Source organism: Tinamus guttatus, unplaced genomic scaffold (genome assembly GCF_059628265.1).
Source record: "Tinamus guttatus ecotype Peru unplaced genomic scaffold, ASM5962826v1 Tinamus_guttatus_pri_ptg000044l, whole genome shotgun sequence".
Taxonomy (NCBI): domain Eukaryota; kingdom Metazoa; phylum Chordata; class Aves; order Tinamiformes; family Tinamidae; genus Tinamus; species Tinamus guttatus.
Window position 1 is genome coordinate 3,455,117 of NW_028288578.1, and position 284,481 is coordinate 3,739,597.

General features: G+C 43.8%; 6 protein-coding genes across 8 annotated transcripts; 3 read left to right on the top strand and 3 right to left on the bottom strand.

Annotated features, from left to right (window-relative positions):
- Positions 1 to 826: 826 nt before the first annotated feature.
- On the top strand, positions 827 to 7,916 carry CPT2 (carnitine palmitoyltransferase 2). 2 transcript variants are annotated; one of them, XM_088536945.1, is made up of 5 exons: positions 827 to 961; positions 1,766 to 1,846; positions 1,957 to 2,063; positions 4,700 to 6,004; positions 6,963 to 7,916. In XM_088536945.1, the coding sequence occupies exons 1-5, from the start codon at positions 831 to 833 to the stop codon at positions 7,292 to 7,294; spliced, it is 1,956 nt and encodes a 651-aa protein (XP_088393071.1). In that variant the 5' UTR covers positions 827 to 830; the 3' UTR covers positions 7,295 to 7,916. The 2 variants fall into 2 exon arrangements, with proteins under 2 accessions (XP_088393071.1, XP_088393077.1); XM_088536951.1 differs by lacking the exons at positions 827 to 961; positions 1,766 to 1,846; positions 1,957 to 2,063 and adding an exon at positions 2,747 to 3,059.
- Positions 7,917 to 9,666: 1,750 nt separating this feature from the next.
- CZIB (CXXC motif containing zinc binding protein) lies at positions 9,667 to 16,723 on the bottom strand. The gene is made up of 8 exons (XM_010215137.2): positions 16,620 to 16,723; positions 16,432 to 16,515; positions 15,772 to 15,828; positions 14,298 to 14,379; positions 13,238 to 13,269; positions 12,658 to 12,735; positions 10,642 to 10,707; positions 9,667 to 9,818 (listed from the first exon to the last, which is right to left on the bottom strand). The coding sequence occupies exons 1-8, from the start codon at positions 16,623 to 16,625 to the stop codon at positions 9,741 to 9,743; spliced, it is 483 nt and encodes a 160-aa protein (XP_010213439.1). The 5' UTR covers positions 16,626 to 16,723; the 3' UTR covers positions 9,667 to 9,740.
- A 1,495-nt stretch (positions 16,724 to 18,218) lies between these two features.
- MAGOH (mago homolog, exon junction complex subunit) lies at positions 18,219 to 20,078 on the bottom strand. Its single transcript, XM_088536390.1, has 5 exons — positions 19,928 to 20,078; positions 19,650 to 19,708; positions 19,277 to 19,387; positions 18,892 to 18,974; positions 18,219 to 18,386 (listed from the first exon to the last, which is right to left on the bottom strand). The coding sequence occupies exons 1-5, from the start codon at positions 20,013 to 20,015 to the stop codon at positions 18,287 to 18,289; spliced, it is 441 nt and encodes a 146-aa protein (XP_088392516.1). The 5' UTR covers positions 20,016 to 20,078; the 3' UTR covers positions 18,219 to 18,286.
- Positions 20,079 to 20,256: 178 nt separating this feature from the next.
- Positions 20,257 to 48,964, top strand: LOC104568251 (nardilysin). Its single transcript, XM_088537018.1, has 31 exons — positions 20,257 to 20,432; positions 22,118 to 22,442; positions 22,801 to 22,882; positions 23,014 to 23,167; positions 23,724 to 23,797; positions 24,604 to 24,699; positions 25,250 to 25,372; positions 26,368 to 26,425; positions 28,162 to 28,235; positions 30,677 to 30,746; positions 31,303 to 31,380; positions 31,854 to 31,974; positions 32,062 to 32,120; positions 33,034 to 33,088; positions 34,510 to 34,614; positions 34,746 to 34,869; positions 35,278 to 35,364; positions 35,477 to 35,596; positions 37,545 to 37,596; positions 38,736 to 38,886; positions 40,417 to 40,544; positions 42,080 to 42,242; positions 43,112 to 43,143; positions 43,423 to 43,561; positions 44,099 to 44,146; positions 44,657 to 44,709; positions 45,642 to 45,725; positions 46,752 to 46,842; positions 47,309 to 47,425; positions 47,951 to 48,040; positions 48,683 to 48,964. Exons 1-31 carry the CDS (start codon positions 20,257 to 20,259, stop codon positions 48,878 to 48,880), a joined length of 3,327 nt encoding a protein of 1,108 aa, XP_088393144.1. The 3' UTR covers positions 48,881 to 48,964.
- A 5,539-nt stretch (positions 48,965 to 54,503) lies between these two features.
- LRP8 (LDL receptor related protein 8) lies at positions 54,504 to 189,289 on the bottom strand. 2 transcript variants are annotated; one of them, XM_088536961.1, is made up of 19 exons: positions 189,161 to 189,289; positions 188,580 to 188,699; positions 103,260 to 103,382; positions 86,132 to 86,260; positions 74,169 to 74,531; positions 71,163 to 71,285; positions 70,723 to 70,845; positions 67,845 to 67,964; positions 67,590 to 67,715; positions 66,604 to 66,775; positions 66,159 to 66,386; positions 65,520 to 65,638; positions 63,918 to 64,057; positions 61,573 to 61,714; positions 60,377 to 60,529; positions 59,474 to 59,710; positions 57,557 to 57,625; positions 57,157 to 57,329; positions 54,504 to 56,105 (listed from the first exon to the last, which is right to left on the bottom strand). In XM_088536961.1, the coding sequence occupies exons 1-19, from the start codon at positions 189,228 to 189,230 to the stop codon at positions 56,067 to 56,069; spliced, it is 2,769 nt and encodes a 922-aa protein (XP_088393087.1). In that variant the 5' UTR covers positions 189,231 to 189,289; the 3' UTR covers positions 54,504 to 56,066. The 2 variants fall into 2 exon arrangements, with proteins under 2 accessions (XP_088393087.1, XP_088393094.1); XM_088536968.1 differs by lacking the exon at positions 70,723 to 70,845.
- A 65,191-nt stretch (positions 189,290 to 254,480) lies between these two features.
- DMRTB1 (DMRT like family B with proline rich C-terminal 1) lies at positions 254,481 to 262,070 on the top strand. Its single transcript, XM_088536400.1, has 4 exons — positions 254,481 to 254,875; positions 256,310 to 256,542; positions 258,277 to 258,421; positions 261,507 to 262,070. The coding sequence occupies exons 1-4, from the start codon at positions 254,485 to 254,487 to the stop codon at positions 261,608 to 261,610; spliced, it is 873 nt and encodes a 290-aa protein (XP_088392526.1). The 5' UTR covers positions 254,481 to 254,484; the 3' UTR covers positions 261,611 to 262,070.
- The last annotated feature ends 22,411 nt before the right edge of the window (positions 262,071 to 284,481 follow it).

The following is a 284,481-nucleotide window of genomic DNA, read 5'->3' on the forward strand; positions in this document are numbered from 1 at the left end:
TCCTCTTCCTGCTATGTTGATTAGAGCGAGGCCAATTTACTTTCAGACGATTATCAGACTAAGCCGCACGGGCTGCTTTCCTTTCCTTTCCTTTGCTACCTGGCACGCGGGTCAGGCACCAGTTTTTCTGCTAGTGAATATCCAACAAAAATACGTAATTACTGTAACTGTTAAGCTACACTGCTTTTTCTTAAAGAAGCCTTACCATTGTGCCTGGATTCATATAATTTTTATTTATAAAAATATTCATTATTTATTCCAATTTTATTTAATATTTATGGGAAATATTATTAAGATTATTCAATGTTTTTATGGAAAAAAAACATTGCAACCCTCTGCAACAGATCTGGGTATTTATCATATGGTGGTTTTATGTGGTTATGTGTGAGCAAATGCTCGTGTGTGGGTAGAAAAGCACACAAGAAACTGAGAAGTTTTCTCCAGAAGACACTGGATATAGCTTGTTCAATGAGCTATAGAAGGCCTCACCAAGAAGGAGGAGGGAGAGAGAGGGGGGAAAAAAAAAAAACCCAAACTTCTGGATGTTGCAAGCTGAATGAGTAATAGGGCTGTACTTAGATTTTACGGCTTTAACACGCAATTTTATGGGCCTTAATTCCCCCTTCAAAATAGCCGCTGTGAACGCGCGGCGAGGCCCCGCGGTCGTCAGGCACCCACCCGGCGCCTCGCTGCCGCCGCGGGAACAGCGCGAGAGCGGAGCACCCCCGCCCCGGGAGCCGGTCAGCGGCGGGAAGAGCCGCCCCGAGGCGGGCGAGCGGCGGGGCCGGCCCCTGGGCGGGCGGCGCCTCGCGACGGGTCACGCGAGCATCATGGCGGCACGGCAGCTGCTGCTGAGGCGGGCGGCGGCAAGGGCGCCGCGGGGCCGGCGGGGCTACGGCAGCGGCGAGTATCTGCACCGCAGCATCGTGCCCACCATGCACTACCAGAAGAGCCTGCCCAGGTACCGCGGGGCGTCCGCCGGGGTTCCGGTAAAGGCGGGAGGGAGGGAGAGGCGGCTGCGAGGGGGCTCCGCGGGGGTTGGGGCGGGGCCATAGAAGCGGCTGGACACGACCGTTACCGGGGGGCGGGTGAGGGGCCGTGTGGAGAGCGGGGAGGAAACGGCCCTTTGCCCTCCGGTGTACCTGCGTCCAGGGTGTCCTTGCTTCGGGTTTTTCGTACATCCCCCTCGAGGGGATCATTAACAAATAAATAAATAACCCTCAGCACAGCTGTGGCTGTAGCAATGCTGCTTTTAAAACAGTTTGTGAGGTAACTTGTGTGAGTGTAATAGGATTATTTTATACTGAGAGGAAGTTTTCATGCTCAGGCTGAGGGGAAGGTTGCAAAGACACCAGTTGGGGAACTCTCTAGAGAAAGACAGATGTTCTGCACCTAGCTAAGGTCTGGATGCAAAAGGTGACCACCAAGCTAGGCTTTGTTTCTGTTGGGAAATCTTCCTTGAAACAATTCCTGCTTTTCTGTATTGCCCGTAAGGTATTGAGACTTTGCACTGTAATAACAAGTTGTTCCTGTTAGCTTTTCACCCTGTTTTTCTTACCAAAATATCTGTATGCAGGATGACCTATATCCATCTATTCCCTTTCTTCCCCACCCCTTTCACAAGTAATGTTTATACCTTTGGGTATTGTAAAGGACAGGAAAGAAAAGAGAGACTACTGTGTAAGGAAAGAGAAACTATTGTGTAGGAAACTCATCTTCCTTAGTACTATTGCTCATAAATACATGTCTTCCTTTTTCCCTTCAGACTACCTGTTCCCAAACTAGAAGATACAATAAGGAGATACTTGAATGCACAGAAACCTCTTTTAAATGATGAACAGTTCAGGTATGGACAAGCAAGCATATGGCAGTATCATTTGCTGCTTTGAAGCTGAGTGTTAAATATCAAAAATATGCCATGTGACAACCTTTTGCCTATTTTATTGATTGCTTTAGGAAAACAGAAGATCTTGCTCATCAATTTGAAAAAGGAATTGGAAGACAGCTGCACGAGCAACTAGTTGCTCAAGACAGTCAAAACAAGCATACTAGTTATATTACAGGTATGTTGGCCTACAGGATAAAGAAAACATCTTCAGTTTGTCATTCTTGGTAACAGACAGTTCGTAATTCCAGAAATAAAGTAGGTTGAAGTTCAAACTATCTGTTACATAAACTTGTAATAACAAGCTGTGAAGACTACCTGTGACTATTTCACCAAGTGCCTCTTTGGTGGACTGTGCTTTTGTAACCTTTATATAGTATAATTCTGCAGGACAGGCTGCTGTTGTTTAAAAAGAATCCTGATCCTAATGACTGCTATTTTTTCCTCTTTAAATAAAGAATTTTAAAGGCAACACCAAAATGCTGTGGCATAAAATGTAAGGGAGTGGTGAACCATAGTACTAATACATTTTATTTTATTTTTTAAAAATTGATTACTCAGAAATATATTTATGTAATCTGATCGCTTTGTTGAAAACAATCTTTCAATGGCGTATAGTATTTCTAGTTTGTTCATTTGCAGTGGAATATCATGCATCCTGTAGTAGTGCTGTAAGTGGGGAAATAGTTAAAATCACTATGCAGAGATCTTACCCTAAAAATATCTTTAAGTGTAGAGTTTTTAAGTGTAGGATGGACAGCTTTGTAGGAATATCCTGCAACTGTAGTTTCTTGGGGAAATCATCTCATAATGCTGGTATGTATGTAAAGTTCCTTACTGTATTTAAATTTGAGTTTGCTTTTTTTTTTTTTTTTTTTCATTGCTATTTATGTTTAGGTTAATAGAGGAGCTTAACCTAGCAACTACTTAAGGACACTACAGCAATTTCCTTCAAATAATTTCAGGTTATTTAGCAAGAAAACCGAACATTGGGAGGCAGAAGAGGACAGTGCTTCAAGCTTAAAAAAAATCTACAAAACCTTATTCTTTTAAAGAGCAAGAGAATGAGACACAGAAAGAGGAAGATGAGAATAAAGGAAAACAAGTTAAACATAATGAAGGTCAGGAAATGGAGACAAAGAGAAAGAATGGAAAGAGTGAAAGAAAAGGAAAAGTAAGCATATAGTTTTTAGGTTAGTGATTCTTATTTATTGCTTTCCCAGATTTCCAAGTATTCCAAATGCAAATATCTGCTTATGAAGCTATTGGATGGATTGCAACAGATACCTATGCTAGTAGTAGTTTACCTTTTGTCCAGCTAATGCACTTCTAGCCTTGGCGTCGACTGATAATACCCAGACAAGTGTTAGCTTAATAAATTCCAGCAATCATAAATTCTTTAGAAAATACCACATTATTTCACATAAACTGCAGTTGAGTTTGTTAGCTTGTATTTTCCTTTCATTTTGAACAGTATCTGGGGTTCAAACTGGTGAGTGTATAATGTTTATCACTAATAACCAGCATGCTACTTTGTGTCAGAGTATTCATCTATCTGTTTATTTATTTATTTTACCCCTCTCCCTGGTCTTCTGAAAGAGCTTTTCCACTTGATTGCTGGAGCTGTGTATAGTTGCCTCAACTTTGGTCCATAAAAGATTTTATGATGATGAGTAATGTGGTTATAAAACCATAAATGGATATTCACTTGTGGGGACTTGGAATTAGAACTGTGGCAGATTTGCAAGTGCCTGGTAGCCCTCTTACACCCCAGCTGAATGTTCCAATTTGGGAGTAGTCCAGGGTTAGAAAAAATGGTATGTTAGCTGCCATGAGAGGAAATCTGTTTGCACTTTGTTTGTCTGCTTGCAGTTAGTGCTTAATGTGATGACTTACTAAGTGTAAAGGTCTTAATGATGATGAAATATGAGGTACCTTAAAAATCCCTTAGTTCCTATACCTCCTGGATTTTTGTTTACTCATAGACTAGTGTGACTGCATTGTGGAGTTATAATTAACTCGCTTGGTTATGGCAAGTGCACGTTCTTTGGGTCACGTTCATGCTTCATGCTGACGGGCCACCTGGTGAAATTAGATTGTTTAGAAGATGTGCAGGTATCAGATGTAAAACTTATTTTGGAAGCCTGCTCTTGTCTTGGAGCAGTAACCTTGAAGTTCCCTCTAATCTCTTCTATCTGCCAGCTTTAAAACTGGCAATGCATTACCCAGTGGGCATGTATTGGTATTGAGAGTTCTGCTCAGTGCTGATCGTTCTAGTGGCTAGAAAGAGGAAGGTGTGAAAATACAAGGTAACCAGTATAGATGGAAGAATGCTGCTAAGAATGAGGGGAATAGGAAAGACAAACAATAAGAGAAACCTAGATCAGAAATAGAGGATGTTCTAAAGAGAAGCATGCCTCAGTGTCAAGGTACTGCAGAAATCAGTAACTTAAGTGTAAAGGTATTTTCCACATTAAATGTGAGGTGTGCACCAAGGGGCTCCATTTTATATCGGGAGTTATGGATTATTGCTGAGGCCTATAGAAAACATGGAAACGGGCCCTCATTGCTAATGACATGGACACTCTTGGCATGGATTGTTACAAATACGATATTTTTGCGATTAGTCAATAGTTCCTCTCTTAATAATTGAGGTTGAGAGAGCCCTTGAGGGAGCTATTGCATGTGTCTGTGCTATTCTGAGGCACTTCACTTTTCATCACTCTTGGGGGTAGGATATCAACTATATGAACCTCTGATCAGACTCAATAAGCTGCTTTTGTGTTCTGACCTACTTCTCAACTCTGTTTTCAGGTCCCTGGTTTGATATGTACTTGAAAGCACGTGAACCTGTTGTTTTGAATTTTAATGCATTTATGTCTTTTTATCCTGATCCAAAATCTGAATACAATGATCAGCTCATACGAGCTACGAACATGACCGTTTCTGCTATACGTTTTATGAAGACCTTAAGGGCTGGTTATCTAGAACCAGAAGTTTTTCACCTCAATCCTCAAAAAAGTGACACTAAGCTCTTCAAAAAATTCATTCGATTTGTGCCTTCTTCTCTTTCTTGGTTTGGTGCCTACATGGTCAATGCATATCCCCTAGATATGTCTCAGTACTTCAGGCTTTTCAATTCAACACGCCTGCCTAAACTCAACAGAGATGAGCTTTATACAGATGAAAAGGCAAAGCATTTGCTGGTGCTGAGAAATGGGAATTTTTATGTATTTGATGTTATTGATAAAGATGGAAATATGGTGAAACCTTCAGAAATACAAGCGCACTTGAAATACATCCTCGGTGACAATAGTCCAGCCCCAGCCTTCCCTCTTGGATATCTCTCCAGTGAAAACAGAGATACATGGGCGTTGCTGAGAAAGAATCTATTGGACAATGGCAATGAAGAAGCTCTTCAAAAAGTAGACTCTGCCCTCTTTTGCTTAAGTTTAGATGACTTTTCTGTCAAAGACCTTGTGCACTTGTCCCACACTATGTTACATGGAGATGGTGCTAACCGCTGGTATGACAAATCCTTTAATCTTATCATAACCAAAGACGGCACAGCAGGAATTAATTTTGAACATTCTTGGGGAGATGGGGTGGCTGTGCTCAGATTCCAGAATGAGATTTTTAAAGATAGCACTGCAGAACCAGCTGTCAGCCCCCAGTCCCAGCCTGCTTCAGTTGACTCTTCTAGAGCGGTACAGAGACTTGACTTCAAGCTGAATGATGCCTTAAAAGCAGGAATTACCAAAGCCAAACAGAGTTTCGATTCTACTGTAGGAACACTTGTTCTCGATATGCTTCAGTTCCAGAAGGGGGGCAAGGACCTGCTAAAGCAGAAGAAGGTAAGTCCAGATGCTGTGGCGCAGCTTGCCTTCCAGATGGCTTTTCTTCGACAATACAATCAGACTGTTGCTACATACGAATCTTGCAGCACTGCAGCTTTTAAACACGGTCGTACAGAAACTGTACGTCCTGCCTCCATCCACACAAAGAAATGTTCAGAAGCTTTTGTCAAAGAACCATCCAAATATAGTACAGAAGAGCTTCAGAAGATGATTGTGGAGTGCTCAGAATACCATGGCCGTTTGACAAAAGAAGCTGCTATGGGTAAGTGGGAATGTATAGAACACTTAAGCTTTTGCACTGAAATGTCTGCTTAGTTGCAGTAAAAGATTGCTTTGCAGCTAAATAATTTAATCTTTGTGGAGGTCTGATGCTAAGTAGAGTTTAGAATGTGAAAAGTAGCAGCAGATTCTAGTTCAAAATGTGGTCTGTACAACCAATTTCTTGATGGAGGAGAGTGCCTCCATGGTCCCACTTTACTATGTTTTTCTTTTTTCCTTTTTTTTTTTTTCCTGTACCTCAATTTTTTCTATAGCAGGAGTATAAAGCATTGGTAAATACTTGGAATGTGCTTAAGTCTGCAAGGCAATCAAAAACTTCAGTTTTATGACTAAAGAATTGTTATGCTATCCCCTGCAGGCAGATAAAGGTTTTAAAAACTTCCAAACCAAACTGATTTGTTGGCTGTGCTACTCTGAGTGTTTTTTTTTTTTTTTCCTCTCCTCCCTTAGAATTGTCCTTCCTGGTAGAATTACTTATGTCTTTTCAATAAAATCAGTAAGACTATTGAACATTACCCACATAGCATTTAAAATGGACATCCTTTGTTGAGGCCATATCCTCTTCATCTTTAGATTCATAAATTTAGGGAAGGCCTTTCTCTCCCTGGCTTGTTTTAAAAAACTTAAAATCACTCAGGTAAAAAATGAATATAGTTAATTGAAGAATGTGACATATTATTAAAGTCTTTAATGTTGCACTTTTATCATGATTATTGGTTAAGGCGTAGTAATAAAACAGCCACCCCTAAAGATAGACCTCATTCCCTGGCATAACACAAAAAAGTGCAGATGTCTTAAATCTGTAAAATGTTTCACTAACTTAAACAAAAGCTGTTCTATAGACCTTCTCTTGGTTTTGTGACTTAAAAGTAACATGATGTCTAAGTAACAGAGTTTACTTCTCAGTGATATCTCTAATAATTGTTACTTTATTTCTACAGGTCAGGGATTTGACCGCCATCTCTTTGGCTTGCGCTACTTAGCCTTATCCAAAGGTACTGCATTACCTGATTTCTACCAAGACCAAGCCTATGCTCAGCTTAATCACAACATCTTGTCTACAAGCACGTTGTCTAGCCCAGCTGTGCAATTAGGAGGATTCGGCCCAGTGGTGTCTGATGGTTTTGGAATAGGGTATGGAGTACATAATGATTGGATAGGTTGCAATGTTTCCTCTTACCCAGCTAGGAATGTGAAAGAATTCTTGCAGTGTATAAACAAGTCACTGGAAGATATCTTTAATATTTTACAGGGCAAAAAGATTGGTAGTTAGACATAAAAGAGTTGTACCACTTCACAGTTGCATAATGAAATGTTGGCTATTTTTAAATGCCAGAATGTTGTAATCACGGTTCAGTGTGGCTGAAACTTCCCTGTTTAATTCATTTATCTACATTGAATTTGGATATTTTGTAGATTCATTTTGAAAACTTTACCTATTTTGAAGAAATCAAGTGCCTTGGATGTATGTTTCAGGAAAGACGAACATAATGTCAAAATTAAGTAACAGACATATCATGTAGTCTTAAAATACATTACTTAAAATACAAAGCAATAATTGTGATATTTAAGAACTTGAACAGCTATGTTTCATGAGTTTCAGGCAGACAACAGCCCTGTAAAATCACTTTTAAACTGTTCGGTTTTAGAATAACATATGCAACGGTTAATATGAGAAAGAGAAATGGTAACATTTGCACTTCTGCAGTAAGCTTGCTTACTACCTTGTCACACTTACTTTTCTCTCTAAACTTGAATCAGTCACACTCAGTGTGACTCGACTGCTTGAAGCCTTTCCGAAGTGGCAATTTTGAGAAACAGCGATTGAAATGGGAGGCTTTAAGTAACCTGCAGCAACCAGTTATGTTGTTAAAATATCTGGGAAGACTATTGTTGTAATAAAGCTATCTATGAATAACCACAAAGTTATTTTATTGCCATATTGAAGTAGGCAATGTGGGGGTAATCTCTTGTATCAGTAGCTTGTTATAAGGGTTGAAAAGAACTTTTTTGAAAACATGCTGCAGTGCCCACTGTTCCCTTCCCTCTATCCAGTGAAGTCTATCCAGTAATCTGCTGATTTTTGTTTTACTGCTAAAACCTGTGCTGTTATAGCTCTTGTATTTTTTTCCCCAAACCTTCTTGTAATGAAGAAGAGGAATCCTTAACAGAAACACTTTTCCCTTAACAGAAACACTTTACTCCACATACTTGAACTTGACTTCTCTTGCAATCTGAATATTGATATTGTTTATTGTAGTGCTAATGCTTTGGAGCTTGCTGCAGAAGTTCCAAAGATTAAAGCTTGGCAGGACCCCCTGAAGGAACTTGAGCCCAGACACCAGTGAAACTTAGTGGTGCTGGGAATGAGGTGAAAGTGATGCAGACGCGTTCCTGGAGTGCTGCTCACAACGGGGGGATATGTTAACTACCACGAGGGCTTGCAGCAAAAGGGTCTTTGTCAGGCAGAAGCCAAGCTTCTCAAAGGAGCTGGAATTACAGCACAGATACCCTTCCTTCATGTGGGAAGCTGCCTTTTGCCCAGAATTCACTATGGCACGTGCAACTTGATGCCTTCGCCTTTTGGACCTTAATGCCTTCCACTTTGTTTTTCTTCTGGTATATGAGTGTCTCTGTCGCTAAAAGCACAGCAGTGCTTGCTTCTGCAGTCAGTGTTTCAAATAGCTTTAAGTAGTGTTAAATAAGTGCAACATTAGCAAAAATATTAGCAGAATATAAAGTCCAAGCGTGGAGGTACAATGTGACTAATGATGTTCAAAGGCCCAGAAGCATACTTCTCTTTACTCCTCCTTTAGATATGTCAGCTTTTACATTCTGCTAACGTCTTTTTTTTTTTCTCTTTAGCACAGTAAGCATTAGCAGTACCATATTTTGAAGTATACACTACAAGTGCTAGGTAGGAGGGGAGCATACTTTAAATATTTAGGCTAAATGGCTTGTAATGGTTTCCTCTGCACCCTGTGATATGGTATTCTAAATAAAAAGGATTATTTTAAGAATAGCACACTGTCCTTGCAGTCTGCTGTTCCCTTTGTCCCTCAAAATCTTGAAACTAAGTTTAGTAAAGACTTTTTTTTTCCTTACATGGGAATAACTGGCACGACTGTGAAAACACCTGCCATTACATAGAAAGCCTGTCTGCAACTAGAGCTGAATAAGGTGTATCTAAAAATATATTTGGAAAGATAGCTGTAATATCTTCTGAAAATCAAGTTATACATAAATGTCAATAGGAATCATGCCTGTTTTTAGTAGATTGATTCCAGCATCTGTACTTGAACTAGTAGAAAGCTATTGTAAAAACGTGCATTTTTGCTTAAGCCATTATCACGGTCCTTTTACTACACTCAGAGCCATTTTTTAATACTAGGAATGGTGAGGAACAGGATCTCATGCTGCTGCAATAGATGCTACAGTCCATCAGGTTCCTGCATATTCCTGCTGTTCCTGAGAAGGACAACATTAAGAAGCTGGCACAGTTCAGTCAAGCATATATCAGATTTCCGTTTTGCACTCAGGTTATCTCAGAGTGTTCTGTGGGAAATACTTTATTATGTTCTGGTGACAGTAAGTAAAACTTAAACTTCCACTTCTGTAGTACAGCTGTGTGAAACATAACTCCAAGGAAATGATTTCTCTAATGTTACAACTTCTTCCTTGAAGAGAAGCATGCCAAGGTTTGTTAAGAGGTGTGAGCTTCAGCATTTTACAAACTTATGGGTAACTTCATAGATTCCAACAGATTCCTTTGTTTTTTCATCGTAGTCATTCCAATCCTACAGAAATTAAGATTTCACATTATTAGAGAAGGAAGAAAGTAATATTGTGTTTAAATCAGAGCCTGGAATTCAAACTGAAACTAAGCCTTACTTAAAGTTTGGGTCTTATACTTTAGAAAGCATTGTACAATCACTAAGCCAAGTTTTAATTCTTAAGAAAAACAAGAGTACTGTCTTGAAATTAAACTGAATTTAATCCCAGTGTTTAAATTTAACAATTTTTCTTTGTATGTAGCCCATAGCCTGTAATGGGCAAGGCAGCAAACATGACAGATGAAAGGATTATCTATTGCTTACAATATCCTAGTCAGGTGGTTCAGCAGACAAGCTGATCCATGCCAAGTGGGATACAAGGGGCAGATTTGACCTTGAAATTCTTGTGCACAGCCAAGGAAGATTTGCACTACTGCAGTAGTCATTCCAAGCTCTGAAGGACAGTGCTTATCTTACTGTTTAATATCTCCGTGCAGAGGAAAAAGTGCAGATATCACCTTAGAAAAAAAAAAATCAATTCACTACTCTGAGGGTCCCCAATCACATAGTAGTTCAGTATCTTGCCCTTTGGGCAAAAAGACTTGAAAGAGAAATTGCATCTCTACCTTTGGCTGCTGCTGAGACATAAAACATGTACTTCTTAAATTAGGCTAATAAAACTTGTTATTCATATTTGATAGTTGCTCTCCCCATTTATGATCTTCCTGTAGCTACACGAAATACCAAAACTAGCTTCTTGCATGCACAGAGTGTGTATTTGGGAGTACATAATTTGGGGAAAGCAAGCCAGCTAGTTAGATTTACTAATGAAAATAAGACAACATACCTTTTCTAACAAGTTTATGTCATTGAAAGGTGTGCCAGATTCTGCACCTTCAGCAGCAAATCCTGCCTGCAAACACAGTTGCAGTTAAGCTTATAAGAAGGAACTGTACCAAGAAAAGAACTAATGATCATTACTGAAACATATTGAAAGTAACTTTTTTTTTTTTTTGGATTTCCACTAAAAAAGGTGGAAAGAATGCTCAAACTGCATTCTGCTCAGGGGTATAAAGCTGGGCTTTTGCCACCTGGCAATATTTACCAGCACTCCAAGCAGCAAGAAGCCATGTGACTGGAATTACAAGCTTCTGTACCAAGCCTGCACATCGGGACTTGCATTCTTACAGCTTTGGCGTCAGAGTAAATACTTAATTTAATCTCTGTTGAAGACATCTGGGAAATGCAGATTTGTCTGCCCTCTGCTGACGGGTGAAGGACCAACTGCTAAAGTGTAACTTTGGTAACAAAAACATGACAATCCACTATGTTGCAATATAATTGTTTTTGCCCCCAAGGAAGCTGAAAAACTAATTTTATGAATAAACTTTTTTTTTCTTTTAGTTGAAGCATTTGCTTGTGGGATGACAGGAGAAGAAAGGAGCAAAACAATCTGAAAGCAAACTCTCAAAGCCACAGTAGATTTATTTACTCAAGCACACTAGACAAAAAGCATGAAGAATTGGATGAAAAATGGTTCTTATCCAGTGAAAATTTTATATCAGAGAATCAAAGGATATTTTATCCTCTTTCAGACTCAAGTGATTTTATTTTTTCTTTTTGAGAAGACTACTATTAAAACAATGAAGATGAGACAAATACAGCCATTTAGCTATTTTTAACTGCCTTCAAGTAGGTTTGTATTATGCCTCTCAGAAAAGAAAAAAATGCTGTGGCCATTCCTGCTAGGTGTTAATCATGAGCCACATCTAAGACTGTGCAGAAGCTAGGATGGCTTGGATGTGAATTCTTGGACATGAGTTGACTGACCAAAGTAAAATTGGGAGGTAGGATGCAAATCTATAAACATCTCCTACCTCTTTTTTTTTCATCTCTGACTTTACTTTCAGAGCATTTTCTAGGTCTAGCTTACAAAGATTTCAAACAGAAATAAACATTCTATTCAAAAAGATTGTTTTAATTTCAAAACAAGTAAACAATTGAAAACCTAACAAAGTCTTCCTGCAGCAGAATGCAGTAGCCTTTTTATTTATATCTAATTCCTTGCAGGATCAACTTTTTGGTCTGTTTGTTAGCACAGTGTTCCAGTCTGAGGAAGGATAAGACAGGTTTATATTTGTCAGTCTATTTACACGTAATCCTACTGGAATAATAGGTTAAATGTAGTAGGGAGTTAGTTGTATATAGCATGACCATGCACAAGCAGATAAGTTGCTGAAGGGTGGCTTGGTCCTGAAGGAATCATTTACACTAAGCTTTGAGGTATGCTTTGCAATACAGAGTCTTCAGTCATCTGTCTTGGTCTGCCAATTCAAATAGAAATATCATAATGTTCATTTCCTATGGCTTTGATGTTGTCAAATCTCCAAGAGAATTTGATTTTATTTAGAGACTGTATACTGAAGGAAGTTTACAATCTGAACTTCATTTACTTTATAACATACAGAAGTGGAGCTCTTCTAAATGTGGCCAGCTAACTATGCATTTGGGTTATTCCTCTTTGGGAAAGGCACCCTTTTGCAACCACCTTTGCAATGAAAAGCTTTCAAATCAGTTCAGGTGAGCAGTTTTAAGTCACTTGTAAGGCAACCTGAATGAAACTACAAAGAGTGTTTTATTTTAGCAGTTACTGGGACACAGGCACAAAGAACCTGAGAGCTATTAGAGACTTTGTGATTTATGGAGTAGGATGAAGCAAAATAACTGGAGAAAAAGAAAAACTGGAGAGGTCCAGGACATTCCCAGAATAGTGGAATTATTTCAAAGTAGTGTGTGATATCACTCTAAAATCTATTAGAAATGGTCTTAAAAACTGAGAAATGGGTCATGAATAAGAATTTACCTGTGGTTGAAAGTCAACTGGTTCCAGGCCTCGGCATTCAAACTCTACTATTGTTTTGAATTTCTCACTGTCTTCAGCCTAGAATCAAATGAGAATGCTGTAAGTTTTCTTTAATAAAGACAGTGGCAAGTATTAGTCTAGGAATAAATTGCTTTTCTATCAACTCTAATGTCCCAAGTGACAGTAAACTCCTCAGGCTTGTTTAATAGATGATAATTAACTAGAATTTCTTAAACAATCTGCCAGGAGGAAGCCTTCAAAAGGAAACGAGTACAGCCAGTATAATTGCCTTTGAATGGTACAGTTTTTTTGTTGTAGTTTTGCTTGTGAAATGTATCATAGATTATTCCATCAGACTGAAGTAGAAAGGGTAAAATCATTAATAAGCTACTGTTAAATGCATTTTTTGTTGCTTCTTTAGATTGTATGCAAGATTCTGCAAGGAACAAATTTATATCATGGAGCATACTTGCTTTTTGTGTAGTTCAAGGAGGAATGTGATGGCAAATAATAGAAAACTTAAAATATCATTAATCCTTATTTATCTTTCACTTGTTTCATAAAAAGAAAACAAACTTACATTGTAAGGCTTGATGCTCTGACTTAAAATATCTAAAAAAAAAAAAAAAAGTGAATAGCATTACATCTTCAGAATTGTATTCAGCAGAAACTGAAGACCAGGCTCTTCTCCTTTGGAAAATTATCTTTTTATACAAAGTAAAAGAAACAAAACAACCAAGCAGTTCTTTACTTAGTCCCTCAAAGGGTAGAACTCAATTCTTGTCACTACACCTAAGAAATTTATGTTCTTGGTTAGTAGGGTCTTTGTACCCAGCTGATAAAGAAAATAACAATGTGTGTTTTTGTAAAATAACATTAAGGATGCGAGCCTTGCTCATACAAAAAAGCTGATATCACCATGAGGCCTGAGTATACAGAAGCATTAAGACTGATTCCACGGGTCACCATTCTACAACTTTTTGTCTATGCATGTCCTTTTTTTTTTGTCTATGCATCACCCCTGTAACTGGCTTTGTGGAAATTGCACAGAATAGCACAGAACTTGCAAGTAACTTGCTAAAATTTATTTAAATATTTTTTATTTAGGGAAACTCTCTCTTTTACCTCCCAATCTATTCCTGGTTAGAACAGTCTAGGCCTGGACAGATACTAAACATGTAGTTACAACAGACAGAAATTTTCTTAGAGGTAAGAAACATTTCATATCTCAATCAGAGTTAAAACAATGCTAACACCTAATGTTAGCAATTAAAGACTTTATTTTGCCTATTATACTTAAGAAGAAACTATTTTAAATGGGACCATGGTTATTAACAGCTCACATTACTGCTGTTAGTAATAAAAAGCATGAATCTGTTGTTAGTTTTAGCAACCTAATATGCTAGCAAAGGTTGTCCCTGTAGCCGGGCTGTGTTGATTTAAATTGATTTTTATTGTTGTTGTTGATGACAAGTTGACCTTGCAGCCTCCTTCATGGACATGATGATGATGCCAAGTGTGCATCTACTGTGGAATCAAACACCAGTGTAGAGGAAAAGGAAAAGAGGCGCTCTTACAAACAAAAACTGCTACTACAAAAATAAACCCAGGAGATGCCCTGTAAATGTCTAAGCACATACCAATGGAGTTCTCTCTGGAGCACAGCTTGCATTTCTGCACCATGGTGGCACTGCCTCTGCCTCCCTTCAGAGGAGCACTATCCTAAAGAAAATGGAGACATCATTTTAAACTGCAGTATAGCTAGGGAAACCTTTGCAAAGGTAAAACATTTTACAAGAACAGTTACAAACAGATTTTGCAATGAGAAAGCTGTTTTAAACTAGAAAAGAAATCTGTAATTTAGAAAGCCATGATTATCAAAGAATAATCCTGTTTTAGATATACAATAATGGGTAATTAAATGGATAGTTATGACCTGTTCATATAAATATTAATATCTCAAATTACATTCTTAACATTACTTCTGCCCTAAACAGGAACAGCTCCATCGTTCTTGATAAATCCTTTCTAACAAGTTTTTGAAGTTCTCCGTTTATAAAAAAATCTCCACGGTCCTTTTCTAATGTTACTGTTATTAGGAAGCTTTTTCCCCCCCTAATATCTAACCGGAATATATGTAGATACACTTAAGCTCTACTGCTTCTTGGCAAGTTCATCATGGAAAACAGATCATTTCCTTTATTTCTTCTAAAATCTTTTAAAAGATTGAGGATTGCCTTCATGTGCCTACTTGTTACCTTGCAACACCTACATAACACTATTGATCAGAGGTCTAGAAAACATGACTTGGTGTCTCCTGATGGTCCACATCCTCCTCAAGGTACAGAACCACAATCCACCACAAAACTCCACTGAGCCACTACCAATAAGTGGAGCAAAATGTTTATTCCACATATCCTGCAATGGCTATTTGTGATTTTGCATGATAACATATTTGCCTTTTAGAACTGGCATTCCATGAGCCAAAAACATTCAGGCTTTAATCCACTCTAGAAAGCTATGTGTTTTCCTAGATAAACTACTTTTAATCCAGTATTTTCTGTTCAATATCATCAGGAGATGATGATTCCTAAGAACAGAATCCTTCTCTTTTTTTTTTTTTTTTTTTTTTTTTGCCAAGTTTTATTCTGCTTTATCAGAGTAACCAAATGTTAATTCAGTGTACTTAATTCACCTTGAGTTGGCTAAACTTTTCCCAAAAAATTTGATTAGCATCAGAGAATTATCTGAGGTAAAACATTACTCTAATATCACTTTAAAATTCTGTTTTAATTGATATATTTTACAGACAGAAGGCTTTTTAAACAAAACAAATACTTTGACATCAACAGTCAGCATATCAGTGGCATATTTCAATCAACAGCCTCTGCACACTTTTCCAATATGAAATATAAGAGTATTTCTGAATGTATGCCTCTACTTACGAAATACTACTGCATATACTGGTGTATGTATCTGCTGATGATATCTACTAGATGAAATAGTATTTCATCTTATGTACAGTTCATCACATCATTAATGCTAATATCAATTCCACATGAGGCAGGTTTTCTAACTTTTTATTCTGATGCAGATTGCAAGAGAAAAACATACCATTAATCGCAGATATTGCCATTTTTCAGAAACTTCACCACAGTTCCCACATTTCAGCTGAAAGCAATATAAACCAGAGAATTAACAGTTGTCAGTGGGTAAGAATTAAAGGCAATGTGAAACCTCAGGATTCATGACCCCCCAGTTCTTTCAGCAAGAGGAATTAGAGGCAGGGATCAATTGCTACCTCTCCTTACAGATATGTAGCACAGCACTTGAACCAGTCTGCACAGCAGTGGGGGAGGCCAGGTCCTTTGGGATGTTAGATGGACAGCACATTGCTGAATGAAAGATGGGAATAACATGCCCCATTTACCTGAATAATCAGCCAAACCCAGGGGGCACTGATTAACATGTGATTCCAAGAATTTGTATTATAGTAAACTAACATATAATGCATTATATATGTGTGTTTATATTTAGGTATATACGTACATTTATATATAATTATATTGTGTATATATTATATTCACGTATCTCTGCACTAGTTGCTCCTGGTTGCAGCAGCCCTTCTTGCGAAGAAAAATAACATTTGGCATTTGAAGCAGGAACTGAGCAAGGCGAGCAGCAAGCACCAGAGACCTCCCCCGCCTGGCGCCCGCCTCGGCAGCCCAGAGGCCAGACAGAAAGAGGCCAAGCGCCTTTCCCGGGCGGCCGCACCTTGAGGTACCAGCGGAAATCCTCGCCCTCGGCCCGCAGGCGGGTGATGTTCTCCAGTGTGGCGCGCAGCTGCAGCCCGATCTTCTGCAAGGCAAGCGGCGGGGACAGCACGGTTAGATGGTTTGGTTGGGTTAGGCTAGGTTTGGTTAGGTCGGCCCTGTCGCCCCTTACCGCGGCCCCCAACCTACCCCCATGGCCTCGGAGGCTCCAGGCCGCCGCCTCTCGGGGCGGGCGTTGGTGGATTCCTACCCTCCCGCGCGCCCTTACCCAAGATGGCGGCGGCCTCCGCTGCAGGCTGCGGACTGAAGCCGACGCTGCCCTCAACCAAGATGGCACCGCGGGGCAGACGGCGGAGGCCGGGAAGGGACAGACAGGACGAGGCTGTCCGGGGCGGGAGGAGCCGCCTGGGGAAAGGCGATCAGGTAGGTACCTTCTAGGTTTAAAAAGGCTGACCTTTTTAAAAGCGATTTGAAGTGATAGAAGCGATGTGATTTTTAAATCTCCCTGGCTACTGATTTAGGAAAAGCTGAGAGGGGAAGCAGAGGAAAATCACAAGCAGCTAGAAATGTATAGTGACATCCCTGAGAGCAGCATGAAAACATAACGTGAATTTTAAACAATAAAACATGGGTACACACCTCATTCTCTTTTCTAGGAACTGGTATCTTTTAACTATTTTTAAGAACAGTAAGTTGATCCTTTCAAGATCAACATCAACTAATTTGTGTTGGTTTTAGTTCCAGAGGGTACAGTCAGGCACAAAACCGAATATGTGCCACTGGCTTTGGTGAATAGCCTTTTGGCAATAGTAAGCTGTAACTAAGTTGGGCTATTTTTCTTGAGCCCAACATTTTATGTTAAAAATATTATTTTACGCATTTGTTAGGTCAGAAGCTTGACAAGAGCTAAACTAGACTTTTCACAGCCAAGACAAGTTGCTAATTAATCCCTCTCTGGTTATGATGAGATTCTATTTGCACTATAAAAATCATCTAAAAGCTTAGTGTGTCTCAGGGAAGTGCAGTGGCATTTTTTTCAAAGTAGAACTGCTTTATAGAAGTTTTCCCATTCTCTCAATATCGTCTTTGCAGTAGATTTCTTCTGCCTTCAAGCCTGCTCGGGCTTATAAATGTTGTGAACAGTCTTCCTTGTCTCACCAGCAGTTGTCAGACAAATTCAGTTTAAGTTTCTATTTGCCATGAAAACCACACATTTCCTTCCAACAGCACTTTGGAAAAATTACCACTTCAAAGTTGAGGCATTGCTTAAAAGATCTGTTTGTCTAGAATATAAGGAAATACATTCATGCTTTTAAAGAGATCTTTAAGGAAAGGAGGATGGGAATAGTGAAGATAGAAGGCAGCACAGAAGCCATCTGCAGCCTTTCTTTACTCTAAAGGTGTGTGGGTACTCACAGCACTGTAATGAGTTATCCTATGTGGAGACAAAGTTTCAGCCACTCTGAATTTTTGAGCTGGGCACCATTCAGGATCCAGACCAGTAACAAGTTTAGTCTGTCAGCTGACAAAAACTTAATGACCTGGGGCAAGGCCCAATTTCATTTTCTAGTACCACACAGAAAGAAAAATACATGTAAACACCTATGTAAACTACACGTGAAAGAACGTATCCTGAGAACTGTAACAAAAGAAGTATTAGAAAGTCAATTTATCGCCAGAACTTTTAAATTAAAAATACAGACTGCACCATTTTATTAAAGACATTCACTTAAAGCTTGTAAAAAAAAAATTCTAACATACATAAAAGTTGCAAAGCAGTAAGAAATAGAAATGGCATTTCCCCCATACACACTACGATACAAATTTCAGTTTGTACGACTTAAATTGGCTTAATCTTAAATTGGCTTAATCTTGAAGTGTAGTCCGATAAGACTGAAGACTAGACATTTAAGGTCCTGAACCAAGTAGTAGAACACTCTCAAGCCTTCTGGATCCCTGCAATGTAGAACAAGAGAATTTAAAAAGTTAAAGCGATGTTCTAAGAACACAGTTTATTGAACTATTTTTTTTTAAAGCCTACAGTCAAACTTCTCAAAGGTCATCTTAGACATAAGAGATTCATTATATCCTGCAGTGATTAAAATATCATTTTGTATTCCAAGTCACAAAATGAGTATCTTCAACATGAAAGTAAGTAGTAACATACCTGCACTTAGGAAACACAATATCCAGTCTGCATTTAGATGAAATACCAAACTCTTAGGTCTAACCAGAGCCACAGATTCATCTAACAAGTGTTCCTGTGGTAAGGCTAGCTCAGCAAATTTAAAAATATATTAAATAGTAACACACTCTCTAAAAGCATTTGGTATATTATGCTAGACCTCCCAACACATTTGTTCTTTCAATCTACAAATCAGTTTTTAGAGGCACAAAATATATCTACTGACTAATCAGCAAGTTTCACATAAGAACAACAACAACAAAGCAGAGTACCTACTTGGATTGATTAACGTCTATGAGTGAACCGATTTTTGATGTGGTAAAAGAGATGTGCTCATCACCGATTACTATTTCAAGCTCCTACAAAATAAAAGATTATCAATAAATCAAATTACTGTTTGTGATATCAGCTACAGAAATAAGTACTGCGAAAACAGCTCTACCATTTTTTATTTCAAGGGCACGAATGCAATATATCCGTGAATCATACTAACCCTCAGATTAATCGTCTAAGTTGTCTTTTGACACTGTGCACATTTAAAAAAAAATTCTTTACTAAAGACAACAGTTGCTTGAAAAAAAAGTTCAGTTACACTTCTGACTAATTAGGTAACACACACACAAGCTAGAAAAGCGATTGGAAAAAGGCACTGAGCACCAACCTGCCGACCAACTCTATCAGGAGGAGGCCACAGAGCATCATCTTCTTTTGTAATTTCACTGTCATCAATGATTCTCTTTAGCTCCTCCATCACACTCTTATGAACATAAGCCTAGAAAAAAAAAAAAACTCAGCATGAAAAAACACAAGCACCATCTTAACATGCTACAGTTTTTACTCACATAAGCTAGAACACTCAAGTAGAGTCATCCTCTAATTTCAAATACAACACTTGTTTTTAAGAACAGCCAGACTACTAAACTGCAATATACAGCCAAGGCAAATGAGCTCATCTTTACTGAAGGTACCAGGCAAGTTGTACAGTGTTACAAAAACTCCCGGTACATTTTCATGTCACAGGCCAAGCACCATACCTCCTTTCTGATCATGACATCATTTTTGTAGTTGCTGTTGTTGGCATAACGCAGTTTCCCTGGTTAAAAAAAAAAAAGTAACAATAAAATAATAATAAAATAAAACAGAATAAGCGTTAAACCCCTGCGACAGCAGCGAGGCGTTAACGGCCCCGCCAGCCCAGACCCCGCGGCCCAGCGTGGGCACTGGTGGCGCCAAGACCTCCCGACCGAAAGCCGGCCCCGGCAGGGCTCCCGGCGCCGCTGCCAGGTCCAGTCCGGTCCGCTTCGGCTCTCACCGTCAGGCCGGAACTCGAACTCCAGGAACTCGTGGCCGAACTTGCCCTTGTGCCCCACGTAGTAGCGCAGGTAGAAGTCGCTCGCCATGGTCCCGCCGCCGTCCCGGCATGCACCGCGCTGCCGGGCGCCGCCGAAGCGCGTCACGACGAGCGGGCGGTGCCGGAGCCGCCTCGCGCCGCCCCTCTCGGCAGCGCCAGCAGCGGCGCGCGGCGGTTGCGGCCGTTAGCGCCGCGCCGCCCTCTGATTGGCCCGCAGCGCCGCGCGGCCGTTGGCCTCGCTCCAGCGGCCGGCTCGAGGCGGGCGGTCGCGGGCGCCCCCAGGCGGGCCCATGAGGGCGAAGCCGGTGTCCGGCTCCTGCCGCCCGCAGCTGCCCCCGCGCCGGGAGGTGACGCCCGCCGGGGGCGCTAGCGCCCTGCCGCCCGCCGATGAAGAGGGGCAGGGCCTGCGGTTCAACCGGGGCGACCCGGACATCGTCAAGTCCCCCAGCGACCCGAAGCGGTACAGGTGCGCAGCGGGCACAGCCCGAGCCCTTTCCCTGCCTCACGCCTGACGGTCGTGGCTTCTCTGCGGTACTCCGAGCTCGGCCAAAATGTTATAGAAAGAAATCATAAAAGTTCTGAGTACTGCATACTCTTTTCCATAACTTTGATGGCAATAGCTTAGATTCCATTTCTGAAATACGTCTAGTGCATGAATCAAGATGCACACCTAGATTAAAATACTGGCTTGAGGTGTAAAAGATGCAGGTTCTTTTTTATTGTCTGTATTCACTGCTATTTGTAGTGCAAATACTTTTGCAGTAGTTAAGAAATTGCAGAGCAAAATTAAACCCTCCTGCACTCTTCATCATGGCTTCTACAGATTAGTGAAGAGCTCAGAAATTATTCACAGGGTGCTATATTATTTCCTTATCTTTTTAGGCTCAGCAGTGATGTCTCTAAAAGTTTCATTGGTTGCACTGCACTGCAATAGTATTGAAAATGGGTTTTACATTGATGAACTTGAGTTGATCTCATGTGGCGGTTGCTGCAGCACTTCCCAGGTGTAGGCAGTTACTGTGGGGATATTGAAGCTGACTCTGCTTACAGTGAGATTAAGTCAGGCAATATTTATCTTTTTTAACTGTGTAAAAAAAATGACTGACATGCTTCCAGATTTAAGCTGTATGTGGAAATAACATAATATTTGGCATGGTGTTGTTTGAATAATCAAATAAAACCTCTGACCTCAATTAATTCTATGTAGGCACAAGCCCAGGGTGTCCATGTCTGGATCATGTACATCCATACACTGACTAAGGCACCTTTGATAGGTCGGATTTGGCTGCTGTTTTTGTTTTTCAGGAGTCTTGTATGTCTTTGATTTATCTTCTTAGCTATGTAGGAGCTGAAAGCTTTCATTAGCATAGTCAAAAATGTTGGGGTTTTTGATTTGTTTTCATAGAAATTATTCTTTTGGAAAAATAAGAGTTTTTAAATGCAGATGCTTATGAACTGGGATTAAGTAGCTGGTTTGGATATTTTATAAGATTCATTGTGTTAAAATCATGGAGAGAAAAAAGTAGCTTTGTCTTGTTTAAGGGAAATTAATTTTGTTTGGACCTAAATAAACTAAATTTAATTTTTCTTTTGCCATTAGTCGGGCACATAATATCAACACAAAAAGTGATAAGATTAAAAAAAAATAAAGGATGGGGAGTGAAATACCTAAGGTTAATGCTTGAACTGCTAATGGATTCCCAGTGTAATTCACTGCATAGCTGTGGGAGAGGTTGCTTCCCTATTGCCTGGGTTACACTACTTTTCTAACCTTCTATTTTGAGGGGACCTAAAGGACATTTCCCTTATTAGCCTAGGGAAATTTTTTTATGAGTCAAGATTAATAACTAAGTATGTGCAACTCAGCTAAATGATGAAATGTGTCACTTTTCCATAAATTTAATGTAGCGATCTTGACAATTTGTATCTGTTGTTGTCTTATCATATGATTCGTAATCTTAATGAAAAAAATGAAAACAAGGACCATGCAATCTGACAGTAAATTTTTCTGCTCTCAAGTTATCTTTCCTTCTTAGCAGATTTAGTGACATTGCTGGGGAAGATAGCGCAGAACGGTTATACTGTGCATTTGCTTTGATGATTTAGATGTTTTAAGGACAATTTACATTGTTCATATAATTGATTTCATAGGTATATCAAATTGCAAAATGGTTTGCATGCATTACTCATTTCCGATCTAAATAATATGGAGGAAGAATCCTCAGAAGAAGAGGACAGTACCGAGTCTGAGACTGAAACTGATGATGACAGTGACTCAGGAGCAGACATGGAAGATGATGAGGAAAGTTGTCATACGGTTGATAAGGATAATGCTGAGGAGGACCACAGTGATTCTGATATGGAAATTGAAGAGTTAGCAGGGAAAAAAGAGTCAGAAGCAGAACCAACTGAGAAAGAAGATTCAGAGGCTGAACAAACAGAAGAAGACGAGGAAATTGAAAGTACAGAGAAACTGGTAAGAAACTCATTAATATTAAAGATTTAACACTTTTGAAGCAATGATTCTTTTCCCTAGCTGAATCATCTATTCCAGATTTCTCTTTGTCATTGTACTATTTTTCTTTTGCAATTCTTTGCCCATCTTCCTTGCCCAGCTATGTGCTCCTACTGGTGAAGTTTCTAGATTCATTCTTTGCTGGGTGATTTTTTTGGCATGACAACAGAATTGGCATTTTTTTTCCCTTTGTTTCTGGGTGAATTTCAGTTATTTCCTTGGGGTGGTTGCATTTGATCAATTGATATTGATTACCAGAAAAAATAATATTGCTTTTCTTGCAAGTTTTTGCAACAATGCATGATGTGTTATTTTGCAGTCTGCTGCTGCTCTGTGTGTTGGAGTTGGCAGTTTTTGTGACCCTGAAGATTTGCCTGGGTTAGCACACTTTCTCGAACACAGTATGTATCATTTTCCCTGTAGAAACCCCATTTTTACAGCAGTTCAAAGTAAGGTATACAACAGAGGGATATGGGACTGAGACATACTCATAATGTTTAAAATATATTTCTAATCCAGCTTTTCATTTCAGTGGTATTTATGGGCAGTTTAAAGTATCCGGATGAGAATGGGTTTGATGTGTTCCTGAGGAAGCATGGTGGCAGTGACAATGCTTCAACTGACTGTGAACGAACAGTCTTCCATTTTGATGTTCAGCAACAATACTTCAAAGAAGCGCTTGATAGGTAACTTGATCACATCAAATAAAGCATTGCTTAGATTAAAATACACTATGACAGTGCATCTTTTTTTTTTTGAAAAAATATAGTTTAGACATTTCTCTTTCCTTATTTGGTCAGATTGAAGGGTTTATTTTCTTTCTGGCTTCTTTTACTGTATTTTAGCTGTACCTACACTTAAGCAAAAGACACTGCGTGTGTGAAAGAAAAGTAATGTTTCTTTGGTTATCTTGCTATCCTTTGAAGCAGGAGTTGTGACCTACAGGATTATATTTTATTTTGCAGTTAATCTTAGGAGGTTTCAATTTGTGTAGATCCAGGTAAAGCTTTGACAGTTTTTGGCCGTACTGGGGGTGGGTCTGGTGAGGAGGGAAATGTATCTTTAGTTTAAATAAAACGGTATTTTTATGGATTTGTCTGTTGCATGATTAGGTCTTCTGATATTAAAGCTTTATCTGTTGTTCAAGCACAATTACCATTGCCAATATCTCTCTCATGTTGGAAGTGGTGTTTCTTTCCATTAGACAGTAGGAAACAATTACCATTTTTCTTTTTGCTTTAGATGGGCACAGTTTTTCATTCACCCCTTAATGATCAGGGATGCAATTGACCGTGAAATTGAAGCTATTGACAGTGGTAAGAGTAACCTAAGCGTCCGTAAACTTTTCTTGAGCTTCTCAGCCTGAAGTCTTGAGCATAGCATTTAACCAGCATGCTCTCATATTCAATGCTATGAACTCTCGTCATGTATGTTTATCATTTATTTTTAGAACTTCAAAAGTAACTTGTTACATTTTGGATCAATGGCATTTTGTGACTTCCTTAACATTTGTTTGAACTTCCTTATGTGTACATACTTCTGTGTAAATGGCACTTAAAGTGTGTCATGAAAAATGATAGATTATTACCAATGTAGATCAGTAAAGATTGGTAGTAACATTGCAGGGGGAGACAAGTTTCCTAACCGTAGCAGTAAATTGTGCAAGGAAATTAGAACGACGGTTAGTTTAAGGTAGGACAATCTTGCTTCACAGAAGCACCTCAAAAGTTATTAATGAAACAAGACAAAAATTCAGCAAACAGAAGCAATTTTAGGTTAAATATGTTTACTAAAGGAATTGGGAAGGTCTTTTATGATGTTTCACCAAATATGAAGAAAAGTTGCAGAGTGTCTTAAAGTAAAAGTTAAAATCACTTTTCTTCTTCATTTTACATTGAAATTAAGAATATTGAAAATTTTAAATCTATCCAGATTTGAATGGAAGATATGTTTGACTCCAGAATATTGGTGCAATTCACTGGTGTTCTGTGTATACAGTAAGAAACACTGTCAGTGTAGCTGTGTGTAGTGTGATCTTTGTTTGAATAGTAGTGACATTTTATAGGAATATTGCCTATAAACAAATGACTTATCTACTCTTCTAATCCTTTAAAACTAACAGAGTACCAGCTAGCAAAGCCTTCTGATAAAAACAGACAAGAGCTACTACTAGGAAGCCTTGCCAAACCTGGATATCCAATGAGAAAATTTTTCTGGGGTAAGTTCTGTCTAAAATGACTGGAGCAGTTATGTCTTTCCAGCTGGACTTATTAGTTTGGGCTATTGAAAGGTCTTCAAATCTCTCCAACTACAATACAACCCCCATCCGTCTTCCTATCACTAATGTTAACTTTCTGATACATTTTTGAGTTCTTCTACAGTCCTCACAATTTAACCATTTGTGTACAATGTCCAAAATGATTCATTGACAAGAAAAGGATGTTGTTCTAGAATATGTTTTACAGTGATTTCAAAGTGTTGTTTATAATTAAAAAGTAGTAGTTAAAATTACTGATTTCTTGGCCATTGTTTGATATGTTTACGGGGCCACTTAGTAGTAGTTGTATAAAGGTGAAAAAGTTTTGTTGTATTTCATTGTTTTTCATAACTAAAGACATTTATATTCATAGCTTCATTCTTTATGCAGCCCATTTTTCTATGGATTTTACTGAACTTCCATTGCACAGATAATCTAAAAGTATACTCTTGGGTAGAAATATCCTACTAATACAAACATAACTAATTAAATGCTTTCTTAATGCTTACAGGTAATGCACAGACATTAAAGCATGAGCCAAGAAAGAGTAACATTGATATCTATATCAGGCTGAAGGATTTTTGGCAGAGCTATTACTCTGCTCATTATATGAACTTAGTTGTTCAATCTAAAGGTAAAGCCAAGTATAAACTTTGTATGCTGTTCTTAAATAACGTCTTGTTTAACTTTGAGCTCACAATTTGTACCTTTTTTAAATTATTTTTTTATTTTTTTATTTTTTTTAGAAAATGACCATTATAGACATTTAAGTTGTTTTATAAACCTTCTGTGCATTACAAATGCTTAATGCACTTGTTTAAATTATTATTTTGGAAATAAGTTCAAACTGGAATATGAGTTATCCTGGGAACCCATATTTAAATTAATCTGGGAGATGTCAACTGGGTTCCTTATTCTAATTTTAATTTACTTTATGGTGAATGCATTTTCCAAGTGAGAAACTATTTCTTGCTGCATGGATGTTAGTTTCCTTGTCCTAGAATAAATGTTTTATTTTCAATGGCGATTCAGTAGATAGTGTATGGCAACCCCCAGGTTTTCTGGGTTATCTTGACACATTTTTAATCAAAGGCACGCTACACTTGAATGCATTAACTTAAGGTCGTATTTGTGAAAGACAGAAATGTGTGGTTTGTAGTTCCATTCCATCTGCTGGAAGCTGAAACATTCCCACGCCATAATTGTTCTGTCGTTGAAGAAAATGTATGTATATAGACATTTTAAACATTATTTTTATAGATAAAAGGGCTAGAATATAATGTGGCATAGAAAATCTTGATACTTATATGGTTCACAAGTCTTTCTTTTTGTTTTGATTTTTTAGAGAGATTTTTAAATTTTTAAATTTACTTGATTTTCACTTCTAAAAGAAGTGAGAGGATATGACTTCCTGATGGAGAGACAGGTACCTATGGACTTCATAAAACTGGAGAAATAAGATAAATTTGCTCTGATTATTGTTGATGAATGCTGGCAGCAACGTCTAATAGATCAACATACTTTGAATCCTTAATTTAACTTAATTTTAAGGTTGCACAATTTATGATTTTTTTTCCTGAAAGTTTTATTGAAAGTTTTATTTTTCCTTTTTTTTTTTCTCTTCACTAGAAACGTTGGACACTTTGGAGAATTGGGTGACAGAAATTTTTTCACAGATTCCAAATAAGTGAGATTCTTTTCTTATTTCTCTCATATCTGTAAATTGTGAAACTATATTTTAAACATGCATAATTTTATACAATCTCTTTTCCTTGTAGTTATGGAGCCTTTAGTTCTAATTGATATCCTTATCAAATAAATTACTTTCATTGATTAAAGGAAGACAATGTTCATCTTTGGATGTTAATAAATTCATAAATGTTTCTTGAAAATTTATTTGATAGCAGTTCATGTGTTCCATATTATGGATTTTGACTGCACATGCAGATCCTTGTTATACTTGTGCTACCTTTTTGCTTGCTGGGAAGAGAATTACATTCTAGTTTTGGAAGACGTTAATTTATATGCCTCTCGTTTGTGTAAAGGATAATTAGTATCAAAATATAGCTGAGTTTATTCTGTGTTGAAGACAAAGTGGCCATAGGTTTTTATGCTAATTCAATTTTAAGCTATTCATTGTAATGTGATATTTAGAAAAGACATTCCCTTCTGTATCTTGAAATTATGATAGGGGTAAGTTATATCCATTTGATTTAAAGTTTAGCTTAGTAGAAATAATATGTACTACTTTGGCTCCACATCAAATTACCTTATACACTTAACACAGAGAGCTATTCTTTAATGTGAGTTTTCCCTGCTGTCCTATCCCACTGTCGCTGGTTAGAGATTTAAAGATTTTTTTTTTTTTGCAAACATACATGCTTCTTTATAAGACAATACTTACAGAAGATGACAAAGTAAACAAAAGTGAAGCATTTCCATGTTGAAAATAAGAGAAAAAGAATCCCAAGTTAGGCATTGGGCTCATATGTGTATAGTGTTCTGAGAAAGGTCAATGGATCATAGAAAACAGGACTAGAAAAGACTCATAGGAAATGCCTAGTTCATCTCTCTGTCCTCAGACAAGATCACTTATATCTCATATGAATCTGTTTAGTTCTAATATTTTGGCAATGCTAGAAGTTGATGTGTAGTCCAGGGTATTAGAGCTGCTGGCCTTAAAGAATAACAGGATGGTGCTACAGATGAACCCTGCTCATAAATTATTTCAGTAAATAAATTAAGGAAGTAAATACTATTTATTTATATTGTATTTTCTTAGAGCAAAATTATGACTTCAACTTGTGCAAAATATTAATTGCTCTTTTTTAAAAAAAACAGATTGGTGTAATTTCTCCACTTAAAACTGTATAGAGATATTTACAAAGGACTGTAACATGTGGGAGCTTTTTTCTGTTGGTTTCTGTGGGGAAACAGAAAAAGTTTTGTGTTCCTTGACTGGAGTTACCCTTTGTGAATTGTCTGCTAACCAATTTCCACAGAATGTAAGTTTTAAATAAGAGAGAAGTGTCTTGCATCACTGCGTGTTTCAAGTTGTTCAGTTAGAAGTTGGCTAAGATTCTTATATTACTCCAGAAACTGGTTTTGTTCAAGCAAACCTGCTTAACTGTCTGAAGCTTCCCCATGTGTCAGGAAGTGAAGATATTTGTTTAACCTTTTGCCCACAACCTTCCCATAGTGGAGGGATATGTCTACAAGATGGCTCTATGTCTGTGGAAGTAATCAAAGGAATATTGAATGTTTTTGCCGCTTTAATCATCATGTCCAGGATCTGGCTTGAGTCATATCTGAGTTCTATCAAGATGCTGCTTCAGAATTGGGCTACTAAGCAGCTGCTTCTTGGTGCCATGTAGCCTTTGAGTTCAATAAATATTGTGCTAACTTTTTTTTTTTTTTTTTAAGTGGTTTACCAAAACCAAGTTTTAGTCATCTGACAGAGCCTTTTGACACACCAGAATTTCACAAGCTTTACAGAGGTGAGAGACCCCAGGTAGTGTATACATACCAGAAACTTTTTAATTTTACCTTTAGATATTTACTCATGCTACACTGAGTGAAAATGTTCTCTGTTATGCTTTAACATAACATGAACTGAGTTGAATTATTTCTTTTTAATGTTTTTAGGTGTGCCTCTGCCATACCTTTTAATCATTTTTGCATTTTCTTTCTTTCTTCACACCTCTAGCTTTTCCAGGGTCTTTGGTTCAGATGTTTGATTCTTTGTTTTTCCTTTACTCTATAAATCTAGTAGATCAGGAAAACCAAACAGAAGGCTTCATTAGTTAAAAAAGTAGAGGCCTCTAGAGTGTAAATTACCAGGCCCTACTTGTCTCTTGCAAGCTACAAATTTTCCAATAACTGACTTCTTTAAAATGAAAATTGCTTTCCTCCTCGACACATAATTCTACCTTCAAGCCGTCTTTGGTTTGGTGGATGTGGAAGCACCATCCTACCTTCAAGCCGTCTTTGGTTTGGTGGATGTGGAAGCACCATCCATTGCTTCTGCCAAGCTTATTTGTAAAACCCTGTTGTAATTTTCAGTGTTCCCAGCAATATGCAGGCAAAGCCTCAGCTTTCAACAGGGCCCTTGCAGATATGTTTCATGTACAGGTCGTGCTGAACTAATTCAAGGTTGCCATAGGAACATTTTTTTTTTCTTCTTTATCCGAAGAAAGACTGCTTTATCAGTAAATATACATTTTTGCAAGACTCATCCTCCACTTTTGTTCAAGGTTCTTATAGCTATTAGGCTCAATAGATAAGTAGGCACTCAAATTAGCAGCCTGGTAGGTTTTCCTTTGTTTTCCTGTGTGCATCTTTGCCCACAAATGCTCCTTCCTCCTTTATTCTCATCTACAAGCATGGCAATATAGCAAAGTCATTGTCTTTCTCTCTACCCTTTTTACTCTTTTGGGGAGAATACTCTCCTTTCCTCTACACTTACATGCCTGAGAGCATATAATTTCAGATTCGGTGTTTTAAGCACAATAATTTTATAGGTAGGTGATGCGGTTCTCAGCCCTAGTATTCTTCTGTTCAGTTTCCATGAACTCAGAGTTCCTGTCACCTTTTGCAAGAGCCTTCCTTATTGTAGTTAACTAGTCTTCTGTCCCTAAGAGCCGTCAGATGTTTTCTGTTTCATGTCACTGGCAATTTTTCAGGATGATAAAAAAGATAGGAGGATGGAAACCCAAACTGAGATAAAAATGATGATACTGGCTGTGATAAATGAATCCTGTTCAAAGAGCCTAGAGTGTTACTTTTTGGCATATAGATTTCACTAAAAAGTGATTTAACCCTCTCACGAGTGAGGGGGTTGATTTGTCGTCAGTCAGGATTATTGTGACTAGAAGTTTCTGTCATTTGGTTACTCAACACGCTGCTTTAAACATAAATAAGTATTTTAATGATCACCTAGGAAAAGGTGGATGCTGGAAGCAGATGACTGGTTTCCTTGAGACCATTTGTAGCTCTCCGACATGCTGTTAAGTCACATTGAAGGTGCTGAAGTATCACCAAATCTTTATGTTGAGCTTGAGTTCATAGGAGCTGTTTTGAATTCATTGTCAGTCTCTTTCCCCCAAATTGCTTCTAAGCGCTTGGAGAATTTCTGCATTCTTTAAAGGATCATTCTAATAGAAATGTGAGTAGTTTCAGAAGATGAGGGCATATGGCGGGATGTACATACCACAGGCTCCCTGTTCCAGGCTCCCTGTTTTTCCTACTGAAGTGTAACTCTGAACTACCTTTACATTTAAGTCTTATCTGTCTGATGTTGATGGCAAGACTAATCATATATCTGCCTTTCCAGTCTTATCCAGCTCCAAAGACCATGATAACAGATGCCTCTCTTCTTGGTTGAGGAGCTCGCTCAGACAGCCATGGGAGTTCCTTCTGCCTGTTTTGTACTAGTTTTCCATACTGTGCAGAACTTGTGCAAAACGATTTGTGCCAAATGCAAATCAAAGATCATCAACATTTCCTCTAGGTAACCTTTATATACTGGAGATGTTGTTTAGAGATCAGTGATGTGAAAATGCTTATGGACAATCACTCAAACGACAAAAAAAAAAAACACCCTAAAGTTCTTCTTGGTATATTTGTATGCACATTTCACACTTATTCCTCAGAATAAGATATGAACATTTAAAATCCTGTGACTGAGAGGAATTGAGGGCACAGGATGAAGTTATCCAGTTACACCATTGGGATGGTGCATAAGGTGTTTCTTACTGACAGTGTTTTAGAGGCTGGATGACACCTTAAGGAATTAGTGTATATGTTTTTATATATTTCCACATATTGCAAGTGCATGTGCATATGTTTTTTCTGCATCAAACAAAATATCCTGCCCACAGATGGCTCTTGGACTTCAAATGACATATTTCTATTTTTAATGAATAAACTTCTTTTGCAGTTATTCCAGTCAGAAACATCCATCTGTTGCATATCACTTGGGCACTGCCCCCACAAGAGAGAAATTACAGGTAAAATGATGTTTAGATTATCATTACATTAATTATGTAATTAATTTACTTTATGTTTTGATTTCAAGCAGTTTGTAAAGCAGCAGGTGTAGAGAATCCAAGAAATGATCAAGACCTCATCTCATGCTAATACCATAAAAAGGATTAATTTCAGGAAGGAAATTTCGTACTTTTTGATTATTTTAGAAGTCTACAAAATTATATACAATATTAGGAATAATACCTCAGTGTTGACATAACAGATATAACATCTCATAGGTTATTATGCTACTTTTAATGCTCTTCAGTGTACCAGCTATGACCTGATACTTGTGGATCTGTGAAGACAGATGGGTGCTTTGCATGTTTATATTTTGTTGTATATTGTATGGGGCTTGCACTTTTTAATCTATGTTTCTGTTATCTTTCTACATTTTGCTATCTTTGGACAAAGGAAAAATGTATAGTTAAATTTGTGGAAAGAAAATGTCCAGTTATCTATTATTTGATTTTTCTAATTCTTGATCCAGTTATTTTTTCCCCTCATCATTAAAAATGTTACAATTTTATTTTTTAGAGTAAAACCACTACACTATATCTCCTGGCTGGTAGGACATGAAGGCAAAGGCAGCATTCTTTATTTTCTTAGAAAAAAGTATGTATTTGTTTCTTTTTAACCTATGCAGTAGGGAAAATAATGCATTTTGACAAGTTTTAAGCAATGTCCATTACTACTTTTAACTTTTTTCTTATAATGTGATTTAAATGATGCAAAACACTCTTAAGATTCTGTGCGTGTCTTTTTTCTAAATACAAGAGTTAAAACATGACTTTTGTAAGCCTCGTAGGGTGTAGTTCATATATTGCTCTTTTTCTATGTGAAAAAAATGTGAAAAATATATATTTAATATTCTGATATGCTAAATATATTCTGGAGGAATGCCTGTCTTGTAGTTTTTTAATTTCAGAAAATTCGATGTTGTAGAGAGAATCATCTTCCCAGATTAATCAGTTTGTATTAAATTTCAAAGCAGCTTTTACTGAACCAAGATAAACTTCAACATTGAGGTCATTCTTCAGGGAAGTTTTTAACTGGAATTTTTAATATTGGATTTATCTCTTCAATAGGTTTTGGGCTGTTGCATTATGTGGAGGAAATTCTGAAACGGGTTTTGAACAGAACTCCAGTTATTCCATCTTCAACATTTCTATTACTTTGACTGGTGAAGGTTATGAGCATTTTTATGAGGTATATTAATTGTAGCTTGGATATCTTGTTATTTTTACCATGTCCAGATTTCCAAATAAGCTTACCAGCTTGCCTCTCAATCTCCAGGTTGTGCATGTTGTATTCCAGTATCTGAGAATGTTGCAGAAAGTAGGTCCAGATAAAAGGTAGTTTTTGTATCCAGTCCTTTATCCTAAGAGCAGTGGAAGTAAAGATTAACGGAGATTGTAATTGTGCCTATTCCAGTGTACTTCCAGGTGCACAACCTAAATATTAAGGAATATTAGGATTTGTTCTTGTATGTTTTTTTCAGCTACAGCTCTGCCAGATGAAGAAGTTACTATTTTTGTTTCAACTGCTTCCGTCCTGGAAGTGGAGTTTGTCTTCCACCAGTGTTATGGTGTTAGTTTACTGTGTTACTGTTCTCTCAACTTTATCAGCCAAAAGGCAACTGGTTAGGTGTCACAATTTAAAGAAAAGGTTTTTGTTAATTTAACTTTGATTACATGCGAAAAGGAGAGTCTGAGCCAAGTAGCTTGATACAAAATAAGAGAAGAATGGGAGACTTCCAATGATTCAGGTGGTCTGAGAGCTCTACTGTTTTCAACTGGCATAGCTGCATCTGAAAGAGGATATTCTCTTGTATTTTGATAACATTTTCTGTTAAAGATTCCTCATTTGGGAACCCAAAGTAATAATCAGAAATTTCACTTCCAAGGGAATTTTTGAAGATTTTACTATGTACCATATTCTGAGAGAAAGTTCAAATATTTCCAGTCATGCAGTAGTGTGTAACATGGATCTAGAACTGCAAATTTGATCTCTGCCATTTAATAATTTCTTTATCTCGAGGGAAAAAAAAAAGAGGCTAGTAATTTGTCTGAAAAGACTTCACTATTTTGAGTTTTCAAAATGTTACATATGGTTCTAGTGACCTGCCTTTTTCTCTCATGACAGCATGAGAAAGATAGAAATATGTTACTCTCTGACTCAAATATTTAGTATTGTGCCAAGAAGTGTTCTGTTCTACATCTCTTAAGAAATGTTGCAGGATGATGCTTGCATATTTTTCACTCACAGAATTTGGGAAGAGATTAAGAAGATAGATGAAAATGAATTTTATTTCCAGGATGAGGTACTTGACTCTTCAATTATTATCTATAAGAAAACCAAATTTTTTTTTTTTTTCTTTATGCGTGGGACTTTTACTGTGTGTTCAGTTACAGTTAACAGAATTTAACAGAATCAGAATTTTGAATTTAGAGAGATACGGAAGAAAGATTACTTCTTAAATCACATATCAAAATTGTTAGCCTTTATGACTTTTAAAGCTATTGCAGTAAAAGACTCTCAAAATACAAGTTAAACATTCTTCATAGGATGCTTTTCCAGGATTCTGGTGGTGGGAAACCTTCAAGAACATTTGAAGCTCTGTGGGACTACTTGGCTTTCTGTAATGGCCCTTTAGCGCAGATGTTATTGTAGTTGTTGAAATGTTTATAATAGATTTGGAGAATATGATAAAATGGAAGATTGCTCCTATGTAAGAGGAAGACTGAATCTTCATGGTTTCCATTTACTGTCTTCTTCAAAGTTGTCAGGGATTTTGACTGTGGAAAGAGGGGAAGATACAGTGGGGTAGATGGTACCTATCCCACTGATACCCTTCTTTTTTTATACCCAGAAATCGAGTGGAAAGGGTGTAAGTATTGTTCCAGTTAAAGGGCATTAACTGTGAGATGCATACACCATGTGAGCTGCAAACAGTGCTTATTTTCTAAGTAGAAATTTGCAGAGCTCATCTCAAAATATCTAGTTACAAATAAATAACCATAATGGAATTTTCATTTCTTTTCCCAGGGAAAAGATAATTATAGTCAAAAAAAGATCTCTTTGTGTTTGTACTTAACCACCCCCTATTCCATCTCCTTTAAATGAGTGTCCTCAGCAGGATGGTGCAGTAGGAAGGCTATCCTAGGGGCACAGACTAAGACAAATGCTTAGAAAGAGCATTTTGACATACCCACACACTTCAGTGCAGTTCATCTGAGGAATGTAGTGTTCAACACTAATGTGAAGGATAATACTTGGTAGTAAAAAGGATAGTGATTTACTGAAGGAAAGATAGTTTTAGCTATGTGCTAAACTAGACTACATAGCTGAATTAGTACAGAAATTTTTATATATTTTATTTTGCTGCTTTTACTCTGGTCAAAATTAGTCATAAGCACATACAATTTCATTCTTAGTTTTGCCTTTGTGTTCTGCCAACAGTAGCACATCATATCTTTCTTTTGGTATGGACATATCTATAATCATCTCCTTTTTTTTCTTAAGGAAATATCAGGTAGGAAAGTTTCTGGAGATGATCCTAAGTACCTGGACAGAAAAGGATCTTGTATTAAAAGATTTTTCTCTCTTTTATTTTGCTGCAAGGATGATTGCTTAATGTAGTAGAAAACTTCAGTAAACAAAAGCTCCACTTAGCACAGAAATGTAAAAGAAATGGATGTTTTTGTTGTCAAGGACATGAAACATTTTTCATTCATTTTCCAGACTGACCCAATTGATTATATTGAAAATATTTCTGAACACATGCATCTTTTTCATAAGCGGGACTTTCTGACAGGAGATCAGCTTCTGTTTGAATACAACCCTAAAGTGAGTAGAATATAAGCATCTGAGGTAGAAAAATTCCATATATTAAGTGTATGTAAAATACACTTGACCAAGTGTTAATTTATTTTTGTGTGTATTTGGATTTGAATTGAGTTTCTTTATCATCTGTGTAGGTCATTAAAGACATCCTTGGCCTACTCTGCCCTCAGAGAGCTAATCTTTGTCTGTTGTCTGCTGCCAATGAGGGAAGATGCCCCCTAAAGGAGAGATGGTTTGAAACACCATACAGTGTAGAAGGTAAAATGAACTTCTAAAGAATAATATCTGATCACCTTCATCTGGATATAGGAAATTGAAATCCCACTAGTCAGATTTTATGATCGTTCAATGAGTTTCAGTTGTTAAGTTGACTGCATGACAGTTGCTGAGGGCTTGAGTGTTTTTGTGGCAAATCAATGGCAGTTCTCCTCTGGGAATATTTTTAGTAGTCTAGTCTGCCTAACCTTATGGGCCTGGGTCTTCTAGATAGGAGAATAGAAGTTTCCACTTGAGGAAATAAGAGATGAAAACATAAGCAGTCATTGTAGCAGAATTTTATGGTAACTGAGAATGATAATGCACATGATTTTGATTTAACTTTAAGATAATTTGCTTCAAAATTGGTTTCAAAACAAATTTTACAACTAAGCTGCATTTATTTCACAGACATTGATGAATACTGGGCTGATGTGTGGGCCTGTGACTTTGAGTTAAATTGGGACTTGCACCTTCCACAAGAAAACAAATATATAGGTAAGACATCACCTAAACAGGGACATAGAAGAAAGATTTTTATTTTTGAAAGCAGCATACTTGGACAGTGGATCTGACATATAAACACCTTTGTGTTATGTTTCTGTGTTAGCCACTGATTTCTCCCTAAAGGCACCTGATTTCCCCAAGATGGAATATCCAGTCAAAATTCTGAATATGCCACAGGGATGCATGTGGTACAAGAATGATAAGAAATTCAAAAAACCTAAAGGTAACTACTGTATTAACAAATGCTCCAAACAAAACATTTTCTATTTTTTTCCTACACATATTCAGTATTGGCAGTATTTTAGAACCGGACGTTTTTGTTTCACTGTTTTCCAAAATCCAGGCAGCACCAGTCGTAAAATCCTATTTATTTTCATTATATAACTTTTTTTTCCCTGTAAGTAGAAAGCTCTTCCTAGCAAATAGGCTTTTCCTAACCCATGTGTCTGGAGGTAGATGTTGGTGATGAGCTACAGCATTACTGTTTTTTGAGTCTCATTTATGTAACCCATTGTATCCTTCATTATTTTTAACTTCTTGGCTCCCACGCCAAATATCCACACCTACTTCAGCACCAACTTTTACAGATTGCTAGTGTGTAAGGTTTTTGAGATGACTTGGAGGAAGACATTACAGATTTCTCATGGTACCTACGTAAGATCCTATCTTAAAATTAGATAAGATGTGCACATTTTCTTCCTTGTGATGACACAAATCTCCGTGTAGGATTTAGGAGGAAGAGAAAAGCTTAAATGCTTAACCATCACTTTTTATCCTGCGGTAGAATAAGAAAGGTCAGAAAATAACTTACGTTCAGAAAGAAGACTTCAGTATAATGAGATTGGTTTATTTAATAGTAAAGAAAAGGTCATATCTTTTGTTCTTATATTATCACATAGATTTTGTAAAGTTGAGCTTGGTTTATCACCATTTGTATTCTGCGTCTTTGTTAATTCTGTCCTGAGGGGGGAAAAAAAAGTCATTTTTTCATGGGTATCTGAGGTTTCTTTGTCCATTATAACTGCATTCTTCCTATTGAAGCTCAAAGGGCTTTTTTCTTGCCTTTCTCCCTCTTCCTCCCTCCCTCCCTTCCTCTCTCCCTCCCTTCCTCTCTCTTTTTTTTCTCCCTCTCTTTAATCTGTCTCAAATCTGGCTACATTGTCATGCAATCTACTGTATCAGAAGTGCCTAGATATGATTATATATTTATTTCTCACTTGTCTCACTTGAGTTATATAAAATTGAATGTCTTAACTATGCTAGCCTAATAGGCCACGTTGATTCAAGTGATTTTTTTTTCCTGTTTTGTTTGCTGTGCAAGTGCTTGGTGAGATTCAAACTTTCTTTAGGCGAATGCATAACAGTATCTATCTTAAATAAAAGGGTCACTAGAAGATATATCTGATGTTGATATGGTTTCTTTGGCTTCTGACTCTTCAAAATGAAACTGCTTCAGGAACTCCAGGAAAAGTTAATTTCCCTATAAAAATCAACTAAGAGAGTATGGGAGCCTCTTGGGGACAAAGCCACTTGAGAGGAAAGAGCCAGTTTTGGGCTTGCAAGTCTGCTAGTTTGAAAAAGCAAACAAAACCAAAAGAAAAACAGAAAATGACAGAAATGGCAAACCAAAAAAAAAACACCCCAAAAATTCAATCTGTCTTGCCCTCAAACCTTAATCTTTTCTCTGTATACTCAGAAAATATTATCTGTAATCACTGAGATACAATATAAAATTACATTATATTGCTTTTACTACTAAAAATCTTGTGTAGGATAATACTTTAATTCTTACTGGGAAGCTTTTTTGATGTAGCATTTATATATTGTAACAGGAGACTCTGTTGTTTTAGAGTTTGTTTTATTGCTTTTGGCATAAAGGAGTACACCTGTAAAGATAATGGAAACAGATAAAGATATTATGTTTGTGCTTAGTAATTTACAAGTTGGATATATAGTAAGTGTTTTCACCGGAAGGGTAGCTTCTTCAGTTCCTAAATGCAAAGTGCCTACAATTCCAAGGTTCTTCAGATGTAAGTGCAGTTCAAAGAACACAGGTTGGCCAAAACAGAACAGTCCAGAGAAAAAATATTTGCACACTTGAATTGAAGCTGACCATGTTTCTGCAGTTGTTCTTTGTTTTGCTTTGTTGTTGTTGTTTTCTTTCTCCACAGCGTATGTACATTTCCACCTGATTTCTTCACAGGTACAACAGTCTGCAAAGAGGTAAGAATATTTCTTTGTAATCTGCCTTTCAAACCAAGACAGAAAATTTATTCTACAAGGAAGTAATACCAATTAAAATGTCCAGCACAGATTAGATAAAGACTGACTTTTATTTCGTTTAATTTTCTTTGTAGTTCAGTAGTTACCTTCGAGGAAGTGTGGAATGGAGTATTTTTGTCAGAGAAAGGAAATGTATACTAGGTACTAGTGCTGCGCTGTCTCAATGTAAAATAAACCATTTATAAACCTTATAGTAATCACTGTAATTTGCCAGAACAGAAAGCTCAGCAAAGACTCCACTGCAGTGGGCCATCATCTGTGGGCACCACATGCAAGAAGCTGAAAGATCTCCTGTATATGTGGAAGAACTTGAGACAGAGCAGCAATAGACTGTGTGTATATTGCACTGTCTTCTGCTCGAAACCCCAGAAATACATTCCATCTCATTAACCTTTGATCAAGACTGTCTGTTGCAAAAAAAGGTCTAACAGTTTTATTATAATATCACTAAAGAGCTGCATAAAAGGGTAGAACTGTTTTTGTGGAAATATCTTCATATACCTATTTTTCAGCAGGCATTAGCAATGTAGGTTTTGAGATGTGAATAGAAATGTTTGATCCTAATGTTCTGGAGCAGTTTGCAATTTTTAGTCCTAAAAAAATACTCCTTAAAATGATGGAACATATTTATACTTACTGTGTCTCCATAATAGCCACTTCCATTTCAGATAAGGATATGAAACTTCCAAATGTCTTCTCAGGAGCTACCTTTAACACACTTTTAGCATTATTAGCATTTAACAAACATTTTACTTAGAATTAATCTAGTCCTTAAAAGTTAATTCTTTATTCAAGCTAAGTCTTACCCTCATGTACTTCTAGGGAGTGGTGTGGATTGTTATACTTTGTAGCTCTAGTAAGCTCTTTTTTTTGTTTCATCAGATGTACAAAACTTTTAAGGTTCATGCCCAAAATCCTGGAAGACATTCTTGCATGCCCTTTGAGTGAAAAACCTAATTGATAAATGGATATTTCAAACTGTTAGCCTGAACAGCTCCTTATTCTTAAAACTATTGTCTTAAATATTTGTGTCTTTTCTGTGTTGATTTCCACTCTCGCTTCCTTTTTTATTCATGAAGTGTGGTGCTTCTAGAGATTTTCGTTAGCATCCTCTCTCTGAATCTCTCAGAACCAGCATATGGAGCTGATATTGCTAAACTGAAGTACAAACTAGTGGCTGGAGAGCATGGTTTGATCATTAGAGTGAAAGGATTCAATCATAAACTACCTGTAAGTACCAAATAGACATCCTTTGCAGCAGAATTCAACAAATATGATGATGAACATTATTTTCTAAATTAGCCAGAAGCCTGAAATACTTAGGTTTATGTTGCAACTCATTAATTCATGTTTTTATATTTTTTTAAAGACAATGGAGAAGTAATGGTTTTGTGTAACCATGTACATTTTCCACTGAGTTCCTCAAAACATGTAAGGTTAGTGAGGGGAAGACTTATGCTTTAGAGTGGAGATTGTAAGACATGAATTACAACAAGAATGAGTGTGAAGTAAAGTTGGCTAAATACAGAGGAATTGATCTTTGACTAAGTCACTGATATTTGTATGCAGTAAGAAAGAAAATCATATGAAACTATTTAAAATACTAAATCTGCTGTGAAATCTATACTGCAACTTTGTAAATCTGACTTTAACTTCTGCATATTACATGTAAGCTTCCCGTGGCTTCCTGTAATGGAAGTAGTCTAGGAACCAGGGACAAAATGTGATCAGGGCAGGTATGCGCACAGGACACTGAAGGCTGCAAGAGGGAGAAAGCTGGGAGGAGTAACGAGGCACACAAAAGCAAGCTGGGACAAGTCAGTGTTTGCCCCTGCCTGCTTCTACTTACTACAGCTGCTGTTAAAAAGGGCTCTCCTAATAGCTTTTCTGTTCCACATTTATGGGATAGGCAGTAGCTGCCACAGGTGCATCTTTTTAACTGTATGACCTCCCCAGTCTGCAAAAAGTGTCTTTTATGCGAAAGGAGAGGTTACTGGTATGACTACTGGTGAACTGTTTCCTGATAGTTGAGTGAAATAAAGATACATGTGCAAGACAGGTAAGTTTTTGTTAGTGTGGGAGCTTAGCTCTGGCTACTAAATGCAGACGTTTATAAAGGATCTCAGCTAAAGACTAAGAGTCTTATGTTACCTGTGAACTTCTGGACCTATGAAGAATTTTTTTTTTAATTAAAGCTTTTAGTCTCAGTACCAAAATGGAATTTTAATCTTGATTCTCAAATTGTTGGAGCTAGTTTTCAGAAGCTTTTCAGTTCAGAAGATTTTGCTGTCGGAATTCGTCCCGTCAGCATGCTTAGACTGTTTCTCCATTTGAGGACTTTGCTTTCAAGTAAATAACTTTTATTGTCATCTACTGACATAATAAATGAATAATTAATGTATTTCATATTAAAAGATGGCTATCTGATTTTAAATCCTCTTGTTGAAAAGAATCATATGGTTTTAGCAAAATTTTTATCTGATTGATGTGCAGTGACTGTGATATGTCCTGGTAATTGATGTTTTTTTTTTTTTTAATTGTATACAATTAATTTCTTTATTCAAGATCTTACCATATTTTTGTATAATATTTTATATGTAATATATATTTTATATATAATTAATTAGATAACAGGAGAAACTGTAAGCAGGTTTAAGTGTGTATTTTGGAAGCTCTTTTTTGTTTCGTGTATTGTTGATTTGAAAAGAACCAACTCCTCCTAATGATACAAATGATTAAGAAATGCTATTTTATTTACAGCTACTATTTCGGCTCATCATTGACCATGTGTCTGAGTTCAGTTTTACTCCAGCTGTTTTTGAGATGATTAAAGAGGAGTTAAAAAAGACCTATTTCAATATGCTCATCAAGCCAGAGGTGCTAGCCAAGTGAGTGTCTGTAGGAAAGGTTTAATTTTAGGGTATAGTAGTAAAGAAAGCAATCGTTTTTGTTTTTCCTGTGTTGTCATAGTAGCATATTGTAGCAGCTTGAAGAATTGCTCATCTTTTTATCTTAAATTACCATACATTACTTTGCATAGTCTTACTGCATATAGTGAATGCCAACACAGTAATTATGCATGAGCACAATTTTCAAATTGTCAAATATTTTTGCTTTATACTGAATATTTAGTATTAATGATGAAGTTCCAAAAACTGACATGAATTAATATATGAAAATGGTTGTCATGTATGTTTTTCTCATAGCTGTTTGCATCCCTTTCTGTCAGGAACCTCTGTGTGTACCCATGGTAAGGTTAAAATTTCTCATTACAGGATTCACAAATCTTCTGAAAAAGTGTCAGCTGGGATTGTTCTTCTCCTAGCACCCAGCCCAGCTGCCCTTTGGTTCCTTCTAATTGCCAGTGGGCTCAGATCACAAACATTGTATTCACTTTCCCAATCTGTCCCCCTCATTGTCCCTGGAAGAAACTTTATTTATAGTTTGATCACATTTACACAGCTCTTGTTCAGTTGCTTTTCTTTTTAAAAAAAGAAAAAAAGGAGTTAAAAAGAAGATAGGAGGTACTCGAGGCCTGAAAAAGCACAATGTCAGTTTTACTTGCTGATAAACCTATCCCTATACCTGCAAGATCCCTGTTAACTAGCAAAATTTGTCTGATCCAGAAATCTGCCTGAAGTTTCCTGAAGTCAGTGTTTTTTTGGTAGCCCAATCGATACCTAGAATCTTCTTCATAAAACTGCATTACTAAAGCTCTTGGGAAAAGAACATTTTATACTGTACAAATATCACCTGTGATCTTAACATGATATTCTTTGGATCTCATTCCATAAATATTCTGTTAGCACTCTGTGATGAATTTCTTAAAAGAGAAAATGTTAATCAAAATAACACAGGAATTGTAGCCCCCTGGCCTGTAGGAGTAACTAGCAGGTGCTTCTGTTTGGCCTTGTCCTTGCTATGGAGGAAGAGTGCGTTCTGAAACGGAGATACTAGATCAAAGCTATGGATATTTCATAGCCTTTGTATCTGTTGTCTTCATTAGGATTTTGCCTTGGGTTGGCTAACTGAAATTAAAAGGCATCTGTACACCTGCAAATTAAAAGGCTTCTAATTCTGCAGTCTTTCGTCATGAAATGTAAGCAGTTTAAAACATCAGTGACAAGAACTCCTGGTATCATTCTGCTCTCCTCCTGTGTATAGGATTATAGGCCGCTATATACACTGTGGATAGGTCCCTCAGGAAAGGTGGGACCTTTGCATCAAATAATTATATAAATCACTGTTAATCTAGGCAGTTTACTAAATTTTCCATGGTATGTTGCAAAGCCAGTCCAGCAAAAAAAGCAATCTTAGAGACCTTCTGAGATGTTGTAGTCTAGTGTCCTCTACTGCTTGGTACATTTGAAAAGTGCATTTCTGAATTAAAATGGGTTACACTTTTGTCGTTGTTGTTTTGTAGAGACCTACATCATGTAATTTTGGAGCATGGGAAGTGCTCTGTGATAGACAAGTACAGGAGATTAATGAAGGGACTTTCTGCAGAGTCTTTATTATCCTTTGTTAAGGCTTTCAAATCGCAGCTATTTGTGGAGGGTTTAGCACAAGGAAATCTAACTTGTCAAGTAAGTATTAGGCTCATCAATGAAAGTTTGGGCTCAGTTCTTTTTTTTTTTTTTTTTTTTTTTTTTTTTTTTTTTTTTGTAAAATGACTGTGTTTTTAAAACTACTACTAGTGATGTGACAGCTTTGTTTTCTACTAGTTTTTTGGCAGATCCAGGTGAAGTGAGAGTGCCAATGTAGTCTAGAGTACGTTGCTGTTTTACTTCTGTATCTTTTAAACACAAGTTGTTGTTTTATACTTAAAATGTGATTTCTGTAGTGTATTTAAGAATCAGAAGTTGTTTACTCTATACTCTGCTAGCCTGTATTTCTAGTGAAATTCTTTGAACTGTGCAACTATTGATTTTTCTTGCTAAATTTGTGGTGTAATTGCAGCCAAGTGATAGGATTGACTGCAACAATACAGCTTAACCATTCTGTTATCATTCTCAAATTCATCTGTCTGTCTACAAGCCGTAAGTGATAGCTGGCAGTCTGATATAGACTGGAGGTCTTTGCTTTTAAAAAGCCAGTCATACCAAGGTTTTGCTTCAGATAGGCTTGTACAGTACTGCCTCTGCTTCTGACTAGACATGCAAGCTTGTTGTTTGTTACAAGAAAGAAGTCTCTTAGAAACTTTTGCCAAAGTATTTTATTAGAGCTAGACGCTCTGGTAGTTTCAGAGGTATTCTTATGGGATGTTGGCTGAAGAGTAATGAAGTAGACCGTTTGGTCACCCTTGGGACTTGGTACTTGGCAAATCACTAGATACAAGAGTACTGGAATAGCGTGACAGGGCTGGACAATCTGTCCCTTTCTTTCCAAAGTATATGTCTTCTGTTTTTCCTTTCCCTTCTCCAAAGTTAAGCTAAGTTTATACTTTCTTTCGTAGGAAGCAAAGGATTTTCTGAGTTATGTTGTGGCGTGAGTATCTGTTTGATTCCTGCGCAGTTCCCTTTCAGTTATCCTTTTCTGGAGAAGGGGAGTGGGCTAGGGTGGGAAAAATACTGAAAGCGTAATTGAAATTCCCTGAGAGCATTTAAGCCTCTATTTTCTTTTCTGTACATTAAACAGGAAGTGGTTTTAAGGGGAGGGGAATGATACTGAGCTGTTGACAACATCTGGATTGTAAAGCCTCATTTTGTGCATTTTGCTTAAAATGTGAGCATGTGTTTGATAGTTCTCTGTTTTCACTCCCTTCAGAAAGCTCAAGTTTGTTCCTCTAGCCCATTCCTTCCCGGTTCAGTTTCGGGTGGTGGATTTGCCAAATGCACACCTGCTCTGTAAGGTGAAAACACTTAACAAAAATGATGCCAACTCTGAAGTGACAGTTTATTACCAGGTAATGTACTTTGCACATAGTCATAATTTGCCCATAATCATTTACATTAGCAGTTTGTTGTGCAGTCACAATATGAAGAGCTATCAACATAGAGCCATCAGTAAGCAGAACATGTCTGTGAGCTCACTGTGTAGGGAAAGTGAAATGAATTACAGTGGTTCTCTAAGCAAAAGAGTGCACAAGAGCTACTTTTTTGAGACCTACTGAAATCCTTGATGAAACTACAGCCTATATTATTTTGAGTATGCATCTTCTGCTTTTCCATATATATTGTACACTCCAGTCTTTGTATTGTCACCTTTCTTATTTTTCTTGCCATCGATATTTTCCTGCAGTTCATTCTAGTTAGTCTTTCCACTCCTGCACTGGATCTGAAGTGAAATCCTTTGCTTCCTTTGCTTTCTCTGTTGCTTTGGAGGCGCAGTGGAAAACCAGAAAACATTGGCCTTTTTTTTTTTTTTTTTTTCTCTCCATGATAACTTAACTGAACAGTTAAGGCTGAAGACCATCCAGACTGGATTTGTTTGTTTGTTTTAGGCCGGGGCAAGGAGTATAAGAGAATGTGTTCTTATGGAGTTGCTTGTGGTAAGTTTTGACCTTTCCTATGAAATCTTGAATGCTTACTGGGATTTGTATAGGCTGCGTTTATGTTTCATACAATATCTGGTGCTTGGAAAAATAATGGTTAATATTAACATAAAACTGTAATTCTACAGATATGTGTATATATATATTTATCCTACTACCACTTTCCTAGTATAAATACTTGTGATTATACTGGTACTTCAGATAATGTGCTATTTGACTTAAGAACAAAGAAATAAAAATTTTCATTATAAAATATAAGTGTCTGTGAAGATAAATCTCTTGTCTTACCTGTTGCAGAACATAGATTTTTTTTTCCCTAAATAAAACTGTGTTATTTTCTCCTAGAACTTTGAGAACAGGAGGATTTGTTTTGAGTTTAGTAGTTTTAGTCCATTCTTCCTTGATTTGTCCATGCTTATCTATTGAGTATGAAGCAGTGTGACTATGGTAATGTATGTACTGTTGTATGCAGGAGTCTATTTTGACTAAATTTGTGCTGTATTTCAGACACATATGGAGGAACCTTGTTTCAACTTCCTGCGAACTAAAGAAACACTTGGGTAAGTTCATTGTCAGGAGATATAGCTTTCATCTGTTTCTTCATCAACGATTAGTCTTATGTGCTGTGTTGCTATGGAAACTGTTTCTGTGTGTAATTCTCTGAATAGCGTAGCTGAAAGTACAAAGTAATACACTACAAACAAACACAGCATCTGCACAGGGTATTTCTGTCACAGCTGCTTGATTAATTTATCTAGGTCTACAGATGGGTCCATTTTCTACCTTTGGTTGCACATAAGTGGAGCCTGGGGTGATTTCCTAGCAATATGTATTTGCATTATGCACAGTCTGAATCTAGGCCAGTGTCTGTATTTTAAACACTCTTTCTAATTTGCCCTTTGGTAAATTAGAAATACCTCTATATTGCAGTTACATAAACAAAGCTTCAATAACTGATAGCATGCCTGGAGAAAGAGAACTGTATATTGTGGATGTCTGCATAAGCTGCAGCATTTAAGATACCAATGTTCTTGATAGAACTTAGTCTCTAAATCAGAGTTAAGAATGTAAGAGCTCCAACCAGACTATGCATTTTAATCTGCAAGGAATATGCCATGGCTTAGCTATGGTATTCATTGACTGCAGATGCCTAAAACTAAGTTTCAGCTGGATTGATGAGAGCCCAACTTGAACCATTTGTGGTCTATTTTATAATTTCTTGCATTAAATTTACAGGAGTTCTCAGAAAATCATTATCTAGTCTGTTTATAAAATGTTTAACAAAGTTGCAAAAGCGATTAACTGGATTTAGAAAAGGTAATACTGCTTGGTATTTCGATTTGTATTTGTTAGCTCAGGAATCTTTGATAATGGCATCCTTACTGAAACTTTGGGTCTGAGTGTTGGTACTATTTATATTTTGTTGTTATGGATTACGGATACAAAGTGATCTGTGCTCATGGATTTTTTTGCTTCGCCTCTTTCATATAAGCTACCATGTATACCCTGCCTGCAGAAATAATTCTGGGATCATTGGATTCTCCATTACTGTAACAACACAAGCAACCAAAAATAAGTAAGTCTTACTAATTTAAGAATGATTTGACTTCTAGTGTTTCCAGCTTTGAGGTTCAGAGCCAGTATATGCAGATGTGCACATATCTGAACTTGGTATTTGTTACAGGATTTCTCAGAATTTGTTTAATCAATAAGCTGAACTACTTAGGATTCCTTGGTCTTACAATGTTTGAATTTACAACTGCAGCTATTTAAGATACAGTTTTTGGAAGCTGTCAGTCTTTAGAAGTGAAAATAAAATCCCTGATGCCTATACTCCTGTGTGTTCTGTAATGTTAACATTGCACAAGTTGTTAGCATCTTTTATTTTTATTCCTTTTTGTGAAAAAGTGCTCTTTTTCACAAGGGCATTTTTTTATTTGTTTCTCTTTATTTGTTAAGAGTCTAATATTGACAATAGAGAATAGGTCTATGCAAGTAACACAACTTCCCAAAACATCTATTTTGAAATTATTAAACTATTTTTTTTTCAAACTTTTTTGTTTTCTTTTCGCACTGTTAGTACCTAAGTAACTTTGCGTGTTTCTTTTGGGGGTGATGATACTTTTTTATGAAACAGCAGCAGTCTTCAAACCAAAGAGGAGTTTCACGATTTCACATGACTGTCTAAAAAGAAGAGCCAAAGTTAAACTTGCCAGCTTCAGTATCTTTCTCCCTGACAGTGATTGACATTGATAAGGTTAAAAATGCTGTGTGGACAAAGTGGCTTCACTGGTTATTGTCTTTAAGCAAGGGATTGCATATTTTTTGGAGAAAGATGCTCCAAAAGAACCACAGAAGACAACTGAGAGGAAGAAGAGAGCCAGGCACAGGCATAGAAGTGGTAATGCAACACTTAATTGCAGTCTAGAGATAAAGGTTTTTGGTCACATGTTGCCTGAAAGAGGCTTAGAACTGTGAGAATTTTCTGCCTGTTAACTGGAAGAATGCAGAAGACCCTAGGTTTGATAGAGGAGAATTTTGAATATGAAAGGTAAATGCATTTTCTCTAGTTGCCTTCTTTTCTTCTTTTGTCTTCTTTCAGTTCTGAATTTGTTGACAAGAAAATAGAAGAATTTCTTTTGCACTTTGAGGAAAAAATGAAGCTTTTAACTGAAGATACATTCCGTGCTCAGGTAATTGGAAAAAAGTGACCTAAAATACCTCCAAGGAATGGTGGTGTGTTCCTTTTTGTTGTATTGAAAAACAAAGCAGGCAGCCTGCTGGGAGAAGAAAGAAAAGTGATGCTGTTCGGGTCCCCATTTTTGTTTTGTGATCTTAGCTGGGCAGCAGAGGAGCACTTTTTGAGATTGTCTCATAACTGAGCAGAGGATACTTCTTTCTTTTACGAATTTTTAATGCTGCCTTTTCCACAGTGCAAAGCAGTATTGGGTTCAGCGGGTATGTTATACTTGTTTAGGTGTCTCAACGGATGTCAGTGAATTGGCATTTAAGACAGTTGCCACAGCTTCTGACACCATTCATTACAGTAAACATCACTGCTGATTGTTTTTAATACATCTGACCTGCAGCCTAACTCGGACTTCTTTTCCAGGGTACATGGCTTCCTGTAGGAGTATTAACAAAAGTAAATTTTTACAGGTCAGTGCCCTAATCAATATTAAAGAATGTGAAGATTGTTTTCTTGGTGAAGAAGTGGATAGAAATTGGAATGAAGTGATGAGTCAGCAGTATCTTTTTGACAGACTTGCCTGTGAGGTAAGGAATTTAATTTGAAATTAACTCAGTCACATTCTTATATCTTACTAGCCTTATAGATTTAAAAAGCATAGTGAAATCCTGATCCATTAAAATTAGAGATAACTTTCTATTGTTTTCAGAGAGATTGTTATGTTATTTGAATAAATATGCTTTTTTGAATAGAAATCATATTATTTCAACAAGTGGCTGAAACAAAACAGACTGATTGCTCATATTTTATAAAGAGGAAGCATCTAAACTGATCTTCTGAGTGAGTCTCTCAGGTTTTGAAGGCAGTATCCTTTCTTTTTATTTTTCAAAATGAATGGTGTCTATTCTCAGAATTTGAGGAAACTCAGTTTAGTTCATGAGCACTGACTCTGACAGCAGCATTATGCTTATATTCAGTGCTGGAGTTCATAAATTTGAGAACATAAGGCTTGCAAAGATGTTTAAAGTGGCCCTTAACTTTAGCAATCAGTTTGTTTCTAAAATATCAGTGCAGTATTTAGGAACTCATCAAATGTGCTTTTGTGGTTTTAGATTGAAGCATTAAAATCATTTACCAAAGCGGACCTGGTTGAATGGCTCCAAACTCTCAGAGGAAATTACAGAAAGATACTGAGTATACATGTAAGTAAATCTGTAGTCAGTACTCTGCTAGAATATTTTTATACATCTTTTCTAAAAAGAACGAATAATGACTTCCATAAGTAAATTCAAAGTCCTCACCCTTTCTTCTTACCCATATCCTGTAACTTAAGCATTAAGTGGACTCCTGTGAAGAAAGAAAACTTTAGAATTCTGTAATGAAACGGTTGAATACCGCAGTTAAAAATATCACTTGCACTGGATGTCAGCCTCTTAACTGCCTCTGCTCCCACTTAAACACATAACTTAAGAACTCAAAGTTGCAGAAAATGTACGAAATTATGTAGTAGTTTTTATCCCTGTTGTTTTCCGGAGTGGAAATAATCTCATCAGTTTGAGTCAGCTAGATTTTGTGTTAGACAAGTAGTTAGGCTGCTTCTTTCATGAGTGGAGAGAGACTCAGCCAGAGGCGACTACTTCCCTTTTCAGACAATAAAGATGAAACACTACTAAAAATATTGTCCGTTGACAAGAAAGGGAGCCTAGGCTACTAACTGTGAATTCTGAGTCCTAATGAATTTGCCTCATAATGTTTTGCTAAACTGGCTTCTAACATATATTTAAAGCTTGTTTTAGTTTTTTTTTACTATTCTCTTATTGTTTTTATGGTCTTTGAATTCCCAGGTTGTTGGGTACGGCGAGCAGGAACAGGACTCGGAGTTTGCAGCTGTCTTAGATGTGCAGCGTACACTGCTTGGTGAACTCCCTCAGCTAACTTTCTTACCCCCTTCCTCTCACATGAAAAATACTGCTTTCATCAGACACATCAGTGATTTCACATTAACCTTGAACCTTCTCCCATACCATAAGATATTAAAATGAGTTTTAGCTCTTCTTCTGTGCCCTGAAGTCTTGTTTAAGTAATTTACAATTTGAGATCATTCCAGATCATTTACATTCAATAATGCAATTTGCATTGTCAGTGAATTTTGGGTAAGTTCATTCTTCATTGTTGTAAAGATTAAGTAGAGGAATGAAAGGTATGTAATTCTGTGGTTCTGTGTAATTGTCCAGTATGGCTCCATGTAGAACCAGATCTGCTTTTGAGGTGCATGAACTATTTGTTCATATGATCAATGTAACTGATTAGCCTCAGTTATTGTATTTTTAATACAATTTCTATGCATTCTGTAGCAAAATGACAGAGAATGATTAAGAAAAAAAGGCAAATATAAGAAATTATTAATCTGATCCTCAGAATTGTCATTCTAGATAAGACTAACTTCCATCTACCTTAGCCCCTATCAGAGAACAAGTACTGAGTGCTTAGGAAAGAGTTCAACTCAGTATATGGAGTAATCCTCATTTTCTGTGTACCTGGCTCTCAGGTTTTAATTTGGATGCTTTGTGAACTGGAAGGTACATCTGAAATGCTGTGTTTCGTAACCACAGACCTGTTCTTTTTGAATTTGAATTACTCCCTTAAAAATAATTTATGCAGTTAACCCTCACAAGATGTTGCAATGGGTTCCACGGTTTGTTTATGTGTTCTGTGAAAACAGATGTGTTTATGTGTATTTTGAACCTGCTACCTGAGCAAATATTATTGCATGCCTCCAAGTTCTTGTATTGTGAGCAATGGCAAACAATTATTCTCTTGTGCTTCCTTTGCACGGTAACGATTTAAATCGTATGTACTGTATAGCAGCCTCCTAGTTATCTTCTTCTGTGCTGAAGCCTTGAAGAATATAAAAAGTCTCTATATTGTTCTCGTTGTCCTTCTCAGTATCATTTCTAGTTCATCAGGCCTTTTATGAGATGGGAAGATAAAAGTTGTATGCAAAATGAGAATACGTGTTCACCATCAGTTCCCTATACAGGAACATCATAATAGATTCTGCTAACCTCACTCACTCTTTATCAGACTTTCAACTTCCGATGTGTTGTATAAATGTGTGTTGTGAATTTCCAGTCTATTCTGTCAGCTTTTCATTATTTCTGGAAGTCTAAAACTTGTATTAGACTTTTTAAGAAAATTGCCGTCATCAAAACTCATACGTTACATTCCGAGTATGTATTGGTTATCTTCAAAGCATTATTGTGAGGTGTTTTCTTTGATTACGTCTTATCTATGCCTGTGCCTTATTAGCAAACTATCTAGATTCAGGGTTTTTTCTTAAATGTTTGGTTGTAAGGCTCTGTTGTTTTTTAGGTATAATGGCTTGAATTAAATGAATATATATGTGTTCAGTTTAGTCCTAGTGAATGAATATATGCATAAAAGTAAATTGCTCCAGTTAAACTGATTAATTTCTTGACTGGTAGACTCAGCAGATAAAAAGCCTGAATTGAGTCATTTAAAATATCTGTTAGTTGGCCTCAGTTACTTGGCCAAGAATTGCAACTATAGCCTCTGCTTTTCCACCCAAATTTGTGGCCTTTAGGGCTACAGAAATGAAGCAAGGTGCAGATAAGGAAATAATTTATCAAGTTGCCCTTCTGTTTGCTGTAATCTTATATAATCTGTCTATTTTGTTAGGGGTAGGGTCTGTCAAAATATCAGGGAGTTTGCTGCTTACGTTATCTAACTTCTGGCTTATTTATTAAGATGGCTGCCTTGTCGTGGCAATGACAATATTGCAGTGATTGCCTTAATAGTGAGGCCTGTGCTTGAGTGTGGCAGCTATTGTGAAATCAAAGGCACAAATTCATGTTAAGCTGTGTAACACCTGGTTCAGTGCAACTCATGTCTCCATGGGGGGAGCCAATGTCCGTAGCTCTACAAGTAAAATGAACTACTGTGGCTCAGTGGTCATCGCAGAGGTTGATCTCCTGACCGAGAAGCAACAAGCCTGGTAACCTATTTGCTTGGTAAGTCTCTGTCACGCCTACGCTGAAGAATGTCAACCCCATTTTCTTTTACAGGGACTTGAAAATATTTACATAAAGACACAGCTTAGCACATCTTTGTGCTGTGACTAGGAAGATCAATGTTTGCCTGTCTTCCAGCTCCTCCCCTACTGTAGCATGTTAGTGTTTATTCTTTTCTTTATGTTGCAGGAGCTTAGACAGGTCTGCCTTTAGCCAAGGACAAGCTGACACAGAATTTGAGAGCTCTGGTTTGCCGGTTTTCACTTCATGTGATGGCTGGGATGTGCTTGCCACTAGACTGCAGAAGATTCTCAGCAGCAGGGAGTGCTCTGAGGGCCATTTCTTCTGCAGCAGGGATCAGGTGCATCTGCATCTCCACCTTGATGCTTGAATTTGATTAACATTGGCTTACTGTGGTGACTTTTTTTTTTTTAATGCCTCAACTAGGTCTCCTGGTAGCCAGTTTACCAGTCTGCAGCAGATGGGTTGGTGCTTTTCTCCAGGTGACCAGAAAGGTCCTTGGTAAGTGCCCCAGGTTCCACAGGACACACTTAATGCCATCTTTAACAACTTGGCACCCTGCAAATAATGGCAATGCTTCCTTGGCAGTGGTCATCTCTAGTGGCAGCCTCTTTTCAGTATATTTGGGATGGGCATGTTTTTAATTTCATAAACTTGAGTCAGTGTTAGACCTTAACCAGCCAGTGATGCACTTGTTTCCTCTTCTTCCTTGCACCCAAATGCTTAGCAGTTTTTCTGTAAGTCTTGATGTCAAAGTAATGGTTGGCTGCTGTTAACAGGCCCTGTCCTTTCAGAAGGAAAAAAAAACCCCAAAACTGACTAGAGTGGCTAGCTGCCAGAGCCACTGAAATGACTATTTGCAAGTTACTTCAGGAAAACACAGCTGCAAAGCTGAAGCCCCAGTTTTGTCATGAGGATACTCTACAACAAACTTGACCACCACTGGAAGTGACTCCGTCAAGCTGGGATTCTAGCCATGCCTTCATCAACCAGTGTGCGGGTCCCGGGCAGCCACAGCCAGTGCACACTCTTACAGCATGTGCCTGCCATACTGGCACAGCGCTTCTGAACAGAGGCCAGCAGGACTTGCTAAATGTGTGTGCTCGCATGCGTGTGTATATCTCCATGTGAGGAAGCACTTCTTTCCTGTGAGGGTGGCAGAGCCCTGGAACAGGCTGTCCAGAGAGGTCGTGGAGTCTCCTTCTCTGGAGATCTTCCAAACCCACCTGCATGCCACCCTGTGCCCCGTGCTCTGGGTGTCCCTGCTGGAGCAGGGTGGGGTTGGACCAGATGATTTCTAGAGGTCCCTTCCAACCTCAACCATTCTGTGAGTCTCTGTGATTTTGTGAACTAGCCACAGGCCACCCAGCATGATAATGCAGAAGTCAGTAACGATGAATCTAAAAGATGGTCCTAATTATGAAATTATACACAGAAACATGAGCAATGTAGAAAGCAAATTTATATGTATAGCTACCATTTTACTGTCTAGCAAATTAGATCCCTCTTTTGGCTTAATAATAAAAGAGCGGGATGGTTAGTTAAATTAAGTCTGTCTGTTGTGATCCCAAGAATAGCAGTGACCCTGTTCTTTTTGTGGGTGACAAAAGGGTGCATACTTGGCTGGAACACATGTTTTCCAACATCAGTAAATGCGTTTTACCAAAAGCTGTTTAAAAGAAAATCAGTAGTTTGCAACTAGGCCTCAAATATTCTGTCAGAGTTAAAAATGGTACCATCTTATAGTATGTTCCATTTTATTTTGAGACAAAAATGTTCTCACAGTGGTTAAGGACTAACGTAATTGTAATGCTGGAGTTTTTCCTTGCTCGTTCCTTTTAGTTACATCATCACTATTATTGTCCATCACACATAAATATAAGGAGCCAGGAGCTATTGCCCATGTAATCTGAAGAGGATCAAAACTCAAGTGGCAGAGGAAGATGATTCAGAACAAATTAGTCTGTTCACTTGCATGTTCAATATGAAATATTGCCGTGTTGCCATTGTGAAGCTGCAGATGCTGAATCACAGATTGAAACTGTGAAGAGAGCAGCAAACTTGCACAGCAACACACCCCAATCCTGCTTTGGCTTTGGACAATTAAGAAATAAGGAAACCCAAAATATGATACAGTATGACCCCTAGGACTGCATTTAAGTATTATAAAGCAAATAGTTCAGTAGGCCCAGATAAAAAAAATTTTAATCTTTCTATAGAAACAGTGCACTGTTTTACAAATGTATTCATTTGGTTTCCAGTAATCCTTATTTATGTAAGTACAGCAAATGTTACAGAGAGCAGATCCCTCCCCCGCCCGCCCTGGTCCTTTTATCCATAACATAAAACTTGAAACACAAAAGGCACCAAGCAAGAACGTACTCTAACAGAACTTCAATATGACAAGACAGAGATCAGAAATGATTACAATGTTAAATATTATCCTAACAATCTGAACCATTATTTAAAATAATTAATTTCTTAAAAAACAAATTTGGTGTTTGACTTTTCAGTAGTTATAAATCTGTAAAGTTTGAAATCAGCACTGCACATTGAATTCATTTACAATGTTTGAAAAAAAACTGCAACCTTTTATACATGATTTTTACAGGGGTGTATGTGTGTGCGTGTGTCTTTAAAAAAAAGTATCAAAACTGTAGAACTTACTTTCAAATATATTTACATTCTTCTGTTAGTTACAGTGTTATCACATACAGCCTTTTCTCAGTTTTTTCCTCATGCACACAGTGCATGAATTTGTAAGAAACAGAGCTTCATACCTTAAAACAATAATTGGTATCTCAATCATTTTTTCACTGCCTTAAAATCTAAAATTTGAATAGAAGGATGCTTGATTGTTTATCTATTGCCTATATAAGTCATGGAGTGAATAATTTGAGGGTATGTATTACTGCCATAATGCATACTATATAGCTCTTTAGTCATTGTTCCTTTTCTTAGTCGAGAATCAACTTTCATCTCTCATTACAGTGTGAATTATGCCTTTAAAAAAGACCTTGTGACTGAACCACTTGTATTCACTCGGATATGCGTATTTACTTCCCACAGGCTCAAGACGGGATTCAGAGACCATTAAAAGTAAATGCCCTTTGGATTGTGATCTTTGAAAGAAGAATGAACTGTGGGATTTCTACCACTTGCACTGAATTGCCCAGCCCTACAGTCCCGCTGGCCTCACAGCAGCTATCTGGGACACAGAGAATGAACGAAAGCAGTGCTAAGAAACCAGTGAGTCTCTGCTGGATGGGCTAAGTGAAAAAACCTGGAGATAACCTCACTTTTGTGACATCGCATCTGCTGATGGAAGAGGTACATTGGCTTTTTTATGTATTTATATTGGACACTAACTAGTATCCTTTATCCCAGTGCACAGTCCTTGGGAGTACTCTCTGGGCGACTAAAAGAAACCAGGCAGTAGTTGCATGGAAGAGGAAAACTTGTCAAGTAAGAGAGAGAGATGTTATTCTGCATGTCTCAATACTTGAGTCGGTATCTCTGAGTCATGAAAATAGCACAATCATTACATTCCTTAACAGAAGGAGACCATAATGAGCTCTGCCAATAAATGAGTATGTGTTAAGAATTCCCTGACTCCCTGCTGCTGCAGAAACTGACAGAATTATGTAAACTATTTTGATCTTCATTATGCTTCGTTCGCTCTAATTATATTTAGAGAAATAATGCATAGTTTTGACACCTTTGTTGCCTTGGGAGAGAATGGTTTAACAACATGGTGTTCTTGAATACTGGCAGGAGAGAGAAACAGTTTGGGAACACTAGGGAAATGGCATTGATCATGTGCATATCAAATGTAGTCACCTGTGGTGCTTCCTGGGGATTTTTTTTCAGCTAGCCCATTCCTGGAATTCAGAGGGTACTGATGGGGCTGTGAATTGGTCCTTAACTTCCTGACCTCATGCTCTAGTGTATGGCAGTCTGGGGTGAGGCAAGTTTCTCCATTTGCATTCATTGCAAGATACTAACTGAGCCTCAATTAACTCTATGTGTGGTGAATTGAGACACCCAATAGCATCTCCTAAATTTGGACTCACTAAGAATAGGAAGAAGAGGGCCAGTAGGAAAGGAGTCCACTTTTGTTACTGTGTGTTTGTATCTTTTTTCCCTATGAGCCATATGAGAATGCTCACTTTTGGTGCATGAAAAATACAGGGCTGATTCTTTGTTTCTACTAACTCTAAGCTAATTTGAGAGGTGTGAGATTCCTGCTGCAGAAAAGCATTTGGAATTACATCTAGAAAACAAGCAAAATACCCTAAACCAAATTTATGTCAATCTGTAAAAAGCAGCAAAACAAAAAAAGGTTACTATAGGAGTTTCTCCTCGCTGAAATGCTATAAGCAATAGCTTTTCAATTGAAAGAACTGGAGAGAAATGTGGAACACTGGAAAATGAAAAAAAAACTCCTAGAAGACAGTTTAAAAAAACAGAATTCTGTTGGTTATGGGAGTGCTTCATTCACCAGCTACCCCACAGTACAGCTGTTTCTTACTTACTGTCTTCTATTTCAAAGCAAACTTTTCAAACATCCTGTAGAAATTCAGTTATCCCTAATTTCCATAAATTTAGGCTAGTATTTTTAAAATATATGTATATATTTATATATATATTTATATGCCTATATATCTATCTAGACCAGATAGATATATACACAGATAATCTATGCACAGCAAGCCAAACATACAAAAAATAAATACTCTCACCCCTCTACTATATTTACAGAACAGATCTTATAATCCAGATTTTGTTAATAAATATTTCTAAACTGCCTGTACAGATTTCTTTTACTTATGTTGATGGATAGCCACAAAGCATATTCAACATATTTACAAAGTCTCTATAAATATAGTCTTAAAATAAAGCAGTAGCTACTGAACTTTCAGCCTGGCTGGTTATGTACATTGAGTTAGTAGCTCAGCAGTTGCTTATTCACTATCACAAATGGGTAGTGCAACAAGTTAAAATGTGTATAAAAGATTATACATACAAAACTCTCACATCCTTTGGATGTTTGCAGTTCATTATAACTTTGTGGTTACCCTTCAGCAACATAAATAATAATTATAAAGAAAAACAGGTTCTGTGATCCAAAGCAATTTCTTTTCAGTGCATTCTGTGCAGAGCAGCAGCTTCATCCTCAGGGCAACCCATCATCTTCTAGGCTTAAAGCTACACGCTGTGGAGAAAGAAAAACACATTTGAGGATGAATTTTATAACTTGTGAATTTTGATGCATTAGAACCAAATTATGATACTGTTGCTAACTTTATTTCCTGATTTAAAAAAAAAATCTCATTGCTGTCCTTAGTGTAAAAGTGACAGAAATCCATTCTATGTTTTTTTTTTTTTTTTTTTTCCCCCCCACCTCCACTAGTGGGGTCACTAACTTGATTTTTTCAACACTTATTCACGTGTATGTTATAAAGTTTGTTTCTTGGAGGGGATCACACCTTCTCCAAGATGATCCTTAGTAGTGTCCTATACTGTATGAAAACCCTATCTGAAGTGCTTGCCCTTCTGCAGAAACTATTGCCTTCAGGAATCTGTGTGCTCTCTTCTAAAACCACATAGCAGTTACTACAGCCAAATGCTTCATCTCACCAGGGCTACTTCCTTAGAGCCCAGGGAAGCTTCCTGAGACAGGCTACTGCCTAGAACGGCTGCTCTTTCCTGGGGCAGGCTGTGGGCATACATGGGACCTGCTATCAGAATGTGTCTTTATAATGGTTCATCTAGTTAAGGCAACTTTCCTTAGCTCCTTACAAAATCTCATCCAGTCCTCCCTGTGGGAGATCTGGCTCTTACTTGCACTGTTACAACAGCAAAATGATTTCTCCCTGGATTGTAGGAAAAAAACAAGTTATCTTTGAAACAGTCTACAAACTTGGTAGCAATCTAAGCACAGTAACATGGAATCCAGTGGAGGATAAGAAACCAGCTGTTTAATATTGAGCTCTTGTGGGAGCTAGCTTTATACTTGCTTATAGGTATATTGATCAGGACAGTTATTCTTCATTTATACTTGATACTGTACTATATAGACCACTGTGTTCTAAGACAACCACCTGAGCTGCAGGCAAGTTTAGGCTTCTGCCTACTGGAGGATTGTTAAAGAAATGCTATTTAAAAAAAAATACTGCAAATAGCCAATGATGCAATCCACTGGAAATAATTATCTATCTTACTCTCAGTAAAATTCTTTTTCAGGTGTTTCCTGAGATACTTACTGCTGGATAGACGTGTCCAATTTGGACAGTCCGCCCAATATGGATTTCATCTTCATCTTCCTCTTCTGTCGTCTTCCTATACACTGGATTATCAAAGTTCATGCTTTTAGTGTTCTTCCGTTTCCAGTTCCTCCAGATGAGGTATCCCCCCATGCACAGCAAGCCAATGACCACTGAGGAAAAGGGGGAGAGAAAATGCTATTAACCAGCTATGGTGGGGCAAGAAGTGAATATTCCCCTGTAGATGCCTGTGCTTGTACAGTTTTCTCAAAGCCAGAGTACTATGCCCCATTTCAGCAGTTCCTGTACTCTTGCTCTCCTAACTAGAAAAGTAGAGGAGTATTTTTACAGTAACATTTCAGCATAATTCTCCTTAAAAATTTAATTTAAATCAGCTTACCAACAGGAATGACGATTCCAATAACAGCTGCTGCCACGGTTGAATCAAAGCCTTGACCATTATTTGCATCTGTAATTACAGAAGTAGTTCTGATCATAAAAATCATCTACTGTGTTTATAACCATGGGTAAAAAATGTTTAATGTTAATAACTACATTGTTCTGTCCATTGTGAAATTTTGGTAATCAGAAAGTGTTCAGTACAGTATTATCAGATAAAGAAAGTCTAGCCATAAATGACTGTGTTTGTGCCTGCAATTTCAAGCACAAAAAAGGTAAGTTTAAAAAAAAACTTGCTATTTCCATATCATTGGGAGGACTATAGATAGCATTCTTAAAAGTCCCCAGTAGAAAACCTGCTAATATTGACACAACCAATGATTCTGTCTACTCAAAGGCTGTCAAAAAATGCCATTTATTTTGTAATTATCACAGATTATATTATTTAATTATATTATTATTCTTATAGTATTATTATTTTATGTAATTATATTGCTAATAACCAATGATGTAATCTGCTGGAAGTAATTATCTTAAATCTCAACCATCAGGAACTGGCAGGAGCAGAACATAGTTCAAAACTGTCTGCACATCTTTCTGTTTAATTTTTGTTTGATTTACAGCTAAGGAGTGAGTCAACACATATATCACTGGTTGCTGCAATTTGCCTCAGCCTGCAAGAACAACCTCAAAACTCAAATGATACTGTACTTACCAGAGAAAACCAATAATAATAATTTTAAACATATATATGTTTAAGTTATATACTTCAAAGTGTGCATTCTATGTTCTTATCATAGGAAGTCAGCACAGACGCTATTTGTTTGTACAAAAATATCAGGAATTTAGAGAATGAGAACTAACTGTACCTGGTCTTAAATACCAGTTCATAAAACTTAAAAAGTAATTTATCCATTTAAATAATTCCCTGTGGCAGGTAGGTCTACTATATAGTTATTTACCTAAGAAAAGTGACCTATTTCAAACATGGACCACTATAGCATCTAGCATCCTTTACTTTTAAAAAATATTGCATTTAAGAGGAAATTTACACACAGAAAATTTATGAGAATAAAGCTTACAAAACAAAATATGCTTTCCCACATGCAAGAGTAAACTACATCCCTGTTGCTACAAATAGGCACCCTGCCCAAAAATGAGATTATAGATGGCTTGCTTTCTAGATGACACGGAAACTGCTACGCAGGGAAATGTTAGGAAAAAATAACTAGCATTTTACTCCCTTATAGTTATTTAGAGCAATCTAGATCTGTCTGAGGTCTTGACTGACAGTCTTTAAGAAGAAACTCTCCTCTTTAGACTAGAGCTAGTTTTGGAAAAGCAGTTCAGCTTTTCTACTTTGCCTTGACAGGAGAAGAACCTATTAACACTGAGATGGTGAGTTGCTATTTTGTAACTTACTCATATTTAGGGCGAACATTAGAAAGGCCTATTAGTGCTCTCTGTTGAGATACTAACAGGGATGAACAGGGGGCACCTGTCATGCCAGGTCTGGGACTGGGTGAGAATAGCATTTAGTTAAACAAATGATTAGAAGAGGTGAAGCAGTGTAGAATCTTCTCTATTAGGGCATGGAATGCCAGGACTGACGTACTGATGGTATCAGGCATATGAGAGGGTCAGTATGAATTCTCAGGGCCTCACCGCTAGAGTCAGCTTTTCGTGTGTGGGATAGGAGCCTGCTGAAGAGGTTCCTCAACATTCATAGCAACTGCAGTCACATCAGACATTGCAGCAGAGGTGCATAGAGATAATCTCATTTTTTTTTCCCCTTTGCATGACAGGATATCAATACATCTAACCTATCTATAACTGTGTTGTTAGGCCTTCTCTCTCATCAGTGCATAGATTTTTGTGATAACCTAATTCTAGAAAAAAATAAAGAGGATTCTCTTACAGTGCTGTGATAAATTACTGTTTCCAGTGGTCATCTCAGAGTCTATTAGGATGGATGTGGTTGGAGGCAAATGAAAACTTGGGATAGTAATAGCAGCTTCTGATCCAGTTTTGGGGACAACTTCAGTGGTGTTGGTGGCCTTGCCAAACACAGTTGTGACAGCCATGGTGGAAGTAGTGTCAGTACGAGATGCTGTGGTTGTAGAAACCAGTAGAGTAGTTGAAGTAGTTGGAAGATCTGAAAAGCAAGAACCATGAAATCTGGTAAAAGTAAGTACACAAAGCAAATCACAAATGCTAATATAAATCTGAAGAGGACAGGATAGGTCAGAAACAAACCAAATTCCTACTCTATCCGCCAAGCAGGCAGACTACCTATAGTTCTCTACCTACATCTACAGAAATTATTTCCTAAGTTCAGGCTTAAATTTATTAATAGTTATAAGGGACTCTGAATGGCAGGTAGTTAACCTTACTATTTTTGAGCAAGTACTGAATATGCACCTGAGACCTATTTGCATGTTGGAAAAAAACTACACTGTAAACAGTAGTCCATTCAAGGTATTATCAGCAATAACTGCAGCCTCCCTAGATCCAGTATCTATACAGTACTAAGGTGGCAAATTTTAATGTTTTAGTGAACATTCCCATTTTCAGTGTTGGGCCTCATCTCTTTTTTTCCTCTTTATGCTGAATCTTCTTCTGGCTAGGCTTTCCAGAATACTTAAGTTTTCAATAAAGATGACCACAATGTGTTCAGAAGCCAGGAAGCATGTGGTTACGTAGCTAACATTTGTGTTCCCCCATCAGGAAGTATTTTCACTGATGATGTAAATATGGCTTTGTTTGAATGGGGCAGCTCTGATGTGATTATATTTACCTTTGTAGCATTGATTATATTTACCTTTGTAGCATTTTTTCATGTCAGGACCCAGCCACATGTTGTCAGGACAGGCACACGTATACTTGGGAGAATGAGGAGAGATTTGAGGTGCAGGCAGACACAAATACTCACAGCCTCCATTTGGTTGAGGGCTGAGCTCACAGGAATCTGGAGCTGTTCAAGGATGGAAGAAAAGACAAGTTATTTTTCTAATTATTTGTTGGTTTTGGTGAAGAACCCTCAGCTTCTTTAAGAAGTCTTACTTCTACTCCCTACCTCAAGTCATCTGTCTGCTTAATCATCTTTACAGCTTGAAGCAGAGTGAAACCTATCAGACCTACTTTAAAAACAGTAAAGAGATTAGCAGATACAAGTTTAAATGGCCTTGTGGGACTCGATTTGCCTTTTTGATCAAATGTACTCATTTACAAGCTAATGGTCCAAAAACAGCATAATAAAGATAGTATTTGAATGACTTGTCGATGACCATTAATAATAATTTAGAACATTCACAGACTGCTGATACTGCTGAACCAGGAGAGCATCTTTCATCCCACTGTACATTCCCTCGCAATTAACAGCAGCTAGAGACAATTTTTAATTGAACTTCTCATGCTGAATTTCACAGAGGGGAGCCGATTTCTGACCCACGGTATCTATTGTTTTAGGCATTTTCTTCAGGCAGTCTCTCAAAATTCTCTCTGCTGCATCGGGAGGTATAGCTACAGCATGCGTTGCCTCGTGCAGTCTTTCTTTATTTTTAAAAGTTGAGGTAATAAATGCCATGAAAATGTCATGGTTGGGGCTTCAGAACTGGCTGCAGGATCCCCAAGGGAACCAGGAAGCTTTCCCAGGTTACTATGCTGAAGGTTGGGCCACTTCATTTTCACTGCTGTTGCTGCTGTGACTGGGAGGTAAGTGCTTACCTTGCTGTAATTATACTTGCAGATTGCAATACAGCCCAAATATATAATGAATGGCAAGCATCACAGAGATGAGAGTAACTCCCTGTTATCAGAGATGCTAATTAAACAGCTATTAACCAATTGGATACTTTTCAATAAATGCTGCTCCTGAATTAATTATGCAGGAACTTCAAACATCAGGCATTGATTTCACATTATTACCTGTGCTTTTTTTTCTCATCAGGAAGCACTTCATTTACTGAATCAAATAACTGTGATTTAGAGACATAAGACCCCAAGGACATGTCTTACCTTTGGGCTGCTTTAATTCATGAAATACCACAATATCATGAGGATTATTGAGATTTTCTGCTAAAATGGAGATGTCCAAGCCATTCAGCCTATTTGCACTGAAGATTGCTTCATTCTCCAGGTCAGTCCAGAACACTCTGTCCTGCAAGTAAATGCATAGGATTTCTCATGTGACTGTACTCCAGTTCAAGATGGATTAAACTCTAGTGTTCAGGAAGTCAATGCAAAACATTGGTTTATGCTGCTTCTGTCTGCAGCTTTCTCTCTCTCTCTTTTTTTTGGAACACTGTCATTTCTAATGTTTAGAAGTACAGCAATCCTGGCTCAGTAATTCTGAGTAGTTATGGGACTGAGAAAATGTAGAAGAGTTGCTTCCATCCTGTTTCCAAATATTTTTGTTTTAAACAGACAGGACAAACAGGGAGGATCATGAACAGAACCAAAGGGGTTTGGTAGAAACTTGGCTGATTGTTTTCTCTTTTTCAAAGATATGACCTGGATTAAACAGGCATCTCTGAAGAGGCCAGTGCCAAGAGCTCACCTGGTAGATTGTTACCTATTTCTCTTTTGTAGGGAATCTTATGATTGGAGATACATAAAAAAAAGTGGGCAAGAAGGTATACAGGAGCCACAATTACCAAAGAGTGTTTAGTTGCTCAGTGAGGATTTAGCTGGAGCACAGGGCCATGTTATTAAAAGTTGATCTAAACAATTATCTGTTGTTCTACCTGGCCATTCTGACAAGGAGGACAAATAACACAAGATCCTTCCAAACACTGCTAATGTAGGATCAAACTAAAATGCAGCAGTGTCTTGTGCAATTTGGTGCCCAAAGCAGATGTCTAGATCTCATATACAGTGTGTGGGAGGAAGTCAGGATTTTAAGGAAGAGGTTTGATGAGTCAAAAACCAACTTAGTTAAGTGAAATAAAGAGAAAGGAAAGGAGGCTCTGATGCATACCTTGACAGTGAGCTAACTTGGATTGATTTCTCTGCTCTAGTTTCCCTAGAAAGACGTGCCAGAGGCCAAACTTTGGAATGGGGAAGGGTGGGATGTCTCTCTGCTTCAACACAGGTAAAGCGGGGATTTGATTGAGGCCTCCCACGCCCTGGAGAGCTCCAGAGACAGGAGGGGGAACATGCAGTTTTGAACATATGCTATAGATCTTAAGCATGAGACACAAATTTTGAGGAGGCCAATAGCCCTCAGCACTGGCACTGCACAGCTTTGTCTAAACCTCACACAAAAATGTGGACGCCGGCTCAGATAGATGGTGATTTCTGCAGATGTCACAGGTTTTGTCACTGGTGACTTTTGAGGAACTGAACTGTACTATTTAATTAATTATGGCTTTGCTCTTAGGTTACAGTGTGACACTGAATGGTACAGCTTACAGAGTATACCAAATCTACAAGAGTAATTGAGTTTTCAGTGTACTCAGAAGGTCTTGTCTTTGTGAAAGCAGGCTTGTGCATTTCTAGAATCAGAGCTGTAATTTTGGGAAAGAGAAGTTTCTCTGACATGTAGTAGGGCACATGTCATAATTTTCTTTCAGGCTAAGCTGCTCCAGTTACCCAAGTCTTTAAACTAGGTGAACCAATGACACCTTTTTTAATACAACATCCCCATGCTCAGCAATGCACTGGTGCACAGTGACTGCAGAGGGAGCCCTGCGAGTGTCTTACTGGTGCAGATATTCCCAGCTGAAGCCTGCACACTCCTGAAAGACTGCTGAAAACATTCCCAAGGATCCTTCTGCAGATGCTGCAGTGGTCACGGGGACAATGGGAACAATCAGCCTGCAAGGTTGCAAAGAAAGATTTAACAGGCCTCCCCCAAGGATTCTCTGGACCCCATAAAATGGGACAGCTATGCAAACAGCATGTGAAACAAAGCTGCTGAGAGCAGCAGAAAACTGAGGCTGCTCTGGGCTGTGCAGCCCCCCTCCAAGTCTGACTTCTCAAAAGACAGGGGCTTTTGCAGAGTCTGGCTTTTGCGTCTTTCCCTTGCCAACAGTTTTGGTCTTTGCATGGACAGCTGACTCGATTCAAATCGAGGGAAGCCCATTAGAGTTTTTCAGCTATGTGGGAGGTTACAGTAGGCAGCACCTGCCCTCACCAATACACTGGGACTGCATTAGGAGCATGAGATGCAGCACTGTTGCTGATGAGGGCTCTGGAAAATGATTTTTCCTGATGAACCCATACCAGGTTAATCGGTTTCTATAGCAGCGACTGCCCTCGACGAGATTTCTGTACTATGCAAAGGCAGAGCTTTCAATCAAGAGCAGCTTCGAGACCTCTTGCAGTCTCCAGTCTGTCCTGCATCCATTCTTGACTCTTACCTCAAACACTGCTAAGCCGAAAGGATGGCTCAGATCATCAACAGAGGAGATGAGAACTTTTCTGTTGCTGCCATTGAAATCAATGCAGGACAGTGAATGCAATTTGGAGTCTACCCAGTAGAGACGCTGATTCAGCAAATCTGCAAAGTAAAACACAATGAAGCAAAATTACACACAGCCACGGCTACTCTTTTCTCTTGCCCAGCATGTTTTTCCTGCTGGCAGCATGACTAATCTCTTTATTATTGGGCCTTTTTTTTTTTTTTTTTTTTCCGCAGTAGTTTTGATTTTGATTCAGTGCCCAGATATGCTGGGATAAGACCTTATAAATCAGATTAAAAAGGAGGAACATTCTGGTGTGTGCGAGGGGAATGCCTGACTGGCAGCCCTGTACAATGAGGCTCTTTGGTTCTCCAGAGGAGCAGGCCAGCCGCAGGGTGGGCTTCCCAGATCGCTCTGTCGATGCCCCACATGGAGGGAGAAGCTTCATCACCCTTGAGGCTACTCAATCCTTGGCCTCTTGCTGGAGAACAACTGTCATTTAAATGAAATGTCTCTCCGAAGAAGCTGATTGCCACATTTTCAGTGATGAAGACTCCTGGGCTCCAGAAACCCTTCCTGTGCTGCTGGCCAGGGGAACACAGGTAATGGGGACACTGACAAACCAGCTAGATTTTGGGGAGGGTATAGGTAAAACAAGGAAGGTGGGGTTCAAGGTTACTTGGAATATTATGAATGGAGTTTCTTTCCTGGAGCAAACTCACTCGTTTTGGATGAGATTCATTAAACAGAATGCAAGTGGATGAGTGCCAAAATACCACAAATTCATATAATTAAACAAGCCATTAATGAATTTCTTAATTACTGAAGGATAACACTATTAGTTAGCAACAGTGGCTGTTGACACTGCAGTATGGTAGCAGCATTTCTTCAACATCTTTGTCAGGGCCAGCACAATGCTAAGCAGAGAACCTTGTGTCTGAATGGTGTCAAGAACACACATGGCTGTAACTGCAGCCTGACTGTGCTGTGGGTGCAAGGAAAGGCCCTTTGCACTCCTGCTACCCAGTGCTGAGGTAAAGGACCACAGCCTTCCGTATGCCAGCAGGTGGGGATACAGGCAGAGATGGTTTCCGTCTCCTCTGCCCCAATCCCGAGCGGCTGGCTGGGGAACAGGCTCTGCAAGATGTGTCCGTCCTGATGGACCGTGCATTGGTCCAAAGCAGCTGCCTCCCATCAGATCCAGAGATGATAGTACCAGGGATCTTGTGATACCTCCCAGACTTCCAAAGGCTGTTGCAGCTCTGCATCCTCCTTAAAGCCAGCATTCTCCTTTAATACCCACCTAAAGCAACTTAAAGTGCTTGCAATATGACATTACGAGTGGCCACTCCTACTGCCTAACCCCATGTTTGTGGCTGCATCTAAATCACTCATGTCACTGCACAGTGAGTGACAGGGTGTTCCTGGATTTTTGACTGCAGGTGCATTTGCACCATTTACAGTTTTTCTTTGCAACAATAAAATTAAACCGACAACAGCCACAAATGGATTTGTACAAAAGGGGAAGTACACAAATGGAAAGTACTGTCTGGTACTTACCAAGCGTGATGCCATTAGGCCACTCAATGTTGTCAGTCACCAGCACTTGCCGCCCCACACCATTCAGGCCTGCTTTCTCAATCTTAGCTTTGTCGCCCCAGTCAGACCAATACATGAACCTGAAAGAGCCAGACACAAGAAACCAGACCAAAGATTAAGAAATCTGTGTTACTAAACTAATCAGGAGGTAGTGCTCTCTGCTCGATACTATAAAGCTCCTCAGCCACTGCAGTTTGCTCTGACATGTACCTAGTGAAGCCACCATGCTCCTGATGGATGAATTGCCCACAAGTTGCTCTGCCACAAACCCTGCACCTTAGTGAGATTATCCACTCAAGCAGCACATATTCCTGTCACACTGCTTGAGTCCCCAACATAACCTGTGTGCCTGGGAGCAACTCAGGCCTATCTGACTTGGGACCTGCATTATTTTCAGGATTTTTTTCACTGCAGAGGCCTCACAAAGGTATACTTGAAGTATCTCAGCAGTCCTGCTTTAATGAATCTCATCATTTAAATAAGATAAAGGCATCTGAAAGCCTTAATGAGATGAGAACCATCTTTGAGTCTTTAAGAGAGGCAGAAGAGGACTGGGATGTCCCTGTTGGCCTAGGGAGTGTTTGAGGTTTTCACACCTACCTGCGCGTGGGGTCGACAGCAATGGCTCTTGGCTCGCTGAGGTCACTGTTGAAAAGTGTCCTCCTCCTGCTTCCATCTGCAGTGGCGACCGAGATGGTCTTGTTTCCTGAATCCGTCCAGTAGATATTCTTGTGAACCCAGTCTATTGCGAGTCCCTCCGGGGAGTTCAGCTGGCTGTCAATCAGAATCACCTGCTCCGCTGTGTCGCTCGCTTTGTCTATGTAGGCACTGCAAAGACGAGACCTGTCACGGGGCTGACACAAGGCCCTGAGAGGCGCACAGGGACAGCCCTCAGAGACAGATGAATGTCGGGCAGAACCGTGAAAGGAAGCGCAAATGTGGCCGCATGATGGACACAGCAACCTTATGGCTGCATTTCTCCACTGCGTTCTCCTACAATTTCTTCATATTTCCCTCTATTTGGATGGCAAATAGAGGCCCTTACCTGTAGATTTTTCGGTAGAACAAATCACACCAATAGATTCTGTTTGTTGCCACCTCCACGTCCAGGGCCACCACATTTTTGAGCATGGGAATGATGCGCGAGTAGTCCCTTTTCACCAGGTCAATCTTACGGACTTCATGGCGATTGGTGAAAATCAGGTACGGACTCTTTCCTATCGCAGAAAATGAAAGCATTTGTCATTTTAGCAGCTGATCTGAGGACTCTCAGTCTGACTCTTCTGCTAATAACCACAAGCAAAACTCTGAAGATGAGGGAAATACCCTCATCTTCAATCATGTGTTTCAGACAGAAAACAAAGGAACAATTTTTGGTGGCTCATGTCCAGACAGGGAAGACTCAGCCCTCTGGGCTGCCTGGAGGTCAGATAGTGTCACACCCTGTAGGGATGGATTGGTTTGTCTCTGACAATTAGAGCTTACCGAAGAGAATGCTTCCACTGGGAAGGACAAAAGGGAACTGACACCTCCACAGTTTCCTTTAAACAAACCACCATCATGGCTAATGGTTAATCTCGCACAGTTCAATTTTCTACCCGTCTGATGCAAATATAATTTTTTGCAATAACCTTAAGCAAACCTCTGGTGTTCCTGTTGGTATCTATGTAAGTGGCTGGGGTAGGGAAGAGGTGACTAACCCGCCCCATTTGAATTGGGTTTTGTCTTTTTAATACTACTACTGCTAAATGTTTTTGCTGCACTGTTTTTAACAACACCTGTCAAGAGACTCTCTTTTCTAGTTGCAAACAGCCAACCAGTCTTGCTCTGCACACTGTTAAAATATTCTGATCTGCATGATCAGTAGTTCTTGCCTAGAGACGCATCTGCTGTCTCTGCAGCAGTTCTCTGCTGCTTGAAATGTAAGTCTGCACTTGCTGCTTTCCTTTGGGCCTCAGCCCTGAAAGCTCGTCATCTTATCAGAGCTGTGATGCTGAGCAAGCAGTTTAAGGGCCCGTGGAGCTGCCTTACCTACAGCTTTGCAGTTCTTGGACAGGGTGTCCATCTCGTATCCCTCGTAGCACTCACATTTGTAGTCCCCCTTGTAATTAATGCAGATCTGGCTACAGGCGTCTGGATTCTCACATTCATCTATGTCTGAAAGGAGTGTTTGAAACCCATCAATAACTTGAAATCAAACCATCTGGGATGGAGCAATGCTGCAGTGACTATAATCACGTCTCTGTATGGCAAAACACAGAGAACTGCTGTTTGCATGTAAATTACCTCCACATGTTTTTTTATCCAGAAGCTTATATCCAGGAGGGCACTCACATTCATAACCAATCTTCAAGTCTTTACATATATGCGAGCAACCACCGTTGTTCATAGAGCATTCATTCATACCTGGAAGAGATATACAGATTATCTATTAAAAATGAGAGCTTTTAATCATAAGACTATATAAAATTAAGAGAGGCTGAGGACCTCAGAAACTCCCCAGGGCTTTTCAGCTTTTGGTGGCCCGGAGCTGGCCACACAGCACATACGAATGACTTCGCAGTTAGGAAGCCACCATCGTATCTCTTTCTTGCTGTTTTTTTTTTTTTTTTTTTCCCCCTTGAACACCGTAGGCTCATCTAGATTCAAAGCTAGTGGCTAAGTGAGCAGGGAGCCCTGGGGATGCCGCTTATGTAAATCTCCCCATCTCAGCCCATCCAAGGGCTGCTGCTTCGAATACGTTCTGCCAGATGTGAGGGGCTTTCAAGGGACCGAAGGGCCCTCTCCAGGAAGCTCCTCTTTCCCCATGCCTCGTTCATGTTGACTTTTCTGAACAGTCTCCTTGAGCTTTAATAATTCATGCGTGGGGAGTCCTGTTTCCCAGGGGTCCCTATCTGGAAACACTGCGCTACTTTCCCAGCTAGCTCCAAAGAATGATACACGTGACAATTCTTGAAACCACCAAAGTACAGTCCATCAGAGCCACTACATTTACACTGAGATACACAGTCTTCCCACAACACCACGCACACAACAGTCTCTGCAGCCTGTGTCAGCCCAGCGGTGCCAGTTACAGTCACAGCTCCCACCTCATCCCGAGTCCCTGCCCGATCCAAGGCCTCCTCTCCAACCCCACTGAAATAAGGAACAGACTAAACTGATGATTGTAACTACAACTGAATGAGAGGCTGAGGAAGGCTGGCACGAGAGGTTGTTATTTCTGTCAGACATAACGTTTCTTGTTACAGGTAACCTACCCAGGGTGAGAAGAAGTTCCTCCCCTTAAGTAGGGCTGCTGAATAGAAGCTCTGAGATTTCAGGGATAGAGGCTCACTGGAACACGCAAAACTGATTTGCTTCAAACCTTAATGCAATTTAAAGCCAAATTTTTCATTTGTCTTTTACTTCTTGCCTCCTTGCACACTGCAGGTGAGCAGTACAGCAGAGCCATTAAACTCACATTCTTGAAAGAACAACCACAAGCCAATTAAATCAGTAAGACCAGGAAAATACCGTGCCAGAAGAAACCCCATCTCAGCTCTGGATGCTTTCCCCTTCCTGTCAAAGACACACTGGCACAGGTAGCAATGCATTATTAATAGGGCAAGTGCACGGGAAGCTGTCCACAGAGTCGCATGGGATGTTGTCACTCCTCAGTGATCTTTATTAACGGATATCACCTATTACTGCGCTCGCACAGGCCTCCAGCAAATCGGGTCATAAACACGCACACCCTCGCACTGCAAAATACTACCAAAGGCTGCAGCAACTGATGAGCAGAGCCCCATCCGGGTGATTCCCCTGCGCTCCATGGAATGCACTTGGAGACAGGGGATGAAGCTGCTTCACCGCTGCGCTGGCAGCGCGCACTGAGCCAGCGCGGCCTGCGGGTGGCTGCAGCCCATCACCCCGGCGTCCCCGCCGTGCCTGGCGCACCCCTCGGCAGCCAGGCCACGGGCTGCCTTCTGCAGGGACCTTGCGGGACGGGGCCCCGCACGCTGCCAGCCAGATACCCCACCATGAGGAGCGTGTCCTGCATCTCCCGGCTGCTTCCTGGCTGTGCTTCACGTTCACAGCAAAACGCATCATTTCTGCAGCCTTAAAGCAGTGTGTTTCTCTTGGACTCTTCTCTCAGCTTCCTAATTCAAACGACACTCTGCAGCCAGCGAGGCAGCCACGGCACCAAGCCCAGGCGTGCAGCTCCATCTCCTGACACCCGCTGGGCTGCCAGCTCCGATGAGGGAACCTCTACAGACAGACAAGCTGCAGCACCCACTCAGAAAGACAGGGAGAAGCGGGTTAGTGCAGAAGAAAGCAAGGGTGCACTGGAAGCACCAGGCAAACGCGTCCTCCCGGGCACGCACACGCACTGCTTGGAGACAGAGGAGAGCCTGACAGCTCCTCTGAGCACGAGGAACTACCTGTGTGCAGGGGCACTGTGCTCCAGGCCGCTGGGGCTCCACAAAGGGATGGACGGGGAGAAACCAGCGGCCTGGCTGAGGCTGGGCTGCCCTCGGTGCCCGCAGTGCCTGTTGCTGCTGCCCCAAGCAGGGGGGCCCGGTGCTCAGGGCTGCTGACTCTGCCAGGCTCATGCAGACCAGGCGGGTGCCCATGGCTTAGTCACTTGTGGTAGCCCAGAGGCCGGCAGGATGCTGCACAGAGCGACCTGCTCTCATTCCTTAAGGAAGCGGCAGCCACACGTAAAACAGAGGAATGGCTGAAATCCTCTCTCGGTGGTCACTGCCACTCACTGGGGTTTCACCTTCAAAGCCTGTTCCCAGTGCTAAGCCATCTTGATGATGGGATAATTTAGGCCGTTTGGCTAAAGAAATGATCTGGGCTATAGGGGACACCAGTGTCTGTGGGAAGGGGGAGTTCCTGGCTCCTTGTGCTGTGCTCAGCTCCAACACCCCTCCAAGAGCAAGGAGGAACCCCTCAGGTGAAAAGAGCATGGTTCATGCTTGCAGATCATGAGACTCGGCCACTAATTCTATTCACGTAAAGAGCGCTGGACTATGCGGAGAGAGCAAAGGCCAGGGAGGAGGAGCCGAGCGAGGAACAGCATTAGCAGCTGCATGTGGTTACACTCAAAGCTGTGAGCACCAGATGGAGGAGAGGGGAAGCAGTTACAACAGGAGCAACATGTAGAAGGCAAGTACTGTACCACATTCGTTCAGAGGCTCGTCAGACCAGTCCCTGCAGTCTCTATGGGAATCGCACACTTTGCCTCCGTCAATGCACTCTCCACTCTTACACTGAAACTTGCTGGGACTTTCACATGCTGACTCTGTCGTGTCGGGCAAGAGAGGAAAGCAACTAAGTTAGACGAGGCTTGTGACAACAAAAAGCCTGACATTAAGCTTCAAGAGGATGTCATTAGCAGAAATGGCATGGGATGGGCTCAAGCAAATGAACATTAAGCCTGAATATCATGCAAGGAACTTCTTAAGACATGCGATGTGCCTGGTCAGCGCGCTCATCTCTCCCAAGTCCCACCGCCAGGACGGCTTAAAACCCTGTGGGCAGCAGCTCTCCTGAGCTGGGAGGGCAGAGTGGGCCCGTTGCCCTCACGCGGCCCCACTCGCCCGCGCTGCCTGGCCGTACCTTGGACGCAGCCGGCCTCGTCGCTGTTGTCGGGACAGTCGTGCACCTTGTCGCACTGCTTCGCTCCGTGGATGCAGGTCCCGTCCCCGCACTGGAACTCGTCCGGCCGGCAGGTCACCAGGGCTTTAGAGAGACAACAGCGTTCGGTGTCAGCCACGCGGCCAGCGCTTCAGCCTTTCACGGTGTGACACCGTCCAGCCGAGCGCGGCCGGCGCAGCAGGGACAGGCTCCCTCCGCCCAGTTCACCTGCCATGGGGCTCGTTACGGGGCTTGTTTCCAAGGGCTTTGTCTTTCCAGTATTTCCTTAACATCCTAGTAAAGCCGCACACCCTGGAGATCTCACTTTTAGCCCTTCCGCTCTGCTGCGTGCAGCCTGGTACCATAGGATAGAAAACCGCTGCCTCTGAATCGCCAGAGAGGCCAGCACGGATGTCACCACAAGGGAGGCACGGGCTACAGAGCAGAATTCCTTTGAAAAACTGATGAACTAGTTCTAATACAGAAATTATTACTTTTAGATAACCCCAAAAGAGCCACAGGCAGGAAGACAGCTAGCATCAATATTAAAAAATACCGAGGTACAAAAGCTAAGTGTTATCTGTGATATATCCCACAGGATGCAGGATCCAGCTTTGGCACTGCTTCACTGGACTGAGCTCTTGCACATCTACACAGCAAGAGCAGCAACTGGTGCTGGTGGGAGCAGGAAACCTGCCTTCAGAGAACAGGAAAAATAGTTTATTTCCCCCTTTGGTAGCAACGTGCAAACATGGAGACAGCGAGGGATCCTCCTCCATTTCTGGCATGGGAGCAGATCTGGAGTTTATCATGTAAATCTGCATGACACTGGCTACGATCTGGAAGGCAGCTGCTGTAAAACCCACTAGCTGTGAACAGTTGTAGCCTCCAAAGTTCTTTCAGGAAGTATTTTTTAGCTAAATGTTAGGAAAAGAAAGACGATTCCAATTCTAAAGCTACAAAAAGGAAGAGGCAACTGCAAACACAACATTGCAGGGCTGCATCAGTGGAATCTTAGCAGTTTCACAGCTGCCTCCACAGTTCCACAAAGCAAATATGAAACAATTTACTACAACCCTGGTAAATTAACCAGCATGCTAAAACACATACACTTCCCAATTGCAAACAGTGGGGATAAAGATTAATTGCTTAAATTTAGCCTATATATTCCAGATTCAAAGTTTGTTCCTGTTTTTTTTTTCTGTCTGCCTGTCCAAAATGACACAGCGGGATTCATATCACACCAAGTTCATTTGAAATAACTCACTGGCAGCTTTGTTGCGATTCTTGTGTGAAAATTTTCAAGTGCTTTTCAAGTATTAACTTAATATCAAGAAAAGCCCAGCGTTTGCAAGATGCATCAATCCCATTTTACAGATGGGGAGGCACAGAAGTGCGAGGCCAGGTCTCAGGAGATCTGTTTTCTAGTTGCAACTGCTGTTGAATTTCTTCCTGGATGCCCTAACCTGAATTTTTAGAGGACATTTTTAAAAATAACCATTCTAGACTTGAAGACTAATAAATCTAACCCAACATTCATTTTATGTATATATTTAAATATGTATTTGAGGGAAAAAACAGCCACCCAGCATTCTCACATGGCCTCCCCAAAATGACCCATTCCCTCCTATTTATTTGCTGTCTGTTCACTGACTGACGCTCTTCATTCCCACTCTACTCATTCAGCAGCCCAAAGTCATTAAAGCAAATGACTGATGATGGCCTCACAGTGTTTTTTTAAAGCGTTAGCCCCATCGCTGTTTCATACAACGCGAAAACCAGAGCGCCGCAACTTGCAAGAGAAGAGGCGCTGCTGCGGCCCCGCTGCCCATGAGCTCGGTGCCACCTCAGCAGACACCTCCTGGGAGATGGGGCAGGAGGTTCCTCCATCCCTGTCGGAATGGGAAGGCACCCAGCACCAAACACACCCGCTGGCCAAACCCTTCTGCTCTGCTCTCGTGCCTCCTCTGAGGATCCTCGGTGCCTCTTCTCGCTTTCAGAGCCATCGCCGCTCATCCTCCTGCCCTCCTGCAACGCCAGCTGGTGCCCAGGACTTGCTACAGAAGTCTCCAAACTTGTATCGGGCACTCGTTGGCCTCAAATTTGTACCTGGTACCTCTTCTTGGTGGGACCACCAGCCTGCACATGGTGTTATCATGGGTAAGGAAAGGCACTGCTGGCCAAAGTTGGATATTTTCTTATGTACTTCTGTAAAAATATCTGGTTTGTGCAGCTGGGTGCTGCCTTCCTTCCCAGAGGTGGTCTAATGTCAGGACTGCTAAATATATACAGCTATGTAAATATTTTATTTTATTTCAATCTTGTGATTATGAATATTTTAACAAAACATTTTGCTCTTATTTTCTTGTCTCTCCTTCCCCAGGTAAGTGACCAGCTTGAACGATTAAGTAGCTAAAAATGCATGGAACATTCAAAAATACCATGCACACAAGCAACACCATGTTAAATGCATAAAGCTAGCCGAAAAGAAATCCATTATTTATTAGCTCAGTGCCTTTAACAAGCCACACTCAAAGTGCATTTCAGACTGGATCTTCAGAGGTGCTGTTCTTGCCTGTCTTATTCTGTATGCTCGTAACTTCACAGGCAGGAAATTAATCGTTTTTTTTTCCTACAGATCATACATTCCCTCTAGCATTGTGGCTTCTAACCTCGAGGCTATGCAGCCTGAGGACTTGGAAAATGTTCCCCACTTTCTGTTGCCTTCCTTTCTGGGGAAGGGGATCTGCTCAGCAGCATGTTACCACCCAGCAGCTCTTGCAGCTCCCGCCAGATTGTCAGGAAAAGGCAGGAAGGATCGTGCCATAAACCTGGCCCTGCCAGGTGGCCCCCAGCTGTGCCATAGGGGACATAAGAACCCCTTGCTGCGCACCCCGCTGCTGCGCAGACACCTCATGTCAGAGACCTGCCTTAAGACAGGGCCCGAGGTGGCCTCCCGGCCACGCTCCCCATGGAGGAGACACTCACGGCAATCCTGCTCATCGGACTTGTCCTTGCAGTCCTCGTCCCCGTCGCACTTCCAGTTGAGGTGGATGCACTCGCCGTTGCCGCACTGGAACTCGTGGGCCGCGCAGGTGTTGAGGGCCTTGGCGTCGTAGCCGCACTTCTCCACGGCCTCGTCCGACTGGTCCTCGCAGTCCGGCTGGTTGTCGCACACCCACAGCTCCGGGATGCACACGCTGTTGTTGCACTGGAACTCGTTGGGGTTGCAGGTCAGAGGGGAGCATTTGCGCTCGTCGCTGCCGTCCCCGCAGTCATTATCCCCGTCGCACACGAAGATGACGGAGATGCAGGTCTTGTTACTGCACTGGAACTCGTTGGGGGAACACGCTGGGGACGGAGAGCAAAGCAAAGCGGGTGAGCTGCGAGGTCTCTGAGCCGAGGGCGGGCTGGGGTGTAAGGCACCTCGAGCCCAAAACATTTTACAAGGAGCAGGCGGGATGCAACCGTCACCTCCTGCCTGGGGCAGCGGGAGGCTGGGGAAGCAGCCATCAGGACGGGCTTCCCTGGCACAGGCAGCCGGGATGGGACGGAGCCGCTGTCCCTGGCACCGCGCTCCGCTCCGTGCCGACAGGAGCGGCTCCTTTCACGAGCGCAGAACCAGGTTTCCGGATTTCACAGTGCGCCTGGGTTGGGACATATTAACGCGATGCGTGGGATAAATATCTGTGAGCCGAGCATCAGGTTAGCTGCAATGAGCCAGTGGGGCCCTTCACAACGCACCGGGTGTCTTCCCAGGAAACCGCTGCTCCGCATCAACACCTGAGCGTGCAGCAGCTCCGCGAGGAGCCCGGGGGAAGGTTCCCGGCAGCGCAGCCGCACGCGGGCAGCAGCGCTGTCCCTCTGCGAGCCAGGGGGAGCCCAAACCCTGCAGGAGATTCCCTCTGAACACTTGCAGTCATCGAGTGATTAACAAAAATATTCTGCTCCAGCACTCTCGGGCATCTACAGGAAAATTACAGCTTTTATAAATTACATCAAATTAAATAATTGGTCTAGAAGAAAGCTTTTTTTTTTTTTTTTTTCCAATTGCACCTGGATTTTTTTTTTTTTTTTTTGTCTTCAGAGGCAGATTTGCTGTCACTTCTGCAGAGAGCCACAGAGCAGAGGGCACCGTCAGCTGCCCTGGGAAAGCACCTGGAAAGCAGCTGCCTCTCTGCGAAGGGGCTGCTACATCCCAGCTCCGCAGAGCCCAGCAGGGCGCCCGCGGTGCTCGCCTGAAATACGGTGCCTGCTTTATACCTGCGAAGGAAACTCTAATTGTCTCGAAATTAAGAATGTCCTCACTAGCTCACTAATTCTGTGAGTTGATGTTAGGCTGATGCTAACTTAGATTTTAGCTGCTCTGTCTTTAGTGCTCTGTCAAATAAAGCAGTTTGGGGTTTTGCCACCTACCACTGGATAAGACCCTTAGAGGGTCTAATCATTCTCCTCTCTGACCAGAGGAAAACTTAGATCAGACAACAACCATTAGGGGGTTAATTCCTCTCTTAAGGGCCTGGAGTAGGACTACAGGCAAGCAGAGAAGCGCATTAAAAAAAATTGTAAAGCAGAATTGAGACCACAAAGATGAAGAGAGTCCCTGTTTGCACCCAGTTTTCCCTGTTTTTCTTAATAGTGCATGTCTTTCTATCCACATTCTGTAACCATAAGTAAAATGATCTAATAATCCTACAGATCAGTAGACACTTGCATGAACTAACGATTTCAACGAATGCTAAGGGACTGCCAAGGAGAAAGTTAACACTTATAATCTTACCAATCAATTCAAAAACAATAAAATGAGAAATGGCAATTTTGCAAGGGCTATGTTCAGTTTCTGTAACCAATTAAGACTGAGAGGAAGAAACTGCTTTTCTGGCATTATTTTGATGAATCTCAGAAACAGATCAGGAGCAAAATTTTGTACAGACTTTGATCCCTAATCTTTAGACGAGTCTGCAGTGATTTGCACACTCTAAATGTGCATTAGCTTCCTCAAGCTCGAGCTGTTTAGGTCTCTGCTGCCTGGACTGGGCTGGTTTGAAGAATAGTAACAAAAAGCAGCATTACAAAGTATCTTACGTAGCTATTGGAGGGGAGAACTAAAGTCCCAGAGACCACTTACCTTGCACAAATCTATCGGGGTAGGTAGGCAGTGCCATCACTACAGCACTTCACTGCCTCCCAAGCATTGAAACAGAAATCCCTTAAACAGTAATTAAATGATCACGGGGGTATTTTTTTCTTGACTCGAACAATTTGTTTGCATTCTTGCATTTTGCTGTCTGCTCTGTCATAAGCTTCTTCTCAGAAAACAGAGGAAACAAATATTAGCTTGGTTTTCTCAGTGCCAAAGAAATTCCTAGTGTCATGCTCTCAGGTGCAGAAAGTACTTCAGATACAAAGTGATCCCAATGGAAATCTTGGGAGCGTTTGTCAAGAAGTGTTTAACCAACAGGCTTCAAAACAGTAAATAAGCCTAATTACAAAAGCACTTCTGCAGAGTACTGTAAGCCATTAAGATTTTTTGCATTTTAGGGAGCAAAGCACCAAACCTAAATGGCAATGTACATATGCTTTGGCCTATAGATAACATTTGCCACGGGTGCTTTGCATTAATTTCTGCCTTATACTATGTACTGATACCTAATGTAGCACAATTTTTGCCTTGCAGCCTCCGCTTGCAATCTTGTCACATCTCTTGAGGAGGGAGGCGTGGAAGCCGCCTTGGGACAGAGCAAGTAAAGAAAAAGGGAGATACTGCAGATGTGGCCTCAGTGCGAAAGTGATGGCGCATTTCTGCCCGGAGCCAGGATTCAACCTAAGGCTTTACTGAGTTGTCTGGTGCAGCAGGGACCACTTCAGCTCAAACACCCCAAAAATCAAGGTAACATCATCACACGCTTGCTATAAGGACACAGCAAGCCCCAAGAACTGCAATTGCCCCCTCTTCCTCGACACTTGTATCTAACAATATTTTTACAGGGGGCATCTCTGCAAATCATGGATCTTCGAACCTGGATAAAACCCTGAAATGCAAAGCAAACAGGCCAGTCATCACCACCAAGAGCTGGGAATGAGGTACAAGGGGCTGTAATGCTGCTTCCTCTGCCAATCTTAATTAAGATCTAGCTTTTCAGTAAGAGTCAGATAGTTAATTTGTCTTTTTCCTCCAAAAAAGCCAATTCCCCTGGAAATTACCCAAGCAGCTCACGGAAAGATAATTATTATGGAAAGATATTATAAAAAAATATAGTTGTAATGGCAGTTACTGATGCTGAAGAGATGAAAATAAGATAATTTATTACATTGTATGGTTTCCTGACAACCCCTAAAGCAACTCAAAGGAACACAGCTCAAAATGTCTTGTTTCCTTAACTCTGACAGTGGATTTTTTGAGCAGGGCAAGGGATGGTTTCTACCCGCCAACACAAGCACGGGACAAAGTCTGTTGTTGCTTCATCGCTGCTGCCAGCCTGGCCCGAGGGGCGGATGGACTCGGGGAGCACCCCGAGCTGCGAAGCTCACGCGGGGTCCCCAGCACCGCGGTTTAACCGCATCCGTTTGCTTTGTCTGCAGACAACGCGCGCGCTCGGCAAGTACCCGATGCAGCTCGCGGGTCTCTTGCCAGCCCTTGGGGCGCGGCTCCGTGCCCAGCAGGACCTGCTCCCCAGAGCGGCGGCCTCGGGGCGCCGCTCCGAGCGCCCGCAGCCCCGCGCGCTGGATCCGGCTCCGCGCGAGCAGCGCCGTTGCCATGGCGATGGGCGCCGAGCAGCCCATCCAGACGAGGCCGCGGAAGGAATTGTAATTCCTGATATTGTTCACATCGCTAACGCAGCTAAGGAGCCTGGCACGTGCGCCAGCAAATTAATATTTGCGTGCACTCGCCGCCTTGGCCGCGCTGCCCGCCTCAAACGCGAGATATTTTTCCATCCTCTGGAGCGGTATTTGCATAGTATTAGTTAATTATAATGGAGCAACCAGATGCCAAAGCCCCTGCTGATAAATAACAGTTTGTGCAAAAACGTATTTACCGATTTAGAATGCGTTTTCAGAGAATCATGAATTCATTCAAAGTGGTTTAATTTTCTGAAAGTACAATTAATTATAACCCCACAATTTATGGAGAGGAGCAGCTTACGCATTAAAGGATGCGTAAACTCTGAATATCTTCCCTGCCTTTTCTACTTATGTGCAATGAGACTGTGCTCTCAGATTTGCAGTCTGCCCTGGACTGGAACATACTGGAACAAATCCAAGAAGTTTATCATAAGGTTACTCCTCATTAAGTCACTGAGATGACATCAAAAGGAGAACAAGTGAGACCAGTGTACAGGGTTTAGGGGTCTAAAAAAAAAAAAAGAAAGAAAGAAAAAAAGGCAGCTTAGGAGAAAAAAGGTGGCCGTCAGAGCGCCAGAGATTGGTACTGTGCAGCCTTCTGCTCAAGTCTAAGATACCTCACAGGGATCTCAGGAGAGAAAGACCCATCTCTCCTCTTTTATATTCTAATGGCTTTTGTTTCTTTTTTTAAAAAATATCAAACATCTTGTGTAGGGATGCACCAACGGTTTGAAGACTTCCTACCTTCACCAACCCTAACCATTAAGCCCTGCTTAACAAGCGTATATAGCACATGATACCACACGCGGCCATGGCCACCAAAGGGTGGAACTTGTCCTCACGTGTCTGCCATTGCAACGTGACTGTTGTCACTGACACTTGGTGGAGATTAATATAACGAAACAAATTCCTACTTTTGGGATGAAGAGGGTCAGAATTACAGTGTGCCCTCATGCAGAAAGCATTTCAGGGACAGGCTATAAGAGCATATTTGGCTCTGCAAGAGACTGTTTCTGGGCTGTTTCAACTCCAAGAGCTCTAATCCACAACAGCGCGACTGCCCAGAGAAGAATCATTAACCAGTGGCCAAATTTTGCTGCTTTGGCAGCAGGACACATAAGATGGGAAAAAAAGAACGAAAGACCTGAGGGAAACTCCATCCACAGAACACTGCCTGTGTCTACGCCTTGCTAAACCTGAGCTGGAGAGACAGGATTAGGGAAAACAGTCATTTTGCACTGACCTTCCCCAGGTGCAGAGCTCTGATGCAGCTTAGCCCACAGCTTTACGGCTTAATTCTTCACTTAGGCAATGCATATCTTACCCCTAGCCTTGAATTAATGCAGTATTTTGCATTTAATTACAACAAGCATCCAACAGATGAAAAATGAACTTACCTGTATTTTTACTGTAAAAGTGGAATGAAAGGTAGCTACCAAGGTTCTCACTGTTTTATTTTGATGGAAGTTAGGACGAATGGGACATGGGCTGCAATTTTTCCTAAATAACAATGGGGATTTTTCTGCAATTTCTACTGCTTTTGAGGAGCTCTAATACTTTAAGCAGTGATAAAGTGGCAGCTGTACATGATGTTTAATTTCTGAGAGCCAGGGCATAATGCACAAGCATTAATCCCTCCAGCTGTCCAGTAATTAAACACCATGTAAAACCCAGAGGATATCATTGCTGTGCTACCTTATCTTATTTGTGAAGGACTTTCATTTGTTAAATCTATAGTCATTTTCTTTCTGTTTGTGGGGATAACTGCAGATTCCTCCAGCACAGCAACTGTACTCAAGTTATGGCCCTTTTCCTTAAAATAACAGGAATTCGAGGCTAGCCATGTTCCTTTTCATTGCATGCTGAAATAACCATGAATGATGATATCAGATTGAATATTCCCTCTATTTTCACAAATGCAAGACTGTGGGCTTTAACCCTATTAAAATTGCCTGGGTTCCTCAGGGGAAATATATGGCAAAATCCAATCCTTTGTGTGCGATTCCCCTCTGAAGCGACTGAGGAGCAGCACGCCACCGCGCACCTAACCTGCTAATGAAGGCAAAGAACCGAATTCACCGCTCATGAAAGAGCGGGGGTTAGTCAGGCTGCAAAGGAAGATGCAGTTAGTGCTACGTTAGCACCACCAAAAAGCTCTTGGCCCATTCTGCAGAGGCCTGGCACAAGCAGACCCGGTATGGGCTAATCTCTGACTGCATCCAGAAGAAAGCGATGCTGAGATGACATGATGCTCCTCACTGCTCCTGGACAATGATTAAAAACATGATAAAACTGTTCAGCTGTTAACAAAAAAGTCAGATTTTCCAGTTTGTTTTTAAAGTGCGGGTGGCTTTAAACCAGCTTTGTAATTCCCCTCCTCAGCTGCCTCCTCACCGGGAGGATCTGCTGGCAGGGATCAGACCTGTTTTGAGGCCGATTTGAGTCGCCCTGTGTGCCAGCAGCTCTCTCAGGTGGCATGAGGGCTGCTGAGGATCGGCAGCACGTTGGAAAGAGCTGGCTCTGAAAGCCTCCTGCTCCTGGACCCGCCAGGAAAGGAGCCCCTCCCCTGGGAGCACTGCTGCTTTCTGTGGAGACTCACACATGTGCGCGAAGCTTATCAAAAAACAGCAACAAACTCCTGCCCTGAGGATCTCATAAATGATCTATACCCTGGCAAGCAGCAGGCTGCGAGCCACAACAGCAGGAACACGTGCCCTCCTGCTGAGCATGCCTGTGCTTTCTGCTATTTCTCTTGTTTATTTAAGAAACTCTTCCTAGCCAGCTCCCTTCTAACCTGGCATCTCACATCACAGGGCTGGATACCTAGAAGCAAACCTGAGTTACAAGATCAGCCCTGAAAAGCTGAAAGACCAAAGTCCAAATCTCACTTGAGTCAATGGCATTCTTCCCCCGACTTTCAAGCAAGGAAAAGGCAACTTGGCAACTGGGAAAGAAATAAAGAAAGTTCATAGAAATAAGGGGTTGTATGTGAATATTGACTAGCAACCTGTTGTTGCCAGTGGCCACAAACCTACTGCTTGCAAAGCAACGTTATCTACTTCTACTTAAAATACCTGAAAGAGTAGCAAGTGTATTCAAACAGTGCACTAACCTCACATCCACAGAGATCTTGAACCTGCTCAGAGCTTAGTGGGAGCAGGATTCAAGGGAGCAAGGTGTGCTCAGCGGCAGGGTGCTCAGCACAAGCAGTGGGAGGTGCAAGGACACAAGGGAGGGACGTGAGGCCGTGGGACCCGCGCAGGTTAAGAGAGTGCAAGCAGCTCAGTGCCACCAAAGCATGGAGTATTTATGGATTTCATAAAATGCTGCATATGCTTATACAAATGCCTTTTGGAGAACATAAAGCTTTGTGACTGAGGAGAATAAAAGATAAAGCACATGGAGAGGGAGGAAAAAGGCAAAAGCCACCCAAGAACAAATTGGAGCCGACCTTGCGCAGCTCGTGGCAGGGGGGAAGACCTCCCCACAGCGAGGGGATCCGCACGAGCGCTGCCGCTCTCCCCTGCACGGCTGGCCGAGCTGGGTGCGAGTACATCCCCTGGCTGCACAGGTTCCTTGGACACCTCTGTCTCTGCACTCGGGATAAATTCTACAAATCACAGCATGGGAACATATTCTGTTACTCTGCCAGTGCATTATTAAATACACCCGTTCAGTGCATCTGACTGCGCTCGTCTGGCTCCTCAGCCGCAAGACGTGGTTCGCAGCCTGGGTGCAAAGCAGCTGCAGATGAGGACCAGTACCACAGCCACAAGGGACAGGGCAGGGCCCTGCTCTCCAGCCCGGCCATCCCGCGCAGCCCAAGCAGCAGGATGAGGCATCTTGCTGCTGTCCAGCATTTCTCTTTTAAAGCTGTCCAAAAACATGCTCTGCTCTCCTCAGCAGCAGATGGGATACTGGTCAGCATCTCCCTTAATGGTGAGCTAACAACCTCCAAGGATACAGTCTCACACATTTATTTTCTCTCTTTTTAGTCTCCATAAACGTGTTCCTGAGCTGGCCCATACAGCTGTGAGAAGGGTGAGCTACACCAGGAACAGACAACTGAACCAGAGAAATTGTAAAAAAGAAGCCGGTTCCTCCAGACCAGCAGTACAGGACTGTTTCTTATGTTATTAACTGCTGATATGTATTTTAGAAAAGCAAACCTGACTAATGACCACAACACACTGAGTATTGTATAGACACAGACTACTAGTACTCCAAAGAAGTGAAAATTATCTGTTTCTTTTTTTCTTTTCTCTCTTTTTTATTTTTTAAATACTCTTTTATGTTAAGCAGGCAGATTATCTGCACCTCCAGAAATTGTTTGTGCACTGAGAGGTAGCAGGAACTTCAAGCCTCCTGCACAGCCTGCAGGAAGTAAATTATTTAGGCAGACAGGTACTTAGCTACCTACATACAAGGACTAATATCCACAATTAATCCCTGCTGCAATTACAACCTGTGTGCGGGCACAAATCTGGATCCCTAATCACTGGTGCTTTACCCATGGCAGGCTGAAAAATCCACAGCACAGGGGCTTCCACTGCTTCCTTGGGAAGTTTTCCCATGGAGTGAAATCATTTTTCCTCCTTTTTCACAAAATCTTTTCTCATGGAAAAAAATGTCCATTTGTAAGGTATGATGGGGTGTGTGGCTGACTCCTTATGGGAATAACAGCTTTCCCAGTACTGGTGCCAGGGCAGGCCTAACATGCCAGCACAGGCACACATCTTGCACAGCTCCAAGGATGTTTTTGTTTTAATGTGTTTCAACTATCAAACTGCTGTTTCTCACTCCAGACATGGCAAGCAGGACCCTTACTGCTGATTAACACATGCTTGCTTTCTTACACTTACACATTAGCTCTCTGCAGGGCTGGACTGAACGGGGGGATGAGGTGCTCAAAGAAAATATTTGACTTGCACGTTACTTGGAGGATGTTTTTCTTTTCCATTTAGCTGCTCTCCAATAACAGCGTTCAGCCAAAACCCTTCTCTAAATGGGGGTGCGCAGAGAGGTCACCCAACACTGGAAATTCTCCCCTCCATGAAGGAGAGAGACCCTGTGCACCAGTGGCATGAGCCCCATCTCAGATCACATGGAGCCCGTTGAGACTACTGGCAAGTCTGCAGGATGACCAAAAGCAAAGCGGGGTGGTGAAGGTCTTTTCCAACCATGATGATTCTGTAGTTCTATAATGTACTAGGATGTGGCTGATACTGGTCTTCAAAGAACATCATGAAATTTCTGACAAGCAGCTTTTAACCTTGCAGCTGACCTTGCCAATGCCTTCACTGATTGCACTGGATGCATTTCACATTGATTCAAAGGGCGATTAGATAATTCAGGGAGAAGAAAAATCCATCAGGAGTTATTAAACCTCAAATGCAGTAAATGAAAAGCAAGAGCAAATTGTTGGTGTCCAAAAGCATACACAGGGGGACTTGCCCTGTTCTTGCCTCTTTTTTGAGTGATATTGATATCATAGCCCCTGTTTTCCTATTGTGCCCCTTCACACTGTAGCATCCTCCCTTAACTTGGCCCAGGAACATTTGGACAGGCAGGGGTGGCTTGCAGAGCCTCAGCACGACCAGCCCATCACCACGAGTGCTGCTGTTAGCAATGCGGGAACGCAGGCTGGAGCAATTTTTTATAAACTCCGTATTTAGCACTAGTTCTTTCGAAGGATTATAATACTAAGAGGCAATTATTCCTATCAAGGAATAGGAATAGCTGGCATTAAAATGCATTTAGAGTATCACATCAGCTTAAAGTAATAGATTTATTAACATCGACTTAGAAAGGACTTCACGTTTTTCTCGTGGATGCCTTTCCTTGCAGCACCTTCAAGTCATCCTCCACTTGTGTATTCCACCTGCAGGCTTTCCACACAGAAACTACCCCGAGCACAAAGGCAACCCCTTGCAAGTGCTTATCCAGGGAGATGCGTTACCTGCACACGTCTGCTGAGTGTGTGAGGGTGCAGCCTTGGCTACGAGCGAGTGCTCTGCTCCAGGGGGCTGCAGCCGGCAGCAGGTGATGGAGCCACAGTTACACTGAGAACCAAAGTGCAAGTGCAGCAGTAAAGAAGGAGAAAAGAGAAAAAAAAAAAAAAAGAGGTTTGACCCTAGGAACAGACATTTCTGTTGTCTGAATTAGTTGTTGTGGTAAGAGAAAAGGAATGAAGAAGGATTCTAAACAGTGAAGAAAGAGGAACGATCACAGAGTATCAGTGGAGCGGCTTAGTGGGGTTTATCAGATTTGGATAAAAGAGAGGATAGCTCTGAGACCTCCATGAGCTCACAGAGTTTAAACATTTGTCCACAGCCTTGAGGAAAATGCCTCAGTTTAACAACGAACCTGACTGAGGAAGCTCCCACTAGAGCCACTGGGGAGTGCCTCCCCCATTCCCTTCTCCAAGGGAATTTAATGCTGTTGAGAGGTGCTGAGTTTATAGGCTTTGAAGACCAGAAGCCTCTGACGTTTGCACCCACTCGGGCAATACAGTCCCCCAAACCACAGTGAAAGTTGAGCGGGTGCCCGAGGCTCCTTCCGCCTGCTCCCAGCCCAGGCCTGGCCGGAGCTGCCCCCGCGGCCACGGCCGATTCGGACCCACCGAGGGGGCAGCCCCGGTGCCGACAGCACCTGATTGCCAGGGACCAAGTGAAAGCCACTGATTCACTTTCCAACCAGCAGCAGCAGCAGATGATGATTTGTCCTTGGATTAAATTTCCATTGTAAGAACCTGCTCGTGCTCTAAAGCAGCGGAAGAAGCAATGCGAGAGATACTGAAACACCCAGGAGGGAAACACTGCACTGTTTCACACCCACTACTGGCATCACTATACTGAAATTATATTACATGTGGAACATACTTTAGTTCATTTCTGGGGCTACCTCAGAGCTTTGGGGAAAAATATTCAAAAATATTTGCTGTGATAAAGCTGACTGAACAGAAATAATTTTATGCCTGGTATTTTCCTCAGAACCACAAGATTTTCCCATGAAACCATTTTCATCACACAACTCCAGTAAAGCAGGCGATGTTGATTAAGAACTAGATAGGTATCAGAACTCAAAATCCATTTATCAAATGAAAAAAAAAATCAGTATGCTTCCATATTATTATTCAACAATATCCCTGACAACCTAGAAGTAAAAAGAAAACTGCTGATTTCAACTGCAGTCACAGTCACACAGAGCAAGAGCAGCTTAAGAGCCTAGAACCATGTGCACAAGAAGAATTTAATAAGGGCAAACCTAAAGCTATATGAGAACAGTATTAGAAAGGTGATTTTACTTCTGCTCAGTGCTGTTAAAACTAATACCCCCCAAGTTCTGCTGGACTGTATAAAGAGAAAGTTGGAAAATCAGTTGGAATACCAAAGGGAGCCACAAAAATGACTCAAACACTCACAGAACAGAAACTACTTGACAATAAGAAGCACAAAGAACTAAATATATTTTAGTTTTATCCACAGAGACCATCTGAGAAATGATTTGATTGCACAGAGTTGGACTTTTCTGAGGAAAAACACTATTAGAGAGCTCTCTTATTCAGCAGAGAAAGACTTAATAAAAGGCAATGACCATGTAGGGACCAAATTTAAGGCAGCTGCAATAAATAGCATATCATTGTCTCGCTGGCCGGTCAAGCCAAGCTGTTTATGAAAGCTCCTGCAGAAGTTAGCCTTGGCTTACAGGACTGTCCTCTGCAGGAGGGGGAGGTGACAGTAACTGCTGTGCTGGCACAGCGAGGGTCTGAACACCCCCTGAGCAGCCACCTAAGCTCTCATAAAGTCATCTGGGTGCTAATCCTGATGCTCGTGTTTCAAACTGACTAGCGTGGTCTGCTATGGTAGTAAAAGACCACACAGCCCTCCGTACAGTTCACTTTATATTCTTCAGCCAGCTCCAACTGGAGAAGTCTTTTTTCCTCTCTTTTGCTAAAATTCACTACTTAGCATTGCAAATGTGGAGTGAATGAAATTTGTTGGCAGGAAAAGTCATCCCTTTACATGCAATTTGTAAAAGTCACTTTAGGACTTTTACAGTCCTCAGTGGAGACACCGCATATGTATTAAAGCGTCACTCTGACTCACCAGGGGTGCAACCAGCCTCATCAATACCGCTCTCACAGTCCTTCTGCCCATCACATCTCCAGGACGCCGGGATACATTTGTTGCTCAAGTCTCCACAGCTAATTTTTTCAGCTGGACACACTTGCTTGGCTAGAAGAATAAGACAAAGAAAGAAATGAGTAACATAATTCTAGACATTGCTGACATAATTTGCATGTTTAAAGTAATTTTATTTTTGCAGGGCTCAACCTGCTGCCATTGTAACGGGACCCCAGATCAACCACAGTTTCACGGTGTTACTGCTTAAACCATCTCATGCATGAGCACTTTTAAAACCAGAAAAGGTCAGGCTTTCTTTCAACAAACCCCCAGAATCTGAACTTTGAAACCTCAAGCCCCGAGTGGAGCGGAGCAGGACTCGGCCGCATGTGCTGCTTCCCTGGCGCCCTCCCTGGCAGACGGAATGGGGCTCCGAGCAGCAGCGATCCCTGCACCGGCCCTGCTGTTCCCGGGGCTCTGGTGGCTCCCACGGCTCCGGCAGCCCCCGTGCCCCTTCCCACCTTCTCCTGGCCTTTCCCACCTTCTCCTGGCTGTGACTCCTCCTGCCGCACGTCGCCCGTCGCGTTACAGCACGGGCACCTTGTGCAGCAGAGGGGAGCGCTGCGCCAAGCGCTCTGCAAACTCGAGCTCCAAAACCATCAGAAAAACGGGCTGCCTCATTATAGGATCAGGGTTTATTTTGTGTGTTTGCTCTTTAGGAGCACTTCTAAACTTCATGCCCTAGGCAGATTATGTTCAGTAAATCTGGGAAAATAAGTGGAAAGCATAAGCAGGAACTCACGTGTGCTACAGAAACCTAACTACCTACCTCTATTAGAGGTGATTTAAGCAAAAAAACTGGTACATGCCAGAATGAAACTATGAAAAAAATGCCAAATTTATCTGGAACAAAGCAAGCTGTGAAGCTTAATCTCTTCATATAACTATTTTGCATTGCTAAAACTCCTTTCTTTTTCCTGCAATGAAGTTACTTACTATTCCTACTAGTCTGAAGAACAACATATCTATATTTATTGTGACAAGGCTGCTTGAATGCATAATGCTCCACAGTTTAAACAATATATTATTTCTAATGTACAATATTGCACAGTTTAAACAATACATTCCCTAGGATTCTGGAATCATTACCACTACCAATTCGGTAGATGTGCTTATTAAAAACACCAATTACTCTTTCTGCAAAAAATAAACATTGTTTGCAAATAGATTTTTTTCCCTTGGCGCTAATGATGGTAATGTTACATATGGCTACTGAAGGGGCAGGAACCTCAATTCTGAATTAAAAATACTTTTTGCATTGCACAGAATTTTTACGCACAGGCAGCCAGCTCCGCGGGTGCTGAGCGAGGGAGGATGGAAACGGCGCCTCTCCCTTCCCATCCGCCCCCCACAGGGCCTCTTACAGCCCCCAAGCATCAATCAGCCACTTAGGAAGATGTGTCCCCTCATCCCAGCATTTCTCTGGCTTCTCCCCACCCGGAATTGCTCTATACAGCTTGGTTTCTAGAAGCTGTGGGCAAGCAACGCGCCAAGAAAAATTAGCTCCTGCCACAGACAGACAGTTAATAACATATGTAATGAGGCTTTATAACCCTGGGGCAAGACGGCACCTTCACTAAAATTTGCTTGCTGCATGCCTAAATAATATTCAGGAATGCTGCACGATCCATGGAAGAGACAAAAAGCATCCGACGATGCCCAGGCGGCAGGCAGGCACACGGGTGCTGAGAGCAGCCCCCCAACAGGACGCTGCCCCCTCGGGCTGCTGAGCTCAGAGGCTTTGCCCCACAAACAGAGCACGAGGAGGGGACTTCACCCAGCTCCGCTGCTCCTGCGGCCGGGCCAGCTTTGAGCGCTGCTCCACGGCCAAACAATGCTCAGAAATGAAAGATAATAAATGACTTCCCTTTGGAGGATTTCTTACTCCTCCTGATTCCCCTCGCTTTTGCACTTTGAGGTTTTACCTCCTGTCCACGTTTGTGTGGTGCATTCAAGGGCGAGGTTTGTCCTTGACCTGCATATTGGGAAAAATGGGAAGCTAAAAATAAAAACTAAGAAGACGCTTCTTGATCAGGTTGCTGGTTCACATGCCCTGAAGTGTTCTAGTTCTTGTTGGGACTATGGTGATGGAAACAAGTTCCCTTTCAGTGCCACGTGGGACCTGCTTTTCTCCTGCTCACGGTAACTCTCTCTGGAGAATGAAGTTGGTGAAGACACATGGGAACACTTTCCATGCACTTAACTTGGCAGAGGGTGCCATATAATTATATAATGCTGCCAATAACCCAGCCTAAGCACTGCCTGGCAAAAAGGCAATTTACTGCCCACAGCTCAGTGCGGGCACTACTTCTGCCCGTAGAGCCTTGGGAAGATGAAAGGCTTGGCAAGGCGCAGGCAGCAGATCCCTATCTATGGCCAGCGAGCTCTGGGTTAATCATCGCGCTGATGGAGCAATTACAGACACTTAAAAAGTGTAAATCAAAGCTGGGAGTCGCAGGGAGGCAGCGACGGAAGCTGCTCTGGCCACGGTTCCCTGGCTCTCCACGTCCCAGAGCTTTCTGCATCCAAGCAAGCACCGCGCGGAGGCTGCGAGCTCGGGCAGCACCGGGAGGCAGCAGCGGGATCTGGCATTAAACCTGGAGCAAGATTTAGCAGAATCCCTTCTGCATTATTCCAGCTTTCCCCACCAAGAGATGCTGGGGCAGCACGAGTGGACTCAGCATGGTTGCCCACCCCACAGAATTGGCTTTCTGCAAGCGCCGCCCGGCCTGGCGCCTCATCACGTTGCTTGCACAGACCTTTGGGGCCTGTGTACGTCTGCCTTCGCCCTCCTAGGCAGGAAAGGGTTAGGGCCACGCGTGACAGCGAGAGCTCATACGCTGCGTGCATTCTGGTCCAGTGCAAGCTACAGCAAGGTCTGCCTTTTTGGGAAAAAAGCACCATTAAACAACTCGGTTGAAATGTCAGACACATCAAGACCGATTTATCACAATGAACTGCAAATGCCAAGGATGGACAACAACGGTTTATTTATACGGAGACAAGAGCAAAGACGACAAGAAGGTTCCATTGACTCCCTACTGCCAATGGCACATTCTTCTTTTTCTTTAGAGGAGGCTACAAAGTCTTTCAGAGAGCCATAGAGCCTAACTGGCGCCCCACTGTTTGCTTCCTCTTGTGCCACTGCTGTGCTTTTCAGGCTCCGGACATCATGTATATTCAAGAAAGCCCAAGAAAACAGAATTGATTTACTTGCAGAAGACCATTTGTCAGGTTCTCACCAAACAGGTACTCCACGAGCATACACAAACTGCAAGAGAGCAACTTCTGCTGGTGGGAAACGCACTCGCCCGCAGCAGCAGCCTGCGTCCGTGCAAGGAAGGGCCTTGGGGAAAGGCAGCATCTCACAGGTCTGGGCGCTTTCTCTATCTCCTGAAGTATCCCAGTTTCGGAACGTGTGTTTTTTTGTTTTTCAAGGCAGGTTTGGTTCTAACATGGCCCTCTCCTCCTCAGACACTGTCCTTAGGTTTCCCTCATCACAGCCAGCAGTTCCTACCCCAGGACCTGCCGCGTGCTGTGCCCGCACCCAGCAGGAGCAAGCGGGGCCCTGAGAGGATGGATGCGGGAAACCCAGGACTTGGCGCTCCCAGGTCCAAGTTTACAGTTCAAAAATGCACTTCCGTCACAAGCTCGTATATACATTGTAGGAAGTTTATGCACGCAGATTCCAGACTACACCCCCCACTGCTGACAAGCACTAAGGAACCACCTGGCGCTATCCAGCTAATCCAGCTAATCTCCCCCATCACCTCCGTGCAGGAACAGTCCCGATCCCGCAGCTCAGCCTGCTGCCACACCTGCCATTTCCTAGCTTGGAACAAGACCAAATCAACACCACAACTGCCCCTGCTCCTGGCTCCGGACACTGGGATGTCTGAACTGGCGTCACAGCGCTGATTCCCAGGACTGGGAACATGGACTGCTCCCACCTGGTGTTTTGGGGCACAGCAGCACGTGCTAACGTACCATAAACTTCGTGGGAGCAGGCAAAGACAAGGTAGTAGCGAAAATCTGTTCTTCCAGCATAAGAAAATAATTAAGTTATGGCCATCACCTTTAAACTTTGAACATAAATTAATATAAATGACCCAAAAGACCAATTAGGAAAGCTACTAAGAAAATATAACCATAAAGGTCAAGAAATCAGACGATCATTAAGGGGATTAATAGTTCAAACACCTGATAAAAAACTTGATCCTGCAGCAAGATGTATTAGATAGTGCCTCATGCTCAGAGGTTCCCAAGGAAATGGAAGGGATTTGGATAGTGTCACCTCGGCTGCGCTTGCGGCACAGCCCGGACCAGGCACCTTCTCTACGTGACGCTCCCGAGCCTGAACCCCACCAGCTCCCAGGAACGGCAGGATAAGCCAGGCTTAGGGTGCAAGAACCTCTGCGTGCCGGAGCGGAGAGCACTGCCTTGCGCTCCTATGGATTATCCCATTCCTATTCATCACCTCTGAGATCACAGTGAAGTAGTCAGGAATTCAAATCCCCAAATTAATCCTAATTATTGAAACACTGACTCACTGTACAGATTAAAAGCAAGGCACGGTACAGGAAAGGCTTTTAGAGGAAAGGAGTGTTTCAAGCAGGCTCTAAAGCAACCTCAGCAGAGGCCGTGAGTCTCAGGGGCAGCATCCATAGCTCTCATACGTTACACAAACTGAATCTGAGCACAGCGTGAAGAGCTCTGAGATTTCTATAGGGGCTGGGGAGGAAGGAAAAACAGGGCAAAAAAACCCACCTCTGCGAGGTTTTGTTTAATTTTTAATTTTTGTTTTGATGGCTCTGCCATTCTTAATCTGTGCTGCACAATGGACCAGTTATTATTTTAGTTATCTAACTCTTGTGAAACCACAGGGTTTTAGTGGAGCCCATGCAATACCCAGCCTCTCTGATCATGGAGATCAACTGCTCATATCCTTAGATTGCGTGTGCATAGGTATAGAGGAAAGGGGAGAAGATATTAGTAATAAATATGGTGGGGGAAAAAAAAATAGAGTTCCATGTAATAAATAGCTGCAGAAGAACCAGTTATGGATGTACGTAAAGCAGCAAGGCATCCTGCTGATCTTAAAAGTTTAATAAATTAATAAATTGACAGTTAACTTCATTAGTCAGCAGATAAACAGATGTGTTAGCAAAGGTCAGCTCTTAGCTTTCTTTAGGCACATTTCTAATAGCAAATCTATCAAGCATTCCCTTTTGTGAGGGGCATTCCTCACGCTCAATTTCAGCTAAGACAACCCCATGCCCCCTGCTTTCCAGCAAAACCCACTGACTGGCACTGAGGAAGCAGGAGAGAATTGAGTCTAGAAACTGAGATGTAAAATACCGTCTATAAGCTGGCAGGGAACGGATACGTCAGCTGTGCTACCTACAGTCTCCTTGGCACTCCCTGTCTCCTGCTCTTATCGTCAGCAGTAACTGGCAAATTGTCAGATATTCCAGTGCTATCCTAAAGATAAGGACAGTTTGATATCTGATGAACTCCTAATGAATATACCGTTAATTGCTTAGCCTTCCATCAGTACAATAATGCTTCAATTCATCAAGGACATTAAACAGCTTCCCTGCTTCGGAGCTTCCTTATAATTAATAATATATTCTTCCCACTGCTAAATATAAACTATAATGAGCTGCTTTAAAGACTCCAAGTCGTACCTTTCACCAAGCATGTTTGATCAAAAGGAAACGAGCTGGAGTTTGTTCAGACAACGGAAACCGTCTTTACGCGGCTCCCCAGCGGGTCCAATCCCGAGCAGCTCTGCGCCAGCCCCAGGAAGCGCCCGCTTTGCTCCCAAACAACCTCCTCTTATCATGAGAAACAGACCATGGTATTAAACATGCACAGGAGTCTTGTTCTTTGGTAATGACCACTGAATGAAGAATACTCAGCTCCACGGGAACGCCTCCCGGAGCACGCTGAGGAGAACGAAGTGCTGAGAGCACGGCCAGGGCCACCTCCTGACAGAACAGTTACTTTCATTCTAGTTAATGACACTGATTTCTATTCTAAATCAAGCTGATCTTTAGCCAGAGGGCGTTTTTGGACATCGCTCGGTGCTAACTCCAAGGAAAAGATCCAGGCAGCTCCAGCCACCGGCTCTGGCTGAGGAGGATCCTGGCACAGCGGCTGTCAAGGGGCTTCTCCCCAGCTCTGTCACCTGCTCTTTGGGTAACCTTCCCAGCTAGGTCAAATCACAGGCCACATCTGATAGCTAATTAACGTGTGTATTATCTTATTAGCAAGGTAGCAATTCCAATAAGAAACAATGGCAAGGGAGACAACTCCTGTTTTTAACTTGTTAACATGCTGACCTACCTTTTCTTGTTTATTCTTGATGGATGTGCTCCGCTCTCAGCCCTTCCACGGCCTCCTCCAGAACTAAACCCAGCTCAACAAGCACACGCTGTCCTCAGAGCGGAGCTGTGGATCCCATTTAGGAGCCCAAGCCACGGACCGCAGACCTGCTACAGAACATGCTGCACGGTGCTCCATGTAATGTTTTAAATTACCATGAAAACACCAGCTTTCTATTAATTCTCAGAAACTCCCATGAATGTTCCAAAATCTGTTTAAAAGTCAAACAAAACCCACACAAATCAGCAAACTCACTGGCTGTGTCTTTTAACACCTTTCAGTGTGAGTTTACCAGTGCTACTGATTTAAAATCAAGCAACTTTAATACCTGCTGCTTAGTAGTAGGGAAGTTGCCAAATGTGCGAACGTACCTTCCTCCTCCTCTTTCTGAGCAGAAATTAGAACAAGTCTCAACATTTCTGCATTTTCTATTATTGCATGCATACTGGTTCACTCTCTTTGCTTAACATCATATCACAGCACTGTCAGAAATGTATTTGTTTTTCATACACTTATAGAACTCCTTACAACTCTAACATACCTGATCATAAATTGTGCATCCTTTCACTTTCATCATTCAACGTCTTTATTTTCTAACTACTCCCTTGTAACTAGGCTCTAATCATTTAAGCTTGCAATACATTTTTTTAATGCTGTTTTCTCACGGAAACAAGATGGACAGGTATCTCCCTGTCCATGCAGTTGCTAAGTGAACTGGCTGAACCAAAGAAAAATACCTGGAACTGTTCTCAAAGAGAATGAAGTTCCAGCAAGTTCAGTGAAAATACCTGCCTTGGTAGGATACTCTGCCAGAAGATGCTGCCACATGAGCCCAGCCCACATTAGACAACAGAGAATCTACACCTGGGAGGACAGGCAGAATTTCTCAGTCGGGACAACTTTTGCCCGGCGGGGTCCTTACGTTTTAGTCCCCTAAAAGACAAGTGAGCCCTCCGAGGGACTCCGGGGAGCTGCCCAGCCCACAGGGCTCTCCTTTAGTGCCTCAGGGTCTCGGCGCCTGGGGAAGGCTGGTGAGCAGTTGCGGTCCCGAGAAGGCAAGCGGGGACGTTTGTGGGTTTACAGCACCAAAATTGGCACAGTGGGAACAAAAATGTGTCTTGAGAGGCAGGTGCAGCAGCTCCGGTTCTCATAATATTTGATGAGCATCTAGGGATATATTCACTCCTGCGACATGTGTTACACAACAGCTTCCAGTGGAAGCTGCTTTACGCTCCTGTGAAAAAAGAACACTTCTTCCAGGCCAGAAACATAGAAGCTAAATGACAAAATCCAACTGAACGAGAAGAATATGCAGAACTATTGCCAGCCTAGGAAAAAGAAAGGGCTGTTCCAAGAAACATGAAGCTCCTGGTGTTGCCTGATCACTGAACACATCTTTTTCTAAGGATATGAATCCCAGATTTCTCACTTTTACTTCTTTTACACAATTTTAGAAATATTTCCTCCATTTAATACATACTAAAGGGATGACTGGTGTTTTTTTTTCAGATTATTAAAATTGGCTTTTACTAAGCAGTTTCCTCCCTTTGCAGTGTTTGTGCTGTGGCCGGGTGCCTGCCGTTTAGGAATCACCATAACTAAGTCCTCAGAGCTGCTTAAATATGTGCAGAGAAAAACACTTTGGAGTCATGTTGCTAAATGGAGTCATATCACAGTCTGTCTCCAGAAGCCAACCTTCAAAAATAATGATACATATTTTATACCGTATTATGAAAATATAATGGGCTCCCATCTTATAAAGAAAACAAAGTCACAACAGAAAAAATTCCTCACTCGTTACTCCGGAGGAAATTGATACACAAGCACACATATATGTTCATATGCATGTATAAAGCTGGCACGCATGCACAGTCGAAGTATAGTGGCTACTACCAGATAAAACAGAAAATCTTGCACATTAGGACTCAGAACTGTGCCCAAAACTAAGGCCACCACCAGTCTAAAACCACCAAATACAGTTTAGCTTTGTCACTTTTTCTGATCTTCATTGCAAATGTTCTTTGAAATGGTATTTCTGCATTTCAAAGAAAATGGAATGTGCTCTTCAAACCTGCACATTCTAGAAATGTAAGAAAGGATGGAAAGAACAAACAAAATGCTGCTTTCTTCCCATAATGCTGATGCATAATTCTGCTCAATCATTCCTCTTTAAAACTTCACAACCAACATTACTGCCTCATGGAAAGCAACAAGGAAGAGTTTAAAACACACTAACGAGATGTGAAATCTGAGGGCACATATGGAGAAGATGACAGGGCCAGATGCTCCCCTCCCACTAGCACTACGGGCCTGAAATCTGGAGAAGAAACCGCTGCCCAGGGGCTGTTAGTTTGGGACTAGAAGAACTCGCCTATGCTTAGGAAAACTGAAAAGGTGCACTTAAAAATCAGCAAGCTTTTTCAAAATTATTGGTCTAGAGCCTTTAGATATATTTGCTGTGCACTTCCAAAAGTCTAGGCTTTACTCTTTTCCACTGCTTCTTTGAAAAAAGTAATTAAAAAAAAACCTCATTATGGAGATGTGAAGAAAATTTAAATGAGGAGTTATAAAATTACAACTTAAAGGTAAAAACTCCCCATATAACTCAGTTAATAAATATCCTAGGAAAAAAATAGGCCAAGAAGGGTACCAAAGTTAAGAGCTTTTAACACACAGTAAAATCTACCCACAATTTATAACCCTGTTATTACCCAGCATCTATCAAGGAGAAATATTATCTACAGACTGACTCCAGCCACCCAGGAGCACGTAGTGGCACCAGTGTGAGCACTTTTGGGCACTCCGTTTTGCAGATGGTGACACAGAAGCCACTCCACTACTGTCCCAGTGCGAGGCAGCGGCAGAGCCAAAACCCAAACCCGGGCACCTTGACCACCAGGGCTGTGTCTCGAGGGCCCTTTCTGGGCATCCCCTTACTCGAATCTTCCCTTCCTACCACCACCTGGGTCTGCCCCACAGGGACACGTTTCTCCCACCTCCTCCTTTCGCGCTGTCCCTCTGCACAGAGCATCTGCACTCTTTGCTCATGCTCTTTTTCTTCCTCGAACCCACCCTCAATGGCTACTTTTGCCAAATCTCTAATATTCTTGATAGAATTACATATATTTGCAGATAAATGTAATAATCGAGCCATGCTTGGCTTTAGCTGAGAGGCCTTTTGATCTATTACTATAAACTTTATTCTACTCTTTCTGCTGCTCCTCTCTTTCATTAGTCTTCTTGCTTCATTTGTGTCAGCTCTAATATAAGCCCAGCTGCCTCAGCGACCCTTCTCAGTGCTGAAACACCCAGATTAATTGGGTTTGCGAAGCACTCGCTGGTTTGGGAATAGAAGTACAACACAGGAGGGGCTGGTAGAAAAGCTAAGCGCAAACAGGATTTAAAATTTTGATTTTAAGGTTGACAACATTTCTTTAATCCCTCTAATGCAGCTTAGTTTGTTGTCTGGCTTGAATATAACGGACCAGGGACTCTTTCGTGGAGTTTCTCACCAGATAAGCAGTTAGGTAATTACAGGTCTTTAATTATGCCAAAAATATAGAGACTCTGCTATTGTGATCTTCCACAGCACTGCTGCTGCTTCTAAATGAACACATTGAGCAAGCCTGGAAGAAGGCATTGATTAAAATAATGAAAAGCCCTATGAGAACTTAGAAGTGTTGCTTCTTTGTGAAAACAAAACACCCCACCTGGCTGCTTGTGGGACTTGAATTACCTCCGCCAAGGCCCACTTTAATTTCCCTCACAGATTAATTAAATCTAACAGTACAAGACTCCCCCTGCCCTGCATTTTTACATACACCATATGAAAGCTTGGGGTACTGCAATAACCCTGGAAGATGGGAATGCTTCACCGATGGCATTTTGCCTTCCCTGCCACGTGTGCATGGGCCGCAGGAGGAGGCCGTTCCCGAGTGGGGCCGCTCGGCCGGTGCTGGAGGCGCTCGCAGCCGGAGCGGATCTGGGGGCTGCTCTGAAAAGCACCACCACAAACATGGCCAGAGCACAGCGAGGAGTCCCGCGTACCTCCGTCCAGGCTCCTGTTCTTTCTCTCATGGCAGGGGTAGTGAAATCCGGGAAGGAAAAGCCCTGCAGGACACGTGGGGGACAGAATGACCCCAAGGACAGAGGGGGCAGGCGGTGCTGCCACGATGCCCGACTGCAACTGGGATTTTATGGCTGCAGAAGTGTTTCTGATGGGCAGGGAAGCTAACGCCACCCCAGTCCCTGGATGAGCAAACATAACTAAACCTGCCCAGATGAGTGACAGAAAGAGGCACCAGGTCTCCCGGAGATTGCCAGGAAGCACTATGCTTTGCACCTCTGACTTCCAGATTTCCTCTTTGCTTCAGCCATGGTAAGTATACCAAACATGAACTTTTTCCATTTGATAAACTGACATGAAATAAAGATAAAAAGAATAGGTAAATAGGATTTTCAGAAAGCAAGCTGGAACAGAATGGAAAAAAAATAAAATAAAAGCACTAACTGAAAACCTGCCTGAATATTTCCGAAAATCTCTTCAGTTTTTACTGGCTCCATATTTATAGGCTGTTAAATAATCACACATACAAGAGCTTCATATGCTCAACTTTCATTTTCCTGCTCTTCTCTCCTACTGAAATAAATGCAAGATTAATTGCAGCCATAAAGATGTAGCATCAAAGCCTTTTATGACCATTCCTGTTTATGAACTGCATGAATGCATTAGACCAATACGAGCAATACTTAAATGCCAGCATTTAAATCTTCGTAGCAGTCAGCTACCAAAAGCTTGGAGTAGACCTGAGGCACAGGAAAACACCAACCACCATCCCTTAAACTTTTTTTTTCTTCCTTTTAAAGCAGGTATTACGTAATTTTTTTAACACTGGTACAATTGGAGCATAACCACTACATACCCTGAATTAACTCCTATCTGTAGTAAGTAAAAAGTGGAGTAGCTGTCAAAAACGAGGCAACTGGCTACTTAAGCACCAGCCCCCAGGCAGGTGCTCACGGCTGAAGCTATCCCACTGCTGGGCATAAGCAGCCGGGCTGTGAGTTCCCCACGTTCCCTTTCATGTAAAGGGATAATTTTATGCTTCAAAAAAAAAAAAAAAAAAAGGAACAGAAGGCAAGAAAAACTAGATTTTGTTCCTGACCTTCTTGGAGACTTCTCATGTTCGTGCCCTGTGGTTTCCTGTCCCTTGAGATATGGAGGTCAGTCCTGAGTTACTCAACACAGCCGCACTTGGAGGCAGTCAGGGAAATTGCAGTGATTAAGGAACAAGAGACACTTGTGAAGAAATTATATCCTCGCAGAGATAAGATGATTAAATCAGGGCTAAAGGTACATTTCCAAGCATTTGAAGAGTTATATGGGATTAGGGTGAAAAGGACTTCAAAAAAATCTATTATAAGCTACTGCCAGAAGCAGTGTGATGAAAATAAGGGGAAATATTTAGGATGCATATACAAAAGCATTGAGGAGTAATACCTGCACACATTGAATGAAACCCCAGAGTCAGGGAGAAAACATTGCTCGGGAAGCACAGACTGAAGCAATTCAGCTGAGCAACTGCTCGCTAGTGTAAAGGAACCTTGTAAAACTGCCTGTAAAACCCAACCCCTGCCCGCCCGACGCGACCGTCATCGCACAGGATGCCCCGCGCGGGTAGCACGTTCATCCCTGCAGTGATGAAGCAGGAGGGTCCTCATGCATTGCATGGCACTGATAGTCCCTGTCTGCATATCAGCATACACAAACAAAACACTCCTATTAAAAAAGAGAATCTGTTACTGCCTGAGGTCCTAAAACCTGATATCTGACTCTGCCTGGCTGATTTGGCCTAGTTTTCTTTCCATTTCTCATTCCTGGCTACTGCAGTTCAATGGCCCGGCGCGTGCGCACGCGTGACGCCCCGAACGAGTTACTCCAGTGTTCTCCTCCAGGAGAAATCCTCCCTGCACGGGGACACTCCATTAGGCTGAACTCTGCCGTAATGTCACCGAGCCCGGCAGTCACGCCGGAGCCTGGGATGAAGACGAGTGACACGGGTGCAGTTTCCTTTGGGGTGAACGGGGAGTCAGGGGAGAGGTGTTGGGGATGAGCAATACCAGCAAATTACGTGCGTTTGGGATGAGCAATACCAACAAATCGCACATTTTTTGCTTTTGTGCAGCTTAACTGAAAGGCAGGGCAGAAGTAATAGTCATTCTAAGCAATTGGCGCACGCACCAGCAGCACTCAAAGTGCCTGGGACACTGCTAATACCCATTAAAAATAAAACTGTCAAGACTAGATACACCTCCCTGAATGACTAGTGACACATACTTAGAAATGAAAGTACTGCATGAACTGGTACTGTATTTCAAACCAACGTTCAGGGTTTTATTTTATATTCCATTTAAAAATCTATTTCCAGGACTGCTGCTTATTAAACCTGCCCTATTAAATCATTCCCCTATTACATGCAGCATGAATTCAGGTCTCCTCTTCTTCTTCCTCATAACACCCGACTATACTTTTCCGCATAATAATTCCTGCTCTTAACTAGGAGAGTGTCACAAATCTGATAGGGAACAAGGAGCAGTGAGTTTATGCTGCTGTCTCGATCTCATTACATATACAATGTCCTAAGGCAAGAGTTTGCCAGCTTAGATTTTCACTTGCACTATCCCCTTTAATTTGTGTTCCCATCAGTGCTGTTACTGTTTGTTAGTATTTGTTTTTATTTTTCTCCAGAGATTTTTTTAAGTCACTGATTAAATAATCAAAATACTTCAGAGGGAAATTTTAAATAATGCTCTTGTAGAAAAGGCAGAATAATTCAATGCCAAAGCAGCGCTAGGTTGGTAGCATTCATTTTGATAGGGGTCTCGGCGATTTCAATGAGAAAAATGACTTCCCTTCCCCCTCTCGGCTTCGGGAAGCAGATTGGAAAATCGTGAGGAATCTTTTCATATGCAGAAGCCAAGGCCCTGCATAATAGTGGCAGCCCTGGGGCTCCAGCCTGGCAGGGTCTCCCGTGGGAGAGCCCACCTAGGTCACCCCCGTGCTGCTGTGGTTACGCTACGTTCCTCAAAATACCCTTCCTCTCTTTAACATCGCTTTCCTTCTCCTCCGCCTCCCTCTGCCAGCCTCAATCCCCGCAGCTCCCTACGCTGGGAATTCTTGGCCGTACCAATTCCCGGGCTAACGCCGTTCGGCTGCTCCTAACGTAGGGGAGGCTCCTGCTTCCAGAGAGGAAAAAGCAAAACAAGCCACCCCGACAAGTCAGAGTGGGCCTGCTAAGGGCTGCAGAGGGCCGAGAGCCAGCGCACACGGTGCCTCTCAGCAGGGAAGGGACACACGCCTCTCGGAAACCTTAATGTCAAAGAAATGAGACAAAATAAAAGCAGCAGCCAGATAATAGCATGGAAAAACTGACAGATGGCAAAACACTGAGATTTAGTGGTGATGCTGGCACGTTACATGAATAATTCACTTGGACAAACCTATGGATGAGAGAGTATGTTTAGGTTAAGGACCAAGCTTCAAGAAAAGATGAAGAAATCTAAGCAGTTTTTTAATCTGTAATAATCCATTCCAAACCAAAAGCCTGAAAAACCATCTCCAAAAATCAGCCTGTGCTGGAAGTTAATCAGCCTTCTACTGAGAAAAGAGAGCCACTACAGACCCACAGACCACATCATCCATGGATGCAATAGGATTCATAAAACACATCCTTACAGCTTGTATCCCAGGAACTGATAGTCAGTGGCTTATGGGAAATGAAGTTTTCTTAGAAAAGAAAAAATGCACAAATAGCAGAAAAGCCCTGGACGTCGCAGGAAGTCAATGGAAGTTGGGCCAGCTGAGATGCCATCTCCTCTATGCAAGTTGAGACAGGTCGCACTGTCTTAAGACCTGAGGGTGGGTAACATCTTTAGAGCGGACACTATCAGGTACAAAATTGAGCTATTTCAGCAAGCTGGGGAGGAGAAAAAGCCCGTAGCAAAGTTATCTTGGTTTTGGAGGGTTTTACATGAAAATAAGGAACACAAACTGTTATCTTGAACTGAGCATTAGAAAGAGGAACATAACATCTCCAACGACCACCACAAAACACAAAATACATTAAAAAAAGTGTTATCAAAAGTAGTCAGAGAACAAAAACCCACCTAGCAGTTGGCTACATGCTGAGTGGAGCTGCACAGCTTTGATCACGTTTGGAGCTGGAATTGCTCCTCAAATGCAGTGAGCATTATCAGTGCTTTTAACCTCCTTGACTCTCATGGGCTACGGACAATGTCCCAGCGCTGCACTGATCAAGGAACAACCCTGGAACCTGGCAAAGGTGCTGGTAATTACATGGCCTGTTGACAAATAAGCGATTTTATAAAGCAGCTGGATCATGCCAGAGGTGAGAAATCACCATTTCCCAAGCGGCCACTTCCCCAGGGAAATGCTGCAGCGCAGACTGCATTGCTAAGCAGGGCAATGAGAGTGCTGCAGGGGCCTGCGGGCCGGACTCTGTCCCAAGGAGAAAGCTCAGCCTTGCTTTCAGCAGGGAGTGGGAAAATCGGACTGGAGGGAGGCACTGTGCAGGAATGAACTCTTCCAGGCTGTCCAAGTGCATCTTTTGCCTCTCACTAGATCTTCTTGAATGGCCTTTATGCACACAAAGGACTGGACCTTGCAAGCTAAGGTACAAATTAAAAGCAAAGAAAAACTTGTCACTTTTTTTGTTTAATAGCCCACCAGTTTTATAACTGGACTTCTGTCTTGAGCAGCAGTGGCAGAAAGATCTGCAAACATGTGTGAATTCACTCCGGGCAGCACGGTGGTGTCAGGGGGTTTCCCTTGGATTACAAGCAGTCTGATCTGCCTTCAAGGTGACACGCACTTTCACTGGGACATAAAACGTCGGGAAGGAAAGACCTTCCCACGCCAACAAAAAGCCTAATGGCTAGCAGCAGACCCAAGATTAAAACTACCTGGTCTTCATCTGATTAAGCGTAAATCTCAGATCTGAATAATCCTGTAATGCAAGTACGGTTCCAAAATCCTGCTTTCAGATGGTTTGAAGGCAAGTTTGTAACTGGTAGGCACAGAAACACTGGCTTCTTTTGTGAGCTAGCCACAGGTCAGGCACAGACCTGCACCGAGTATCCTGTGGCCTTTGAGAGACAGGATCTTGCTATTTCAGCAAAAAGGTGGGCTGCCCTTGAGAGAGAACCCAAGTAGGGGGAAAATGGAAGATGAAATGGCTAGAAAAAAAGAGGCAGGTGACCAAGGGACACTGTCCAGGACCTTAGAGCTGTGTGCTCTGAACTCAGGCTGTCCCGTGGCCTCTGGCCACAGACTCATAGGCAGAGGGACTGCGGCGAACGGAGCTGCTGTTATTCAGCCCCTACTCAGTGACAACCAGAGCCAAGAAGCAACATTAATAAGATGCCTTTTGACTGAAGAGGATGGAGGCTGAAAGATCATCATGTACAGTACACAAATATGTTAATGCATTTACTGAAATAATTTTTTCTCTAGTGTGTATATGGCTGCAGAAACTACTCCATTTCATACCCTGCAAGAGAGAAGTACATTTGTCTTCCTTAATTAGGGAGCAAAGTAGACGGGGCTACTAGGCTGAAAAAGAAAAGTCCCTAATGTTCTATATTCTGGTAAGATCTGATAAAATATTTCCTCCAACGCTGCTGACCCATAGAAATGTCTTTGTTAAGCACATAATAATGAGAAATTCAATGGAACAGCTTGGATTAGCTCTTGATCTATCCCAGAACAAACCTGCACACTGAAGAAAGCACACGTACAGAAGTCAGCATGTTAGCTAGTGTTTTAATTAAAATATTCCTGAGACTCCTTTGAACTCCACATCAGACACACCTGCACCATCCAGAGCAATGGAAATGGATGCACTTCCTCAAAGAGTGAAAGAGAAAATAAGACAAAATGCACAGAATAAACATGGAGCCTGTCCTTTTATTTCCTGAATCAATGCATTTTTAAAAAGTGTCACCTACAGTGAACATCTGTTTTGTTTACTCTCTGCTTTAGCTGTTTTACTTTGCTGATCGTGCACCTTGTTCCACAAGGCAAATAAATAAATAAAACCACTGAGCAATGCTAACACTGCAAAGTGCCACCAGAGTGACAGAAACGCTCTGAGTAGCAATGAGGACTTTCAAGATGCTATGATGCAAAATGCTGTGAATCCAGGATTCCAAAAGCCCAATCCCCGGTGCACACATTTCACGGTGCTTGATTCAGACCTTAAATGAGCCACTGTGCAGCCCTGAAGAGTAAGGAACATTTATTCCTGCGAGTTGTGGTATGCCTTGTGGGAGAGGGACTAACGTGGGAGCTTCTGATCCACACACCATCCATATGTGAGCCTCTGTGCACAGCTGCTGAGCACAACCCCTCCAACCAGAGGAGTGTTCATCTGTAACAGAGCTAGAGGTGCTTTCATTCTGTTACTGGATCATAATCTGGAAAATGGATACATTTGCAAGTTTGGAAACCACTGATTTAAGTGATGTTCCTGTCTTTAATTTCTAGTCCTACAGAAGCAAAAGGATCATCCTGCAGGTATGGGAAACACCCCTCTGGTTCCCAACAAGTGTTGGCTTTGACAAGGCCCCCGCGTCGGGTACTCACTGCACGCTGCTTCCGATTCATCCGACCCGTCGGGACACTCTTCCTCGCCATCGCATTTCCACCTGGCGGGGATGCAGTGGCCGTTGTCACAAGTGAAATCGGACTCAGCACAAGTTTTCTTTGCTGCAAAAAGGAAAAAAAAAAAAGTATGTGAATACAAGCAGGGTAGAAGACCTTCAGAGCATCCAACCTCACTAGCGAAAGGCCAATACCAATCACCCTTATCAAGAGAATTCAACACCGTGATGCATTCGACATCATGACAGAGCACAAGAGGTATTGAAGACGGTGGTTTCTTCTCTCCAAAACATTCCCCTCCCTTCCCGTTGTTTAAAAGAAATCCACTCTTTGATGTCTTTCTCTGGCAGTCGAAAAAAGCAGGAAGTTCTGCATCAAAATAAATATCCAGGGCTTTTACTAGTTGCTAGGTACAGGGAGCTGAAAGCATGCTGCATGATTTACAAGCACATAAGATAAACCAGCCCCTGCCTTGCAGTCCTATAATCTAAGTAATAATGTTTTTATCTATGTGATGTATTCATGGCTTCTCTAGTAAATTTACCGCCCCAGTAGATGGTCACAGAGCACTCTTCCAAACACTAAAAATCACTTAATTAAATTTCAACCACTCCAAGCTCTCTGCTTTGCTGGCATTAAATCTACAGCTTGAAAAAAAGACACAGGACCGACGAATTCAAGCAACTAGCTGGCCTGTTCCTGTGGGTGGTACGGCACCACCAGTGACCTGTAACAGATGGGCAGCTTTTCCTGCAGCAGAGGGATCCCAGCTCCACAGGACTACAACCAACCAGTTGTTCACAGAGGAATTTATAGTATGGAGAAGATTTGTTTCTTCCCTGCAAAGCTGCTCACCACCTGATAGGATCACAGGAAAACTCAGGTTGGAAAAGACCTCAGGAAGCCATTCAGGAATCTAGTCCGGTCTCCTGCAGGTCAGCAAGGAGGGCAGAGCAGGTTACGCACAGCTTCATCCCGCCTGGTCTTACAAACCTCCAAGGATGCAGACTAGGCACCTCAACACTCCTTCCAGCAAACGTCTTCAAAGCTTGAGCGTAACAAATCAGCCTCCCTGCTTTGATATTCCCTTTCTTCCACGAGCTCCTGGCTGTCAGAGAGGGAGCTGTGTGAAATGTAGGTCACGTGCAGAAAACAAGGGCATGATTGTGTGAAGTTCTGAAGAGATTTACATGTCAGAAATCAAGTCTTCATTTTCTAATGCACAAAACATGCAGCTTCCCTTAACAGGCATCCCTTAACAGGCAAGAAAAGGCTGCAAAACATCACTAAGCCCATGTACAGTCTCTCAGGACACACTTCATAGAGTGAACATACATTTACTTCCCTTCCTTTGTTAAGTGAGCCGGATACTGAATAAAATGGATGATTGCCCTTCAGTCTTACAGAACCACATGGTACAAACTAATACAGAAAGAAAACATACAGACCAAGAGCTTCACAGGAGACCTATCGTATTACAAACCCAGTCTGATCTTTCAAAACCAGTGTGCACTGTTTATTGGACAGAGCAGACCTGCTTCAGCTGGGAAATCCCTCACTCGAGGAGCCAACTCTCATGAGTCACTTCTGCAGACGGAGACCTGGCACCTGCAGCACTTGAAGCTGGCAGTGCTGGAGAAGCTGCAGACTGGAGCCCAGCCGTTGCCAGCAGAGATCTGCAGGACATGGCCCAGAAACGCCCCAGACGGAGCTGCACGCCAAGGGTGAGCAGCAGTGGGCTCCCAAAGGCAGGCGAAGCACCGCTCGCCGTGACGTGCAGCCCTGGCAGGCTGCATCACTCCAGCCAAGGTGCAGCACCTTTAGCCCGAGGTATTTAGTGCACGCTTAAGGACAGAGCTAGGATGGGACACTGATGCCGTGTGTCTGTATGAGCAACACTGGGGTGCTCCTCTGCTTGCTGCGGAGCTGGCGACATAAATTGTCCATGTCCATTATGAGGGGAGGGCTGGGAAGTCCGCAAAAGTAGCAAGCATGTCTTTACCTGAACAGCAGAGCCTAACACAACACTAGAGAGACACAGAGCTTGCTTTTTACCCTAGCTCCCCCAATATCCTAGCGTCTTGCTTTGCATAAGACAAGTCCTCTCCTTCGGGCCTTTCCCAAGAGACCCAGATGGCAACAGGATTCTTTGGCCACCTCGAATTGAAGCGCCCTTTTCCCCGTCAGCGCAGTGCTGTGATTGCTGCGATGTGGGGCCGTGGGGAGCGCGTGGGTCGCGCCGGAAGGGAAGGGGATGGCCAGGCTGCCGCCCGCAGCAGATGCTGCTGCCGATGGTTTTACTCCCGATACTGCACAATTAATAGATTGATGGGATTCACAAAAAGGAGGCAAAAAACCGCACTGGGCATCAGCGGGGAGGTGGTAACGGGCTCCTCTGGCCCAGCCTTCTTCTTGGCCACACGTGGGGGCACCTGTTGGACCCCGGCAGCAGCCAAGCACCTCCTCACCAGCAGCCACCCTGAGGTCTCACTCAGCACCAGAGGTGCATTTCTGCACCTGAAGTGTTGATGATCTCCTAAAACAGCAGGACGAAGTGAAGGGAGACAAACCTTTCCACGACTGAGACTTCCTTGTAGCATTTCTTATTTTCTCCTGTTTCTGCTTTTTGCTGTCATTTACATATTACACATATTATTACTCCCCAACAAATTAGGGCCAGAACTCTACAGATTGCTTAATCAAAATCAGCTCTGCTCTATGTGGCGAACAGCAGCCCAGGTCACTGAAAGCGAGAGGAGGGTGAAGCAGCGGCTCACGTCTCGCCTCCGCCCGGCATCACTTTGCTTTCGAGCAGGTTCACCTCCTGGCACTCAATTGCTGCCTCTCCAGGCTCACAGCACAGGCAGGGAGCAGTTAATTAAAATATCTCCTCTCTGTTTCTTTCTCTTCCTTTCCCTTTTTCAATTCAGACAACCCTTTTCTATTAATCTCCTATGTTACGCACCTTTCTTCTATCAAACCTACATTAAAAATTCATGGAGGTTCACGCCATAAACTGTCAGCGGTGCATTAAAATGTAAAATAAACACACGCATCCCTTCGGGGCAGCACGCGGGTTCACCGGGCTCTCTGAGAAACAGCCAGGCAAAGCTGATTGCTCCCTCGAGACGGGTCTCCGCAGCCCCAGGCAGCTCTGCCGGCCCGGTCCCTGCAAGGGACACAAACGCGGGTCGCAAACGCGGATCGCAGCGGCCCCGCACCTAGGCTGCCTCACGGAGCCTTTCGTCTTCTCCCGCTCCGAGGAGCTGCGCCAAAGGAGCCGGGATTGCGGTTTTACTGCAGTGGAAGAAGCTCGGGAAGACAGGAGAATGGGAAGCTGACCTAGGCCAAAAGAGGAAAATTGAAATTCATGCTAAAGAGGGTTTCATCTCTCGTTGGGAAACTTCAATGGTGACTTTGATCTGTGGCTTATCCAAGGAGCTGATGCGACTCTATGCGGAGAGGAGGAAGGAGCCGTGGCAGGAGCTCAACGCGCGCTGCAGCGCCCGCTCAGCGCCGGGCACAGAATATGCCGGGGTCGCAGGCCGCGCGGCTGTTAAATCTGCTCACCCCTGGCCAGGCTGTACGCCGAGGGCCGGCTGCCAGCAGACCTGACAATCCCCACCTGCTCCGAGCGCCGCCATGACGAATGCCGAGGAGGAGGGGTCCTGGTGAGGGAGGATGACCGGACCCAGGCACCCAAATGCCCTGAGCCCGGCGTTCTGCAGCCAGTTAAGAGCTGGGAGCTGAAAGATGAGGAAATCCTTGCGGCCGTCAGGCCCTTTCACCTTCAGACGACCAAAGACACCTTGAAGTAACGAAAGGGAATATATAACCAGCCTGAATCTGACACATTGAGACGCCACATGAAATGCCCTTTAAAGCAACTTCTCTCCCCAGCTGCTGGACCTGGGCTCCTGAAACAAGTCCCGTCGCTCCGACAGGAGGTTCAGCAACTGGGGGGCTCCTCGGAGGCATCAAGCTGCAGCTGCTGACCCTGGACTGCCTCTTGGAGCGACTGCATCTGATCGGTTAAATGAAGAGAAGAAAAGAAGAGTCGTCACCTAGGATTTACATTAGTATCACAGGTCTCCAACTTTGTGCCTTTTACATATAAGACTTTGCTTTAGAGTTATTTACATGCATTTTCCTACTTAGCAGTGAGTTCATCTGGGAGGGAAATCAGCAGCACCTAATTACAAGTTGGGGAAAACCAAGAGCGCTGAGGAGGTGCTTCCTCCTCCTCCGTGAAATTAAAGGGATGTTATCAGTTAACAAAGAGAGGCCTTGGTTGCTAAAGTCCTGGCTAAAGAGAGAAGACTCTAAGCGTGCTTCTCCCAGCGTGTCCGGAGGTTGCTGCTTCCATTTCAGACCTGAGGAAAGGATGAAAAGCTCAAAAGCTCTTTCCAAATCTGCAAGCTGGTCTAACGAAAGCACAATTTGCGCCTGCAAACTGTGCTTTGCCAGCAACGAAAAGCAGAGTTCAAGTGCTCACTGGAAATCCCCGAAGGGAAAGCCACGGCAAGACGCCGCGGTGGCCCGGCCTGCCCCCGCGAGGGCACGGGAGGTCTGAGGCGCGCGGCTCGCGTGCGCAAGGGCCGCCCCGGCCGCGCGGCCCGCGGCTCCGCAGCTGGGAGAGCCCGGCAGAGCCGAGCGCGGCCCCGTCTCGCCGGAACGAGCTCCTCCGGCAGAGTCCCCTCCAACATCTGCTCCCTCAGCTCTCCCTTCAGCTTTCTAACTTGATTTTTAAGACGCACTTGCAAAGCACAAGCGATCTGTTAAACTGTACAAACAAGAATTTTTGCAACAATTTTCTTTCGTGACAGCCTCAGCTGCAGAAGACATGCATCACTTCTCCTCTGTGGCAGGCACACAGCGATATTAAGTGTCCTAAGCCATGGAGGACATCTGTGGCATAGCCAAGGACATGACCCATGTCCTTCAGCAACGTCTCCCCATGAGATATCTCACAGCCACGGCAAACTCTCCTCCTTACAGGAGAGAGCAAGCTTCACTTTGCCAGCGAAGCCGAGCGCCTTTCCAGAGCTCCATATTGCTGCCGACGTGACCTCTTCAAGGGTTTTGGTACGCTCTGAATTACCAGTTTGTTTCCAAACATTTCTTTGACTAGCACTCATCTGCACTGACTTTTCCTGACAGAATTGTCAGATTTGTCTGTCTGCTTTGGGTTTTGTTTTGCTTTGTTTTAACAAGCAGCAAGATGCTCTTGGGAGACACAAGACCTTGGGTGGCACCTACATACATGTCATTTTCCAGTGAAGGCCATTTGCACATTCCCCAAAAAGACACTTGACGTCAGTCTGTCTTGGTGTTTCTGGGAATTAAGCCTCAGGGGCCATATTCCACCCCTACGAAACGTTGCTGAAGCCCATGAATAATTTCGGCCTTAGAGCTCTCCATGCAAGATTGGATGCAGATGTCACTATGACATCCTATGGCGTCTTCTTTGGTTTGAATGTAGCTTTTACAACCCTCACCCTAAGTCAGAGTTATGTGCCTCAAGCAGGCCCTAATAAATGTGGTCACAGACAGAGCTAGGAAAATACTCCCTGAGAAATATGAAAATGGGAAAAACTTCCCGGACTGGGAAACCTTGGAGCAATCTGGAGTCTCTCCAGCGAGGCAGATACTGTCCTGCAATCCCTGGTGCTCAAAAACTGTAGATACATCTGAATTATTAATGGTTCTTCTTGTGAATGAGGTTCAGCCCTGAATGAGGTTCAGCAACTCATCATGCCCTGATGAAAACGTCGTGCAAACTCGCACTTACTGCTGATCCCTGGTCTCGCTCCCATGGGACAGGGCAGCTGCCGCCCCCAAAATTACCACGTGCAGGTGGGACGGTCTAGGAAGGAGCAGTAATTTCGCTACTGTCTTTGCCATGGAAAGAGGAGCAGTGGGAGATTATGCTGGGGGTATGCAAAGACTTCTGACAAAGTCACTTGCGCTGCAACTCGGCTTTAAAACAGACGTAAGGAAAATATATACTGCCTAAGGGCTGTTTTCCAGAACTTGGCCCGGCTCCAGGTTGCATACTGTTACTACAACTGCCTGGAGAAACAGGAATCTGATATTTGCACCTGCAAGCTCCACATTTGTAAGTGCAATACAACACACGGCTACAACATCCCTAGGAAGGAACACTATACATTCCCCTCAACGTGTTCATTTTCTAATAGCTCAGACCTGTAATGTAAATAAACCAGATCAAATGACACATGGAAAACCCAGCAGGATTCAAATCTCACAATCCCTAACAATCCAAGAGAAAACAAGCAACGGCTCTTCAAGAGTCAGGATCAACAACCTGACAAATCCACTCAAAGGCTCAATATTCTCAGCAGCAAAACCATTTGTTTGCTTCTTCTGTTTGCAGGAAACGAGGAGAGACAACAATAGAAGAGTAACAGATTGGTGGTAACTTTGGCTAATATTAGTAGTTTCGTGCCTAATGTTGTGAGGGTGGCCAGGAGGGAAATGCAATGCTGCTCCGTGCTCCTGACAAGGGAATTGCAGATGTAGTAACACACCTGATCATTCTGCTTTGCAGCGAACAGCAGGCAAAATAAAGCAACTACTTTGGCTCTGCCACATTTATCATCCTTATTAGAAGTTGGCCACATTTTATGACACTTGCACGTGTGATCCAGCTACTTAAAATCAAGTCAATGCTTGCGCCTTCTCTCCTCTCCCTACTCTAACCAGTAAGTTGCAAAGTGAAAAAAAGTAAAAAATATTCCGTATAGTTAAAATAAACACTGAGGTCTGCTTTCCTGGAAGGCTAAAAATACCAGAATTAAAATGTGTAGTGCCTTCCAGGCAGCTCAGAAGAATAAACTGTCAATGGCAATGCACAGAGCGGGGATCATTCAGGATTTCTCCAAAGGCTTCATCCAGCATTTCTGGCTCCTTGCTTGGTTTTATTGTTCATTTTGTTTTTAGCAAAGTCATGGTATATTTTGGAGTAAAAACTGTTTTCTGGGATTATATCAAAACATTCCTCCCTCTGACCTTGCGTTCATTATCCTGAATTCTTTAACCACTTTAGACACCAGAAATAGAAATGGAAAACAAAAAGTAATAATTGGTACGTCACAGTAGAAAAAATACATGTGAAAAAGAGTATCTGTATCATAACATACATCACTGGAGGGCATTCTAATACCAAACCAATAGGAATGGTATAGAAACCCGAACTGAATAAAGCGGGCAGCAGCACAGCAGGAACCTTCAGGATGGTAAAAAATGCAGGTCCTTATCCTTAATGCTGCTTAGACGCCCCAGTGCACTGATGTCTTTGGGCATTCCTGGTCCACGGACCGGAGAAGGACCTTTCTCCACAGCTCTGCACTAGGTGCTCTCCGAAGAAATTGCACCCGCGACTCCGGATGACGGATTTGCCAGGAAACTTGCTTTTTCAGACCACGGAATCAGAGGGCAGGGAATTGTAAGGGATCGCACACAAAAGCATTCTGAGAAACGTCTCCGAAGCCAGGATCGTTTCAGACTGAACAGCAGGTCCATCCTCGCATCCAAGTCTGTTGCGGCGGAGCGGTGCCAAACAAGTGTCTCTGAGCGCTGCCAGCGAGCGGGAGCGCGCGGGCTCCGCGCCGCCTCGGGCGAAGCGCTCAGGTTAAGAGTTAGGCATCGGGCACGCGGTGCCTCCGCTGGAGCGCAACCCTCCTCGCCAACCACCGCGTGCTGTCAAATCCCTTTGTAGGCTGCAATATTAAATATGAGGATCCTGGGGATGTGAAGTGAATAGGCGCAACATGGAAATTATGACGCATGCCACAATATTCTTTAACCTATTAACAACTATGTCCAAGTTCACTTATTCTGGGCTCTCTAATCATCAAGGCAAGAAGACATCAACAGCTACTGTGTCACACTGACACGGCCTTGAATGGCAAGCGTGGTTCAAAGGTCCGCAGGGAACACAGAAAGGCTTTGTCTTCCGATGGGAAGAACAAAGCTACCATGTGGTACAGCATCACACATGCAATTAGTCATGAACGTTAATACAGGAGAAGCAGATGGTAGAACCAGTGTCAACATTTCTAGTGGGCACATTTCCCCTTACTCCAGGGCTCCTGTGAAGCGATGTCATGGGTGAGCTCTCGGCAGGTTGCCGATATTCCGGACCACACCATGGAGCAGCAGGGCCTTTTTATCCACCCCCTGGAGGTCCTACACGCTCCCATCTCCACTGAGGCACCTCCCATCGTTCAGGCACCTTCTCTTCTCCAGGTGCCCCTTAGGGTGCCACTATCATCCTCATTTCCATGTGGATGGAAACTGAGACAGAGAGACACAAGAGCCCTGACCCTGCTTGTGCAGGGAGATGGAGGCACCGTCAACCACGTAGGTTATTAGGTGCTGAACCAATCAGCACTACAGCTCAACTGCAGCATGTTTCCCTCCAAAATATTTTGTACATTTGCAAAGAGCAAATGCTCGTTGCTCAGCCAAGAACAAAAGGCTACAGACTGCAGTGAGCGCACAGGACAAGCACAACGCAAACCAGGGGAATTGCACAGAGGAACCCAAGACTGGCAGCTCCACCGTTATGATGGCTGTGAGGCAACAGCTTTGCGAAACTCCTCCACCAGCTCTTAACTGGAGCCTCCTCTGCGGTTATTCTCGAGCAGTTCTGCCCAGCTCCCTCGCTCGGGAGCTCGTGGGTTTCTGTGGGTGCTGGGTGAGGATGGCAGAGCTGCCAGCTCTGTAAGTCACTTGAATAAAAATGAACGGACACCCCTCAGTTAGTCCAACGGCACGTACAACCCAGCCTCTACAGCCGCTCAACCTAATCTTTTTTTTTTTAAAGCTCCTGGCAACCCATTCATTAAAATATGTTATTTACAGCTTGCAAAGCGTTGAAACCATGGGATGCAGCACATGGAATTTCCGCAATTACCTATATTCAACCTTTGCAACAACCCCCGATCTGGCTCCTGTGCTCCTCGGCTCCCCGGCTCCATAGGTCCCCTCACCACGGCCAGGCCGTTCAACCCGCTTCTGCTGCCATGGAAATGAAGGGGAGGCAACAAAGCGACCTTGATTCTCCCACTGGAGACGGAGGAGCAGCAAAGGGAGAGCGCAGAAAGGCCCCAACAAAGAAAAACCAGTTTGCCTGCTGCCTCTAAACACAAACAAGCCCCCCCTTTATGCAAGGGGGTGCTGATGAATAGTTCTCCCCTCATTTAGAAAATCAAGACCTTTTAGGCCAAGCAGGGCTAGGTGGATGGGCCAGCTCCTTCAGTCCCATGTAGCAGCCCACAGCTAGTGGCTCACAGAGAAACATCACTAACAGGGTGATCTGCAGCCAAAAGCAGCCCCAGAGGGAGGAACTGATGGCTTGACTTATTTAATAAGCTATCCCCATGTCACTCCTATGGCAGCATCAGCTGCAGACAGATCTTTTCTATATTTGAAAGACTTTTTCATTTTTACTCCATTAATGAGTAGTCACGCTCATCAGCAATTCCCTTGACTTTGTAGGAAGAAAGAATTTTAAAATATATATTAGAAGGTAGGACTGACAAGCATTAAAAAAGTCTGCCAGGTCTTTGAACCGATTTCCAAAGATGTTTTATAGGAATAAAGGGAAAATAAAGTTGTACGGAATTGTGAACTTTTTCTTGCTTAAGGAGTCCCACATGGACAGCGCTGCCAGATCAAGTGCCGTAAGCCCAAGACATCCACACACATAATGCTCCTTGTGCCCCCCACATGCATTTCTTTCCTTCTTTCCTTTCTGAGGCCACTGACTTTCCTATGTAAAACCTACAGAAAACATCGTTAGTGAGACATAAAAAGGCGAAACCTCTGTGAAAGAAAGCCCCTATCAAAGCGCGACAGCTTTCCTCCAGCAATACAAAAGTGGATTTGGGGCATATCCCCCCGAGGTCCAGTCACGAAAGGCAAGAAGAGCAGAGGCAGAGCAAGCATTTCTTGCAGACACAGCCTTGAAAGTTTCCATTCATAATTCCCAAGCACCCAACCTGCCTGCCCATGCCCTCGGCCGCCGTGGACTGGCTCATCTGCTCCGAGGTCGGGTCAGCTACCTTAAAGCGCCTCAGCTCCCCAAGCCTCCTTCACCACCAGGTATTGCTCGAGTTCATTGGCCTTATTTTTGTCTGGTTTTAAATGGGCAATAAAAGAGGTGCTTTTTTCACCGGAATCCTGGGAACACAGAAGCTTGTACCAATATCTAGCACCTGATTAAGTCTTTTGTCACTGTGATTTTTGTAAGAACGGCTATGAATGGAGTTATAAGAGACCAATGGCCATGAAAATCACTCCAAGATAATGGTATTATTATTATTATAATATTATCTTGCTTTTCCAGCAGTCTCCATTCTCTGCTGGTCCTCCCAGCAGAGAAAGCACCAAGGCTTTCCATCCAGAGCAGCCAGAAGCAGATGCCAGGCACTTTTTAACCAGTCAGTAACATCTGCCTGTTTTTTCCAAAAGGGGAGTTAGGAAAAGCTGGCTCCATCAGACCTCTCTACCTTGCTGGGTCACCCCCACACCAGGACCATTAACCCATGTTGCAATTTCAACTCTTCAGTGGGAATTTTTTTTAAAGTTCTCTCTACATCTGTGACCACACAAAATAAAGTGAAAGGTCCCCATAGTGGCTGCCACTGTCAGAATCATGACCGCTGAGCAGCACTGGAATTAAACCTCCCCCACAGATGGTTTCCAGTCACCTAAGTGTCACCAGGACAACTCTAGGCACGAGAATATAAATTACCTTTAGGGTACCGGGGTGCAGCCCGGCGCCTACCGGCTTTGCATGCAAATTCCAATCACCACCATTTCAATGGCACTGTGTAAACAGCAGGAACTATTAAACCATCACGGGAGTCAATGGTACCACAGTCGGGAAAAATGTTACTGGAGGCAGCAACAAACCAGAGCAAAAGGAGGAGGAGATGCACACATTAAAAAGTTCAGCCCTGCAATTCACGCATGCCCGGCGCCAGGATCTCATTTCCTAGGAAACGTCACTTTTTTTTCCCCTTGACTTCTTCTTGCCTTGGGCATTGACTGTAAACACGAGCTGGTGTTGGGGCAAAACTTCACGTCAGCTTTGGGCACTCACAGATGCCCTGTAATGAGCAGCACTGGAGCTGTGGCTTTCAGTGATTTAATTTCTGCCGTCTGCAAAAAATAAAATAAAACAAATTCTTCTGCCTTTGGCAGTGATGTGTGAGGCAGTCTTAAAACTCAGAGTATTAAAGAAATGCTTTGGATGCGCAAAGTGTTCTGCAAAGAAGCTGATAAACCAAGCACAGCAGTAGCTACGTTACTGGTTTTCAATACTGAAAAAAATAAGTTAAGCAAATAACTTCAGCAAATATAACCAAAAGGATTCAAGCAACACAACCAGCAATTTTTAATGGTATGGCATCTTGGAGATTAAAATCTGAGAGTGAAGGGCAAAAAACAAGCCAAAATTGTGCTCTGCATTAAAGCTCATATATGGAGTAAGTAAAATTTATTACTAGGCTTCACATCAAGACTCTTTAAACAAGACAGGAGGCCTGGACCCTTGGGCACCCCTGTGCAGATCCCAGAGGCGAAGGCCACCCGGCTCCTGCAGCCCACGGGGCCGCGCGGGCAGCTCTGAGGTGCTCGTGCACCTCTCGTTTGTCTCTCACACTGACCCTTCGGCAAGTGCCTGGCTACGCGAGACTTCACTGAGGGAAAAACCAGGCCCGAGCTGCTCTACTGCTGTTGTGAACCAAAGCAAGGCAATGAGAATCCCGTATCTCCATCCTGCCTTTCTTTTTGATAAAGTCAACTCTACCAAATTAATAGAGGGCACTTTTCAAGTAAATATTCTCATTCTCCTGCCAGCTTAAGTTCCTGTTCAATAACTCATATGACCAGACAAGGGCATCCGTTAGGGGATGGCAATCACTTAAATCCCAGAAGAGATTAGTTCAAAATGAAGAGAACTCTCCTCAGCGCCTCTGGATTTAACAAAACCCTTTTTGTGGTATATGCATATCCACAAAACTACTCCAATGTTTTGCTGAGTACACCAAATACATTTCTGGCTGGCCCCAAGACAACAGAATCTGCTAATCAGAGAAGGCTCCAAGAAATCGTGACATGTTGTCACCAGCAAATCTTGGGTCTTTGTATCATAGTCATGTCAAAGCCTCTCCAGAGAGACTGAAAACCAGTTTTCAGTGAAAACCCAGCTCTAGGGATGCTCAGCTTGGCGGTGAAGGAAACAGGTTAAACTTCCCCAAATCCTGTGAAAACTGCAGCCTTTGCCAGTTGTGTGAGGAGTCAGGAGTGCCAGTTGACCCACCTTGCGCAGGGCCACCTCAGTGGTAAAAGTGGTTCTGGAGGACACTTGGGTTTGAGGGAGATCTTGGGACAACTTAGGAGGAAGATAGAAGAGGGATCTTAACTACAACCCTTAGCACTAGGAGCATCATCTGGAGGGCAATTTAGGGCAAGGACAGGAAAGAGATTCACAACAGAATCTCTCTCTCACGTGCCTAATTCCAATGGTAGGTGAGCTGAATGGGCAAATCCAGCACTACCTCCAGTCTGTGGCTTATCTCATATGAAGCACAGAGGCTTGGAGAGATGCATAGAGCATGGGGCTTTCAGAACAAATTTGCTGAGCAACCCCCCTTTCCTTGATGGCAGTGTTATGATTAAGAAATAATAAAAAGCTTCATTTTTTAAAGTGAGATAGAGAGCTCCAAATCCCCGAGAGATCTCTCCAGCTATCCATCACAGCTGCCAGAAGCTGCCCATTAAGTTGGCAGCCTCTAGCACAGGCAGGTGCAATTGCCGTGCGGGGCTTTCAAGGGGCTGAACAATATCTCCATCAGCAGGATATTCCAAACCTGCCAACAGCTCTCACCATTTTTCCATCTTTTATCAATCTGGCAGCCAACTGGGGAGCTTAGAGAAGCCTCAAAACTTCGCTCAGCCTTTCAGTCTCATGAGCAACTTGCCTCTCCCTGCCTCCCTCCCCATTTCAACCCTCGTTCTGAGTTTAGCCCCAGCAGCACAGTCTGACCGTGCCGCAGGCTTTGACTGATGCTCTCCCGTTTCCCAGCTCCACAGCACGGCACCGTGCCGGCTAAATGGGGAGTGTGGAGCTCCTGTGCCTGGTCAGGCTCTGTGGCAGCTCCCGGGCAGCAGGTGAAGCACAGGGCCCCAAACCACCCTCTGCTACCTGGGGAAAAGGTCCAGGCATCAGACCTGTCTTCAGAAACCCCAAGCGCTTCGTTGAGGGAGTGACTTCCATGGGCTGGCAAGAGCTGGGAAGAGGGAAGACTTTGGAGAACAGCAATTTGCACTGTGCTCCTTAAGCTTCATGCAACTCCGATGCAGGACGTGACAAAGCCACACTTCTGCTACGTCTTCAGTAACTATTTATGCAGAAACAAGTGCTGAAGGCTGGCAATTCGTGACTGAATTCCCAACCCATAGCTCCCACCGAGCTTTTTTGCAGCTCCTTCTGCCCAGATGACAGGCATTTACAATTTAAGATGCTGCACAGCTTCTCCCTTGCTTGCTCAGCAGTCCCAGACCATAAATCAGAAGGCTCTGCAGTTCTAAGCAGCAAACATGTGGTCCTTCAGTAATTAGTGACAATCCTTCATAAAGTTACTGAAGCACTAAAATTAAAATCAAAAATAAAAATAATGGTTTCAACATTGCCTTGAATAAAATAAAATCTGCGTTAAGAGCATGTCTCCTATTCCAGGCAACCCAGCAATGGTGTTCAGTGGTGGGTGATGTTGAGACATGGAAGAATCACCTCTTCTCCTCCACGGGTGACTCTGCTGCTCCCTGAGCACCTGACCGGCACCACGGCGGAGCAAAGAGGCTCCTCGGCTCATTCCCTCTGCAATTCCATACAGGAAAACAGCCCGGGGTCCTTCACCTCCTGCTCAGGGCTTGAGAACGACAGCAAGAGCAAGCGAGGCGATGGAGCAGCACAACACCCAGCTGAGCCTCCTGCAAGAGGGAAGGGTTTTTCCTAGAAATCCTGTTTCACGCCACAGCAGGAAGCTGCTGGTGCTGCACACACTCAGTCAAGGTGACTTCTAATACCGGGAGCCCAACAGGGTCGGCGCCACGGCGCAACCTCCAAACCTGGCCCTGCTCCACGGCAGCGGCATGAATGCGACCGACGTCAGTACCAGCAGGAACCAATGCACAAAAGCACCAGGGGTTTCTTGCAAGCTCACAAATAAAGGCGAGACTCAGCAGAATCAAGTAAAAAGCTCATTCTGGAAAGTTAAAAGGGCATGAAAGGATCTTCGGGCTCCCCACTGAGCGGCAGCCACAAGGCGCAGCTGCTGGGCGGAGAAGCTGGGTGACGTAGTCTATCCCATCCCTCCCTCCTATTCCAAGACTGCCTCTTCCCAAAAACAGAAGATGGAAATAAAGAAAATCACTCCCCTTGGAAAGCCTACAGTCATCTTATGGCAAATTCCTACAGTGCTCTTGCACATTAAGATATAAATATTGTTCAACCCACTCAGTCTGGGGCACTGGGCTTTGGGAGGCTCAGGCTAACCGGTAGATCTCGGAGGTTTCAGTTTACCCACACATCTCTCCCTCTGGCAAAGGAAAGACTGTCGGCAGTAGAGAAACATGGAAAGGGAAGGGGTACGCAGGCACATGAGAGAGAACTGTGCACCAGCTTGGATGCTCTCCACTTTTCATCCATTTCCCTAGCTGCTATGGACAAAAATCAAGCACAAAACAGAAGATGCTGTTAGCAATCACCAAACAAGCATCCCGGGACACTCACTCTTGTCACAATTCATCATGAAGCAAATTATTAATGGAGGATAGATGTCCAAAAATTAAGTGACATGAAGGAAGGAGCAGCTACTATCGGAAAACTTAGAAGAGGAAGGTTTCTCCGGTTATTGCGAGTTTAAGGGCACTTGCTCCATCCTTCTCCTCATCCCCTATTTCTTTGGCTCAGGCCAAACTCGCTTGCACAGTTGCGAGCGCTTCACTTTACTCGTGAGGTCAGCAAGCTCCTGTCACGCAGTTCAGCTCACAAGTGAATTTAAATGGGTCAGAACCGCAAGGAAGGTGTAGAAATGAGAACAGGCCGAATGTCCCTGGGAACAGAAGTAACAGGGGGGACTCGTGGTGTAGCAGTGTCTTCGGGTGACCTCAATTATGTAACGGGGCTGCCTTGCACTCATTTTTTTTCCCTTTTCCATGGCAGAAACTAAGTCAAGGTTTGGTAACAGTCCAATAGTTTGCTAATATAAGCTGTCCCTTAGAAGCTCATGCCACTTTTCTTGGGAAACTCTAAGTCTCTCCTGCGCTAGCCTGATTCCAAGTCAATTTAAACACAGGCACAAGCTTTAGATCAAACCTCATCTTCCTCCCTCTAAACCATCCAAGGCCAAATGGATATGGGCAACTAATATTCATAACTAAAGGGGGCTGCTGCCTGCTTAACAACTCCTGTTCAAAATTAATATCTTGAGAAATCCTTGCTGACCTAAATCCAGCTCAGAAGACAAAATCTTCCCATTTCCCCAAGTCATGTTTTGCTTCCAAACCCAACCAGAAGATCTCTACCAACAGATTAACCTAAAACATTAAGTAGCACATTTTTAAGGAGCAGAACAATCCCAGTTCTGCAAACAGCTCAGCCTCAGGCCTGTCCTTAGAGACTCACTACTACCTAAAAACTGCTAACAACATTCAGGACACAAACACAAAGTTGCAAACCAAAGTATTTTTCCCCATAGCCAGCACTAGGTAACTATTTAAATTTGATTCCTTTAAACAGAAAACTGGAGAGTTTGCAGCCTAAGAAATGGTATTTCCATGTCCTCCTCAATCGCCTTGCGAAGGGAGGGACTATTCTCTGCTTTGCGCAAATTCATCCTTAAACAGGACGTTTATGCCAGTTTTTATTAGTCGTTTCCACTGCAGCTTTGGTTTCCCGGGGCGCTCTGCCAGGCTGCAGCATCTCTGTGCACGCAGGCAGCAGCGGGGCCGCGGGGCAGGTCTAAAAGCTGCTTCCCACAGGGACCCACCTCCGCGGCGCCTCGGCGCGCTCCGACGTCCCCGCCGGCTGCTCCGTGCTGCGGGATGACGGCCGAGGTGCCGCTGCTGCCCCGTTGGGCTTTGCCATCTATGTTTTGACAACCTAATAAATCAAGAGCATTGTATTTCAACGGTGACAGCGCTCCTAAGGCCCCCAGGCGCCTGTGTAGCACGGACCCTTTTCTTGAATGTGCCTGCTGGTAATTGGATGGATTCAAAAGGTCATAACTTGACCTGCATTTATTTTAATGCTAGTCATGTGTTATTAAAGCCTTTTAGGAATGGCCCTCTTGCTCCTGGCCCTCCCACAGGGCTGGGCAGCAAGCGCATGCTAAGGACGTGCTATATATTCCATGTCAAGGACAACACTTCAAAGTCAAGCACAGAAGAGGGAGATGCTAAATAAAGTGGTGCCTGATATTTCTAATTTAGCTTTAAAATTACCCTTTTTGCTTAAAATCTGTGTGCATTGGACAGCACTGCAATCTGACATTTTAATACATACAGTCCTTTTACCCTGAAGTTTTAAGGTGTGCTCAAAACCTTCCTGCACAAATTGCAAGCAGCAGGCAAGAAACCAGACCATCGCCAGCTCCGCATTCAGCAGCTTCTCATCTATTTTTCAGTGGCCGAAGCACTAAACTGTCTATTGAGATGGAATAAATCTGCCCTCACCTGAAATTTAGAGAGAAAAAAAGAAATCGATCCCCCCTCTTCCAGCTTTATGGGTCAGAGAGCCAACACCTGCCCTAGCTTTACACCATCCTGTGAAGGAATATTGATCTTAGCACAAGAGAAAGGGTGAAGAAGACAGAGACACATAAACAAACACTTCCTAAAGCACTAACTTTTTTTTTTTTCTTTCTTTTTCTTTTTTAAGGCTCCCTTTGACGACTACTACTAGTCCATTCCTATTATACTGCAGGATCTAATTCCAAACACGGCAGAAGGCAGCACAGTGAACCAGGTAAGAGTTTAACCAAACTGAGGGTGCCCCCTGTTCAGGCCCTGGGCAGTCTATTGAAACAGCAATGTATAGCTGTTCACAGGCACAAAATGCAGCAAGCTGCAGAAAAGGCCACACTGCTGTTTTTTTTTTTTTTTTTTTTTTTTTTTTGGGAGGCAGCACTGCATGCGCCTAAAAGGGGAACAACCAAGCAGAAGTGGTTGTTTGAGCCCTCCTGCTGGAAACCAATTTTTTAACACATGGTGCTTGTGCACACAAACTCATATACACTTGTGATGACCTTAACTATCCACCCTGAGTTATTTGGAAATGATGCAGCCCTTTGGCTGCTACAACTAGGCATCTAACAGGAATACACCTTCCTGGGCATCCTCCTGTGTTTCTGATCTGTCAACACTAACAACTTGTTTGGTAGCATCTGTTACGCAGTTGTTACTATCGTATTCCCAGTTTTTGCTTTGCAGTAGAAATACTGCAACACCAGCACTAGTTCTTGGAGGAACCTCCAAAAGAGAAAGAAAAAGCTGCAGGGATCTCGCTTCTCACCAACCTGCTTTTACCTCCTTGTGTTCCTGGGTAGAAGATTTACCGAGGAGTCAGGAAACATGTATGTGGTTGCTATTTATGATGCTCACACACTTGTTTCTGCTTACGGGTTCTGTGTTATTCAGCTTTCCCACCTAGAGGTGTTCTTTAAGGTTGAACGGGCAAGAAAGGCAACATTACGACCAAAGGACGCACCTCTATGATAACGCAGAGATATCCTCCACTGCTCTGTGGTAGATGTGCACTACTTTGCTTTTTTCTTGCTCAAAATTTGCTGAAACAGCATGATCACACTGATATATTCAGCTTTCACAACACCCTATTAAAAACTCTGTGGAGGTCTCACCAGTGACACCAGCAGGTCGCCCTCCGCCACACGGAAGGTCTGGCCTGATTTTGATCAGTACCAGGGAACAGAGGGGACACATTTACATTTAAAACCTACTTTTTAACAGAAACAGAACTGCAAGAAGTCTCGGTCTACTGCTAATGGCAGCAGGTATTTCAGTACCAAAGAAATCAGATTTCAATGGAAATCTGGGACAACTCAGGGATGCTGGCCCTAATGCTTCCTCTTGGCGAAGTTTCTGTCTGTGCCTATGTCAATTCTTTTCCAAGCGGTTTTCTCCCCGCTCCTTTAGGTTTAGCACACGCTGAATCTCCAAAGCCTTTTCTACCACATTTAGCTCTTTCCAAAGGAATCAGACTTTGCTCCAACCTCGCGGCAGTGCTGGTAATTCACAAAAGCACCAGCCCCGAGATCTGTATTTGCCGGGACAAGTTGGCTGCCAGGCTCCGCCGCAGAGACGCAGCCCATGGAGGGGGTCGCGCGTTGATGCCTCCTGCAGAAAGCTGTGCTGGCACCTTGTCATCCCCGGCAGCTGCAGCTTCCTCTGAAGCATTTCAGCTCCATGCTCCTCGGCTCCGCTGTCAAGGGCCGTAGAGGGGTATGGGCCAGTTGTGGCCGTGGGCAGCACTTCAAACAGACAAGCAAGACCTGAAGGCGGCTGTAGGCCATGTGCTGCATTTTGACCAACCTCTCACCCATTTGACATTGCAAAAGGGAGTTCTGCTTTTCAGAAAGAAAATGTTTCTGACAACAGTGATCAACTGGGAAGCATCTGGCATGTCTTCCCCTGCTACAATCTCATGGGAACAGTAGCTACCACTCAGTACCCTGACCTTTTGACTGGATTTTGCTTGAATTATTCTGGTAGGTTCACCTTTCCAACCCATCTTCTACATTAAGTTCATCTTAATTTATTGCCTGTTTCAATAATGTGTTCCTCGGTGACAACAGTCACTTACACAGATCAACGCAGCAGCACTTTTTTTCCTTTAGTTCAAATGCTTTTATATTTATCTGCCATTTGCGCACTATTTTGGAGTAAAATCTCTCACTCCAGATACTCCAGCTCTCACATAATGTTATGTTTCCTTCACATTTGCCTAGTAATATTTGGCAAGCAAAGAAAATAAAACCTTTATGATTCCATTTATTTTACTGTGCTTGGAATAAACAGACCTTGTCGCACCAGCTGAGCCACCCTGACAGGAGTCAGCACAAAGTCACGGCACTGCCTACTGCTGCTCTCTCACAGACCCCTTCCGAACGGGACAACCGAGGTTTCTCTACAGCCCAGAAGCTCCAAATCAACTTTATTTCTCAATCCCATTTGAGATTATGATTACCTGGGAACAGCCAACGTCACTGACAAAGTCTAAAAACTTTAATTCCAGTCCTTAGAGTATTCTCCATGTCTAAGATGTCCATTGAGACGATATATTGGATTGTTCCCTCTAACACATGGAGTATTCTGAGTAAAAGGTTAAGGGACACATTACCTTCGTAAGTGAGAGAGACTTCCACTTCCATGTTCTGGTAGGCAGTAGTACCAATTATGAATCCTTGTTCCCTTATAACACACCACATTCACTCGACTGTACTTGTAAGTCAGTAAAAATGATCATTAACATCTTGTAGCATGAAGTCCACCTTCATTTCTTTACTTCAGAGAAGGACCTAGTTTCAATGCTGCAAAATCAATTCCTAACTAAATGAAGGGAATAAGTGTGTTTCAAAGAGATGATCAGACTCCTCATGGATGCACACTGGGTCAAGGTTGGAGCCATATCTTTCCAACTCAGTTTAAAATATGACCACAGGAATTTATAGTAAGTGGAATACAAGGAAATTTGGGTCTGTTAGGGTGAGTATGCACATAGTCTCAGGCTGTACAGTGATACCCACTGAAAACTGCTGGGTTTTCGTTCCTTTTTAACATCCAGAAAGCATTCAGATTTTATTACCTATCCTCGAACAGTTAAGACTACATTTGCCCAACGAGGAGCACCTCAGCACCTGAAAAAGGCTAAGCAAGTTTATTTCTAGTGAAGCTTCACTAACTTTAGTGAATGTGGCTGTTATATCTAGATCTCACATTGGAAGAAGCACGAACAAGTGTGAATCCTGTATTCCGGGTCCCGGCAGCCTGAAGAGTCTCTGCTCCAATCTGGCTCTGATGTGACAACTTTAACTTCTCTCACTTAACTTCTCTCCTTGGTTTCCCATCTTTCATGTGGAACATGAATACCTACTTCATAGCCCTGCTAAAAAAAATCCATTATTTAAAGTTTGCACAGTGCTTTGAAGATGAAAAGGGCAATGTTTTGTCGCTAGCACAGCTTCAACAGAAAGTGGTGGTTTATTTTTGCTCAGGAAATCTCTGCCATTAGTTTTGTTTGAAGCGTATATTTATCTGAAGAAAAATCTCCTTGATATATATAAAAAGTATTGTATTTAATAACAAGCCTGCAAAAAAAAGATAAGAGGAAACATGGTGGAACAGGAACAGATCCCGGACATTCAATGTTGGCATGAGCAGAGAGTTGCATTGTCTCTCCCAAGCACCCTGGAGGTTGAGGAGATCCCTGGAGTGACCCTACGTGTCAATAACACAGATTGGAGCCAATAAATCCACTGAATCAAAACTCTGATGTTCCTATCAGAACATCAGGTTTAAGAAAAATCTGATTTCTGCTTAGTTCCCATCATTTCATGTTGAACGTAGTAACGTAGTATACCCTGCCTACAAAGTCAGGGCCTAAGCTAGTATCTAGGGAGAGATTCTACCTTGATGAGGTCTTACTGCTAAGTGGGTTGCAGTTCATCACAGCTGTGTCATTCTGCATTGCCAGATAACATCAGACAAGATGCACTTAGCCGAACGTGGCTGGCGGGATCTGGGCAGCTTTGCCTTGTGGGCCTCTTGCTGGTCCAAGCTCCTGAAGCCGCACGCAGGCTGGGACCTGGGGCAGCGGGGCTACACAGGCTCAGGCTTCGCTGCTGCTTCCGCACCCTGCCCAGCTCCTGCTGCGCACACAGTCCACTCTGCGGCACTCTCATAAAATGTGGCTTTCCTCCTCTTTCAGAGGAGGATTTCCTCTTTCTTTCTAAGGGGGTTGTTTCTGTTTTGTTTAATTTTCTGTAGCTGCTGGCATGTGTGAGGACAACAGCGTCCCAGTTACGAGGTTTAGAAGCCGGATTCATTCTGTTGTGATGGGTTGCTCAAGGGCTCTCTACATTTTTCCATTTCCTTGGCAGAGCTGCAAGCAGTACGTTGTCAGAAGACAAATTACAGAAGCATTTACCCAGTTCTGCTACTGTCGTTTGCTATTCAGCCTTGACCGAATTGGCATGATGCACTGAGTGCGCTCCACTGCTGGGACACTCTCCTTGGCACTGCAGAGAAACTCATCATCAGATTTTTGGACAAATGCACCATGCTAAACATCTCTAAATATACCAGACTACAATCCTAGTTTGTATAAACTAGCATGGCCTTGCAGAAATCAATGGAGCTGTTCACATCAGTGCTGCTGAGGATCCAGGCCTTGAGCGTCCTGTTAGGTGGAGGATACAAAATCTAAGACAGTATTGCAATAACTCTTCCTTCTTTTCCCATAAATATTTTTCCTCTGTCTCAGTAGCCAATTCTGCTGCTAATTTCAACCACGTTACTTTGAGAGCTTCTTTTAATGCCCCAGTTCATTCAAACATGCCCGGGTTACCTGGGGTAGAGGTACCTACTGCATAGGTTGAGAATGAGCATCTAAGCAACAGAGTCGTACAATTTCTGTAGTTATGAGTGGCAATAACAACTAAAAACAAAAACAAGCAAGTTTCTGCCTTTGGTTAGAAGAACCCAAGCACAGTTCAACCATACATGCCGTTTCTTTCTGGTTAGTAGTTCATTTATCCTGCCTGCACAATCAGCCTGGTCACCTCTACTGGCTGGGTCTCAAGTTGTCAGCTCCATCTTAAGTTTGAGTGACACTCACAGCTGGTAGCCCAAGTGCCCAAACTTGTTTATGGACTCGGATTGTCAAAGCAGAGCAGAAATCTCTTTTTCATTTGTTAAAACAAGTCCCTTCCAGCACTATGAGGTGCTTTTGAGAACCAGACATAGATGTTTAGGACTCCAACGAAGTACTTAAATGGAGCCCCAAACACGACTCGAGATAAAGGTTTGGGTGAAAAGCAAAATAAAAAGAACATTTATGGAGATGTAATGAATCAAATCCAGAAGAGAATGAGGCAGATGCAATTCTACTTATAGGAGCTGAGCTACGCTCTGTTGTACCAGCCTTGTGTTTGCACCCATGCAAAGAAATCCTATCAGGCACGCAGTCCTGACACAAGGAAAATATATTTTCTCAAATATTCGGCACTCTATTATTCACTTCAAAGCCTTTCCTAATATGCTATAAGGTCTTGGAAATTACTCTTGGAGCAGTTAAATTCATTAAATGGTTGGAATACTTTCCATTCTTTGCTTACACAATGAGTTTATTCCATGGTTTTGCTTTAATGAGTATTTGTATAAGGTATTAAGCTGACTTGTAATAGACAATTTAAAGAAAAAATATGTTGACTAAATCTACTTAAGTAAAGTGGGTTTCCGCACCAAACATGGAAACATAACACAATTCTACTTCTCACCACCACCACTTTGATGGATGATGTTATAACACAACAAGCATATTATGGAGGAGGAAAAGCCTCACATTAGCACAACACAGACATGTGGATAAGGGTTTTAAAAGCAGCAACATCGCGGTATCGGGAGGCCAAGACACAGAGTCTCACCTGCTGATATTAATAAAAACCAACCAAAAACCATCACCGCAGTTAGAAGAAGAAATAATCTAGTTGGGGATTCACGGGGATGCAAATGACTGCTGCGTTCTCCAGCGCTGAGTCCTGCTCTCACGCGGGGACAAGGCTGAGCTCATTTTAACGCTACCTCCTCTTCACTGCAGCCTCATCTTCACTCGCCCACCACAGCCCTACTCGCCAAGTCACTGTGCCCCATAATGCGCCAGCTGTCCTTGGGCAACAAGGTCCTATTTTCTTCATGGCTGTTCCTATGGGGGCCACCTCCATAAAAATTAACGATTATTAATAACCAGATGTGAGGGATCCCTCCATTCAGTGCGTACGTGCGCAGACAGGCGTGTGTGCCCAAGAGAGAGACTCCAAGGAAAACATTTCCTGGGTTTGTTCTCTGCCGAGACGCAGCCACCAAAGACATTTCTGTTTAGCTGGGCAGCTCCCAGACTAAAGATCAAGTAAGGCACACATGCCAACTTCTTTTTAATCTTTTCCCCAATCCTTTCTTTTTTTTTTCTCCCTAATATGGTGTCATTTTGCATTTAAGCAAACCCCTAGCACTATTAGAGACTTTCTTGCAGAAAATGTTTTATACAAAAATAAATCATAAAATTTGGCAATACTAATGACGAAAAGGGAGAGAGCTGTGCTACTGACTCAGAACCTAGAAATGGCACCTGAGGTTTTGCAGGCTCGAGGAGGGCCTGGCAACACGATGCCAACAGGGATGCTTTTCCATATCCTGAGGGAAGTCAGACGTAGAGAGACCTGAGTCTCGGCCTGAGCCAGCCTAACGTCTGAGGTATCCTGTCCTCCTGGGAAGAAAGGTGGAGAACACAACCTACTCTCTGGGAAAAGGCAGTTGCAGACTCTGCAATGGGAATTGCCCTGTTCACTTTCTCATTAGCTTCATTTTCACACACAGGAGTTCGCCCCTGTGCAAATCCCCTTTATCCCAGGGATCTCCCAGTCTTTCAGGGACCACCTACCTCTGCCATGGGACAGGGACCAGCACCTCTGTGCCCACATGTCTGCAGGGAGCAGCAGCTAGAGCTGGCCAGGCCCCCACACCAGACTGCACACATATATCCCAGGCTGCGAGTCGCCTTCTCGTACCAGTCTATTTTCCTTCAGGCGAAATCCCTCACCATCTTTCCTCCGACTCCTGCCATATGCAGGTCACAAGGTCAGATATAAAACAGCGAAATGGAAAGGAATAAGGACAGAGATGTCTGCAGCGCAGGGTGCTGCTGCCTCGCAGGCCCTCAGTACCAAATTCAGATCCCAAATTTGGGAAAATGCAGATTTTTCTTTACATTGTAAAGAACAGGAAGTGTCAAATTTCCGAGACGCTGTTCAGGGATGTGTATTTATTAATATATAATTTTTCCTGAAAAGATTGCGTAGACCCTTTTGCCATTTGTGGATTTGGAATGGATTTCTGTACTTCCAAAACAGAAGGAGACTGAGGCATGCAGAAAGGGCCCAGTCAGAGAGGGAAGAGCTTGGAGGAGCAGCCCAAAGCACGCTGAGAAGCCATGCAAACACCGAAGGCATCGCTGCCTGCGCGCTCGCCACCGCTGCGAGCGCTGCCGACGTTCACACGTCCGCCGGGATGCTCCGCTCCGCCGGGGACACGGCGGCGGCACCTCTCACGTCTGCGCTTGCACCGAGCCCCTGGATGGGACTTTGGAATGAGGCTCCGCAAGCTGGGGAGCAAGTTGGACTCACAGCAGCCGGCAAGGAGAACAGAAAAAGCTCTATTTCCCAGGGAGTTCAAGCCCCTGCACAGGAAGGACGGGGCCCTGCAGTGCCAGGGACTTGCTCTTTGCCAAAAAGAAGCAATAGAAAGCGATAAATAACCCTGTCAGACCCATTAGGGCAAACTGACTCCAAAGCTAACACTGAATTACAAAGAATTACTTTTCTGTTTGTCTTAAGCAATTCTATCCAGCAACAGTGAGGAAAGTTTCCTACTTAGGCAGCGAATATTTGGACTACTTGACAATTATCAGCAGAGACAACAGAAGATAGAATAAAAAACAAACCTAATGAAAAGGGAGCAGCTCCTTGGCTGAAGGTTCTCCATTTCCCCCTAGAAATACTATACTTTTTACATACAGAAATGAGTGTTTTGATGATGGCATGAATTAAGCAACAAGGGAAAAAAATAATCAGACCTTGGACAGCACAAAGCAAGTTAAACAAAAGAGAAGAATTTTCCACATCCTGACGCGAGAGGAAATACTTAGAAGTTTAATTAGCACTGACCACCAAATACCAGGCTTGCTGTTTCCCAAGGGCCTTGACATAGTGGACACTGCAAGAACACCAAGAAAGAGCAGCTCTTGCAGAAAGAATCATTGTCACTTTGAAATACAAGGAGAGAGCCCACGCAGTGACTCCTGCAGAGGTTCTCCCCAAATTTCTTCTTGGCTGAGGCCTTGATAAGAGCATGAAGGTGCTCCCAGTCTTGCTGACCATATCATCCCTTCCGTGCCTTTCCTGCACCAAGCAGAAGCTTCCTCTCCTTCTTTTAATGCTCCACATCGAGATGTTTGCTGGTGTCTCCTATCTCTCTTTTGTCTGCTCCTACCTGCCAGGATTTCTAAGGATCTTGGATCCTATTTTCTGTCCTCCATTCCCAGAAACCCTCTCCGAGCGGCTGTCACTTAAACTACCTTCATTCAGATCTTTCCAAAAGCCCCAGGTCTTTCCTGGTATCACTCCAAATCCCCAAAAGCCCTTAAAAGAAATCTGGGGGAGGCCCTTCTGAATAGTAGCTTGTGTCAGCAACACCAAGGCACTGACTACGAAAGCAGATTTGGCACCAACAAAGTTTTGCCCTAGGCACTCACGGCAGCAAGTCATCGAGCCTTCTGACATCAATATGGCATCAGAAATGAAAAATGCTCTCCGTGACTGGCCTTGGTATTTTCACATAAATAAAAAGAGATTTTGATCTGCTTAAGGTCAGTTCTCACCATATTAATTTATATTTGCATCATTTTTGTTTTCCTGTTCCCTGATTTCTCCATTTGCTTTGCATTCCTGGACTACGAGGTCTCCACCGCAGAGACCTTGATGTCTTTGCTACACAAATGAGCCATCGTGCCCCATCCGGCAGTGCGAGGCCGGGGCCCAGCGGGGCAGGCACACCGTACGTGCAGAGCAAGAGGCAAGTTGGTGAAGCCTTTCTAAGCCTCATGGTTACATTTTTGTAAGGAAAATGAAGGAAAGCATGGAAAAAACACAGAAAGAAGCGTGAAGAGTGTCCAAAGCAGAAGGCCCTGGTGCTGGGACCATTTTGCTGGCCAGCCTGGTCACAGTGGGGCTGCACAACAGGACAGATGGCAGGACTCAAGGCAGTAGGGTCCACGGCAGTGGCTGTTCCTGTCTGCCAGGAAGACCCAGAGATGGAAATCTACTTTCCAAAGTAACTCTGTGAAGGTGCACCCAGTTTGCCCTTGACTCCAGCAACCATTAAGGAATGGCACCCAGTGCTTTCTCTGCGCTTAAAAACTTAAATAGTGCTTAGTTTTATGGAGCATGTATAAGAGGAAAGTAAATTCCTATATGTTTTCTATTAATTACTGTCTTCAAGCCAAAAAATGTACTACCTTCTGTTACTTTGTTAAAATAGGATACCCAAATATAGGATTTTTCCAAATGCACTGTCTGTACTTCAATGGAAACCCCACTTGCTAAAAAGGATACTTAGAGAGCTTACTTCTGCTGATTACCACCATTTCTCACACAGTTCATGTTCTGCAAAGGCAAAGAGGTTTGCCAGGACCAGGAGGAGACAGCGCTCGTTCCTACCGCAGCATCCCAGTGATCCCCACACTGCTCCCGGAGCACCAGAATCATCACATGTCTCTCTTGATCACACATCAGCTAGGAGGGAGGGAAAAGGAAATGCTGGCATAAGCAAGTAATTAAAGACCCGTTATTTGGTGTTAAAAATACTGATTAGGAAAGCTCCCTGCTTTTCAACCTCTCTGGCTGCTGGTGAACTGGCGCTCTAAAGCCAAACAAAGCTCTTCTCTCCATCCCAGGCCACCCTGAGGAGGTCGCTCCTTCCAGGGTAACTCCTGAGTAAGTCTGTTTGATTCCCCAGACTTGTGACTCCCCGCCAACCTCTCTCCCTTCGAGATCAAATAAAGTTATTCCTGCTAGACACAAAATCCAGACTGTTTCAGCGTTGAAAACACTCGGCCCCAAACCAAGGCGGGTGCGTTCACGGAGGGTTACAGCACGAGCCAGCACTTTGGCACTCACCGGCCCTGAAAACCTACAATGCTGAAATGGTGATTGCCTTTTTAGAGCGCACAGTTTTTATCTTTTATAAAACCATCTTAAAACAAAAGGTTAGTGTCTTTATAGCTTTTTTACGATGCTTTTATAAGCATGATTTCTGCCATCTTAGAACAGCAACGCTTTGTGATGATCCAATACGTTAACTCCGAGAAACCTGAAAGGCAACAGCACCCTTGTGCCAGGAGCTAATACAGACATCTGCGCACACTCAGCACCATTATATTTAAGTGGTCTTCGCATCGAGAGCCAAATCTTCTTTATACACAGAGCAACCCTTGTTTACATGTGTGCTCAGAACAGCACGATCAGCTCGGCCAGGGCCCGGTAACAGCCGCATCTTGCCCGAGGAGCGAGATATAATTACTCTCCTAGGAGAAGGCCAAAGGCAACCCTTGGAACAGACCTTCTCGGACATGCACGTACAATCAAGTCTCAGCGTTTAATTAGTCTGAGCTGACCTGAAATCATTTGCTTTCGCACCAGCTCTGTGAAGTAAGGCACGGCACACAGCCAAAGTGGCAGCGATTCCAAACAAACTTACTTTACCACCATAAAACATTCAGAATTAGAAAGGAAAGATAGAATTGCCGTTTCAATGGGTTTTAAATCACCGGGTACTGTCAGATATTTACCTCTGACAAGGAGCTGCACTGAGCAGACGACACTGAACTACCTCCAGCTCTTGGAGGGCTCATTAAAAATGTATCCAAGGAACAATTTTCTCATGACGCAAGTCAAGTTTTATCTGAACAAACTAAAGCCAGACATCTAAGAAGCTACAGGGAACCAGGCAGCACACACATCTCAGAAGCCTTATGCAAGGGAGCATCACTGGGCCCTAAACGCCCAGGCTCGACCTGCAACGAGGGCACCAAGAGCTCCCCTTGCTCCGAGCATCCATCATTCACCTCGGTGCGAGGATGCTCTTGTGAGTGTAAAAGGTTGGTGCTCGAAGCCAAGTGTGAGTTATCATAACAAAGAAAATGAAGATTTCTAGTACTTCATTTTCTGCTTACATTTTACTCCCAGAATATGCACAGATATAGAAGAAGAGGGCTCATTTTTTGACTGATATTTTAGTTTATCCCATCAGAATGGCAGCCAGCATGCCATGCTTCCTCTATCTTCCTACGGGAGCAGCTCTCATCTAGATTCTCAAGAGCCCAAATCCCTGCAGGATCCTTTTCTCTACCTGTGAAAATTGCAGTCTTCCCTTTTGGCTGCCCACCACCATCCAAGCACTGGTACAAATGGCAAGAAAAATCAACCGGCGCTTCAGCGCTTCACCCCGAGCTGACACTTCCCTCGCGTTGCCGGAAGGGACTAATATTGACTTTGTCCCAGGCCCTTTTCCAAGGAGTTTTTTTGTTTTCTCTCATATTGTCACTAATTCCCCAGAGGAGCAGTCCATAAGCCTAAGGCACCACATTTCTGCCTTCAGATCCTTCCTTGAAAATGCCATCTGCTACAATGCCAGAGAAAAACGGAATGTGGATGAGCTCCTCACATGCTCTTTCTAGCAGTTGTTATGCTGTCCTCAGCAGCGTTACCTCCACACACGGGCCACAACCTCTCTGTGGCCAAAAGGTGTTTCTAGTACTACACCCGAAGTTACAAGGAGCACCTTTTTGGCAGACTGAAATAAATGCACTCATCAGCCCTATTGCATCTGCACCTGACACAGGTCTGAACAGCTTCTAGAAGCCACAGACACACCAGAGTGATGCAAATCATGCGAAGGGCGCCACAGAACCCGGGTAAGCGCCGTTCTGCTGCTCCTCCCGCATCCTCCTCCTGGAAGGGCGATCCCCAGAGATGCCTATTCACATGCAACGTGAGGTCTCCTTTCCCTTCCCTGTGCCAAAAATCCCGCCTCGCCATCTGCTCCCAACTAGCCAACACAAACTGCTTCCACAAGGATCCCGCGCGGGAGCCGGCGCTCACTCCACGCTCTGCCCAACACCAACGGGCACCACGGCAGACCCCCTGAGCCCCCTGAGTCAAGCAGCCAAGCTCTAGACGCCTGTCCTATCCTGGAATTTCTCAGCATTCCTTATTGCTCTCCGTCCTGGTGAACTTGAAGAGATATATAGCGCTTGTGCTGGTTTTTACCACACTCCGCAGAATTTTTATAAGCTCATTTGCCTATTTTTAAACAGTTACCTCACAGAATAAGTTGGAGTTGGAAGGCCAAAGGTCTGCTTCTTAACAGTCATTGCATTGAAGAGAAATAAAGCTCCTTTCTAAGTAAATTCATATTCATGACCATGCAAGTCAAATCATTCCTGTTTACTTCAGTGCTCTCAAGCTTTACATTAATACACTCACACCTCCATCACCATCTGAGCATAACAAGTACGATACCAATAGGAAAGGCACATCTTTTTCAGAAGGCAATGGAGGGGAGACTTCCACTTAACCCTGTGGATATTCAGATAGAAATTACTTCTTTTGCTCTATTATAACGCAAAATATTCAAATCTGTATTTCTCTTTTAATTACTCCCGCTGTTGCAAAACTACCACCATGCATGTCACGGGAATAAAAAGATCAGTCTTACAGGTAATGTGTTTTATTAAGAGTTCTTGCAACCATATAATCTGTCCCCCAGATTTTTAATTTCCCACTTGGATGGTTCGGCGCAGCACCCACTCGTGGTGAACTGGATAGGCTGGAGTTGGAGCTGAGCGCGCACCTGAGCCAAGCCAGAGCCGCCTCCAGTGAGGCTGGGGATTAGAGCACTGCTCCTCTCACAGCGGTATTTAAATCCCTTTCTATCACCCTGGAAGCAGACGGCTAATTTGTATGTAGCTACTCACTTGCAAACTTGAGCTGCATCTTGTTTCACCCCAACGACACAGAAGAAGTCTGGCAGATGGGAAACTCTGTAAAAGCCTTCAGGTCTCTTGGCTTTTTCCTTTTTACCTGCTTGCACCAGTCCCAACTGCACTGTCAGGACGAGCGGCTTTCTGGAGCCAGAGAAGGTGCTGTGATAAAACACCTGAGCAGACACAGGTGCAGGAGGCAAGAACTAGCAGCAGCTCGGACAGGCTGCAACACCCTTGGAAGCAGCAAGTCCAAAGGGACTTGCAAAAAATTGTATTATTGAGAGAAGCCCAGTGTCCTCCAACGCTGATGACGCGCAAGATCCTTTTCCACTTCTACTGGCCACTGCTTAGCTCTACTTTCCTATCACCCGCTTCTTCTCGTTATTTTAGTCTAAAATATAACTAACCACTTGGCGAATAAGAGAGGAAAAAAGAAAAAAAGGCACATTTGTGTCCTTCCCACCATCACTGAAGTCATTCCACTGAAAATACTCTCAGCATCGAAATAGCACCTTGTATTCAAACCCCAGCTATGGGTTTCCTTGCACGAGTGGGACCATCATCTCATTCCTCTCTGCTCATCATCTTCATCGCTGAAGGCTCTCACCTATTTACTGACTCATCAGATGTGGAAGTTTAAATGAAGCCAGTATTAATATTTTAGCATAAAACTTGGGCAAAAAACACTGACTGGACATTCTTAATCTTGATTTTGTAATGCTTTAATTAGATTCAGTGAGGAAGTTATTTAAACTCCATCAATAAACTCTATCAACTCAAGCTGCATTTAACTCAAATTAAGGAGATGTACACAAAACTTTATAATAATTGACTGGAGAAACGTAATTTAAATTGATGCAACTTTTGCACAAGCCTAGGTTACGTAGAATACCTGGGTACTAAGTGGAATATTTATCTCAAAGAAATAGCTCGATGTAGCAGTATTAATCCTAAACAGATGACAGAACTGTAATTGGTTTTATGGGGAAAAGAAAAAGGCGATTAATTTCAACTCACGTTGAACGAAACACATCAGGGTAAAATATTGACAAAGCTGATGATTTTGTTCCCTACACAGAACGCCAACTGGCAGCTCGTTTCCAATGCTGATTTAAAAAAAAAAAAACAATAAAGAAATCAACCACGTGAAAGACTGCTTCACATGGAGCTGGGTCACAAACAAAGTACTTTTTCAAAAGTACTATAGAAAAAAAGCTCTACTGGAGTAAAAGAAAGTGAACACTCACTTTTGCAAAAAAATATGTGTATATCCATGTATGCACCTGCACACGCACCCACCGCCTTTGGGGTCAAGAACCAGGCCCCAAGGAGTCCCTCCTCAGCAGGGTTTGCGAGTCAGCAATCTGCACAAGGTACCAGGCCCCTCTCCAAAAGGGAAGGATGCTCTAGCACAGTTCTTGGTGGTGCAGCGCTTTTTTGGCTAAAGATGTAGAGGGCATCGCTCCTCACGACCTGCCAAGCCTACCTGGTCAAGCAGGCCCAAGAGAGGAGGCCACTACGGTGCTAACGGAACGTCGAGTTTCTAAAAGAGTCGCGTTCAAAACAAACTGCCAAGCAAGATTTCCTGACAACCTGATTTGAGCCCCCTCATGCATTTATATTCTAATGCAGACATAACTAACACTCCTGAATATGTCTTTTCCTACTTCATTTGCAGGCTGAGTTACTGAATATTTCTTCCCACCACATCAATTCTGCATCTGGTAATTCTGCATCTGCAAAAATTCTCTCCAGCCTCTGCAGTGAACATGAGCCCGTGGATCCCCTGTGACATCTGTGACCTTTTGTTGCGCTTGCTCAACAGTCTAGCTCATTTTAACCAAAAATAAGCACACGTTAAAGAAATGAAAACGTGAAAAACACACTGTCCACAGGAAAGGTCCCTCTGGAAGGTGGCGCTTGTCCTGCGAGGGCCCTGCAGCAGAGTCACCAGCGAGGCGCCACCCTTCCCACAGCCAGCAGCGTGCAGGAAAAAATAGTGTTTTATTTAAAAAAATAACAATATTCTTGCAATAGATCTTGGAATAAATCTGAAAGTAGGTTTCTGCGGTACATTTTGCATGAAAGCTATACTGTTGTGAAAATATAGGCCCATTAACGGCTATGAATTTGCAAGGATTTTTCATGCATTCTGCTACAGGACAAGCAGTTAAGGAAAGAATTTACTGCTGTGGCTTTCTTATTTTTTCTGTTTTCATAAACCACAAAGGATATTTTCTGTCACAAAACCTTTTTTTCAGCCATTCTTCTTAAAATTAAACATTCGGGTCTCATCTCCCTCAGACTATGTCAGAATGAGCAAGCCGATGCTATCATGGGTAGCAAACAATCTGATTAACTGAAGGAGACAAGATTTCTTTTTAATAGTATTTAAACCTATTAGAGGGCAACAAGAAACTTCTGTTTCATTAAAACACTTGAAAGAAAAAGCTCTTCCTGTTGCTCCGTATTCAGCAAAGCTGCTCCAGCCGTTATGGGCTGAAAGCTCTTAATCCAAAACTGTGAATCATGCAAAGAAAACTTCCCTCCAAGTCAGACGATGAACATCTTTTTGCAGGAAAAAAAAAAAAATCTGGGGGGAATAAAAATATTCAGAGCGCTGTTTTTTTTTCTTTTCCCATCCTTCTCCAATCACAAGGAGAACTAAACTAGTTTTTATGCCCTAATCAGCTTTTCTTTACAAAACATACTCCAATTTTATCTGTTTTCAACAAATGTGCTAATAGGTTGCATGAAAAGTGGAAGGGCACAAGTAATTTAGATATAATTGAGCAGCTAAATTATCTTTGTGGTAAAGGTCCGTTACTAAATCATTCCACTGGCAAATTAATAACAACGGAATAGTTATTAGCATCTCTCAGACGGTTGTGCCGTTCTCAGCATGTTTTTGATAATAAAGTGGTACTTAGCACTGTGCTAACTCGCTAAGTCGGTGTTAACTTTCTTCGTAAGATATAGGGCATTTTGCTTAAAAACTACTGAGGATCCAAAGATGAACCGAAATCTCTGTCTCATACTCGAGGGCTAGAATATTTTATCAGATGTTCATTCCACAGTCAATAAAAAGAACAGACTTTAAAAAACTATCTGCAGAAAAGAGAGCAAAAATGGAAAGGAAAGCTCGTAGCTCTAAAGACAGGGTCTGAAACCAAGATGATACAGGAAGCAATTCTCCAGGCAGCAAAATTAAAGATTAAAGACATTTTAAATATGCCACAAGTGTCAGTACTAATGCAGTGTCCTAAAATGGTTTTCTTTCCACATCAGAAGATAGCAAAGTATTTCCATTTCAGCACACAAGGATATTAAAGAGCAGTTAATGAACGTAGACTTTTCACAGCTAGTAGCTTGCACTCAAGAGTTAAAAAGAACTGGCAGAGGAGAGATGATAAAGAATTACTGTTTATTTTCATTAATCTTAGCACACCGGTGTCATTCCCAACGACTCACCAAGAGCTAATGGTGTGTCAGAATTTAAACAGAATAAATGAGTGCTTATAGACCTGTCAACCTAATATCAGGTCTAGCTCGTATGAGAAAGCAAATTACATTTATCATCTTTATTTTTAAGACAACACAGGTTTATGAAAATGAGATCCTGTCAAATTAACCACTTGTTTTCCTTAATGTGCTATGAGACTTAGAGAAATAATAAGTAGTTTGATTTCTGTAGCTAAGCAAAACAGATGCACAGGGCACTTGGTTGCTGATGGGGAATAGGTAAAACGGGGCAGGGGAGGTTCCTGCAGCCCAGCAGACAGGCCCAGCAGGCTCCAGGTTGAAGGAAAGTTCAGACTAGAACTAGAACTTCATTTTCAGGAGTTAATAAATCCTGGACCCTTGGAGCACAGCTGTGGCAGACTCTGCCACGCAGCACTGGGAAATGAAATCTGAGTTTCTGAAGGGGAAGAAGGGAATTAAAAACAAAATCCTTTTTGCACTAAACTTTAAGCAAAGTCTTGTGATCTGCTGTTTTTATGAGTTATGCCGGACAATTATGGACAACGGAGGCCAAGGACAGGCCCACACAGACGGCTGCACAGTTCAGCGAGAAACAGATGCTGAGGCACTGACGGTGCTGCCAAGCTACTGTTATTAACCTTCTAGAACAATTATTAAAACAATAAAATGAAAATTAAGAGTTATCTAGCTATGGCAAAGTGGTATTATGAAAATGAGCCCTAAAGTTATTATAACACTCTGTGCTTCATAAACCATTAAATAGAGAGCTGTAAACGAGGCAGACATCAAGGCACTGGGGAAGCGACCGGAGAAGAAACCAGCCCTCAGCGCAGGCTCCGAATGCACTGAGCACTGCCCTGGCTACGCTCCTCAAGCAAAACCCACCATCCATCATACTGAAGTGCCCAAGAAACACTTAAGAGCTGGAAAATAAAGAGGTGAAAACACTTTGGGGGCATCACGCAGCGAAGGAGTTCAGTGCAGTACTTGACACCAACCTGTACAGAGCCTGGGCAGCACTGGGTCACTCTCCGAAGTCCCTAAAGGCAGAAGCTACAGAGCTGTTACGGGTTATGCAAAGTTGGGCAGAAGATGGAAGTTTGAGAGAGCAGATCATAAAACATAAAATAAACTGCGCGAATCAGCCTTGAGCAGCGTTCCGAGTTAAGTGAAACCTTCCAAGACATTTAGGCCACATGGGGAAGGGACCAAGATTACCTTGAGACAACAAATGGCAGGTGCTGTTAGCTTAAGGAAATATTTCTTAATATCTGATGGTGATTCAAGAAATGTTGCAATTCACTACAGTCTCTGAATTAAGAGTCAAGGTTTCCAAAGGACCGGCCTGTTTTTGCAGGAAAGGCTCGCCATCGCTATAGGTGAGTATACGCATCCCCTACCCTCTTACTAAGGAGGCAACAAGTGGGTATCTCATAAGATAGATCTATTTTGAACAAAACTTGTTTGAAATGGCCTGCGTAGAATATGGCTAACGTAATATCTACTGTAGCTCTCCCAAAGGCACGTTGCTATCAAGGTTTTATCACCGTTTCTGTGACTTGGACTTTTAATCATTTCACTTTACCAACCCATATTTTGAGCTGAAATTTTCCACATGTGGCTTATGGGACAGGCTGCACCTCTTCTATTTCTGAAACCCACCAAAAACACAAGCTATTCTGGTCTATGAAGTCAGAGGCAATTGTGGTTTCTCACATGAGACAAACAAACAAACAAACAAAATTATTAATGAACACTGAACAACTGCTTCCTGTGGTTTTGTATCTATATATGAACCACCAAGGGAGAAGAATCACATCTTGCTTCCAGTCCCCTCCATGCAATAGCGAGGAGCTGAATCCGGCGATGTTACAATATATATGATTAGGGTCACAAATATTTCCACAATCTCAAAGGGCACAGATCACTGTGCAATAGTTGTTCATGCTGCATTATTCATCGGCGCTCAGATAGCATTTCCACAAACGCCCAGTGCTTAACGAGTCCTGAAAGCCTTTAGTTGCAGCAATTATTCCTCATGAAAATGGGTACCAGAGCATATTATTTGTTACTCTATTTGCTTCTCTACAGTTAAGTTTCAACTGCCAAGCAGGAAGCAGAAACAATAGGTGACAGCTACGGTCACGTAGAAGGAATATATAACAATATAGTGAATTAGGATGGCGAATCAGGTGATGGACGTATGCTCTTAATAAGTCCTTCAAAATACATCACTGTGAACAGCACACATTCGTACCAAATGAGGGGGAACTTATGAATTATTTACAACACAAAATGGGGATAAAACTGATGAATATTATTTGCTATAGACTGTTCAAAACAGCTCCTATTTTCTCTGCCTTTACTGCTACCTGAGCTTTAATCTACAGAGCACCGACCCCAGAGAGCACCGCGGCGATGCCCACTTTCGCTCAAGCACCATGACAGTTGCATTAGAAGGGCTTCTCCCATGGCTGAAGCGGTTTGTGCTGTGCAGGAGGATGCTCCTGTTTCCCGATGGACACAGGCCAATCCTTGTGCACGGCAAGGCAGAAAAACCTGGCATCGGTGCTCACGGTGCCCTCCGCACCGCGGCCGAACGCTGCGTTGGGAGACGCGACAAGCTGCCTCCATCCTCATCCCTCCAACGGAAGGGATCTCCCCAGCGCCCGAGCTCGGCCTCCTGGGGAGCGAACGGCATCGGCATCCTCCCTCCGCGCGGCAGACAGTTGTCCTAAGCATATGGAGAGGCCCGCTGGAGGCCAGCATTTAATGCTCTAGTTAATAACATTTTCAAAGAGGGAGGAAAAAAAAGGGGGAGGAAAAAAAAGAAGAAAAATGAATTCAGTAGGATGTGAACACAAATGGCAATTACACCAACTCCCAGGTATAACACGATTTGCCAAGGTGTGAGCATTGCATGCTCTCAGGTTGTCCTAGGGCTCAAATAAACAGAAGATGTGGACCCCATAGAGTACATACAACAACTGACTGCCCACATACATTTGAATTTAGCCTGTTTGCAGTAATTTTGAGGCTTGCTGACAGCAATTTACATTGGGCTTGGGTTTCTCAGCCTAACGGCATCCTTGAGCACAACAGAGCAGTTGTTTTTAAATGTCAGACAACATTTAGCTGACTTGTCTTGCATGGTCCCCTTCTACTGCACAGGGAGTAGCAGCCGGCTGGCTGATGCTCTGGGTTGTTTTCCTCCTGGCTGGATTTCTCGGTTTAGCTGCCAGCATTTCTGTTCGTTGATGACTGGGTTTTGAAGCTGGTACCCACTGCTAATGATAATGGCTAGCCTGCTTGGTTACAGCACTGCGAAATACCAACAGCCGACATCCCAGAATGGAAAAAAAACGGTGGGATCAGAGAGCCAGAATGTGTGGGTATGGATTTCGCTCCAGGATCAGCTGCGTCTTCCTCGACTAATTAATCTGTGAGATCTGAACAGTCGGTAGAATGGAAAAAATGGGTCAAGTTGGCAGCATGGGACTTTAAATAAATAAATAAAAATGAGGCATTAGCTTAGACTGCTTGTGCTTTGTCCACATTTGAAAACAGCACACTGGAAAATACAGCATCAGAAAATACAATGAACCGATAGCGAGTGAGCTGCGGGCACGTGCTGGGAGACCCCTGCCCCGTGCACAGGAAAGGCAGCATCACCACCCTCATAAAAACTGGATCATGATATCGTGAGAATGCTGGGATGTGCAAGCACCTTTCTGGCCTGAAAACGTCACCGGCTTCCCAAAGGGAAGCCAAACACCTAAAGGATAAAGGCAAAAAGTGAATTGAGGTGTGTGCTCCCAGCACTTCTTGTGTCTCCATTTCCAGTGGGTTTGGCAGAATGGACTTTGAGTGAGAGCTGAATGCCCCTTTTCTTGAGATGGGAACAGGGCTCCTCTGTGCAGCTTCTGCGACATCTCATCCAACTACTTCAGAGCCCTCTTGTTGGCCAACAAGGCATGTGAGAAGCAGGACACCCACCTCCTTACACCTCCAAGACTCCCAGCCCTCATCCAAAGCCACTGCACAAGTGAAAATGCCAAACCCCCATACCCAAGCGTGTGCACAGCCTTGTTTGCACAGGGAAACCAGGCTGAGCAGCCAAACGCACTGCACGGACCCGACCCACCACATGGTTCAGGTGAATACCCGACACGGCATCTCCCCCAGCAGGCAGGCTGTGGCGAGAGATGCAGGACGTGCTCGCCTCTCTGCGCCAAGCTCTCCTGAGCCTCCCAAACACTGCGCTGATGTAATTTAAGATGATTTAGAGAAAATAACTTGTTCTCCTCTTCTTTCTTCACAGAGCGCCTCCCCTCCCACTTGCCTCTGCCCACTCCCTTCCCACCCTTAGCACGAGCAGACTTCACCAGACCCATCCCCGGCCCCCTGCGGATAAGTCCTGCCTTGCACCAGGAACCCAGAGCAGGGGCTCGAGGCTCCAGAAGGTTTCAAAAGTGTCGCCGAGCAGGGCGACATCGCAGCGCTCGTTCTGGCTCCCGACCCTGCACACAGACAGCAGAGCCACCTGCCAACGCTGAAAGCAAAGCGCTCCAACAAACTTCTTTGAGGATTTACTGAGCACCACCGCCCTCCCTCACAAAGGCAGCACCAGGCTCCAGGCCGCCCGCTCTGGCCGGCTCCCTCCGTCCCCGTCCGGCCTTCACCTGCAGCTGCGTCGCCGTTGTCAGCTACACAAGTTACTTAAAACTACCCGAGACTAATGGCAGGAGAAGCCGCTCGGACTCCCTGACTTTGTCCCAGGGCATTACATGGCACATATTTCACTCCAGCTTAACCAGGGAGCCATGACGGAAGCCTCAGACTTTGCTCCTTGTCTAGAAGCGAGTCAGGCCCCAGAGAACGATCAGGAATTGTGGCTAATGCGGATGATGCCATTTCTAACGCAGCAAGGTCAAAACACGTAATTAGCAGTTTTCTCTGTGGGTTTCTTTCTCTTGCTGTAGTTTTAGCTTTTCTTGCTTTCTCAGGCTGGGTGCTGCCCGCACTCACTGCAAGGGAAATCAAGCCTGTGCTCCAGGAAAGACAACGGTGACATCCCAGCCACAGGGACATCCAGCTCTATAGGTGCAATTCCACATTGCCAAATACCAGCTCAAATGTTGCAATGAAAACTCGACGCATCCATGTAAAGGATTGATCTGCCATTCATACTGGGTATTATTCAGTAAAAATTTATAGCAGGAAAAGTAGCCGCAGCTCCAAGGCACATTAAAGCAAAAGCTGGGCGCAGAGCATGTGAACTGGAGGAAGGGAAATGCTATTTCACAGACACAGAGCTGAAGTTCTCAGCGTTGTAACACGGTGCTGGGCAGGAAGGTCTCTCTGGAGACCTGCTGTTCTGCCCACGGCCTCTCCAAGCCATCAGGCCTTCCCCTCAGACCTCAGCCCCACAGCCCTGCGCTGACAAGGTCTGGAAAGGAAATTCAAAATTTAGGCCAATTTCTCAATGTCTCTTTAAAGGCCCAGTACTACTCTAAATAGAAGATTAGCAGATTGAACTGACACGGTAACAAATACCCCTGGCTAGGGAACAGCTACTGAGACAGGGAAGAAGAAACTGAGGCACAGGCTTCGCAACTAGCCAAGAAATGGCAGTGAGCAGTAGCCGTCTCTGCAGTAGATAAACCAGGATCCAGGATGATTTCATCTGCTTCTCTGGCTCCAGTAACTGATTGCAGTCTATCATTGAGCTATGCTCTTCAAATCTCAACACTTTATCTTCAGAGATAGCGCTCGCACCAAGGGCCGGGAGAGGGTTGCATGTAGATTGCCTTGTCCACAAGGACAAAAGAAAAGAAAAACACTGACTAAAGCTCAGTCACGTTTGGAAAAGTTTCTGTGTATCAATGGATTTCTCCCTATCAACAGAAGAAAATTGTTTGCCTATGGAAAAGTCTAGTGGTGGTGAATGTGGGACAAATCAAGTTGCTGAGGTTACTCTGGCCAGTTGTAGCAGATTCTTCTGCCTCTAGATACCTGGTTACCTCTCGTGTATACACTAAGTGCAGAATTCTGCATCCACACAAGGGAATCATCTGCCATCAAGCAGGGTTTCAGCTGAATGCAACATTTGCTTCATTCAGTGACATCTGCGTATATTGGTTTATAATAAGCAATATTATAACCATATCATGTGCTTTAGAGTTGCGGAGATGAATTTAAAAACATTTCCTGTTGCATTCTTGGGGTAAGAGAAGCCAAGAAAACTTTCAGTCCTGATGACTGCCTCTCTTCCAAGAGAGGAGAGAACACCTCCACAGATATTTTATTACAATGGTTTCACTTCTGAATCTATACAAAAAGAGATGCACTTTTAAACAATTGCTTAGAATTATTCTGAATAAAAGCTATCACAACACGTCCACAGCTTACTGCCATATTATATAATGAAGATACACTCTCACATGTATGTGCATATATGCACAAACTTAGATCTATACTCGCATATTGTGGTCAAAGGCCTACAAATAAGTACAGCTTTGTGGAAGCTTATGTCTGCCTAGGTCAGAATTACCAAGGCAAAAATCCACATTTATAGGACCAAGACTCCTCATTCTGTACATACAAAGATTCAAGGCTCCCTGAATTTGCAACTCCCTCGCTAACTTGCGCATCTAATGCTAACAAATTAAAGGAAAAATGGGGTAACATCAGAGGAATCCGAATGATGCGGCCAGTACCTGGCACACGAGGAACCTTCTGCTCCAGTCCCTGCTCCCAAGGGGGAAAGCAGCTGGTGTCCCGGTGCAGAAGGAAGCAAAGCCAGCAGACACGAGGCTAGAGCGAGAGGAAGGGCAGCTGCGGGTTGTGTGCTCCATCAGCAAGAGGTAAGGACAAGTTCACATGATAAATACAATCAGTCTCATGGGAAATCACCACCCTCCTCACTTGGGATATCTCACAGGCACTAAGTTGTTTTGCTTTTTACTTCTCTGACCCCTGAATTAGGGATTCACTCCGAGGTAGAGAGCTGTGAAGCACTTGTTAGAGTAGCAGCGCTGAACCACCCGTGACACAGCACAAACTTTGGGGCTTCCTCCGAGGAGGGTGGGCTTGATTATATCCAGCCTAAAGCCGAGGAATTATACCAAGCAAACCACAGAGCCCGGAAGGCTGGCTTTGGATTCAGCTCTGAAGATCATCGTTCCTTTTCAATCTCTTTTCTTCCTGTTCTTGCACAAAATCCATCACTTGCCCTAGAGGGACAACACATCCCTCTGCCTCTGCAAATCCCTCAGACCAGCTTCACCTCCTACTCCCATCTCTCTTCCTGCTCCATCCCAGTCTCTAACCTGCTACAATCCTGCTCCATGATCACCAGCAAAGACCTCCACCCCTTCCCTCTCCATCCCGTTCCAGACCATTCACTTTGATGAGGCTACACTGGGCAAAGCAGATTCCCCAGCTTCCTGCTCCTGCAAACGGGAGCTCGCTGGCTGCTCCTGCACGAGCCAGCTGCCACCTCCGCTCCCACCCACTGCAGATGCTCCTTTCCCCGAGTTCATCCCTGTTCCTCGGATCCCACACGCTTCCAGCAGCTCTAACACGTGATCCGTGACTCACGGGTCATGGCAGCAGCTAAGCTGCTTTCCCAAACCCAAATCCAAAGCATCTGACGCAGCCCATGCAGAGCGCAGACAAAACCCACCTTAAAAACCACCCAGCCGCCGTTTGCAGCGGGTCCTTTCTCCCTTGCTGCTTCCCAACGCAGCAGGAATTTTAGACGTTTTAAGCGCTATGGACATGCCTCTGCAGTCAGACTCTATGCAACTGCCCCGGGTCTGCGGCCACCCAAATGCCTGCCTTGCTAAGATCAACTTCTTCTGGTATCCCACATGAAAATAAAGCAGTATGCAGAATAAATTGATAGTAATAATAATAGGAGCTAAAATATACAAATTATCTTGTTACTGACATTAGAACTGAAAACAGAGCGCCTTGCAGCTGGAGGTAAGGCTGGATATGTGAGCACTCATCATGCACAGCTGTATTACTGCACAGGCGAGTCCGAGGAAAACCCTGAGCCTCCTTCATCGCTCAGGGAACAGCTGTGTCTGCAGAGCGGCGTTCGGCACGGCCGCGTCCCAGCATGCGGAAACACACCCCGAAGCAACGGGAATTCCTGAGCAATCGGGATATGGATAACTGTGGGAACACCAACCCTGTTAAAAAGATACACTTTGGAATCACTAGTTCATGCATAAACACAGGGGGCCTAATTTTGCTGTCAACTAGTCACATAAAACGTCACGCTGGAATCGGAGCGATCAAAATGCAAGGCAAAATCAGAACCAGGTTTGCACAACCTGAGAATAGACGGGCACATCTGCTGAGCCGCTTCTTTTCTTTTGCCTCAAGATTTATGGCAGTGCCCTTAGTTACAGCAGGAGGTACCGCAGGCAACTGCTTCTGTGGGCAGTAAATGATACCCTGTAGCAAGGGCCGCCACATTCGGGTGGCCCTGTCGGGCCTTCCCCATACCACTATTCCCAACCAGCTGCTAAAACACAAGCAAACGTGTGTGCAAACGTAATTAAAAAAAAATCATTCCTTACTTTTGAGTTTTTTTACATCATCTGTTGTACCTTCTCCATTCCAGCAAAGCAGAATTCCTTTAAGGAGCCAAAACTCATCAAACTCCATCTCCAGGTTCAGCTCACGTGCAAGGTATCTTGCATGCAGATAAAGAGCTAGATTAAAATAGTATTAGAGCTTGCAAAGCACAGCTCCCGTTGTCACTTCTGACAATATCTAATTTGTAAGTGCTTGACTATGCATTCAATGTTCTTTTAATAGAAATCCTTGAATATTTTCTCAGGTTTTGGGGTAAAAGAAAAGAGACGATAGAAAAATTAAATTCCAGGACTGGAGCTAAGCACACATCAACAGAGATTTGCACAATGGTCCACACCCAGCCAAATTTTAATGGGCTATTAAAAGCACATCCCTAACACAAAGGCTAAGTTGCATTTTCAAGCCCCTAACAACTTTTTCTTTTAATAACTTTTTCCATGAAGAGCAGACAGACATACATAAGCATGACAGTATTTTCCTTAAGTCTCTGTGATAAATAGTTTATCTTCTGCTTTATCAACAAAACCAGTCTGAAGCAGATGCAAGGCATCCTTGAATTTAGATTGATAAAACCTAGAAAATATCGTCAAATATAAAGTCATTGAGAGCAAGGCCTTAAAGAGGGAGGTTCTCGATAACATTAATAACAACTAATGCTGTTGGATCTGTTTATTCTCTGATACAATGGCACAGATCCTCCAAGCAAAACACTACAAAAGGAAAGGAAAATATACATCCTTGCTAAACTATTTATGAAAAGAGTCAGAGACCAACCTGAGAGGTAAATTGTTCCTATTCCTCCCATGTATTGCAACTGCAAGGATAGGGACAGAGCATCCGGCCACCTTCCATTCGCAGCCCTCCTCTCCGGGGAGGGTGTGCAGAAAGCCGTAAGCTTAAACTGACACAGCTAAGAGCACAGATCAGTGTTATTTCTTTTTTCCTGAGGTTTGTCCATTCTTAAATCACAGGCATCTCAGGGAGCCGGGTGTAAGAGCCCCAAAGGTAACTGCGACATCCCATGGGAGGGCTGTGACCTGAGGTGCAGGCTCCATCGTGGGAGCACAGCAGGTTTTGAAGGAAAATTTCCCACCTCACTTTTCACCCTCCCCCTTCCAATTTAGTTAGGGTCAAAAAGAGTAATGACTAAGGAAGAAAACTCCTATTAGGCTTATCTCAGTCCAGTGGGATCTCTAAATCCTTTATCAGTATTCAAAACGAAAAATAAGATAAGGCCCCACACTTGTTTAGGCTGGATTACAACATCCTCTGATACAAGTGCACCGAAGTGCTGGAATTCGCCTCCAGGAGTCCTGCCCTTTGCCAGGAGTCTTCCTGTGCCCCGACTGGGCCGAGTGTCCCTGCAGCCTCCTGGAGGAGCCGGAGCAGCTCAGTCTCCAGCAGCCTTCAGGGACCTTGGCACAATCTGCACTTCAGCAGTTTGTGCCCCTCCTGCCCACCTGAGAAACACCAATTGCCCGGTCACGTCAGCTTTACAGTAACATCTATATTCCGGCAAAAGCCCTTGTGCAGCTGCAGGAAAATCAGCATGTGCCCAGCGTGGACACTGCCACCAGCAAGGAGACTTTTCCCCCTTCCTCCCTTTCATGTCGCCCTGCTCACACTGATCAGGTGCACGACACCTTCTTCATGCCATGGGAACCAAACCCTATTTTTGGATTGCTGTTTTGGGCTTCTTTACATCAGACTTGAATAACCAGTTGCCAACAGGCAGCATCTAATCAAATGGGAAGTGAAAATAAAAAATAATTAAAAAGTAACATCCCTAAATGATTTTAAAAAAAACTCTGCAGGATTGATTTGCATGGGAATTACTCACACAGAAAAGTGAAAAGGAAAGGAACATATAAAGTCCTGAAGCTCTCATCACCTAGTAAATAAATTTCCACCAGACAGCAGAAAGCCCTAGAAGACATGGAGAAACTACAGACCAACCTCAGCAAATTCCACAGGAGACTTCTCCAGGTCTCCTGCTAGCACCAGGAAACAACACAGAGCTTATTCACCTTCTTCAGAGGATTCATCCCTTGCCTAGGAAACACCATCCAATATAAAGCCACTGTGTTAACCTGAGCCACCACAGAGCCAAAGGGCTCCCGGAGGAGCAATTTTTCATCCGGGTACAGGCAGATTGCAACAAAGCAAGAGGGAAGATATTGCTGTTTCCAAGGGGAAAAAGAAACTGCGTGCAGTGCACAAACGTATCCAGCTCCAGCCGCTGCTGGAGGCAGGACATCAGCCACCAAGGGCCAATAGGCTGATCCCCTGTGACAAATCCCATATCCCTGTGTAGTTAACCATATAATTAAAGCCTGCTGTTGCTACATATACTAATTACGTGGGCAGTGTTTATTTCAGGAGCCAGCAGCCCCTGGAGCGACGTCAGGTGACTGCAGCAGTGGGGCAGTAAGTGCCTGGGGCTGGCGGCTCACGGGGGGACAGGGACATGCACCACCCCGCGGGGGTGACATAACTGCCCTCCGCGTGCACCCGCGCTTCTTCCCGTGCATTAGCCCCCAGCTGCAACTGCCCGGCAGAGCTCCGGCCGCCCCAAAGCCTCACGGGCACCGCAGGCCCCGGCGGCTGCTGGGTGCCGCGGAGCCACAGGCGCTCAGGGCCTCGGCCTCGCTGGCACTAACCCGCGCCGTTCTGAGGCCCTCGGGAAGCGAATGGCTGCAATGAGCACGGCGGCTTCTGTCTGCAGAGACAGCGTTAGATTCATCAGCCATTTCAGTGCCACAGCACGTTCCCTGCGCGGGATAACGAGCCCCGCGGCCGCCGCTCCTGCGCGCTGGATAACGTTTGCATCCTCAGTGCGCGAGGCCTGCGACTGTCCTGGAGGCAGCGAGACGCCTGCAGGGACACAGTGCCCGGCCCCTCCGCTCACGGATTCTTCCTGTGGGTTTGTACTGAGGCTTGGCTTGAGTTTTCCCAATTACTGTTGCAGAAACTAGCAGTTGGCATGAGGAGAAAGAGGCAATACTGTTCTCTAAGGGTTGCTTGGCTTAAAGAAACACTAAGGATCATTATTATTTTATTCTTTTTTTTTTTTTTTTTAAACAGCAACTTTTGGAATTCTGTCAGAGAAACGATTTTGAATTCTATCATACCCGGCCACTTCCTATGCCATTTGCTTCTTTTTGGATCATCACGGGTATTACAAAATTGTGTTATTTATACTTCTGTTCATTTTCACGTTCCCAAGATATGCTAATAGCTGAGCTATAAGTGCTGCAGTGAAATGTTAATTGAGTGTTCCCAGCACCTCTCCTCACTCCTCCACTCTCCGCTGACAAACGTCTCCTCCAGCTGACTCCACAAAACTTGCACTTCCCGGCACGGCAGCGAGACCCCATGCCGAGCTGCGGCGAGCATGCGGATCCAAACGGGAGCCCGAGAGGAACTTCAGGCACTTGCATAAAGCCACAAGCTGCTGATTGAAAGAGCTCATGCTGGCTAGGGGATAAATAGAATCAAAACATTTTTAATTCGTGATTTTTTTTTGGCAAGATTTAGAGATGAGCGATACCAACCCAAGCTCTGCAAAATCACTAGCCATGGAAAAATACCATTGTGATGAGTGAAGCTCAGAGCCCCTGGGTCAAATCCAGCCTCACATTAGCCCAGCATCCCTAGGAAAGATCCAACTCTATCCACCAGACAAACGGCAAGGGAGGTTTTATTCCTAGAAAACATGATTAGGGAGGATCCACCTGTGCGTAACTTGCACTCCCTCCTCTTCTGCCTGATGCTGTTTAACAGGCAGCATCACTCACGCACAGCTACTTTCCCTCTTTCTGCCTTGCACCACAATATTACAATTATTTAATCACAAGTAATTTGATATTGAGCTTCCTCTTTAAACATAAAAGCAACTACTGTATACATTATATAGTTATATATTATTACTGTATACATTATATAGCTAATAATCTGCAGAAAAAAAAGCCCTAATACAGATAGGATGGTTAAGTGCCCCGTTCCCAAAAGGAACTCAATTTGCTAAGTCATCTGAGCAGCGGTGGGTTTGCAGCCTTCGACAGATGGCATTTGTAGTTGTGAAACACAATAAATTTAAAGTGCATTCTTGAGGTGAAATACCTGAGAAGAGCTAACAACTTGAAATGGTAAAAGATGGACTACGCCGAGCACACGAAATTCTCACACCAGGACTGATCCCATTAACTTCCATGAAGTCAGGCTGGATTTACTCAGTTGCAAAAAACCCAAATGAGGCTGGCGGATCCCATCCAAGCGAGCTCTTCATTTCAAGGCTCACTGGGCTGCTCTGGCCCAGCCCCTGGGCACAGGGAAACACGGCTGGGCCAAGCCAGGACACGCACAGCCTCCGTACCAGTCTGGGTAATCTCCTTTATACCTTGTCTAGCTCCTTATAAAAAAAAGAGTCAATGAGGAAAGCAGTTTTGAAGTAACTTAGTGATGATACAGGAGCCATGGATCAGCACATTCATACCATCCAGCTCACTGGTTAAATACCTTTAAAACCTATGAGGATCAGCATAAATAGGACACCGAATCCTTCTGTTCCCTATGGACAAAAATCATCCCCAGAGATGCACCTATCCAAAGGCGAGCGTGCCAGGACGGAACAAAAACACATATGGGAATTAAAAACTTCCTACTAAATGTCACACCCTTCTATCATAAGGAATTCTTTCAAGGTTGAAATCTAAACAAAACACCTTTACTTGCAAAGAGTTTCCTCACCTTTTCCCCTGCAACCTCCTTGGCTCTAAGAAAGCTGGCGGCTAAAGGTCCACCACTCATTTTCAGGTTGCACTTGCTGGCTTTCACAATCACTTACATTTTGTTACTTTTTGTAGGAAAAAAAGTTTAATATAAACCATAATGACTCATCATGAAGGATATAAAGTAAAAATGTAAATAATATTATTGCTTGTTAGCAGACAGGTGACCCATGTGAGCTTAGCTCGTGGTGTTGGTCCAGCATGTAACAGAGCAGCGCCCACCTTACCATTAATGTTGATCTGTGACCTGAGGGGCAGCACAAGCAGAGAGGCCAAGGGCTGAACGGGCTGTGCGAATTGAGCCAAACGTTTCTCCCTGAGCCGAGGCAGACGGTCATGCTGCTGCTCCAGGAATGTTCTGTTATTCCTCGGTAGAGGCAGATGAACAGGCAGTGCCCTGACAGGTCTCCACAGACGGTGACAGATGATTTCACAGGCAATGAAGTTTTAAATCAAACAAATAATAATAAAAAAAGAAGATACAAAGAGAGCAGATTGCCTCTGACGCGACCGAAGACTTCCTTTGAGGATGCTAGCAGGATTGAGAATTGATTTTAAAGTTTCCCTTTTCACGCCACATGCAGTGTTTGAATCAAACATGAGCATGCATAGAGATCCTTTTCCTTGGAAAACAGATTTTGGTAACGAGACGTGCAAAACACTAAAATATTTATCAGACTCTTTGGACCAAGCACCTAGGCGCAGGCTCTGCACATTTTTTACATCTCTGGTGGCAGAGCCCACAAGCTCTCAGTGCATCCTAAAAGATCAGCTCCTCAGAGACTGGACTCCTTCCATTAACCCAACATGACAGATTTTACCTGTCCTCACTGCATGATTTGCTGTGAACGCAGCTATTAGGAAGCCAACACCACCAATGACTTCTCTATCCTTGCCAGCTTGAAGTAGCAAGGTTGACTTTGGGCTGTCAAGCACCAACTTCCTACCTGCCACCTCTCCATGTCCTGACTTTACGAGGAACAAAACCCCGAATGGGGACCCCAGGCTGCACCACAGGCAGCCAAGAGAGCCCGCAGCACGGCCATGCTCAGTACGGCCCAAACAACGCGAGGCGATGCTGGTCATGTCACATAGCAGTATACTACTCTTCTTCCTCACAACACGCTTTAAATACAGGCCTCTTATTTCTCCTAATCTTCCCAGTTCTCCTCTCAGCTTCCGTAACCTGCCCTGGTTGCTTCTCCGTCTTCCATCTTATACAATGTTTAAAAAATCCAAGCACAGGAAATACTCAGTTGTAAAAGCCATAGTTACCCCTTTCTTATTTCTACTCTTTCATCATAGTCTGCAGTTGCTGAACATTACCAAAGGCCAATTTATTTTAATTTTTATTCTGTCCCTCACAATATCCTATCCACTAAGTTGTGCAGTTCTCTGAGTATTTTCCATACACAGTTCCCAGCACATGCACAGAACTGGCCTCTTCAAGTCTGAAACCACAGGACCATCTTCTCTTGAGCAGTTTTATGGTCATTGATAGGACATAAGCTAAAACACCTGGGTTCTAACAAAACCCACAACATTAACTTATTTTAACGAGCTTCTGCCCACAGCAAGCAGCTCTGAAACCCAGGAAGGTTTCTGTTCTGCTCGAGTTCTAGTTTCAGGGTACATCATCACCAGGACGCACTGGATGCCGCGCTGGCAAGGGGTGCTGAACATCTTAAGGGCAGCACTTTTAACAGTGTCTTACTCGGTCTTCAAGGTCCACATCAGCTGCCAAATGCAATTTGTTCTGGGCTTTAAAGTACTCGTATCCCAACTTCAAAAATCTCTCTGCCACACTCCCTCACTGTCAAACCCTGGCCCACAACGAGCACCACTAATGCAGCCCTCCCTTCTCCTCTCCTCCAAATGCAGCAGCTTGATACCATACACAGTTTTAGCTATGCCCACCACAACCTCATATACTAAAGTACTTCAAGCTCTTCCGATTTGTTTTTTTCAACACAGCTACAGTTACCATATAACATTTCAACACATAGGCACTTTCATTCCTTCATTACAAAATAACCCCATCTTCAGTTTACCTTTCTGCACATGGAAGAACCTTCCAGAATGTGGAAGCTTGTTCTCTCCTGAGCCAGTGTAAGAGCTTATTTGAAAATAAGCCTTGAACCTACATCTAAACCCGGCATACGGTTTTAGCTTGAGAGGTTCTACGCGTTCCAGACGGTAACCTCAACCCCTCTGTGCTGGGCACCCTAAATCTCATTTTCTGTAGAGAGCTGGCTCGCCAGTATTCATCACCTGCTTTTGTTGCTTATCTGTGGCATTAGACACACATCCATATGAGAATATTTCCTTTCTTTGAACCCTCGGGATGACATCCCACTGCTTATTTCCACAGTCTAGAGGAGTCCACCCAACCCTGCCTCACTCCCCCCAGCTCATGAGAAGCTCTAAGCCACATCTGAACACAAATTGAGCAACTGTTTCCACTGCTTGCTGCACAGAGCACTCAAAAATCCTTCTGCTCTCTGGGGCAGCCTTGCAAAGTGGAAATGGTGATGAACCAGAATTCAGTTATGTAATGAGAAATTACTTTAATTAGCCAGCTAATTGACTCCTCAATTGCAATAAGTAAAATCACATGCTTTTACAAGGCACAATAATTTTTTCCAGAGGACTCCCAGGAATCAGCTCTGCATCTTGCTTTTTCCCTGATTAAAACTAGAAAAAGATCTAAGAGTTTGAATACGCTGCTGGAGGAGCACACATTTGAATACTGCATTTTAGAGCAGCCCAGGATAAAAAAAAAAAAAGAGAGAGAGAGAAAGAGAGAAAAAAAAAAAAGTAGAAGTGGGTAGAGGTGCAGGGAGTCACATTATGATAATGAAGCCATTTTCTGCTCCTCCAAAGATGTCTAAATTTGAAGCAAGATGAAGTGCAAAGCAACCAAGCAGCCTTAATATTTCTGTCTTTTGACTGCTGTCTAGGGTCCCCCCTGAGAAGGACAGACAGACTTTTCAACCCAGGTGAGATCCAAGACTCATGAAATAAGATTAAGAGATCTGCTCAAATCTCCCCAAGTGCCTTAGCAGATCTGCTAGGGACCCAGGTCAGGGCCAGTTAAGCAAGGCTGTAGCTCCAGACACCTCAAAGGTGAGGCAGCCTAGGGCACTTCTGCAGCAAACACAACGCAGGACCTAGTCTGGGATCAAACCAGGATACTGGCACGTCAAACCCAGAAGCAACAGCAGGACTTTGCCACAGAAAGCCAGCTACAGATTACATCAGTTTGGCTTTGACAACTCACTTCACAAGGACACAAAATTCCATCTGAAACAAGGAAAAGTGAACACGATTGACAGATTTTGAGGTCCTCCATGTCCCCTCTCCTCCTATTCTTCCCCAGAAGACTTCTGAAAAGGCCCCAGTGTCTCCACGAGCACCTCTTACGCACAGCAATGCTTCTGCAGGACTACCCTCCGTCCTCGGCTTGGCTGGCCTCAAGGGCCAGACTCCCCTTGCCCAGGAGGATGTTGGACACGGCTCCAGGCTGCCCAGGCTCCCCAGCAGCCACCCTCGGGAAGCCTCTCTCCTCCCACAGTGCTGATGACCTGCCACCTGGGAAGCAGCGTTGGGTCTCACACAACTCACCTGCAGCCCTTCCCCAGCTGCTCTGTCTGTTAGGAGATCACTGTTGAGCAGCAAATAAAGCCATAACTGAGCAGGGCCAATGTGCAGCAGGAGGGCTGGGGAGTTCCCTGACATTTTAGCCATCTATTTATTAGCAAGGCAGGGAAAGCTGGGGGAGTGCTGAGCAGCCAGGCAGGCTGTCCTGGCTGAGGGCTGACAGTGTTTCAGCACCAGAGAAAACACCTCAGTGAAAGAGGAGGGAGAGAGAATTGGTGCTGTGATATCCTCCCTGGAGTTCAGGCAGGACGTGAGCAGGAATCACAAATATCGCTGATAAACAAACTCCTCAGGTAGGATTCCTTAGGTACAATCAACAGGGAACATCTACGTGTTTGATTAGGGCTGACATCTCAAACTAAAGCCAAACAGTGTGAAATAACACTAAATCAGCAGCAGCATAGCAAGCAAGTCCCTGATTTTGTGCAGATAGGCCAGCAGTGATTTTGGACAGAGTTCTGCACCTTAAGCAAGTATCACCAAATAGCTGCTTTGCAGGAGCTGAGGCCAGAGCCTGCAAAAGGCAATGCACTTTTGTGAGAAACCAGGCAAACAGCTCCCAAAATAGGAGTCAGAGTCCCACAGGGGATCACAAGTCAGAGGAAAATTCATCTGCAGAAAATGAGTTCAACAACAGAAAACAGGGACACGAGCAGGAAAGTTTGAGGGTCACTTCCACTGCAAAAACTAACATCATAGCTCAGCTGAAAAAGCAAGAGCTGTCAGCTTTTGAAACATAATTTTCATAATTTGGGGGAAAAAAAAATAGAAAGCTGGCTTTACAACAAGACATTGGATTTTAAATAAAACAGCCAAACTGGAAGAGTACATTTTAAAATGGATGCAAGCTGGCACACCAGATCAGTATGTACAAGACCTGCAAGAAGAGACTAACCAGACCTTGGACGCAGAAGTGCCCAGGGACGACCTGATTCCTTCTTCGCGCCGCAGGCCTGCGGACCCTGATGCATTTGGCTGACATTGGAGAACAAGCAATTTGGCTTTGCTGGAAAGAATCTGTTTCAAAACACCCAAGATATTGTATATAGCACTGAACTGTGTAAAATAGGCTTAATTCCAGATTTCTGTTAAAATTTATGGCAGTTTTTAGATATTTTTTACTTTGTGCTTCATGGCTTTCTTTTGTTTGACAACGAGAACAGAGAATTTATATGACAGAATTACAGCCTGTAGATTTTCTTTAACTGAGAACATGCTGTCAGGACCAATTCTGCACTAACAGAGAGATGGGAAAATCTTTTCCATCTATAAATCCCTTCCACCTGTAAGCCCTTTAACCTTTAAAACACTACATGCTCAAGGATGGAACGCAAAAGCTTTGAGAAACGATACAGACCTTGTACGAGTCAGAGACAGGAATGAATCTCATGCCTAAGGAAGGGTGCATGGGGATTTAGAACAGGCAAAAATAATTTACTCATGAGATTTCTGGCCTGAAACTTTGACCTGCATTTGGTCATTGGTCTCATTTGTTCAAATCGGGATCTAGCAGTTTGGCGCAGGATTGAAGGATGTGAAGCCTAGGAGGATTCAAACCACAATTTGTGTCGAGTGATGTACAGAAAGTGCTGTGCCAAAATGCAGAACGTGCAATGTTGCTTATGCTAAAATCCACTACAGCACCTCTGCAAGAGGAAGAGCTTTTCCAACAGCCTCCACAACCCGGAGTACCAAAGCCTCCAAAACAGCTGGGACTCACCAGGTGACAGGCAACCGATTAACAATGCACTTACAGCACATGAGGAGCAATAAAGAATTGAAATATGTCTGAAGAACCTCACACATTTGCCAGACTTCTTCTGCAATAAAGCAACACGTGCATCAAATCAAGCTGTAACTTGCAACAAAACAATCCTGGCACCTTTGCAAGAGAAAACCTAGAGGATGATAGGGGCGTTCCTGGCTCCGTAGCACAGTCAGATTGGCGCACGTGGCACTACTAGAGGAGCATCCCTGGAAGAAAAGAGCTGATGCCCAGCGTCCCACGAAGCATTGCCGAAGGAGGGCCCCTCCGGAGCCCGCTGAGCTGCTGTTCCTTGCCCTGCTACTTGCTCTTTCAGTCTTGAACGCTCATGCAGATTTCCACGAGGAAGCACACTCGAGAGGCGGGCAAGCTGAACGCGAGCGCTGGGCCGAGCGGTGCTGGGACCCGGCACCACAGTTGGGCTGATCCTCTGAATTGGGCCCCGAGCAGCACCGGGGCCTCCGCAAACAGGAGCGGCCCCGTTTCAGCCGTCTGAGACACTGAGGCTGGGAAGGAGTTGGCAATGGGCACTCTGCCCACACGGCTGTTCACGCACAGGCACCCAAAAGACTTCGACCAAGGCTTCAGAAAGGAAAATGAAATTTTAAAAAATGCTGAAATGTGCAGCTTGCATGTCCTCCCCTGTCCGTCAAAGCCTTTTCTCCAGAATATATTCCCAATGCGTAGACAACTGCTCCTCAAACCCAGCTTGCCTCTCTGCGATTTTTGACAGCTAGAAGAGCATATATATGTTCAAGATGTTTTCCTATATAACAAAGCCTCAGCAGTATGGAAGCTGAAAGGATTCCCCTCCTGCCCAGCTGTAACGCAGGCATCTTTCCCGCCTCAGGCCTTACCAGGTACAGATTAGGAACAGATTCAGCACATTTGCAGTATTTGTGAACTCCCTGGCAACATCAACTCGCTATCTGCAAAGCTGGGGGCTTCCTACAAGTAACCTGGACATTGATGTTACCACCTGCTGCTATTTTAATGAAAATATCAGAGGTAGCACAGGCATTTTTCACAGGTGGCTCAGGAAAAAAAGTGATATGAGATCGGGCATATCAGTATTACACGCTTCACCTTACAAAGAGCTTCGAGCCAGACTACAAAATTAGCCTCTTGCAGACACCAGCGGTCCTGTCACCCACGAGACGGAGCGGGCAGGAGAAGGCGGCTGTGAACAGAGGGGCCCAAGGCACAGGACAGGTCAGGACGAGCGGGCTGCTCTAGGCTGCAGTGGAGCTTGTCCAGCCACCCACAGCTGCCTCCAGCCCCAACTTGTCCCCATCATTTTCAGCCCTGTGGTGGCAGTGACATTTCATTTTAAGTATAATAAATAGAAGTGTATCTTCCACCTTTGTACAGTTGCTAATTCTTACGGCTCCTCTTCCTCCTCTCGCTGCTGCAGGCACAATCCTCCAGTGTTTCTGCTGCTATATAGTACACGATACTATCTATACTATATATTTTTTAAAAAGAAAACAAGATGTTCTTTTAAAAAGAAAACAAGAAAACAATAAACCTTAAGAGAAAGCTAACTACCTTGGGGTGTCGAGCACCCCAAGGAGCTGTACGATCTTAATTCTCTCCTGTTTTGCGCCAACCTATTTGGTAATAAACATGGGGATTTCACATGGCAAATCAGGATTTGAACACCACAACCCCAAACATATAACACGTAACAGCAAGGAGCAATCGCAGGGATACAGGCATGCTTGTTCCCACGGCAGTAACCGGGGCCCAGCATTTCAGAAACATCCTGCCAGTCTTATGAAACAGCCTGGCAAAAGGAGAGTACACTTCTTAAACAGGTTTTTTACCTTGGCGAAACTTGAAATTTTATACTTGAACTTTCTTGGCTTGCAGGCTTCCTTCCTGGAGCAGAAACGCCTGCCAGAGCCAGAAGATGGAGGAAAGGTCTGAGCATGCACCCCACAAAATACCAGAGTCCTCTACATGGGACTGAGACACACCAGACCCTGAAAAAAGAGGAACTACCATGGGGTTCCCTACAACAGACTTCTTCCAGAAGCCTCCTCACCTTTTTCTTCTCTGCTCTTACAGCCGAGCATCGGGCAGCTCTTGGGGCTGAAGCTCAAGACCTGCTGCAACAGGCGACCCAAAGCCACGGGGTGGGTTTCACAGGGTCAGAGCCTCTGTCACCAGTCTGCAAACTCCTCCCAGGAAATCCCGCATCCGGCTGTGCCTGACAATGCACCAGCCTCGATCCAAGAAAAGCAACATCAAGCAGGTTCCTTTGGCTTTTAGCAGCTAATTTCATATTCCCAGGAGTTCTTTCAAATTTGGGGCAGGAGTTTACTACTAGGGACTTCAAAGAGAGTCAGCGTTTAAATAACTACCCGTTGTATCCCACACCCTCACTAAAGACAGCTTTGTGCTAACTTCTCTCCTCTTTCCCTCCTTTATGTTTTAATTTGGCTTCCAGTTGCCACAAGTTGTACCAAAAACACTGCACCACCAAGGCGATTTTCTTAATTTTCAAAGAATTTAGCACTGTGCTCTACTATCCCCTGCTTGCCAACACAAAATACCCCCTGCCCTTTCCTCAGCTTATGTCGGGCTGTGTCTGTCTCCTCAGATTTCTTTCTGGCTGCAAAAACCGTCTCCCGATGGAGCCAACTTCCATTCACTCCATCTGTCAGCAACCCAATCTGATGGAGTCCGTGAACTGAAACCAAGGTGTCCTCTGCACTCTGCACCCAGATGCACCTCGTGGCCTTTCACGCCACTTCTCCAAAACCATCACTATCACATTCCAGTCAGGCAGATCCAGCTGAAATGGTCAAACCCCAGATTGTCTCCCAGGGATGCCCAGAAAGCTGCTATTAGCCCCAGAAGCAGGAGCTCTTGAACAGGGACATGAAATTCTCCCCAGACTTGTCAAGGCTCAGATTAGCACAACCAATACAACAAACCCGCTTACCCTCACTGAAAGGTAAGCAGAATATGACAACCAGGAAAAGAAAACACCAATTAGAGACCAGCTCTCTTGCAATACAGACTATAACGTATTCCCCATCCTACAGCCTATTTCTCTAAATGAACAGAAACTTTAAGCTTGATTAAAGTCACAGCAATATCTGTATGTCATAAAATTCAGCTGAAGTCAACTCACTTCAGAGCAGTGAAAAGGATTCGAATACGGAATTCACCATAACCCTTCTAAGAGACCTCTCTTAAACAGTGCAATTGAGGTATATTCACAAAGTAGAAGTTTGCTGGCATCATCTGGGAGAAAATTTTTCCTTTTCTTTTTTTTCCTTCCTCTTCCCCTAAGCCCAGGTCACCTGCTGAACTCCCTCCCCATCATCTCCCATTAAAGACGACATAATCTTGCTGACAGCAAGTTTTCAATCACATTTCCAACAGCCGCACAGAGGGATTCCCAGGTATCCCAAATGCAGAGCTGCCTCCCTAGGAGGCTGTTGCTGCTATAGGAGCTTCCTGTCACTGCCGGTTTCTCCGACTGCAGAGCGAGAAGTCAAGCGAGTCGGGGCCTGAAAGACACAGAGAATTGGGAGCAGCAGGGAAGCAAATACTCCTCTGAAGCCAAATTCAGCAGTTTTTGGCATCTTTTGAGATATTCAGCGATAACAGGCAATGAGATCCCAAGGCAAAGGACTCTTCTGCCAAGAACTAATGGTCCCTAAAAGCTAATAAACCCTATCCCCATGGAACAAAAGAAAGCCTGAAACTGAAAAATTGTACTTCTAAACATGCCAAACCGTCTGCCTCGCAAATTTAAAGTATTCTAGACCCTCTAAACCAGCTTGTCAACAGCTGCTAGCTGGGAAGCACCTTTACCCTCTTGTGATTCAGGATGGGCTTTCCAAAAAACAGGAAAGACTTCAGGATCTGCAACGTGTTCTGAGATCCGGAGATTCCCTGTCACCCCCACTCCTGCTGCATCCCCGCAGGGCAGCTACGAGTGCTTCACTCTGCTGTGGTGACGGGCGACACCATTACGTGCATGGGCTGGAGAAGACCCATTTATTTACCATAATAAATAAAACTACTTAAAACCTACTGAGCTTAAGGCCCGTCAAGAAGAGCTTGCAAAAAGGCTTTCCAAACAGAGTTTGGAAAAATGTGGGAAAATGGAAGAAAAACGGAAAAATGTACAAAATGCGCTTAATAGAGCAACGGTCCATTTGTTTGCCTTCCTTTTCCTTAAAAAAAAAGAAAAAAAAAATCAGCGATCATTTTGCAGTTTTCTTTATAACTGCCCTTAGGAACACCAAATTAGTGGATATCACGGTAAAGATAAACACCCAGCAGAAAACACAAACTAAATGAATACAAAAACAAGGAAAAGCACGGGGCTCACAACCCAGTGAAAACAGATTGATTAGATAATTATAGCATAAAAGAAAGGAAAACATTGTTTTAAAAACACATTACAATAATTCAATTTAAGCACTTCCTAAACTGTAAAGTAGGCACTTCAAAAAAGGGTGATGGAAACAACAGAATGGTAAATTTTGTATTTTTGTAAATTATTTAGCCATAAGCCAGGGCTGATCCCAATGGCAATGCCAGCTCCTAGCACACTCCGGAATGGAAGGAGCCGAACGCCCAGGGTAGCTTCAGCTATTGCCCCGTCAGAGACACTGCTCCAGGCTGGGCAGGAAAAGGAGAACTTGTTGCCTTTGAGGATTTAAAAACAATTAATGGTGGCTTCAAGCTGGAATTATGTAAGTATATATCAATAATGGGAGTAGGAAAGACACAGAAAAAGAAACATTATATACACACATACATGTATGTGCTCAGTGATATATATTCCCAGGTTGAATGATGTTTATTCCACCTTTTTTTCCGTTATAACTTTTTAATGGCATGATCTACTGCAGGGATTTAAAGTGCTCCCCCTTGAAGGATTTAAAGTCTCTGGCAGGGTTTTGTGCTTGGAAGCACTGGGGCTGGGGTGAGAGCTCAGGGATACGGCGCAGTTAGCGGCTGCACTTGGCTCAGCACAGACCAAGTCGTGACTCTCGGAACGGCCTCTCCACCAACGGTAATGCTGGCGGGTCACCTACAGAAGCAAAAGGTAGCAAAAGTCATGAGAAGCCTTGGGTGACTACATGGGAATTATCGAGCTGGAAAGGGTGAACCTCACCACCTCGCCACGCAGGCCGAGAGGTCACACTTAAAATGCCCCTCCATAAAATGCCTCCAAAACCTCGGCTAAAAACATGAGCTCCTTGTAGCACTGCCAGGAAACAGCTCCGCTCCTGCTGCGGCTGCATTCCCAGCACTCGTTTGCCTTTCAGGATTTAATCCTCAGTAAACTTAGACAATGAAAGAGGTTTCCAAAACTCAGTTTCCCCTCAGCAGACTATAAATTTGCTATACTGCTCATCATAAAAATGCCCGTGGCATTGGAAATTTATTCTACATATTTTGGCACATTTTGTTCATTTCCTGCTACCTCCATTAATAAAAACATTTGCACATTTTTGAAGGTATGAGAGATCTTGCCTGCACGCATCTTTTGCATCCACAAACTGTCCCATTTTATGTTACAATAACTGTGAATATAACTGAGGGATACTTGCCAGTCAAAACAGATGCTCAGCTCCTATATCAGAGGATGGAGCACAAATACGGGATTGGGATTAATGTATTCACAGCCCATTCAGCCCCAGGGGCTTCCGAGACCTTTCGGTACAAATTACAGCAGAAACTGGCTCAGAAATCAAGTTCCTCCATGGAGGCTCATGGAAAACGATATTGTGGAGGCAAAAAATCTCTCCAGCTAAACCACCCCAGCTTGCGCACAAGGTGAAGTATTTTTCGCAGTGACAGTTTTCTCTGCCAGGCGTCACAGCCTAGGCCAGAATGAGCCACAGGAATAAGTGCTCACCACGAGGTGGGTTATGGCCAACACAAGTTCGGTATTTCAGGGGCTGCTCATGTGCACGTGGAAAAGGCGCAGAGCGGCTTTGGCATCGCTGCAACGTAAAGCCTAAATCCTGCCTGGCACAACAGCGCTGCGGAGCCAAACCCAGCTCCTGCTTGAACCTGGGCACAAGTAGGACAGCAGGGGACAACATCTGCTGCTCCTTCTCGTGTGACCTTTCCAGGCCTTTCCATCAGGATAGAAGCTTTTTTTTTTTTTTTTTTTTTTGTATTTTCTCTTTCATGCAAACCAAGGGAACCTTTAAACAGACTTCAGGGGAAACTGGGTCAGACACTGGCCAAGTGCTGCAGTCACAGAAAGACCCACGTCACGAGCTACACGCACAGACCTCCTCGGACACCAAGGAGCGGTGAGTCTGGAATTCCTGCCGCAATCCCAGGAGAATTGCTGCACAGGAGATTTCTCTCATCAGCCATCTCAGCTACATCAACCAGCTACATCAGTCCAAGACCAACTGTTATAAAACTGGCATTTTTAGAATTAAAGGATTATTATCCTTTCCTGACAAGGAAATTATTTTCCTCACGATTTTGCTGCACATTAACTAGGCTGTAATCAAGGTGAACAATTATTACGTTTATTGTTATATATTTCGCCCTCAAATAAGTGAATGAGTTACAAGATCTTGTATTTTGCTCATGATATGTATTCCTGGGCAGGGAGAAGAGGGGATGTCCCTTTGGGCAGTGCGACGGCAACAGGCAGGATTCCTCCTTTTCCAGCACGGTGGATGTGAAATTCTGTCTCCAGAAAGAAATTTACAACAGGCTTCATTTTACAAAGCTCATCAGTAGGCGCCTGGCTAGTGGATTATGTTATCATTAATATTTGAGAGCAACAGCAACAGCAAGAGCAAGGTACAGCTAAGGTCAAAGAAAAGGAAAACCTTTGGAGTCGAGCAAAAACTTGCTGTGAAAAACAAAACACTTGATTCACGAGTGCTGTAGTTGGGGAGAGCGAGGCAAGAACTAATCTACCATACTAATTGGATTGAAAGGTTCTGCAGTGGTGGATTTCAGTGGCTATATTAAAAAGGGACCTCCTCTCCAAGGTTGAGAGCCAGCATAATGACAAAAAGGCAGGAAACAAGTCCAGGAGCAACATCCCAGGCTGCAAGAGGACCCTGTTATCTCCAAATGGAAGGGCAGCTGATTTCCATGAAAACCAAGCGTCTCTCTCCATCTTTTGTAACATACGGCCGTTTTGCTTTTTATTATCAAAATCAGCAACTGGAAAAAAAATCCAGAACATTATTCCTATCATTATAATAATAAAAGGACCAATTAAAACTCAGTTATATGGTAAATCTGTTGTGTAGTGAACTGACTCTAAAAGAGAATTTCCATTAGTGCAATAAAAACAAGCAATACTGGGCATAGCACTGGCCACCTTTCCAAATTTTGAATCTCTACAGCTTAAATAAGTCAAATTCTTTTTTATATCCTTGTCCCTCCCTCCAAAGCACACAAGCAAAGCTGCAGCATTTCTCAGTTCAGCAATGGTGCAAGTTCTCCAGATGGATCTGACCTTCTACAAGACATGGACTTTAAAATTGCACTTTCATGGGTACTGTACAGGAAATACCAAATTTGTCTCAGGTTACCAAAAAAGTCAATTAGTCAGATTTAGTGGCATTCATATTATACCTATTAAATATGAGGAAACAATTGTAGGCATCTATTACATAGCAAAAATATGTGCGGAAGGGCAAGCTTCCACACAAATGGATTAAGTTATAATATTCTAGTCATTCCTACTGTGTGCAGACGTGTCTCGAATTCCGAGCATGAGGGCTGTGTTTGGAGCTCAACCCAAGCAGCTCTGCACCCAAGTGTTTGAATGCAGGCAAAGGGAAAATGTGGTGCTTTAGCTCAGGGACTCAGCCCTTTGGCTGCACCAACATGGCAAGACTCGAGTAGCCAAGGTCTATGTAGGTGTTTTTAACGATATACTCTTTCCTTTTCCTCTGCGAAAGGACAAGAGAATAATCTTTGCAAGGTTAGAGAAGGCCAGATCACATCTTAGCTCCTTATGAGACAGGATAATGCTAGCAAGAATTAAGAACAGTGACAGAAATAACTTCTCTTCATCACTTAGACTAAAAGGTTAATAATCAGGTACTTCATCTCTTGCCACTAAGCAGCCACTTTAAAATTCTACCAGGAAGTGTCTGCAATACCCTTAACGCTCTAGACTTCCTCAGTGAGAAGGAAGCTTCCTTTATTTCACTGCTTCTTTCTTTGTCTCAAGACTAGAGGTGATTATTGGCCAAAACCCCAAAACTCAGTATTGCCCATTTCAGGAGTACTTAAACACCCTCTCAACCCAGGCCTGTGTTCTGCAGCTTTTGGTCCTTCTCCGACTAAAAGCAGAGATGCAGCAGCCCAGCTCATGCCACCCACCACTGCAGCAGCAAAGCAGGTCCCCTTGGTGCCACCGCGACAGGCCGCCTCCTTCAGGGGTTTTTAATTGTGCATTGAGCTCCAAGGTGCTAAACGCAGATCTCCGCACGGCAGGGAAAGGGTCTCTGTGCTGCTCCGTGATGTATTTCTGATAAACATGGCTGCCAGAAATTATTTCCCTGGGTTATTAGGCTGGCAAATATTCCCCCCAATAATGATGGATCGGGTTTGTTTTATTTTTCACTCTTGCTGGTAAGAAACTACAAAAGCTTTCCTCTGAAAACACAGCTTCAGCCACAGCAGGAAAGGCTAATTATAAGCAGCCTGTCTGGGGTAGGAAGCAAGCAAGAAAGAAAGAGTTTGTCTGCGCCTATGAACATGATGAAAAAGTGGCTGCACGCTTCACTTTCTGCCTTTTCTTCTTGTCAGGCAAACAAAGCAGAAGGGTGGGAGCGGGGATGGGAGCACGAGCAGTGAAACGGCCTCGGAAATTCAAAGCTGGAGAGCGATTCCAGCAGATGAAAGGCAAGGAGACGAGACCCCTCTGCTCCCGCTCCGCTCCACCAGATAAAGAACATTGCCAGGTCTGGACAGGCAAAATCTGCTCCCTAAACAGGGTTCATCAGGGCATAGCAAGGCTTCAGAAACATTATTGCGTTTTTAATAATTCAGGAACTTGCCCGTGTCCCTCTTGATTAACGTCTACGTAGGAATTGTCCCAGCTTTGCCGAGGTTGTCATTTTGCTGTCAAGAAATATCTGTAATTGGTTTTACCAGCTGAAATGGCTATTTCAGCTTTTCAGTGTCTTTTAAATTGAGCATCTTAATGAAGGGGTAAATTTTCTGACAGCAATGGCGAGAAACATGCCTGAAAGGAAGTCAGGAGAGGAGAAAGCACAAGGGGAAAACAGGAAAATTAATCTGCACGCATGCAAGTGCGCATCGCATGGAAGTCTTTGAGCGCATGTACCTGCCTCCTCTGACCTGCAATGATCCATTTGCAGGGCTGTAGCCACAAGCAACAACTTCTATGTCTGATTTGGTGACTTTGGCAGGAACCAGCACGCACACTTTTCAATATATCGCAGGAGAGGGAACCAACGACCTCGAACGAGAACTTGTTATGCATTTTTTTAATGGCTGAAAACAAGCAGTGAGGATTACTCCAAACCAAAATGAGTAGCGGAATGCAGTCTCTTCATTTTTTTTTTTTTTTATCAAATCTGGTTGCCTATTTTATATATATAATTTATATATATATAATTTATATATATATATATATATTATATATATATAATTTATATATATATATATATATATAAATTATATATATATAATATATATATATATAAATTATATATATATAAAATTTATATATATATAATTTATTTATATAAATTTGTTCCAAATTCTTCTTTGGAAAAACACTTGTTTTGGCTAAACATATGCAAAAGTAAAACAGACATTTGGAGCAAAATAACTCTAAAAACTATACTTCTACATGCTTTACCACAGGTTTCCCTTTGCCTGTTGCAAAAACATAATTTAGAGGAACCAAGTTAAACTGAACTCCTAAGAAATACGAAACACCTTTAACTTTAGGCCTGCTCTCTGAATTAACCTGCAGTCCAAATCCAGAGCAATTAGCTGGGGCCTTGTCTCAAGGCTCTCTGGAGCAAGGCTGCTCTCCTTAACAAACCCTCCTTTCAGAGGCCAGGGTTATGTCCTGCTGCTCACTGCAACAGAATTGTTTGGTTTATATTTAAATGAGACTATAGAGCAACTTAGTTGCTCTAAATAATATTTTCCCAAGCCTGGCAGGTTATCAGCATTTCTTTTCATGAAAGCCCAAACAAAGGCAAGACTTGGAGCCTACCATGACATCAGACCTGGTTAGTAAGACAGCCTGCAGGCCAGGAAGAAGGACGGACACTATCCATCTTCAGCAGTCTAGGGGGGAAAAAGGAAAGAAAAAAAAAGGAGACTTTCGCATTGGCTCCTGCAGAGTCTCATCTCCCCTGCACCATGAGGGATGTGACAAGGTCTCCACATTCTTATGGAGGGACCTAGGAGGTCTTGGTGTCTCCCAGGAAAAGAGGATTCGCGTTCTGTTGAAAACGGCACAATGAGAACAAATGGGAGCAAGCCCCGGGATAAGCAACTTCCCACCGATGCTAGTCCTTTGCATTCTCCTGGATCCTTGTGATTACTAGAGAGGAGACCATGACAACAGCAGAAAGGCCATTCACTGCTGACACTGGAGACACAATGGCCAACGAGCACTTCGGATGACATAAATCACCCACTGGCTGTTTTATTAATGATCCGGCCGGAAAGCTCATACTTCACTGCAGAAGATGAAAGGGGCACAAGTAAACCAAGCTGCTGGTAGACAGGAACGTATTAATATTCATTTAGCTTCTTATATACTGCTGGTCAGGTCAGCAGAGGAGCTGGGCAGTGCTGCTGAGTCGGTGCTTGGCAGCTCCCAGGGCCAGGGTGTATATAGAATTCCCATTTAAATTCAAGACAACCAGGGAAGCAGAAAGACTGACACTAAAAACCACATATTCATTAGACTGTCGCCTATCACCTAATAAATATAGAGGCTATGTATAAAGGCGGAGGCATCCTGAAACACTACTGCCTGCTTCTCAATAAAAGAACAAGGAAAACTGATGCTTCACCGCATTGGATGCCATCAGGGAGCACACGTATGCACAAATGGAGCTTTTTTCTAGGAAAAGCCTTTTGGAGAGTGCCCGATCGCAGTGCCTCACGCACGCACATCGCCACGGGAAGACTCGTTTCTGCAGCTGCTCGCACAGAACCAAATTCTCATTTTTTCTTTACAATATGGCTGCAAAACCGAGGAGAGGGAGCAAAAAGGAGGAAAACACCACCACACCATTAGGGCTTCCTTGTTTCTTTCCCGTTTTCCTAATGCTTTCACAGCTCTCTACAATCTTTGGTCCATACACGTTACTCCCCAGCCTCGTCCCAGACTGCGCTCGCAGTCTGCATCATTTATTGCAGGTTAAGTATAAAACAAGATGACTTACAAGAGTATCGAACTACTGTGTGACTCGCCCATTACTCCAGGGCTCAAATATCCCTGGCTCAGACATCACCAAAGAGCCTATCAGTAGTGAAAATTCAATACTGCAATAACCCTTAACTTAATCCCCTCTCTTACAAGGACACACACACCTATGACTGCTACTTATTTCTGTGTTTGTGCTTAAACAAAACATACCACCTTTGACTTCTTCAGGACAGAAGGTTCCTGGAAAGGCAGGATTTTTTTTGTTTGTTTGTTTGTTTGTTTTGTTACAGATACAGTCCCAAGATCCGCATGAGATTTTTCTGTGAAATAACATTCAAGACGCAATATGTTCCAAAAATTGTGTGCAAAGGGGCAAAATCATCTTCTTTTACATAACTTTATGAGAATGAACTGCTTATGGAAAGGGTCAGAATAAAGGCTTTCAAGATTGAAGTTCACAGGCTGCATATGCCATAGGCAACAGCAATTCTTGTATCTTCCCATTTCCCTCAGTGCCCCTGTTTTATGTAGAGAAGAGATTAACATAGGGATGTACAGGGAAGTGTTTAAATAATACCAATAGCATCGAAAAAAAGAGGAAGTCAGGAATTCTGTGTACACTCACAATGAATGGATCATGGCAGATAATTAAGCTGAAAATTAGTGAAAGATTTTAAACAATATCCGGAGTTCCAGCAGAAGTTAGAGCAGCACACCACTGAGATATGGCATGTGGGGAGAAAGGATAGAGTTGATGCGAGTAAAATGTTATTAAAATTATATTGACTACACGTACATACAGAGAGCTTTTGACAGGACTCTGGTTTTACTAGAATAATGTCATTAGGACATGAGATACTCATTCACAGAGACTAGGGAGCCACTGTCACTGCTGGTTTGCTAACTGGCTTCTGGCACCACCTCTAAGTCCCTCACCCTGGGTTGTCCTGTCTTGCAAAGAACAAGCCCCTGGGGCCACTGGGGAAACTCTGCGGCAATTCCTGCATGTCCCCATGTCCCGCACTAGTTCTAGAAGGAACCACTGGTGACTAATTTCTGCGAGCACAAATAAATAAGAACTCATAAGGATATATCTAGTCATAAATATTTTTGGGTTTCACCTTCAGGAATAATTTTTAAGCCTCCAAAAGTTAAAGAAAAAAAAAAAAAAAAAGGATTGCTGTGAGAGGCGCCTGTTTGATTTGCCTGCCATGCAATTCTCACCACTCTATTTAAAGCCATTCATCCAAACACAAGGTATTCTCAGAGGCACTATTGATAAAACATTGCACAGAAGCCAAGCACCACAAGCAGCTCCTTTTAATTATCTGAACTGCTCCCTGCAAACATGCCCAGCTTCACAAGGGGGCTCGAGGCCTGGGAGGGAAGCAGGGGTTAAAAATCACAGCAACGAGCTACATGTTAAGAAAAATCTCCCCATGGAATCTCCCTCTACAACTGTGTATCAGTCCAGGTGAAACATTTGGGCCTATTGTAAATGAAGATAAAACATGTTGGCATCTGTGTGACAGATACGGCCACAAATAAATCAAGCAATAAACAGCACAGCACGCTACTTTTGGCTTTGTGCCTCCTTTTTGTCACATTAGGGTAAAAAGTTGCATTCAAAGACCACAACTGTCTCTGAAACAAAAAGCCATCCAACACCCCCTGCCATCTAGGCAAAAATAGCAGGACAAATTCAAGTGTCTGAAGGGATTATGGGATAACCAGGAGCCTGCTAACAAAAGCAGACAGCCGTTGTGGCTCAAGGAATCTAAATGAACGCCTCAATATCTTCCTCCCAGCTTTGTGCACAGGTTTTGTGCTGGCAACGCTTGTTCTGAAATGACACCACGGGCTACTGCTTCTTTCCTGTTGGCCTGCCAAAAACCCTTCCCCTGCCCCAACCCTTCCCCGTCGTTGTTCTCCTGCTGTGCTATACTGAGGGGTGAGCAAACCTCAACAGGCCTTTGAGGAACAGTCTGGGACAGCTGTGTCCAGTCACTGGTTGAGGTGCAGCACATTTGCTATGCCAGGCTTTCCAGCAATGAGGCGAGATGGAGGGTGCACTGGTTCTACCAATGCATCCAAGAGGCTCGAAGGCGGAAGAGCAGAGGCTCACGTGGACAGCAGGATGGATTGAGACTCAGGGACCCTCCTCTGCCACCACTGCACCTTTGAAACAAGACACAGCATCTCTGGGCTTCTTCACACCTCTGTGAGAGAATTAAAAACCTCAGGGCAAGGTCTTAAATTGAGGTGCACATGCACAAAAAGTAAATATGATGGACTGAGTTCAGTCTGGACTGCTGACTTTAAGGATGCATGTGCCTAAAGAAAAATGCCATCTTGAAGAGAATCCGAAGCGACTTATGTACCCCAACCGATCCCTGAGGATCTAAATCTAAACATTGTGTTAGATTTGCATCAGGGTGGGGAAGAAACATCTCACCATACTGGAACACTGGCACATCAACTGACCTTCAGGATGTGTACACTCTTATCCACCTGGAGCAATCTAAATTAGCTTTAGTATTTTTTTTTTCCTTTGAGATATATTGCTGTCTTTCATATTAAGGTTCTTTCTCAGTATGGGCAACTAAAAAGTAATTTATATTACTTATTCTAAGACACTGTAATTAGAATGAAGAGGTACAGGAGGAGTTTGCTTAAAAAGAGCATGCTAAAGACAAAGATCCCCAGGAATTCCACAAATACACATAAGAAGGGTTACTTGGAAGCAAGAGGATGCATTTGATCTTCCTCTGCATACTCACCAACTTTGTCCATGATGGTTATGGCTATTAGTGCCCACACTTTTTGTTTTCCTAAATGGTATTTAAAAGCAAGAAACCCAGAGAGTCCATTAGAGAAATGGAGGTCCTAGACTCCATCAAACTTCAAATGTTAAACAACTGTCTTTTTTCTCCATTAAAACACAAAATCAAGAACAAAACAAAACACACTATTCCAAGAATTTACAGGTCGTCTCAGCTTCAGGGTCATCCTAACGCAGGCAAACGCGGTACCTTCCTCCCACAGTCCTGGCAGTTGTGACACTTCAAGGCAGCGCGCTGCTTTGCAAGCAAACAAGACGGAACACATCATAAATAATGCCAGCACTTTAAATAGCAATTTTCAGCCATTACTCCGGGGATGGCTCACAAAGGTTGGCAAGAGCACTGACATTTACATTTGAGGCGATAATGCCCAGATGGCTGAAGCGATTTGTCCAAAGCCACATAAAAATGCAGCTGGAGCTGTGTACAGAACCAATTCCTAAAAAAAGCAGCAAAAAAAGCGCAGCCCAGCTCCCTGGAAGCTCGGCCATCACCTCGTGGTCCTCACTGCAAGTCTCACCTCTTCCAAAAGCCAGTACTGAAGAATCCATGTGTGTGTCAGAGTAACTCCTACTTCTGAATCTCTGTGGCTGAAAGAGACACAGACTCATCCTGCAGCTTGTGTTACCTTCTCACAAATGGGATCTTTGAAGTTTGGGAAGAAAAAGGACAGCAAAAATAAATGTCAGTTGAAAACAGAATGCTTTATTGATGTCTAGGATTTGGTGTGGCTTCCTTTGTGTGGATTTGATAAGTTCCAAAATTCACTCAAATAAACAGAGCAGTTGTCACATCTAAAGAGGAGCTGCACTGACCATAAAGCTCCCTAGGCAGCAGTCATAGAAGAACCTGCAATCTCCAAAGAATAATAATTCTCACTGCTTCAGGAGAATGCTTCCTCCCCCCCACCCGACATGACCCGTTCAGGGGCTTCTCGTTTTACACAGACAATTGCTTGCCCAGCACCACACGTTTTCCCGGCTCTTGATCTGGCTGCCGGGGGGTTAGAAGCAGGAAGATTAGCCAGGGGCACCTTCCACGGGAACACCCAAACTTGGGCAAGGTCGCCCCACTTGCAGCGCCTGCCTGAAGGCAGGACCAAAGCCACACGGGCCCCTCGTGACAAGTTCATCCGTTCCTGGAAGCTGCAGGGATGGCTGATGCCTCACAGCTTCACCGCTGAGATGCTTCAGAAGCTTTCCTTGATATATCATCTCAATCTCTTTTACCAAAAATCTAAATTCTTGGTATTTGCCTCAAGTGCTTCCTGCCAAAGAAGGTGCATGGAGGAAAGTTTCCCTTCATGCTTTTTGTATGGTGCTACTGCTCATGTACATAGGTACATTTTTCATCAATGTGATAGTGTGATCATGCTACCGGCTTTATCATTTTCTGCAGTAACTGCCAACCAGCTTCTCCCCTTAAATCCTGAATAAAACCCACACACATATTCACTAGGCATTTCTTGCTTCATTCTAATGCCAAGTTCTAATAGTTAATGACGTGCAGGCACAGTCTGCCGTGCACGAACAAAACCCACCGAGCAGGCGCTCCGTTCTGCTCCCGGTCTCACTCGCAGAACTGCCATTTAGAGCTTTAATTTCTGCTGCAAGGAATCATGCTCGTTTTCCAGTCCAAATAAAAATAGGACAAACACTCGAAATGCAAAGGCTTGTACTGAGCCCAGCCATCTGAGATGTTCGGCCCAACATGAAGGGGAGAAGCGTTCTGCAGTTTGCACAGTCAGGATGAAAATAATAATAAAAAAAAAAACGCCAGTCATATGAAATGACATTTCTTGGAACATGAAAGGACACACTCCACGACTTTGCTCAAGAATAACCCCATGCACCAGTACAGGCTGGGCTGACCAGCTGGAGAGCAGCCCTGCAGAGAAGGACCTGGGGGTCCTGCTGGACACCAAGCTGAGCACTGGCCAGCAGTGTGGTCTTGCAGCTAACAAGGCTGGTGGTATCCTGGGCTGCACTGGGAAGGGCATTGCCAGCAGGTAAAGGGAACAGGTCACCCAGAGAGGTTGTGGAGTCTCCATTCCTGGAGATATTCAAGCCCAGCTGGGCATGGTCCCAAGCCACCTGCTCCAGATCACCCTGCTTAAGCAAGTAGGTTATACCAGACGATCTCCAGAGCTCCCTTATAGCTCTAACTGTGCTGTGATCCCGAAGGAAACGGTCACAAGCCAAGCAAGAGCCTTGGGAGCAACGGTACCATGCCCACTGCCTGGGCCAGGCCTTTGCTGCCGGGGGGTTATCACAGACACTAAGCCAGGCCTCAAGGCAAATGGCCCAGGATTGAGGCCAGGGACTGGGTCTGTAGCGGCTCAGTCCCAACATCATCTCACAGCAGTGTGAAAAGTTCCCCTTGAGGCAGTTCTGTGGCACCTGCACATCAGGGAAAAACAAATTTTCATCTGTATGTGTGTATATATATATATATATATATATATATATATATATAAAACTATGAAGATCAAGTATAAGAGGAAATCAAATCGGAGGAAGAAAAACATCAGTGGATGACACAGATGAACAATAAAGGGATATCAGCAGCATCATGGGAATTGGGCAACATCCCATCCCATGCCAGACTCATTGCCTGCCTCTGGTCTATACTTCATTTCTTATAGCAACCTTAAGCCCTGAATTTACCCCTCTATTTCTCTATAACGAGTGGCTAAGCAAGCAATAAAACACTGTTCCCTTTGGTGACCTACCAGCTTCCTGGGTATTTCTGGATGCATTCCCACCCGACGGAGTGCAGCCAAGTGCGCAGGATCAGAGCAGCGCTGGCATTGGGAGGGATCTCTGGAGACCACCCAGCACAACATCCCTGCTCGGAGCAGGCTCAGCTGGAGCAGCCCGCCCAGGGCTGCGCAGCTACGACGCGGGCCCACGGGCCCATGTTTTCAATACTCAGAGCTGTGGGCAGCGATAGGCCTCCCACCTTAGAGGCATCTGCAGCGGCAGCTGCGGGTGCAGTACAGGACTCAGCCACTGGATGGGTGCGTTAGATACCTGCAGCTTACCGAGGCAAAGCGGGAGCTCCAGCCAAGGAGGAGTCTGAAGAAGTTCTGCTTACAGCCTTGAAGAGCCCAGGATGATGCAGCTCTGCGGAGAAAGACCTGGGTGTCCTGGTGGACGACAAGTTGACCATGAGGCAGCAGTGTGCCCTCGTGGCCAAGAAGGCCAATGGGATCCTGGGCTGCATTAAGAAGAGCGTCTCCAGCAGGTCGAGGGAGGTGATCCTGCCCCTCTACTCAGCCCTGGTGAGGCCGCATCTGGAGTACTGTGTCCAGTTCTGGGCTCCACAGTACAAGAGGGATGTGGAGCTGCTGGAGAGAGTCCAGCGCAGGGCTACAAGGATGATCAGGGGCCTGGAACATCTGCCCTATGAGGAGAGGCTGAGGGAGCTGGGCCTGTTCAGCCTGGAGAAGAGAAGGCTGAGAGGGGATCTAATCAGTGTCTATAAATACCTCAAGGGAGGGAGTGCAGAGGACAGGGATGGTCTCTTTTCAGTGGTGGCCACTGATAGGACTAGAGGAAATGGCCGGAAACTGAAACATCAAAAATTCCATAGGAACTTAAGGAAAAATTTCTTAACAGTGAGGGTGACAGAGCACTGGAACAGGCTGCCCAGAGAGGTTGTGGAGTCTCCTTCTCTGGAGATCTTCAAAACCCGCTTGGATGCAGTCCTGTGCCACGTGCTCTAGGTGTCCCTGCGTATGCAGGGGGGTTGGACTAGATGATCTCTAGAGGTCCCTTCCAACCCTAAGCATTCTATGATTCTATGATTCTATGATTCTATGCAACCCCACTGCTTCTCTGTTTGTTGCCCCCTCTCTTACAAATAAACCACGAGTTGGAAGGGTGAGAAAAGACTGGATCACAAAGCTGATCATCTTTATGAGAACTTCACTAAGCTCTCAAACATGAGAGCCTGGCTGAGCGAGCTCTGAATTCGTAAGACGCACAGGCCAAAAGTGTAGCTCTGATTTTGTTAAGCTGAGCACTTGGGGAATGTCTTCTGTCCTATCTGTAACTAGTTTGCTTTAGTAAATGCCTCCTAATGAAGAAAAACTTGAATTTCAATAATCACGGCAACTGCGAGCCAACCCAAGAAGTGAGCGGAGGTGGGGACAGACTCATGAGCCGAGCAGAGACAAGGCAGCACTGAACCTCGGAGCTGCAGGGGGAGCAGAAATTCACCCACAGATAATTTCCTTCGTAATTTTGTTATTTTGAGAAGTTCAAACTCTGTCGAGGATTAAATTAGACTTCTTACACTGGCCAATAATACATCAACATGACAACCGACACTGTAAAGGGCTTGGAGGTTAAATCAAGGTCTCATCTACTCTGAAGATTGACGATCTTGTATCTGCAAAAATCCCTGGGCCTTTGAAATCACTGCATTAGCCTCAGAAACCTTTGGCTACATCAGATATAAAAGTTCAGCTACTGCTGCTGCTGATCAGCAACTGAATCCCCAAATCATAAGTGCCTTACAGGTTTATGAAGCTTTTCTGCCTCGAGGATAAAAAGAAAACAGACTGTCCCAGCAGGTACTGGTGGATTCCAGTGCCCCCTGCGAGACCTTCGCAAGCTCCTTCTCCTCCCAGCAGCCAGGAAAACACTGGAGCTCGCCCAGTGCCCCAGAGACAGGAACAACGTAACCTCTGGAGAAAGGAAAAAACTGACCAGGATTTTGCATGGACTTAGATGATTCTTCAAAGTATGACTCATGCTGTAAGATCAGCATTAACAGCGACAATTAACTGGCTGTTCTGTGATTTTATTCTATCCCTGCAAATAAAATATTGATTGGCTGCGCTGCAAACTTTATTTACATTAGGATCTGATTGCCAGCTTCATTCTTATGCAAAGTAGAGAGATAAAGCTCTTTCAGCCAGCATTAAAAAACAGATCTAAAAATAAGATCATGCTTTGGCTTGCCTTGAGAAAAGCTGAAGAATACTTCCAGGTTTTTATTCCAAAGTCACAATGAATGAGCACAAAGTCGAGGTGGGAAAGTGCTGAATCCCTGCCAATTTCCATGGACTTAAGCTGGAGATCAGGTTGCTCTGTGTTACAAGGTCCTTGACCCTAATTCATTAATGCTAAGATGGAAGCAAGAAGCTAGTGTCCATTCCTGATTTCCAGGCTGAAGCAAGCCCCCCAGATTTCCCACTGTATAACTTTAAATGTGCAGCCTGTTTTTTTTCCCTCCCATATGTGCATTCTTGCAGAGTTTTAAAAGCTATTCTTGCAGTGCTGCAACTCCAGTAGCTTCCTTGAAGTTATTGTTTGTGATAGCAAATCTTTTTGAAACCATAAAGATAAATTAGTGTGTTGTACTGGACTAGTGCCAGAAGCAGTGACAACGCAAAGTTGCTTCAAAACGAGCCCTGTCACCGCTGGAATGGAAGCAAGTTGGTGGCGTTGAGAGGCAGAAGGCCAGCTGCCTAACCCCTTGTCTCAGAAAAGTGGGATGCTTTCTATCATTAGAGAAAGAAAATCTTCTCATACCGCTACTTGTTCATTAAGAAGAGTCAAATTTAACTTTTTGATTAAAAAAAAAGAAAATAAAGAACTTCATTTAATAGCTTATTCCACTTAACACTTTTCAAAGACTGAACTTTTGCTTAATGAAGCAAACAGCTACACTAGAAGAAACACGTAGTTTTGTGTAACATGATAAAACTGAGCCAAATAGTATCTCCAGACCAAAAAGTGCCATGAAGAATACTCTGTAAGGCAAGTCCTAAGTCACTCCCTTGTATGTCTGCATTCAAAACTTATATCTTTGTTTCTATCTGGTTATTACAAAATCCCCATTCTTCCTCCACCAGCCAGTCTGGCACCTCTTAGCACACACCAGAATGAAATTCTAATAATGGTCTAAGTCTCCTTTCCTTAGGGGCTTGTTTTTTTTCTTGTTAGGCCTCAGGAGAACAGAGGTAAAATATTCATCATGTTTACTTTGCAAGCACTTCTACTGTTCATTTTGAAGCAGCACAACTTATTTCAGCAGAAAGCAAAAACTCAGAAGCAAACACCTAACAAATTCTTGGGGGCAGGCTGTTGCTTCTACAGATCTTAGCAAAGCACTTACTGTTTAAACCTAGCATGAGATCTCAAAGTCCTTGCAGGGGTCAGGAGCCTACCGGGGAATTTGTAATTCTTCTACAGAAAAGGAAGCAAAGGTACCAAAGAGGAAGGCACTGCAGCCAGAAGCAACCAGTCCTACTGCAGTGCACGTCTACTCAACATCTGCTTTAAAAACCTAATTATCCCTGATTGCACCATTACAGAAGCCATCTGAAATGTTAGCACCTGAGATACAGACATTATTTAAGCCCCCCTTTTTTTAAAAAGCCAGGCAGAAACATTTCTGTGAACTGATGCAGATTCTGCACCAGTCACCAAAACCCGATTCCAGCTCAGTCCTAAATTAGGAGTCACATTCCTGAAGCTCCCCCGTGCTGGGTGTTTATTCTCACAGCTCTTCTGACTCATTTCTTAGCAGGATGATATGAAGCTACAATCTGCTACATTGCAGCCATTTTTTCTGGGATTTCTTAGCCTCCTTTGGCTAAAAGAACTTTGGTTGGGTTTTTCCAACTGAAAACTTCAGTTGGGTATTTCCACTGGTTAAGACAAAGTCATGAGATTCAGTTAAAACCATCATTTTCACTGGGAAAGGTTAAATTAAGCACACCTTGGAGCTAGAACAACACTGGTTCAAATGATGGTGGCCCTTTTATTTTGCCAATTCCTTTCTGAGAACAAATTATATCAACTAAAATTTGAAAGAACAAAGTAGAAGTTCTAAAGGGGTTTATTTATACAAACGTGGCAGAGAAATGTATAAAAATGAGGCTGAGCTGTGTGGCAGTAGCAGAGCAGACAGCTTAAATCATTCATTCAACAGTATGCACAAATCTCCAGTGAAGACGTCTTGCTTTTTGTTTCTCAGCATCTCTATTTCATCTCAGTGCTCTTGAATTTTCACTAACAGTCAAGTGGCAGGCTGCCAAGTCCCTCACAGTTGGCTCGAAGCATGGTCACCTACAAGCTAATTGAGGCCACAAAACTTCCCCCCAGGACGCCAGCTGGGTTGCATTCAGCGCGCTCGCTGCATTCAGGAGTCCGCCCCTCTACACTTGAAAGCTGCTTGGCGACCAAATGCCAACTTGCTGATTTTGTTTGCAAGCACATACTTGAAGCTGAACGGCAATACCCAGCTCCCGTTCTGCTCTTTTGGACAGCACTCTTTTATAAGGCTACAGAAAAAGCATTTTCCCATCTCACAAATTGGTGAACTGGGGACAAGAAGGCTGAGGGTCTCGTCAAGGCAAACCTAGAAAGGCACCAATATAAAATAAAAGGTGTTTTATATAAAGCCCTTGCCCCTGTCTAAGTAGCCTGATTTTGAAAGAGCTATGCACCCAGCGTCTCTTTATGGCTATAATGAAATCTCCAGTTTTAATTTAAAAATATAGGCCATTTACTGAATAACCTAAATATTACTTTTGGGGCCTGCTGCCCCACAAACAGTCAAATGGGGAAGTCAGGTGTTGCTATTTTCCTATTGCTATTTATTGCAGCAGCAAACACCTTAGTGGCATCCGGCCACATCCTTAGTGACAAGCAGGGAGCGCAGGAAGCAGCCACAACAACCAGGCATGGAGGTGGCCGGCTCTCCTGCAGGCAGGTCAGGAGCAGGAATGCGGAGCACTGCCTGCCTGCCAACCCTGCTGTAGTCGATGGAGAACCTAATAACCTGGAAGTATTTCAGGAAAATGCTATTAACAACATACCTACCTGAGGAATGTGAACTGAAAAAGCAGGATGTAAGACAGAGCTGCGATGAAACCAGACTAAAGTCATGACAGCGACTCACCAAATAAGCGCTCAACAACAATAAAATCACTTCGAACTTGCTGAGGTTCTGCTGTGCCATGTAACAGCCTGCAGCTTAGCAGGAAAAACAGCCACTCCAATATAATTTTTGTGGGTTTAATATATTGCACAATATCCAAAATATAAACTCCAAATCCACAGAGAGACAGACTCGAGCACTAGCACTAGGGCTTTCCAAGGCGCAGTGAGGGCAGGGGGTAATGCTCTCTGGAGGGACAAGGGCCTACGGATAGGGAGATGCGGAGCAAGCTGTGCTAGGAGCACCACCCGCTCCCAGAAACGCTACTCACTTCCCTTGGGGCCATATCTGTGCTGGGAGATAGAGCTGGGAACCGTGGGCTGAGCCTGGAGAGACTGTAGCTGCCAATGGCATCGCTGCCTAGGGGAGGATGAACTCCACAGGCTCCAGCAAGCCAAAACAGCAGGAAGGACCTTGCTGCCAGCTGCAAGCTCCCAATACAACTCCAATATGTTGTCAGCTGCTCTTTCAGTATCCCTACCCTCAGCACCTATGCCATGGAGAACTTTGGGTCTTTCTGCTCCAAAATCCAGCAGATGGGAAGGTTAAGCACGTGCTCTTGCTGCATGAATAACATGCAATCTGTTTGAGGGAGTGCAACCCCTTGCCTGGAGCTTAAAATAAAAGCTATCCAGCAGCAGGTGACAGAGGTCAATTTTACAATCTTCAAATTAAAAGCAGGATCATTTTCCAACTACAGATATGGCAAGTTAAAGCATGCCCGTGATCCTCGCCTCAGCAGAGCACTGGAGAACGTATGCCAAGAAAGCACTGGATACAGTCCCGGTGACCAGACAGGAAAATCGGGACGGTTTCTATTTCCATGGCTGGGGAAGCACCCGATAGCCCTTCCTGCACCAGGGCAGCACAGGAGGACCCTCCAGAGTGCTCGGCCATCCCACTGTGGACATGTATCTTGTCCCCTCCAGCTTGCCTGCAGCAAGGCCGCTCCGGGGGCGGCATGAGCAGGGAACGCTCTCTCATCCGCAAGCCAGGATGGCGGCAGAGTTAATCATCGCTTGGAACAAATCCACAGGCAACCTGGGAATCACATCCCCGCCGTCAGGCCAACACCAAGCACAAGCAGGTGGGAACTGAGAAGACTTCCTGACTGTGGTCAAGGACTATTTATGAAACACAGCATCTCCACAGGAACCTGGTTTTGTTCCTGCACACCATTTTTGTCTGCTTCAACCTGTGCCGTTCTAGTGAGCACGACAGGGACCAGGATAAGATCATGACCTTTTCTAGGCCCAGGACGGAGCTCCAGCCACAGCCATGGGGAGGCTGACAGGAAAGAGGGCAACACTAGTGAAAACTGCTGCAGAAAGCACGGATCTTAAAGAAACTGGGGCTGAACCCATTGACTTTGAAGTCCTGAAACTTTCTCATCGCCACCTCTGCCTATTTAAAGCTGCAGAGGCACCAGACCTCTTGAAACTGCAGAGAAAGGTGTGACATTTGCCTGTGCTGTGCAGGTACGCGGTGGGGATGGTGCTGGTGAGCAACCTGCCGCAGCAGACGAGCGTGTCCACAGAGACATCGCGCCAGGTCACGGCGCGACGGGGCTGAGCCGCCACGGGGACAGCACGTCTCCTCGCTCCAAACCAACTGCAGGGAAGGGTCGTGTCTGTAGACTGAAGCAGCAGGAAAACACGCAGAAGAGCACAGTTAACTAGGGCAGAACGCCCGCAAGTGCCTTCCCCGCATAGCGGGACACTCATCCTCATTCCTAGTTTGATTTCTGGCACTTCAGACCGAAAGGAGACCTCTCATCTTTCAGTTCATGCTCAGCACAAGTATAATTCTCGCTCACATGCACACGCAGAGAGCAACCAAGCACAGATCTTCTCTGCTTCCCGCCTATTGAGGCTAATTTATCCAACGACAGATAGCAAAACCTGCAAGATTGTTCTAAGTTAAATTGCTGTAAAAATCTCTGCTACTATAAACTCAGAGAGGGGAAAAAAAAAAAAAAAAAGGCACAGAGTAATGGATAGCACCAACTGATAACCATATAAAAATAACATTTACGCATGCGACTTTTCCACGTTAAAGGTCAAGGGGATGCACTGAACAGCCTCATCTGCAAGATATGTGCCCCTGACCAGCTTGAGCAGAGATGACGTGCTTCAGGTGTAATATAGTCACACTAACAGCCCTAATTTTGAAGAGCAGCTTTGGAGAGCGTTAGCTTCTTGCCCTAGGTCTCAGCAGGCTGCTTCTTTACCCTCAAGAGGCCCAAACCCCTAAAGACTTCAGCATACGAAAGCAGTTTGGGGAAAACACTCTTCAGAAATGACGTGGCAGAACCTGCCCTGCACCAGCCGCTGCAGGCGCTTCTAACGTCCCGTTCAAGCTCGCACTCCTCCGCAGGAAGAGGAAAAATCTGGTGGGAAGCAAGGGACGGAAATAAGGTCCTGTGCTTGGCTGTTCTTCCCCCACTGTGACTTTCACTGCCAGAGAAGCATCTTTTTTGCACTCTAAAATTAACCCGGGATGTAATAAATGCCTGCGCAACACGGCTCAACAAAGCAAGCACTCGGCAGCAGAGCGCTGCACCACCCATGCGACCAGGGGAAGCCCTTCCCCAGCCGGCCAGCTCGCCCAGAGACGCGAGGAGAGTGGTCCCCTGGAAGGACAGGGCAGCTTCCAGCTTCCCGCACGGTGTTGAACACGGAGGTGCCCGTTAAGCCCAAACCTGACACGGGCTGCAGCCACGCAGCATCTCCCGCAGCACTTTGTTAGTGCCTGAGGCACTGTCCTGAGAGCCCACCTGGGTCACTGCTGAAGCAGGAGGAACCTGGATGAGCCAGCAGCATCCAGGGAACCGGGAAGAGCCTCTTGAGAACCTCTTCTTGTGCACAGCTTTGGAAACACAACCTCTGATCAGCAAAACGGGAAGCTTTACCAGTAGTCGCGAGGGCAACTCCAGGTTTCTCAAGTCATAAGGCCTACCGATTTTGTTCTGAACAAAATTAGTTTTATGTTAATCATGAAAAACCCTCGGATGAGAATTCAGGCTGCTCAGCAAACTTTTGGCAGTCGGATGCGTTCTTGTTGTCTGTGAGGCTGGCAAGAAACAACTGTCAGAAATGAGGAAAAACCTCTAACTTCAAGTTTTGTATTTCTATGCAAAATTAAGCAGTTGCTGCTGTACCATATCCTCAAGGTGGCCGCACCAAGGCCTGTCTTTACACAGGCTGAACTCAGCTACTCTTTAGGATAGGGCAGAACATATATAAAAAAAAAATCCATCATAGAGAGCAGTTTAAGCCCCATTAGTTTGGATTCCTGGATAACTGCTCTCACCTGTGGCCTCTGAGCTGAGAGAAGGGGCCATCTTCTCAACCATTTCTTGCATCTGACCCACCACTAAACTAAGATTTTGAAGCAGTGAGCTATCTGAACTTTACAAGTTTCTGCCTATTTTACAAACTCTACATGACAACGGCCAAGGCTAAACCCTTGAACAGTCACTTAATCCAAGGAACAGGATTATCTCTGTAAAACAATGGGATAATGGACCAAAAAATACGAAATGGGGAACATTCTTTATGAGTCACTGACGTTAACAATGAGTTGTTGAATCACACCACAGCCTTGGGCAAACAGTAACTTCTCTAAGCCTCTGTTTTCACATCCACAAGCTAATATTTAGTCCACTTGTATGGTGAAGACTTACAGAAAATTCAGCGGCTAAGTAGCCACTAGATGACAAAAAAGTAATCGGAGTAACACAACTAATTTCCATGAATAGAACCACTCAGTTACGGAGGAAGGAGGCAAATTACTCGCCCCCTGCAACAGATATTTGTCATCAAAGAAACACTCCTCTTGCTCATTAGCAGTATCATGGATGCGAATTTGATTCGGGATGAGAATATTACAGGACAGCTGCAATTTTACATCTGAAATGGTCATCTTCCATCATCTGTTCCTTCTGCAAGCATATTCACTATTCTTTCCAAATTTTCTGCCCTTTACTTTCTGGATCAAAGGAGCATGTGCAGGGAATACAGCAAGCTTTACAGATATATGGTAGCTAATTCGCAGCTGGGCGGAGGCATCCCAAGATTTTCTTTCACCCTCCTAACCGAAGTAAGACATTATCTCAGTGTACATCATACTACATATTACATACTGAGGAAGGAAGTATGCAAAAAATACAAAACAAGGTTAGACAAGTCAAAGAGATCCCAATAGCAGAAGCTACAGAAACCAAGCCAGAAGTGCAGAAAAGACAAAGAAACTTACAGTAGGCAGAATCCTGACCCAGCATGAACAGGGCTCTGCAGCGCTTGTAAACGAGTCTTTCAATTACATATCTATCTTTAAAAAGAAAGGGCAACCACGGTGCAGAGAGCACTTGCCAAAAAGAGCCCTTCCAGTTGTGCTGGTGCAGGACTGTGCTCCTGCTGCCACGGAAAGCTGCGTCCACACCGCTCCGGGCCTGGACGCTGTCACATGTGCTCCCGAGCCGCTAATAACTATTGATAGCACATAAACAATACTGATGCATCAGAAACAAAAGATCTTCTCCAGGAAAAAAAATGGCAGGAAAGATGACTTCATGTGGCAACATACCAAAGGCCAGCAGCTTTCTTCAAAGCCAACTGTAACTTCTGTTGGCTCCTAGCTCCTATCACTCACTCTTGGCATTGACTGCAAGGTTAAATCCACTGCCATGTCTAAACTTCAGCTGATGAAACCTGGAGGGAAAACCGAAACGCTTCCACTAGCCCGACAGGTACCTCAAGCAATATGCTTGAGCGTGTTGAGCGCCACACGGGTACGTCGGACACCTTGTTCCTGTTCTTGGCTCTGCCACCAGCTTCTTGTTGGCCCTCGAGGCCCCACATGGCTCAGCCCCGGCACTGGGAAACAGAAAGGTCCCTGCCAGAGGAGCAGAGCAGGTAGCATCAGAGGTGGAGCTCACACCCTAAAATCTGCCTCCTGACAGTGTTTCAGTTTGCACGGGCTTAGTTATGTTTTTTAAGCAGCTCACAGCATTACTGCAACTTTTAAAGTCTAATCAGTGTGTTATCTCTTATATTTCAGACTGAGCTTCTCCACAGAGCCGAAAATCTGCATTAATTAAATCACGGGGCCTTTTACCCCCTTCCCTTCCGGCTGTTTAAGTATTAATAATTTTAGCAGGAAAGAGAGACTTAGAAAAATTACACTCGGCATTTCTAACGCTTCCTGAGATCCGTAGCCCTGGGCTAGACCCAGCTGTTTGTGCTGGAAGCAAAGAGCGCCGGGACGAGTGCTCCACGTTGCGATCGAGGACGGGCTGCCGCAGGAGGAAACAAGCAGCAACACAAACCTGCGTCCCCATCACTCAGACTGAGCCTGCTGACTTGTTTTCCTGGATGAAGTGGAGGAAAATTGAGATCTTTATGCATTTTATAAGGCATGTAATGACGCAGAAGGGCTGAGCTCAGCATTAACATGTTCTGGGAACATCTTGGTGATTCCTAGAGCAGAGCTGCAGGTAAATGGAAAAGTTGTGGGGAGCAGAGGCTAGAACATGAACTGACAGCACAAGGACCTAGGGAATTTCACATCAAGTCAGGTCCACCACAAATGTACCTCAAACGCAACATCATAGCCCCCGAGACACACCAGAGATGTGGTGAATGCAGCCCACGTGAATTAGAAAAGCCAGTGCCATTAAAAAAGCAAAAGAAGCAAAAGCTGGCTGCCTGCTCTACTAGAAACAGATAAAATAATCAATTTTCAAGCCTTTACAGAGTGTTTAATGTTCCTTTAGGTGGACAATGGGTTCTGGAAAACTCATTATTTTTTGCGCTGGCAATCCCTTAGTCTGGGCATTCCCAACACAGGGTAAATCCCACTTCCAAACACGTTACATTTGGTTCCCCCAGTCTCAGAATTGCAGTTTCTTCATTTTAATCTCTCGCTAAACATTTTCTGATGAAGGCTGAACTACCCAAAGTATCTTCCACAATCAATAAGAAATCTCAAACATGAGCTAATCCTTGCTCTGTTACTCTACACAGAACAGAAATGGTCAACATTGACTTTTGTTTTACCATTTTATCCAATAAAATGCTCAGGATAAAGCTTGCCTACCTTGGCTCAAAGCATAGAATATTTTTTGTCTCTCAAAATGAGAGCTCACAGCTCTTTGCTAGGCAAACCAAGTCACTGTCTGTTCTGACTGCACTTTCATCATTTCTATCTTGAACTCTATTGTGATTTCCAATTTTCACATTCTCCTTGACCTCAGGACAATTATTTCACATTACAGCTTCTTCTTACAGCTACTTCTACAGCTACTCATGTGCCTTCTTGCCACAGCACAGCAGCCCAGAAAAATCAACTTCTCTTCCCTCGGTAGCCACAAACCTCCCTGCTGACACCCCATGCACGAAGGATCCTGCTTCTCTGTTTCCAGTGCTCCTATTCCAGCCAGATCCCTACATCTTTCCCACAACACAATAAAGAGCAATGGAATAACACCGCTTCCTGGAAAGCAGTTTGCACCTAGAGTCAGAAAGATTCCTCGAGGGGGTGTGTCGGAAACGCGGGAAGGGGGAAGAGCACATTTCACAAGCATATGCAATGCCTGGCTTCCTCCATAAAGAATATTTGCATGCAGCAGAGGGAAGGCAACCCAGATCTAGAAGGCCACACCGGTGCAGTTACTCAGAACAGACATCAAGAACGTGGCAACGAAACCTAGATAAGTGATTAACAACATTGCTGCCGAGCACAGAGATCAATAAAATGTTTTTGTCCCCACCTTGGCAATGCACACAGTACAAGCCAGGGCAGTTAAGCCAGTTATCTAGCACCTACATAAGTAAGAGCATATGGCCGTGCATACATCAAGGAAACCTAAGGCTCTCTGCATGGCCACGAATGTGCATCAAAGCCATGAGGTGACTCTGGAGCAACAGGCAGCCTTCAGCCAGCACAGCGAATGCCAACCCACCACTGAATGCAAAGGTAAACGGGAGCAAGAGAGAGCAGAGGCCAGAAAAGCCGCGCACGTTTGGCAGCCCTCGTCCTGCCACGCTCCAAACCCTGATGGTGCAGGCATGAGAATCACCACGTTCCTCCGCGGCGCTGCCACTCAGGCTATACTTCACTCTTCACAGGATCTATCCTCATAGTAGGCTTCTGAGCTATTTTTATTCCCAAATTCCAACTCTAGTGAAATTTGTACTGAAAAGCGAGGAGAATATCACGCTGCCTCCTGAGCTTTCATGCAGGCAGCAGGCACAAATCAGCTCTGCAAACTCTTCCTGCACAAATGCAGCAGGAGAGCAGGAATCTTCCCTCCTCTGGGGAGCAAGAGGACCTGACACACATAGCCAGGTTACTCTCCATGGCCCCAAGGCAGGGCAAGAGCTGAGCTCACTGATAGACCAGGGAGTGTTTACCCCAAACCTGAAACATGTGTGAACACAGCTGCCCTGTGAACACTATTTACCAGAAAGCAGTAATATGGAAAGCATCTCAAAACAATGAAAGAAAACACAGCTTTAAAAGAGAAATAGTAATTTTGCCTTTGGCTGTGTCTCCCGCAAGCAGGTGTTATACAGTTGAAGTTGCTTCACAGCTTGCATGGATGTATTTTAGGTAACTGGTTTAAGCCATGGCTGACTTTTTGCAATTAGATTATTTTTCCATATGGGGATTTATTAACTACGAAGCTTTTAAACAGTTTCTTCTACCCACTCTTGGCTGTGGGTAAAGATAGCATGAGCCCTACTTTTAATTAAAAAATAAGTACAAATATAATCTGCAATTATTCTCTGGAATGGGCTAGAAGATTCAATCTTGACTTTCTTGTTCCCTTAGAAGAAAAAGCATGACTTGCTTGTATAGGGGAGTACTAAAATTGATTTAAAAATTATGTTCAAAACTGTCCTGAAGCTATTTATCCTCATTCTGTGGTTCAGGTATAGCACAGATCATGACAATGCAAGCTGAGGATTGCTGCTGAGTTTCTGTCTGTCAGGCCTAGTCAGACTGGATTAAGCTCAAAAAACTAATTTCACATAAACCAGAGTCAACAAACTTGTACAGATTTAAACTCTGTACCAGGTTTCCAAGGTTTCTAATTCCACAGCTGAAGACTTCATTTTCCCAGCAGTCCCAAAGCATAACTCACCGCTTTTCTCTTGAAGGGAAAATTCTCTTTTAGTAGACACAGGAACATTTCAAGGAATTTCTCTGTTCTCTGTTTTTTTTTCCTCCACCATAAAAAACAACTACTGTCTGAAAAGCTTCACGAAAAAAAAAAAAAAAAACTATATCTTCACATTTAACATTTAAGCAATCAGTGTCCAGCTTTATATATTTCCATTATATGCACAAATTAGGATTCTCCTCTTCTTCCTTGCTAACCCTTTGCAAGCCTCATGTCTGTGGATACTGGCACGCTCCTGCTTGCTTTTCCAGCAGACACCTTTATTACAGCTCTTTGCTACCAGGATCTGTTTCTAGGAAAGCACTATATAGGTTGGCACTTACTACCTGTATCCCCTTGGATTGTTTCTGCCCTTCCCCAACAGGCAAGGCACTTTTAAAATTCCTTATTTTCTTGCTCCTCTCTAAAGCCTCAGCACTATGCGCTATAAGGCGAGAGCCATTTGTGGTTGTTTCACTTTTGTTTTGTTTTTGACTGTTTTAAATCATCAACGCTACTAAAGGGACTCACTTTGACTGTGATAACACTTAAGTACCACCAAATGCAGAAATGATCTTCTTGCTCCAGCAAAAGGAATACCAGAAGAGGCTCCTTACAACATTTCAGCTTTAAAGACATTGCCTGGATCATGCTAAAATTGTAAAGATATTTTAAATTGAACGCAGTGCATATATACACAGCACAGCCTGCACTTGTAGTAGGTGTGTTACAAAACCAACCAACATACAATAATACAAGAAATCCGAGCCCAGATCTCTAACTCACATGTAGCGAATCTCTGATGTCTGCTCTCAGAAGTGAGCTGCGGAACCAGAGATCTTGTATCTTCTTCACTAGGTATCCCAGGTAAACTTCAAAAAAAATATGTTAACAGTTTTTTAATCTCTCTCCTTTTTTTCCTCTCTTAAGAATTAAATCAAATTGGATTATTTTCATTCACTTCCCACATGTAAAACTTCAAAAATCAACTGCCACACACCAAGAAAGAGTTTAGCCTCCTGATTTAGAAGAGCAACCTAGGATAGACTTGAGTAACCAGCTCCGTGTAAAAGCTACGGAGATCATTATTTTTCACATTTCTGTTCCTAAGTTTGCCATATGCATTCTCTCATCAATCCTACAGCAGACTAACTAGGTGCACCATTGGGAAGAGAGGGATTTACCGCATAGGAAGGCAGTTCTCAGGAGACAATAAAGGCCGATTTTTGAGACACGCTCCCTCTAATCTAACAGGCCTTTAAAGAAGCCAACATTGTACCCACAAGGCTCTGGAGGCGCAGGAGAGCCAACAAGGGCCGCCTTTGTGCGAGGAAGCTTCTCGGAGGAAGCACACAAAGTGCTGCCAGTTTGTCAACTCTCTGCTTCTTCCACAAACAAAATAAAATTGTTACCTCCTTCCAGAACTGTTTAGGATACTCTCCGTTACAGAAACTTGCAGTGTTTATAGACTGCCTGCCACAAGGCTCAGCTTGTTTTGTAAATGGATACTCAGCACACAGCAAGACCATCCTGCCTCTACAGGCAGGGCTATGTGCAAGAAGCAACGAGTTACTACAAATATATTACAAACTCTGGACAGGCACATCAACAAGCTATACAGGCTCACGCCACAGGCGACCTGTGTTTTTTCTTCCCGCTCTGTCAAATACTGACCCACCCAGTCCTTCCTGCTAGGCCGGGGCCCAGGCCAAAGAACTACAGCTCAGTGCAGAGCATGGGATGCCAAATCTCCTCCTCGAAACATTGCTCCAGCCACCATCCCACACCCTCTGCAAGAGGCTTTTCCGAAGCCACCTGCAGCTCACACAGCATTTGCGCAAGGTGCACGAAAAGACTTTTAATGAGAGGCTTCACAAGCCTCAGTTGAGGCTACTTGCAGCCAGCCTGCACAGAGCAGTGGCTCTGTGGAGACTCAGGCACTTGAACGAATGCTCTCCCCATTGTGGCTATATGCCAGTCCAAGCGAGCTCTCAGCCTGCCCTGACCTCACTGCGGCTTTAGCAATCTGACAAATTTTAAAGGCAAGTTGCCTCTAACTACCAGTAGTAATTCCTGCATAACCTGCAGCAAAGAAAGCAATGCTGCACAAAACTATATGCACATGTAAAGTATATCAAGTCTTCTGATGACAAAAGCACCAGAAGTGAGTCTTATGCTTGATACTATAGCATCAATATGCCTCTCACCAACAGGAGCTGGGGAACCCTTGCTCTCTGCGGAACCTAAGTGCACCATGCTAACATCCTCAAGGGTGCTCGCAGCGCTGTCACACACTGAAAAACAGGCAACCAGCAACTCTCCTCCTCAATACGTTGGTTCCCCACGCCTGCGGATGCTTTGCACGGCAAGTCGCCCCCTGCGGCTCCTTCAGTGCCTGAGGCCCTAGGGAGCCGGCGAGAGGTGCACGCTGCTGCCAGCGCGACCTGGAATGAGGGGCACTTCTCCCTAACTGCCATGCCGGCCGCTCCTGAGCACGCGGGGCCACCGCGGCGGGGCCGGCGGCACCTGCGGCCGGCGCTGCCCGCGGCGGCGGCCCCGGCGCGCGCGTCACCGCTGGGCTGCGCGGCGGCAGCCAATGGGCGGCGCGGCCGCGAGAGGCGCCGCTCGCTTCATTCATTCATAAAAAGAGGCGCAGCGCGGCCGGGCCCGCGCGCGGCCCCCCGGCACTCACGGCAATCCGCCTCGTCGCTGTTGTCCGAGCAGTCGTCGTCCTCGTCGCACTTCCAGATGGCGGGGATGCAGCGCTTGTTCCCGCACTGGAACTGGTCCTCCTCGCACTCCTTCACGGCGCCTGCGGGACACGGGCGGGTGAGGGGGGGGAGGTGGGATGCCTGTCCCCCCACCCCAAACCGCCGGGGCTCCGCGGGGGAGCGGCACCCGCCGCCGCGGACCGCAGGCAGCAGGAAACGGGCCGGGGGGAAGGAGGGCGCTTACACCAGAAACGCGAAAGGACAAAGGGAATCGCGGAGCGCCCCGATGCCGGGACCCCCCGCACAACGCGCCGGGACGCGGGGAAGGGGCCGCGCGCCCAGCCTCGGCGCGGGGGCCGAGGCGCGCGAAGTTGCGCGGGGGCGGAGGGCGGCGCAAATCCCCCGGGCGGCCGCGGCGCAGCGCGCGAGCACAAATCCCCTCAGCGGGGATTAGCGGCGGCGGCGCCTGTCACGGCGGCCTCCCGCCGCGCACACCCAGCGCCGCGGCTCGGCGTGGGCTGCGCGGCCGCGGAGGATGGAGGAGGAGGGCGGGGGGACTCACCTTTGCCGAGGTGCAGCTTGAGCAGCAGCAGCTGCACGAGCAGCAGCCGGGCGAGCGCGGGCCGCCACATGGTGCTCGCTGCGAGCGCGGCCGTGTGCGGGGTGCGCGCAGCCGGCGCGCCGCTCGCCCTGCCGCCTCCGCGCCCGCCCCGCGCCCCGCCCCGCCGCCGCCGTGACGCGCCCCGCGGGGCGGGTCCCGCGCGCCGCCGCCCCAACGGCCGGGCTCGCGACGGAACGGCCGCCTCGTAACGGCCGCGCTCGCGACGCAACCGCCGCGCTTGTAACGGCCGCGCTCGCGACGCGGAGGCCACGCCCCCTGCCCTACCTTCGCCTCATGGCGCGTTGTGTGGAGAGCGGGCGCGCGGTCACCCGCGCTGAGCTGTAACCGGCACCGCGACGGCAGCACCTGCCCCGCCAGTGCCCTTAGAGCCCGGGTGCTTCACGCGGGTCCCCCGAGGCCACCCCGGCGAGGCCGCGTCCCTCAGGGCTGGCGGTGAGGCCCGGCCGGGCGAGGCCCCCGCTCGCTGACCTTAATTAGCGCCGTGATGTTCACGGGGGCCGCAGGGCTTTGTAATGTCGTTATTGAAGATAACTTCTCAGGAGCAGCTTGAATCCTAGCAGTGCAACATGGGACATGTGGGCCTTGGCCCTTGATTATATCTATATGCACATATATAAGTATATATACACACACATGTATATGGTAATGTAATAAATTGTAATAAATTTGACTTTCACCTCCTGAAATTCCAGTGACTTTTTTATCCACCCCAGGATTTCAAAGCTCGTGCCTTTAACTACAATTTTGCAAGTCATTAGCCTTTAGTGTCCTAATGGTGTGATGAAGGGGAAAAGAGCTGATCATGGAGCTGTTTCACAACCGTTGGTAGAGCTTTAACAAGTTATTCAGATCCTTTTGAACAGTTTTTAGAGTGCAAAGTTTAGTGTGTGTTTTGTGTTGGCTGGATCAGTGTAATAGATTACAAATAGATTGCTCAAAGCAAATGAGATACTTAAAATATATCAAGGGGCATTTCTCTAAGTGTGCCAAAACCCAGATTCATAAAATTCCTGATTCCTGGCCTCCTCTTTCCTAAATTAGTTTCAACTGAAAGTGGGTCTAAAGGCTGTACTGAAACTCCCTTGGTATGAAGCTCGCGCAAATGCCCAGAGCATCAGTCACAGCAGCGCCTTGGTGTGATTCATACTGGCATTTTGTTTGATTAAGGAAAATTAAAAACCCATTTGGCCTGTATGTCTTCCACAGGCAACAATATTAATATCCTTTCCTGAATAATTTGCTGCGGTACCCCCTGGCCAACAGCAGTTTCAGCCTCCTTCTCTGGTTGCCCGTAGTAGAGGCTACTTGTAGCCTAGTACCCTCTTGTGGACACACTCGTCTCAGGCTTTGCCGAGGCCAGGGGAAGCTCCAGGGACTAAAAAGAGCAAAGCAGGCAAGAGAAATGGCTTGGTGTGCGAGACAAACTGAACCTCGCTTTATCCGTTATGTTCTAGGAGTTAATCGAGACTTCTCTAGGGTCCATCTCCTCTAGGAGCGCCCCTATGGAGTGCAGCTGCCCAAACTGGTGCTTGCGATTCTTCTGTCAGCTTCCACGATTTTTATTAGGAATTAGCATCAGGATGACATATCGGCTCCTCTTTTTCTCCATCTAGCTGAGTAGCATGTTCTACCTCTCTAAACAGTCAAAGACATCCTTAAGGTTTCACACAGAGCAGCCAGCAATAGGGCTGGCTCTGTCCTTGGGCCCAAAGCAGATTAGGGCACTGCATCTAGAGCTGTGACAGAAGGAACAGGTCAGTAACCTGCTGGATTTATAACCTGCTCTTCTACTGCTTCTGGACACATATCTCTACACGTTAAAAAACACAAACTAGCACAAAGCAGCGGAGCACTAACAGCACTGACTGTTGCTCTGCTAACAGAGCAAGATGAGTCCTAACAGTGAAATACTATTGCCATGAAGTCCCATCCAGATGGAGCTTTCCATCAGTTAACTCTCTTTCATCTTTCATGCCATTTCTTTGATCTGTTTCTCAAGCTGATTCTTTTGTAACTGAATTGTTATTTTCTTTTCTAATATATGACCCAGATGCTTTTCACGCTTCATGTTTTTCAACTGTTTGTCACCTGGATCCAGACATATCCTCCTCAACATCCTGATGAGCAATTGGTGTTCTGCACACTGGGTTTTCTGCAGGCCTGTGGTTGTGCATACACACAAACACACCCTCTCTACTGCAGATTTTATTTGAACTGGAAGTCACTCAGGAGCATGGAAAAAGAGCAATTTCCTATCCCTTCAGTGCACTTGCATTTTAATGCAAGATCACCCAGTATTTTCAGCTTCTTTCCACTGTACACTTTCCTGTTTTGCAGGAAAAAAACATAGAGGCCAGACCACAGACTTTATCTAGTTTAATATTGATAACCTGCATGTGACCGTGCCAATTTTGAGCATCATCAGACATACCCTGGCTTATTTGGTGCAGCTCACTGTGAAGAGCATCAAGAAGCCATGGATCTCCCATACTCTATGACCACCATCACAGGGAAAGACAGCAGACTGCCAGCCAGGGCACTAAAATTCGGAAAAAGAGCACATGCCTCCCCACCTGTCAATAACGGATTCGTTGGGAAGAGAGAACAGGACTGGTGGAAATAGCGGAGTTTTCCACTATTCCCATGAAAACCTTCAAAATATCCCATGTCCATTAGGTTTGCTGTTTCAGAGATGTCTTTCAACAAGACAAATCTAATTCTCTCAATCCTCTCATGTCTTTTAGGTATGCTAATGTAATATCTGTTTTGCGAACAGATACTTAAATTAAACCATCTAATGGTACTTGAACCAATGCACTAGCAGCCACATTCCTTAACTTAAACCACATGATGCAAGTCAGTACCCACAATATTCGCAGTTTTAAATTTCACTTTTCTAAACCAACTCTACTGCATGTTTTATCTATACATAGAATTGTATGTTAAATTTAGAGGTACTATTTATTTTCTGCTGCTTCTAAGTGGGGCAAAACCGAGTCACAGGCCTAGTGGAGTATAAATACAGGTTCATTCCTGATCTGCGCTTGTCCCCCCAGACTCTTACAGAGCTCCTCGTTTTCACCCACTGGGCTAAATAGAAGGAACACTTTTCACAACTGGCATTACAATTTTGGAGATTATCAAGACTACTTTTGTTTGCGGGTGTTTGGCTCCTAGGGGCAGGACTCATCTGCAACAGTGTGTGTAGTGGTACCCAGAGAACCTCTTTGGAGGTTTTCTTTTCACGCCTCTGTTGCAGAGCAATTTTCTTTCACCTCTCTTCTGCCTTATGTTGTTGTGGTACTAGAAGAAAACAGAGGCAAACCATAAGCACCATTTCTTTAATAAAAATTGAAGTGTTTAGGGAAAGCTGATCTCCCACTCACTTGAAAATGAAAACATAATTTAAACAAGTTACTCACATGGGCTACTCAGAGTAGGGACAGTTCCTCCTCTGCATCAATCCTCTTTTGCTTTTATGTGAAAGCAAGTGAGTGCTCTAACTTCCAATCCCCAAGTCAGCTGTTTTGCTATTTTTTCATATTTCTTATTTAAATCCATGCCCTACACAACTTTGGATCCTATTGGATCCATCTTTCCCCTTTCATACCCTATGGACATTTCACAACCATTAGGGCTGCCTTCTAGCTTGATTGATGCCAGAAGGACCAAATTAACCCTGTTACTGTATGTAATATCTTCTAAAGACATCCTTATTTTCAGCCAGCTCATGGCCTAGAAAAGAAAGAAGGACATCACACAACCAGATTTAAATCAAAATCCAAAACGCATCAGTTTATCATCCAAGAACTGTCTCTCCCACAAGCCAGGATGTCTCACTTCCTTAGCCATAATTCAGCTTTGTCCTAAAACTGTCACTCAATTTGGCTTTTTCAAGCAGAAGCAGCAGTGTGATACAATGCTTGCGTGCTGCTGGCCATCAAAACCCCAGTCCAGGTGCTGGACTGCAACATGTACAGACCAAGGCTTTTATTTAAGTGCAATATACACTGAAGCCTGTGTTCACGAACTGTATGTGCACATACATATATGAGGATGTCTTGACTCTGTATGTGGATTCTCATGTGTTCTTGGTGTGTTCAGAGTAATTCTGACTTACAGCCACTCTCTTCAGCTTAATACGCGTATCTCTGTCTCACTACAGCGCCTGCTTGGTCTGCTTTGACTACCAGCTCCTTTTTTTCCTCAGTAAACCAACGAAAGTATCACCCAGCAGCAGTGAGCAGTGCCAGTCCGGCGTGCGCTTCCCAAGGCAGCCGAGAGGAACAGCATCGTACATGCAATATTTTTCCAGGACAGCTTCGAATCCATCCTCCTCCACTTCATGCATTTTGCTCTCGAGTCCCTAGAGCAGTGCTTTCAAGGGTGGAAGGGGGAGATAAGAGACACTTTGTGGGCCGGTGGGTGAGTTTTTATTCCACTGGAGAGGAGTTACCCCAGCAGGCAGCTGCTGTCCATGCCCACGCCAGGCCGGAGCCGCTGCCCGAGCAGGATCAGACAACAGGGCTTTGAATCCCACTGACTCCCCGGGCACAATGGGGATCTTTCCCATTAATTTTAATGAGCATAAGAATGAAGGGCCTGAGAAGAAAAAAAAAAAAAAAAAGTGTGGATTAGGTGCCTGGCAAGATCTTTTGCATGCTAGAGGAGCGCAGCTATAGACCGAGCTGCTCTTTGCTGCCGTGCAGTGACTAATCACCGTGAAAGCTAACAGAAATGCAGACTTGAGGCCATAGTTAGTTACAAGTACAGTGGGATTTTTTCAAGATGTTTCACTTCAAACTATTTATCCTGTTACTGGTAACAAAGGACTCATGAATTGCAGCAGAACTGAAGCTGACAGTGTCTCGTGTAGCTCGGCAGTGACCATATACCAAGGCTGTAAAGCTGCAGATTAGCACCACGGGCTGCTGTTTGCTCTGCAGCTCCCAGGGGGCTTAGACACAAACAGTAAAACCAAGTAGCAGCTCCAAGCCTGGATCTTTTTTTCCTTTTATAAATTCTGTAAGCTAAACGCTCGCTCCCTCTTCCTCCCCCACATTATTTGTTTAGGCCCTGATGCTGCAAGGCAGCTGCGAATCACACTCAAAGAGCCGGGACCAGGCCTGGCTCGTGGATGTGCAGCCTCCCTCTGCTCCTAGCAGCCCGTCAGAAAGCTCTGAGCATCCTAGAGGCTCACAGACAAATTATTGTAGCATTAATTACAACATCAATGAGAAAATAGTGCCCAAATGGGAATCTAGGATAACATTTGCATGGAACATTTCTCAGTATATTTGTATGGATTTCATAGGACAGTAGAGCAATTTAAACCCAGCCTTGCTTCCAAGGTAGTCCTGCACCCGGGCTGTCAGGCTCAGTGGGGCTGGAGTCCAGGTAGTTGAATTTGCACCTTAGAACTGCTTGTCAATGCTGACTGGTTCCATGAGGGAGAATGAACTCAACATTTATCTTCCTTTTTAAAGGAAAAGCTTATTAAAGGTCAAAAGGTCCTTATATGTCTGATTCTTCTTGTTTCCTCATTTGGTTTCCATCTTGTCTTTAATAATGTTTTTCAAAAGTATCCCATTAGATATTGCCATCTCATCACTGTCATTTCGTAGATGACAGGAGAATGGATAGAGTTTGGTGCGTAGCCCGAAGGCTTGAGCTTGGTCAGAATGGAATTATTTCACAGAATCACAGAATCACAGAATCACAGAATCACAGAATGCTTAGGGTTGGAAGGGACCTCTAGAGATCATCTAGTCCAACCCCCCTGCATACGCAGGGTCACCTAAAGCACGTGGCACAGGACTGCATCCAAGCGGGTTTTGAAGATCTCCAGAGAAGGAGACTCCACAACCTCTCTGGGCAGCCTGTTCCAGTGCTCTGTCACCCTCACTGTTAAGAAATTTTTCCTTAAGTTCCTATGGAATTTTTGATGTTTCAGTTTCCGGCCATTTCCTCTAGTCCTATCAGTGGCCACCACTGAAAAGAGACCATGACCGTCCTCTGCACTCCCTCCCTTGAGGTATTTATATACACTGATTAGATCCCCTCTCAGCCTTCTCTTCTCCAGGCTGAACAGGCCCAGCTCCCTCAGCCTCTCCTCATAGGGCAGATGTTCCAGGCCCCTGATCATCCTTGTAGCCCTGCGCTGGACTCTCTCCAGCAGCTCCACATCCCTCTTGTACTGTGGAGCCCAGAACTGGACACAGTACTCCAGATGCGGCCTCACCAGGGCTGAGTAGAGGGGCAGGATCACCTCCCTCGACCTGCTAGAGACGCTCTTCTTAATGCAGCCCAGGATCCCATTGGCCTTCTTGGCCACGAGGGCACACTGCTGCCTCATGGTCAACTTGTCGTCCACCATGACACCCAGGTCTTTCTCCGCAGAGCTGCTCTCCAGAAGGTCGGTTCCCAGCCTGTACTGGTGTCTGGGGTTATTCCTCCCCAGGTGCAGGACCTTGCACTTGGCCTTGTTGAATTGCATGAGGTTTTTCACCGCCCAGTTGTCCAGTCTGTCCAGGTCCCTCTGGATGGCAGCACAGCCCTCTGGGGTATCGGCTACTCCTCCCAGTTTGGTATCATCAGCAAACTTGCTGAGGGAGCACTCTGTGCCTTCATCCAGGTCATTGATGAATAAATTGAACAGGACTGGACCAAGGACTGACCCCTGGGGGACCCCACTAGCCACAGGCCTCCAACTAGACTCTGCACCGCTGATCACCACTCTCTGGGCCCTGCCATCCAGCCAGTTCCTAATCCATCTCACTGTCCACTCATCTATCCCACACTTCCGGAGCTTGCCCAGGAGGATGTTGTGAGGGACGGTGTCAAAAGCCTTGGTGAAGTCGAGATAGACGACATCCACCGCTCTCCCCTCGTCTATCTAGCCGGTCATTTCATCATAGAAGGCTATCAGGTTAGTCAGGCAAGATTTTCCCTTGGTGAATCCATGCTGACTACTCTTGAGCACCTTCTTGTCCTCCATGTGCCTGGAGACAACAGCCAGTATGAGCCGTTCTATCACTTTTCCGGGGACGGAGGTGAGGCTGACTGGCCTGTAGTTGCCTGGGTCCTCCTTCTTGCCTTTTTTGAAGACTGGCGTGACATTGGCCTTCTTCCAGTCTTCCGGCACCTCCCCCGTTCTCCAGGATCTTTCAAAGATGATGGAGAGCGGCTTAGCTATGGCATCTGCCAGCTCCCGCAGCACTCTGGGGTGCATCCCATCAGGGCCCATGGATTTGTGGGTATCGAGGTTCCTTAGGTGCTCTCTGACCCAATCTTCCTCTACCCAGGGCAAGTCTTCCTCTCCACCAGCTTCTTCTCTTGCCTCTAGGGCCTGGGGCTCTAAAGGGCTGCCCTTGGTAAACACCGAAGCAAAGAAGGCATTGAGCAACTCTGCTTTTTCTGTGTTATTTGTAACCAAGGTGCCCATCCCGTCCTCCAGCGGACCCACGTTCTCCCTGATCTTCCTTTTGCTGTTAATGTATTTGAAGAATTTTTTTTTGTTATTTTTAACGTCCCTTGCCAGCTTGCCTTCCAGACGTGCCTTAGCTTTCCTTGTCGCATCTCTGCACTCCCTGACTACGTTCCTGTATTTCTCCCAGGGGGCCTGTCCTTTTTTCCACATTCTGTATACCGCTGCCTTCTGCTTGAGCATTGCCACAAGCTCCCGGCTCATCCACGCAGGTCGCCTGCCCCCTCTGCCTCCCTTCCTACACACAGGGATGCACTGTTGCTGGACGTGGAGAAAGTGCCGCTTGAAAACTAACCAGCTCTCTTGGGCCCCCCTGCCTTCTAGAGCACTAGCCCATGGGATTCTACCGAGGAGGTCTCTGAAGAGGCTAAAGTTGGCCCTCCTGAAGTCCATCGTCGCAAGGCTACTTACAGCCCTTCCTCCTCCTCGTTGAATCCTGAACTCCACCAACTCATGGTCACTGCAGCCGAGGCTACCCCCCACCTTCACATCTCCTACTAGGCCCTCCCTATTTGATAGCACGAGGTCCAGTAGCCCACCTCTCCTCGTCGGCTCCTCCACAACCTGCGTCAAAAAGTTATCGTCGACGCTCTGCAGGAACCTCCAGGACTGCTTATGCCTGGCTGTGTTGTCCTCCCAGTTGATGTCGGGGTAGTTGAAGTCCCCCATGAGAACCAGGGCCTGTGACCGTGAGGCAACATCCAGCTGCCTATAGAAGGCCTCATCAACCTCCTCGTCTTGGTCAGGTGGCCGGTAGCAGACACCCACCACAGTGTCTCCCACATTAGCCTGCCCTCTAATCCTTACCCACAAGCTCTCAACTCGCTCATCCTCGACTCCCAGGTTGAGCTCCATGCATTCCAGTTGCTCTCTCACATAAAGAGCAACTCCACCACCTCGCCTTCCCAGCCTGTCCTTCCTAAAGAGCACATAGCCTTCCATGGCAGCGCTCCAGTCGTGCGAGCTATCCCACCACGTCTCTGTGATTCCGATGAGATCATGACGCTGGGACCGCACACAGATCTCCAGTTCATCCTGCTTATTCCCCATGCTTCGCGCATTGGTATACAGGCATTTCAGGGAAGCAACAGAGGCCACAGGTTTCCCAGGAGGGGTGAAAGAGGACCCTCTGTGATCATTTCCTATCCTCACTTCCCCACTACCATACTCCCGCTGGATGCCATCTGACCTGGGCTGTGCGGTACTGCTTGCCGTGTCAGTGTGCCACTCCCCTTCCCCCTTCTTGCCTAGTTTAAAGCCCTCCTAACCAGGTTGGCCAGCCTTTTTGCAAAGAGACGTGTGCCCCTCTTGCTAAGATGAGTACCATCGTTCCCCACTAGCTGTTGGTCATCAAACAGAGACCCATGGTCGTAGAAGCCGAAACCCTGTTGCCAGGTCCAGCGGCGCAGCCAGTTGTTAAGCTGCCATATTCGCCTTCTCCTCCTTGAGTCCATTCCCCTCGTTGGCAGAATGGAGGAGAACACCACCTGGGCACCTGTACCTTTGATGGCCATCCCTAGGGCTCTGAAGTCTTGCTTGACGTCCCTCATTTTCCCCATGGCATCATTAGCACCCACATGAATCAATAGTAGAGGATAATAGTCCGACTCCTGAACAATTCTTGGGAGCCTTTCTGTGATATCCTTTATTTTGGCCCCAGGTAAGCAGCAGACCTCTCTGGATGAGGGGTCCGGTCTACATATCGGTGCCTCCGTGCCCTGCAGCGTGGAGTCACCCACGACGATCACCCGCCGCTTCTTCCGGGTGCTCCTTTTCACTTTAGGGGGAGCAGCCTTGCTGCATGGATTAGACTGCCCCTGTGTAGAGATCCCCTTAGACGGGCCTTGGTTCAAGGCCTCCTCTATCTGATTCACATGTTCCAGGGCCTCGTACCTGTTGAACGTGGTCACCGGTGGAGGTGAGGTGGGCTGTGGAGGGGATCTTCTGCCACCTCGAGTGGGGACCCGTTTCCATTGTTGGTCGTCCCTGGGAACTGTTAAGTCCACCCCCTCTACCCTAGGGCAAGAGGGCACTGGACTTTCTGACTGAATTGGGGAGTTCTGAGGGTAGCTTTCCTGGGAAGACTGCAGGATGCAGCTCCACCAGTCGATTTCCCTTTCGCATTCCCTGATGGCCCTCAGTCGTTCTACCTCCTCCTTTAGTTCCGCCACCCGGCTGAGCAGGTCATCCACCTGCTCACACCTGAGGCAGGCTGTGCTTTCGCCACTCCCCGGTAACATGGAGAGGCCCAGGCATTCCCCGCAGCCAGCAGCCTGGACCGCTGCATGTTTCTGTGGCGGTTCAGTCTGGGTCGCCACAGTCTTCCTGGCGGAAGCTCTCTGCCGAGTGCAGAGTGCATTTGAATGTTATTATTGAATGTGGATCAATCAAACTAGCTTTCCCCCCTGCTTCCCCACCCCAAAAAATTTCCCCGAAATTTCCCCGAAAGAGGAACTGGGGGGAGAGGAAGAAAAGGGGAAAACTGGGAACTTTTCTCCAATCAAGAGTCCAGTTATCATCTTGCAAATGTAGGCCTGATGTTTGAGTGCCTCCTCACTTTGCATGGTGTTTTGCCTTGTCAATGATAAAATCTTTTTTCATCTGGGTGTCTCCATGCACAGCTGTGTTAGACATACATTAGAGTCACACAAATGCAGCCTTATTTACATTGTCCATACAGTTCAGATTATCTACGTCTCTGAGTTGCCACAAAAACTTTTCCTTTGAATCTGAGGATTTTTTTTTCACAAATATTCGGATAGAGGTGACCCCACATACAGAATCCACAGGTTTTATGTGTGATAGACACATATGCATATGCACTCCCAGAGCTACAGCTCTTTTAAACAAAGTTTTAGAAGAAAATGTCTTTTCAAATTTCCTGCCTGTTATATCAAGTTGCAACCGCAGTAGCTGATGGATAAGTCCCTGGGGCATCTTGTCATATCACATAAAGCATCAAGTGATAGATGCACTTCAAGATAACATGTCCTAAAGACATAGTTTCTAGAAGCACAAAACAGCCCTTCCTCTTACCCTCTCTAGTACATGCTTCAAAATACTCCCCAATCCTTATTTTTTCTTAAAAAAAAGGCTTCTCAGCTCAAGTGTTCAGTACCAGAAATGCTAATTATAACCACGATTGGTTGAGCCTGGTACAGTACAAGCAGATAGACACCTGTAGTGTAAAGCATCCCCAAACCCTCCTGTTAATTCAGCTGGTCCTTACTTTGTTAACAGCTCTTGTGCTTCAGCCTTGGTTTCTCCTATGGCTGTGAGAAAGCACTATATTTATGGATTCTTCTGTCTGCAGAGATCTGTCAGACTCCCACAGTGTGATCCCTAGCACTTTCCATAGCTCGGCAAACGCTTTTCAGTTCCTATCCAATCACCATTCGTACTACAGTGACTCGACAAGATGGTGTCTCCCCTCCTTCCTCTCTTTAGAAAGCTTAAACACATGCAGGCTAATCTGAGAGTTTTTGTAACTTTTTCTATTTCAATGTAACCTGAAGAGTCTATGAGACTTAGTAAGACTATGGGGTATCTGTTGCTCTCTTCAGTGCCCAGAGGCTGGTTTCACTTGTGAAGGAGGCAGCATGCAGGGCTGGAGGAGAGCGCCCGAGGACTCTGGTGTCCTGTTCCTCTGGTAAATAATCCATACTTTGGCCAGGTCAGGTTAAAGCAGCTCATGTTTTTTAGCTGGGCACCCCCATGGGCACAGCAAATCTTCTCCCACCTCCCACCAGGCACAGGGCCTGGGATCACGATGGATCCTCCTAGTTCAGCTGAAACTTAATTTGTGGCCTGTTTCTCTCAGCATCAGAAAGTGGACCCTGGGGAAATCCAGATATTCCCACTCAAACCTTTGGGGTCTGTGTTGTTTTAATACTGGCCAACATGGTGGGTTCCCCAAACGTGCAGGGTAGCACCTGCTCTCAGTCCAGAACGAAGCTTCAGTTCAGCAGATCACCCAAGCACCACAACGGCACAGGGGAAGCAAAGGCCACCTTCTTTCACAGCTTTTCAATGTTATCTCTGCCTTGCCAAACCAATCAATAGAACAACACATCATGATTTGGGCCCTTTGTTCATCATTTGACAACCAAAGTCTATACATTCATTTCCCCATGTCATTTCTTCTTTATCCTGCTGCTCCAAAAGTCCTGAACGGACAACAGAAGCTGGCTTGACTCTGACCATCCCTGGCATGGGCCTGCAGTGATGCTTAGCCACCCACCCACACAATTTTAGCTTCCCAGCCATCAAAGCAGAATCAAAATTGCATTTTCCTGACTGTCAGTTTCTCTATGTGATTTTTTTTCCACAGCGCAGATGTAATAGGTTTTACAGGGAGTCCCTTTGATTTGTGCCAGCCCAGCACATTCTCAGTCTGCCCCTAATCTCTCCTTTGTGGCACGAGGACTCGGAACGGCGGGCATGGATCCCAGTGGACAGCGATTACCATCCAAATTCCCTTTTGGAAGCGATCCCATCTGGCAACAGCAGAACTTAAAGCTTCAACCCTCGGCCATTGTTCTTCTCCAAAATGAGCAGATTCAATTTTATTGCAGATTAAACATTTGCTGCATTTTATGTTTAAAGCCAATCTCAAGTGCTATGTCAAAGCACAGAAGTTTTCTCTGCTGGACCCTCCTGTAGGGTTTTTATTCTAAGCACAAAAAAAATGAAGCAGACCAAACCTTCTTTTTTTTTTTTTTTTCTTTTTTTGAAATACATACAAAGAATTGCTGCCCGAGCTGAAATTTTGCACGTCAAGTTTCATCTGGGAGCAGATTCATTTTCGCAGCTTGGTTATCAGCTGTGCAAAACAGCTCTTATTCATGTTCATCCAGGGTCTAACAGGACTACCGGCCTCTCAAAAGTTTTCCAGGCCAGGAAAATCTAGACAGGACCCATTTTAAGGAAGGAAGAAAGGAGATAGGGCCGAATAGGCCCCCAGAAGGCGACCGTCGGCCTCATACACCTCGGCCGGGAGCTGGGAGCTCGCTGCTGTTGTGCATGGCCTGCACCGAGGCTCCCACCGAGGCCCCGTGCAGTCCTGCCCTCGGACCTCTCCCCATCTGCGCCGCATACGCAGGATGCAGATGGTCCGGCTGGCTGGATCTGCCGCGGGGAGAGCGCAGCTGGGATATGGGCCACGGCACTGCCTTGCGGCTGGGGTGCGCCACGGAGCTGGGCTCTGCCCCATCTGAGGCACTGGGAAAAGGCCCGTCCATCAACAGAGCCCCTCTTCCTACGGGAGACCAAGGCCCACCTCTCACCCTGCCATAACTGGTGGGTCTGCAGTTACAGAACCAACCCTCCCAGAAATGGCCAAAGCACACGGAGCTGCTCCTCGCATTGGTGCCCACAGTGTAACTGCTCCTCAGGGGTGAATGTCTCTCTTCTTAAGGAAGGATAATCTGTAAGGTCAGGCTGTGTAAACCCAAGAATATTTTAATTATTGCCATGCCCTATAGACTTGAGAAATCCATTAATTACAACACAAATCATGCTCCTGGAAATGAAACTTGCATCAATGGCAGCAGTAATCTTTGCTTGTGTGTTATGTTTTAAAGAGTTTAGTAATCTGAAATCTTATCTTTCTGCAATGCATCAAAAATACTGGAATATGAAAGCAACATCTTTCCTTAAAAAACAGAAATCCATCTGAGAGTGAAGGCCTGTCTGCTTTTGCCTGCAGCATGGGGCTGTATTGTCATGGATTGGTTATATCAATTCTAAGAATCCAAAACCATTGTATAATAAGTCTGCAAAACCAAAGTCTTCTTTTGACCTTCATGCAGTAACACTAGTGAGTATTTCAGCACAGCCTTTAAGACAAACCTGTCCTGGTATCTTCACGATTGCCCCCAGATTGGTAACAGTCCTGCTACAGAAGTTTAGGTCTCTTTGGGTAGTCTAATAGATACTTTTCTCATTCTCTTCATAAAAAATGTAGAAGTATACTTTCCTCCCTTATCAAAAATTGAAACAGCATGATTGGCACCTTTATAAAATTTTTAAATCATCATTGTTGCCATGTTAACTTAAAGCCCCCTCCTTCGCTTTAGACATCTCTGGGAATTCATCTTCAATTCATCTTCAAAGGAAGCTCAAAGGCAAGACTGGGTTTCTCTGATTAAATGCAAGAGTAAACAATGAACACTGTACAACTGCTTTTTCTTTTTTTTAAGTGCACAGAGATTCATGTGTAAGAGATATCAGTACTTAAGAGACATCACCTTGAAAGAAACCCATGCCCCAGCCCTGCACGGCAGTATGGAAATGCATAGTGGATGAACGCTGAAAAGTGACCCTAAAAAGGCTGAAAAGTACAATTTAAGTTAAATGATGGTCGTCCTGTAGTTATTACTGTGGGTAGAGGCATTTATGAATTCAGGACCATCAGGCTGTACGTTTGTCCTGTTGGCCTAAGCACAAGGCAAGAAGGAAGAACCACGTGTGGCACTAGCAAAGCAAGACAATCCGTCCTCACGGCAGAGGCCACCCAACCTGCACCCTGTCCTTGAGGGTGGACAATCGGAGACATCTTTGCCTCTAGTGAGAAACAGCAGCACACAATATAAATATATTCAGGGCTGGCGACTGCCCCAGGGAAAAGACCTTGCACAGCTGTTGCCTGGGGCATGAGCCATCAGTTTGTTCCCAAAAAACAGCGACACAACCAGAGAAGGCAAAGTCAGTCTCAACTTTCCAGGATCGAATGCTGTTTTCACAGACAGCGTTGACAAAATGTGAGACACCTGCACCAGGCTGACTCTTCATTTTCTCTCTTAGCTTCAGACAAAACAGTTCACATATTCCAGAGAACAAAAGTAGGGAGAATATAGTGTTCCCCCACATGAAGGAATAAAACAACCTTAGTACCAGCTAACTGAAAAGGCTTCAGAACCTTCAGATCTCGAAGCATGGACTTCACATGAATTAAAAACCATGTAACTTATTTATTATACACAGACAGCTATGTAATGCTTACACTATAAAGGCTGCTGAGCAAGCGCATAAAATGATGTGCTTGCCTGCGAGAGAGTAACACATGTGCTCTGTGTGCATGTGCTGTGATGTCCCCGTAAGTGACACTGTCACATACGCTCTCTTCCAGAGGACCCTTAGCTCATTCGGTGCCCAGAGTGAACAATGTGCAGCTAATGTGCAGCTCTCGATAGTCTATTTTCATTATTCACTCTCACCAGGCATTATTTATTACTGTGCACTATTCAAATTCTGCTTTGGAAACAGAATTATTCATTTCCTCACAGGCTTTTCTGTGGTGCTCATCAGATCAGTATGAAAGCCTCAAACATTAATGTATTCGTTTTTTGGTAAACTTTCTGGGATGTTAAGGTTACAACATGTGCCCTTTTTGCAGGTCATGGACTGCGGTGAAAAAAGTACAGTCAATGTTGGGTACCTGATGCAAGCTGTTTAAAACCTGGGTTTTCAGGCTGTTACATGGCACTTCATATCCTCAAGACTGAGATCCCAAATTGTGATTGCTCAGTAATTCCCCAGTTTGCAACCATGGATCTTAGCTGTGTACCACAAAAAGACAAAATCAATTAGGAAACAGCTTTGCAAAGTTTGGCTTCCTGCAAGTGGGATGCTCAGAATCAAATAGGAATTCTCTGGCATGGACAGAGATAAAATCCACTTCTCTGATACGCACTTGCAAAGATGAAACCCTCACAAAAAACATCAGTTTTTATTTTGCAGATCCTTGCATCCTTGCTATATACTCTTCATCTTCTGCAGCAGGAAAAGCCTTGGACCCCATTCACTGCAGGCTATAGATTTATCGCCAGAGCACACTTCATTCTGCTAAGGTTTCAGGGAAGCAAAAGCCCCAAGCAGAAAACAGTGCGCAATTCTGTAATTAGAGACTAACAGCATTCAAGTGTGTAAGAGAGCTGAATTAAATCTACACAGGAAACAAATCTCAGCTTCTGTGAACCTGACTGAAATTTTAGCTCTCCTTTGTTACAGATTTTTGAACATAAGTATATGTAAAAGCTGTTTAATAGCCCCTCTTTGTACTGTTATACCAAACTCTCCTTTGCAATCTGTTGCCACTGCATGAATCCAATGTCTTGGCTTTCATTGCACCTCTGGAAGAAAATGTGTTTCAGTGGGCACACACCCTTTTCCCAAGTTTGCCTTTTCAGTTTTTCCCACCACACAGCGGTGGCGGCGAGCGGCCTCCTCCTCAGAAACGTGGTGCTCCCACCACACAGCAATGGCGGCGGGCGGCCTCCTCCTCAGAAACGTGGTGCTCCCACCACACAGCAATGGCGGCGGGCGGCCTCCTCGTCGGAAACGCGGTGCTCCCACCACACAGCAGTGGCGGCGAGCAGCCTTCTCATCGGAAACGCGGTGCTCCCACCACACAGCGATGGTGGCGAGCGGCCTCCTCGTCAGAAACGCGGTACTCCCACCACACAGCGATGGTGGCGAGCGGCCTCCTCCTCAGAAACGCGGTGCTCCCACCACACAGCGGTGGTGGCGAGCGGCCTCCTCATCGGAAACGCGGTGCTCCCACCACACAGCAGTGGCGGCGGGCGGCCTCCTCATCGGAAACGCGGTGCTCCCACCACACAGCAGTGGTGGCGAGCGGCCTCCTCGTCGGAAACGCGGTGCTCCCACCACACAGCGGTGGCGGCGAGCGGCCTCCTCCTCAGAAACACGGTGCTCCCACCACACAGCGATGGCGGTGAGCGGCCTCCTCCTCAGAAACGCGGTGCTCCCTCCACACAGCGGTGGCGGTGAGCGGCCTCCTCCTCAGAAACACGGTGCTCCCACCACACAGCGATGGCGGTGAGCGGCCTCCTCCTCAGAAACGCGGTGCTCCCTCCACACAGCGGTGGCGGTGAGCGGCCTCCTCCTCAGAAACGCGGTGCTCCCTCCACACAGCGGTGGCGGCGAGCGGCCTCCTCCTCAGAAACACGGTGCTCCCACCACACAGCGATGGCGGTGAGCGGCCTCCTCCTCAGAAACGCGGTGCTCCCTCCACACAGCGGTGGCGGTGAGCGGCCTCCTCCTCAGAAACACGGTGCTCTCACCACACAGCGATGGCGGTGAGCGGCCTCCTCCTCAGAAACGCGGTGCTCCCACCACACAGCGGTGGCGGTGAGCGGCCTCCTCCTCAGAAACGCGGTGCACCCAGTGGACCTGGAGCTTGTCCTGAGGGGCATCACGGTCCGCGCTTCCAGGGGACACCACCGGCTGCACAGATGTTGACCCGCTCGTTCAGATAAGAACTGATGTAGATCCAATGAATTTTTCACACACAGATTAGCGGCTCTGGGCTTAGAATTAGTTAAAAAATCAATTACATGCTATGAAAGACAGAGCTGCTCCGTGGTGCTCACTTATTCTCATAACTGAATGGATTCAGCCATGTATATTTTCCCTCGCTTTTCAGTGAAAGAACAAAAGCTGCTCTGTGTTATTGTATTTCTTATCAGGGGTCTGAAAATCACATTTCTTTTTCTGTAATATTGGTGTTTTCTTGCAGATGAATACTGATTTTTTCCATTCTTTCCCGTTCTTCCTCCCCCCTGCCTGGGCACTTCGTGCTGCTGAGCTTTTTTTTCTACAGTATTGACTGAACAAAGTCATCCCTGGCAGGACCAGAGAGGCAGGTGCTACAAGCATGGAATGGGGAGAATATAAAAATTAAATTGTTGGCTCAGATTAACTTAGTTCAAGAAGTTATCATCAGCAGACAGCTGGCTTGAGAAGACAACTTCAGACATTTCTGATCTACAGGTTGTCTCTAGACTGTTATAATTAATATCCACCAGTGGATTTATTTCTAAGTAGAGCTGCTAATTCATGTAATCTTAGTTAAGAAGGCAGCACTGTATGGCAGGTTTTGATGCTCCCACTGATATCAGAAAACTGTAACTTCTGTTACACTCCAACTGTAGAAACCCTTGAGCCCATATCAGCATGCTTAACGTGATGAGGGTGACTTTTTCATTGCTGTAAGTATCCCCCCAAATCCCAGTGAACTGGGTGAATGCAGGAGCCCTGCAGCAAGTAGCAGCCCGAAGCTGCTCAGGTTGCTATGGATGCACAGCGCACGTTTGAAACGCTGCCCACAGAGCGCTGGGGCTCTTACACAAACCTTAGCAAAATGAGGAGACCATTGAAGCAGGAGGGATTATTTAGGCAGCAGAAAGGGAAAAGATTACATTTGGGATATTAGTTGGAAACCACCTGCCTTCCGAGCACAAGGAAGATGTCCCAGAGAGTCGGTGGCAGCCCATGCCCCTGAGGCACAGCGGGTGCGCGCGGCGCGCTCCGAGCTCGGCTCTGCGAGAGATGCACGTACCCTGCAAAGGCCTCAGCTCCAAAACCCTTCCATGGATTTGCTTGCTTGAGCCATGACAGACGCTGACTTGTGACCAAAAGGCTGAAGTGCCAGAGCAGTCCTTTAACACTGTTATTTATCACCTGCAAGCGTGGTTATTCCGAAACACAGGTGATTCCCTATCACTCCATCGCTGATAAAGTTGCAGTGAGCTGCTTTAGATTAGTCTTTCTTTCTCTGTTTTATCATCCCTTCTATTTAATATTGGCCTAGATCTCATTTATATGGGCTGGCCATGTCTAGAGACTTCATTGTATTAAATTAGAAACTGTATTTCCATATTATCTGTGACATTCAGATGCACCTCTATTGATATTTTTTCCTTGGTTAATTAAGCACTGAGCTGAGTATTAGCTCCAATCCTGGCCTCCCTCTCAGAGGTGATCCGGAGCTCTACAGTCGCTCCAGGAGCTAATATATATCAGCTGTGATAATAATTGTGGAAATGTGCTTTGCTGTACCTTTCAGAGAGTCTGTCTTCTGTCCTGTATTCCCACAACTACATTTAATACTGCCTTGTTTCCACAACATTACATATTCTACACTGAATTTCTGCTCTCTGAGGAAATAAGCCACATTATTAAAACAAAAGAAACCAAGAGAAAAAGAAGAAAACAGAAGCAGATAAAGCAGAATTTGTATTCTGTCTTACAGTGCATGTGTGGCAATGTGAGTAGCTCCCCATACCTGGGACCTGCTTATGAGCCCCTGAGTATCATGTGTTTGGGTACTTCAAAATGCACAGCTTGGTCGGGTGGCAGGTGTCCAGGTAGAGTCTAGGATGTCAATACACACAGTTCTGACATTTGCTAATGTTGTAGATGTCAAAATAATTATTAGACATTTAGTCGAACGAGGAAAATACTGTTTTGTTTTGTTTTTCTCCTGAGAAAAGAAGAGAAGCCAGTTAACACACTTATCCCCCTGCACTGCACTGCACTGCACTGTGTGCTCCTGAATGCCATGATGCAGCGCTGGGTTTTACGGAGCAGCCTCCTGGGAGCCAGCTCTCACCAGCGGGCACGTCGCCTGGCCTGGTGGCTGTGGGAGATACACCTGGAGTTACCCCAGATTTGGTGTAGGAAACTCTGTCTGGCTCTTCCTCTCCAGTACATTATCAGGGCAACTACACCACAAATTTGGCAGCTGTTTTACAAAGGAGACTTGGAAAAGCCTTTGGGTGCCTTAGTTTGAAAAGACAGATACTGTTAGTCTGCAGATGGGACCTTGCACAGAATTAGTAACAAATTCCACAGTCTTTTAAGGGAAAATTACTGTCACTCAGGAACACTGAGAAGAGAGACACTGCTGATGAAGTAACGTGTTATTTGCTTGAAAAGTCAAAGAAACGGATCCTGATCCGCGTTTCCTGAGGTGTCAGCTGGCATCAGCTGTTAACTAAAGCCCGAAGCAGCAGCACCAGCGCCAGCAGCTCCCGCGGGGACATTAACACCCAGCTGCCCTCAGCCCAGCTCCGATACCTGGCGTCACGCTCAGCTCGCTTGTCAGGCCGCTTTAGCGCAGTGATGGAAACAGAGGAACCCCTCATCGAGGAAAAGTTGGACACGCCGCCTTTCCTGCTGCCTGGTTTAGCTGGAGTGACTCACAAGACAATAATGTTCAGCCATGGGCTGTGCCAAGGAGTTCAGGGGAAGAAAGGTGCACATTTTAAGCCTGTTTCAGGCGTATGGGAATTTTAGATGTGTGTAGGGAGAGGCTCTCAAGGCCACGCAGTGGAGTGACCATGCAGGTGGCCTTGCAGTCTAACAAGCTTTATTTTTGGACAAGTCACTGAAGCAGACTACATGTGCAGCTTCACTAAGCATTAATCAGCTACTTTTGCCATTTAATTACTATTATTTCATGCTTTTGATCAAGCATTCAATGGAACTAAACCCCAAGCAGCAGTTTCAGTCATTGTTCCCCAATTCGGCTCCAGACAAACTGCATAAACAAGGACACAGGCTCAACATAAGTCAGCACAATTTATGGCTCCAGGGATGTTACTTCCAGGAATAAGTTAATAGAAAATAAACATGATTGTTAATAGGAGTGATAAAGGAGTGGAGCGATAAAGCAATGTGACTATCACAAGAACTACATAATGGCAGGATAAATTATCCATTCTTCCCACACAACTACCTAGAGTTAAAATTTCTTTTTTTTTCTCTCTATACGAATAACCACTACAGTTTGTCAGCACATCCTCCCATCCTCCTAAAGAGATGAGAATGTAGCTGCTATTGCCATTCCCACTCCCCTTTTTTTTTCTCTAGAATTGTACAAAACAGGCCATAAAACATGTATTTACAGTAATGTAAGAAAGAAGATGGAGAGATGAAACTCTCACTTAACACAGTAAGAAGCGGCAATGTAAAAGCCAGCAATCCAGAATACAGAGCCTATTACTTCTGTTGCCAGAGCTGAGAAAAATCGAAGTGTTTCTGAGGGAAGAAAAACACCAAAGCATCTCACTGGCAGGCACTTACCAGGGATTCCACATATACAGCACTCTGACAAGTTACTCAGCAGTGAGTGTGCTTGAAGTTATGACTTTAATGGGACTGGACTGGAAACAAAATATATTGGGAACTCTAATAAAACTCACAGAGGAGGTGCCAAGATAATTTTTTATGTGTCTTATGAAAAGTGATACAGAAAAACTGCTCGGGACATATGGTTGTAGAGCTTCCAATTGTGGTTATGGATGAAGTATGCACTGTTATCAATCATGCAAAAAATTGCTGCAGTCTATTTCCTACAAATTTATAGAATGACACCTCAGAAAGGCTGACAAACTGTAAAGAAATGACTCTATCTGCAGGCTCAGTAAATTGGAAATATATCCTTCCTCCTCCGTGTCTCCCCTTGCCTTCCCTGGAAGGGGCCAGCTCCCATTAGAAACCATTAGCCTCCTTGCTCTGCTTGTCTGCCCACGCGGTCGGAGCGGTCCGGAGCAGCCTGACGTTTCCCAGCAGCGTAGAGGAAGGCAACCAGAGGATTTATCCTCTGCGACACCTCCGTTAAGAAACGCTGTGGTGCTGATCAGTAAGGAACCAGCACTGGCTTAAATAAGGGAGACCCAGGAGCTCATCATCGACACCCCGAGTCAGAGGAGGGCAGCCCATGCCCTGAAGATCACAGCATTCCCTGTGCTTGTCTTTAGGACCTTGACTCAACTCTTTTTTTTTTTCTTTTTTAACTTTTTCTTCCTTTTCCTCTTCCTAATGTGCTGTGCACACTCTCTAGCTTTATTTGCATGCTCTTAAAGTGTGCCCGCTCTTAAATGTAATGCAATCGTTTTAATTACAACTATGTATTTTTCTTTAAATGCCACCCAGGTATACAAGAACCAGAGAAATGAATTAGTTGCATCTTTCCAGCTCCAGTAGCTACCTGAAGACTGAGCCTGTCCTTTGTCAGTGTTCTGGCACTACCAACCATAATTTAATGTGCTGCACATTCATGCTGTCTTCAGATCGCATCCTCACCACCCTGCTGCTTTCCTCAGACACGCAAGTAGAGCAGGTATGATTTGCAAAGCATAAAGACATGGACGTTGATTTAATTGGTCCAGCTCTTCAGATGTCCTCCAGCTACGAGTTTCAACAGACAGATCATTTCTCTTTGCCAAGCAACAGCCCCTGTGTATCCTGGAAAGCTTTTCAGGATTCAAGCAGGAACACTTGTTGGCCAGGCCCACTCGGAAGCGGCAAATGAACCGGCGTGTCAGCAGGGCACCCAGCCAGGGAAGCCAAGATGCTTTTCCTTTTACACTAGCTTAGAATATTAAGATCTGCTCAGTTCAAGCCATAAGACAGCCCTGGCAGAAGGTGGGAGGCAATACCAGGATCCTCTGTGTCAATCATCTGCATAAGCAGAGGTGGGCTTTTTCTTCTGTGTTTTTGTCTTTTGTCTTAAGGACCTTTATTTTCCAATCTTTCATCTGCCTTTTTTTCCTTTGGTTCCCAGCACTTTGGGCAAATACAGCAGGATATTATTTTCTCCCAGAAAATTGTTGCTAATTAATTCATGTCTGTATTCATCAGCAGATCAGTCTTGCAGGGTGTAATCCAACTACGAGGCTATTTAGAAGAAATCCTGCTCACCTCAATTTCTGCAGTGTGCTTGTACCAATCTGTCTTGTGTTTTTTCATCATTTATTTAAAAAAAATTATTAAGACAGACTTTTGTCCTCCCTGTGGTTTATCTAAAGACCAGATTTTGTCATCTTTGCTCATATTGAATGGTCACGACATATTATGTCTAATTGATTTCAGTGGGACTTCTCATGTAGTACACATGGTAAAACCTGGCTTCACAGGCATCAGCAAATGCCCTCCTCCCCCAAGCAAGGAAGGGCTTCAAAAGAAGCTTCTTTATGCTCAGAAAAAAAAAACCTGCATCAATTCCAGAAAATGAACTTAGCACCAGCAGGACCCAAGCATCTAACACAGTGAACCAAGATGTCAATTAGATTTTGCAGGATACATACTGAAAGGGTTTTAATGCCACTGTTCGCTCTTTACTCCACTCATGTAGCCTTTATGTTTAAATGGTTCTGCCACTTCCTTCTATGCTCATTAAAAGTTTAAATCCTTCCTCAGTCCCAGGGACATCCAAGCCTTTTGAATCCTAAAGATCACTTTAAAGAGATGATGATGCCTAACCTACCCCCCAGCTATCAGTAAGTGCAATAGGACCCATGTTGCAGCCTTGTTGTCAAGACAGTTTTTTGGATACAAAGGTAATACAGGAAGGGGACTGTTTGCAATCCAGATTCCTAAATAAATAGCTTCCAATAGATTCCAGCCCAATAAAGCACAGGAAACTACCTGAACCTCAGAGCAAAAACGACAACACAGAAATCCTGCTTTCAGCTTCTCTCCCTCAGTCAGAAGCTGTCTGGGGACCCCAGACAAACTGGCCTTGTGGCCACCTTCTGCTGCAGGTTTTGCCTTCCTGCCCCCTTGGCCCAAATAGCTGCAGTTTTTGAGCTGCAGCTAAGATTGAGAAAAAGGAAAGTCTTTTCTGCCATAGCAGCTCAGTTGCTTTCACCAATTTTTACTGTTTAACACTTATATAGAAGATCTACACACAAAAAAAACAAATTTAATTGTTCCAAGCAGGTTCTTCCTTGAGAGATTTCTGGACCAATTCTTCATTGCCAAAGGGTGAACTCCAAAGGGCTATCTTCAAACTTTTAAAGCCTTCCACAAAAGCAAAACTGTTGCTTTTTGTATATATATACACACACATATATATACATATTACATATATATATATGTAATACTTTACCCTCGTAATACTTTTGGATTTTTTCGCTCTTCTTCACCAGCACCAAGGACCATTCACTTGCCTTGCACAGAACCACGAGCAAGGTAGCATGGACGGCTGCTGCCTGCAGGTGCTCAGAGGAGATTTTTGTCTCTGAAGGCTAATTTTTATTTCATGTGTCGGAGTGCAGAGCCTTACCACGAGGTTCGAGCTTCAAAGCGGCACAGCCAGGGGCAGGACATGCCCGACACCCACTTCAGCACCACCGGCAGCCGCTTCTTTCGTCTACTGGCTAGACCCAGTCACACAACGCCTGGTACAAAGAGCAAAATAGATGAAAACATTTCATACGGAAGACAGCAACGGGGAATTTTATAGCAATGGATGACAAAATATTAATTGCATATGGCAAGTCATCCAGGGGAATAAAGATACAGAAGAGGCAGAACCTGATCGTCCTTCCTGGCTTTGAACTAATGACACATAAAACGGGAGCTTACTGCATTCAGAGCCAAAGTCACAAACAATCTGACACTTTTCTGGTGGCTGTTGGCTTTTGCCAGACGTTGAAGGACAGCACAAACTTTTCCCTAAAGACAGATGTGGCATAACTGCCACTGATACTATAATTCAGGCTTGAAGTCCTGACGCTGTGAAAGGCTTTTCAGTTGTAGCTTTTTTTTGTTGCCTAAGCAATTATTGAACCCCTGCGCCACTGTATTTCTTTTATATTTTATAAATATTTTATAAAGCCTGTATATTTATATTTCTGTATATATTTCATCCCTGCCAACTCTTTATTTGCAGAAAGTGGCAAAAGAGGAGCCTTTAATGACAAAAGCATACAAGTTGCTAAGATTAGTATCATTATTTGTTGATCTTTTTCTCTCAGCAAATTTGCAAACTAGCACAGTAAATATAACAGATATAAGCCAGCAATCGAGGTGCATTAAGGAAGTAAATAGTTTTAATCAGTGTGAGGAGATTAAACAGCTCCTTAAATATTTCAATGTGACGATCCTTTAGGAAGTGTTTATGACAAGCCTATAACTGTGCCAGGCAAAAGACAAAGTGGAAGCTATCCAGCCTCATCCATATTTAAACGTGTGTGCTCGGCACAAACACGGCTTCGGGAGAAGCGATGACATCCCCAATCTTACCACAAGTGGCAGGCAAGAATGCCGGCAGGAGCAACCCCGGGATGCCAGGAGAAGGAGAGGGATGCTGACAGCAAGGAACCATCGGAAAGTGCAAACCAAGCCCAGGGGATAAAAACAGAAAGAAAATTTAAGTCCTGAGGTCCCAGAGGGACTAGAGGTAGCCAGGTTATGACAAGCTTCTTGCTAAATGTTTGCTTGCCTTTTCATTATTGTGAGCGAGAAATATTGTGAGTTAAAGCCATTCTGCCTTCACCTTCAAGCCAGTAACAGGGGGAAAAAGAATATCTTTTCACCATCTTTTGGGCCTCTTGGAACCAAATTTGCCAGTAGAAGGTTGTCTTCTCTCCCTCCACACTCCCAACATGGCCACTGTCTGGTTTTGGCCCCATGCGGGTCCCTTTGGGCTCTTAGCAGCTAGGGAGCAGACTGAGGAGCCCACAGAGAGCTGAGGATATCTGAATCTGGAATGACAACAGTGTTCATTCTGCAGAGTGGATCAGTGCATAGACAGTCCCAGATCAGAAGAGAGTTCAGTCACCCAAGCCCTGCTGCAGGAGCCGCAGTGATAGTCTGCTGAGATGCGGAATTTGCTTGAAACAGTCATTTAGCTGGAAGTTAAAAACTCGCTGAAGAAACAGGACAGAAGCCTGATGCTCTCCCCAAAGCTGTGCTAACAGCACCGCGCTAGGTAGGAGAGCCACTACCTTGGGGCCTGCAGGGACCTCCCCTGAGAAGATGGAATGCATTAACATGATTAATGACGTGGTTTTGATCAGTACCAGAGACAGATCTGCACTGAGAAATAGGATAACAGTGGCTTTTTCCATTTAAATTTACATAAACTTTTGGGAAACAAGCAAATTTCTGATTTTGCTTTACAACTATTTTTTTCTTTTTTTTTTTTCTTCTAAAGAATAACACTTTTAGAAGCAGGATAAAACAGCTGAGCTGCAGGCTCAGTACTTAATTAGGCCCATGACTAGACACAGTAATATCAGACTTGCAGTGTTGGACCTCTGGTCATAAACTGTCAGGTGACAGTACCTGGGGACAGCCACTCTCAGGAGCATCATCTTCTTAGCTAGGAAAACCCTCTGTAAATGTTTATGCCATCCTAATTCTGTTTTTCTCCAGTTTGCGTGTGAAAAGCAGAATTAGGATTACACAGGAGTTTACAGAGGGTTTTCATAGCAAAGCAAGTGTCCCCTAACCTTCAGTTCCTGCCAGTTTGCCTGCTTTCTGTCACATCCTGAGGACCTGTGACATGAGCTAGCAGGGGCAGTCGCGTGCAGGTGCCACCCGCTCTCATTCGGCTCTCTCGTGTGCTCTTGAGCAGCGCAGCAGGTGAAATGGCCACTCACTACCAGCATCTCAGAGAGATAAGGAACTTATGGAAAAGCTTATCTGAATCCTCAGATTTCCAGTTCTAGTGAGTCGTTTGTGTAATTCAGTCCCTACAAATAAACACAAAAGCAGCTTTTCCCCGCTCTGCTGCTGCAGAGGGAGCTCGGTGTGTATTTGCAGGAACCACAACGCAGGATTTCTGTTTTGAGTTTCCCTCTTTCCTGCTCTGCACTCCATGCTGGAAGCAGCAGGGCAAGGCAGTTCTTCCCTAGCAGCTCCAAGGGCCTTCAGCTGAAAAGCTGCTTCAGCAAAACAAGCCCCAGCAGCTCATGTAGGGACCAGCATCTCTTCCCAGCTGCTCCACGCCATCATTAAACACTTGGAGCTGCCAGTGTAACAATAAAAATAAGGCTGCTCCTCTCAAAATGATTCACTGAAATAATTTGTGCAGTGTTTCATTGCAATTTGCTCATCCCTAATTTCTCTGCAGACACACACTGAGCGTAACGGCCGCACACACGCACAGAGCACTCTGCCTCCCAGCTGGATCTGATACCCTCCCACAGCTGTGGGTTTCAGCACAGGCAATGGAAATGGGAAAGGTCCCCCCCCGCCAGTCACACTGGTTTCGTTCACATAATGCCCCGGACCTGGGTAGTTTTGGGTGCTAACCCACCACGTCGCCTGTCACAGGTATCAGCTGAGTGATCTGTGAGCCCACATCATGTTCTGCTTAATTAATGGGCTTAACCAGCTCAGCGGACCCCGGCTGTACCCTTTGAGACATGGCTTGAAGGAATCTGCACCCGCGCTCAGCTGGGGTTTGAAACCTGCTCTCATGGAAGACCGGCAAAATTCCCGCTGACTTCAGAGGAATCCAAGTGGCGATACCTACTGTTTAACAAGAGAGATTTTAATCTTATTTTTTAAATCCAGGAGATTCAAATTTACACTCAGTTTTTAGCTGTCCTTTCATAAACCCTTTTTCTTTCAACTGACATTGCCATTGACTGCCTGACTTCAGTTTTCCAAGGAAACTCATCCATCTCAGGCTCTGGGGGACTGACAGTGTTCATCACCAGCTTGCAGAAGTGATGGAGATAAACAACATGCAGTTTATTCAGATTAATGGCTGCGATGACAACGAGCACATTACAGCAAGAAGCAAGTGAGAGGTCTTTACAAGGTAATGATGCCTATTGCTATGGTGAAGTATGAGCGATTTTTGGACTGGAAATAAAAAGATTCACTATTCTCTAAATGGATCTATTAATAACAAACCTTCCTAAAGAAAACAGGGCATTTTGAAGACACATTGTCAGTCACTGCCTCCTGCACTTATGGTGTTTAAGGAAGTGGTTCTGCCAACTGAGTAAGTCAGTCTGCAGGAGAGGACAAGCTTCAAGTGAAGGGATGGTGTCCAAGAAGCAAGGCCTACCCTGCCAGAAAGCCTTAGAGGTTGGTGCACCTGCCAACACACACCCCTTAGACAAACCAGGTAAGGCAAGTTATGTGAATAACTGTCTGGTACGTTAGAAGTTAAATATCACACTACCCTCAAAACACTACAGTTAATCTCGATGCTACTGGGAACACTGGTTAGTTCCAGAAAAGTTAAAATAGGCCAGGAAATAAAACTAAGAGAGGCCAGTGGACAAGATGACATGACAGAAGTTATCAGCTCTGGTATGAACCTGATAAAGCACATTTGAAGTCAACTTTTGAGACATCATGAAGAAACATTTTCTGCAGAAAGCCATACAGGGTCCTCCTCTTTGGAGGATTTAACTCAGCAGGGCAGACACTGGATCTGGGCTGACATGAGTTTATACCTGTCCCGACTGGCTTCAGCAAAAGAGTGCACAGCAGGTTGGCTCCCCATTTTAGGGGCACTTTCTTTTACGAGACACATTTACTTCTGCAAAGTAAACATGCCTAAAACTGACAACAATCTGAGAAGGGGCAAAATGCTCAGATTTTATGTGGCCATAACTTTGGAGTACTGTTTATGATGGTTATTATACAGCTTGAGTTCAATAAGATTGCTTTGAAATTGTATCATAGGGTCAAATTCTGTTTCCATTCAAATAGGTATAATTCTACATAAAATGAGGAGTATAAACTAGAACAGTGGCTACCAAAATACATGTGTTCATCCAAAAGCCTTTTCACAGTATTCAGATAAAGAAAGAAGAATGAAACCAAAACACACACACACAAAGAGAGAGATTTTTAAGAATTTGCCAAATTCATAAAATTTGTAAAATATGTCCATGAAAACTGTACTTTTTTCTTTGTTGTTCTGAAATCATTAATCATGGTGCTATATGTGAAAGCAATCACTTAGATGCAGCCAGAAAAATAACTTACCATCAGCTGAACTGGAATTGACTTCTTGGAAATCAGTAAATGAGTAATTTTTTAATAATTACTGAGCACAAAATTATCATGAAGTGCTCAGTCCTCCCAAGCTGCACTCTCTCCAATGGTCTGCAGCAAACAGACAAGGAAAAGGACTGATAGAGGAGAGGAGGGATGAAAATTCCCTGCAACTGTTCCTGCCTGTGCCTTTAGGTACCGTACATCTGCTCCAGAATATGAACTCAGCAGGTCCTTCGTAACCACGCAGCTGTAGAGGCAGCCTGTGTGCCTCCCGTCGAGATGCTTTTCCTTATTATTCTTCAGCAAACTTCTGTTTATTTCCTGAAATTAGGACAGAGTCTTTAATTTACTAATGTAAGCAGTGATTAGCTATCAGCAAGTATTTTCCTGAAACCATGGAGAAAAGCTGCCTTTTAAGAAGATAAATCAGTGTTTCCCAAGACTCAGAAACCGTCTCTGTTGTGTACAGGGAACAGTCGGGATTCCAGCGGGAATAGTCATTAAAATGAACGCAGTGCATACCATATAAAATCCAAGAATTATTGGTGAATTTGTGTTCAAAAAACTAAATACAATTCAGCCCAGCCTTCATTAGATCCCCCACTACCCAAGTTCAATAGTCCTGTAGTTCTTAAGCTAATATATCATGGCTAATGGTAGCACCTACAACACACTAGATGCTGCTACAGCAGTGATGGGGAAAACAGCATGATTTCTGGAGATTATAGTTCCTTATAGACCACGTGAAAGACGAAGATGAGCTTCATTAGTAAGATCTAATAAAAAATGTATGTGCTGTGTGGCATGCCAAATGATAACAGTCTGAAAAAGGAGGGAAATATCCATGCTTTACTCTTTTCCTCCTCATCTCAGCAACTGAGCATGCATATTAAGCAGCTGAATAAACTTACAGTAGCTCTATTTCCTCTGCCAAAATTTGAGGTTGAGTAAAAAGCAGAGGTATTGCTTCAGCTGAAGCTAAATCAGTGTCGTTTAGCATTAGAAACACTGTATTGACTCAGATGACCGGGCGGGAGGAACTGCAGCATTGAAAATTATAGGCAAACACAGATTCCCAAGGCAGACTTACACATGTTGCCTGGTCTGCAAAGAGGGCTGATGGAAAGCAGGAGGAAAAACATCTGGATTTGTAGAACTGAGCTGAGAAAGAGAAAAAATACCTGTTTCCTCTCCTCCTGTTGGCCGTTACCCCCGTTCCCCATGGGCAGACACACTGTTCAGGCATTTAAGGAAGCACCATCCCAGAGCTGTGCAGACTTCGGTTCCTTCCTCTGGTCTCTCCTCCCTCTTACCTACTGCCTTTTATTTTTTTCTCTCTCTCCTGCCCCCAGGACAGAATGGAGCAGTTCTCCCTAAAATGCCCCCTTACACTCACCCCCCAAAGCAGGCCTGGCTACAGGAAACATTTGGCAATCCAATAAAACATCACTTTATCTAAGCCCCATGCTTGGGTTTCCCAAGGGACCGCCTGCTCCTTGGGACAGGATGGACCTTTCGCTTTGAATATTGAAGCACCCAGGAAGCCCTGAACCTCTGGTGGAGACTCTTACATAAATAAGAGTAGTAAACAAATAAGCTGACCCGAGAACTGCTGCGGTAGGAAGACGCTATCCCCGTTATGGAGCACAAATAGACGTGATCCGTCCAGCCCGTTATTAGGGCAGGCAGCTCTTGCCTGTGGCAGGTTGCTCTTACTAGAGCAGCCTATAAGGGCTCCTTCCCATGAATATGGCACATGATTACATTTGATAATCAGCCCAAATGTAGTTTGAGAATTGTTCCTTTTGTTACTAAGAGAGAGCCATGGATCAAATACTAAGTACAGTAACAGGGCTCTTGACAATGAGAATAAATTTGCTTTAAAAATGACAAACCAAATTGAGGTAAGTCTTCTTTGAAATTTAAATTTATTGAGCTGTGCCAAATTATGTATTAGATACCAAGTTAATAAAACTTAATTCAAATGCTCTAGGGAGACAACTGATGGAAGCCTCTGTAGTTTTTCAGACCTATATGTAAAACATGTTTGGCAGCTGACTTGTTTTGGACCTTTTGCAAATGTTGTTTGTTTGCTAAAGCATAACAAATGTCAGGGCTTCTCCTTGTGCTGTGTGCTCTGGGTTTCACACAGTGAATAACAAATCAGACTCCGCTTAATGTCAGCACAGTACATTAAAATCCCTCGCAAATGTCCGTGTCACAGGTGTTTAGCTGCCAATTCTACCCCGATGAACACACAGCTGCCTATATCACATAAAGTAGACTCAGAGGAAAGGAAGAGGAGACACGTTGGTTAATCAGGAAGAAGGAAAAAAGAAAGAAAGAAAGAAAAAAAAAGATGTTTCTGCCTCTAACTGTGTTTTCTACCTCACTGCACGCTGAGACACAATGTCATTTATTTCAGCCATATAAATCATGACCACATATTTGCAGATGCAATTACTTCAAGTTTATACTCACTAGCTTGGAAACGAGCCCCATTTGTCTCATTCCTCAAGGAAAATAAGAGCCATAATGCAGAAGTAGAAATAGAGATGTCACATCCATTCAATTCACCCTCACCGCATCCCTGTCTCCCACACCAATCCCTGTTCCTGCATTCCTGGGGACAGGTTTGCATACACCTTGTAGGAGCGGATTTGTGATAGGATCAGTGTTGTACTAACAAAGGAAAAAGGCAAATACAAAAAGGTGTCAGAATGGACAAGCATCCAACATACAAACTCAGAGCCTGCCTAAGAAGCAGCTCTTGACGATGAGTAGCAGCACTGATGCTCTTTGCATTACTTAGTATTAGTATCATTCCTTTGCTGTTGGATGGACAAATTGCCAGGTGAAGGAGCTGAAGTTTAGCCATATTAGAAAGTAGCCATATGGCTACTCCAGTAAGTAGCCATATTAGCTACTTAAGAGGAGAATTCTACAATTCTACAAAAGAACATTTTAGTTAGGCCCATTTCTGTCATGGAAGCAATTCTAGAAGTTCCTATTTAAACAAATAACGAATTCATGCATTAAGAGAATCATGATAGAAGGAAACTCCCTGGCCTGCCTCTGCTCTTCTCTGTACTGCTGACATGGCACTTGTTGAACAGCCCAGGTACGTGCCCAGGACAGTCTTTACAGGCAATGCCCACCTCACTGCCACCAGGAAGGGCGATGGTTGTGGTGCTCTTTGAGCCCCCGTAGGCCTGGTGAGGCTGCTCTCAAGTACTGTGGAAGAGGAAGAGTGACCAATTGCTTCATTTTTCTTCCTCCCTCATACTCTCATGCCAGTGGCAAGTGGCCAACAGCTCCTGGTTGAGGGTGGTAGAGCCCCTTGCAGTAGGAAGATGTCAAACCCAGCTGCTGTCCCAGCATCCTGGCCTCCTTCCAGCTACCAGCAACCTCACACCAGCAGCTGGTGCACGGTACAGGCTGGACAACCGCAAGGGTTAATGGTCAGAGAAAAGAGGGACTGGCAATATCTGTCAGAGCCTGGGGGCATTTAACAAAATGACTCGCATTACATTGACGTGCTCACGGTTTTAAGTTCAGGAACTGTTAACAAATTGAGATTTAATATCCATGCGGTGCTATTAACATGGGAAATCTGCTCCTCACTGACCTGCGGCTCTGGCCATCTGAAAACTCAGTATGGAAATCCAGGCTGGAAGAATGAAAGGTGAGGTAATATTCATCTAGGCAGCAAGGAAACACACCCGTTTCAATTTTTGAATCACAAGATTTTGGAAGTGGAAATCTAGGGTAAACAGGCATGGCTCAGCACCAACAGCTGGTGAGAATCAGACCCTATCCTTGTTTGACCTCTAACCTGGGTCACTTGGACGCATCAACAAGATAAGTGAAACCTGAATGCAAATAACGAGATAAAAGGAAAACAAAGATCCATAAACACTCAGAGGTTAACTTGAACTAAGGCTGCAGATGCTACTCTTGCCAACAGTTTCATAAACTCTAGATTGTCCCAATCTGCACCACTAGCATAGCTAAAGAGCGCCCCAGGGCAGCCCAGTTTGGGTACAGACATGAGCTGCTGGCACCCAAGTACTCATTCAGGTCAGTAAATTGATCCGAGTTAAAACTAACCTAGCAAAATAAGCAGTTCATTTTAATCAGAATTGGGCCTTCCTTGGCTCCCTGCACAGCTGGGAAATGCAGGGGCGGAAACAAGCGCCCAAGTCTGAAGGGAAGACAGACGGGTCAAGACAAACTACTCCTTTCAGCTAAAAGGCCAGGGTGGGCCCATTTCAAGTGATCATGAAAATATGGCTTAAGATGCCCCTCCTCTGTGTACCAGTAATTAAAAAAACAAACTACCTTTTTTCTCTTAAGAGACTCCTGCCTTATTCACCACAGGGGAGGACTTTATTTAACCAGTAATCAACCAGATACTGCCAACCTGGGAACATTATTGCAATTGCTCCTGTTACACCCTAAATAGCTTCGCTGGCCCTTGTAAGCACATAAGCATGAGTGGACGATGGCCTTATTAAGAAAATTGAACTTCACCTCTTCCAAGTGCAGCAAACTTATTCCAAAAATTGTCTGAACTACAGCTGAACTTCATCTGCCAACACAATGTGAAAACAAGAGGTAACATCTTAAAAGTCAGGATGGCATCGACCCACGTGGCCGCTCCAGCCACAGCACAGGGTGGATTCTCACAGAGGCACCACACGTGGGGCCACCCTAGCTCTAGTCTCCAAATCCTCTCACTTCCATGAATATGACAAACAAGAGGATGATTACAGAAATAAGCTGTTTCCCAAGTTTCCTCTTTTCTGTTCTTCCAGTTTCCTGGGAGAAGGTGGCAGAGAATGTTTTCCATTAGGGGAAGCTGTAGTGCACAACAGAAACTGGGGATAGTAGCCCTGGGGATTATATACACCTTTTCTTACCTCTTTCTGGGCAACTGGAAATATCCAGGGACTTGCAACCATCCATAAGCTGCTGCAATTTAATTATTTCAGCAAATGAAGAGGCATTTCCAGGAAACTCTCTGCAGATTCCATATACTATATGTCATATCAGAAAAAGCAATGAGTCAATTATTAAGATTGGTCGCAGCCACTGCCTGGGACAAGCATTAATGAGCCTAGGAAAAAACGCCTGCAGCCCTTCCATGTAGGCTATTCCGTGAACTGAGGTTACAGGGAAAGATTTTAGCCTGGAGGGTAAGTGCAAGAATATATCCCTGATGACTGTCTAATTGGAGAAAGCAACCTAAATGAACTGCATGGGTTAGGGATTTCAGGGTGCTTTAACCTAGATTCAAGCAGAAACTCTACACTACAACTGCATTAAGTGAAACCAGCTCCAGAGTGTGATTCTGTTTACCTGTCCTGACTACCTCTACCTCCAGGGACTAGAAAAAGAAGAGCAAATATTAGCACAGACATGCAGACTTTCCCTGAAAAGGAGGAGTCTGATTAAGACAAGTGTTGATGGAATAACATAAGATAGTTATTCAACAAATAAATTGCCTAAAAGTAATAAATCAGCAAAAGTATTATTCAGTATGCAATAATCATCAAGCTCTAATTAGCATCTTAAGAGCTCAGAGATCAGGTGAGTCAAGACACTCGCTTTCATCCTCTCCAGTCATAATGTTCTGTATTATTTTCTCATAATTCTTGTTTATTTTTAGAAATCTATTGGCCACCGTCGGCTTTAAAAACTACATATATTAATTGTCAGTATTCTGCTAGACTTGGAACCCTTTTTAAAAATCTAGTGCTCATATATGTATATACTTTTACTCCTGTGGAACAGGCTTTTACATATTTATATGACCCTAATGTCAATCTTTTGTCAATGTCATTGTCAACGTCACTTTTAAGGCAGGGATTTCACAGCCAGAAAATGGGAGCACGTAGGCTTTGGCTACACTGCATGACACCCTAACATACGCCTTGCACCCACAGGGATAAACCATGGATAGGGATAATCCTGCCTAAGTTATTTGCTCTTCCCCCTGTCTTCAGAGACCTACCTGAAAGCTCCTGTCCATTCCACTTCTTTGAAATCCAGCCCTTCGGCTTACAGGTCATTATTGTCAAAAAACATTAACCCAATGGTGATTTGTAATGACGATTTCTGGCTGTTATTATTCTGCCTGCTAAGCAGCTTGTGTCTATTTACCTTTTTGCGTAGGTGTGCTATCTTTCTCCACATTTGAAAGAATGTTTCTGTAAGCCAAGTACCACATCATATCTTTTGCAGGAGGGCAAGTGAATCTTGTATTTATTGTAACCATTGCACACTATAAGGCTTGTGACAGAGTTGTTAAAGCTGCCAGATTTTTAGGTTCTCTGAAAGCAAATAGGGGCTTCTCAGAAAAAGTAGGAGAAAAGAATAACAAAATGGCAGAAAAGTGATGCAATTGTTCACACAGCATTTTAGAAGTTGGAGACTCTAAATTGTGCAGTAATTTGAAGAATTGAATATGATCTGAATTAAGGCAGCTGCTAGATACTGTCTGATCTGACCGTGAGGTCCTGGGTATTCATTGCTGTGTGACAGGGGAGAACGAGACCAGAAGGACAGGAGAAGCTTTATGAACAGTTTAGTAACCCAGGGTAATCACTTAAATCCAATGCAGATTGCATAGGAGGGGAGATACATGTACTTTAGTTCTCATGCAGCAGAGAAAATCCTGAATTTAAAAAAAAGTCCCTTAAGAAGAAGGTCCCTCTGAGTAACTCAAGAGGTACAAAACCTATAACTGCTTAAGCTTCACACAGTGTCTTGCAGAATTACCTTCCACACTGACCCAGCACATTTCTCCCAAAACACTTTCTTGTGGTAGGTAGTACACAGAGCACACATACGAAAAGCTGCTACACAGAAAACTAAGAGTACTGCAAAACAGGATCATTTTACCATAACACTTAGCGACTCAAGACTTATCTTGACTGCAGAGACTGTGCAAGTGCAGCTATAAACACAGCATATCATTGTCAGAAGTTGTTTTTTTAAGGGTGAATTACACAATTCCTCTAAACAACATAAAACAATTCTTCCTGTGGAATACATGTGCTTACAGCAGGGATTTTGCTACCCCGAATATGCAAAGTGTAACACAGAGCTGTGCACAGCGCTGTTCTGAGATGAGGCAAACGATGCGCGAGGGGCTTAGAGCTGCTTCCATGTGCATCAGCTCAGAGTACGACATCGCTTTAAGCAGAAGGTCTTGGGCTGCTGGTTCACAGCTGTGCAACTAACAGCTTATTGAGCGGAGTAGAGATTCCTGTTTGTGTGGCTTTATTGTTATTGATTATAATTAAGAACCCATCATTGCTGGTCTAAGAGATGAAATTACTGCTCTCCTTGAGTTAGGAGAACAGGATTCTGTCAGGGATTCTGACCTCTTCCATACCAATCCTCGAGGCTATGGGGAGTGCATTCAAGGACCCACCTGGAAACGAGGATTAACCACATCCTTAGAGGGATCTTACCCACTCCTGGTTTCCTGTACTTTATCTTAAAACTTCCCATAGTTTCCATTTGGTGGTATTGTGCCTTCTCAGAGAGGAAGCCTTAAGGAAAGGACAGGTCCCTCTTAAAGAGGCAATATGTTACACATACGTGCTGAGGTCTCATTTGCTTTGTATTTTGAGACAAAATGATTCCTGTGATTTTGGAAGAAGGTTCTCAGACTGGAATTATGCAGCTGTGGCTTCCACTTGTACTGCCATCCACAGCAAATTATTTCCTGCATACAGCTATTTGTAAAATCCTTGGAACAGATTAACACATTTCATGGGAGAAATACAGCTGCTTGAAATTGTTCACTATAGGAGCATAGACCTGCACCTTCCCAGTTTCCAGTACTATTTCAGGAACTGGTCAAACAAGTCATTTCTCTGTATTACTATTCCATTCAGCTACTTGTTTTCACAGTTTTGTACTTGTCTGAGTAGAAATTAATTCACATATAGCTGCCTTTTCCTACCACGTTTTTGTAGCATGTACACTCCTTACACTGGGGCAGCTCTCTCTCTCCTGCCCTTAACATGATCAGAGGAGCCCAACACACACTGACCTTCTTTTTACTGTTCTGGATGAACAAAATAGTTTGTCCCGGGACACAAGACATCGCTGGGTCCTCAGCTAAAGCACAGCAAAAGAGAGCTTCATGGGTCCCTTCTTTATACCCAGAAGGGGCAATTCGTTTATTATTTGAAGAATCAGATTCTCTTTTGTGATCTTCCTTTACCCTGATTTTCCACAACGGGGCAATCGCAGATCATCCCAGCAATCAACTACGTAACAGTGCTACACACGCAGGTCAGGTGCAAATAGTGACAGGAGATTGCACTTGGTATCCATTTATGGTAAAATGCCCAAATATGGTCAAAACATCCAACTATGGGTGCCCTGTGTGCCACTGCCATATTTGGTCATTTTGTCCATATTTGACCATATATGGGCATTTGACCAAATTTTAATTTTTTTGCCCACATATGGTTAAATGCCCATATATGGCAATCAGGCTGGGATGACATATATGGGCATTTGGACTATATATGGATTTTTTCACCATGTAGCCCTATGATTTCTTTTTTCTTTTTTTTTTTCAATTTGTATACACTTTATAAATTTTGTTCACCTACCATTCTTATCTCGATAAAAGACACTCAATTCTGTCCTTTCCCAGAAAAGATCAGGAAAAGAAAAATCATTAGCATCCTACCTGGTGTGGATCCCAGAATGATCTAAGTAATATCATAAAGTTAACAGTGAAAATAAACATGAAATGCTCACAAGCTCCTTACTAACAGCATTAATAATCTCCCTGTTCCCGCTGTGCAAGGTTCTTGAAATTAAGTATTGATAAATTCTTTTATTACCAACAGCTAAATGTGCAGTCTAATTCCACCTTTGATATTTCTGCAGTGAAGGCAGTCATTTTTGAATTTCAGCTTTAGAGACATAAACAACAGGTGAGAATAAACAAGAATATCTGATGCTGGCCTACTTAAAGGGAAATTATTTCACATCATCCCATCTACTTAGCCAAGAAAACTGACACAGATATTTTTATACTATAGGTGAGTCAAAAAAGCTAAATGCTGCTGTCTAGAGATATTTCCTTAGAAGTCCAAGGATAATGAAGCATCACTTACAGAACACAGATACAAGCACGATAATTCCTATTACAAGGTAGATCTGCCTCTCCCTACCATGAGACCATTGATCATATAAACATGTTAAAAACACTAGAAGGAACTCTAAAAAATAATCTAGTCCAAATCAGTCCATCTCCAAACCAGAGCAGCTCAAGCAAAATCATTTTGGACACCTTTGTCTCTTATTGCTAGGAGCTTCCAAGCATCCCGGCTCCCTGTTCTTGAGCAGGGTCGTACACCACTTCACTTCCGATACCGCAAGGTTTGCCCTTGCCTCCCCTTGCCCAGCAGCACCTGGTGGTTGCCCAACAGCACAACACTCTTGACACAAGCCCAATTTATGACCCTTAAAGTCCTCCAGACGCTTTCTCACAAACCTTTCTCTAGACAGACATCCTCATTTTTCTGATTATTCCTACCTGTGCTGCCTTTGTCCTTATCAAAGTATGTTCACGTGTTTTCAGTTCTCTCTAATTTGTAAAGACCGCTTTGAATACTAATCCTCTCCTCTAAAGTGCTTGCAGCCCTTCCATCTTCTTGTTATCTGCAAATTTAATCAGCACATTCTCTAATCCCTCATTGAAATCATTAATGAAGTTATTTAACTACATTTTCAGCCTGAGTGTCCTTGTTTGCAATAGGGAGGTGGCTCCCTGTGTGACAATTTTAAGCCTCCAAACAATAGGTTTTTCTTAGCTGTCTTTTGCTGATCTCCCCATAGTAATTTTTCCATTAGCATGCAAGATTGGGTACAGCCTTTCTTCAAAATGAAGCACATTTCTACAGGAAATAATGTAGCATTCCTGACTATTCTCAGCCCGTGCAAGTGGCCTTTCCCTTCTGTTTAAGAAGTAATAGTCTCTCCTTTTTAGTCCCCATGACTATTGACTCACACTCAACAGAACAACCAGTGCATCTCCATAGTGAATTGGGGCTCAAATAAATAGGGAGCCAACAATGAAAAATTCAGAATATCTTTTTTTGGCAGTTAAATTAATAATAGAACAAGAAACATTCATCTTCCTTGCTGTTGGAAAGTCAGATTTTGGAACTAGTAAGTACAGGCGTTGTGCTCTCATCATTGTTTCTAATTCACACATACCTTGCAACTACCGTACACCTATTTTACTGAAAAGAAAACAAACTCTCCAGAAACCACCAGGTTTTATGTTTTACATCAGTGCAAAAAGATGAAAGCAAAGGACGTAGATTACAGCAGAATGACAAATCACACTGCTGGTTATTTCTGTTAGCCATGGGATTTGAGAGAGCAAAAGCAAGATACTGAAAACACACAGTATGTCCTTCACTTATCTGTCTTTCTGTCCGTTATCTCTGTATTTCTGTGGTCATGTAATATGATTAGCAAGTTCTGTGTCCAAGAAAGATGCTTCCTTTTCTGCTTATTACCCTCATTTTCTTTCTAACTAGGAAGCAAGCTAAATCATATGGCCATCTGCATTCCCCGAATAAAAAAAATCTTACAAATTTTATTTTTAAATGCTACAATAGCTCCAGACCAGTCCTTCAGTACTTCTTTATTCAGTTTCTTCATGTGAAGATCTCTGTGAAGTTGGCATTGATCAGAGGAGAGCCGATGATAGGCTTCTCATAAGGAAAAGTATGACCACCGTCTCAATTAATATATTTATTTTTCTTTCCAATATGTCACCTCTAAAGGATTAGCCACAAAAAACCCTGTTCTGTAAGAGCTTTCCATCTGCGTGCCCTGGAGCTGAGTGCTGGGAGCACGTTCACAGCGTGCTGCAAACCAATGGCTCTCCCATGAAATCCTCATGGAAACCCTCCTGTTAACAGCATGTGGAGACACTTCCAGTCATTCCATGATAGTAAAAACTGCTTTTGCTCTGTGGTGATAAACGGGTGAGTAAATGCATAATATAGCAGCAGGTAAAATTCAGTATCAGCAATGAAAACGTTTCAGTGCAAGAACTAGGTTGATTCGCACGCCTCTGCAGCAACAGGAGTCGGTCCTTTACTTACCCGGATAAATTACATGTTGTTGCAGCTCGGCGCTACTGTTAGGACTTGCTTTGGCCAGCGTGATGCTGGGGAACGTCTACGAATGGCAAACTGCTCTGATTTCAAGGAATGTGATGTCTGAAAGATGCACAAGACAGCTTGAGCAGGCTCCTTCCTTCCAGCCAGGTGCTTCAGCTTGATGGAGCAGACCTGCTCTATCGAGAACTCCTGAGGCTGCTGAGTGGGGAATTTGAGACATCTGAATAGCCTGAGCTCTTGGCAGTAATAAACTTAAATATAAGAGCACTTCTTATAAGATGGTCTATTCTACTCTGCATATAAGGTGTGCAGAAGAGACTTAGTATCCTGTATCTATTGCCTGAAACTTAGTAGAGGGGAAAAACGTACATCAGTCAGTGGCACCAATCTGCAAAAATTCACTTTGACTTCCAAAACGTGTCTGGTGTTCTGGGATGCTTCTCTTTTTGAACATGTCATCTCAAAAGACAAGAGGGCGACTTTGCCTTCAGAAAGTGCTGAGCCTGTATGCTCTGTAAATCCTATCCTCTTAAATTATTGCATGTCAGGCAAAAGAGAGCTATACTCTGAAAATCTGAGATCAAAGCTTTACTGACCTGTTTTAAAATGTCAGTTTCTGATAGAAAAACAAAAGAAAACTTATAACTAAACATTCCCATCACTTCCGAAGATGAGCATGTAGGGATTTGAAAAGATTTAAGAACAAGACAAGCAAATATTTGTTTTCAAAGTTTCTCTCTGACTTTATTACTATATTGAATATTGACTCTGCAGTTTACCTGGGGGCTTTTTTTGAAAAAGCCTTAGCTCCTCTACCAAGGAGTTACCCTTTAATGCCAACATACGGTTAAAAAAAGTGAAAAGTAGATGCTTTCATAGTTAAAAATTTTGAGATAAATGAATGAGGTGTGGGGAAACTGGTGAACGAGAAAAAGGCAACAAAAACATAGAAATATCTGAGTAACTCTGGCCATTAACTGTGTACATCTCAACTGTTTTTGCCTGTGCAAAGAGGAATACAAGATTCCACAGCCTTTGGATGAAAAAGGCTATCTTTGTAAAAAACTATTCTTTGTCTGATATCCACGTATATTTGAGCATGTCATTGAATGGACATTGTTCTTGTTGCTCTCTTTCTCAGAAATACATGCCCTAGTATATTTTCATGAAGACAACACTGGATAAAAAAGCACCGACCACGTAAAACCTCAGCAACTGTCCTCTTAAAACCACGTCCAAAACCAGAACTCCTTCTCAAATATGGAACAAAAATTATGCATAAGACTGAAGACCGAAGTTACTATGAAAGTAGGTCTAATGACAAAAAAAAAAAAAAAAAGTTTTGGAGCTGTGGGCTGATGAGAAAACAGCAGGAACCCAGGATGGACACAGCACTGTTATCCCTTTGTTATCCTCAGTCCCTGGGCACAATCCACCCCACGTTCTCGAGCAGTTGCTCTCTGCCAGAAGGCAGCTTCTTCTTTTGAGTGACAGCATATTTTGTAGCAGCAGAACTTTAGTGACATGGAAAAGCATTTGTAAGCATTGGCCATAACATCATGTTTAAGGGTCTTCCTGAGGGCAGCTTCCATGTTTGTATTTTGCAGCAGTAATTTCTTTATTCTGCTGAACTGTTCTACTCACGATTTTATGCATCACCAAGTTGATTCCAGTTTAAATGTGCACAAAAATAGGTGTGAGACAGAGGACATGGTTTTGAAATACAGCAGCAGCAAACGTTATACCACTTGTGAGTTAATGAAGCAAGAACCAAAATATGAATCCATGTGTTTACCTACTAATTGTTTTTCCTTCATCAGTTTTGATTCAGAGTGACAGGACAGGTATAAATATAAAAATCCATTGAGCAGTGTCATGAAGTTGCCCTTCCATGACAGAAGTCTGGGCCCCCACTCCCAACTTGCGCTGTTGTGCCTCAAGTCAGGATGCTCTTTATGTCCGTGCTGAAAGTACAACAGTTACTTTTTACAATTACTGCAAGCAGGGACCATTAAATAGGATCTTTGTATGAGCAAGAAATAGTTCTGATGCCCAGAGAGAAACAGAAAATGACTGTGCCCGGTGAGTTGAATCAGTCGACCGTAAATCAGAATAGAAGTAAATATACTAGAGAACACATTTATTGTTACCCAAAGGGCCTATACTTAACTATACTTGGTGCCAACATGATCTTTACACAGAGAAGTTTACTCCCAGTGAATAGATGCCAACTCACTGGAGGTGGCAAGCCTACAGTTTCAGTGGTGTTTAGATTTACATCCTGCTAACACAGTTCTTGGGAAAGGAGCGTGACTGTCACCCCCATCATTACGCAGCCTGCACCTCCGTTCCTGCACTGTGATAAGGAAGGGAGGTAGTTTCTTCTTGCTAACTCGAAGATCTCAGCTCCATGCACCTCCAAAATTCAGTGGAACTCTCTGCCACCTGAGAGGGCTTGAACAGCAAGATTAGGATTTTAACTGTCAACTTATTAATATGAGTGATGATGCTGTTATAGAGCATAGTACTGAAAATACTGCCTAAGACAGGTACAGGTGCAAAGAAAATAGTGAATGATAGATTTCTTGCTGCGTGCAAAAGGAATGAAATATGTATATATGTATATGTGTACATCCTGTACAGTAGTCAGCAAGACCTGCATCCTATCAATAAAACATTGCAAGCAGAAATGTCGTTCCACTGCAGGTTGCTACTTCTTTTCCTAGCGTTCTTTTCTTATACATGCTTGCTGCATAAATATTATCATCATTAAAGATAACAGCTACATGGAATATATACCCTGTCCCCTCCTAAGGCTGGCACAAAGTTATCTGCTGTGCTTCCTTAATTTCAGCTGGGACATGAGTAGGGCTTGCATATGTCAGCACCTTTCTCTTAGAAAGATCATTTTCATCCACTTGACATAATTCACCTTTTTGAAGTCTCCTGATTTGCCTGTTCCCATACACTGGAAATAGAGAGAGGAAATGTGTGCGTCATAAAATAACGGGAAATTAAAGCTCACGAAGACCAGACATGCAGCATCGAAACTCAGATCCACAGATCTGCAGAAATCTTGCTGAAAAAAATGTTTCTAATTGCAGCCTGTTACATCTTCAGAGCCAGAGCTAAACTCTTATTTAAAGTCTGGTTTGTGCTTGAAGAAAGAGCTCCTATGATGGAACAGAGTTAATTCCTTTGAAAATTCATGTACATGTCATTGAAGAGAGACTTTTATTTGGGAAGGAAGCTGTGCACGACAACCCTGAGCGAAAGGCACAGCTACACATTAATGTATAGCAGTGCATGAGATTAAGGAGGTTTATCAGGCAAGGGAGGACCTTTGTTTTCCTTGGAGAACCACCAGCCCAGTTCTCACGTTGGACAGTTTTTGCCCTCACATTACTTCAGTGGTTCAGCAGAGTTGGTCCAGGTAAAGTGATGCACCCAAGAGGAGATCCGGGGCTCACATGCAGGAAGAACATTTGTCAAAATCTTTGTTTTTGGCTTGCTCTGATAGTTGTGTGGATAGAAGGAAGATGATGTGAGGTCAAAAAGACACATAATTGATATGTGAGCTATTCAGCAATCTGTTGAAGATTTTGGAGGACACCGGAATATGATAGTATCACTTTCACTCTTCTCCATGTGGTTCAAAACTCTCTCTCCTGTTGAAATTACTGATAGCTGTCAGTCATTGATTGGTTTTACTTAATGTACTTACATTACTAACTTTCTGAGGCAATCAACAAAAGAGAAAGTTGCTTTTGCTAAAATTTCACACTTAAATGTTAAAGCAGGAGCATTCTGGAGGTGTCAGCATACAAAATGCGTGCTGCTTGGTGTGCAGTACAGGCATGTGGCAGCACATATGGCAGGATACGTGAACACCAAGCAATATGTTCAGGCCCCCTGAGTCTGCAGGATGTCAGAGCAAACACGAGCAGGTGACAACAGTAACACGCAGGGCAAGAGGAGAGCGTGGACCCAGTGGAGCACAAAACACCTTCACTCTCCCTTTCCTCTGGGGAAGAATATGGGATATGTCCTAAGGAAAGAGGAGCCTCCTCAGCAGATCCATGGGCTGGACCTGAGGCTGTCAGGGTAACCACAGCTGCTGGATTTATTAGATTTGTGTTCTCAGCCTGCACTTGTATAGGTGCTCAACACTTCCTTTGCTTCCAGTATCAGGAGCACTAGAAGCCACTATTTGTTCTGGGGAGTCCCAGGTTGGAAACAATCCAAAACCTACAACAGCAGGACAGAATGATGTAGAAGAAGCCAAATACTCCTCAGATGTTACTACGCTGTAAGAATTCAAAATAGTCACAGTTCCACTTTCACCACAGATAGCAGCTCTTTACCCCAGATGCATCTTGTACTAGTGTCATTTTGGAGATGGAGATGATTTTACACCTGTAATGTACAGCCTCCTAACTGGCATTCCTAGCCGTTGTGGGATTTTTGACAGACCACCTTTTATTTCTTGTACTATTCACTGCACATTTTCTTTTTCCACCCTGGAAGCATTGCTATTTGATGTGCTAAACACAAACTGGCTTAAGATGAACAGATAAAAATCCTTACCAAACATTTACATCAAATTTAATTTAATTGAACAAAATTTAACTGAACAAGTGCAGCTCTAACAGGTTGCACACTTTCTTGTACAAAATGCACAGCAGCTACTGAACACAACAGAGCACCCAGCAAGTCACGTCACAGCAGATTTGCTGTTCAAGTGCTACTTAGAATGAAGGCAATAACAGCTCTAAAATAGGGAGCAGTACTGAGATCTTGCTAGCTAACCTTTGGTATTTTCACATGCAAAAGCTTTGTCTCTAAACCATCATGAAAGTGTGCAGTCCATAAACCTGAAAGATTGCAGTGCTGATTCAGGTACTTTTCACTGTTTGAATAAAAACTTCTGAGAGAGGCAGATGGTTAATTAAAGAGGGTTTGCTAGACTGGGGACACATAAAGCAGAAAAAAGAATCTGGTGTCTTCCCTCCGTGTGGTTCCGCACTGGCTGTAGGAAGAACTAATGTGCTCGGGATTACAGCTGACAGGGCAAGGGGAAGGAGCGCGTTTCAGGTCCTGTGCAAAGGGAATTGGAGAAGATTTGGTGTTGGTTTTTCTACATGTCTCGGAGGATGGGAATTTTCTCTTCCTCTCTGATGTAGGTTGGAAAAATTAAGATATCCAGCTGTTTAATGGGATATTTCTACAACTGATCAATTATTTTTTCCCTGTTAGCTATTAAGAAAATGTCCATGTAAAATAATAAGAGAAGGTTTTGGCGCCATTTTGATGACTTTTGTTAACTCAAAGGTGACAAGTTTTAATAATGTTTTGTAGTGTAGTTGACTGCAAAATAAAAATTTCAGATCAGGTTCTTAATTTGTTGAGCACTGATGAACAGCATTTGACTTGAAGGGACCTCCAAAAATAATTCCCTTTTGCTTATGACTGAAGAGTAAGATGAGCCTCTGTCCCCTATGGAACGGACATCCTGGACCTTGAGATCCAAGCAACTGCCTGGGAAAGGTTTTTCAGAGAGCTGCCACAGCAAGCAAGCTGTAAAGGAATTATTTTTTCACAGGTGGTATTTGGAAGCAGGTACAGGACTTTCCCTATTGCTCTCTTTTTCTTTTCCACACTCCTCCTTTTTTCCCCCTCTTTTTTTCAGGACAATCAATTATTTGAGAATTTATTCCCTGAGCAGATATCACAAAGGTATTGCACTGGTAAGCATTTTCATGTCCTACCTGCCACATCTCAACCACATCTAAAGATTTAAAAGCTTCACATGCATTATAAAAGGCTTGTTTTTGCCTCCGCAATTGTTTTTTGTATATAAATGTCTGTTATTTTAATACTGTTTTTTACATTCCCTAAAGGGCATCAGTTAGCATGAAGAGCTAACTAGCACCAGATCTTCCTTTTTAAAATGGAAGACAACAATCATTTTAAGAAGCAGTATTTATTTGGTTCCCAATCGCTATGTTCAGAAGCCTCCTACTTTATATTCAGGACCACCATTTCAAAACCAATGATCACAATTTCATACATATTTGTGTGCATCAGCTACTCTATGCATACCAATAAGCCGTTTTTAAGGTATTCCTGTTGCACTCATGTTTGCAAATGAAGCACTGACATGATGGTCCTTCAGGTAAACAGTCTGCACACAGTGCCCAGCCAACTCCAGCAGTACTGGCAACGAAACCTGAGGAAAAAGGAGAGAAAAGGGACTGCCAAATGCAGGAGGGGGGGCAGATCCCCTGGGATTGCCGTGCATGTGTTTCAGGGAGAGCAGCTTCTTGCTTTTTCCTTGAAACTAAAGTTCTAGCAGCTCAAAACCAGCAAGTTTTTGCAGAGGCTTGTTGTGAGCGCAGCCGAGGAGTTTGCATTTTGTTAAACGTGCTCCTCCTCAGAGCTGAAATATCAGGGCTTCTCCACAAAGTAGAGCAAACGTGTGTTAGCACTCGCCTCCTGTTTGTAGCACACACGTTTAAGAGAAGTCCTGAAGAACCCTCAACTTGGAATGGAACAAGGGCCGAGTGCTCCTGTGCAACCAGCAAGCCAGTGCCTTAGCTGCCTGACTTAGGGATGGTTAAATCTGCCTCCCCAAGCCCCATGGCCCTGAAGGATCCCTTTCCTTTGCAGAATGCTGCTTCTTAAAACCCACATCAGGAGGCTTTATGGAAACTCCTACAATAAAGAATGATTGCCACAGATTTTTGATTGTTTCAGGCTCTGCTATGCAGAACAAAGGCAAATCTCCTCTCTAATAATATAATTTTGGATGCTCTATACATCTGTGGTTCTGTTTCTTATGGGCTGATTTTTCAGCTCATTGTATCACAGCTGAAATGAATTTCCAGTTCTCTCCTCTGCCTCTCTGTAGCAACTGTATCTCACTACACAAAGAACTTAACCAAGTAGCATCCAGGTGATTTTGGTGACAAACTTAGGAGTTTTTGAAACATATAAAAATTGAACAACAACATTGCCTATGACCTCTACAGACCTTTTAATACAAAATATTTCTCCTTTTGGAAATAGTTAGGCATTGGCTATGATTGCAATAGTTCCTTCCACAGACACAGTCCTGGCCAGGGCAGGCGAGTGTGCTGTGAGCCTTAAGCAAATACAAAGCCTGTGCACATAAGTTAATGCATCATTTCTTGGCAAAATCTCTAGATATCTGATTTTTTTCTCCTTGATTTTTTCACAGGGAGTTAGAATGGGTAGGTATGGGAGGTATGGTGGAGGAAGGGGGAATCCAAGCTGTTCAGAGTGTAGGCTATTTCTTTATACTCCTCACCACCATCCCACTCAGCTTTATTTCCATTTACTCTGCCTTGTCCTTGCATTCTGCACAGTCCGTTCTGTTTTCTGAATTGTGCCAGAGCCTTAAATCACATCTCAGAGGAAAGAAAAATCTTCCTGTTGCATCCAGCAGAGGAAGCCTGCAGGCAAGGGAGGATTAATAAATCCAAGTGAACACAAGTTCAGTTATCTGCTGTGGTGTGGCCAGTCACAAACCTGCCTGCCTCAACCTCCCTGACAGGCTGGGCTGGAAAGAGTGAGCCCCCAGTTACCTGATTATTCAGTCCTGGCTTTAGAGGTACCATTCTGAATTCAAAGCCACTTACACTGCATCTGCATGTTAGCCAAGCAATGCATTTTATCATCATTGTTTCCCCTTTCTCCTCACATAAGGAATTCCGCCCTTGTCCTTTGGGGTTTTATCCTCATTGGGAGATGTCAATGTCATTTAATGGAGACATGTTTTGATGGGATCTGAATCCAGCTGTCAAACGTAAGTATCAAAGCCTGGGCACCTGGCTCTATTAAACTGGCATTCAATCTCTTAACATGGCACTTAGCCAACAAAATCATCAAGGGGTCATGTGAATGTCAGCATCCGAGCTCGCAGAGCTGCCGACCAGCACAGCTCAGCAAGCAGCGTCTCTGCAGAATTAGGTTTGGGGGAAAATGCTGCTTTTGAAGGACATCGGTGCAAAGCTACCCATGGAAATGCATCAGTGCAAATCCTAACAGTGTTCAAAGTGCTGTGAAATAGCGATTACTAACATGTGCTGTAAGTTATTCCAGTTCCACAGCCTGGAATATAATGCACAGATGTGTGTGAATGTTTTCCCTCTCTGACTTCCCTCGCACATTGTCCAAACATTCCACCTTCTAACATGCAGGAGAAAAAAACAACGAGACAGATTTTCCTTTGCAGTAAAAAAACAACGGCCTTAGATTGTAAAAGACCTTATCACAGCAAGGAACCTTCTTGTGCCAAGAAAGCTTCGGATGCCTCAGGAAAGGCAGGTAGTTCCTTAATCAGGAGCTGCAATGCTGAGCTCACAGTTGAAAAAGATTAAATTTACCGCAGCCAGGTAAATTTATGGTAAAGCCAGGTAAAATGCCAGGATAGGGCATAAGAGGGAAGTTAAAGTCCAGACATCTAGGGTCAAGGTATTTTCTTATCTCTTAAATTAGGGATAGGAAGACAAGCAGATATGATGCATTACCCTTATGCAATATTTAAGAGCATGACAAAAGTATTCTTGGTTTTCTCTAAGTCAAGAATTTGCTGTTAAATTAAGGAAAAGAGAGGTTTTGGTCCAGCTGTGAGTCCAATGTTCGGTTCACTATAGCGAGTGTCTGTGGAGTAGAAAGAGCCAGACAGGTGACAGAAAGAACACAGGGAAACCAATCCACTCCAGAACCCGTTACTTGCACTTTAAATTAGCTTCATATCTCCAGAAAATCACAAAGGAGATGAGCTCACCAAGTTGCTCTGATATGAGTCGTGTAAGAATCTGTCTTCTTTCTACTTCCTCATTTTATTGAGCATCTTTGATTAACTGATCTTACTTAATCCAACCTAGGAGTAGAGTGGGGCCTTGAGATAAAAGCAAAACAAGGATCAGATTTTCAAACTCAGGTCAACAAATGAGACACATGACGATATACATCCAATGTCATCCAGGAAAGACCTGTCTGATTTCCCTGGGGGCTAAGTATCTCCTCTACATGTGCATCTGAGCTGAACTGAAATCCTCAATATTTTCTGTCCAGTACCACGAGTTTTCTAGTCGCCTGCCTTTTGCTGGAAAGCAGAGACTTGCATGAACCCAGAGGCGTAGTACTCACCTCTCGTGCAGGCTTGTCTGTTTTGACATGAAAATCTACCACTTCAAAGATGAAGCTTGTGGGGATGAGTCGGTTGTTCTGGCAGATCTGTGCTGCAGGGTCTCCTCTGCTCTTGGAAGCACTCTGTGGTGGATGTTTGTTTTCACTTCTTTCAGAATCCATAACGATTCCCATCTTTTCTGCTTTTCCCCAGCGTTACCCACTGTACTTGAAAGCAAAGTCAACAAGATCAGTGGAGCTAACATCATACTGACTTCCTAAGGAAAAATAATCAGAATTCAAGCCAACAGGAAGCAGTCTAAAAAGATGCTCCAAAGTATCTGGCAACAAAGGACCTGCACAGACATAAAAAGGGGCTTTTTTCCCCCCCTCTCTCGCACTTTTTAAATCTTTTATGGACAAAGACATAAAGTCAGCTGTCTTTTGGGAGAAAGATGGATTGATAATTGATCTGATGTCAATGAAGCCCTAATATTGAGACACTGATAGTATGATTCTTCATGAGAGTAATAAAATGGTTTGTCTGTTTATGTCAGGAGGGAGGGAGAGAACCTTTGTGAAAGATTTTCACTAATCCTCCTGCAAAATGCTATTTATTAAAACAGTAGTTCACTGTTTGAAGTCCAGTGCAGAGGTTGGATTCTCTTCTGATTCTGAACCATACAGATCTTTTTGCTACGGGATTTCCTCTGTATTTTCTCTTTGCAAGGATGGGTGGGATTAAGTTGAAGACCAGCAGTACAGAGTGTACAGCAGGGTTCAAACCTGGCAATGAAGCTGCCTAGAGCAGCTCCAAGAGGCTGTGAAGAGAGAAGGGGGTTTCAGCGTCCTGCCTTCTCCTATTAGTGAGTGCGTTTATGCTCCCCAGACATTTCCAGGTTTTACTTTCCAGAGCTTCTAGTTAAGCGAAGTGGGCCAAACCCATTTCTGGTGAAGGCCCACTAAAGATTACGGTATTAGTATACTGTGACTGACAGGTTGTAAAATCAAATTAGGCACCAATTTCTTGCAGAACACCATTTTCTGAGAATTCTTGTAAATTGCCCAGTTCAGCTCTGTATAGAAGCAAGCAGTACATGAGCTATTTTTGCCTTGAATATGGACTTAAGCATTTTTTTTACGGTGCATTCATTATCTATAGCTTAACTGCATGCAAAGCATTTAATTGCTCTTAAGGTTGTATGAAGCAAAATATTGCCCAGCTAGAATAGAGCTTGAAAGAAATTTTCCTGATTAGGAGTGTAACTGAATCATACTTCATAAGCAGACTTCTCTCTGGGGAGTGAATCCGGAAAGGTATTTTCTAAATTGTGAGTTTTCTATTAATGATGTCTAGCCAAAGAGCCTGTCTGGCTTTATATATGTTATCATGATCCCTGACAGAACAAAGCTGTTGACTAGGTATCTTTTAGTAATTACTCTGCAGAGCGAGAGCTGAGGTCTTTTGCTGTTTTTTTCCTCTTTACAATTTTCCTCTAAAAATGATATCATTTTACTTAATCTTTTGTACTGCAAAGTGGGATGGAGTTTTTGATCAGCCTTTTTATGACATTTCCTTGAAAATGAGCACCTATATTGCATTTTTATGGTTGCAAACTGTTGTGCATCTTTTTTTCCAGAGAAACTTATTTCTTCCATTCTGTCACTACTGTAGACTTCAGCTTGTGACAGCTTCTCTCCTCTTAGCCACAAGAACGGCCCTGTCCTCCCCTCTCTCCGACAAGAGGAGAGGAAGGGATGCACTACCCAATTAGCTTTCCACAAGCTTCAATCAGTCAGGCTACGCTGACTTAAACAAGCTGAGGTCTTGGATCACTATCTCTGCAATAAGCAGTCTCCTTGACCAAAGAGATTTTAGGAATATTATTTTACATGGACGGTTTCTCCAGTAAATGAGCCCAGCCTGTCTATCTTTGATGTTCTATTCTAAAGTGGATCATTTCCTGAATCACTCACTGTATTCTGAATGCTATTTCTATTAAAAAAAAAAAAAAATCCTAGGACTGTAAGTCTTATCAGACCATTAACATCTGCCTGGAAATTCCAGCTACGGCTTAGACCAGCAATCAATTTATGAGAGGAGCTGCAAGTTTGTTGCTAGATTTGTTCCCTTATTTCTTTGCTCTTCCCTAATTCCTTTGGATCCTTTCCAGGGAGGGACTGCAGGATGTTAAATGTAGAAGTGACTCCAGGGCTCCTGGGTTCCCGGCAGAGGCTGCAGAAAGACAGAGCATTAAGAGGGAGAGACAGTTCCGTTCTCTAGCTTTGTGCTAAACCCTGGCTACGTGTTTTGTGCTATTTCCTTCTCTTGCTTTCTGACCAGAGAGCATTCAGGTCTGTGGATTCTGTTTCTAGGATGTTGAAGAAAGGGTACGTACATAGAGTAATTTATTTTATTTTCTCTAAGTAGTACATGGGTCCCCTCCCATTAGCCCTTCCCTCTTGTTCCTGTTAATATTTAGGCTCAATATGAGAATTTTTTCACATTAACAAGTGCTCATGGGAACTGCCTTCCTGAAACTTCAAACACTCTCTGAGAACAAATCATATCTACTCCAGAGAAACCATGGCCACAACTGAAAATGCTGTAGCTGCTTTTGACACTTCTGCCTGGGACTTCTTGTTTAAAATTCTGGATAAGTTTGGCCTTAGGGCTGGTGTTGCAGTGGAATAAATGAACATTCAGTACGTTTCCAGGAGAACTTCTCCCACAGCCCTGCTTATAATGAGTGCTTGCTACTCCACTGGCTTTGCTAGATGTAAAGGGAAATGTCAAAGACTCCGGGTTTATCCAGTATTTCTGTTTTTCATTTTTCCTATGATATCATTCTCATACACCTTTTGCTTCCATTTTATGCAACCAGAGTTAGCCTGAAGGAATGAAATGAAATATTTTACACAGGAAGTATTTAACTCTATTTTTTCTCCCTGCAGGTGCTGTTCAGTAACTACATGGAGAGTAAATGGCTCTGATCTTGGAGGGTTGGGTCAAAATCATTTCCATTTGTACTGGCCTAAGAATTCAGGCTGTGTTCCTTAGCACTTTCCTACCAAAAAACTAGAGCTTCTCTGCTTAAACTTCATTAGCTACATGCATTTCCCCTTCCCTTTCTTTCATAAAATCCCAAAGGATTTGAAAAGATGAAAAATCCGTCATTAATGCATTTCTGATAATCGGTTTAGCTGAAAAGCTACACTTCTCAGCTCTCATCCAAATCACAAGGTATGTTTACCTTTAAAATTAACTACTACAATCAAGACTAGAGAGTATTTCCAGTGGACTGGCAACCACCTGGGAGGCTCTGTCACTGAGAGCAAGGCCAAAGGCTGTTGGCTTCTGCAAGCTGCTCCCCAGCAAATGCTCTCACAGCAACATTGCTGCTGTTATTTTAATCTCTTCTTTTTTTTTTAAAAAAAGGGAAATCCAATATAAACGTTTTGTGTTATTCCCAACAGAGCCATCTCTCCTTCCAGTCGTAATAGAAGAGTGGATTTTAATAGCAAAGCTGGACTGCAGTACAAGACGTTCAAAAAAATCAACCACAATTCTGATTAAAGTTGCTGATTTGTGTATCAAGGGTTACAATTATATATAATTGAATTTATAAACAGTAGATGGTGGTTTGCTTTTCACAGTTAATCAATATCCATTCTTAAGGTCTGTCCCTTTTCCCTGTGGAGGTCTTTATTTTGGATACTCATGGACGTTGCTCAAAGTTAAGTGGCATGAGTGGAAATCCAGCACGCAGATCTCTTGGGCCTCATAAGCTCAGCCAAACCTTTTCATTACTATTGTAAGCAGGTCACAGCAATTTTCCCTTTCTATTTGCGTTTCTCACTGAGCTGGGGTTCATTATTCTGAGAGATAGGAAGGTAAACTGGGATGCTGCATGAGGGGCAGCCTTGACGAAATCAGTAGAAGGTACTAGCAGAAAAGAAGATAGACCCATGTCCTCAGTCTGTGATTTATCATCTCCAGCAACTCACATTGCCACATTTAATACTTTAAAGGTCCCAGCTTCTGCCCATCGCTTGCCTGAAGGTTACCAGCCCTCCGCCAGAGTTGGAAGAACAAGCTGGAAGTTTCCTCTGCTGTAGCCAAAGTTCAGAGCCCAACTGATTAACTTACATCACTATTCATTTCATTTCATAATAATACATAATGCTGCTAATGCTTCTCTATGGATTTTGCACACATCAGAAGAGGCAAATGCATATTTATTTAGTTATCAGGACACAGGCAGCCTCAATAAATTAATACAGTGACCTGACTTCACGGGAGCTGCATGAAGCTATCAGGCAGCCAGGCACAAGACAAAACCAGCAGCATTTGCCACCCCGTGCTGTGAACAAACTGACATTAATTCAGACCTAATCAGTTCCCCAGCTCTCCTACAAGAGTCAAGCCTTACTGGCCTAGTCCATAACTTCCAAACCTTTCCCACTAAGGGCTGCAGTTTCACTTATCTGCCAGGAAGCTGCATGGCAATTTTCTTACCCTTTTCTAATTAGTTTGTATCTCTTCAACAATTATTTCCAAAGTTAAACTTCTAAAACAAATTATCATTCTTGTCATAGCCACAGTCATTTATGAACAATTTAAAAGACATTCATCTGTAGTCTGACAGTTTGTCTTTTACTGCTGTCTACCACAGTAAAAAAACCTGTTGGAAAATTGCCTCTTTTACAGACACCTTAGGCCTGGGAGTGGTTGGGGTAGTGGTAATTCTTTGCTGATCTTGGGTTTTCTCTTGTTCCGCTCTAAGCGTTTGTTTTATTATGCACTCAGGGATCTCCACTTTCCTAACTGCTCAGTGATCCATCCAAATAGTGGGAACAATTAGCAAATATGTGAACAGAGGAGGTCAAAAACAATTTTGAAGAATAATTAAAGTACTACGAAAATAAAAGCTCTAATTTGTGAACCCTGATTATAGAGCTAAGCATTCTCCATAATCTGGGAGACCAAGGGCAAAAATGCTAAAATGTATAAGCACATGAAAGTCAGTATTAACCATGTATGTTGGGATACGGAGATAATATGATGAATTTAAGAGAACAAAAAATAAAGCCAAGTATCAGGAGCAAATTTCTATTAAATGGTTAAAGGTAATGGTAACTGTAAAAGGGGCTAAATACAAAACACTGAATACAAGAACATATGTATGATTTAGAATATCACTTGGACTCTCCCAGTCCAGCAGGAAAGCATAAAATGTGTTATTATTTCTTTTTTTCTCTAACAGATCTCTATGTTCAGAGGATATGATTTTTAGAATAAGATGTATAAATCCCTAGTGATTATTTACAGATGGCATTTAGTCTTGTAATGATTGTCTTCTCCAAACAGCTGTACGTTTAATTGATTGCAATGCTTCAGGCTTGGACGGTTTATCTTGGAGCTCCATCTACCGATTCAGAGGTTGCACAGCTTGTTAGAAACAACGTTTGAGCTCTCCATCCTCTCAGCCTTCCCTTGGCAGCTTAGCTCTGCTTCACACTCAGGCAAATCCCACTAGAAGAAGATGGAGGGCCAAATAAACAAATTTCTGATGGTGCATATCAGGGTGATGGCTACACTCCACTTAAACCACTGTCTCTAACTCCTGCCAAACTTCTCTTTCTGAAGCAGTATCAGCACAAGCATCCTCTGCCCTGTAAGTTTACATCCCTGGTTTTCATTCCCCCCAATGCCATACACTTAGTCACAGCTACAAATTCACTTGCCAGTCTGTACAGTGAAGAGGCACAAATGTATAATCCAGATAATATGGACTTTTTTCTTGTCCCAACCTCTGGGACGAAGGCAATGGCTTCCTGGGCCTGCCCCGCAGTTTGAGAAAAGCACTGCATAGACTCAGCACATTAGAACTGAAATAATGCTCATCACACACTGCATCTTTGTGCATCTTTAGAAAACGAATGCAAATAGATCTTCCTTATGTAAAGAGTCAAATATCCTTGCATAAGATTTTCCTCAAGCATTTCAAGCTCCACTTTCACTTCAGTAGAGCTAGATGAGATATTGCTCAATATAAAATCACTGCTTTTGGTCCATTATCATTTCTATCAAAGAGATTAAGCACTCTCTTAGAAAATAGAAGTCACTCAAGCCATCATCTTGAGTATTCAGCATGAAAAGCACTCAAAAGAGTCTTAATGAAAGCTCTATTTAAAAGGAACTGATTGTTTTGCAAATAATCTACATAGGCTTATTTACAGAGAGACAAAGAAAATTAAACTTGTATAAAACATCACAGAAATAGACAGTACCTGAAAGATTGACCTGGAAACTGTGCAGGCATAACCAGCATTTTATATAAAATTGGCCATGTAGAGATAGAGTAGTGAGTGTATATTGAGATTTAAGGCTATATTTGTCCTACTGTCTCCCATGTCTTGCGTAAAGATGGATGAGATGTAGTTTGTGCTTCCCTGACCAGCACTGAGCGCTGATTAGAGAAAGAAGTTCTGGGAGCTGCTGCTGTTTGTGACCCAGTTTCTTGAGTCCCTGTAGCTTTACATGAGCAAGGTGCACAAATGTCTTTGCCTTTTACCATTCTAAACACATCTCAGAGTTCAAGGGGTCTGCAGGAAAGGATATGTATCATTACAGAGCGTAATGGGAAAATAGCAGCAACACTTCACTGCATAGCCTGGGGTGCCCTGCTGGACTCTGACAGTCACAAGGACACTGCAGGCTTGTGAATTCTGCTCACAGCTTGCAAAAAAAATCTCTGGAATTACTCTGGTTCTACTAGCGATGCATCCAGGACGCTGGCAAGAATGGCAAAAGGCACATACAGTAACAGAAATGTAGCATTTTACCAAAAACTGTAAGATAACAGGCAAGTACAGTTCCACCAGCTAGCAAGACATCACGAGTGCGATCCTCTGTCCAAACTCCATTCTGCCCAAGAGGAGTAAGGATATTCAAAGATAAATATTAGGACATTAAAATTCTCCCTTGGAGGTTTAGTTATTTAAGAAAGCACAGCAGAAATCTTTTTGCAGGATATGAATTCTACTTTGCTGGATATTATTTAAAAACATATTACATGTTATTATGCACAAAAATATCCTGGGGTTCCAGTATGAGATCACACTAGATGCTATATAATTAAAGTAAGTCTGAAAAAAAAAAGTTTAATTATGTGCTTTATCCTCTCCAAAAAGCAATTTCAATGCTCGTTTTTCCTTTGTTATCAATAGTGACCCTCTAAGTCTCCTTCTAACCTGGCTGCGTTTCCTGGAAGGCTGCTTTTGGCTCTATTCTTTCCAAACATTTACATTTTTTTCCCCCATTATGCAGCCATTGCCCTGTGAACATCCAAAGCTGTGCAGATTTTAGGACAGGATGGGCATGGCGCAGGCCCAGCACAGTGGCCTTTTATTTTCCGCTTTCTTCCTGCCTTTGCAGTGGGAAGCACCTACCTTGGCCAGGGTGCCCTGCTTGTCCATCCATTCTCACCAAGGTTCTTTCCAATCTCACTGAAATGTCCGCCTGTCCTGAGGAAGAAACAGAATGAAAAGCAGAAATGCAGCAGAGGCCAATGGTTGTTTTGTGTGTGTGGTTTTTTTTTTTTTTTTTTTTTTTGGACAGAGCTGACTGTTTTAAATTGACCTAGTCATAGAAGGAATGTAAAATTTACTATAATTAAATTAAATTAAATTAAACAAATAAATAAATAGCAACTTTTAATGAATTCTTTATCAAGATCCACCTACCCTGCGGCGCCATTTTGTCCCACTTCATGGTGCCATTTTGTCGTGTGCTTTGAGGCGCAGCTGGTGCAGGAGGCCCGAGGCCGGGCTGTGGATCGGAGGGGCTCCATGAGGCACATTTGTGAGGAATAGCCTCCCCCCCAGGTTTAGCCCACTGGATGTGAGGACCTGCTTTGCTCTCCTGCCCTCCTTCTCACTGCCGTTTCCAGGCAGGGGGAACCGCCACCACAGGCCCTGCACTTGCCATGACAGCTCGTGGCTCTCGCAGTGCCATGGGGAGAGCAGCAAAAAAGCCACCAAATAACTTCTTCCTTGTAAAAAACCCCTCACCTTTTCCCTTTTCCACAGCAGCAGTTCCCCCAGGGCTGGAGACCTTCCCCAAGCTGGTCCTCCTCAGGGGTGGCTGCATCTGCGATATGGACATGGCAAAGGGATGGCAGCAGTGAACTCCCAGCAGGGCCAGGGCCATGACTTTAATTTCATTAAATTAAGCTTATTATTCTTTTTTTTTAACTGTTATAAAAAAGCATTGTAACTAAAGGCTAGATATTGCCCCTATATCTTCATCTATTTATTTATTTATTTATTTATCCTTCAGTAGCCTTGGCTGAAAGAGATGTGTGTCATCCCTTTCAAACTGTGAATTTTCACTGAAAGTTATCCATGTTTCCTGTTTGCACTGCTTTGCATTGATTTAATTTGTCAATGCTTGTGTTATTTTATCACAGGTCCATATGCCAAGACCTTTCTATCCAGTGAGTCTGGATCATCTGCATGTCTTCTATTAACAAGAAAAGATACAATCTGGAAGCTTTAGTATGAGTATAAAGAAATTTAAACATACAAATTCCCTCTTCCTTCAGTGCCTGAGATGCTTCTGTGTCCCACATCAATCATCCACTTTTCTGTCAGTCATCCATGCCTGAAAACCTTGAGCACAAGGTCTTTCACTTCCCTTCCAGGCTGGAAATCTAACCTCTATTCATCTTTTCTCTTCCTACGCATATTCATTCCATCTCCTTCATTCTTTCTCATATATATATTTTCTAGATCCTCACTCATTCCATTTCTGGTCTTTCTTTCTCCACCGCATACCCAGTTCTTCATTTATTTTGTTCTCCTGCTGTTCACCCTGTGAACCTCACTTGCACCTTGGGAATGAGTGTAGAAGGGAGATATTTGGCTTATTACTTCTTTTACATATGCAAGTGCATATAGTTCAAAACAAGAAGATAAACACACAAAAGTAAAATTCTTTAATGTAACTTCCTTAGACAGCACTTTGAGACTTAGGCATAATTTTCAAGTAGGTCACAGAGTCTTGCAAGACTTCCTTAATTCCTCATTAAAACCACCCTCAATCCTAAACTTCAGTCTGTGAAGTTTTGTAATCCCCATGCCCAACTTTGCTGCATGGAGATCAGAGGGATGCTGTGGAGGTTCCTGAATTAGCTAGTGTGACAACAGCCTGAAATCTCTAATCCTTCCAGTCTCTTAATTGCAGTGTTTCTGTTCTGTTCTTGCATTTGCACTCCCAAAGTCCAGTTATTTTCAGATATATTTGTGTTGTAAACAGCATATGGTCTGATAATAGCAACATTGTCATAGCACTATTACTTGCATGGATGCTTAGCTATTTCCTTCCTTTCACAGGGAAGATTATATAGAGAACTGGCTGTAAAAGCCCCAACCACCTCCAAACTATGTCTTTTTTATTATTATTATTGTGGCAAAACCGGATAATTACCATAGAATTATGATTTATCAAAGGACTTTTATTATGAAAATAAATCCTAATAAGAATTTCTTTACCAGCCACATTGCAATTAAAGATAAAACTATCCAGAAAAATGTAATATGTAAATGGACATAGAAAGAGGATATAGAGGAGAGAGGATATAGAAATGGCAATTATCATGTGTGAAGTAGAAGAAAAACTCAAAAGAGCTTAAAGCACTGAAATTGGAAGGACAGGATAATCTCTGTCCCTGAGTTCTGAAAGAAGCAGCACATGAAATTGCATGTCCAGCAGCAAGAATTTTAATAAATCTGCCAAATGGTAGCATATGACTACAGAAAAGCAAACTGCTTGCGTATGTTTGAGAAAGGAGAAGAAAAGGATAACCAAAAATAACCTCAACGTATTCAAAGACCTAGGAAGCATTTTTAAGAAAAACAACTATGTCGGTTGACATAAAATGGGACAAAGTACATAATTTTCTAGAGGTAAAGCAGCCCAAATTAATATATTTCTGTTGATTAAAACCACTGTTAAAATATAAAATGCTTAATATTCATTGCATGATATGCATGATATAATATATATATTTTTTAACATTTATTTTAATATGATTGATTTTCATTCATATATTTTAGATATGTTTCATTCATATGTTTTCATCAATGTTTTGGATAGTGACTGTGACTCAAAGAAGAGTATGCTAATTACATTTTTGTGAAAGCAAACACTGAGAGATATGACCAATATAGAAGAGGATTAAAAGCTCATGCAGGAAAGAAATGGATACTGGGATGACTGGAATAACTGAAATGGAATTACATAGAACAACATACAGTATATGTGTGAGAAACCAGTAGCAGGAGTTCAGCACTTAAACACCAGGCAAGAGAAGAAAAATCTGTATTAGTGGAACACTGATTGCCTATGAGTCATGGCTGGGTAGTCAGCTGTGGAAAAGATAAACACTGTCCTAAAATGTATTAGATTTGGTGTTACTAGTAGATCTACGAAGATATAAAAGGCATTAATGAAATCTCATGTCAAATACTCATTTCTACTCTCCACATTCAAGTACTGGGACAGATGAAAACATAGATTGCTCAAAAAACAGGAGCGCCTCTCTAAGCAGGCAGACTCCATCACGGTGTAATGGATCTGGCACATCCAGAGGAGGGCCACTCCCTTGTGGAAGGACCACAGCCCTGATACATTTTGGGCACAGCTGCACGCGGGGTGCTGGCATAGTCCATCTGGGTCTGGATCCGCACCTTGGCTGTCTCCAGGGGCGCGAGGGCCATGTCGGCGAAGAACTGTAGAGGCCGATGTGGCTAAGTAGAGGCTGTGGCGCCACAGAGGCCTGCCCAGGCAGGTGAGGGCTCAGCCTTTGTCCAGGCCACGCAAGTCTTCTTCCTTCAAGTCATGGAGGATGCTCTGGTAGTGCCTGGGCTCTGCCTGCATGCGGCACTTCACCATGTTGAGCAGCACCACAGCCGTGTGCGTGAGGCTACAGCTCACGCCGCCACGCAGGCCGCACAGCGCCAGGTACTTGGCAGAGCCGTACTCAGAGCTTTCCTCCTCCTCCTCCTCAGCGGCCACCCACCAGCCCACGCTGCCCAGGGCCTGTCCCTGCGCTGTTCACCGATGTTTCCCTCAGGCCCTTGCCACCCTTGCAGCAATGGGGGTGGCAGATGGTGTAGGGTATAGAGGGGACCGCCACATGGGGGACCAGCCACTCTAGGACCACAAAGACTATGCCTAGAGTGTAGTCCTCTGCGTGCCCACCTGGGGACAGGGGAATGCCCAAGGCTGGCTGCCCTAACCACACTTCTGTGGTTCTTGGTGGTGGTGGGGCCACCATGGGGCTGAGGTGGAGGGGGCAGTGTGAGGTGGGGACCACCACAACGTGTCGCTGCTGATAAAACTGAGGGCTATGATGCTGGTTGGGCCTCCTTGCTTGGCTGCTGAGTCCTGGGGCAGAAGGAGAGGGCTGGGGAGGCAGGAGACTCCCTGCAGATGCCTCCCCAGCCCTGTATTTGCACTTTTAAGACTTACTGGTCTAATCAATTCACACACCTGGATGGGACACCCGCTGGGAAGTACCCCTGTCATGTCGGAGGTACCATGTTGGGCACTGCAGCACCTGAGTCCGGATAGGTGCACCTTGCCTCATCTCATCTCTCCAACCGCCACTGACCTTGTATTTCCCAGCATTTAATGCATATACAAACAAGCCTGATGTGAGGAGGCAGCTCCGTCCTGCTTCAAGCAGCTCTGCTAAGTCTGTACAGCAGCCATGTGAAGGTTGTGGTGGGAGAGCTGACGGCAAAGGAGCTGCATCGCAGAGAAGAGCAATCACACCAGGAGAAGCCACTGCTGGGAGGAAAAGCTCTGGAGATGAAGAAGCAGCTCTGGATACAGAGGCTGCCCAGGGAGCCACTGCTGCATGGGTCAAGCTCTCCAGCAGCGCAACCCTGCGGCGAAAGGCAACCTTTTGTGGCAGCCATGTCCCATAGCTGCAGGGAGGATTCAGTGTCTTCTTCTATTTGTTTTCTGGAGTTGATCAAACTAAACTGCTCTGACCCCAAAAATCAGTTTTGTTTTGAATTCTAGGAAGATACTACTAACATACGGTCTGGTTGTGTAATTTTTATGCTTTCATAATAACTTATCCTGCAAGTAGTCCCACTGACAATGATTTTATGACCACGAAGTATGGAAGGCCAAGAAAAGGTGCCTCTTCAACCTTCCCTTGTGCTCCCATGGTGATAGTACTTTAGTATAGCTCCATATCAGTGTCCTCCTCTTGTACCTGTCAAAAACTCCCATTATTTTCCTGTCTGCTGCTGCAAGTGATTCACTGTCCATTGCTGGGTGGCTCTCTCCCCCTTTCCTGGGAGGTAGGGAGGTAGATGAGGAAGATGCCTTCCTCCTATATCCATTTTAAATTCAATGACATTTTTATACTTTCCATATTGCCATTGTGGAGTTTGAATCTCCAGAACCGAGCTGAGGTAGCTCATTAATACATTTCATGTTGTGAAGATAGAAAAACGCAGTTTGTCTTAATGCAGCAGGGAGAATGGTCTGTCAGGGGAGCAGAGCCTTCCTTACTCAATTTGGGGACAGCCAGGCACTCTTCCGAGTTGCGTTTTTTTGTTTGTATTTGCAAAAGTCCTCTCCAGTGAAAATATATTACATATTTTTAAACTATTTATTTATCTGTCTATGCTTTTTCTATTTACTTATCTATCTCTCATCTAGAAAGTTCAACTCAACTGAAATGATTCTGCTGTCATTGCCTGAAGCAGCAATAAGAGAAAGGAGAAGGGATACGTCTGAGCAGCATTCCTGCAAAATACCCCTCTGGAATCGGCTAAAGCAAGTCAATCAGTCCTAGCAATTGCTTTCTGTTCCCCTCTACAAACAACAGTTTGTCTCTGACATGCAGAGTTAAGGAGCCAGCAAGAAGCATTAACATTTCGTTGTGAATCTATTAATTGCCAGCATTACACCCAAGGGGCAGATGATGTGATATTAATAGGAATACCAGAAACCAATTCTAGCAAGCATGCACAGATTAATCATCACCGTTCTTGTCTGTTATCCTCGTACAATAAACACTTTGATCATGGTCTTCATGATATGCTGATAGGTAACTATTATTTGAGAGTTTGATTCCCAGCTGCTTTAAAAGAGTCCAGACTATAGAAGAAATGATGGCAAAAAAGCTACTTTTATTTACTTTGCACTCTTTAAGGTATCACACATACCACAGAAATCTAATTCAGAAGCGAGATGGAAAAACGCAGTTTGGAAACATGGGCTGTAACCAGTGCTGCCAACCACCAAGAACTCCTGCCCACAAAAGGCACCGTCGCCGTTTGCAGTCATCTTTCAGCTGTCTCCGCACTGATCTGTGCATTAGTGTTGCTTTAGGCCTGCTGCCAACGTAATATGACAGTTTCAGTGCAAAATAGGTGCTAAGCAAAGACAGCTCTAAATGAGCCACCTAGTTAATGTAGTGAGCATGGCTGCTTCTGCATAAAGGCTTTTTTTTTTTTTTTTTTTTTTTTTTGCTATTTGGGAGTAATCAAATGTGATTTTATGTTTTTTCTGTCTAACAGAATATGACAAGAACTATAGCTGAGGGGAAGGAGAATGAAAACTCTGGAGTAGAAATGTGTTTATTTCTCCAGGCAGAAGACCAACTGACAGGCCTACTGGCTAAAACCCACTAAATTTGGGAGCTTACTACTGTAAAATGGTGTTGAATGGAGGCATCCCTGCAGCTATCACAGCACCAAGAGTGGACCCTTCTTTGAGTTTTCACTTTCTCTTTTTTTTGTGTCTGAAATGTGACCTTCTAAAGAAACAGCATATTCCTTCTCAAGGGACAGTTATTAAGAATTTTAGGCAGGGGAATGTAAGGAAACAAGCAGACTATGATGATACCAAGACCTTTATTAATTGCAGACAGATTGACCCTCTCCACAAAAGGTTTTTAGCATAGATCTATCTGTTCTAGTGTAATCATGATTGCTTTTCTTTTCTGTCTGGTGAGGATCTTACTACACTAAACAAACAGCGATCAGGTTAATAAAGTTTTTTTAATTAGCATCTAAAAATAAGTCAAATAACTGAAGCAGTTTCAAAAGCATAAGCAATCTTACGCAAATACTCATCCTTGGAACAAATTTCTTGATTATGTTGCTATTGCTCTGAGAAATACCACAGCTAAGCAGAACAACTGCCTTGCCAAAAACATTTACTGTCTAAAATGTAAACTGAAGGGTCTGAGAAAGAGGAAAAAATCAAAACCTATTTTTTTTTTGCAATTCCCTTAAAAACAGACAGTGTTTTGATGTGTTCCTCACTTTTAGCTAAATCATTATTTTTCTCCACTTTGTTTCACATATAAAGCAATCTGCATACCAAAAACATGTCCTTACACAAGCCCGAGTCTGGAAAGAAGTAGAGACATTTTTGGTATTGATTTCAATACTATGAAACCAGCAGGGTTTTTTTTTTCCTTCATTTTGGCAAGATAATAATTCTTATAAATTCTATTTTACTACAGAAATCTGTCTGTACACACTTTATGTTACAGCCCCACTATATGCTATATTTGAGTAAGCTAAGCAGTGATGAAAATGGAGTCTTTATTATGCCTCGTTTTTTTTTTTTCAAATCTAAATAAAGGAGAAAATGATAATAGACTTGAAGCTACATCCACACGCAATTCTCTATCCCATTCCAAAAATTTACCTTTGGAAATTGTTCTGTCTTCTCTGTATGCTATTCCTGCTAATGGTGTGTTATCACCTAGCTAGCTCAAACATATACATAAACGCATTACAAGACTGGTATAGCAGAATGCTTCAAAGGGTCTGCAGAAATCCACATTCCTCTCACAAACAAAATAAAATGCTCACTTTTCTAGAAAAAGTATGTCTAGTCATGTTTGAAACAAACTATGCAGGGAGAAAAATAAATCTTAAGTGAAAATTCTTCAAAAGAAAAATCCACATGGCTTTCAAAGATACGGTATATTTATGGAGAAACTGTTACTGCTCATGGCTGGTACATCTTTCTTGAGACAGGAGAAAGAAAAATTATTTTTGAGCAAATGCCCTGAATATGAATACTACATGGCTCATAGTTGAAAATTGCTATATAAAATACAGATAACCTACCCTTCTCCTCCACTATTTACATATGCAAATGACTATAGACTGTACATCTATAGAAAGATAAATTACGGTTGTTTAAAATGTGTCATCTATCCTCTTCTGAGAGAATATGCATCTTATTATGCACCTCCTCAATATACACCAAAACCATTGGACAGAAGATTAGGAATTTGATCTCCTTCAATATTTAAAACAAAGTCAATGTTTAGCATGATTACGGGAACATCACGTACCAAGGTCCTTACATGAGCATGCGGCACCTAAACGCTGCAGTTAAAAGGGGCTTGTATCCAAGGCAGTTAACCAAGCACTCCTCTGAAGCAGGAACAAATGGCAACGTTTTCTGGTCACATTTTGAAAGCTCTTTAGGCACAGTGCACGTAGGCCCATGCACATTAAGTTGTCTTTCTACACAGCCCCTTCCAAGGCTTCCTAGGAAGAAGGACTGCGGTTACAAGGATGATGTTAACGACTGCTTTTTCATATGTACAGATCCTGGGGTCTGGGACATGTGTGATCCTGAGGTCTGCAGGCTGCGATTGCTGCTGTGCTGACTGTTCCAGGGAGTGAAACATGGGGGCATTCATTGGAGCACTTGGGTCTGAATTGCTTTGGCTGGTGGGTCTTGCAAACGCCTCCTCAGAGGGACACATCCTACTGGGACACAGTGGAAGGCCTAAAGGGGGTTTTCAGAGTGTGAAGCGCGAATGCGAGCCGGTCCTGGCGCTTGCAGGGAGCGGGCTGCGCTGCTCAGCGCTGGTGCGAACCAGACTGTTGCCAAATCTCTTAAAGAGGCAGCCCCAGCCCAGAGAGAGCGTTTCTGAATGCCCCTATTGCAGCAGGGCATCAGAGAGATGACACCTGTTGCTCTTGAAACACATCAGGGAAAATGAGGCTCACTGCAACTGCTTGTTGGCAGTTGGTTTTCACAACAATCCTGTTAATGCTACAGAAGCTACTAGCATCTTCAGATTTTAAAACAAAATTGCATGTGGGAGGCAAACCAGCAGCCTCAAGGCCTGGTGTGGAGCTTGGCCCTAGAACTGGGCTAGTGTATAAATGCAGGGGTTTGTAGCTACAAGCAGTAACAAATAACACAAGTGTTTTATAAGCTGTAGGGATGCTGGAGCATGGTTGTGTTGCTAGGTAAACCTGTGTCTATTCTCAGAGAACAAGGAGTTTGGGGTTCTCCAGAAAAGGAGGATGGGCTTGCAATATGCTTTCTCCCTTATAGAGAAGGGGTAGACCTTTGCTTTGAAAGACAGAAGGATGAAACTTTTTTTTTTTTTTTTCCCTTGCTGAAGTAGTCACTCTGTCCTGATCAAGAAAAGGATACTGCAAAAAACTGGAAACAAAATGAAAGGAAGGTGCTGTCTGTACCCAAGGCCAATGCAAGGTGTGAAAGCCAGTGAAAAAGGGGAGACAACAGCCTAAGGGCGTGGGTCACCAGGCTCTGGATTTCGCACCTCTGCGAGCCCTGGAAATGTTGCTCATTAGCGCAGAAATCCCCTTTGGGCCTGTCTCAAACCCCCGGCCTCTCTTCGCAGGGCCGCATGCGCCCGTCGGTGAAGGCGTCGTGGTCGGGAGGCTCCAGGGAGCACGGCCGGTTCCTGCCCCGCCTGCCCCACTTGCTACATGCCAGGGCTGCGGGGATGAGATATATAAGAGAGCACCAAGGCGGGCCGGGCATGTGGCAGCAACCGGCCATGGAGGCGGAAGAGGCCTCGGCGTCAGCCAAGGCGGCGTTGCGGACGCCCAAGTGCTCGCGGTGCCGCAACCACGGCTTCGTGGTGCCGGTGAAGGGCCACGCCGGGCACTGCCGCTGGAAGCTCTGCCTCTGCGACAAGTGCGCCCTCATCACCGAGCGCCAGAAGATCATGGCGGCGCAGAAGGCGCTGCGGCGCCAGGCGCCCGACCCGCCGGCCGGGGAGCCCCCGGGCCCCGCGGCCACGGCCGACAGCCTGGGGGCGGCCGGCAGCCCCGAGCCGGCAGCCTCGAGCAAGGGCGCCCCGACCGCCGGCAGCAGCAGCAAGGGCCTGGCGCGGCGCGGAGCACCGCTGCCGCCATCCCCGCCCGGCGCTGCCCTCTGGGACTACGGTAAGGGCCGGGCCTCGCTCTGCCTCCATCCCGCTGCTTTTCCAGGCTGCCAAGGTGGGGAGACAAAGCCAGCGGGACGGGAATGTGGGAGGGAAACACGGAGCGTCGTTGGCTGTGCCACACGGCAGGCGAGGCACTCGCGCCTGTTTCCCTCCTGGTTTGTAATTTCCCGGACGCATCAACAAGAAAAAGCACTCGAGCAACAGCAAGGAAATGGTGAAGTCGCTGCTGCACTTGCCCGGAGCGAGCATTTTATGATAGCGCCGTAAAAGCAGGAGACCTTTTGGCCCTAATTCCTGCAGCAAAGGCTTAACTTGGCGCAGAGCACTGGGAGTAAAAGCGCGTTTGTGTTTAGAAGCTCAGCATAGATTTTGCAGATGGAAAAGGTGTATGGTCTGTCACCTCTTAAATTGCTTCCTTTAATAGAGTCTTTCATGTGACTTGTCTAGTCTATTACTATTTATTATAGTAATTTCATACTATTACTGTTTACTATAGTGGTTTTACAGAAATCCCTACAGACGGCAGCAGCCATTAGCCTGGGTCTCTGGAGAGCTGGCAGTCCAGAAGACAAAGAAAACGCTGGTCTGAGAAGCCCACAGAAAAGGGTTGTTTTAGACATCTCTAGTTCCCACTTAATCTGTTCCATTTTTTTCACCTTGGTTTCCTAAGGAAATGAGGCTTATGGCTCATGCTGGCTCTACATGTGCCTGTCAGTCTTTCCCTTAATATCATTTTTAACTTGTTCACCAATTTCAAGCAGGGTTAGAGGCAAACAGCAGAATGATAGTTCTGGTTTATACCAGTAGGTTTATTCCAGAAGCAAGCTCTTCCACTCCTATACCAATAGCAGGATGTGTAGACAAGAAAGACTCTATTCATGTTCATACAGACCCTTCTTTTAGACATCAGGGAAGCTACAATAAGAGTTCAGACACAAGATAAAAACCCAAAGGAAGTAATTGATTTGTGCACCTGAAATGGTCTCTTTGTGTCAAGGAACCCCAAAATGAGCTTTTCTCTGCAAATTAACTTTGGAAGGAATTCATAGTACTGAATTTAGAGCTCTGTGTTGTTTCTGTAGACTTTTTGTCTTTCTGTTAAGTTTTGATTAATTTAAAAGTCCTAAGGCAATTTATTTTCTCCTGCTGTTGCATATATACTGAAAGAATAAGACTGCAGTCAGGGCTTTACTAAGGACTGACCGACTTCCCAATGCATAAGGCAGAGGAGACTGCAGCTCATTCTGCAGTGTTAGGATTGCCTGCTGCAACTTTCCTTAGTTTCTTAAAAAGATCGCAGAAGAAATTCAGTGTGTAAAAGTGAAACCAAAGGGTCGACTGCTCATGGCTGCGAGTAGAATTTGACCCTGCAGCTGTTTCTATTGAATTCCACTTTGATGCTTTTAATTGTTTCTTTTGAATTGTTTCCTAGCTCAGCGTGCCTTTCCTCCTGAATACGTGGTGAACCCCGATTACCTGGAGAGAGAACCTCTGAAGGTGTACCCTGGGCGTTCTGGGGTGTATCCTTACCACCCATTTCCCGTGGGATTTGCTATCAATCAGTCAGGCTGTAGGGGAGCACCATCACCTCCAGGGATATCCCTTCAAAGAGGCTTCCGACACATTCCTAGCACCTATGGGCCAGGCAGCGCAGCATCTCTGTCAGTAAGTTGTGGTCTTTTGGATTACATCTGGAAATACTGTTCTCTTTATTTTCAGCTGCCTTCTTGCTGTTAAAGTAACCATGAAAAGTTACCTGCTTATCAGTTACTTCACAGGATCTTGATACATTACACTGAAGAAAAAAAAAAGGCAAGCAAATAGTAATGTTAAAAGTCTGACCTGAGCCACGAATATCAAGCCCATATAGTTCTGGGGGACCAGATTTTGTATTCGGGTCTTACACCTACTGCTGATTTCCACAACCTTTTGGGAAGATGGCAGCTGGTCACTAACATAGTCATTTGTGCCATCATAGGTGGCACAGAATGTGTACTGGGAAGTTCCTCAGCTTCCATGTTAGATGGAAGTCACTGGGATGGGAAGGTAGCTTGGACTGCCTGATGTGCCACAGCCATAGAGAAGGAAAGTGAAAAATCTCTTTCACCTTCCACAAAACAATGAATCAGCATGATCAGGTATTTCTGTTTTAAGACACTCTTTCCCCCCACCAAGTAAAGGAAAATTGTTGCAGTTAAGAGAAGTTTCAAATGAAAAATGATGAATAAACGAAAGCTCGATTTTCTATGGAGAAAAATGCTAAACAGAAAGTTGAGATGGTGTTGAGGGGAATGGATAGGTGTATTTTGGAAGGAGGGGAGGTCTTGCAGGAGAACAGAAAAAACCAATATCACTACCTAGACTCCTTGGCTGAATTCAGCATATTGTTTAAGTGCCTATGAAAGCTGAGGGTGACAGGCAAAGTGCCCAGCTGAGAGACAAACCAGGGCAGAGTTTGGCCCACACCTTCAAGCCACAGGGAAGAGGCATGAAGCCTCTAAATGACCTGTCAGCTGTAACTGTGTGTGTGGACACTTCTAGTTCCCTTCAGTGCTGCCAGTCCTCTTGTTTTAAACTGCTGGTGTCCAGTCTTTGTTCCACTCTTGGGCACATTATCAGATTTCCAGCCGCCCTGAGTACTGTTGATCAACTCATGTTAAGACAGTGAGTTCTGAGCCTCAAAAGTACCAAGTTTATTACACTAGCACAGGAAACCTCTGTCTACATTTTAGGGGTTGCTGAGAGCAAAAGTGATAGAAGCAGCCTGAGGCCCAGATAAATTACCCTGGACAGCTGGGTATGGCTGCCCGCGTAGGCTGGGCATTCCTTCTTGAGGACATCACTGTCTGTGGTTTTGAACTCAGCTTTTTAACAGCCCTGGAACAGACAGGAAGCTCTCATACCAGCTCTGTGTGTGACCTGAGACATGGGTGCATGCCCAGACTGAAGAGAAGTGCTTCTATTTCTTTGCATGAGTTTCAGCATAAAGAAGCCTAGGCCTGGGGGAAGTCTGTGTGCACATCAGCCCCTCAGTGTAGGGAGTGCAGTTCATGGGGCTCGGGGAAGAAGTCACTACCCGAAAACTTCCAGATTTGGTCAGTGGCAAGTGCTCCAGGTAAGTGATGGAGGTGAGGTGCTCTTGCTTAAACTACATGGTCTGATGAGACACCAAAACAGATGACAAGTACTCACAAGGGCAGTTTCAGCTCAGACATGGTCTGAGAAGTTGCCAGCCCTTGGTTTCTGCTTATTGCAGTGTGGACAGGCTGGGCACTTGTTAAGATGCACGTGACAGCACAACAGAGACAAAAATAGGACATTTACGGATCAAAATCATTTGAAATGAATACTGTGAACATGCTGTGCAGACAGTCTCTGATGTTTTGTGTGTTTCTGCAGATTCCAGATGGAGGTGGAGATTTCCATCAAGGCTATTACACTCCTCTGCCTCAGTTTATTCCACCAAGTTTCCTGCCAGGGATTCATTACGTTCCACCTCCCCTTCCAATCAATGTGTTGGCTGAAACAACCAAGGAAACACGTGGTAAGGAAGTAGGAGATGTGCCCCAGGAGTGCCATTCTTAACCTGGGTTCAGCACCTAGCCTCGGACGTGGAAGCCCTGAGAAACCCATTTGAGCTACAGTTTTTGGAGTTTCCCATCTCTTGAAGTTTCAGGACCGAGATCCTGAAAGTGCCAGGATGGCTTGCAAGCTTGTGCAAGCTCTGGATAGGGCTAACATAGGAAAAGCAACCTGGCATCTTGGGTTTCTGGCTGACAAGCAGCAGCATCTCACACAGAGGAGAGAGGCCCCAGGACTCAGGGTCATTCCAGAGTGGGATCTACTGATGTTCTCAAAATGAAAACATTTTTCTAAACATCCACTTTGCTGGATTAAAAAACAAAAAGACTTGGCTCTGTTTCAATTTAGATGAAATGTTAAAAAAATACAGACTAACCATGAGCAATGTGGAATTTCTCACTCACCTGGAAATCCTACATTTTAGCTGATGTAAATGAGAGAGAGAATCTTGAAAGTCCCAGGTTGTTGATATTACATCTCACAATGTTTTAGATTTTTGGCATAGATAAGTCTTTGTACCCTTCTTTTTGGGTCTCCCTTGTGTATTGTGTCCACATGTGTCTGTATCTGTAATTATATTTTAAGTTTTTCATTTTTTTGCATCTAGTCGTGACCACAAGAGGGTAGAACTGCTCAAAAATTAGCCAGAAGCACTGAATAAGTGAATAATCTCTTTTATTTTAAATTCTTTTGGAAAATAGAGGTATATAAATAGGACTTTATTTCTCTTCTGGGACCTGAAAATAAGAAATTGTACTTCTGACTGCTTACCAAATTACAGTCATCACCCGGTGAAAAATCAATTCTGCATGAGAGGGAGGAGTGTAATTGTCTCATTTGAATTAAAAACTAGTGATTGTGGTTAGATGTGTGGGACAGGATAGAAGCTGTTTTTTTTTTTTGGCCTGGTTTCTCAAGAAAATAAGGCTGATGCAGTCTCATTTTATGTGTCAGTTCTTCATAACATAAAGCCAAGGAAAATTAAGCATGGCATGGAGAGGATAAGGGAAATAGGAAGAATATGGCAGCTTGGAGAGTGAACAGACATTGTGGAAATGTAAACTTAGTTAGAGATGCTGATAAATGTATCAGGACTCTAATGCAGTGTTTAGGAGATACTGGGGTGCTCAAGGTGTTACAGTATTTACTCAGTATGAAGGGTAGAGAGGAAAGTGAGGGTTGGCAGGCAAAGCAAAGTGGACATGAGGATTAGTGGGTTTTGTGGTTCAGTGAGGGCAGAAGATCTGAGGATAGTGCGGTGGTAGAAGGCTATATGCCATCTTGAGAGATGCAGGTATAGAATCATAGAATCATAGAATTATTATGGCTGGAAAAGACCTTCAAGATCATCAAATCCAACCGTACACCCATCACCAGCCTGCCTGCTAAACCGTGTCCCTAAGCACCTCACCAACAAGTTCCGTAAACACTGCCAGGGATGGCGACTCCACCACTTCCCTGGGCAGCCTGTTCCAGTATGATGAAAGTGGGATGTGGGATGTGGAAGGAACAGGGGCAGAGGGCAGAAAGAGGCACATGGAGGGAAGCAGAGGTATATACCATGAGGAAAACAGAAGATCCAGCACTTATTGGTGAGAGTGACATCCTACTGGCCAAAGAATCATGAAAATAACCAACTGGATAGAGAGAGATCATCAGAGCCCCCTGCACACAGAGCAAAATGCCACCTAGTGACCTCAGCCCTTACTACACACAAGGAAAATCGCCACCTAGGCACGGAGCCATAGGAAACAGTGCGTCATGTGTCCCAGTGCTCAGAGAACAGCCACATTCTCTTGGTACGAGGGAGGAAGCACAAATTAATTCCACAAAACTGTATTATTTTGCTTCAGGATATGTAGGAATTAGCTAATTGTGACCCAATGCGGGGGGGATATTTTCTACATGAGGTTTTATACAAAATAGCAGTCAAAGCAGAAGATACAGATGTGGAGAGAAGCTACAGTGAAACTAAGAAATCTTTGATTCTGTTTTTTCAAGACACATCTTGAAAAAAAGGGGAAAGATGTAACATTTAGTGCTGAGTGCCATCATGTTATGTCTGTCTTTCCCAAGAAAGGAACTGATTCAAACCTGCCATTAGACAGGGGAACATCTTTTCTCCCAAAAGACCTCAAATTGAGGTGAAATGGGCTGTATGGTAAAACAGTTACAGGAAACTGGTTATAGAGAAATAGCACTGGTGGGAAGAAATGTCTGTGATCTCTTGATCTCTGCCTCAGAAGGGAATCTTTGATGAAGACAGATTTGAAGGAAAAAACAAGACTTGTCTGAAAAAGTTTTCCCAAGGCTAAGAGCAGCTGCTAGAACTGTTTGAGTCAATAGTTGACTTGCAGCTGAATGGTTGAGGTCAGCTAGGTTTACAATGGTGATTTGAAGTGCAGGCTATGTGATTATGCAATTTCATGCCATATTCACTAGTAATGATATGGAGATTTCACAAAATAAATGCAAGGTATGTCCAGTACAGCTACCAGTATAGCATCTGATTGCAGGTTGCTGGCTTTCTAAAAGAACAAGACATGGAAAAAAAAATCCCCCAAATCCCAGTCTCCATGCGAGGCAAATTGCAAACCGGAAAAATGCAAATCTCCAGTTGGATTTGAGGAGGTGATTAGCCAGTCAGTCAAGGCCTCTGTGAATTCAGAGGATTCAAAACACATTGCATAACTTCACTGCCCTTCAGTGAGCGAAACAGTTTGCCTTGTACTTCTATTCCAGCCCACCTTGCCAGCTTGAAGCCCTCTTGCTACGTTTCTTTAAGCACGGCTGGAACAACGATTGCTGTCTGAAGTGCATTGTCTTTGGAGAACTGCAGCTCTTTATGTCAAGCACCTTTAACTGAGTTGAAAAACTACATTTACAAAAGTAATTATGCATCAATAGTTTATTTTTGGAAATGTGATTGACATGGGGTGCAATACAAATTGAAATAAAGATTTGGGGGGCTTTTTGTTTGTGTTTTCATTTGTTTGCTAGTTTTTAATTTTGTTTTCTGTTCTTGTTCTTTTTTTTTTTTTTTTCAGCTGCAGCAGCTGACAGCCAGGATTCAGGAGTGGGCTGTGAACGTGCCCAACTGTCTTCCCCAGAAGAAACAGACAGGGATCAAACTGCATACTCTAAAAATTAAATGGCCTGGAGAAGACCTGAGTAGCAGGCAACACTGTTTTCACTGCTGAAGGGAGTATTGGTTAATAGAGGTATAGAGTAAGACTTAACTGTGGAGCAGCCACAACAGCTGGAAGGGGATCAGTTCCCTGCATCACTTTATGATCATGTTAGAGCTGTCAGCATCACAGCTCTACCCTCCTAGCAGTGCAAAGCCCTTGTTCCTAAGAGAGGTTTTCCGGAGCCACCATAAACCCCTTCCTCCTTAAGCAGGAAGAAACAGCAGGGAATTACGACTCTGAGGGCTGGTTCCCCTCCTGAGGCTGCCTCATACCTCTCTGCTACACACACTCTGTGCATCCTTCTCCTGCTCACAGCAGTGGTCAGAAATGTGTTGTTTGTATATCTATTTGCTGTAAAGAAAACCTGGTTCTGAGGAAGTTCAGAGTTAAGTGATGTAGAGCCTGAGGATGGGGTGAGAGAGGATGAGAAGATAGTCTGGGTTGCTGATTTATGTGTCTGATCAGGAACATGATTCCTTGACAGTCCTCAGACTGGGACAGTAGCAGGTATTTGGTACGCTTGTCAAGGAGGGCTTGAGAGGGATTTGTGGAAAAGCCTGATCTAGACCAAAATCCAGTATCTCCTCAGTGTTTTTCAGGTGAACCACCTTTAGGGCACCTTCCCTTCAGGTAGGGGACAGACTGATTTGGAATCACCTCTTACCACACAGGATTTTGAGTGCCTGTGATGGTTTATACGTTATTTCTGTAGTGTTTAACTCAGTACAATGGCATAACCACTACCCTTTGATTCTGTAGGACTCAGGTAGGCAGCTAAATCCCTGTAGATTGGAAGTGTGCTGTGGTGTATCAGAAGAGTGGAGAGATAGACTAGGAAGCTAGGGTAAAACACCATTGAGAATGGTAATTAGCTAAACCCATGCATGTTGTAATTTTCAGTGATAATGTTTAGATAAAAATGAAAGGTCTTTACCTCTACTGTTTTGTTGCAAGAAACTGTTTTGTATTAAGTAGATCTAGTTGTTAAAGTTTGAATAACTTTCGGAGGACTTTTGTGTAATTAAAAATGATATATTAAATTGTTGATATGGTTTTGTGATATGAGGCTTGCATATCTACATGTAAGTTTTCTAGGCAAATTTCAGATGCTCTCCTGAACGACTGTGTGTAACGGGCGTGACTGAAAAGAGATGTAGGCTTCACTATTTTTCTGCTACATCAACTGCTGCTGTAGAGATGAGAAATAAAAATATTCTTTGTTTCTATTACTTGCAGTAATGATCCCTTGCTCAATGCAAGATATAAAGGAATAGTATTAAGCTGAAAAAAACAGGATACTTAAAGGTAGTAGATGATCTGCTGGAATGTTTCCCCTCTGGGATGGCTTGCAGCACACAGCCAGGGCTTTTCGGGGGCAGTGAGTGGAAGTGGCATGCTTAAAATTGCCAGAAGGAGAAACTAAAAAACACATGTACCTGTAACAAATAATCTGATGTACAACTTGTTATGTACTAGATTTACAACAGATTGCAGCTCCCAAGAGTGTCCAAATCTCCTCTCAAAAACTGCTGTGTGCTTGGGAAAATCTGAATATTTCTTGAAGGTGTCTGAATGGAGGTAAAGCTGTTTTCAAAATAAAATCATCTATGAATTGAAACACCAGCAACACCCACAAAGCAGGGTCTTCTGTGGATGGAGTTATATAACATAATGATTTAAGGAAATTGTAATGCACAAGATTGAACAGTTGAATAGTCTCTTTCCCAGATATTTTTCCAAAGTCATAATCAGTGTTGCTTTGCACTCTTTAAATCTCCAAAGCAAGATGGACTCCAGCCCATTTCACAGTCATCGCAGGTATACTGCATGTACTGTATTTTTTTCTCCCTGTTTTACTGTGCCGGTGTCTGCTTCCAGATTGTCAAGCCAGGCTCCGGGCCTTCCTCTTTCTCCATGTCTTAGAGCCATCTATTAGCTAACCAAAGCCTTTGCTTTGGGTTTGGATCATGATCTGGTGGTCTGGTAGGACTTGTGCATTGCTGCAGGCCAATATTCATCCCAAGATGTATGAAGTAGATTTAGAGAGAAAAAAGGCAACTAATCTGAACAAAGAAAAGCAGCAGCCACTTTAAAGAGGAGAGCCTAAGAACACTAGGCTCTTCAGACTAGAGTGGAGAAAGCTGAGGAAATGTCCGAGTTTTACAGCATCACGAAGGCTGTGTCAGAGTAAGTGCAAAACTATTATGAAATTTTTTTATACTAAACCTATTTCCATACACATGAAGGGCAAGAAGGGGGCTGGGAACAGGACAAATCATGCCTGGCCAGCTTGATTGCCTTCTGTAATGGAACAACTGGCTCCGTCAATGAGGTGAGAGAAGTAGCTGTCATCTTGACTTTCACAAGGCTGGTGAGATGGTCTTCCATGGTACCGTTCATCCAGAATGGGGAGGTATGGGCTGGGTGGCAGGATTACAAGGTGGGTGAAAAACTGACTGGATTCTAGGGTTCAAAGAAGGTAGTTGTCACTGGTCTGAAGCTTAGTGACTGGTGGGCAGTTAAAATTGGCTTTCCTGATACGTAATTGTTTGGTGTCATCTTCAGATTGTTACGGTTTGGAAAATTTGTCCCAAAGTTGTTTTGCACCTATCTTTATGTGGAAAGATGGATTAATTGGTAGACAGTTAAAAGTTTGTAACTCCCAACCAACAGGGAGGATTATTTTAGGTTGGTTCTTCCATGTTAGGCTCAGTTTGTCGTTTTTAACCAAGATAAAAAACGTGCCTTTAGCAGTGGTATTTTCATATTGTGTTTCTAAAGACTTCCAAGCAAGTAATTTTAATTCCAGACTTAGTGCCAACCAGTGTTTCCAGTGATTAAGCTCTGTGATCTCTTCTGACTCCATTTATTTGAATAAATTACTTACGGTTAATGAAATCATTTGGACTGAAATGGAGTGATTTGGATTGAACGAGTCACTTGGGGATCTTCCAATCTAAATCATCCCAGATTTTTATTTTATTAAGGCTGAAGCCACATATAGTTTGGTCAAATTCATAGAACTAGGGGACAAAAAGGAAAGTTAGCTATGACATCTGCTCCTGAAGTCTTTCCACACACAAGCTACTGCTCACTGCAGTAGGAATTCTGCATATAGCATTTACATCATCATTATTATTTGATTTCTTGGGATTAACTACTTTGCTGAACAACTCTGAATTTCTGAAGATGTGGTTCCTGACTTCATTCAGTCCTCTGTCCTCACTGCAAGCAGCTGGGTCATCACAGAACAAGTATTATTTGTACACTGAAGGGGAAAACCTAAAATTAGTAGCCAGTTCTTTAAAGCTTACTCACACCACTAATTTCATTACTTTCAGTGGAATTATTTGTAAGGGTACAGAGCTGACATGTTAGTTAGGTATGCAAGTTTAGGCTCCAAGTTTTATACAGAGGTGTCTGTGACACTGGCCAAAACCTCAGATTATTGTAGATTTGCATTTTCTGCAGGAGCTTTGGAAAAAAGGAAAACAAACCCAAGGGATTCTAGAAGGATCACGTAATATGTCCATTCTGCAAGCATATGTGAGACTCATTTGTCATTGCCCTAGAGCAAACTGCAAGATGTTAGCATTCTGCGGTATCGCTTTCTACATCTGGACTGAAGCAGGTTTTTGTATGACAGTGATTATAATCCTAACTCTCACTAGTTTTTTTTTTTTTTTTTTCCTTTTCTTCTTGGAATTAGATGAGCCCAAATGGAAACCTCTGAATCCACAGCAAGACTATAGCTGTTTTTTCCACATTAATGAGTAATTAATTTTGAACAGAGATCCAAAGAAATAATTTAACTGCCTACCAGTAAAGTCAGTTTGCTGCAAACAAAATTCTCCCTCCCCTTAAAAAAATAATTTTCATGACAGAAAAATTATGATGTGAAACATACCTACTTTGGAACAGTGGAAACTTTAATTAAATCATTCTTATGGGCAAATAGGTCTGGTTTTCCTATTTTTGCCCAGTATTTTACTACTGCAATATTAGCATTAGTCACAGAGACACTGCTCTTGCCAAAATGTAAGAGAGGAATGAAAATTTAGAGAAAGACCTTGTGGAATCTAGTCCTGAAAGAGGGGGTTTATCCGTGTATTTGATTGCAGCCATTGTGGGAGCACCAGATCCCTCATGGGTGACCAGGCAGTGACATGTCCATTCACCCCCAAACTCCATGCATTTTACTTGTGTGAGTATCCTCAGGATTTGTCTTGTCAGGCATGAGCAAGGCGTGAAGAAACAAGGCTAGAACATTTCTGGGAAGAAAAAAAAAATTAAAAAGCAGCAGTCTTATTGTACTACTTTTAGCTGCAGCATATACCACTTTACTCCTGTTTTCTCCTGTTGTCCTTCCGGCTCGCACTTCAGATCTTGGCCTCCTCAGCTGTGCAACATTAATGGTGAACTTGCTACTGACTTTGTAGCAATGAGGCTCTAATTATACATCAGTTCTGAGCTCACACTGCCTTCACATTTATTTCATGCAACTGTCTTTAGTGGAGGCATTTCTGGTTGCATTTACTAATTACTTTCAGCATTTTATAGTCCTAATGGTACAATCTACTCAAAGGTGTCCAAGCCACATAAGCTAGGGCAAATCCAAAACATTTATTTTTACAAAATGTGGTTTAAATAACAACCACATGCAGAGTTCCCTGGGAGAACCTTTTCTGTTTTTTTTTCTGTTTCCCATTAAGAAATGTGTTCTTTTGATCAAGGTGCAAATGGACTGTTTTTTATATTTTTCCTTAGTAAATATGCAGTCACATTCTAATAATTCAGAAGTCCCACGTACCCACAGAAAATAGTTTGGGTTTTTTTTTTCTGACATTCCCTTCCTCATTTACTGTCTCACATTTTCAAATGGGGATTTATGGGATGTATTACTTATTCTATTTCAGACCATGATTTAATGAGGTTTCTACAACTTTAGATAGCAGAGCTATCTAGTTTCTCCCACCTTAGATAGCAGAGATAGAAACTAATTACTTTGTCTCTTGAAACTACATTAAATAATTACAGAAAACCACCTTTCCAGCCCAAATCCTGCACTAACATTTGTAAAAATGCAATCCATGACTAGACTGCTTTTTGTCTTTCCTTGGTTCCTTGGTCTTTCACCCATGCCTCACCCAGTGTGCGGCAGCCCGCTACTCTGAACTAAGTGCGACCTTGCCTGATTCTTCCCCTTGCTTTGGTGCTTGCAGAGAGTTTTCTGCTGAAGACCGGCTTTCCGGAATGTTCACTCGGCAGCCCAACTCGCTCCCATCTCTTAGTAAGATCCTGTTTCTATGTATTGAGGTATTTTGCCTCAAATCAGGATTTTCCTGCAGATGGATACCAGTATGCCTAACACTCCACCTCCATAGAAGTGAAGAAATTCACTTTCTCCTGAGGCATCAGAGCAACCTGGAAAGTTTATTTTGACAGAGTAAGATGCTATCAACACACTTTATGTTTCAGGGGCTGGGAAAGGCAAGAGGGCACTAACAGAAGGATGCTCTTGGCTCAAGAAACAACCCCAAAACGGGCTGGGCCGGGCCGGGCCTGGCCTTTCCTCAGTGGCGCCTCATGGCTGCGAGGGAGCGGGCGGCTCCCTGAGGTGGCTGCGTCGCGCTGCCTCAGGGTGCTCCATGTGCAGGTGCAGAAACTCACCTGCTCTTGGGCTGCTTTCTGAGAGCAGGTGCCACAGGGATCTCAGCGCTGTCCCGGCAGTGCCAGGGCTTCGTCAGTGGCATGCAGAAAGGTAAACACCCCTCAAGGTTTGAACACTTGCATAAACAGTAAACAACTGCAACTTAAGACGGAATTTTAGAAGGTGTGTATAAGCTTGTTCTTCCTGGTATAAACCAACCTGCGCAGCTGGTTAGTGTTGAAATTCTTGCTTTCAGGATGTTTTTGCCATTTTCAAAAAGTCTCAATTTAGCTTAAAAACAAGAAATGAAAACACTTAAGATCTAAGCATCACATATATATATATATTTGAAGCAATTCGGCACATTTAGTTTTGGTTTTGGATTACTTGGACTTGCATTTTTTGACTAAAAATTAGGCCAAGTGTTAGCCCTGTGAAGCTTATGTTTATTTGCGTTGAACTTAATCTGCAAGAATATTCAAGGTCAAATGAAATCTGACCCTTTCAGACCAGTTTATCAATTTGATTCATTTGTACCAATTTCCAAGTACCAAGTTTCCAAAGAGAAGCTTCAGAAGAAGACAGTTGACCAGCGCAGTAGATTATTAGTAGCATTTCCATTACTCAAATCTCAGGCAAGTACACAGATTTCTCTAGTAGAAATGGAAGTGAGTGCAATGAAGACATCCCTGGAGTGAATATGGTCTTTCCGATGCACTAGGTCAGTACAGAGGGTAGTCACTGGTCTTCGTGTCAGAATACACCAGCTGACTGGAGCTCAGGTCTTGCCTTTTAGGACAGGTAAGTCTACATCTCTCTGCTAAGGAACTGCTGCCCTAAGAAAGGGCACTATAAGAAACAGCAACGCGGTGCAGGGTGTCTCCAGATATTTTGTTGTGGGGGCCTGAATGATATTTATTTGGTCTTCTCTCTAAGCATGTTCAGCATTGGCTGGTGGATTCTGGCCTGTATTTAACATGTGTTACCTTCAGTTTAAGTTGGTGTCTATTCTTGAGGGCTCCCTTGCACTGAATGTGGAAACAAAGAACCTTTGTGGAAAAAGAGCTAGTGCGTGAAATGATGAGAACTCCAGTAGGGAGAACCAGAAGAAAGGGATAAAACTCAGAGCATACAAAAAATACATGAAGACCACTTAGCAGTCCCAAGAACAAATTTATTTAGGATTGACACAGTCCACTTTGCAACTTACTGTATTTCAGCCATGATTTCCTATATGTATATGTATGATTTATTCAAGCAGATTCAAGCAAGTTCTAGAAAATGGACTTGGTCTAGGTTAGACATAAGACTTTCTCCCTTCAAATGTGGCTGCTTTTATGCCTAACAAAATTGAGAGCCACAATTTAGAGATATGTAACAACCAAGAAAGGAGAAATGTGCATAGAAAGGAGTTGTGTTTGGATAGGATTAACCTGGACTAGCATTTTATCCGGTCACTTCAGCTCCTCTTGGAGAGATGTGCAGTCAGATATGTGGTGCTTAAATTCTAGTTGATACCAAAACAGCAAACAGGGGATACTTGAGGGCAAGGCCTGGTCTAAATTGGTGAAGGATTCTGTAGAACTGTCTTTAAGAGGGAGAGCCAGAATAGTCATTCTGAAAGTGTCTGGTTACAGTTTTTCCTATGAACTGTGATTTAAGTGGTCTGTTTTGGAGTGTGACTGTGTCTGGGAAGTATGTGGAGTTCTGATTTAAACAAGAATGTTGCTTTTTGTAGCAGCTAAAGTTTTGGTGAAGGAAAACCTGTGTGAATGGTACCGCTCTGCTATCTGCTAGCACACAGGGTATGTGCACTCCTGCCTGGGTTCAAGTTTTACTCTGTGTTTCTGTAGTGGGGATATGTCACTTCTGGAGAAAACGGTTTTTGAACTTATAGAAGCAGAAACAGGGTCAGATCTCGTCTCATTGTGGCAACAAATCTACTTGTGGATTTGTGGTGTGGGAGATTTTTTTGTGTTTTGTTTTTTAGAAATGACAACTGGTAGTTAAAGGCAGCAAATTCAAAGCTCTAATATGAAGTTTATAAAAAAATCCTGTGCTTCTGTGGGAGAACAAGCAACAAGGAAGATGGAAGTCTAAACACAAACAGTGAGAAACCTGTTTGGGTAACAGCTGGTAGGGTAGAGCCTCTGTCAGGTGGGCTGGGGTCCTCCCACAGCACCGAGCTGTGTGGTGGTGGCCCCGTCTCCTGTCCCTGCTGAGCCTCGTCCCTGCTCTGGCCTCACGAAAGCAGCCAAGTGACATATGAGAGGAAGCCTCAACCCACCTAGTAAGCGAGGCTTGAGGGAGGACGCGTTCAGAGGCTTAGGTAAGGCAGGTAACCTATCTGGGTAAGAGTTTGACTTCACAAGCTCTAGCTTGTAGTCTAACTTGAGTTTTTACTTTGGATATGATGAAATTTGAAGACCTACCAAAATCAAATGTGCTCCTTTCTGGAGGGAATGTATGGAAAGAATACAGAGATAATACTGGGGTGTACCTCAGAAAGCAGTTTTTTTCCTCCTGGTTTCTATTACACTTTCATGTTGTGTGTGTGCATGCTTTCTTTTTCTTTTTTTTTTTTTTTTTTTTTTTTTTTTAATCATTAAGTTCTAACATCCATTTAATGTGCCTGACCAAAACTATGGTTAAATTAAAAATAGAAATTAAATTTTAGTATCACAGACTTCAATGGCATTGAAAGAAACTTTTCTCAATTAAAGGTAAAAATGTTTAGATGTGAATTCCTAGACGCAGAGTGCAAACTCTTAGCAATGTCTGAAATCAAAAAGATGGTGTGAGACCTACTGGTGCAAAAAATATACTCTAGTTGAGATAGATGACTTTCCTTTTTTTTTTTAATTTAAACATCTATTATGTTCCTTAAAGACTCTGGAGTATTTTGTCATATTTTCCAACCTTGTAGAATTGACTTAAAGTGTAATCAACTTAAAACAAATAGAACAAAACCCTCATCTAATAAATGTCAGTTCCACGCTGACTGGAAAGAAAACACAGTGTTCCTGCCCTGTCACCCTGGTGCTTATGTTAAAACACAAAGTCCCCAATGATACAACTGGAACAGACCCTTTCACTGTTCACCTTTTCTCCCATGTAACCAGGCAAGTATGTGATCGTGCAAGCAATACAAGTTGGATTTTTCCTTTATTTACGTAGTAATCTTATCACGCACCTCGCTGAATGACCTGGTAATGGTTCAGCAGAAGACAGGACTCGCATTGGACCGTGTCTTGTAGGGTATGGTGCTAGTGAACGGGTGGGACCGAGCTGCACGAGGGCACATGCGGGTGCCGGTGTGGACGTCTCTCCTGGCCCTGGCGGGAGCTGAGCCCTGGAGCTGCCAGCAGCCTCCTGTGTGAGCACGTGGGAGATTCAGGGGATTCCCTGCCCTACAGGACATCCTGCTCCTGCCTTCTCTGGAACGCGTGTCTGCAGGAGCGTCGTGCTCAGCTGAAGTGCGCCTTTGCGGACGAGTGGTTGCAGACATCCCGGGAGGAGGCTGTGGTGGATGCCGTATTTCCTCGTTTCAACAGTGCAGGGCTGAGTAGCCGATGAAGCCTAACTTTGCAAACAGAAAGGAAGCTTTCCAGATCAGCATCTTCTACTCTTGGGTTTAACCCCCCATCTCCCAGATCCTTACTGGATGTGTGGCAGTGACTGGCAGGACAATTTGCCACCTTGTTGTCATAAAAGAGCATGTAAGTGCTGTAGGTATCCTGCTGCTTTGCTGATTTTCCTTTCAATGCAACTCAGCTTCCAAGGAAAAGCTAATAATGGCCTTCCTTTGGGCACTTCTGTCTCATTCTGTGCTTTCTTCTCTGCTCTGCGCTCTCTATTTAGACAATAAAAGGACCAAAGGGAAAACAATGTTTCTTTATGTTAGAAGTTCAGTGGCCCCACATGTCAATATTTCTTTTCCCCCTATGCACTCTGACTTAGTTTATTTTTTTAAACACTTTGGCTTCTTTTAAGGAGATTTGAGTTCCAGAGCAAACCAGTTTGCACGACGTGCGCAGCTTCATGTTGCAGTGGACTGATGGCATTTGTTATGTCTACCAGCTGATAGAGTTTTCAGAAAATATTTAGCCTGTAATGCAACCCTCCCATGTCTTCTGTTTTTACTGCAAACATGCAATTAATCACCCTAATTACCCAGAAGCCTGAGTGATTATGATTAAAAAATAATAGTAATAATAACAAAGTGGTGACGTGGGTGGCTGCTAGAGTGCTGGAAATGAACTTTCAGCACACCCAGGAAGCTGCCACATGGCCGTTTGCTTTGGGCCGGGTACCCTGGATGTGGCACAAGGCACTTGCTGTGTGTCACATAGTGCAGCCATCACAGGTGCCACCGGCAGCTGCCTGGGCATCAGCACACACCGCACGTCAAAGTGTTTCCTCGTCCAGAAAGTGCTACCTGTCAAATAACAGCACAAGAAAGACATGGAGAAATAAGCCTACGTTCTCTTAGAATATGTTTAGCAAATATTAAAACTGTCACTTGCAAGCTAAGTGCCATGTGCAAGATAAGTTGTCATAAGGTATATATCAATAGCTCCAGTTCACAAAAATACTTGAAACTGAAAACAGTATAATTTTTTTCCTTCTTTCAAATTGTTATCATGCTAGGATGTTGAGTCTAAAGTAAGTTTGCCTTGCTGGGCAAATGTGCTCGTACCCTGTTAAAAATATCCAGAAGAGGTTCCAAAATGAGAGCGTGAAGCCAAAGTGGAGAGCGGTGATCCCTGTGGGTCTGCCAGGGAGAGCCCTGCACTGCCAGGGCTTCTGTGGGGCTTCCCCAGGAAGACTCAACCCTGGAGAAAGCAAAACCAACCCAAACCATCGTCTCAGTATCTTTTGTGTAGAAGGAGGTAAGATTTCCAAAAAAGTGCAAGCAGCGTGGTCTTCTACAGCTTCTGAGAGCCTGCGTGAGGAGTTCATGTTGCTCTGTAAGAAACAAAAACAGGAGAAGGGTTCCTTGAAAATCTCTGCTGAGCAAATATGGACCAGCTAATAATTGCAGTAGTCTGAGGTTGGCAGAAGTCAAAGTGTAAAATAATCTTTATATACTGTTCATGTATATGTTATTTATGTATTTATACCATATATTTATATTTTATATAAATATGCTTATATATCTTAGGTTTTTTTTCTTCTGAAAACAGTTAATTTCCCTTCACTTGCAGTCTGACCTAGCTGTATGCAGCTAGCCAGGCAGCTGACAGAAAACAATGAATTATATCATTATTGATATCCCCCTTCATATTTTATGCGAAAAATGAGCATGCCACCCATCCAAGTAAATATTTAAGAAGTGCTATAGCCTAGAAAATGCTAAGAAGGACAAAACAGGTGCCAGTTAACTCTGTGTACTTTGGATAAGATTTCAGCCGTAGTCAGTGCCAATTATAAAACTGGAGTGACACAGTATATTAAGGAACATGATTTGTCATACAGTGTCAACATTGCTGGCATTTTATATTTCTAGAGGTAGCAGCCTTAAGCCAATTCATCTAAAATGTCCCAAAATCTCATTTAACATGTCAGAAAGAACTTTCATTGTTAATTCTCCAAGTATGGGAGAAATGGACATTGTGATCGACACATTCTGACATTCGTAGCGGGGCCAAGGCCTCTTAATGCTGGGATTTAGCTTCTTACAAGCAAATAAGGTCTGAAGCCAGTTCTGCTAGAGAAAGCTGTTCACTGCGTTTGTCAGACTGATGGAAGTAACATTTAATGGAAACAGCATGTACATGTCTTCAGACATTTTCTGACCTGTTAATTAGAACAAACAAACAACTTTGGGCAGAAATTCGGAGTTTTTAAGAGCAGCCCCCAAGCCATACACTGAAGTCATTATTTACTGGGGGCAGCTGGTGTCTGAGCACATCCTAGTTGTTTCATGCCACTTCTCTGCCCTGCGTTGCCTGTGGTCAGGACTTTGCCCGTGTGGATGATGGTCCGTGTAGTGGCACTGCCTGCAGCTTGGGCTGCTCTGCCCTTTTCCTGCAGCGCGGGAGCTGTTTCGGCTGCAGCGCCGCTCCTCCCGGGGCTCGCTCTCCTGGAAAAGGCAGGAATTTGACGCTGTTTGATGTAACGATATTTTGCGACTTTGACGTGCAAGCCCACCCTGACAAAACGGCCGGCCGCGGGCAGCAGAGCAGGGGAGCTCTGCCACCTTCCCGGGCCCTGCGATTCAGGGCTGGCCCTGGGTGAATCGCTCGGAGCGACGTGGCTGGCGAAGAGCAGCAATGAGATTAATCCCTGCCATGCTCCAGACTGCCCTGTCCAGGTTTTCTGGGGCCAACCTGCTCCCCATGGCACTGCCGACATCCCCGTGCCGCAGCAGAACAGTCTGTGTTCTCCCCCTTAGTGTAATCGGATACTTTCTCTTTTAATTAAGAAGATAAAGTCATTTTGGCTGCAGTAAAATCTAAAAACAATATTTTACAATGAGGGAGAGATGTATGACATGCACCACTTTTTTCTTATTACACTGTTCTTACACAACTCATTAGAGGATCTAAAAGCCCATTATATTCTGAGCTAAGCTTGATTGCAGTGTTTCTCCTATATAATATTCTATAAATTTCTGTAAAAGAAAGGAACACTAGACTAAATCAGTGTTCTGAAGTAGTCTGCAAATGAGGACTAGGACTGTGATTGCTGCATTTTATGAAAAGTTTTCTAAAATGTTATTTTACATGCTATCCTCAGTCAAGGCTTATTTGAAGAACAAGATTTTGACAGCAAAAGTAAATTCACATAATTATCTGCATAATGCTGGATATGTTTTGTTATGATGGTTCAAATTACCGTCATCTTTTCAGCACCTCTCAATGCATGAAAGAAGGCTTTCTTCGGTGCTTTTTAGTGCAACCAGTCTGGCATATTGAAATACCAGTTATATTTTCTAGGAAGATTTTTTTACCTAGCAACTACCTGCAAGTGTAATGAATATCAGGAAGCTCTGGAGCTGAATTCTGCTGCCTGCATGTCCCCAGTGTGCAAATTGTTCCACTGAAGCCCACCTATCTCTTTGCATGAAATAATTTTGTAAATCACAGGATGAAATGCCGTAAATTACTATTCTGAATATGTTTTGTGCTCCTGTATCTGCTCCAGGTAGAAAAGCTAGGGGAAATTTCAGACAAAAGAAAGAAAAAGCCCATAATTCTCATTAAGTTTTATTTCATTATTGAATGTTTTTAACAACCTGTCACATGACAGTGAGCAGGAGTCTTCCCTTACATGTGCTCCTTGAAATCAAGATTGAATGTGGGCCTTTGGTTTAAGGAATTTTTACTGAGTTTTCATCACTTTTTTCATCACTCTGTTACTTTTTTGCTTGGCTGCAAGGAAAAAGCTGGTTGTAGTCAAAACACTGTAATTAAATGTTCTCTAACACAAACCCTTACATAGTGGGAAGACCTGGCAAGGAGTGGGATGCTTCACTGCCGAACACTTGTGCTTGGGAATGTGCCTGTGTAATGAATGAACCCAAACGCTGAGGGACTCGTGCTCAGATGCTGGGTTTACTGCAGCTACTGAAGTTTCCTCTGAGTTTCTGACTCCATTTACACAAACGTGCAGCCCTGCCTGCATGCACAGCAGTTGGGAATGAGCTGCTCATGTGTGGATATATATATTTTTTTAATCAGAAATGTCCTGAGTTCTCTTGCCCACCCTAAGGGGAGCATCCTTGCTGCAGGCCAGTGGCTCTCCAGGGCTCATGCAGCCCATGGACTGATGAGAAATTGCTCTTGCTGAAATTCTGGTGATGAGGAACGTCAGTTGGCCAAGCCCATAGGACTTAAGATTCTTCTTTCTCTCTCTCTCTCTCTCTCTTTTTTAAGATGTCATGAGGTAATCTCTGAATAGTAAACAGTCAGGATTTTGGTTATATTTCCTATAAGAAAGATTGTCTGTCTCTTTCCCCACCTCTGAACTGGGAATCAATTCAAGACTAACACGGAGAGCGTCATGTGCTGAAAAATCCCTTGTAGAAGCTGGCTTTGCTTTATGGGAGGCTGTGGTGTTGCTTGCGTTTTGTGGAGGTACCAAAAAAGAGTGCGAGACCTTGGCTTGTTGCTGAAGCTTAACACAACCCGCAGAGCACAGCCCTCTCACAGGCAGACTGGTGTCACGGAGCAGGGACACCTGGCTCAGGATGTCTACTCAGGTGCCACTATATCCCCACACAAATCTCTGCCTCTCGTGCTCATAGCAGTGCACGGCGCGGCTCAGTGTGGATTCGGTTGCCTTTGGATTTTGGATGTGCTTGTGCTGTTCAGACATCACGGCTCTTGGGGTCCGGTTCCCTCCGCACGCTCCGTGCCTTTCCCTGCTGCTGCAGCAGTTGGGATGGGGCCCCTCGTGCTCCCCCAGCAGCCACCGCTCAATCCGTCACTGCGGGTAGATGCAAAACTTGCTGGTGGCTGCAAAGACTGTGACACCCCTCAGTACCGGCTGATACTGTCATTTGCTGTCTGTTCCGTGGTGGTGCTGATGGTGCCTGTGAGTAACTGGAAAAAAAGAGTCAGAGCTTGGAGTGCTCAATCCAAGGCGAGGAGTCAATCCTCCACCGTGTTATTCAGCTTCCAAAGTAAAACTTCAGGGGTATTTATAGCTTTATTCAGCATGTAATGCCCAATGAAAGGTCACCGGGCAAGATAACGTCAGTTAAAACAATAAAGGCAGTAATTAACGGACAAGATGTTTTCACTCCGGTTCAGTCTGCCAGAACGGAGCTCTGCCTGGAGGATATGAACTCTCTTCCCCTGCTTCTTTCCATACCGTCCAGTTTTAGCACTTCTAAAGTTTTGCTTGATCTAGTGATTATTGCTGAGCTGGTTTGAGATGGCCGTGTGAAAACGACAGTAACTGCGGATTTATCAGGCAAATGAGTCTCCTCCTCTTTTTTCAAGTTCTGTCTTTTCTGATTGAGGGAACAGTCTGACATCAGCACTTCCAAGTTGCCCTGTTGTGCTCCTATTTATTTCAGAGACTGTTCAGTGAGGAGAAAGTTAGAAGAGTATCATAGTCCTAAAAGAGCAATGTACATATACATATTTAAAAAAAAATCTCCACAAGTATTTATACATAATTTTTTTTGGTCCTCTGACATTAATATCAGCTTGCTAAAGCTGAAGCAGTTGATCTAGGACAACGTCTGACATACAGCTACTGCTGACTCCTGTTTAAATACTGTCCGATAGCAGGTTCATCAAGGAAAGCCATTGGTTAGACATCATAAGCTTCTACATCTCAATTCCTCAGTAATACTCCCATGGCCCCTGTAATCCTCTTTTCCATCTCACTTGCATTATCTTTAAAACGGGAATAATTCTTTGTGTGGGGTTCTCAATTTCAATTTAGCAAATCCAGTGGAGGCCAATGATGTCACTTCATCAATAAGGGAATATTAAAAATGTAGTTTTGGAGAAGTTTGGCAGTATGACTGCAGACAAGCCAGGCTGCCCAAGAAGAGCACTATGTTGCTTTTGGTTGCTGACAGCTGCCAGTAATTTGGGAGCATGGAGTAATTAGTCCACACCTCTCATTAGCACAAAGAGGAGAGGATTAAGGTGGTGCAGGACTGGCCCAGGTGCAATGGGGGAAGGGAAGATGGTCTGTGCAAGCTCCTTCCTGAAGGGCAGGTGGGTGCTGCAAGGGGGAACTGCAGCAGCTGGGGGGTTGTGCTACTGTTAGCTCTTTTCCAGATTGTGTTGGTTTGCATAGCTGACTGTTGCTGTTATTTTTAAGTGGGTGTTTTAAGATGAGACTAGGCAGTGCGAAATGATAGGGTAGGTGATCCTGAAGGGCTTGTGTGCTCATCTAGAGAAATAATCATTTAAAACAATTGCAGAGGACTTCCGAAGTCACAGCTGTTGAAATCATCAGGTAAGCTGTTTTCCTGCAGTGTTTTTGTGTATTGCTTTGTCTTCCCCTTATCAAATGCTTAGCAAGTTAGAAAAAGGGGGCTATGAGGAAGGAGGATATGGAAGTGCAGTGCTGGAGCTGCCTTGCAGAGCAGCTTTGCTTCTCCCTGCACCAGCAACATGGGCACTGCCCAAGGCTCCTGCAGCATCTCCCGTCCGGCCCCTGGATGTGCCAAGACCCTCCCTGGGCCGTTGGGAAAGGGAGAAAAGTTGTTGAGAAAGAGAGCTGCTTTGTTACTCTTCGCATATGAATAATGTTAGTAATTATTAGGGGAGTATTGAACGCAGGCAGTGCGAAGACAGCACATTGAACAGGATCAGCATGGTCTGTAGCTCACATCGTGAATACCAAGTGTTTCCCATTAGCGAAAAGTCTAAAAGTGAACTGGAGAATTAATATTCAATGTACATTATGCTGAAATCAATCCTAATTGTAATTAAATAAACATAAGCAGGTGGCTGAAAATCAGATCTGAAGTCTTCAGTAACGAGCACCATAACCAGTCAGATACCGCATCAGGGTTTGCGATTCATTACAGTGCTGTGCGAGAGTGGATAAAAGTGACAGCTCCAGTTTCAGAAAGGAAGCTGAGGAGATGCCAGCAGATAGGCACTGATGGGGGGATCCCTTTGTAGCAGCTAGGAATGAAACTTTGCAGGCAAGCGGGGTAGAACTGCATCCTGATGGGCACTGGATCCCTGTCCTGCTGCCACCAGCTCTGGGAACAACCCCTTGTCGCCCCAGCCATAGATCCCAAGTCTCCCAAAAGGAAAGAATTTCCAAAAGCAGCAGCTCACAGCGCTGGTCAAGGCTCTCTGAGCTTGTTTGCCCAGTCCTTGAACAGAAGGGCTGTTGAACAGCCCTTTTGCACAGCTGCACCATCACTGTCTGCAGCAATATCTGGACTGCCCTGCTCTGGTCAGAGACAGGTTTGTGCTCTTATTGCTCGTGTCTCTTGGAAGACAATTTTGATTTCCTATGGAGACCAAATGCAGCGTTCATTTTAAGATATGCGTGCTGGACATAGCCTTTGGATGCTACAAAGGGGAACATATATACAGAAGTGCACAAGTGCACTCATCACTGCTCCACCAATGTGAAAAGTAAACTAATTTCTATGTGTTTCAAGGCAAAATGAGCAGCACCTAGATCTCTTAATCTCTGTCCCACGTGGGCTGCTCGCTTCATGGGATGGAAAGGGTGTGCTGGGGAAAAGGCAGCCGTGGATAAGCAGCACCCAGCAGCTCTTTGCCAAGCACCTTCAGCCTCTCTCCCATGCTAGCTAAAAGCAGGACTTTTTCCAGCAGGCGAGTGTGACTCTGCCATTTTTCCTGTGTTTTTCATTGGGATGTTGAGCAAAGGCAGATGTGGTTAGCGTAGCTGTTGCAGGGTGCCCAGGGCGCAGCTGGATGCTCACAGTGGCCACTCAGCACCTGTTCTAGGCGTCGGAAAGAGAAATAGGAAGGTCTCTGTGTTGGGGAATCTTTCTGGAATTTTCAGCAGTCAGGGCTGACTTCAGGTAGCTGCTTCATCACATAAATTCACCCAGTTTAACTTTGCCATTAAAATTTAAATTAAAATCAGGGTGGGGGAAAGCCTCAGAACTTTAATTTTACTTCTTTGCAAAGTGAGCATTACTCTTTTTATATACTTTCATTTTTATATAACCAAAGCAACCACTATGGTAAAAAGCCTTTTAGATTTCAACATGCGTTTTTTTATATGCTTAATGAGGTTTAGAGAGATGACAAATTCTCCCTTTTGGATTTTTTTCAAACAGTTAAGTTGTAACTATTGGAATCTGCTCTATGTTTAATATGGATTTGAGAAAGGAAACAGGGCTGTATTTTTCTAGGGGAAAAAGAAAAGAAAAATTATTTTGATATATTAAAGCCAATATGTCTCTGACATAATATAGACGAGTATATTTATATTGTCTGTAGTGTCTGGTGTTTTGTATTGTAAATATTCTGCATTTACTGTGCAATCAATGTTTCATAGAAATAGAGTATGTAGGAGCAGTAAAACAGGATTAGAGGGAATCTGCTGCCTGGATAAAGGTTTTTTTGTGTTGCTAACAGCACTTCAGAAACTATATCTCGTTAATGTGACATTTGCAACAGACTGTGAGCAAAACCGCTCTTTTTAAAGGCAGAATTTTCCTGTTGCATGGAAGATGCTTCCAATCAATGCCAAATCCACGCTCCCGCTCACAATCAGCCATGGCCTTAATTAAACAGAGCCAGGGGGCTCGGGATGACAAGGCAGCGGCTTAGGCCCTTCCTGCCGGGAGGTAAAAGCGCTGCCTGTGCTGGGGCGGGAGCAGCCCGGTCTTTGCCTTGCCCGGAGGAGCCTCCAGTTGTGTCCCCAGCAGGACCCCTCGCTCCCAGGTTACTGGGGGGCCATTCCCCAGGTGTCCCGATGACGACGCTCCTGATGTTGCTCTTCGTCCGGGCACAGGTGGCCCCGGGGACACAGGCGAGGGGCAGAGGTGGCCCTGGGCAGTGGCGGTTTAAGCGCTGCCTATAGCGTCACTTTAGCTGAACGTTGCCGGAGGGCCTTCCCATCGGAAAAATACCAGTGACCATCCGGGTAGGGATTGCTGGGCCCTAATGCCCTCTGGTTCTTGTGAGAAAAGCAGTTTTTAGGCAGTCCCTGTTCTCCCTAACACTGGTAAAACCTCACAGCTACTTGTTGTATTTTCTGAAATTCCTGCTGGAGTCGAAGCTCCAGGGATGGATCTTGGCCTGCAAGGGGAGGCCGCGGGGCTGGTCAGGATCCATGCGTCAGGATGGCGGGAGCCTGGGCCGGACCATCCCATCCCCATGTGCCGGAGCCGGAGCTCCCTCTGCTGAGAAAAGGGAAACATCAGCACGGCCGGGAGCAGCAGCGGGAAAGGTGCGCGGAGCGGGACGCGGCCGCTCTGCCTGCCGTGCTTGTCCCGGCGCACGGGGTGCAGAAACGGGGTGTTTGCGGCCCCGTCCTCCCCGCGTTGCCGGGTGGTGCTTTGGTATGTGCAGCCCCAGCACAACGGAGGACAAAAAGGTGCTCAGCCAAAATGAGGCATCTGGCGGCACAGCGATAACGAGGCACCTATAGGCTGGCTCCCGTATGCACGAGGACCCTATAGATGGCTCCAGGTGTGCTTTAGCCTGGGAGCGTTCACGGAAAATACTTGCTATTTAGTGAGGTCCGGTGCCCTTTGAAGGGGTAAACTACATGTGGAAATTATTTTTACGAGCCCAAGGGATAAGTTGGTTCTGGTTAGTGTGCCATGGTGAATCCCGCCGTCCCAAAAGCACGAGGGGCTGGTCCCAACAGCCGTCAGGCCAGCACGTGTCCCCACGAGGCTCCCAAAAACACGGCATTCCTGCTCCCTGGCAGCGGAGGCTGATGTCACCGCTGCTGTGACGCTCGTGCGACGCAGGTTATTAAATCAACATCTTTGCCCTCTGCACAACAAGAGTTAATTGTGCTAAAGCACGAATATTATTCCTAGAGCTTATTAGAAAAATCACATCTTTTTTTTTTTTTCTTCAGTAGGGAACAAGTCCAATAATTGATGTGGGAATATTAATGCAATATGTGTGTGTTATCAATTTAGAAAAAGCAGAAGACGTATTTCCTTAAGCTTCTAATCATTTATACATATGACCTTCATTTGTACAGCAGAAAGGCTCTTCCTGAGAGCTACAATTTGCTTTAGATGTTTAGCCGGGGTATTTTGCTTTACCTAGTAGCTGCCAAGTTTGGGATTATTTAGCAGTAAAATTAGAAATGTGGATTTGAGTATGCACCAAAATCCTGACAGGTGTTAATGGAACTCAAGTCAAATATTTTATTCTTTAAATAGTAAAACGTAAACCTGCATTTGTTTAGCTTTGCCTTTCTGCCAACTGTATCAGGTATCTCGTGTGACTAGGATCACTGTTTTCTGTACATGCACTTCATGGCAGTTTCCAGGGCCTGTTCCCAGCTTGGGCTATATTTATAATTTTAGCAGATCTGTGCTCCGTGGAGAATTTCTAGGCAAACGTGCGGTTCCCAACCCAAGGAGATAGGAAAGAAAACTCACTATGAAATATAGCCCAGCCTTTCAAACCGTGCCTAAAGATGCAAGTAGGCACCTAAGAGGATTTTCAGAAGGAAATGAAATCTTGGAGATGAAATTAAAGCAATTAAGGCAAGTCTGTAAATCCCACCCAATCCTCTTCTTTCATGTCGAGGGGTTTGTTGGGAGACGGTGACTCACCCGGTGAGGGAGCTTCCCCTTCCGCTGAGGAGCAGGGGAGGCGCTGGGCCCGGCACCTCCTGCCTGTCCGGAGCTGGGCAAGTGCATAAGTGCATCCATCCTGGCTCCTGGAAGGAAAATCCTGCCCCTCCTGCCTGAGCAGGTGCCTCACGTGGATGTTGGGCAGGACAAGTCGCCTTGGTTGCTCCCTGCTCCCTTGGGTGCTGCCGCCTCTGCGGGTCTTAATTTGCCCCTTCAAAATGAGGACATCTGGAAATGCGGACGGGTGAGTCTAGTCCTCCAATAAATCAGCTTTTAATGCACTCACTTCCTAGCCCTCACATCCTGACTGGCCCCCACCAACAGGCAAAGGGCACAGGCACTGCTGCTCCCCAGAGCACAGGCTGAGCCCCGCAAGCCCCTAAGGCCCTGACTTGTGACAGTTTTGAAAATTAATACCAAGCTTTTCTGGGTGTCCTTAATTAATAGAAGAGCCCTAACTTACACAAGGCCAGAAGGGCTCTCCTAAGGTTGAGTCACTTGGTTTGCATGAGTGCTGCTGCTTCAAGCCAGATCTGTGTTAATGCAGAAGAATTATTTGACTTTTTTTTTTTTTTCTCTCTGGATTTACCACCACCACAAAAATCTTTTTGCCAAAGGATTGGACAGACTTTTAATTTCAGTAGAAATCAGGTAGAAAGCTCAGAGTCATGAAGCCTTCAGCCACATTGGGGCTGAAGTCTACCATGGCTTGACTGGTTTTGCAGCTGTGAATAGCTGACAGGCCATGGAGCCAACCTTACAGGTCTGCAACAGTGTCAAAGTCTGCAGCTCCTTTCTACTGACTTCCAAATCCCTTCCAGAAAGCAGAGCTTTTAGTCTGCTTTGTAACTTAGGCACAGAGGAGGTTTTGCTGCTGCTCTGCTGTATCAGAAGGACTTCTCTGCAGACTAGGAGGAGCTGCCCCCACGCTTTGCTGGGTCCGTAGCTCAAAAGCACAATTTGAAAATTCATTCTCCAAGTGCTTTCTTTTCAGCAGCACCCACTGACCGCTAGCCTCATGCCCTACCTGTCACTCTGCTCTCGCCGGGTCCTGGTTCATGGTGCCACGTCAGAATTGGCGCCAATACAACCATGTGCCTCGTGGGTCCATCTCGCACACTCCCTCACCTCCTGCCACATTACGCTCGTGAAGCGCTGCAATTAATATATGGGAAGAGAATAAGCACTTTGGGTTTCTATACAATTAAAAGCTTATTATTATTACAATATGAAAAGTGTTAGGGGTCCTGCTGAATGTCTCCGCTTTGGGGCATCCTGGGGACGCGCAGCCCAAAGAAGGGCTCCAGCTGCTCCGGGCAGCTCCCTGGGCTGCGCCAGGCATCCTTCTCTCCGTCATTCCCAAAGGATGCTGCATACACACAGAGCACGCACATGTAAATGTGGGGTTTATTCACTGGAGACATGATTTATAGCTATTTAAAAATTATTGTTGCAATTTATTAGTCAAATTGTGTTGCCTAGATTCAAAAACTGTCTGATTGTCAAGGGGAACCAGCAGCTCCGTTTCAATTCCAGAGTAGTAATTTTCTACTATTACAAAGCCTTATTCCAGTTATTAGACATATTATTTGGTGGGCTTTTTTACAGCTCCACAACAAGAAACTTGCCAAGCAATAAAGTCCATTGAAAGGCTTCTTTGTGCCTGTAGGAAAAGCTTACATTTGATACTTCCCTACTTAAATGTAATAAAAGGAAATAAATGAAGCACACAAGTAATCATTAACTTGTGCTATTGTGTATTTTAATGGCTTTATTACGGATAACTTTCCAAACTATAGGGTCTCAAAGTAGAGTCTTTGCATTTCTCTGAATCTAGCCTTTTAATTTACAGAAAAACCTGATTCACACAGATTCTGGAATTAAATCATCACTCCAGCTGCTCTGCTTTAAGTTTCCCAGACCTTTATGAATCATTGTGTGGTTTCAAACCGCCTGATTGCTGTGACATAAATATTTGTATAATTGATCAAGTATGTTTAGATTTGGATGCTTTGTATTTTTAACTAAAAAAATGACTTTTTTGGAGGATTTCTTTAACATTTAGGAAATTAGATTAATCATGTTTTTAAGACACCATTTCCCTTTAATGTCTCCAGCTAATTGGAGCAGAGGAATTACTTTGATTTTTTTTGTTTCAAGCATTGCGGTTTTGTTAGTCTCTGGATATATTTTTACTAAGTCATCCTTACTTTGAAAACTCTGGAGCTTTTACTGCTGGGCGGTTTATATATATATACATATATATACATACATATATTATATATATATATGTACATACGCATACACCTGCCTCATCTTTTAATGTTGTAAGCAAGAGTTTTGACCTAAGCTGAATGGCTTATGCTTGAGGCCAAATATATGGATGAATCCGAGTAGATGAGCAGCAGCAGCAGCAGTAGTAGTAGTAGTGGAGGCTCCTCTGCGTACACGCGGGAGGTGCAGCCAGGCTGTGGGAAGAACCAGGTGCCTCCACATCAGTTTTGTGTTCTCCCTCCTTCAGGGTCGTTTCGCTGCTTCCTCTCTTTCCTCCTCTCCTGCTGCTTCTCCTCAGGGCCCCTTGTGGCAGTGCTCAGCGGTGACAGGAACCGCTCGGGCAGAGGCTGCTGCCCGCTCCTGGGGACAGCACCTTGCACAGGGACGGGCTGGCTGCCCTCGGAAGCTGCTGCTCCAGGGTTCTCTGCCAGTTTGGGAAGCCCTCACTGTACCTGCCGGCTGCCTTACAAGGTGTCTGCCACAGCCACAGGGGTTGGAAATGGCAATGACGTCCAGCCCGCACGCCCAGGAGGGCTGCGAGGGGCACGTAAAGGCACCGACTGGAGGAGACATTGGCCTCGTGGCTGTGATTTCCCTGCTGCTTTGACTTGCCACCTAGTTGTGCTTTATATATGTGTGTGTACGTTAATACATATATGCATATTTTT

Coding starts and splice junctions, on each gene's coding strand:
- MAGOH (XM_088536390.1), bottom strand. CDS start 20,015: ATGGCGAGCGACTTCTACCTGCGCTACTACGTGGGGCACAAGGGCAAG. Junction 19,388..19,649: donor ATGTCATGATCAGAAAGGAG/GTATGGTGCTTG, acceptor TTTTTTTTCTAG/GCTTATGTTCATAAGAGTGT. Junction 18,387..18,891: donor ATAGACGTTAATCAATCCAA/GTAGGTACTCTG, acceptor TCTACATTGCAG/GGATCCAGAAGGCTTGAGAG.
- LRP8 (XM_088536961.1), bottom strand. CDS start 189,230: ATGTGGCGGCCCGCGCTCGCCCGGCTGCTGCTCGTGCAGCTGCTGCTG. Junction 188,700..189,160: donor CAAGCTGCACCTCGGCAAAG/GTGAGTCCCCCC, acceptor CGTGTCCCGCAG/GCGCCGTGAAGGAGTGCGAG. Junction 57,626..59,473: donor CAGTAATTTATCACAGCACT/GTAAGAGAATCC, acceptor CTGTAATTACAG/ATGCAAATAATGGTCAAGGC.
- DMRTB1 (XM_088536400.1), top strand. CDS start 254,485: ATGGAGGCGGAAGAGGCCTCGGCGTCAGCCAAGGCGGCGTTGCGGACG. Junction 254,876..256,309: donor CGCTGCCCTCTGGGACTACG/GTAAGGGCCGGG, acceptor ATTGTTTCCTAG/CTCAGCGTGCCTTTCCTCCT. Junction 258,422..261,506: donor AACAACCAAGGAAACACGTG/GTAAGGAAGTAG, acceptor TTTTTTTTTCAG/CTGCAGCAGCTGACAGCCAG.
- LOC104568251 (XM_088537018.1), top strand. CDS start 20,257: ATGAGGGCGAAGCCGGTGTCCGGCTCCTGCCGCCCGCAGCTGCCCCCG. Junction 33,089..34,509: donor AATTTTATTTCCAGGATGAG/GTACTTGACTCT, acceptor TTCATTTTCCAG/ACTGACCCAATTGATTATAT. Junction 43,144..43,422: donor TTTCTGAGTTATGTTGTGGC/GTGAGTATCTGT, acceptor CACTCCCTTCAG/AAAGCTCAAGTTTGTTCCTC.
- CZIB (XM_010215137.2), bottom strand. Junction 13,270..14,297: donor CTCCAGAGAGAACTCCATTG/GTATGTGCTTAG, acceptor TTTTTTTTTTAG/ATATTTTAAGTCAGAGCATC. Junction 10,708..12,657: donor CAGTTGACTTTCAACCACAG/GTAAATTCTTAT, acceptor CTGTGTTTGCAG/GCAGGATTTGCTGCTGAAGG.
- CPT2 (XM_088536945.1), top strand. CDS start 831: ATGGCGGCACGGCAGCTGCTGCTGAGGCGGGCGGCGGCAAGGGCGCCG. Junction 962..1,765: donor TACCAGAAGAGCCTGCCCAG/GTACCGCGGGGC, acceptor TTTTCCCTTCAG/ACTACCTGTTCCCAAACTAG. Junction 1,847..1,956: donor TTAAATGATGAACAGTTCAG/GTATGGACAAGC, acceptor TGATTGCTTTAG/GAAAACAGAAGATCTTGCTC.